A 255,994-nucleotide genomic window follows, 5' to 3' on the forward strand; every position below is an offset into this window, starting at 1 on the left:
TCATGGGCTTAGCTTTAGGCTGTGCAAACAGGACAATGACTTCAGCGGGCTAAGAAAAGGGAAGAGACTGCCTGTAAGGTTTTGCTGAATTGAGGTGGGTTGAGTGGTGTGGGGGGGGGCAGTGTTTAAAGATTTGGGATAACATTTGCAAAGGTGCCTAAAGTTAGCCTCCCAAACCCATATTTAGGCACCTCAAAAAGGCCTAAATATTTGCAGAGGTACCAAGCAGCGCCCCTGACAGTGCCGCGGGCTTTAATCTGGCTGCAGGACCCAAGGCTTGAGCAAGCTCGGCAGGCTGCTTTGCAAATGTCAGGGTCCGAGTTTAACCTGGCGATGCCCCTCTCCTGGGCAAACAGGCGGGAACCTCCCTTCTCTCTCTCCAAGTCCCACAGCCAGCCGGAGCCAGGCACCCCGCCCCCTGGCCGAGCCAGTCACAGCGGCGGATGGGCTCCGGCTGGCTCCGCTCGCGGTGGTTGCGGGTAAGGTTTCTCTCGCTGCGCTGCCCCGGCTGGCTCCCTGGCGGCGGGCAGGTATTTCCACGCTCCGCACGCCCCCCCCGGGGCAGGGCCGGCCGGGCCGCCTGCGCTGACAGATGCTTTCCCCTAGGGGTCGGCGTGAGCCAGGGCTCGGCAGCAGGATGCGGCGAGCGGCGGCACCGGAGTGAGGGAGCCGCACTCGCAGCCCAGGGGCAGCGGCGTGGGCAGCGCGGATCGCTGGCTCCCGGCCCTCCTGGGGCGCAGGCAGCCCGGCTGCTGGCGGGGGACGAGGCGGCGGGTCCCTCGGCCTAGCGGGGCTCGGGAGTTGGAGGCAAACTCCCGTGAGCGGCCGCCGCGGGGGCCGACAGATGTGAAGGAGAATCCCGCCGCTCCGGGTCCGGGTGAGCTGAGGGCGGGGGGAGGATGGAGAACGCGCGGGGGGGCAGAGGAACCACGTGTGGGAGGATGGGGAAGGGCGAGGGGGCTCTGGGGTTACGGGAGGGAGGATGGGGCAAGGAGGGGGTGCTGGGGGCACGGGAGGGAGGGGGGAGGGGGCAGGGAGGGGGCGCTGGGGGCAGGGAAGGGAGCACGGGGGGCACGGAAGGGAGGAGGAGGGTCAGGGAGGGGGCGCTGGGGGCACGGGAGGGAGGGAGGGAGGAGGGGGGCAGGGAGGGGGCGCTGGGGGCACGGGAGGGAGGGAGGAGGGGGGCAGGGAGGGGGCGCTGGGGGCACGGGAGGGAGGGAGGGAGGAGGGTCAGGGAGGGGGCGCTGGGGGCACGGGAGGGAGGGAGGGAGGAGGGTCAGGGAGGGGGCGCTGGGGGCACGGGAGGGAGGGAGGAGGGGGGCAGGGAGGGGGCGCTGGGGGCACGGGAGGGAGGGAGGAGGGTCAGGGAGGGGGCGCTGGGGGCACGGGAGGGAGGGAGGAGGGGGGCAGGGAGGGGGCGCTGGGGGCACGGGAGGGAGGGAGGGAGGAGGGTCAGGGAGGGGGCGCTGGGGGCACGGGAGGGAGGGAGGAGGGGGCGCTGGGGGCAGGGAAGGGAGCACGGGGGGCACGGAAGGGAGGGGGGGAGGCAGACATCTCCTTGCCAGCCGAGCTGTGGCTCTGTAAAGTTTCTGCCCTGCCGTGCGGGGCCGCGAGCGCGGATTCCCTCTTCGGGCGCCCATCCCATCGCCTCGGGCCCCCGCGTCAGTGCTGGGCCCGGGCAAGTGCGGACCTGGGCGGGAGCGGGTGGGGCGAGGCGCCGCGGGACTCCGCTTTCTCTGGTGAGTTTCGGCCTCCGGCGCTAGCCGCTGGGCAGGGCAGCCATCCCCAGGTCAAGCCTCAGTGAAAACGGCGTCATTAATAGGTAACCTATCCGCCCGCAGCACCTGATCTCCGGGTCCCGGGCATGTGATGGCTGGCCGAGCCCTAGGGCCCGGGGTCGGGGGATTTCTTTGTCTGCGAGCTCCGTGTGCCGGGCCCGGGAGCTGTTCTCCTGGCCAGGGGGGCTGGCAAACAAAGAAAAGGCAAAGCAGAGCTCAGGGCTCACGGCGCCTGAGGACCTGGCACCTTCCCCCAGCACAGGGCGGGCCTGGAGCCCGACAAGGAGAATCCCTGTTTGCGGTAGGTTTAACTGGGCAGCTTGGAGGTTACCTTAGTGACACATTTACTACAAAACCAGTATTTGCTGGGGATTAGCAGCTGCGTTATAAATAAATTGGCCTTTGGGTGAAGACAAAGTATAGTGTCAATTTATCAGATGGGAGAGGCTCTGTCCTGTCCCAGGGAGCTGGGCTCAGCCAGATGGTTTTATTACTCAGGGGGCACCAGACAGGGTGTTTCACAAACAACAGAATGAATCGCCATAGAATTGACATCTCTCACACTGCTGATCAAAGGCCACAATGATGGACAGGGAGCGAGAACCCAAACAGAATGGAGTCCCCACTCACTCTATTCCTATGGTACTAAGGGCTGGGCAAAGGAACATGGGACGGGTCTGCCTTACTCAGTTCCCGTCCCCCAAACAAGCCTTGTGGGTTGGCTCCAGCAGATCCCAATACCCCATTTGCGTTTGGTTCTGGTCTGTCTCTTCCCAACTAATTATTTCCGTAATCCACAATGTACTCCCTCTGTCCCCCCCTCCACCTCCAGATGTGTTGTTGCATGGCTGGGGCATGGCATTTAAATGTTTCCATTAGCTAGATAGAGCACATCTAATAAAATTTACCATGGATCTGATAAGATTATTATGGCATGGCTGATAAGGTTGTTATTACAAGTCTGTGAATGCTTAATAAGCATCCCTGTGTAATATACTAATTGATTTTCCAAACTGGAGTCCCAATGCTGCTCACCATGCCCATGTCAGAGGTCCTACCAAAGCCGATGGGGCTGTCACGTGAACAAATGCTGCCGGATCAGTCCGGTGCATGTGGTGCTGGGACAAATCCACAGCTCTTTCAAAGGGTCAGGTTCGGCTCCCATTTACACTGGAGGAAATCCAGAGCCACTCCACAGGAGTCAGTTTCCTCAGAGGAGCTGAGATCAGCATCTCCACTGAAAGCAGCTCACCAATCAATAAGTGTTTACTGGAGGTGAAACAATTGGCCTCCTCAGCCTCTCTTGGGGACATAGCACTGCCATAGCATGAAAACATGTTTTGTCTCACTCTTGCCTGGTTTTGTCTCACTGGTCCCTTCTGCTTCCCCCATCTGTTTGTGGTGTCCCCCTGTTGTCTCTGTAGGGCAGGGGCCAGGTCTTTGCTAGAAGTGTGTATAGTGCTTAGCTCACTGCAGCTGGGCCCTCTACCACAATCCAAATCATAAGCTGAAGGGACCTGATCTCCTCTTGCTTGGTGTCCCCCTCCTGCCCTGTGCTCTCTCCAAGTCCCTGTGCTGAGATTGTGGTGAACGGGCTGGAGGCTCACAGATCAGGCCCCTGAGCTTACCAGCCTGGCTGTAGCATCCCTCCTTGGGTGAATGCTGCATCTGTTTCTTCCATCCCGCCACCTGCCCTCTTTAATTCTGCAGTGAGCTGGCACATAGTGCCCTGAGAGCAGAATATGCATTAGAGCACCTGACAGGGCTTCTCTGGCTCTGATTTCCTCGTCACCCTAAGCAGTCGGTCTGCCCAGCCATCCAGGGGGTATGGGCTCTCTGTCTTGCCACCAGCATAGGGCATTCTGTCTGCTGGATATGGGCTCATACACTCTTTCTCTACTCTCAGTCCAATGGACACAGGATGTCTGTCTGGCCACCTGGCTGGTCTCTCTGCCTGCCCATCCATCCTCGGGTAGGAGTTACATCTGCCCACTTCTCTGCAGCTGGATCTGGGCTAGCTCCCTATCCAGCCCAAGCCTGTGCGGCGAGGCCTGTCTTCTCATTGTCCTCTGCTCCACTTCCAGTTGGGATCTCAGGAGAAGTGCAGCTTTTGCAGCATGGAGCATGCCCCTGGATTTTCCTGCAGCCCTTTCCCTCCTCAGCTCCTCCCCCCCCCCCCCCCCCGGTTTGTTCTAGCTCTGCTCCCTCTCCTAGCAGAGCTCCTTCCCTAGCCATCTGCATTTCTCCCTGCGTTTTCATCCCCCCCCCCAGTCTTAATGGAGAAGGGTTTACAGAGAACCAGGGGAGAGGTCTTGCTCCCGCTTCCCAGCTTTGCGTCTCAAGAGGAGACATGCGACTCTTACTGCTTGAAAAGAAAGCTGAGCAGGCGGCTGAGCAGGGAGAGGGCTTCGCAGGGAGGATGTTATGTGAAGGGGGTGATTGGCCTCGGAAAGGTGGGACAGCTCAGTACTGAGTGGCAGTGGTAGAATGGATTCCCCCCAGCCCATTCTCCATGGGAGTGCCGAGGGGGCAAGGGCAGTGGAACCCGATCCAGAGGAAGCCCAGTAAGCAGCATGGATTTACGCCTGGCACCATGCCCTCCCGGACACTGGAGACAGCAACTCCCATATCTGCAGCACAGGGTGTGGTTGGAGCTCAAGCCCTTGCTTAGGTGTGGGGGTGAGGGGAATGGCGAGAAACCACACAAGCCTTGCTGCCCAGGCTGCTAGTGCCCTGAACAGCCTGCAAGGTGCATATGGGGATCACTCCTCCCCAGGCAGCCCCATGTATGAGCAGCACCCAGAAAACACTTCTCCATCAGCTGTGGCTGCCTCAGGTCTGAGCCTCTCAGTCAAGGCACCATCAGACTCTCCCTGCTCCTGGCTGTATCTCTGCTCTCCTTCTCTCCTGCTCCCTCACCTGCTGTCTGCAACAGTCTCCGCTTGCCCTCCTCAAAGCCCCTTCTGCTCTCTACTCCCATTCTCTTTGCACCTTCCTCCATGGGGCTCTTAAGTGTGGGAAGAGTCTCCTGCTTCTCCTGGGCTGGTTAACCACCCTCACTTCAGCCCTCTTAAATACCTCCCGGGAAGCTGTTCAGTGCTGATAGCACTCACTTATTCTGCATACAAATAATTGCCAGTAAATAACTGAGCAAGTGCCTTTCCCAGATGCATTCCACATACCCTGTAGAGCCCAACCTCACCCCCATCCTGGGCCCTGGCATTGTTAGCCAAGGTACTAACCATACGACAGCACAAAGTTCAGATCAGTCCTTCTCCATAGGCTTGGCTGCTCCTGGAGTTCCTCCCTAAGGGCTGCTCAGCCCGCATTCATGGTTCTCTGTCCCTGTAGAGCCACTCCCACCTCCTTTTTAGCCACCTGGGATAACAAGTCAGCAGAGCCCACTTAACCCCTTGCCAGCTGGCTCAGCATGAGCTTATAGGGCAGGCTGTTTTAGGCAAACACTGCCAACCTGCTACAGTAGCTGTGTAAGTTTACATGGAAGCGGAAGAGAGGAAGGAAAAGGGAGTTGGATAGTGGAGAGAATCCTTTAAAGAAATCTACCTCCCCTGGCAGCTCAGGGATCATGTGTTTGGACTGGGTCTATCTCTCTGGGACTGTAAACTCCTTGAGGTCAAGACTGTGGGACTGGCCTGGTGTAATTGACATTAGGTGTGTACTGTTCAGTACTGCGCACTGTGATGGTGTGTAATACCCAGTTAATACTAAGTGCCTCTGAGGCTGCCTGGTCCCAGGGCAAGGCCGGGGACATTGCGGGAAGCCCAATGGCCCCAGTGGATTCAGAACTCAGCAGCTACTTCAGGAGTGTTGGTCAGACACCGGGGGAAGGAGAGGCACCGCAGTGCAGCCTACACTGACCGGCTGTTCAGTGGGGACCGACTGCACGTACCATTGGAGTCAAAAGCAATATTCCCATTGGCTGCAGAGAGGCCCAGGGCTGCGCCTGGAAGGTGTGAATCATTGTCACTCACAGGCCGAGGGAGCAGGGGCACCAGCAGCTAGCATGAGTGTAAAACAAGGAGTGTGAGGAGGCAGCCACTTACACCAACCTCTCCTTGTGGCCTCCTCTCCCTCGCCCAGGGTGTGGGTCACCTGGGTGTTTACACACTTGTTAAATCCCACCAAGGGGTTAGCTACACCCTGCGGTGCCACTTCATCCTGTTTTTGGAGCCACGTGTGTAACCTGCACCACTGTGAACAGCACAGCTGTACTGGCCCAGGGACTCCCAAGGGAGAGGCACCTGCTCCCCTCGGGCTGCACCTGTCCCTGCACCAGCAGCTGCTGAGAGGTGCAGACCTTCCCTCAGCAGGGAAGGGGTTAAATCCCTCCCTCCCTCCCCTGTGTGGCTGTTTCTTGCCCCGAATGGCTGATGTGGGGCGCTGATGCAGCTGGGGGTGCTGGCCTCCCCTCCTTGCCCAACTCCTGGATCCTCCAGCTCCTTCCCTTGGTACATACCAGCTTGTTACACTCTGGTTTGGTGACCTCACAACCACTGCCATGGCAACGGCTTATGAAGTCACAAGCAGAGCTGTGCCGGTAGCAGGGGAGGAAGGAGAGAGGAGCCTTTGCTCTGACTAAGAAGGGATCGGAGAGTTCCCGGGTGTACGGACTAGAGCCCAGCTGTTGCTCTGCTCTGATCTCTCCTCTCCCCACGGGCGGGCGGTTCTGTCTCCCTGCAGAATGAGTCCTTCTCCGAAGGAGGCTTGGGTGCCACTCTGCTTTCTCCACACCGACATTTCCACTTGATCCAGCACTCCCGTCTGCCCCCCGCTCTCGGCTTCCTTCCAGAGGGGCTGCCTGTGCACCTTGAGCCCAGCAGCACGAGGGGGCCACCATGCTGATAAAGGAGTATCGGATCTGCATGCCACTCACCACTGAAGAGGTAAGCGCTCGGCTGCTGTCCTGGGGGGCACTTGCGGGTGGAAGGGGCGGTGTGGGCTGGACCCCAGGCGGCTAAAGGATTCGATGGAACACTCTCCATTTGCTGCGAGGGACGTTGGGGCTCCAGATACACCAGTCACGAGGGAGTCTGCCCTTCCCGTGAGCCAGGCGACACTGCCCAGCACGAGGGGGTGCAACATAGCTGTCCCCGTGCATGCCAGAGCGCTGCTGTGGGGCAGATAGAGGGGCAGATAGCAGCAAGGGGCAGAGGAGCGGATCAGGGTCGGGAAGAGACACTGTACGGGGGGGGGATAGCAGCAGGTGGGGAGAGGGGAGCAGGGTCTGATGGGGAGGAGGGGTGTGATGGGGCAGAGCAGGTGGGGGGGACAGAGATGGGGAGGGGGGATGAGGGTCTGACGCGGGAGGAGGGGTGTGATGGCAGAATAGGTTGGGGAAGGACAAAGGACATACGGGGTCTAATGGGAGAAGAGAGGAATGATGGGGTGGGATAGCAGCAGGCAGTAAAGGTGGGGAATTGGAGTCTAATGGGGTATAATAGAGAATAGGATTGCAGCAGGTGTGTGGGAGATGTGAGGGGATCTGGGATGGGGTGAGGGGTACGATGGAGCAGGAGACAGCGGGGGATGAGGTGAGGAGCTGAGGGTGAGGGGTACGATGGGGTAGGAGGCAGCGGTGGGTGAGTTGGGGAGCTGGGGCTGTGATGGGGTGAGGGATGCGATGGGGCAGGGTGGCAGCGGGGGGGTGAGGTGGGGAGCCGGGGGTGAGGGGGTATGATGGGGCAGGGTGGCAGCAGGGGGGTGAGGTGGGGAGCCGGGGGTGAGGGGTATGATGGGGCAGGGTGGCAGCAGGGGGGTGAGGTGGGGAGCTGGGGGTGAGGGGTATGATGGGGCAGGGTGGCAGCGGGGGGGTGAGGTGGGGAGCCGGGGGTGAGGGGTATGATGGGGCAGGGTGGCAGCAGGGGGGTGAGGTGGGGAGCCGGGGGTGAGGGGTATGATGGGGCAGGGTGGCAGTGGGGGGTGAGGTGGGGAGCCGGGGGTGAGGGGTATGATGGGGCAGGGTGGCAGTGGGGGGTGAGGTGGGGAGCCGGGGGTGAGGGGTATGATGGGGCAGGGTGGCAGTGGGGGGTGAGGTGGGGAGCCGGGGGTGAGGGGTATGATGGGGCAGGGTGGCAGTGGGGGGTGAGGTGGGAGCCGGGGGTGAGAGGTACGATGGGGCAGGGTGGCAGCAGGGGGGTGAGGTGGGGAGCCGGGGGTGAGGGGTACGATGGGGCAGGGTGGCAGTGGGGGGTGAGGTGGGAGCCGGGGGTGAGGGGTATGATGGGGCAGGGTGGCAGTGGGGGGTGAGGTGGGGAGCCGGGGGTGAGGGGTATGATGGGGCAGGGTGGCAGTGGGGGGTGAGGTGGGGAGCCGGGGGTGAGGGGTATGATGGGGCAGGGTGGCAGTGGGGGGTGAGGTGGGGAGCCGGGGGTGAGGGGTATGATGGGGCAGGGTGGCAGTGGGGGGTGAGGTGGGGAGCCGGGGGTGAGGGGTATGATGGGGCAGGGTGGCAGTGGGGGGTGAGGTGGGGAGCCGGGGGTGAGGGGTATGATGGGGCAGGGTGGCAGTGGGGGGTGAGGTGGGAGCCGGGGGTGAGGGGTATGATGGGGCAGGGTGGCAGCGGGGGGTGAGGTGGGGAGCCGGGGGTGAGGGGTATGATGGGGCAGGGTGGCAGCAGGGGGGTGAGGTGGGGAGCTGGGGGTGAGGGGTATGATGGGGCAGGGTGGCAGTGGGGGGTGAGGTGGGGAGCCGGGGGTGAGGGGTATGATGGGGCAGGGTGGCAGCAGGGGGGTGAGGTGGGGAGCCGGGGGTGAGGGGTATGATGGGGCAGGGTGGCAGCAGGGGGGTGAGGTGGGGAGCCGGGGGTGAGAGGTACGATGGGGCAGGGTGGCAGTGGGGGGTGAGGTGGGGAGCCGGGGGTGAGGGGTATGATGGGGCAGGGTGGCAGCGGGGGGTGAGGTGGGGAGCCGGGGGTGAGGGGTATGATGGGGCAGGGTGGCAGTGGGGGGTGAGGTGGGGAGCCGGGGGTGAGGGGTATGATGGGGCAGGGTGGCAGTGGGGGGTGAGGTGGGGAGCCGGGGGTGAGGGGTATGATGGGGCAGGGTGGCAGTGGGGGGTGAGGTGGGGAGCCGGGGGTGAGGGGTATGATGGGGCAGGGTGGCAGTGGGGGGTGAGGTGGGGAGCCGGGGGTGAGGGGTACGATGGGGCAGGGTGGCAGCAGGGGGGTGAGGTGGGGAGCCGGGGGTGAGGGGTATGATGGGGCAGGGTGGCAGTGGGGGGTGAGGTGGGGAGCCGGGGGTGAGGGGTATGATGGGGCAGGGTGGCAGTGGGGGGTGAGGTGGGGAGCCGGGGGTGAGGGGTATGATGGGGCAAGGTGGCAGCAGGGGGGTGAGGTGGGGAGCCGGGGGTGAGGGGTATGATGGGGCAGGGTGGCAGTGGGGGGTGAGGTGGGGAGCCGGGGGTGAGGGGTATGATGGGGCAGGGTGGCAGTGGGGGGTGAGGTGGGGAGCCGGGGGTGAGGGGTATGATGGGGCAGGGTGGCAGCAGGGGGGTGAGGTGGGGAGCCGGGGGTGAGGGGTATGATGGGGCAGGGTGGCAGTGGGGGGTGAGGTGGGGAGCCGGGGGTGAGGGGTATGATGGGGCAGGGTGGCAGTGGGGGGTGAGGTGGGAGCCGGGGGTGAGAGGTACGATGGGGCAGGGTGGCAGCGGGGGGTGAGGTGGGGAGCCGGGGGTGAGAGGTACGATGGGGCAGGGTGGCAGCGGGGGGTAACGGTAAGGAGTCGGGGCTGTGAGGTGCAGGAGCTTGGATCTCGTCCCCCTGTACCAAATGGGAGGATCCAGCTCAGAGCACGGGGGAAGGGGAGGAGTGGGGGTGGCTGGGGGCCATCCTAGAGCCAGGGCTGACCAGATCCAGCTGAGGGGCAAAGCTTCCTCCCTGTGATGTGTGTCTGGCCATGGAGAAAATGCCATGAGCGAGGGCGAATGAGCTGGGCAGCAGGGCTCTGGGGCTGCAAGAACTGACAGTAGGGGAGGGAAGATCCCCAGGGCGCCAGGCGGGGAGCCCTGCGTGGGTGGAGACCTGGCGCTAGTGCCCCACCCACCTCCCCTCTCTGTGTCTCTCCTTCTCCCTGCCAGTCTCAGACTCCCCAGCCTCGGGATGGGGGGTCCACAGGGAGAGGGGCAGAGGGAGTGGGAACTGTCTGCACAGCAGAACGGGGAGAGCTCTGGGCTTCCAGCATCACGTGGGGGAGGAGGGAGCCAGGTAGGAGTGTGCAGCCTTCTGTGCCTGGGGTGGGACCTCCTGGGCATGTCAGCATCCAGCGGGCCCACAGCCGCAAGCCAGTCACGCACTCTAGTCCCTGCTCCAGTATCAGGGCAGTGTTCTCAAACCCAGCCCATTGGCAGTGGGGTTCCAACCTCCACAGTGACACCAGCAGACTCGGGAGCTCCCTGCACTGCTGCTGTGTGGCTCGTCCTGGGGAATTTGTCCCGGCTTCCAGGGGCTGAGCTGGGGACTAGGCTATAAGAGTGGATTTCTGATCCCAGTTCTGTTAGCAGTGCCATCGAGCGGTTCTTGATGCGCATTTAGTGAGCAGTTGCTGAGGTCTGGGCTCTTTCCCCACTTTGCTGGAGGGGTCCAGTGCTGCGGGATCTAGCAGGCATGGAGCTGGGAGTAGATGATCTGCCTAGCACTGCGACTGAGTCACCGTGTGGCTGTGGGCACCTGCCTGAGTTTCCCCATCTGTAAAATGGGCTCAGCAATCCTGAGTTGTCACAGAGGCGTTGAGCGATAGGGAGAGGGGGTCTGGTGGTGAGAGGGGACAAGCACAGGGTTAAAATGTGACCCACACCATGCAGAAGTTTGGGAGCCCTCTGTTCTGTGCTAAGAGCACTGGTGTAAGCCATAGCCTGTGGGATGCTGACTGTAGAACTGTCTCTTCTCAGGGGACCTGACACTCGGGGCTGCTACTGTGTGCGAAGCGAAAGCGCTAGGCAGGAGCCGGTGGGGGCTAAATGTGATGGCTTCCATGTGCGGTGGCAAGTGTGCGCCACCAGGTAAAAAGGCCAGTGACCAGCGGGCGGCATTTCCGAAAGCCTGCTGTAGGGTTATTTTCACTGTGGGAAAAAGCTAAGCAGAGTGGGGCAGGCTCATGACTTGGATGGAAAACCGCAGGGTGCAGTGGGAAACAGCACTGCTGATTCAGTAACCGGTGCTCCTGGCTGTTCCCTAGCATGACCCCTGGAAGCTGCAGTGATGGATGTGCTAGAGATACCCATGCAGATAGGTACATGTTAAGGGCCACTGGGCTGCTGGACCCAAATCTACCCTTAGTTATGCCACTGTAAATCTGGAGTAGCGCCTATGAAGTCAAATGGAGTGACTCTGGTTTTACAGTCTTGTAACTGAGAGCAGAATTTGGCTCATTGCTGTTTGGAAGAAACATGAAACTCAGGTTCTGAGCACTTGTGAGCATCAAAACTCTGCCATAGCATGCTCTGAGAGAGGCATAGCCCTGGCCCTATTCCAGCGAGGGGTCATTGCACTCTACCAATCATAAATTCCCCCGGCAGTTTCAGTTGGATACAGTATTCATCCCCACTCCCTGTCTTTAACTCTTGCGCAGGGTTGCTATGCACTGTTAAAACAGCTGCTCTGTTCCACTTCAGAGGTGGCTGCATGTTAGTGGCAGGGGAAGTTCTTCCTGTATGTGTGTGTTGTAAAGCGCTTTGGGATGGATTTGGATGAAATATGCTGTGTGGGGTAATTGTAAGATCACTCTGTCCACAGGGCCCATCTCTGTTTCGTGCCACAGACCTGCAACAATCCCAGCTTCCCTGGCACCATATGTTCCATGGCTGGGTGCTAGCCAGACATGCTGCTCTCCTGTACAAGAAATGGGCACATCATATCTGCCCATGGCCCCATTCACGACCTTTGGTGTCGTGCCACCTATTTGGCACAGGTTTACTGAGGGCAGCTGGAGTCGCTGTGGGAAAAGGGACTTGGTGCCAATAGCAGATTGAGAGGCGCATGCAAGTGGAAGGCAGCTGCTTGGGTCAATCCTTAGGCTCTATCTCACCAAGCAGATTGAGGGCTGACCTGTATGGCATGAGTGCAGGCGCACGCATGTGCTGGGAGCATATGGTTGATGGACGCAGAGAACTGCATTTGCTGGGAGAAGTGATCTGGAGGTAGAAGGGGTTGGTGCGGGTGCGGGGTTGAAGAGGAGAGCAGTGAGTTAGTGGGGCAGTGACTGGAGTGGGCCCCGTGCAGGTAGACTTAGCTTCTAGCACAGCTGCGCCTGGCCCCAATCTCTAGCCAGTTCCACATCCAGATCTGCGTTCTCCCACAGGAGCTGATCTCTAGTTTCCAAACTGGCCAGAAAGTGCGTTGTGAGGAGGGGAGCTCGGGCAGGCTCTGCAATGCGGTCGTGGTCTGCGTCGGCCTGCTGTTCAACAGGACAAAGCGACAGCAGCTGTAGGGTGGAGGGGGGGCAAAGGCTTCAAGCTGCCGTGCAGGGCTACAGTTTGTGGGCAGGAGGGGCCCTGGTGTGTATGAAAGACGGCCGGAGGGGAGGCTGTGGTTTGATAGCAGGCACGGAGCTCAGCATGGGAGCCCAGGGTCAGCTACATTTAAGGCCTCCCCCTGCACGGGAAGTGTCAGGCAGGCAGCTTCCTGCCTCCTGCAAAAGGCCTTCGTTACCGTGGCAGTGTGCGTCATGGAAACTTCCTCATCAACAGGTCTTCTGAGAAACTGAACCGAAGGTATGTTAAGATGCTGAGTGCGGAGAGCCCTGGGCAGCAGCCCTGCATGGCGCCCACGGTAATAGTGGCCCTGCTGTCAGCCCTCCTGTCTGAGGCGCTCCAAGCGCTCTGCAAACACTCATCGATCAATGCTCGGGGGACCTGGGCACGCGAGAGCATTGCCTTTGTGTTATGTATGGGGAAGCTGAGGCACGGAGCCAGGCAGTGGCTTGCTCAAGCTCACTCAATGAGTGGCAGAGCTTGGAACAGAACCCAGAAGTCCTGACTCCCCAGGCCCCTCCTGTAACCATTGGGTGACACTTCCTGTCCTTATGGGGTTGTGCTGGTTTTTGGAGCTGTGGGAAGCGATAGGCATGTTGGATTTGCCATGGCAGATGGACGCATCCCAGCAAACCTACTTAGGCCAGCATCTCCCCTACTTTTCAGGGGATGGGACAATGCTATTGCCATGAAGGGGTGTGTGTGCAGGGGAAGAGGGGGGCTTGCGTTGGCCCATTTCCCCACACACACATTCACATACAGCTTATTCCCAGAAGCCTGAGATTTGACTGCCTTTATAGTGTTCACTTGTTTAGCTCCTCTGCCCAGTGCAAGTCCTCCCTAAGCCTGGCCCCTTTGGGCAGGATTTTCTGAGGTGAGCACCTGCAGTTCCCACTGATTTTGGCTGGAGCCGTGGACACTCAGCCGTCGGAACTCGGCACCTCTGACATCCAGGTTCAGGTGGGTGGGACTTGTGTGGAGCTTCCCCCAGCTTTCCCGTGGGTCGCATCCTCAGGCTGGGGCAGCCTCCTTTGGGTGGGACTGCCTGGCCTCTGAGCACCCACCCACTCCGCAGGAGTGAGGCAGGGAGAGTGATGCAATCTCTGCCCTGGTCAGCTGGCACCAGTGAAAGGGGGAACCTCCTGGTGGCTGGATGCATGTGTTCTGGGTGCTCTGGAAGAATGGGGCCCTGTGCAGCATCAGAGGCTGCCTCCGTTGTGTCTGGTTATTGACACTCCAAACTGAAACCCATGTTTTCGAGCATAGGGGTTGCAAGGCTTTCTCTTGGGCCAGCCAGGGTCACTGCAGCAGAAGCACAAAGCTGCCTGTGCATACATCCATATATTATTTGTACTGCTGTAGCGCCTACAGGCCACAACCGAGATCCAGGCTGTGCTAGGCGCTGTACAGACACCTAGGGGCCTAAGCCCCGGATCTGAATTCGCTATTAGAGCTATGGCAAAAAGCCTTTAGTAGCCTGCAAGGTGAACCTATGACTTTTCCCTAGTGCTAACAACAATTGGCTTGTGATTGATTAAATACAACAGATTGAGGGTTCCTAGCTGTGGCACAAGAGCCCTGAGGTGATCTGGGGAAGCTGTCTGCGGCAATGCATGTGCTGATGGGATATAATTCAAGACAGCATGCGCTCCTCAAGCAATTAGTCTCCTTTAGCACGCAGTATTGTAGGATGAGGAGATCCAAGCTCTGAAGTGTTGTCAATAATTATTCCATGACTAATGCTGTGCATTGTCATTGCTTACAGCTAGCTGTACCTATGCCAGTAGCATAATACGAGCTCCAGAAGGGCTACGAGTATTTACCCCTAGTAACCTACAATATAGTTACAGGCAGCTACTTTTAGAAGCAGATCTTGACCTTATTCATGCTAACTGCTGTAGGCGTGTGCTAGTAGTGATTCCCCATGAGGCTAGCAGCAGTAGCATACAGCACACTGCCCATGCTTGCAGAAAGCTGTGAGGAGACCCATAGTAAGTTACACTGTCTGTGGTACAAAGCTGTGAGTTTATCTGTAGTAAGCTACTGTGCCCATAACTACCGAGACTGTTGATAAGCTTAGTAACATATAGGGAGCAGCAGTGGCATGCTTTAAAACTGAGTATATTGATAGTAATCTCAAATATCCATGCTTGCTGAGACCTCCCAAGTATCCGTCTTAGCACTGATGTAATATCAAACCATGTCTATGGAGAGCCATGGCTAATCTGCTTACAACACTGGTGCTTCGGGGTCCTCTGAGCTACACCCTAGTCTCTCAACAGTAAACTAGAGTGTTAATGTTTATGTAGAGGCATAAATTCCCATCGGCGAGCCCCAGTAATTACAGTAGGTCCACAGCATCCCTATACAAAGGTTGCTTTGTAGCCTCAATTAGAAAGGGCCCATCAGCAATTTATTCAGGATGCCCACTAGCATGGCTTTCTCCAAATGTACTCTGGGGCCTGCAGGGTTGTCTATTTCTAGCGTGCTAAGAGAGCGAAGATTTCATGTTAGCATCTGGAGAACATCTACAGTTAGGTGAAGTGGAGATAAGATCTCTCTGGCCATTAGAATGATGAATAGGATCTTCAGTGGAACAATAAAATCATTATTATGCAGAAGCATCAGCAAATATTTTTCTTCTGCTCCCATGTTATTTGTTGAACAAAAAGTCAGTGTTCTTTTCAGCAGATGCCTCCAGAAGGGTTTATTGTGCTTGAAAAGTGGCAAACTATCTCCCGGCTCCACTTTATAAAGGGAAACGACAGATAGGCTAAAGATGGCTCCCAGTTGCTGTGATTGGAGCTGTCACTCCTGCCATTCCCTGGTTTCAGTTGGGAGGGATCTGGTAGTACAGTTCAGTGGCTAGAGCCCAGGACTGGGATTTGGGAGATCTGGCTTTCTGTATGACCTTGAGCAGCTCACTTTCCACATGTGTGCCTCAGTTTCCCCTTTGAGCCCTTATCTGTTTAGATTGTAAACTCATTGGGTCAGGGACTGTCTTGCATGATGTATGTACAGTGCCTAGCACAATGGAGCCCTAAATCTCAGCTGGAGTCTATAGGCAATACTGTACTACAGTTGTTTATTAAGGATGATTGTGGCCTGGAGCCATTGCATTCCAAGCAAGCAGCGTCCCTCCCTGGACACCCTGAGAATATCCTGGTTAAAATGAGGTTAAGTCTGACATGGGGCTGAGCAAACAGCCCAGGCAGCCAGTGGAAGAGCACTTGGAAGCTGACCCGCTTGGAGTGGTTCTTGTTTGCACAGCAGAAACTAGCCCTTTCTGTGGTGCTGTTTGAGCTTCACCAGCCAGACTGTTTGCAATATCCCATGTGAGCGGGAGGCTTTGCTAAGACACTGAGACTCAGTCTGAGGGGACAGAATTATCAGCTTCCTTGACTCCATCTAGCCTGGCTGGAGGCCTGAGGATGTGCCTGAAAGAGTCTGAGTGTGCTAACCTCCTCTCCTCCCCTGTACCCCGGCTGCTGGATGGAGTGACTTACCATACGTGCCTTTAGAAACAGAACATGCTCTCCCTGCTCTAGGCCTCAGGATTGGAGGCGGCTGTGTGGCTTACTGGGACGAGCTTGGACTAGGAGCTGGGATCATCCTTGTACGGGTCTGGGGCCACAGGGAGGTTTCCTAGGGTCAGCTCCAGAGACATCAGTTTGCGCACTTGTCCTCCAAGTGAGTCAGTTGCATTATCCGCAGGAACCCAGGATTATCCCAGCTTCTGCGCCATGCTCTTCCCAGTAGGCCACACAGCCTCCTCTGATCCCGAGGCCTGGGGCAGGGAACGTGTGTTCTCTTCACTGGCTGCAGGCAATCAACTGAGGCATGAAATGAGATCATTGCGGGGAGAGGCATAGACTCCAGTTACAAAAAGAAATGGGCCTTAGCCCCATGTCATGGGTAATGCCAGCGCTCCCTGCTCAGCCCAGAGGACTGTCAGAACAGAAAACAATGGAGTGTTCCAGCCACAGATCCCCCAGCTCAGAGCTCTCAGTCAGCCCTGGTTGTTTGTCTATGACAGCAGCAGTGCAGGGGTTGCTCTCTGGATGAGCTGGAGAGTTAGCCAGGAAGCCCAGGCCCAAAGGTCATTGTGTGGATGTAGAGCTTTCATTACTCACTGTTATTTGTATTGTAGCAGCAGCTAGAGTCCCTGAGCAAGGCCAGAGTCCCCTCATGCTAGGGGCTGTGAGCCTGAGACCTGACAGGCTAAACAGACAAAGGGCTGGAGGGGAAATTGAGGCACCCGGAGGTGAAATTACTTGCTCAAGGTCATGCTGCAGTTCAGCAGCAGAGCTGAGAATAGAACCCAGGTCTCTTGAGTCCCAGTCCAGTGCCTCTATTAAGCCCCAAGTCCCTCTGTTCAAAGGGAGTGTAGTTTCTCTAAGGCCCAACCACTCGATGGGAGAGACGACTGCACCGTGGCTTAGATTTGCAACACCCAGGTGTCTCACCAGGTCTGCCTATAGTACCTTTTCCTCAGCCTGACTGAGACCCTGGCAGGGCGCCCTCAGACTGCGTCTCCAGGGAGATCCCCGCCAGAAGGGAACAACTCTATACTCCCCCGCTCGGGGAGGGGGCGGGGGGAAGCGAGCCCCGGCCTGGTGCCGCCGAGGCTCCTGCAGTGGCAGGCAGGTGTGAACGGACATGCTCTCGGCTGATAGCTTATCTGCTCAGCTCTGTTTCCATGTGCCGTGCTCATTATTAATATTTACACAGGCAGCAGTGCTGGGTAATGGATGGGAAGGCCGAGCTGCTGCTGACAATGGAGGCTGACTCAGCCAGCCGCGGGGAGTCGGCAGCTAGAACCTTAGTACAGCCCCATGGCCTAGTAGGGGGAACTAACAGCTGGGCTCTGCTCCCCAGCCTGTGCTACCAGGGTCCTCTGCTGGGAGAGGCTTGGACAGGAGCGGCTGGGAGCTCCCCTACATCCAGTGCTCCTGTCCTGCTCCCTTCAGCACCCCCTGCCAGGAGAGGCCAGGACTTCAGTGGCTTTGAGTGGCTGCAACAACTCCTGCTGTGGGAGGATAACACAGGATCCTCCCCTCTTCCTGCTCTCTGTCTGTGCCCAGCTGGGACAGATTTGGGGCCAAGGCAGGGATCCACTGGGGTCTGTGATATGAACAAAGACCAGGCAGTTATTCCTGAGGCAGCAGGAGGACCAGCATGGAGGGGACAGGGAAGCCAGTTGGGGGGCTGAGCTTCAGCCCCACCCTTTTCAGCCTCAGGAAACAATAAAAAATCCAGAGGCCTCTAATGAGGGCTGAGTGAGTTCCTCTGAAAGGTCCCACTTGGCCCCTCCCCCTGCCCTCCTCCTTCCCCCCAGGAGGGCTGGGGGTTTTGTGGTGGAGTTTGAAGAGCTGCTTGGAAAGTGAGAATAGGGGCAAATACCTTCTCTCCCCCAGTCCCTGGGGGCACAGAGGTCTTTGCCAGCTGCAGGACCACAGCCATCCCCTGTGGAGGTATGGGGGTAGGGGAGTCCAGGGGCTGTACCCCCCTCTGTCTGCAGGATGTGTCAGTGGGCAGGGCTGGTGGATGTACCACAATGCACCCCCCTCCTCGCCACTGAGAGGTCACATGGGGTGCCACTGAGTAACATGAGGTGCTGTACCCCTTTCTTCTCCTGCAGACAGCCACGCCCCGTTTCTCCTTGCCTTGCTGAATGAGGGTATTCAGCCTGGGTGCTGGGCCCCGTTGTCCACCTCTGCCCCCCCATGCAACTCTGGGTGCTGCCATCCCCAACATGGGCCAGGCTCCCACACGGTGGCACCCTGCATGATTTGGTGCAGCCTCCTTTTGCTTGGGGCTGGAGCACGCTCAGTGGGATGACAGGAAGGTCTGGGACCCACCTGCTCTAGAGAGGCCTTCAGCTCTGCTAGGCCCTCAGCTTGCATGGAGCGGCCAGGCCTTTTGCTCAGCCATGCCAGCTGGGGCTCACGGTGGGGTGGGGAGGCCGAGGGCAGAGTCAGCCACATGATGCTGTGCTCACAGTCCCCCACTCCAGAGCCTCCTCTACCAGCTGGCTGGTGCTGCCATGGCAATCCAGGGCTGCACTCTCCCCACACCCTGACCCCCAGACTGTGGCAGTGGAGGGGAGCTGGGTGCTGATTGCATCCCCTGAGTGTTGTGCATAGTGGCTGCTCCACACCATATGCTGCCCTCTAACTGGTGAATGAGTGGGGTGGGGCAATAATGAGGGGTGACTGGCCCCTGCTGAGCCACAGTGAAGGTCGGGATACGGGCTGGGTCTGAACCCGTTTCCTCTCGCTGTGATGCTGGTTCACGCACGGGGCCCTGGAAGGGTGGCGTTCGGGCGACCAGGGGTGCGAACCCTGGTGGCTCTGGGGGTGAATGACATGAGTGAGGAAAAAACAGAGGATCTAAGAAGCAGCCCTGTAGTGCAGAAGCAGAGGCCGTGGTTATCGCTCGTATGTTGCTCTATGCTCTCCCAGAGCTGTCTCGGATCGGGCTTCCCTAGGCTAGGTGTGCAGCCATATTCCCACCCACCAGGAGGGAGCCTCTTGCTCTTCTCCGCAGCACCCCCTGCTGGTAAGTGCAGGGCACAGTGCCCATGTCTAGCCTTCCCCTGCTGGGAGGTGTTTTCCCTATCAAAACAATGGTCTGCACAAAGCACTGTGCCATGAGCTGCTGTTGCAGGGGGTGCAGAGCGGGAGGGTGCAGATGCCTAGGGCTGGATGTAGACTTTGGAATTCCTCTGTCGCCCCTGGTAACAGCGACCCCTTTAGGCCAAGGCTGGAGCAGGGTGGGAAAGCCTAGGGTTGAATGCATGTTGGCTCCGATGCTGTGTGGTGCTGAGAGCCCTCAAATCCCACTGACTTCACCTGGAGTTGAGGGCTCTCAGCACATTGCAGGTTCAGGCCCTAGATTTCCTGTGGACCGAGAGAAGGGTGATGACAAGGTTGGGGAATCGGGTAGTGTGGGGCTAAAGCAGTGTGCAGGTGGGAGTTGGAGAGGTGGGAGCAGCCCCAGTGGAGGTGGAGCGTGAACTGCTCTCTCCCCTAGAAAGGGAGGAGCCCTGCAGTGTGGGGGTACGGACCTGCTGCTCGGGAGCATGGCCTAATGCAAGAACAGGCGGTCTCCGTTCCCCTTTTTGCCCTCAGCGTGAGCCGGGGGCGAGGGGTGGGGTGGGAAAGCATGGTGGAGCCTTCCATTCCATGAAGCTACCTACAAGACATGCACGTGCCTCATCCACCTAGTCTTTGCATCCCTTGACGAAGGGGAGTGCCAGCCAGCAGTGTGCAGCAACGGGGGAGTTGTGAACAGGGTGCCAGCTGCGTTGGGGCCAGTCCCATTTAATATCCTCATTAATGACCTGGCAGGGAGAGTAAACAGCAAGTTAATGAAATTCCCCGATGATTCTAAATTGGGAGGAGCTGCAAATAAGAGCCAGGGCAGAGTATTCATCCAAAGGAAACATGAAGAGAAAAGGAAAACCAAGGATCAGCTTGCAAAATGCACACAAATAACACGGGGAGAAAGAAAAACAAACCATTCTATGGGGGGGTGGGGGAGCCTAGACAGCCCGGGTAGCCCCAGGGTAGTGTGTACCGTGCACTGGAGTTTGCAGTGTGATATGGCAGGGAAAACAAAGGCTCATACAATGTAGGGTGGCATATGCAGTAGCGTCTCAGAGTGCGGAGGTGCTAGGTTCTCTGGCCAGCTCTGGGGTGCTGCGCTGTGCTGAATTCTCCAGTTATTTACCCCAGTGAGAGTGCAACGCTCCCCCAGGCAGCGGCAGCATTTTATGCTCTTTTTGTACTGGTGTAAGCGACCCCAGGTGGAGAACTGGGCCCATTGTGTTCATTTCTGGGCTCTGCCTTACTAGAGAGGGATTGACTAATGGGAGCTTTTCAGAGAGGAGGAGCAAAATACCAATTGGGAGAGACTGAACCGTGGGGAAAGCTAAGCGAAGAGTGAGGAGACTGCGGCAAGTCTGCGAGGGGTGTAAATGCCAAGGCAGGAGAGGAATTGTTTGGGGTGGGCTGCAAGCGGGAGTGATGGGTGCAGGTGATAAAAGGGAAAAGGTGGGCAGGACCCCAGGAGAAAGAAGCCTGATGGAGAGGAGAGGTCTGTGGCCAGTTTCCCAAGGAAGGGTTAGCAGCCCTTGGAAACATCAAGCTCTGCCGGGCAGAATGCTACTCGCTGTAGAGTTGGGAACAATCCTGCATTGGCTGAAGAGGGGCCTCTCTCGCCCTGCACCTTACAGCAGCGTGGAATCCCTGCTCATGTCCCTTCTTGTTGCAGTACCGCATTGGACAGCTCTACATGATCAGTAAGCACAGTCACCAGGAGAGCGAAAAAGGCGAGGGTGTGGAGGTGGTGAAAAATGAGCCGCACGAAGACCCTGTCCACGGGCCTGGCCAGTTCACCGAAAAACGTGTGCACCTGTCCAGGTGAGAGTTCTCCTCTGAGCTATTCCCGGGTGATCATCCACAAAGCACAGGCTACTTCTGCCGTTGTCCCTGGGGGCTGAGCGCCGGGTTAAGGCTTCCCTAATGAACACCGTCTTTCCTGAGTGAGGGGCCCCAATCGCAAACCTGACATCTTGGAGGGTGTTTTATTAAACCCCATTTGACAGTGGTGGGGCTGCACCTCTCTTTTTGTTCTGTTTGTACAGCACCTTGCACAGTTCACAGTGGGCTCCTAGGTGCTACCACACTGCTAATCATAAATAATAATGTAGTGCTGTGGCTCTAGAATGGCTACAGTACAAGCAGCAGCAGTGCACGCTCCCCCTGCATGTTGCCACCTGAGAGCCCTCACCTCTACAGGCAAGAGGACAGTGCAGCCTCTGGGACCCAGTCAGTCTTTGGCCTCTCTGCTGAGACCGGTCCAGTTAGAGCCAGCGGTGATAGAGGGCTTGTGATGTGGACACTTCTCCACAAGACTGAGATCCCCAGCGGATTTCACACAGGGCCACCAAACAGCAAGGATGGGATTAGAACCTGCAGTCTGGTTCTCCTGTCCCCTATGTGCCAGCTCGCTTCTCTCTCCATGCTTTTTGCATCTAGCCTTTGTTCCGGGCTCTCCAAAGACCTGGTCACTGGATTGTACTTGTTCTCTGTGTTGGTTTCTCTTTGAAATCCCTTGGGCTCTCTCCAGCACCGTCCCCCCACCATTTCTTTCTCTGACTCACCCCTCACCGAAAGCACTAACTCACCTACAACTCAGCCAATCATTTGCATTTGAAAGGTTGCTTTCACCCACCCCCAGGAGCAGAATCCCAAGAAGTATGTGACGCATCCGCTACAGTGACATGGACTTCTTAGTAGCAAGAGCTCCTGAGGTTCTTGCTGATCTGGTCCCTATCCCCAGCCGCTTTGTGTCTTTTCCTCTTGCATTTCAAGATGGTGTTATATCCTCCAGGCAAAGCTCTCCTCTTGTGTTAAGTCCCGGATGGTCCTGATAGGGAATCCCGCTCCCTGCAAATGTAGCTCACAGGAAATCAATGGTTGCAGAAATAACTCTTGGGGCCCATCCAGGCACCACGTCCCAGCATTGTCTCACACTAGCTGCCACAGATTAATGTTCCCACCTGCCAGCAGGAGGAGCATGTACATCAGTATCCCCTTTACTCCGGCTCAGCTTTGATTCCTACTCCAGCTGGCATGTCCCCTTCGGAGCCTCCTCTTGAGTGATCCTTGAGCACGATGGATTAATAGCTTCCCCGATCTGAGAAAAGGCCACTTCAGCTCTGCATCTTGAGAAGCAGCAGCCGGGCCAATTAGCACCTCTCCCTAATTTATTGGCCCTCGTTTGGTAGCGGCCTCCAGGTGTCTGAATCCCAATGAGTTCCTTAAGGCGAACGGCGGCTGCATTGGGGCAGCACGAGGAGAGCTGTGCTGGGCACCCAGGTGGCTCAGGGAAGCCACTAGTGCAGGGATCGGCAACCTTTGGCACGTGGCCCGTCAGGGAATCCGCTGGTGGGCCGGGAGGGTTTGTTTACCTGCAGCGTCTGCAGGTTCGGCCAATTGCAGCTCCCACTGGCCGCGGTTCACCGTTCCAGGCCAATGGGGGCTGCGGGAAGTGGTGCAGGCCGAGGGATGTGCTGGCTGCCGCTTCCCGCAGACCCCATTGGCCTGGAACGGCGAACCGCGGCCCGTGGGAGCTGCGATCGGCCGAACCTGCAGACGCTGCAGGTAAACAAACCCTCCCGGCCCGCCAGCGGATTTCCCTGACGGGCCGTATGCCAAAGGTTGCCAATCCCTGCATTAGGGGCTGTGGATGCTGCGGGTCAGGCGTGCTTTGCTCTTGGAGAGCTCTCATCTGAGCATCTAGGTGCTTTGCTAACGTGGGCAGAATCTCGCGGTGGGTCAGTCTCCTTGTCCCCACCCCACATATGGAGAGAGAGGGGAAGTGACGTGTCCAAAGCTACCAAGCGGGTCAAAGGCAGCGCTAGCAATAGACCCCAGGAATCCGAGCTCCCAGCCCTAGATTGCGCTATTGTATAAATCTTCCCAGAGTGCCTGCTGCCGGTTTACAGAACCTGCTGGTAAATGGGCACCATGAGCAGGGCAGGACGGATAGTGCAGGGGCTCGTCCCTGAGGATTACTAGGCTCTCTTCATGGGGCTTGGCAGTGGGCCATCCCTGCACATTCAGAGAACTCAGCCATCTAAGAACCCCCTGCTCCCCACCATGGTCATGTCAATTCCTAACCCCAGTCAATCTGTTCCAGCTGATCTCATCCCCAGACTCTCTGAGTCACCCGGGGTGATGTCTGGAACCCCGCTGCTCCCAGCCCTCCTCTCCAAGGCCCTCTGGGGTGCTGGGTGGCTGCTTGCCCCATCTTCCTTCTTTAACAAGTCCCCAGGTAGGTTACTGCCTTCCCAACTGCAGTGTGTCCTCAAGCAGGGGGTGGTCAGGAGGCAGAAGTCAGCCCCATAGTTAGTGGTGGCGGGGCCAATGGTTGCAGTTGAGAGCACATTTCCCAAGGGGTCCAGAGTGAATAACGACCATCTGCTCCCAGGGAGGGAGCCCTGTCTCTCCCCACTGGGGGGAAACACCCCATCCTCAGCCACCGGCCGCTGGCAACACCAGCGCTCCACTCTGGGCTCCAGGAGCTGCGCTCTCCCATTCTGCGCGCTAGTAATGGACACACCACACTGGGTTACACATGAGTGCCCAGTCCCTGGTCTTCTGGACACCCGCAGTGTGCACCGAACCACTGCCTCCGGGAAGCAGGGTCCCCCCATTTATGGGTTTCACCTTCGCAAAGTTTGCACAAGGCCCCTCGCCAGTCTGCAGTAAAACCAAACAGAGCTGGAGACAGAGATTCAAATAAAAGCAAGTCAAAGGGTTTGGAAACAAAAGGTTACCAGTAAAAGAGAAACATGAACCCCACTCGATAGCCTGTACTTATTCCCAGGTTACTTTCCCATCTAAGGTATTTTTCACCCAATGGTTAGTCTTTGCAATGCTTGTCCAGTTCAGAAAGTTGGAATCCACCTTTCATGAGACAGCCCCTCTGGCAGAATTTCTCCTCTGTAAAGGATACCCCAGCTCACCCCACCACCAATTCTTCTGCTCCTCTATACTCACATGCTATTGTCTCTTAGCCCAGGGCCCTATGTCTTCAGAGCACCCTCCTGCAGTTCCTTTGTTTTTGTAAATGCCCAAGTCTCCACCTGGGCCACAGTAAACACATTGCTGTCTTCTTGGAGGGATCTCCATTACGTCTGCCCTGAGACCCCACCTCAGCTCAGGAGACAAGACTCACTTTGCAACCTAATAGTCTATATTTTGCATATCTCTTAACCTATTAGTCCTGTTCAACCCCCTTGCAGTAACCATGACAATCAGCTAGTTCTTAGCTTTCATCCCCTTCGGTGAAACACAGAGAAGATGGGGTAATATACCTGCGTGGGTAGGTCTGTATCACACCCCATATGGCAGAGAAGGCGGTCAGGCTGTTTTCTGACCCCCTTTCCCTCCTCACACACCGTAACCTTTTGCCCCAAAGATCCAGTGAGTCTGGAAGGAGCAAAGGCTCTGTCTAGCAGCCCTGCTCAAGAAGGAAAATGGTGTCAGTCAACTGATGCACCATAGAGAGCTCTAGGGAGAACGCCCCAGGCTGGCTCAGAGTTTGGAAGTCAGACTACAGCCCTGTGGGGATGGTGTTGGTTGTGAGGAGGGGCTTGTGCAGGGATCGCCCCAGCGTGATGGGTTCTGTCCTGTTCGCGCAAGCTAAATGATGATAATGTGCTGAGTGCACCAGCCATGTGCAGGGCACTCCTTAGAGCTGTCAGGAGGCAAGTTCCCTGCCCCCCACATTCTAAATGCTTTCTGGTTAGAAATCCCTTTCAAAGCCTGGCCAGGCGCTGGGGCCATATACCTGATCAGACTGTTGGTCCATCTCGCCTGGTGTCTGACTTCTGGCAGTAGCCAGTAGTTGATGTTTCAGCCAACCCCCACGCTGGTTGCATGCTGTCTAGCAGCACAGTGATCAGCTTACTCCTTGGTACCTGCCGAATGGAGCAATTTGCATCTGGCCTGCTCACACCTAGCGCTCCTTTCAGTTTGTATTTAGTCACGAGCCTCCCTGGGGCTGAACATGTCTTCCCTGTTCTCATAAGGTGTCAGTCTGCCCATGACTCCGGAGAGAGTTGCAATCTCTCTCTCTGAGCCCTTATTGCTGAGACAGGAGATGACTCTGGGGGGCCGCTCCAGAATGAAAAATGCAGACAGCTTGCTAGCGAGCTCAGTGCTGCCACCTAGTCCAGCCGCGCTGCAAAATACCTGTTATTAAAAGCACACCAGCAGGTTAAAAACCCTACCATGCTGCTGCACTGAGCTTTGCCAATTGCCTTGGAAAGCTAAATAAGTATTTGCCAATAGATCAGCTCAATATTTGCAGTATTCAAGCTATTCCCTATGACTCATATAGGGAACTACAAGGAAATAACTCAGCCACTATTTAGCTAAGGTAACAATGGCAAGGTTTTAAGGGCCAACTCTTATATTTTAAATTAGCTCCTTATTGAAGTATTAACAATTGTGATTAGAATGGAAAGAGCTTTAGAAACCTCATGTGCCTGTCATCACTGTCACTGGCTGTTCCCTTTTTGCATAGCACTCCTCAGGAGCTGGAAAACTGGGTTAGTCAGTTTTGGTCACTTTGAGGTTCTCATTCAGCTAAGGGGGGAAGAGATAATCTGCTTCAAGCTTGTGTTCCCTTTTTTGACCCGAGGGCTAGCCAGAATTCGGGTCTTGTAGTCTTTTCCAGTTGGGGGGAAAAATTGATGATGGAGTCTGGTAGTGTTAAGCAATTTTGTTTGTTTCCAAGAAACATAAGAAGTCCTGTTTCCCTGAATGCAGGAGGAGCCAAAAGAACAGAAGATCATATCTTTGCTTACAGCCCCATGCCTCCAGGCTGTGTGTGTCTTTTGCCCCTTCTTATTAGTCTCTTTCTCTCACACACACACCCCGCTCCCAAGGCAACACCCTGTGGACCCCTGTGCCTTCGTAGTTCAAATTGTTAGGGTGGGCTCTCGTACCCCCTTTGTCTTAGGTGAGTCTGCTCAGCTGTCTCTTACAGCTGTCTTCAATGAGGGGTGGTGGAGGCTCATGCTCACACCTGACAATGTAAAGGGTTAAGCCAACTCACAACACTTGGAACTGGGAGTACAGGAGAGCTGAGTTTTCTTGCAACGGTGTCACTGTTTGGGCTAGTCAGTTATGCCCAATTTCCAAAGTTGGGTGACTAACGTTCCCATATACAGGCCTCGATTCCGCAAAAGGGACCCACCCGTCCACACCCTTAGGCTTACCTCCAGTCCCTTGGAAAGCAGTGGGACTCCTCACCGGCATTTGCAGAACGGGGACTGTAGGTGCCAAGATCAGTGATCTGATTTACAGAGGTGCTGAGCTCTTGCAGGGAAATGGAGGGTGCAGTGGCTGGGCACCTCTGTGCAGGCGGCACTTGTTTAGGTGCCTGAACATGGATTGAGAAGCTGAGTTTGAGGTGCCCAGCTCTGAAAACGTTGGCCCAAGCCTTTTGGCGTTGGATGAAGCAGGAGAGAAATGGGCACTACTGAGGCAGCCGAGGAAGGCAGAGCCTGTCCTCCCACCCAGTGGCAGTGCAACACTAAAGATCTGTGTGTCCGGCTCGTTACAGCCCCACAGCCTGATCTTGTCACGTACAGAGCTCGCATTGACTCCAGGGGCCGTGCCAGACCCATAGAGGGACTGCAGGGACTCCAGCAGAGTCACCAAAGTATTTTATGGGCACAGAGTCCTAGGGTTGGTTCAGGATTCTCTGTCTTTCTCAGGGCATCCCTACAGCTGAGTTGGAGAACCCAATTACATGACCACTGCAAACTGTAGTGTAGACAGGACTCTTTAAACAAGCTGAGACCCAGGGCTGTCCGTGGCTTTAGCCCCGTTACAAGGACTCAGATGGGTTCTGCCTACACTATAGTGCTTAGTTGTCTGATACCGGGGTGGTTGGCCTGGGTTAGCTGAGTGGGCCTTTGTCTCTGTGTTTCACTGACGCTCACTCTCACTGCCCCTTCCCCTGGCTTTTGTCTCTTTCCCATCCTTGGTTTTCTCTTCCATTTGCTGCGGCAAAACCCTCTGGCTTTCCCCTTGCTGATCCGTCAGCAATTGCGAATAGATTGGAGAAGAGCGCAGATGCCTGTGAACTGGCCTTGTGCCCTGGCCCCCTCCATAGACGGAGGGAGGCGATGGACAGCTTGGCTATGTGAGACAGCCCTGGCTGGGCTGCTCCGTCTCCTCGCAGCGCATCGATCAGCTGCTTACTCACAGAGGGAGCTGCCAGTGCTAGACAGGGTATTTTTAGCCGAGGTGCTCACGATTCCCCTCTTGGGGATGCTATTTATAGAGGCTGAAAATTAATCAAACCACACCTCATCTCTCCCTCCCCCCCCTCCAGCTCTCCTCCAATGAGGAGGGAGAGATGAGGTGTCACGGCGAGCTGGCGTGAGCTGACTCTTCATTTCCAGCCCCGGCTGCTGCAGCTCTGCCTGTGAGCGGAGGCTCCTTGCCCAGCCCAGCGACAGTCATCTCCCCTCCAGGGCACACATACACGGGGTCCCTTGCCCCGACACTGCGGGGCCTGTGCTTCCAGTGCCTGGGGGGAAACACTTGGCAAAAGCAGTCGTTGGGAGCAGGGGCCTGAGCTGGCTCCCCTTGAAATCAAGGGCCCAGCTGCCTTTGCTTTGGTGGGAGCAGGAGCCAAAACTGTGTTCCCTGGAGGGGGAGGAATGCATGAGAGGCTGGGCCCAGGTGGGTGAGCTGGGAGGGCGTGGGGCTGTGGGGGGCTGGATGGCGTTGGAGGGGTGCAGGCTGGCTGGGGAGCATGGCAGTGGACCCACTGGGGAGTGTAATACTGTGGGGGGGGGGGGGGACAGCTGGGAAGCACAGTGTCTCCTAGCTTGGTGCGTATGGAGCTGGGAAGCCGCAGGCTGGTTCGGGGGCTGCAGGACTGGAAAGGTGTGAGGAGCTCAAGCCTGGGCTCAGGGCAGTGAGGGCTAGCTGGGTCCCACAAGGTGGGTGCAGCCCCTCTCTCCCCCAGGGGTGGCCCCTGCAGGTCAGCACTGAGGTGCATTTGGCAGGGATTGTGCTGAACCTGCTGTGGGGGTGAGCAGAGGAGTTCAGGCCCAGGGCTGTCGGTCTAGAGGGCTGAAAACCAGCCGAGCTCTGTGTGCTAACGAGAGCCCCCCGCTCTGCTCTGCTCTTCTCTTCCCCTGCAGCAAGCTGCCCAGCTGGGCCCGCGCAGTGACACCCCGGATATTCTACATCACAGAGAAGGCCTGGAACTATTATCCCTACACCATTACAGGTAAGAGGCCCCCAACCCTGCCCCCGACTCAGCCACTGCTCTCTGGGCATGCTGAGAGACCCCATTGTTCTCCTCCTCCCCGTCCTCCAGCTGCTTCTCCCACCGGCACCGGTCTGACAGGGGAGTGACTCCCGACTCACACCGGCATAGGGGACAGCAGGCCCAGGCCCAGATCCTCCCATTGTTGGGCACATCAATAAATACAAAGCAATTCTCCCTGTGCCCTCTGGCCTCCTGAGGCAGGGATTCAAGGTCCTTCATCCCAGGTTGGGGGACCCAGTCGTCTGTCCTCCCCCCCAAACACACACACAGTGTGTTTGTGTTGCAGTGTGGACAGGCCTAGACCATGTGTTAGCTGTCCCTGGTCCCATCTCCACTGCAGGACTAAGCCTTGCTTGAGCCATCCCATGGCTGGGCCGCTGGCGGCTCCCCCCCCACATGCTGCCAGCAGAGAAAGCCGAGCACAAAGAGTCCTGCTGGGCCACTGCAGAGCTAGGAGTGCAGGGAGCGAGTCCTCAGCCAGAGCAGATGAATGTGGAACCTCCCGCAGGGTCCTCGCTGCCCTGGCTTGCCAGCAGCTGCCTGAGCCCCCTCCATAGGGGGCGCTCTTCTCCTGCTGAAAGGGACGAGGGTTGTCATGCCAGGCCGGATCCTGCACAGCAGCCCTCGCCGCCTTTGGATGGGGCCGTTCCAGCATCCAGCTGTGTGCCCAGGGATTCCCAGTGACCCATGCCCAACCTGTAGGATTCTGCACAGTATGACAGTGCCAGGTCCTCATCCAGAGCCTCCCGCATAGCCCAGCCAGCTGCACCTCAGATACCTCCCTCAGCAAAATCCAGGCTTGTTGTTTACTGGAAATGCTGGACAATAATCTGCTCTAGAACAGCATGGAGGGGAATCCAACCAGTCAGGCCCTTAGCAGTGCTGAGTGCCAGCAGCGTCTGTGTCCTCTGCCCACAGACATTGGGCCTGAATTTCCCGCTCCACACAGAGCAAGCTGCTTCCCCTCCCAGCAGCACGCTGAGTGTGCATCTGAGGCGGTATTTTCACCCAGCGGTGATCTCACAAATGGGTGGGAGTGGTTCCCACGCAAGGGTGAGGCAAAAAGGGACATGCTGAAACCCAGCCCCATTCATCATCGCCAGCATATTATCCTTGATTTTTGAAGCTCAGGAGTCAATTTCATGAGGGTTTTAGAGGGTTTGACAACTCTCTGCATTGGCAGTGGGGACTCCGCCCCGGAAGCAGGGGGTCTCTCTGGTGGGGTGGAAGTCCTTTGCCCAGGGAGCAGGGGGCTCTCTAGCTGGATTAAGGGTTCTTTGCTCCAGGAGTAGGAGGGTCTCTCTGGTGGAATTAGGGGGTCCTTCCCCCTGGGGAGCAGGGATCTTTCCAGTAGGACTGGGGGTCTCCCCTTGGGGAGTGGGGTTTGTTTCTAGGCCTGAAGAGAAAAGCTGCTCCCCCCTTCCCTTCCCCTGCATTGTGCAATTCTGATGGAGCCAAACTCCCCTCTAGGGAGGATCAGCTCATCACACCTTGTGTCACTAAGCAAGGCAGAGTTTCCTAGTGGTCTGAGCGTGGTGCTGGGAGCCAGGAGCCCCATGTTCGAATCCCAGCTCTGGTACAGTCGGTCTGTCTGCTTGGGCAGATCCCCTGCAGATCCTCCCTGCAGTAACTCTGCTGGCATGGGGAGTGGCAGCAGGGGTGCCTTACTCCCCCGCTTGGGGAGCTGTCTCATTGTTTAGCTGGACTGAGTCACAAAGTGACACTTGGTTGCATGAAGACCCGGCAGCCGTTCATCGGTCTCATCTCTCTCGTCTTTCTCCCTGGCGCCCTGCTCTCCTGCACTGCCGGACCCTGTGATCGCCGTGCTGTCGGCACAGAGTACACGGTAAGAACAGTGACTTGACATTATACTGATCCCAGCACCCCTACGGGGCTCGCCACTGGAGCTGCTGGTTGGCATGGCCCTGCTGCACTGCTAGGCATGGCTGGGGGACGGGGGATGTGTGTGCAGGAGAGTGAATTCAGAGCAGCCCCATTATTTTCCTGGCTGGTAGTTCAGAGGCTAAAACACCAGCCCCTCTTGTACAGCTAGACTCAGTCCCCTCCGCTCCCTTTCTCCATCTATCATGCTTACAGTGCGCCTGGGGTAGATGGCCCCACGGCTGGCCCCGCCCCACCATCTGGCCAGTCCCTGACCTGAGGGCAACTCAGGGTGGTTCTGCCTCCAGCATCATTCACTCCCAGGGCGCAGGGAGACTGCGATGAGGCTGCGCTAACCCTCTCCTCCCTACATCGGTTCCCTCCAGGGCAGACACAAGCAGGCCAATGAGCTGGTAGGGAGGCGGCACTGCCCATGCTGTGCCTGGGTAGATAGGGGGCTTTAGTGGCCTGGGCTAGCAAGCTGGCACCAGCACTGAATTGCCCCGACAAGCAATCTGATGAGAGCCTCTGATGATAAGTGGGTCTGACATGGGGTTCACTGGGGGCCATCAACGGAGAGGAGAACTCTACCCTGGGCTGGCCTAGCTAGCGTCGGGTGCCGTTCTCCAGGCTGGCTTGTAACGGCCTGTCCCTCTCTCTGCAGTGCTCCTTCCTGCCAAAGTTCTCCATTTACATTGAGACCAAGTACGAGGACAACTGCGGAGACAACACGAATGTAAGTGGCTCCAACATGCACTCCACACACTCTGCCACTCCTCTACCATATTTGCTGAACTCCATTGGAACCAGCCATCCCTAGCCCAGACCCGCCCAGTGCCTCTGGCTGGGGTGCTGAAGGGGACGCTTTGGGGTGAGGCCCTCAGGCTTCTTTCCCCTATTGCATGGGGCAGTGGTATGCAGCCCCGCACCACTCCAGTGACCTTCCACTAGGTGTGTTTGGGCTTCTGTGTATGCCCGGGGGGCATGTGGCTTCTCCCAGAGGAGGCCAGAGCCTCCAGTCCAATTGCCTAGGCAGCAGGCTCCCTGGGGCCAGTGTGGGCATGCCACACATGACTGAGGACATCGCTCAGACCCCAGGCATCACTCTGTTGGCAGCATCTCTTCTGAGTGAGCCTGAACATTAAAAATGGCCATGCTGGGTCAGACTAATGGTCCATGTAGCCTCCCAGGCTCCTGTCCTCCGACAGGGGCCAATGCAGGTGCTTCAGAGAACAGGTAATCATCAAGTGATCCATCCCCTGTCATCCAGTCCCAGCTTCTCGCAATCAGAGGCTGGGGACACTCAGAGCATGAGGTTGCATCCCTGACTGTCTTGGCTAGTAGCCATTGATGGACCTGTCCTCCAGGAACGTATCTAGTTCTTCGTCAAACCCCGTTATAGTTTTGACCTTCAGAATATCCCCCGGCAACAAGTTCCACAGGCTGACTGTGCGTTGTGCGAAGAAGTGCTTCCTTTTTGTTTGTTTTAAACTGCTGCCCATTAATTTCATTGGGTGACCCCTGGTTCTTGTGTTATGAGAAGGCGTAAATAACACTTCCTTGTTCACTTTCTCCACCCCAGTCATGATTTTATAGACCTCTAGCACATCCCCCCTTAGTCATCTCTTTTCACAGTCTTTTTAATCTTGCCTCATACAAAAGCTGTTCCATGCCCTTGATCCTTTTTGTTTTCCTTCTCTGTCTGTACCTTTTCCAATTCTACGATTTTTTTTTTTTGAGATGGGGGTAACCAGAACTGCCCACAGTATTCAAGATGTGGACGTACCATAGATTTCTACAGTGGCATTATGATATTTTCTCTCTTATTACGTATCCCTTTCCTAATGGTTCCTAACATTCTGTTCGCTTTTTTGACTGCTGCTGCACATTGAGTGGATGTTTTCAGAGAACTATCCACAATGACGCCAAGATCTCTGTCTTGAGTGATAATAGTTAATTTAGACCTCATCATTTTGTATGTATAGTTGGGATTATGTTAGCCAATGCGCATTACTTTGCATTTATCAACATTGAATTTCATCTGCCATTTAGTTGCCCAGTCACTCAGTTTTGTGAGATCCCTTTGTAACTCGTCGCAGTCTGCTTTGGACTTAACTATCTTGAGTAATTTTGTATCATCTGCAAATTTTGCCACCACACTGGTTACCCCTTTTTCCAAACCATTTATGAATATGTTGAACAGCACTGATCCCAGTACAGCTCCCTGGGAAGAACCGCTGTTTCTCTCTCCGTTCTGAAAACTGACCATATATTCCTATACTTTGTGTCCTATCTGTTAACCAGTTACTGATCCATGAGAGGACCTTCCCTCTTATCCCATGGCTGTTTACTTTGCTTAAGAGCCTTTGCTGAGGGTCCTTGTCCACATGTTTGTTGACTTCCACAAAAATTCTAATAGACTGGTGAGGCATGATTTCCTTTTACACAAGCCATGTTGACTTTTCCCCAACAAATTGTGTTCATTTATGTGTCTGATCATTCTGTTCTTTACCATAGTTTCAGGCACTTTCCTGGTACTGAAGTTAGGCTTATTGGCCTGTAATTCCCTGGAGCCTTTTCTAAAAATTGGAGTCATGTTAATTATCCTCCAGTCATCTTCAAGGAGCTTTCAGGAGCCCTCCCAGCTGGCAATGGCTCTTGCCCATCACAGAGCTAGTTCTAGGGCCCATTTCCCTGCTAACTTGTGTTGGCACTGGGTGGGTGTGGATGGGTGCTCAGGGCCAGCTGAAGAGGATGTGTTTCTTACCCTGTCCTTTCCACCCCCAGATCTTCCTCAGTGACAAAATCCTGGGCAATCATGAGGTCACCTTCCTGGATATCGCCTTTGATGAGATTCCTGAGCGCTATTACCAGAGCCCAGAGGTAATGCCAGCCCATGAGGAGAACAGGGAGTGGGCAGGATGCACATAGGTGTTGCCAGCACATCCTTACGCTTCCACCCACCCTTGTCACTGCTCCGAACACACACTTACAGGGCCTCACACCAACCCGCCAGCCTACCCCTGTACCCACACCCGCCTGCCCAACCAGACAGCTACGGACCTGATCCTCTACAAACCTGCTCCTCGGCTCTCCCACCTGGCCTGCTGTGGCCTCCTTGGCCCTCCTACCCGGTCTGCCTGCCCCTGCCTATCCACATTCCTGCCCATTCATACATTCAAATCCACCCATCCTCAGCTGGTCGGTCTGGTATCAGTGAGGCCTGGGCCAGATGTTCTTGACCACCACTATTAACCATGAGCTATTCTAAGTGGGGAGGAGACCAACTCTGGGGCTGGAATGAAATAGAGCATTGAAACACCCACAGGCCATGGGGTTGGGCTAGTTCCTTTCTAGTTGTGATTGGCATCCAGACTTGGCATGCTGAGCTGTCCCCCTCTGTCCCTCTCCACGGCAGGACCCAAGGTACTTCAGCTCAGTGAAGACGGGCCGGGGGCCCCTGAGAGAAGGTTGGCAGGAGCACACCAAGCCCATCATGTGCTCCTACAAACTGGTCACGGTCAAGTTTGAGGTGTGGGGGCTGCAGACACGAGTGGAGCAGTTTGTCCACAAGGTGCGTGCATGGTGGTCTGGCATTGTGGGCGGGGTGCTTCTGCCTCTCCCATGAGACAAGACCTCTGGGTCCCCAGGCGCTGTGGGGAGAGAGGCAGCAAGATCCCAACGTTCCCATGTTCCAGCCAGGGTCCCTGTCTGACAAGGGGAGGTCAGGCCCACACAGCTCATTGCCTGGTGGCAGAAGAGACCCCCAGAGCGCCGCAGCTCCAGACCTAGATGAGCACATGCCCAACCCACGTGAAGACTTGAGAACCCTGCAGTCATTAGCACCTGATCTGGGATTATTAGTAGACCGTGCTGGCTGTGGCTATGTTTTAATGAGCTGGTTAAAGAATGAGTGTGCGTACCTCTATGTGTGTGTGTGTGTGTGTACACAAGCATACATACAGAGGTACCACTGCCCGCTACTAGATGGAACCTAAACCTCTCAATTGTGTGTCATAGCCCCTATACTGCTAACCCTTAATGGAGATTATCCTTGAGCTCAAGTGACCTGTGCTTTTGGTGCAGGAGAGCGGGAGTCTTGTCGCCACTGTTGCAGTTATGGTCCAGGTGGACATGGGCTGCGCAGCACAGTGACAGCTGTGAAGTCCTGCATGGCCACAGATTTCTTACCATGTATCATATTGTATCTGGATGCTGGCTCTTGCCCCAGCCCTGCGCACTGAGAGAGGGCACAGGCTCTTGCTGCTGCATGCAGGAGCTCAGCATGACAGACCATACTTCTTCTCTCTGGAGGGGCCACCTGCTCTCTGCCATGAGGAGCTTTCGGGGCTAATTCAAAGCCGTCAGTTCCAGATCTCTGCCCACCTCTGGCAGAGCGGGGGGGACTCAGGGCTCAGAGCAGAGGGATCTGAGGTGGGGGAGCCCTGGCAGTGCCTGCTGGGGTATAACTGTGCTGTGGTTGCAGGTGATCCGGGACATCCTGTTGATAGGACACCGGCAAGCCTTCGCCTGGATAGACGAGTGGTGCGGTGAGTGAGCAGTAGATGAAACCCACGGTGCAGCGGAATGCAGGAGCTTCCTGCCCTGGTCCCTTCCGCCCCCCCAGCCCTGGTCCTTGCCCTGTGTCTGGGCTGGGCTACAATGCCAGGGTTTCCCAGCAGCCCCTCCCTGCCACAGTGAAAGGTGCCGTTCACATTGGAACATGGGGCCCAGCCATCAGAATGTTCGTCCCTTCCCAAGGCAAACCCACTCTCCCCAGACCTGCCCTTCCAGGTGCCCGCTCTCTCTCTGCTCCTGGCTCCATCTAATGCAGGCAAAGCACCGGTGTGAGCACTCTCCTGGTGCTGGGAGCAGAGCTGCCCATGGCAGGGTCACTGCCAGTGCTGGACTGGGGGTCAGTCCCTCCCACTGATAAAGGCATGTGACCCGTCTCATGCCCCAGGGAAGGTTGGCGCTTCCTCCAGGGCTGAACTTGGCCCTGTAGATTGTGAAGTGTCACTGCTTTGGGCTGGGAAGCCGTATTTGTGGTGCATAAGGCAGCAGAGACAGGGGGCTCCTCCAACCCCCTCGAGGGGGTGCTGTCCCTTTCAGGGTGTCAGTGACTGTTGAACACGAAAATGCTTTAGAGATCATCTCAAAGGGGCAGAGTCCTGTCCCCTTTGCTAACCCCACTAATTTCTCCTCCCCCCCACACTCCAGCTGATGCCACCGTTTCCTGGCTTTTCCTCTGAGTCTCATTGCTGCTGGGGCTTTTCATTTCGCTGACTCAACTTCTGAGCCCCCCACACCTGCACCTCCCCTCCAGTCCCACACGAGCCCTTTCCCTTCTGGCTGGCACAGCTGCACTGCTCTCCCCCCTCTTACATCCCCCGCCCCCAGAGTCCTTCACTGCATGTCCAGCTGGCGACAGCCACGCGGTGCTGGGGGGCTAACCTGGGGTTGGCGTTATGTTCGGAGTACTGGGGTGGGACAGCAGGAGACGTGCCCAGGTAGGATCAGGAATAACCTCTGCTCCCAGCCAGAAGACTCTGGAGCCCCCCGGTCTGCTTCCTCCGCCAGCCTGCAAGCCACTCTGCGTTTCGGGCTCTGGCTACCTCAGGGATGGAGCTGTGGGTTGACACCTGAGGGCTGCTCTTCGGCGGGGCTGGCAGAGACACAGCTGTGTTCCACCCCCAGTGCTGAAAGCTTGTGGGCTTTGACGCCGAGGGGAAGGCTGTGTCTGGACAGACAGACAGGGCACGGAGGGAGCATAACTCAGTGCTAGCGCTGGGCTGCTGTGTGCTGGGCTGTACTGCCCCCTGGTGCTCAGCAGAGGAAGAGGTATTGAGAAGGGGAGCAACCCAGTGGTTCTGAGTTAGCTGAGCCAGCCCGTCTCCCCAGTTCTCTTGGAAACTCCCAGGGAATCCTGCCAGTGAGGGTCCCACAGCCAGCACATGCAGCCAGAGCCAGTTAGATCTTCCCTCCCCTCTGGGCCTGCCGGCACCCCTCTCTTCTTGGAATTGGCAGAAGAAGCTATTCCTGTCACTGCGTCTTTGGGGTATCTGCCCTGCGGACAGTCACTCCCTGGCCTCCTCCAAGTTGGCCAGCATCAGGGCCCCAGAAAGGCCCCTCTGCAGGGCGCTCTCTTCGGTGAGCAGATGGGGGACGTTGCTGGATGAATTGTGTCACCGTCGGGGCAGGGGTCAAGGCTGGTGCAAGGGGATCTCTGTGGGGAAGGGGAGGGCAGACCCCCTGCAGTAAGGAGATGGGGAAGGCTAGCCCAGGAGCGGAATGAGCTGCATCCCAATGACCCAGGCAAACACAAAGCAGGAAGGGAGCAGTGGCTGTGACACCAGTAGAAGAGACATTAGGACTGGAGTAGGTGGGAAATCTCTATCCAGAGCTTCTACCCCGTTCCCTACAGGAACTTCCACTTGGAGAGAGTGCGGCTGATCTAGCTGTGAGCTCACCCAGCCAGCGCTGCTAGGCCATTGCCTATGGCGACTGCTGCTAGGAGAGGACCTGGGAGTGCCCCGCAGCTGGCGTTCCTACGTAAGTCCCGGCAGAAGGAAATCACCCCACTCTCAGAGCTCCTATCCGTTCTGTACAGCTGCTCTTGCTGGGAGTGGCTGGGATTGGAGGACATGGGAGCTCCCCCATAACCAGTACTCCCACACCATTCCCTACAGTGCCTCCTACTGGGAGAGGCTGGGACTGGAGAAACGCTTCAACCACTGCACAGGGAGGGAGGGGCATGTGTTGGGCCCCTCGGAGGTTGCTAGTGTTTGCACTGGGCTTGGAAGGTGATGCTTTAACTGGTCAGAGCTGGTGGTTCAAGGTCTCTGCCCAGCAGAGAGGTGTAGTCTGAGAAATGATGGCTGTGCAATTTGCTGGTGCTTTCTTTTCCTTCCCCTTCAGTCTTCCTGGGCTGGGTTACCGATCTGTCTCCTGGGTAACAGTACTAACAACTCGGACCCTGTCTGCTGCTCTTGCTGGGTCTCAGCTGCGCTGACCACACAGGGCACCATCTCTCCAGCTCACAGCCTGGGTGATCACAGCAGAGGCAAGGCACCAGGGCTGCCATCCATCTGGCTCCTGGGGCTCCCTGAGGCTGGGGGCTCTTCGGCAGCTCTTGGGGTCAGCCTGAGGTTTGGCAAAGGAAGTTTAGCTTGGCTGCCGGGCGATGTGGAGTGGAGCTGCCTCCCATCATGTGGATGGGATTGGCTGGTCTTTGGGGGCACAGGGGTGTCCTCTTGTGAAGCAGGTGCCTTGAAAGGGAAGGGTCTTTCTTCTCCTCACTTTCCTGGTGGTAGCCTGTTGCAGTCTGTCCAAATGTCTCTGTCCTGTGCATGATTGTTTCTGTGACTTTCTTTGTGCTGGGTTCTCTGTGTTATTCTCTTCATGAGCACGTGGCTGAGAATGCCTGAGCGTGCGGCAAGCAGAGAGAGAGAGACTGTGTGTGTGTGTTCGTGCATAGAGAGAGTGAGACTGTGTGTGTGTGTGTCCTGAGTTCCTCGTGGAGAAGGAGGGAGGCATTGGCTAAGGAGGAGCCTGGCCTGAGCACATTGGCCAGCCTGATGGAGATGCTCGTAAGAGGGACAGTGACATGGCCTCCCTTGGAATTCCAGTGTGACAGATGCATGGGATGGAGACCGTCTCATCATTCCCACCATCACCTTGGTCCCAGCCGTTACAAGCAAAACTTTATAAGCTGTGTGCACAGAGCACAGGTGCAGGGCACATAGCAGAGGGTGTCTGACTATGTCTGTTTCAGACAGACCCTGGCCTGAATGCACTGTGTGTGTGTGTTCATATAGGGGATATTGCACTGGGGAAAGCATGCATGCATCTTCTGGAGGGGCAATGTGCAGCGGTTTCTGTATAGGATGGGGGAGGGGGCAGCCAGTATGGAGACACAAGTGATGGGTGCATGGGGGGGAGGAGGGGGTGCCTGCAAAGACAGACTGGAGACTCAAGTGATGTGTGCGTGCACACTCAGAATGGAGTTGTGTTTGTGTGTGTGCGTGTATCCAGAGTGGAGAAAAAGTGATGGGTACATGTGTATGTGTACATCCGGAATAGATACACAAGTGATGGGTACAGGGCGGGGGGGGGGTGCATGCAAAGACAGAGGATACTCAAGTGGTGGGGGTTTGCGCGTGCACACTCAGAAGGGAGACGTGCATTGTGTGTGGGGTGTACCTCCAGACTGCAGGCACAAGGGATGGGTAAGGGGGGTCCAGAATGGAGTCGAAAGTGATGGGGGGGTGCGTGTGCGTGTGTACATACATCCAGCATAGAGACCCAAGTGATAGCCAGCTGGATGCATTTGTGACTGTCTGGGAGTTCCCTTCCTGAGAAGTGCCTTGGCTGTTGAGCCAGCTGGCCCCATTGCGGCTCCCTGGGCTGGATGTGTGAGGAGCTCCCCGGAGGCGCTCTTCTTGCTAACGGAGCAGTGAGAGGGTCTCTGCCTGTTACAGACATGTCCCTGGAAGAGGTTCGCGCCTTCGAGACTCAGATGCAAGTGGCCACAAACCAAAAGTTCGGAAGCCAGGACCCCTAGCTTCCCACCCACCCCGCTCAGGACTTTCTTTTGTATGTATGTTCCTTTTTGGTTTCTCTCTTTCTCCAGTTCTTGCAGCCTTTGTTGTTCAGGTTTCCTCCCAGCCCCACCCCGTGTGGTAGGGCATGGCATGGAAGCAGCTCCTTCCCCGATTGTCAGTCTGAAATCAGCTGTCGGGCAGCAGCACAGCCAGTCTGGAGAGCGTGCGCGTTGTTGTGGGCCCCCCACTGCTAAAGTGGGGTGAGGAGTTGGAGCCAGGTGGCCTGGCAGGCCCTCTCCTGTGCCAGCTCTCTTTAGATCTGATCGTCAGGAAGTTGGCGTAGAAATGTGCGAGCAGGGAGCGCTCAGACCTAGCAGCCGTGGGGAGGGAGCAGCAGGTGCTTGGGGCTGTGAGAGTGTCCTCCTTTCCTGTGTTGTTTGGTTACGCTGCCATGTCTTCGTCAGGCCAGGGCTTTCCTTCCGCTCTGCTGGCAAACTAGGCACAGAGTTCCCCTCCCACATCCCAGCCCCATGGAGATCGGAGACACACACGTATTCACCTCCAGGCAGATTGCACGCAGACACCTACACCCCAGTCCCCCTGAGATTACACACACACACGGTGTCCCCCCCACCCCCCTCCGAAGCTAGGGCAGCACAGTGGTTTCAGAGGGACACATTCACAACTGCACCAGAGTCCTGTTTCCCATTCACAGCTCATGCCGTCTCTTCCATTGGCATCTGCCCCCGGTGTCCTGGATCCTGAGCATGCAGCACGACCACCTGCTTTTTCAGAGCTGCTTGCTTGGGTCCCCTTGCCCTTCGCTTTTCTGGGCTGGGTGGATGTAGCCAGAGAAATGTGACCAATGAGCACTGGGAGCTCTTGGTGAACGAGATGGATTTCCCAGTACCAGACAGGTGCCTTGCGCGTCTCCTGAGAGTCTGGATCAGCCCAGCCCTTAACTTGTGTCCATCAGGTGAGTATTTAGTGAGTACTCACGGAAGAGGCAGAGGCTGACAGCAGGGTGGGCAGAGCAGAGGCTGCGCCAGCTTCCCCAGTCCACCTCGCCCCTCACCTACATCCCCTGCTGTTCCACAAGATAACAGCCCAGAATGGAAACCTGGGCCCTGGCCCATGGCAGAGGTACGCAGGCAGTCCCCAGGCTGTTGCTGGACCTGACGCAGCTGGCTTGCCCAAGAGGCAAGAAGCAAGTCAGTTCACCTGCTGGCTCTGTCGATCCAGCCATGTACAGGAGCTGCCCTGTGGTGGTCACAGCTGAGTCGACTCACTCCCACATCCCTCGGCTTCATGGGAGGGGAGGTGTTGGTGGGGCAACTTCTCTTAAGGTGAGGGCCGTACTAGGGACGAGTCAGAGACCTCAGGGAAACGACTGTTGCTTAGGTTGGAAAAGTGCGCCCCTCTGGCACGCTCCTGTGGGGAATAGCAGGGGGCTTCAAGCACCATATCTTGGCTGTGGCTCCCTTTTACAGCCCTTTTGGGCCATAGTTTGCTCTGCCTGGCCTCGTCCAGTCTCTGTTTTAGCCACAGCAGTGATGGGCCCTGTGTAAACGTGCAGAGGGATGGGATGGGCTTAGGTCGGGTTATAGATAGATAGAACAGTGGTTCCCAACTTTACCTCATGCCCCCCCCATCTGTGCTCCCCCAGGACAGAGGTAAGGGGGCCGAGGCTGGGGCCACAACTGGGGGCGGGCGTGGGGCTGGCAGCCAGGGCCAGGAGCAGAACTGGCTGGCGCTCCCTCCCTGCCCCCTGTGGGGGCTGTTCTGGGCCCCAGCTGTGCCCCCAAATGTTAGGGGGCGCGCCCCACAGTTTGGGGACCTCTGAGATAGAGGGAGCAGGATTGTTCCACAGATGGCAGAAATTACTTTGGGCAGCCTTATCCTCAGCAAACCCAGGTTTATGGGACAGCTGGCCCTCAACTTGACAGAGGCTTAAGAGGAAGAGGCCACCCTTAGTTACTCTGGCTGTGGAGGCAGAAGCTGGTTTTTGCCTGGCACTCGGAGAGCGAAGGGTGCAGGGGCCACCCGCTCTGCTCTCTCCGGGACAGGCCTGTGAACTCTCTTTCTCTTTGTTCTTGTCAGAGATGACGATGGACGAAGTGCGCCAGTATGAGAGGGAAACTCAGGAAGCCACCAACGAGATCATCGGCAGGGTAACGCCCTCCATTTCCATCAGTGAGGTGGGGCAGCCCTCGGCCACTCACAGCGCTCCTGCCAGTGCCCCCTCCACGCCACTGAGCGGCGACCCCCCAGAATTCCTCAGCGCCCCCAAGGACAGGGCCCGGAAGAAATCCGCTCCGGAAATGCTGACGCTGCCAGCACTGAGGGAGCGCGCCAATGCTGAGTAATAGCTACCCTTGGGCCAATCCCATCGGATGGACGCAGAGCCCCAATTCCTTCCCCCACGACTTGGGGACAACGCAACCCACCTAACCTGCCTTGAGACACCTGAACTCTACCGTTGTCCTTCAGAATGTTGGTCCCTCCCTCCCCAATAAAAGAGACCCCAGATCGGTTCGAGAGCTGGACGGCGGAAGCCCCGTTGTGAGGTTGCAGACTTCCCTGCTGCCACAGACGGCCTGAGACTGCCGTCTCCCTATTACCCTGTGGTCGTCTCTCTCTTCTCAGCATTCCAGCACGGGCTCTGCTTTTCCAGCCATCAACTCAGGGAGGGCTCCTGGTCCAGCCAGCACATGGGTGCCGCTTCCTGGGGGAGATGCGCTGCACCAGACTGCGCTGGCGGCGCTGCTCAGCCACCCCTCATCTGTCCTGGTGGGTGATGCTCCTCCAAGCACCCTCCACTGGAGCCAGGCTGGGGAAGGAGGCCGACATGCCAACCTCTCCCTACGGAAGTCAGAAGCACCTTAGAAATGACAGTGGATTCTGCTGATTAGCAACCTCTTGGTTGCCATTATCTCAAGTTACCAGTGAGCAGGAGGCAGGTGCATGGGGCTGCTGCTAGGGAAAGAAGTGTTGGGATATGCTTGGCGGGGTCCTTGGTGCCAGGGCAGGACACAGCCTGGAGAGTGCAGGGAAAGGTACCTTGCAACCCCAGCGCTTCCTTCCTGTGCAGCCCTGCAAACCTCCCTGCAGCCGTGGCCAAGCTGTCAGTAAGCAGCAGGTCACTGGCAGTGTGCGAATGCCATTAACATTACAGTCAAGGGGGCAGGATCAGCTGGCCAAACACTACTATTAACCAGAAGTTGTTAGCATCAGGATTACTCGTAAGTGGAATCTACGATATCCATAAAAACTGCCAGGCATTGGCTGCCCCTCGTCCCCACGGGAGCCTGCCAGGACTGTTAGCTGATGTCCCTGCCTCCTCCTCCTGTGATTTCTGGCTGCATGCCTGGCTTCCATATAAAACAGTGGCCCCGACCATCCACCTAACCTCACTGTAGTCTCCTCCCAGCTGCAAAGCAACAGTGAGGTCGCCTGCTTCCTTCCCATGCTAATAGGAGAGCCAGGTATTAGATTGAAGGGAGGCACTGCCGACAGCCCTGTCCAGACTGCTTTGGGGACAATCCCCTGTGGCCAGATGAGATTCCTCAGGGCACTGGTGAAAAGCCAGGCCGGGGCCTTATCTATGCTAGGGACAGTTTACTACCCGTCAGTAGCTCTGGTTCTCTGGCACTAGCTGTGTTAGGAGCCCCCGTGTAGAAAAGGCCCCACCAGATTGTACACTCGCTTTGAGTAGGGGGTTATGGGACACGGGCCTGATTGTCATTTACACTCAGGGCCCCGTCCTGCCCTGCCAGTAGCGCAAAGCAGCTGAGGTGTGTATTGGCGCTGGCAGACAGCAAGACGGATTTGCCAGACCCCAGTGTTGCTAAGCGGTGGGTATGTCTCAGTGTTAGGAATGGGGGAGGGGGCGGCAGCTTCAGCCATTGTCTCTAGTGTAGACAGGTCCCTGAAGCCTGAATTGCTGCTTCTGCTGTCCCAGCTGAGCTGCCCCGTGTCCATGAGCCCTGCCAGGGGAAGGTGTGGGAGGGCCCTGCCTGGTGCCCTTTTGTTTCACCACTCCCCTCTGGTGACACTGGCAAGAATGGAGCCCATCACGCCTGACCACCCCGCCCTTCAGCCAACCAGCGCTCTCTCCATTGGTGCCTTCAGGAGCAGGACTATCGCCATGCATGCTTCCTAGTGCCCTTGTGGGCCCTTGGTGAGGCTGGCCTGCACTGCTCCCTCTCCCCGCATGCACCTTGTTACCACCTGTTCCAACTGCGCCTCGGACTTCAGCAGCCTTGAAACTGCCTCTTGCTAATCCAGCTCCCCGATGCAGCGGGGTCTTATTGCCAGCAGGACCCCAGCCCCTGCAGAGGGGATGCTGGAAATGTGCAGACTCTGGGACCAGGGGTGTCAACCACCATCCGTAACAGCCATAACGCTGGTTTTGAACCGCCCATACTAAGCACAAGTTGAATTGCACTTATTCCTAAACAGGAATCTCCCCAACTCCCCTCTGCTAGGGCCTCCTGGCTGGGCTCTGTTTGTCTGGGTTGTAATTATCCATGTTACAGATTGTGTCCCAGACCAGCAGAAATGAAATAGCGTTTGCTTCAGGAAAGTGCATGGGCCTGCTGCAGGAATAGGGATGGTCTAAGCCAGTGGTCCCCAACCTTGTGGGAATAGCAATATGCAGAAGACTGTGGCGGGCGCCAGACACCCCGCCACCGAGAAGCGGCAGTAAGTGCCGCTGCCGAAATGCTGCCAAGAAACGGCAACGCATTTTGGCGGCGGGATGTCCTGCGAGTGCAGAAAAATGCCCCGGCAGGCGCCATGGCGCTCATGGGCACCGCGTTGGGGACCCCTGGTCTAAGCCAAGGTGAACCTGAGGAACAAGACCCTGATCCTGTGAGGAGCCGAGAACCTCTTCCGTAGCTCTGTGTGCCTTCCCTTGAGGTTTAGGGGCCTCAGCAGCGAGCAGGGTCAAGCTTGTCGTGTGTTACATGAGGCCACTGGAAGAGTAGATTGGCCCCTGCTTGGGATTCGTAGCTGCCAGCTGAGAAGCATTGGGGCGTGACGGGAGGAGGCTGGGTTTGGAGATGCACCCAGATTTGGATGTTTTTCCCAACCTTTTACAAACTATCCCAAACCCTTGAATCTGCAAAGATGGACTGGGATTTGATGAGACAGGCTCTCGTGGCATTTTGTCACCCCTGGAGGCCACGTGAAAATGGGGAACATTAACCAAGTGTTTTGGACAAGTTGAGTTTTAGCTGAAGGTTTGGGTTTATTTTTAATTTGATCTAGGCTGGTTTGTCTGCCCCAGGGCCAGTGCAAAGGGCTGATGCAGTTGTGTAGAAAATCCATTCACTCCCTGGCAGTGCTGAATGTGCAATGGAAGGAAGTGTTTTTATATGTGCTATAGAAGGTTGGATATTAGAGATGGGCTAGACCCAGAGACTCCAATTCAAACCCTTCCCAAGAGTGAGGAGTTGGATTTGAATCCTCCGAGTGTGGTTCAGGTTCTGGATCAAATCCAGAATTGGGAGGGATCTATTTTCTGCTTCCAGGATACAGCTGAAATCTCACAAAGCCACATGGCAAGATTTTGCACCCTCGGATTTACACTGAAGACCAGAATTCCAAGTCAGAGCCTTGCCCCGGAGGATCTGAGCCTATCTCTGGGGTAGATCATTGTCCCTGGTTGGATGAATTTTACAAAGCCCCCTCTGGTGTCACTGAGTTTTATGTACCTCACTTAAATTTTGGGCAGCATGGACTAAGCTTTTTAATGTGTCTGGTGCTTCCTGGGTCTCAGGGCCTTGCGCGGCTGGGATTTGGTCTGTGTTCTGCCCGGATGCAACATTCCAGTCTGGACTTCTCTGCTTTGTGTCTTTAATTGTGAGCCCTCACGGGTTCGCGCTTTGTGCCCGTGGAAAATGTGTGTGTGAGCATGTGGGTGTGCAGACCACTAGCCTCACGTGGCCAGGAGCATGTGTTCCCGCTGCAGCCAACGTGGAGGTGTTTGGGTTGCTTCAGTTTTGGTCCCCAGAGGCCCTGAACTGGGGTTCTGTCTCTCATGGGTGTCCCGGGCCTTGGCTTCCTGAGGTGCCACCTGGGTGAGTGTGCAGTAGCTGGCAATGGCAGGGACTCTGCAGGGAGCACACAGGAGACTGGCTCTTGATTTATGCCCTGTGAGTGAGTGCCGACCACCATGTATAGCGGTTGGAGGCAAGTTCTGGAACTGAAGGACCATTCTCTTATTAATAGCACCTGGCCATACGTGTGTGTCCAAGAGCTACTCCCCTCTTCCTCCACCCCATTCCCATTTCGAGTCCATGGGTGTGTTTGTGCAGAGCCCATGTCCCCCGTGCTTTGAATGGGGCCAGGGCTGCCGCTGCCAGCCTGTAAATAGGGATTTGCTGAAGACAAAACCCAAATGTGAGACGGGAGGGTCTGCATCACAGTGGGATCTGGAGGATCGGTGGGAATGTATCTCACATGCAGGTGTCATGATGTAGCCCTCCCCGCTCAGCTCCCAATTGCTCTCACCCCCTTCCCTCCCTGTCCTGTGCTCCGTCCTCCTCTCACACCCTCAATAATTTCTTTATTTCTCTTCCACCCCGCTCCCCTCACAGGCAGCCAGGGCACTGTGTGTGTGTGACCTGCAGGCTGAGGGAGGCCCTGGGTGCAGGTTGCCAGATGTGCACTGAGCTGGTAGCTGTGGGCGCTCCCTTTCAGCAGATCCTGGGGGGACAGGGGAAAGGGGAGCATAGACCTTCCCTGCTGAGAGGCTTAGATCAGCTCCTGAAGGATGGGGACACCCCAACCCCGCACTCCCTTCAGGGCGCCAGGGACACCCCTTGGATACACAGGGGGCTCAGCCTGGGCCGAGGGAAGCAGGGTTGTCCTGGTGACACCAGCACCCCCTTCTGTCTATTCCAGGCAGGCAAAGTGAAACGTTTTTCTCTTTTGAATTTGTTCCTGCGGCTCCGTGCTCCTCGCATGTGAGAGGCTATTTCGGTGTAGGCCAGCTAAAGAGGGGGCAGGGGCTGGCTTCCTTTCTTACAATGAAGCCCTTTTCAGAAATAAAGCTGTTGCTCCTGGCTTCTCTCAGGTGTTCTTTAATCTCTGCTGCTTCTCCCGTCCCTTCTCTGTGCCCCTCCTGGGTGTGTGAGTCTCCTGCAGGGAAAGGGGCGGCAGAGAGGGGTGTCTGGCCATGAGCCTGCTCCTGGGTGCAGCCCCTGCCCTTTCTCCACGATGCACCATTAGCTCAGGAGCGTGGCCATCACTGGCCCTGGAAGGCAACCACCACAGAGGAAGGCAAACGGCTCTTTAGTGGACAGAAAGGATCCTTCTCCAGTGCTGCACACAGCACCTAGCTGCAACAGCAATTGGGCCCATGCGAGAGAGTGAGCTGCATTCGCTGAGGCAGGCACCGCCGTGACGAGAGCCTGTCTGCGTATTGAGGTCACCAGCATCTCCCGGGGCTGTGGCCCTCCGGGGTCACCAAGGCAGAGGGCAACACAAGAGTAGCAGGCTCACTGGGGGTGGATCTAACTGTGCTCAAGGAGGATTGCAGGCTGGGTCTAATGAAAAGCCTGCCTTTCAGTGATGCACAAGCCAGGGTCACAAATATCACTCCAGGGTTTCCCTCCCCGCAAACTCCCAATCCAGATGTGTTCACTGCATGGCAATACCATCTCCGGTCTCATTCCAGTTGTACTCAGTACCCCAGCCCGGGGGAGATAACTGCCTGCCCTTCCACACTCCAGATGTTCTTCTGGCCTAAGGGGACAACACCTTCCCCATGCATCAAGTGGAGCTGCTGTAGCCCTGGAAATGAATGGGTAGAATAAACATGGTGGGGCTGTAACTTGGGCCCGGGTCCCAGAGACGGTGGCTCTTGGCTGGTTGCCCTGCCCTTGGTTGAGTGGGAGCAAGTGCCTGTTCGCACGTTGGGTGCCGGGGCAGGTTGGGAACCTTTCCCCAGAGCCCCCCGCTGAGCTGAGCTGGGCGTTCTCACCTGTGGGCTAAGGTAGCCGCTGGGGAGCTGACACCAGGCACGCAGACCCCCAAACACTGGCACCGGCAGTCTGGAGCAGCCACCCTGGATGTTGCCCTAGTAACTATATACTTTATGATCCCGGCCTCCTCTGAGACCTGCTACTAGCTAGCGCTATAGGAGAGCAAGGCCTTGGTGATATTTATTAACTGTAAAGATCCTCTTCCATGATGCTGATGTGTCACTGTAACACACAGGCCTGCCCAGCAGAGGGCACTAGCTGAAGTATGCTTTACAGCCCCCCAGAAAAGGCCCACCCACCTCCCAGGTCCCCAGCACTGCACAGCCCAAGCAAGCAGCTCTCCCGCCTGGGCTCGAGGAAGAGCCACTAGGCATGGAGAGTCCCTGTCCAGCTCAGGCTGGGAGCCTGGGGAGGAGGAGCTCAGGAGGAGCCCTGCACTCTGGCTGGGGAGGTGGCAGTAGCTGACAACGCATATAGCGACGGTGTCTCCTCTCTACTCCCCTCTGTCCTCAGCCCCGTCTAGCCCCCCCATGTCTGGCTCATCCGGGGTGCCAGCCAGCCCGTGGCACATGATGTAGTAGGCATTGCAGTAGACGGGTGACTTGTTGGGGTTGGAATAGACCTGCTCCGGCTTGAGGGAGGAGAAGGGATTGGCTCCGTAGCCTGTGATCTGAGTCTCCAGCTCCATCAGGATTTTCAGGGAGTACTTCAGCTCCTGCTCGCTGTTGGGAGGGGATGGGGCATGGTTACCACACTGCCAGCCTCACCCCACCCCTGCACCTCCAGACACCGCCTGGGACTTGACCCCTGCCAGAGTAAAACACCAGGGCCCTGACACTGCACCAGGAGACTTGCAGCGTGAGCTTCCCCACAGCGGTGCCACGTCCGTGCCAGCTGGGACTCCAGCACCGTGAGCTTCCCCACAGCGGTGCCCTGACGCTGCGCGCCAGGGCTCCAGCAGCACCACCTTCACTGCAGTGCTCTGATAGTGGCCGCTGCCGAAACGCTCCCTTGGCAGTCAGGCGCTAATAGCCAAAAACACCCTGTGGTTACAAGGTGACTGGTTCAGAGAGCAGCTGTCTCATACAAATGACTGGCTGGCGGACTCTGGGGCACAGGACAGCGGAGCCCCACACGTACTCAGCCCCGCAAGGGAAAGCACGGGGCAGGGGGAAGGGCCTTTCTTACCTGTAGATGGTGAAGAGGGTGGGGATCTTGTAGTCCCGCAGCAGCAGCAGTGTGGGGAGCCAGCCATCCATCACATCCAGGCAGGCATGTAATCCTGCAGAGGGAAGGACACCAGAAAGCATTGGAGCCTGATCCCCTGCCCAGTGAGGCCAACAGCAGTCCTGCCTCTGGTGTCACCGGCAGCAAGCTGAGAGCCTTGCTGTGGTAGGCGCCGAAGCTGCATGTGCACTAACGGGCAGGCACACACGCCCTGCCTGCCCGTTGTCCCATGCCCTGCATAGCATCATGTTTCCAGGAGGCCCCATTCTCCCTGCCTTGCAAACAAGTAGCTCGCATGACTTCAATGTCTCTCATGAGGAGGGGCAGACGCAACAAGCCCCTGGAGTTTTCCCAGAAGGGAGGGGTGACAAGGAATGCTGTTTATGCAGCTGCCTCGCCTGCCCCCAGCTAGGGCACCCTGGATGGAATGAGCTGACTGGCGCGTGTAGTGTTTGAGGAGTGGGGGCTTGAGAAGCGTTCCCAGCTTGCGAGCCATTGGGGATTTCACGGGCTCCCTCTGGCTCTACCAGGCCAGCCCTCTGCTTGCGATGTTATTGTCCTAGTGCTAGCATATGTCCAGCAAAATGCTGTCATGGCACACCGGCATGCTGAGTGTCTTCCTCCTCCAGGAACACTGGATCCCAACACGTTGGTCCTGGAAGACACGGCGGGTCAGTCAATCCACAGTACTCTCAAACTGCTGGCAAAGGCCTAATAAGCCTTTGCACTGATATACTTTTCCTTGCAGGGCCCCAAAGCACATTACAAATGTTAAACAACACCTGTGAGGTAAGCAAGTAGCATTATCCCCATTTTACAGCTGGGGAAGCTGAGGCACAGAGCCATGGACCTTGCCCAGAGCCAAGACTAAAAGCCTGGGCTCTTGACTCCCAGTTCTCTGTTCCAGCCAACAGCAATGATCTACATAAGTGAAAACAGAGAAAACCACAGGTATTTTTCATTGCTTGCAACTGATGCTTTTATGTTTTGGTATTATTGTTGAATCTGTTTATTAACAACACTAGGTGCCTGCTTGATGCTTTGCGGACAGGTAGAATATGGCAGTTCGCTGCTCCATGGAGTTTACAGTCTAGCACAGGCATGAGGCTCAGTCCACCCTCAAACATTATACTGGCATAACTCCCTGATTGAAAATCACACCCCTGACTGACATAGCTATGCTGACAAAACCCCCAGTGGAGATGCAGCTGTGTCGACCATAGAGGGCTTCTGTTGACAGAGCTGACTTCATTTGGGGAGGTGGTATTCCTAGATTGACAGAATCTCCTTCTGTCAGTGGAGGCTGCATCTACACCAGGAGGCTAGGCCAACATAGCTATCATCTCTGTAGTGTAGACATACCAGCAAGGGATGACCATGAACAGAGGGCCATAGGCCCAGATCCTCAAAGGTACTTAGGCACCTTTGATTTCAGTCAGGTGCTTAAATACCTTTGAGGCTCTGGGCCTTAATACTGAGAAACCAAGGGCTACAACAGAATAACGTGCATGTGTGGGCACGCACACACACGCCACCAAACCAGAATCTTTGGTAAAAGCCACCAGAGGTTGCCTAAATCCACAGCCTATAAACACAACCCCGAAACCCAGAAGCACACCAGTTACATTCTCACCCAACCTTTGTAACCTACATCTAGGATTTTCCCCTTCCTCCACCTTACGACAGCCACACTCACCTCCCATAACACACGTCTCTGCCCTCCACAAAGCATGCCCCCGTCAGAAATGGCTGATTTGGATTGTTCTGAGTGTTGACCCAGTGCCATGTTGAAGAAGAGCGTGCTTGTGCAGTGCGGGTTCTTTAGTGGATGGTTTGAATGGGTAACACTGGACACGCTTTGTTTTCTTAGCAATCTAGAGCAGTGTTGATCATTCTGGACAGTTATCGATCACAGTCTTGTTATTTAGGTGTGGTAACAGGGGAGCTCCGAGATTGTGTTTTGTTCTTCCAGCAGTTGATGTTTGAGTTAAGGATGGTTCAGTGGTTAGAGCGCTAGTCTGGGACTTGGAAGATCTGAATTCAGTTCCCTGCTCTTCCACATACTCACTGTGTGACCTTGGGACACCTTGCTTAGTCTATACTAGAAAGGCTTTGTCAATACAGCTATACCAGTCAATCCTTCTAGTGAAAGACACAGCTTCCACTGACAAAAGAGTGCTTTTGCCAGTATAGCTAATCCTGGTTCCACAAATGAAATAAGTTACCACTATGTTTGCACTAGGGTTTTTGCCACCCTAGGAAGACCATAAATAAAATCGCACCCCTAACCAACATTATTATACCAGCTAAATTTCTAGTCTAGACCTGGCCTCATTCTCTCTGTGCCTCAGTTCCCCTCTATAAAATGGGGATAATAGCACTTCCCTGCCTCACAGGGTGTGGGGCACATAAAGCCATCCAGATACCATGGCAATAGGGGCTGCATAACTAGATGGTTACGGTTGCATGTTTTGGGCTGAAGTACAGAGAAGAGGTTTCTGGCTGGTGGACATGGTTGTAGATGGCAAAAGCAGAGAGAGGACTTCACTAAAGTTTCCCTGGCTTGTTTTGGTTGGGTTGGTGATAGATCCAACTGAGTAACACAGTTCTTTGGTGGAACATGTAAGAGAGTTGTTTAGGTCTGGTGTGATGGGGCATCTACCCCACACTCACCCTGCAGGGTTTAATGCAGCCCAGATGGGCCAATTAACCAATTAGGCAGTTAATTAAGGAGGTTCAACTGGGCAGGAATAGGCGGGACCTATAAAGCCCAGGAGCTGGAAGGAGAAGAGGCTGCTGGGAAAAGGCAGAGACACTGCCAGAAGAATGGGAGAAGCCAGTGTGGTGGGCAGGCTGCAGTCACTCCCTGGGAAAAGGGGAGGAGGTGGCTTTGGGAACTGGTAGGCCCAGGAATAAAAGGGGAACCAGTAGTTGGAAGCAGCCCAGGGACAGAGCAGTGAGGCCAGGAAGAGAAAGCCCAGACTGCTGAGCTGAGGGTCTCTGGGCTGGAACCCACAGTAGATGGTGGGCCTGGGTTCCCCTTCCAGCCACTGGGTTAGTGGCACTACGGTAGTGACTATTGAGTAGCTTTCTCTTTCTTTTAAAAAAAAGTGCTGATATGTTACAAACCCTTGTAATTCTCTGGCCATTTCTACATGCTTGCTGCAAGTATTTCTTGCCCTTTCCAGTGCAGTGATGCAGGCCTCAGCTAGGCTTTGCCTACTGTGAGGAGAGAACCTTAAACTTTGAAAAGGAAACCCCTGAAATTAGGCAAGAACGTAAATACTATGAAGTAACATCAAATACTTGGTTAGGAAAGTAATAAACTGTAAATAATCATTGCAAGGAAAGAAACTTTGCCAACATGCTGTGTCACCCCCAGTAAGGACTCAACTCTTCCTCCCTCGAGCTGCAAAGTCTAGTTTCACCCTGGCTGTCCTGACTTCTCCTCTCCCTCTGGCTTGCGATGCTCCTTTGATCTGCTACGACCGTACCACTTGCGATCTCCTTTGATCTGCTACGACCGTACCACTTTCCAGCAGGTTCGCCCACAAGTGATTGTGCCTCACCCAGAGAGCCATGCCCGTTCCCCAGGTGCCTATACTGTATTCCCTCTATCAGTGTCCCAGTGGTCAATCTCATCAGTCACATGGTCTGTGCCCCGCCCGGCCCTTCATATCCAGTTTCCTTGGCAAATCTCCTTTTTACCCCAGTGCTGCTGCCTTCTTTAATCACCTTCCAACGGCCTCTTCTCCGGCGGAATCCGAGCCCTCTCCGCAGCTCGAGCTGCCCTCTCTCCGGGGGTCTCTTTCCCCACCCAGGACAGCATTCTGTGCTGCTGCATCGCAGGGGCAGCAGGCTCCAACGCTATGCCCAACTGCAGCAGGGGCTAGTGCTCGGGCCAGGGTAACTACACCTACAAACTTCCTAACCACTTGCAAACTTTCCCCTTGGGCTGCGTTCTCAGTTCAGAGGCTGGGCTGATCCACAGGATTCAGAGCGGGATGCGCCAGGCAGGAGAAGATTCCCAATCTGATGATCTGATTCAGGTCTGTCTCCGCTTCCCAATAGACGGGGCTCTTGGTGACTTCCCAAGGTATCTAAAAAGCACACAGTGGGTCTGGCATACGCAGAGGGGGAAAGCACACACCATTTTTGGCTGTGCTTGCTAGGGGGCAGCAGACACCCGGACTGAAATCTTGACAGCCTGTCTGAGCTGTGATATTAGGCCTATGGGATCCTGGCTATGTAGCACTTCCTCTGGCAGCCGGTCCCTAATGGCATATGGCAACCAGGTTGAAAAGCAATCTGGTTAGGAGCTAACAAAGTACCTGGGTTTGACGACTCCTTTCCCAGGATATAGGCTACCACAGCCATTCTGGCCTTTAATTCCCAGAGCCTCCTTGGTATTACCATTGATAAGATGTTGTCTCGGTGCCTCTCCCTTCTTTTTGCTTTATGTTGTCTCCAGTCCTTGTCACCCTGAGTGTCCCCTGCCCTCTGGAAGTGGAGAAGGTACAGCAGGAGGAAACCCAACTGCGGGGTGGGGTGATAACAGAGGGTGCAGAAACAAGCCTCAGGAGAGGAGATTGAGGGGGGAGGGCTGTCAGGGAGGAGCAGGAAATCTGAAGGGTACCATTGGTTGGGCCTGGAAGGAGGGACCCGAGGAGCACTGCCCCAGATGGGCAGTATCAGAGGGGAGGGCAGCACCATTTGAGACAGTGGTTAGCCTCTGTCTGTGCACTCACCTGGATGAAAGCCCACCACAAGGTCTGGGCGGGCAGCCTGATGAGTCTCCACCTGGGATTCCCAGAAGTCAGGATACAGGGCCTTGTAGCTGCTGAGATAGACTCTTCCTCTGGGCCCGAATGCTGTCAGCGGAGGCCTCATGATGGGTCCATCTACCACATTGACTCCCACCATTACTACCTCAATGCCCTGGTGCCTAGGAAACACCCGCGTCAGCTCATCATAATCGGTCACCCGGGTGTTGAGGGTCTCGATATGGGAAGCCCCTACGATATGCACTGTGACAGGCTTGGTATAGAGATCAATGGCGAAAGCATGCAGTGCCATGGCGATGGTGATTGGCCTGGACTGGAAGTCTGTGGTCAGCCGTTTGACAGACTCCAGCAGCTCTCCCTCCTCTGGCTTTGGCTTCCCCACGTTGGCCCAGAGGATGTTCATATAACGCCCAGTCAGTATAGAGCTCAGCTTTTCTTCCAGGAGCTCCTGCATGGAGAACCAGTCTTCCCAGCTTTTCACCTCCTGTATACGCTTTGTCCAGGTCGCCGTGGGGAATGGGATGTCACCTAGAAGGAGAACCCCAGAATTCTCAGCTCATACTGTGCTGATCTTTTCCCTGGATAAGGAGCTCTGCCATTCAGCTCAACGGGAGATGCTGAGCCCAGAGCAGCCCTGCCAGTGAACAAGGATATGTTGTGTGGTAATGAAGGGGAAACAATAGGGAGACGGAGGAGCTGACTATATAACAGAAGTCTGAGCCATTAACTCTGTGAAGGACGTTGGAACCCCAGATACCCCAGGAGTCTGCAAGCCAAACTAGGAGAGCAGCTGCAGGTATCCATGACTCCACAAATCCCCTGAACAGTTGAGTGTATGAGGCCTAATGAGGAAACTGGAAGCCCTTGCAGGGGCGGGGGGTGGGGTGTGTGTGTGCGTGCACGCAATTCCTGGATTCCTCCTAGCTAACACTCAGTGGTATCCAGACACCGCCTTGTTTGGCTTCACAGCATGAGAGGGTTATGTCAGGCTTCAAAGACAGCCCTCAGTGCTTGTCACTGATATCATGGAAACCCAGGCAGGCCACGAAGGTCTGGGAGCTGGGGAGGGAACGTGAGCAGGTCTGGATAGGATCCACCATGAGACCTCTGCCCAATTCCCTTCTTGGTACAATCTTCTTACTGTCTGCTTGGAGCCTTGCTTCCCGCATGAGGCAGCAGACAGATGAATCTACACGAAGGCAGCCAAATGGCCTCTGGCTGCAGATGGCCCAGCCAGCTTTGACCCAGTCAAAGAGGAGCCCTTGTCCCCTTCTGTTGGATGTAGGCTGCAAACCTACCTGTGAAGACAAGCCATTCTACCAGCCGGTCAAGAGCTACCAACTTCAGCTTCTTACACAACTTCTTGTGCATAGGCCAGTTGGCCCGTTGGCACTCTGAGTTGCAGTAATACACATTCTGGCACCTAGAGAGAGCAGGACAGAGGAGAAAGAATATGGTGCTCCACCAGGCAGCAAATTCAGGATACATCCTAGCACCTGATGGGACAGGACCATCAGGAGTGAGCTTGAGAGAGCTGCCCCAAGGAAACCAAACTCAGTGCATCAGTTGATGGGCCCCCTCTGGACTGCACGGCATTCTTGCCCTCACCTATCCCTGCATGTGAACATGAGACATAAACACATGAATTCGTTCCTGGGGTAACTTCACTGATCCATTGGGATTACACCAGGGATTAGTTTGGCCTTGGTGCTGTTGCAGTGTCTATCAAAGGGGCTGGTCAGAACAGAGAGCTCCTCACTTAGCAGGTGTCACCCACTGCGTTGGTACTGCCGCCTTCATGCAGAAGGCAGCCAGGCAGCATTGTTGGGATGTACAAGCTACTCACCAAGGGGCAGCTATGCCCCTGTCCTCAGTTATACCCCCTGCAACATGTCATCCTCCATTCATGATAGCCAGAGAGCACAGAGGTTTAGACACTGAGGGCCTGTTCTCACTGAAGTTAATGGAATGACTCCCATTGACTTTGGATCAGGTTCTGAGGAATTACAAGAAAACAGATGCACACCGCCGCTATTCAGAAGAGTAACCTCTATTATGGGGCCCCATTCAGAAGCCTAGCTAAGCCTCTGTATGTTAGAGGGAATTGTCCTCCTGTTCCATAGACATTCTGGGAATGTTTCCACTGGGAACAAGGGAAGGATCTTGCCTTGTGCTATGGCTCAGTCCTTTATAGCTGTCCTCAGCCACACACTAGGCGCTATTGAGTACCTTTTGCATCGCCGGAGGCTTCTGGGGTCAGGGAGGGCATCAGGGAGTTTCTTGCACTCAGCACAGAATTTGAAGGTGTCCTCCATTTTTTGAAACATGTCGAAATAAGTCCGGATCCCAAAATCTATCCCCAGCTTCTTTCCGTCCATCGCAGACCTGAAGGAAAACAGCCAAAGTAGCAAAGCTGATGAGAGGCGAGCAGGGCACAACCCAAACTTGCCCTCCTTTCATAGCCACAAGAAGGGCCCAAAGATGCTGTGTAATGGGAGATGTTAGCATCAGCTCAGCTTGCACAGGGGTACTGTGTGCTGCTTCCTCACTGCTGCAGTATGAATTCATTACCACCGCTTTGATGAGGGATTCTGTGGGGCCAGCCCGAATGTTATCAATACCCTGATGGCAGCTAACAAAGACTGTCCTGAGCGGATGCCTTTGTGCATGCTTGTTATAATCAGGGACTGTTCTGAACTGAAGGGAAGTTATAGCCACATGTTGATGTGAAATGGCAGGGCCAGGCCTCATCTGAGGACCCCTTAGGAGAGAGAACTTTATCCCTACTAGGGTCTGAACCAACAGGGCATGATGTTCTGATCCTTTCAGAACAAGGGAGTTTAACTTTCTTTTCACTGGAAGTGGCCCTATCAGTCCAGCAAGCTCACTTCTAGCCCAGGGGGACATAGCGTTTGTTTTGCTCTTTTCCCCCAGGCCATCCAGAAGTCTAATGCTCCCAGTGACTCGTGGAGACAGAGTCCTAGAGGTGTCTGAGGTCGTGTGCCATGCAGGTATTCAGATGGCAGCACGCACCTTGTGCAGAAGCCACTGGGGGCACTCTGGCATTACTCACTTGTATTCATCATAGCTCTTCATGTTGAGCTTCTTCAGGATGACCTGCGACAGACCAGGGACGTTGCTATCCACAGCCTGGAAGCCCAGGGAGTCCATGTTGGGGCCTGTAATTACTGACTCCTCTGCAGGCTTCTTCTTGGAGTGGCTGGACTTGGAAGTCACGCCCTTGTTTCTGTGGGCCATCTCTGTCAGTGCTGGAAATTAGGCAGGCTGGAAATAAGGAAAACGAATAAAGGAGAATAACTGTGGCGGTCTTGAACAGGCTCCCCCCCATCTATCCCAGGCCTGAGACGCCTTCTCTTAGTATGCTGGAAACGTCCTCCCCACTAACAACCTGCAGGGAAAGTAGCAGGGTCTAGCACGCACGTGGCTGGGAGCCTAGTAATCTGGGATCCAGTACCTGCTCTGCTCTGTGTGAACTGGGGCAAGTCACTTCACGTCTCTGTTCCTCCGTTTCCCTGCCTAAAACGGAGAAGTACTAATATCTCCTCACTTCCCCAGCAAGTTGAGGCTGAATTAATTCATGTACGCAAAGTCGTTTTAGATCCCACCTGGTATGGAAGTTTGGAGAAACCTGAGATGCAAAATAGAGATCTGGATGCTGAATATGGGAGGCTCTGACTCACAGCCATGTCTAAATGGAACGTGCATAATATTAGAAGACGCTTCTACTGGGTGGTTTTCAACACTCCTCTCTACAATAGCTGTCTACCTCCCCTCTCTCTCCCCCTGCCCACCTCTGACTTCCATCAGCTCCCCTTCCCACTAGTGATTTGGATCCAGTTTGTTTCTGTTATCCTGGCTGAGTCTGGAACGTTCCATGGCACAGCAGGAATGTCCAAGACTGGCCACAACCCCATTGTTCTCCGCCTGCAAATGGACTTTCCCTGCCCTCTTGGCTTGTGTACCTGATCAGAGGAATCATTTGATTATGTAGCACGTTAGGGGGGGTCTCTCTGGGAGGCACCGGGCATCAGAGAATGTGGCTTCGTTCACAGGTAAAAACACCCCAGTGGGCTAAGTAATATTGTGTATTGGGTCTTTCACCCCTAGGTGTGTTGCAGACAGGTGAGGGAGACTGGTTTTGCTGGCTTGCAGATGCATGAGACCTCCCCCAGGGGGCGTGTTGGTGCTCTGCTCTGTGCATATTCTCAGACCACAGGCTTTTTGAGTCCATCTACTCCCTCAGGCGTTTGCCCTGACTGGCATTATACACTAGTATCGCTACCTACCCCTCCAACAATGACTCAGTCACGTTCTCGTTTGTGAAGGGAGTTGCTGTCCTCCCTCCTTTGCCATGTTGCCCGTCTATTCTCTTGCCCCCTTGACAGACGGTGGTGTGTTTTTACTTCTAGATCAAAGGTTCAAATTTGGCACAGCTCAGTAGTACAAAAGTTACCACCAGTTTCATACAGACCACTCATCAGATGGTAGTGTCCGTGGAAAGGTGCTCCTAGCACCCAAGACACCACCATAATTGGCTCTTACAGTATTTGCCCCCTTCTGTGCAGTCCCAGCAGAGAAGACAAAGATTGAATGGATAGAGTGAGCTCTCCTTGTTGGAACAGGTCCCTGCAGAGCAACACTGGGAAGTGAGCCTCCACTCTCCCTGCCTGTGTTGTACCTCCTCTGTTAGTAGAGAGAGGACTCCAGCTCCAGGGCTGGCAATCCAGCACATTTTCCCAGCACTGAACTTGCATAGACTAAGAAAAGGTGATCTGTACAGTGGGCTGGTTTCTCTTTATGATAAGCAAGTTCATTGCTGTTTCTCAGCAGGGCCTGGAGACGCATGAGGAGGTCTGGCCTAGGGGAATAACTGCTAACAGGTGGACAGTGCCTGCCTCGCTTGCAAAGCTGGTTGAAACCCAGGAAAACGCTTTCAGCCCAGCCAGCTGACCTGGTTGGCAAAGAGCTGAGCCCTGCTGTCAGCCTTACAAGGGCCTGATCATGGTTCCTTCTCTGGCTGTGGACAAGTCTGGTACCCCCTGGTCTCCATTTGATGAGTATTAAATTCTAGCCTATTGTTATTCCGGCTTTATGCTCTACCCCTAACCATGGCCTCTGAGCACCTACCACGTTGCTCTTACAAAGTTAATCGCCTAATTAGGAAATGCAAAGGGAAAACATTGATGCCACCATCAGCGAGTCCATGTTTGGTTTGTCTCCGGAAGGGATAGATCATACTTGAACTCCATGGGCACATGGGTGTTGGTGGTGCTAGACACTGCGAAGGGAAGGGTGTTGGTGATGAGCATGGTCTCACCCCTTTTCCACACTAGCGGCAGCTAGCCCATGAGGGAGCATATGTTGAACCTGCAAAAAGGAGGTCTAGCTGCTGCCTCTGAGCATGCTCTCCCCCCCGCCCCACGTACATACATATACCAGCAGTGACATTCTCTCTACCTGTGTGCTCCACAGACAGAATTCCTCCTGCATGTGTGTGTGTACCAATGCGCAAGTTGCCAGGGTTTTTAAAATAATAGTTTTCTGTGCCAGCTCCAGGGACCTGAACCTTGTGGCATATAATAACCCAGGCTCAACAGAAGCCAGTGGCTGTGGAATGGTAAAAATCACTCACCCAAGGCAGCAGGGCATGGATTCTATGTGAGAGCTGGGTGCGGGGGGCAGAAGGATTTTGCCAGCTGGATCACTCTGACTGCCTTCCACACCACCTGACAGATGCTTGATCTATTCTTGTCCCAGTATGATTCCTTTTCCAAGCCCGAGTAAGAAAAGGCACTGCTGGAGCTATGGAGATAGGTTGATGAGGAATAAAGGAGGAAAAGCAAAGGCAGACATGCTCAAATATCATGGGGCAAGAAGATAGACCCAGGAGAAAAAACAACCACTACCAACACAAATCTGATAGCAGTGCTATTCTGGTCCTGGGTCACCATGTGGAGCCAGCCAGTTGTCTATAGCACAGGCTAGAGACCTCCTAGGAATCAAGCCAAAAGCAATTATAATGGCATGAGTGATTTCCATTAACTGTTTGCCCTGGAACTTTTCAGATCATTTCAGTCCCTATTCTGCTCCCCAACCATCCAAACATAGCTCCTCGAGCTAGCCACAGCTGGTCCCAAGATCCTGTTCCCCCCAGGAAACCAGTAGGTATATTAATACTCAAAGCACTCTTCCAACCCAGATCAACGAAATGGTTAAAAATGTTTATTTCACTGAAACCCTCCTCACCTGGTCCTCAGCCCCATGCCAGCCAGGAGTTTGAGGTGTCCAAGCAGAGAAAAAATTGTGCTCAGCCCCTGAATATAGGGACCAGAGAAGGTTATTTCCCCTGCCGTTTGAATCCTCTTAGCCTGTTTCTTGATACATCTGTAGCTCCATTTGTCAGAAGGGACAAACAGGGAGAGATTTAATGTGTCTAAAAACTGCTTCAGCATGGGGAATGTAAGAGAATACTAAATGGAGATGATGACAGGGGAGGAAGAAAACAGTGCAGGGAGGGAATCTAAGGACCAGAGTAAACTTTGAGAAGTTAAACCATCCATTCCCTGAAACGATAACCGTTTACAAGACAGACTAACCTTCTAGGTGCTCTTTCTTTCTTTCTTTCTTTCTTTCTTTCTTTCTTTCTTTCTTTCTTTCTTTCTTTCTTTCTTTCTTTCTTTCTTTTCTTTCCCCCTCTGTTGCTCTCTTCTTTGCTGTGGATTTGTCTCAGTGCTGCAGCTGCCTGCCTTCTCCTGGATCGTTTTCTGCTTCTAACTGCAGAAATGTTAGGCAGAACTTTGTGATCTAAGAATATCCTGCCCACTCAGACCCTGTGAGGAATTACTTCTCATTGGGTAGAGTGACTGAGAGGCTGGGGCTTGGCTCCTAGGAGGCACACGTGCAAAACTCTTATCAGGTCCTGACTACAGGAGCTCCAGGATCCTATGTCTCACCTGCCACCTGCTGGAAAATATGGTGGTATCCACTAACCCCATGCCAGGCGATACTGTGAATCACCCACTTCCCCCCTATGCTGGATGATAGTATCACCTATCTGATCCCATCACTTCCCCGTGCCTGGAGTGTGTGTCTCCCACCTCACCTCTCTGGAAGAGGATAGCGCATATCATATACCCCATCCCACCCTTTCCCCATGGCCAAGGATACTGTGCATCACTCGCACCCCCACATCCCTCCATGCCTGAGGATGAGACCTGTAGGGCACCTGTGGCTCAGGAACTGCGTGTGCCTGTTAATTTGTTACTGTGTTTCCAGTGCAATATGGACACTAAAAATATTGTAGATGAGGAGGACATTCAGAGCCATGGATTTCCTTCTCCCCTGCTTTGGGATACTGCCCCTATAAGATACTATCCACTCTTCTTTTAAGGATTCTTGTTTCTCACAGCTGTGTCACATGTCCTGCAAGTCAGGTAGGGTGATCACCTATGTGTCATGGAAATAAAAGATTATCATCTATCTATCAATCTAAATGCCAATAGTTCCATTCCTGGACCAAAGCCCTACATTTGTATGGCACTGTTTGATACTTCATGTAATTGTTGCTGAAATGGGGAACAAAATGCATTCTACTGTTGTAATAAATATAGAGGGAAGGATAGCATAAAATCCCTGCTTGGCAGACATACTGAATCACCTTACCTGTAAGGGGTTAGGCAGTTCAAATAACCTAGTTGGTACCTGACCAGAAGGACCAATGAGGAAAGAAGATACTTTCAAATTGGGGGAGGGAGGGAAGGATTTGGTTTTTGCTCTTTTGTTGTTCCCTCTCTGGACAGAGGGAGAAGTCAACCAGGTACAAGGGATAGCTCAGTGGTTTGAACATTGGCCTGCTAAACCCAGGGTTGTAAGTTCAATCCTTGAGGGGGCCATTTAGGGATCTGGGGCAAAAATTGGGGATTGGTCCTGCTTTGAGCAGGGGTTGGACTAGATGATCTCTTGAGGTCCCTTCCAACCCTGGTGATCTGTGAACATCTCCTGGAATAATCCCTCTAAAACCACAGAAATTGTAAGTAGGGTAAGGAAATGCATTAGGTTATCTTTTGTTTTGGCTCGTGAATTTTTCTATGCTACAGAGGTAGTTTTATTCCTATTTTTGTAACTGTGAAGCTGAGCCCAGAGGGGAATCCTCTGTGTTTTAGATCTTTTCATTAGGTGTGATTCTTGAACTTTATTATAAAGAAAAAAGTAATTCTTTTAAGAACCTGATTGATTTCAGTGTCCTGAAGACAAAGGGTCTGGTCTGTGCTCACATTGCTCAGGCAATTAGTTGGTATATTATTCTCAAGCCTCCCCAGGAAAGGGCATGAAGGGGCTTGGGGGGGTAGGGATTCCAAGTGACCTTTCCCTGAATTTTTGAGTAAATCACTTGGTGGTGGCAGCAATACCGCCCAAGGACAAGGAAAGGAATTTGTGCCTTGAGGAAGTTTTAACCTAAGCTGGTAGACAATAAGCTTAGAGGGTCTTTCATGCGGGTCCCCACACCTGTACTCCAGAGTTCAGAGTGTGTGTGTGTGTGTTGGGGAACCCTGACAACTGTGTTACAAACTCTCATGAGTCTTGCAATAGTTGATATTTTTCCCAAGCTGCAACTCATGGGGTCATTTCATTATGTGAGCATCTCAGCTTTCTTTCTTTCTTTCTTTCTTTCTTTCTTTCTTTCTTTCTTTCTTTCTTTCTTTCTTTCTTTCTTTCAATTAAGCTTTAAACCCTCATGGTTGAAGAGAAAAGCTTGAAAGTGTGACCCTAAAGATCAAATAAAAAGAATCCCAAATGTATTATTTTTTAAAATCTTGTGACTTTTAAGGCAATCTCATGATTTTCAGGGCCGAATGAGGTTTGAATGCCTGGGGCAGGCTATAACACTCTCAATGGTGACTTGATATGGGATACAGCGCATTGGACCCAACGTAAGGGAATTCCTTAGAATCATAGAATATCAGGGTTGGAAGGGACCTCAGGAGGTCATCGAGTCCACCCCCCATCCAAAGCAGGACCAATCCCCAACAAAATCGTCCAAAAGAACATGTGCTCCAAGTGAGGCACAAACTCACAACTTCAGCATTATAAGTCCTTAAACAATAGGGTCCATGGCAGTGAAAGAGCCCCAGATTGACTGGGAGCATTGCAGACCCATGTGTTGCTAGGCGAGGCTGCGTGCCAAGCAAGGTCCCAGGGCATTCCCACGGCACAGCCATGCGACCTCATACCTGTTCCCACACTGTCACTGTGTGAGGTCACAGCATGTTCCCATGGCACTGCCAGGTGAGGACACAGGCATGTCAGAGGGGTTATGTCCCTGGCACCCTAGGCTGCATGAGGTTATACCCCTCGGGGCCCCACGCAGCTGGAACCAAGGTCCTGTTCTGCGCCAATGAAAGCACTGGCCAGTCAGTCCAGGGCTCTGGTGCCCGCCTGCGCCAGCAACCAAAATGGCCGCCTGGGCCTCAGCCCCAGCTCAGGAGAGAGGCTCCCCGCCCCCTGCTGCCCACAACAAGCGTGGCGGCTGGAGAGTTGACGAGAGAACACCGTCACGTGCCCTACGGGTCGGGAAAGGGGCGAAGCAAGCGCGGGAGTAGGGACGGTTGCTACGGTTACGGAGGACGCGCCCCTGAAAGGCATCGTGTCACTGACTCGCTCCTCCCCGTCCCAGCCGTACGCGGTGAGCACCCCCCGCTCACGTCCCCGTACACCCGGGACCAGGGGTGGCCCCTTACCCTGCCCTGGGGTCTGCCTCCTTCATGTGCACCCGGCGGGGACCCCCCGGGAACTGCCCCCTCTGGGTATCCCCCTGCCCCGGGAACCGGCCTCCACCGGGTATCCCCGCCCCCACCCCGCCTATCCCCTGCCCTGGGAACTGCCCCCCCAGCTGTCCCCCGCCCCCTCCTCCCGGGAACTGCCCCCTCTGGGTATCCCCCTGCCCCGGGAACCGGCCTCCACCGGGTATCCCCGCCCACACCCCGCCTATCCCCTGCCCTGGGAACTGCCCCGCCCCAGCTGTCTGCCCCCTCCTCCCGGGAACTGCCCCCTCTGGGTATCCCCCTGCCCCGGGAACCGGCCTCCACCGGGTATCCCCGCCCCCACCCCGCCTATCCCCTGCCCTGGGAACAGCCCCCCCCAGCTGTCTCCTGCCCCCTCCTCCCGGGAACTGCCGCCTCTGGGTATCCCCTGACCTGGGAACTGCTGCCCCCCGCAGCTGTCCCCCACCCCTCTCCTCCTGGGAACTGCCCTCTCTGGGTATCCTCACCCCTCTATCCCCTGCCCTGGGAACTGCGGTCCCCACCAGGTATCCACTCCGCTCCTCCCCTTCCCCCGGGAACTCCCCCCCCCCGGCTATCCCCATCCCTGGGAACTGCCGCCTTCTTCCCCCCCTCCCTCCGCGGCTGTCCCCTCTCCCCCCACCCCAGGCCCTGGGAACTGCCTCTGGGTACCCCGTCCCTCCCTGCCTCACTGGCTATCCCCTGCCACAGGAACTTACCCTCCAACACACTGTGGGTATACCTTTCCCTTGCCCCTGCTCTGGGTATCCCTTTCCCTGGGACCTGCCCTTCTTTGGGGATCCCTTCATCCTACTCTCCCTCCATAGCTAGATCCATCACACAAACGTTTGACATGCTCCCCGTCCTGTACCATACTGGGTTTATGCTTTCCATAAGATGTTTTTCACTTTGAGCTTCACACTGAAGAAAACTGAACTGTAAAAAGTGTTTCTGTGATCAGTAAAACTCTGTGCATATTGTGATGTTTCAACATCCAGGTCTTGAATCTTGTTCGAACGTGTTGCTTCTGTGTATCATTTACATTATTTTGAATTTGATTAGCTGGGAGAGGGGGTACTTTTAGAGAAAGTAGAAGAGCTCACAACACAAGGAATAGTGCCTCTGAGAGCATAGCAAGAGGCTGTGCTGAATTACTGCAAAACAAAGCCCAGAAGAAAGAGTATTGGTATGTTTAATTTTTTTCATTCCTTATTTCTGCAGAGACATGGCTCTTCTTTCTGGACAGGCTAGTAAAAGAGGATCCCTTATACAGGCTCCACCTTTTGCCACTGAGGCATCTCTGTCCCCAATCAAACCGGTACAGATCACAGTGTTCGAGGGATGTGACCTGGTAAAGGCTTTTGAAATGTCTCAGCTTGTTTGTCATTAAATATATCTGCTTTAGTAAATGGGGCAGGCATGAATTTTTATACTGTAAACCCTTCAAAAACTTGGTATGAGAACACAACACTGAGCAATCTGTAATGACACCAGGACCTCAGCATAACCCATAGTTACACAGCATACCTCTCTGTTCCCCTGTAGTGGCTAATCCATATGTAGAGTAAAGGAGCTTGTTTTTTGGTCCAAAAATCTTGGGTTCAATCCCCATCGACAGCCCATCCAGGAATATTGCATTGCGTGAACATTAATTTGAAACGTGGCCTGCCATGCCTCCTCCTGTATTACTATCAGTATCTTTACAACAGAGTTTTCTAAGCAATGCACGATTGCTAACATGTTATTTTCTTTTTTGAGTTCCACACCCTTTTTTGAATTCCACACCCTCACCAACAAAATACAGAGACAAATACTTATAAAAAAAATTTTTTTTAAACCCCCTCCATTGTTTCCTGATATGTGGGAAGATTCTGATCTCAGTTACAGTAATGTAAATCTCAAATAACTCAATTGAAATTTGTGCCAGTTTACTAAAATCAAAATCTGACCATTAGTGAACTCTGTGTCACATTACATTCCTGGCTGTCCTTACTCTCGGGTTCTCACAGCGTATTTTTTGGTGGCCTCAGAGTGCAGCCACCAACTCTTGCTGGTGGCAGTACTGACACCTTTTCCTAACCTTATTTATTTTTCCTAAAGTTAATGAAGTAATATGCACATATATACATCCAAATCTTTGTAATTTATTTATGTAAGGTTTTGGGGTTTTGTTTTCAGACGCAATAATAAAAATAATGCAGTTATCTCTATTCTTTATTGGACCTAACAAAATAGAAACATAAATAAGATGCTTTGCACTTTATTGTCTTTTTATTATTGTTTCTTTTGCTTTTTTGGTAAAAGTGGTTGTCTGTATAACAATTCTGAAGTGAATTTAAAAATGCTTTGACATAATAGAAGTCCAAATAATAATGAAAAACATATTTGCGTGGCTTGGGTCTGAGAAGGGGAGGGAAGGCATGGCTGCGGCTGGCCGGGGCTCCTCTGGGCAGGTGGGGGGACTCGGGGCTTTGGCCAGCCTGGAGCGCCTCTGGATGAGGGGTGCTCTGGGCAGGTGGGGGGGGGAGACACTCAGGGCTTCTCCGGGTGGGGGCTTGTGGCTCCAGCTGCAGGGGGCGCAGGGAGCCTTGGGGTTCTGGCTGCCGTGGGGTAGGGGCGCGGTGGAAGGGGTGCAGTCGGCAGCTAGCCTCCACAAAGGGGGGGCTCCACCCGCTGCCCATGCACCCGCCGCTTTCCTCCTCACCCCCCGCCTGCCGCTTGCCTCCTGTGTCCCTCCTCAGTCCCCCACCCGCCACTCACCTCCTCTCACCCCCACACCCGCCACTCACCTCCTTACTCCCCTGCCACAGACACCCCTCTGCCCGCCGTGAGAATACCCCACTCACTCATGGCTCATTGCTCACCTCCTCCCTCCACCGCTCGCAGCCAGATTCTCCCCCCACACACACCTGCCTCCTCACCCTGCTGCTGGCTTGCCACTCGCCTCTTTACTCCTCCGCCAGGCTCTCCGCAGGCCCGCAGCTCACCTCCCCTCCCCACCCCCCCGCTCGGCCGCCTGCCTCTTGCCTCCTCATTTCCCCCACTCGCAGCCAGCCCCCTCTTCCCCCCTCCGCTGCCCACCTCCTCACCCTGCTGCTGGCTCACCGCTCACCTTCTCACCCCCACCCCTTGCCTCCTCTGCTAGCTCCTTAAGCCTTGTGTGTCCCACCTGTGTCTCTAGAGAGGCGGTGCATGCAGGAGCAACAGGGAGGAAGGGGATGGGGCTGATGTTTTCCCCCTCTCCCCCGAAACTGCCATTGCCACAGGGAAACCCCCCCTGGTGGCCACATGAGGCCATGGTGGCCACAGTTGAGAAACAGTAGTCTAGAGTAATTGTAACAACTCAAGAAAAAGACCTGGGTGCCACAGTGAACAGAACAATGAAAATCTCTGCTCATTATGTAGCAGCAGTTAGAAAAGCAAATAAAATGTTGGAATGCATCTAGCTATCTGTCTAGGCATTTATACCATAGTATCAAAATACCTCTCACGCATTCATTGATTTATCCTTGCTAAGTCTTTGTGCAGTAGGGAAATATAAAAAGGAATGAGATGGGAAATAATACTGAAAATATTATAATGTTATTTTATAAATCAGTGGTACAACCTGAACTGGAATACTTCAGTTCTGGTCACCCCCTCTCAAAAAGAAAATAGCAAGTACAGAGAGGGCTAAGAGATGGACAAAAAACCCCAAAATGTTAAGAGATATGTAAAAACTTCCAGATGAAGGTACATAGAAGAAATTTGGGAATGTGTAATTAGAGAGGAGATGAATAAGAGAGGACATGAGAAAGGAATACAGAATAATGAATGGTATAGAAACGGTAACTTCTATTTAGGCTTTCTCTTAATGGATTAATAGGGAGACATTTAATGAAACTGAAAAACAGGAAATTTAAAACTGATAAAATGATATATTGATTACACAATACACAATAAAATCATGGAACTCATTACCACGAGGTATCATTAGGCAAAATTGCTTAGCAGGATTCAAATAAAGATTTGGCTTATATGGATAAGCATTAAAGAAAAGTTTGGCGAGGATATCAACTTTTGTGTTTTAGGGCATAAGCCAACCTCTATCTTGAGAGGGTTAGGAAATTTTTTCCCCCTGTGTTGAGGTTATGTCATAATTGTCCACCTCATCATTTCTTGCACTGTCTTTGGAGGCATCTGCTCCTGGCCACTGTCAGAGAAAGGCTAGCAAGGTAGGTGGACTATTGGTCTGATATACTTTAGAATTTCCTATATTCCTGTGTTTAAGAACACTGGTAAACACATGCTAAAAACTGTACCCTTCTTGAAAGCTACTAAGGTAGAGTTAATGAATCCATAGAATCCAAATATTTCCAAAAAACTTGCTAAAATTCTCACTAGATTTCAAGGAGTTCTTTAGCTATACAGTATTCTAGAATTTCATATTAACACAGCCATGCCATTTGTGAGCTACCTCCTCAGTTGTTTACAAAAATCAGAACCTTTCTTGAAATTATTATTATTATGTTGCCCCTTTGGATGAAAGTCAGTGTAGTTATGCTTATCTCTCTTCATCCATGTTGATGAAGACTATTACTTCTAAATGCCCCTTCCACAGCTGGGTGCTAGTAACCTCTGGGGCGCTGCAGAGGGATAGAATGGAGAGAAGAGGGTGAAATCTCAGTGAGATTAGAACTTTTCCTCATAAACCCATTCTTGTATGTGGAGTAACTGAAAAAAAAACAAAAGGAGGACTTGTGGCACCTTAGAGACTAACCAATTTATTAGAGCATAAGCTTTCGTGAGCTACAGCTCACTTCTTCAGATGCATATCGTGGAAACTGCAGCAGGCTTTATATATACACAGAGAATATGAAACAATACCTATTCCCACCCCACTGTCCTGCTGGTAATAGCTTATCTAAAGTGATTTCCAGCACAAATCCAGGTTTTCTCACCCTCCACCCCCCCACACAAATTCACTCTCCTGCTGGTGATAGCCCATCCAAAGTGATAACTCTTTACACAATGTGCATGACAATTAAGCTGGGCTATTTCCTGCATAAATCCAGGTTCTCACATCCCCCCCACCCCCATACACACACAAACTCACTCTCCTGCTGGTAACAGCTCATCCAAACTGACCACTCTTCAAGTTAAAATCCAAGTTAAACCAGAACATCTGGGGGGGGGGGTAGGAAAAAACAAGAGGAAACAGGCTACCTTGCATAATGACTTAGCCACTCCAAGTCTCTATTTAAGCCTAAATTAATAGTATCCAATTTGCAAATGAATTCCAATTCAGCAGTTTCTCGCTGGAGTCTGGATTTGAAGTTTTTTTGTTTTAAGATAGCGACCTTCATGTCTGTGATCGCGTGACCAGAGAGATTGAAGTGTTCTCCGACTGGTTTATGAATGTTATAATTCTTGACATCTGATTTGTGTCCATTTATTCTTTTACGTAGAGACTGTCCAGTTTGACCAATGTACATGGCAGAGGGGCATTGCTGGCACATGATGGCATATATCACATTGGTGGATGTGCAGGTGAACGAGCCTCTGATAGTGTGGCTGATGTTATTAGGCCCTGTGATGGTGTCCCCTGAATAGATATGTGGGCACAGTTGGCAACGGGCTTTGTTGCAAGGATAAGTTCCTGGGTTAGTGGTTCTGTTGTGTGGTATGTGGTTGTTGGTGAGTATTTGCTTCAGGTTGCGGGGCTGTCTGTAGGCAAGGACTGGCCTGTCTCCCAAGATTTGTGAGAGTGTTGGGTCATCCTTTAGGATAGGTTGTAGATCCTTAATAATGCGTTGGAGGGGTTTTAGTTGGGGGCTGAAGGTGACGGCTAGTGGCGTTCTGTTATTTTCTTTGTTAGGCCTGTCCTGTAGTAGGTAACTTCTGGGAACTCTTCTGGCTCTATCAATCTGTTTCTTTACTTCTGCAGGTGGGTATTGTAGTTGTAAGAAAGCTTGACAGAGATCTTGTAGGTGTTTGTCTCTGTCTGAGGGGTTGGAGCAAATGCGGTTGTATCGCAGAGCTTGGCTGTAGACGATGGATCGTGTGGTGTGGTCAGGGTGAAAGCTGGAGGCATGCAGGTAGGAATAGCGGTCAGTAGGTTTCCGGTATAGGGTGGTGTTTATGTGACCATTGTTTATTAGCACTGTAGTGTCCAGGAAGTGACAAAGGAGGTGCTGTTGTCGTCATGAATAGGTCGGAATATGAACAAGAGGCTGCTCGGCAGCTCTCCAACACGAGTTTCTACAAGCCATTACCCTCTGATCCCACTGAGAGTTACCAAAAGCAACTACAGCATTTGCTCAAGAAACTTCCTGAAAAAGCACAAGATCAAATCCGCACAGACACACCCCTGGAACCCCGACCTGGGATATTCTATCTACTACCCAAGATCCATAAACCTGGAAATCCTGGGCGCCCCATCATCTCAGGCATTGGCACCCTGACAGCAGGATTGTCTGGCTATGTAGACTCCCTCCTCAGGCCCTACGCTACCAGCACTCCCAGCTACCTTCGAGACACCACTGACTTCCTGAGGAAACTACAATCCATCGGTGATCTTCCTGATAACACCATCCTGGCCACTATGGATGTAGAAGCCCTCTACACCAACATTCCACACAAAGATGGACTACAAGCCGTCAAGAACACTATCCCCGATAATGTCACGGCTAACCTGGTGGCTGAACTTTGTGACTTTGTCCTTACCCATAACTACTTCACATTTGGGGACAATGTATACCTTCAGATCAGCGGCACTGCTATGGGTACCCGCATGGCCCCACAGTATGCCAACATTTTTATGGCTGATTTAGAACAACGCTTCCTCAGCTCTCGTCCCCTAAAGCCCCTACTCTACTTGCGCTATATTGATGACATCTTCATCATCTGGACCCATGGAAAAGAAGCCCTTGAGGAATTCCACCATGATTTCAACAATTTCCATCCCACCACCAACCTCAGCCTGGTCCAGTCCACACAAGAGATCCACTTCCTGGACACTACAGTGCTAATAAACAATGGTCACATAAACACCACCCTATACCGGAAACCTACTGACCGCTATTCCTACCTGCATGCCTCCAGCTTTCACCCTGACCACACCACACGATCCATCGTCTACAGCCAAGCTCTGCGATACAACCGCATTTGCTCCAACCCCTCAGACAGAGACAAACACCTACAAGATCTCTGTCAAGCTTTCTTACAACTACAATACCCACCTGCAGAAGTAAAGAAACAGATTGATAGAGCCAGAAGAGTTCCCAGAAGTTACCTACTACAGGACAGGCCTAACAAAGAAAATAACAGAACGCCACTAGCCGTCACCTTCAGCCCCCAACTAAAACCCCTCCAACGCATTATTAAGGATCTACAACCTATCCTAAAGGATGACCCAACACTCTCACAAATCTTGGGAGACAGGCCAGTCCTTGCCTACAGACAGCCCCGCAACCTGAAGCAAATACTCACCAACAACCACATACCACACAACAGAACCACTAACCCAGGAACTTATCCTTGCAACAAAGCCCGTTGCCAACTGTGCCCACATATCTATTCAGGGGACACCATCACAGGGCCTAATAACATCAGCCACACTATCAGAGGCTCGTTCACCTGCACATCCACCAATGTGATATATGCCATCATGTGCCAGCAATGCCCCTCTGCCATGTACATTGGTCAAACTGGACAGTCTCTACGTAAAAGAATAAATGGACACAAATCAGATGTCAAGAATTATAACATTCATAAACCAGTCGGAGAACACTTCAATCTCTCTGGTCACGCGATCACAGACATGAAGGTCGCTATCTTAAAACAAAAAAACTTCAAATCCAGACTCCAGCGAGAAACTGCTGAATTGGAATTCATTTGCAAATTGGATACTATTAATTTAGGCTTAAATAGAGACTTGGAGTGGCTAAGTCATTATGCAAGGTAGCCTGTTTCCTCTTGTTTTTTCCTACCCCCCTCCCCCCAGATGTTCTGGTTTAACTTGGATTTTAACTTGAAGAGTGGTCAGTTTGGATGAGCTGTTACCAGCAGGAGAGTGAGTTTGTGTGTGTATGGGGGTGGGGGGGATGTGAGAACCTGGATTTATGCAGGAAATAGCCCAGCTTAATTGTCATGCACATTGTGTAAAGAGTTATCACTTTGGATGGGCTATCACCAGCAGGAGAGTGAATTTGTGTGGGGGGGTGGAGGGTGAGAAAACCTGGATTTGTGCTGGAAATCACTTTAGATAAGCTATTACCAGCAGGACAGTGGGGTGGGAATAGGTATTGTTTCATATTCTCTGTGTATATATAAAGCCTGCTGCAGTTTCCACGATATGCATCTGAAGAAGTGAGCTGTAGCTCACGAAAGCTTATGCTCTAATAAATTGGTTAGTCTCTAAGGTGCCACAAGTCCTCCTTTTCTTTTTGCGAATACAGACTAACACGGCTGTTACTCTGAAACCTGAAAAAAAAACCTTTCTTTCCCAAACAAGCATTCCTTAGCTCAACCACCTTCTGTGGACAGCTCTGGTTGTGAGCAGTTTGAAATCTGCCTTTTGCTTTAGAATAAAATAATTAACCTATTGTTGGTTTGTGTTTGGCAGAAAGGTGTCAAAGGAGACACTCCAGTGACCTATGTGCGTGCAGAGTATAACGGTGTTATCCTGGGTGACTCCCTGAAAATTGATGTTTCTTCAGATGGGACAGTGAAATATAACTTCACCACTAGCTTTGAATACAACTCTGATGGGCCAAACTCTCTAGATGACATCGCACACAAACCCTTATTCTGTAAGTAACTGTCACTCTAACTATCCATTCATATTTTCCCAGAATGAATCACTAGAGAATTGAAAGGAGCTCTGGCCGTGGGGAGCTCTCAATATTCCATCCCATCTGCTCCTAGCAGGAGTCACTCATTAGAGAATGGAGTAGAAGCATTGCTGTGGGGAACTCTCAGCGACAGTACTCTATTCTCATCCTCGTCCAGCAGGACTTGCTTGAGAATGAAGTCTGAGCACTGGCTGTGGGAAACGCTCAGCTACTCTATCCCCGTCAGTCACTGGGGAATCAAGTAGGAGTTCTGGTTAAGAGCTAATACACTTTTTAAGCATCCTGAATGATCTCACTGTTTCCAGCTGCTGTTTTAAGGGTGATTGAGAAACATCTCCAGATTCTATGTTTTTCCCCCCCCAGTGACTGTGATTGAAGTTTTACCAAAGGAGAAGAAGCAGAAGGAGGAAAAGACTGTGGCTCTTGGTCAGGCTGTTGTGGATCTTCTACCTCTGCTGGAAGGTGTAATGTAGAATTCATACTGTGTCCACATCCACCTCTTGCTCTCACAAAGCTTCTTCATTGTAGCTTCACTTCTGTTGACAAATAATATCTAGTGCTGTCTTTAGAAAGTTGGATTATATGGGGGGCAGATAGCACAGTTTTTCCATTGAGTGAGTGATTTCACTACAGGAAGGCTTCAGACTTTATGCTGATTCTGTCTTTGTTTCTTCACAGGACAGTGTTCATTTAGAGCAACAGTTCCACTGCATCCAATTCCTGGCTCTCCACTAGAGAGCTTTCACCCAGATGCCAAGGTATTTGGAATTTCCCAGGGCCATTCACTCAATAATTCAACTATGCAGCTATATGGTGCAATTTAAATCAAAAGCTATGAATATTTCTGGAACTATGACTCAGCCATATTGCAAATTATGTATACATTATGGCAATACATATAAAAATTTGGGGCCCTGTCCTTCTCCCATTGATTACAATAGGAGCAGGATTGGGTCCATAAACCCTAATATATGCTGTACAAAAAACTACATTGAAAGAGCATTAATGTTGCAAAGTGAAGCACTGACAAATCAGAAAATGGCCTCATTTAAGATGCCTGCATAACCTTAACTCTGTCCCTTTGTGCAAACAAAATATTACATGGTCTTTTATTATTTTATCATATACTATTTTTACTACAGGATCCCTGCCTTATTCAGCACACTGGTTGAACAGTGTTCAGTGAATGAAGCAATGATACATAGTGAATTAGGAAGTGTGTCTAATTTTAATCCAAATTCTGTTTACAATTACCAGTGTAAATTCATTGAAATCAATGGACTTTAAATTTACACTGGTGTATCTAAAAACATATTTCTGCCATCAGTAGACAGGTCAATTGGTATGTAATAAATGAGGCAAGTGCCAATCACACTGAACAGTGAAGATAAATATTCAAAAGTTACTTCATTCACTGAATGCCATCCATCCTATATGTGATCTTGTGATTAAATACTGTGTAATAATGTATATAGATAAAGGGCTCAGTTGAGGTTGCTTGTGTTAACTGTGGCATCTCCTGAATATTGAGTGATTCATTTTGCATCCTTAATGATCTTTCAACACAGCTAAGTTTTATTTAACTTTTCATTTGTTTATTAAGCAGTGACTGTGAGAGACATGGTCCCTGTCCTGAGAAGCTTACATTCTAAATAGAGAAACATTACAATTTGGACACAAATCATTTAATTGCCATAAGATTCATTTAGCACACAGTAATGCCCATTTGTTCTTCATTTGAATCAATGAATAAAATAATATTATAGATTTCTAGCTTAGGCAGACCTCTACTCATTTCCTCTGCAAAGACAGATGCATGTAACTGTTTAATAACTTCGCTGTTTCCAGTGGAATGTCACTTCAGTTTGCTCTTGTTTTGCAGTGTAGCCTTGAAGTGTCAGTGTCCATCCAAGAGCCCCTGCTTTCTGTATCGAAACTTTCAGGTGGCAACCTCCTCAGGGTTACATTGGAGGCTGCTTATTCTGTCCCTGAAGTGTTTGTTCCCACAGGACCCCAGCAAAACTACATGGTTTGCTTGCAAGTACCAACTGTTGGAGAGGTGGGGAACTGTCAATGAACTCTTTGTACATGTCCCAGATAGATCTTTGCTTCTGTGGTTGTGGTTTCTAAGATGTTAATCTGCATGAGTAATGAATGCCTATGCCTATTATGTGAGTATGTCCAACCGTTTCTGTGGCCACATAACTATATTGATATTTGTCAATGATTTTTCAGCTGTTTGTGTATGTATATTTCTGTGACTTAGATCAAGCCCATTGCTGCCTGGTCTATGCGTCTCCATGGCAACTCCCATGTGCATGTGTGTTGAAATGGGTGGGATTTTCCTGTCTCTGTCAGTTCATGCAGTTTGATGCTTATACTTTGTAGCTTCTATACCTGTGTGGGCTGGAGCATGTTTTCCCAGCTGTGTTGCTATAATGCTGCTTTTTACTTGTTGGTCACACTTCACTATAGTGTTTACTTGCTTTTGCTCAGACCTCTGAATGAAAATCCTCTTCCTCTCTATCTCTCTAGAAAGAGTACCCCTTGATGTTCAAGAACGGTATCCTGAAGCTTGGTGGGGAAAAAGAGCCAATACCCCGGCCAAAAAAATGGCCCATTAGCAACATCCTGGCACCAGGAGCTCAAAACATTCCAGGCTCTTTTATTGTTGGTGGCCCCTATGAGGAGGAGGATGGAGAGCTCAACAAAACAGAGGTGAGGAAGAAATGACCTTGAAGCAGCCGGGAGAGAGCCCGAGTGCGTAGCAAAACTAATGACTGAAGACCTACTTTAAAAGATACAAAACAGGAGAAATGGGAAGCAAGGTCTGGAGGAGGAGACCTGGTGCTTGTCCAAGCACCATCACAAGCCAGGCTGCTGGTGACACAAATAAATCTAACTTTAATTGGCCCCAGAACTGTAGTAACCGTTACTAACTCATTTTGTTCACCTGCTGATTGTTTCTGAGTGGAGTCGAATTCTGCAATAAGTTCTCCCCTTGGAGGAGATAAGCATTTCACTGCTAGGCTAGGCACTGCCCATCCGTTGGAACACAGTGTACTCTGTCAGGGTGTGATTTGAACATCTGACTCTTTCTCCTAGGACAGGGAATTTAGGATTCAGGCAGAGAGCATAAAAAAGAGAATTGTTTGGGACTTGGAAAGACGCTGTTACCTGGACCCTCCAGCAGTACTCAGGTAAGAAAACAAAGGAAAATTCCCTGGGCAAAAAGTGATGGGGATGGGGAAGAACATATGAATTTCCAGACTGTGTGAGCCCTATGATTCATCTATTTCAGTATCTGTCTCTGGCAGTGACCAGCACCAAGTGCTTTTGAGGAAGGCACAATAGACCCCACTATAGATGTGGGGTAATCTGCCTAATCCCTCATAGAGCTTGTTTTAAATCCTGAAGCATGAGGTTTTATATCCCTTTCAGTACTTATAATAGTGAATGCTAAAAAAATTAAAAGTCTGGATATTTCTGTTTATCCATATAAATATCCAGTCCCACTGAATCTTGCTAAGTTTTTGACCTCAGTGTCATACTGTCACAATGAGTTCCATAGTCCAGTTATACATTATGTGTAGAAGTATTTTCTTGTATCTGTTTTGAATTTGCTACTTTTCAATTTCATTGAATGTTCCCTTTGTTTTTGAGCTATAAGACAGGAAGAATGGACATGCTTACTCTACCTTCTCTATAATTCATTATTTTAAACTTTTGTCATATCTGCTCTTATTAATCTCTTTTCTAAAGTAAAGGGGAGAAAAGAAAGAAAAACTCCAACATGTTTCAGACTAATTTGACAGTTAATAATAGATCTATATCAAATGTGCCATAGATGCAGATGGCATTGTACAGTGAATAAAATGTGCCAAACAAATGAGAGTCACAGCCCCAAAATGCTTGTTTTCTAAAGTCACAAAATGGTTTGTTCTGTCCAGTGCAAAGGGTCCCGAACAAACAGAGTGGAGTTTGGTCTTTATAGTTGGATGCTTTTCAGGAGGGGGAAGGTGGTTATATTCAGGAGTGTTTTGAAAGAGAGGGAGGACTTGGCTCACATTAAATGGAAGGCTATTCCAGGCATAACAAATAGCATTAAAGAAGACATAAGATATCATCTGTTATAATGAACTTTCCTCTTTAAACCTGACTAGCTCTCTCCCTGCCCTAAGTGATCATCCTAGCTTATCAACAGAAAACTATCCTGATGCAAAGATAGGAGGAATAGTAAGAGGCCATCATGGCTGCATTGGGAGTTCTTTAATGACCTGAAAATCAAAAAGGAATCCTAAAAAGTGGAAACCTGGACCAATTGCTAAAGATGAGTGTAAAAGAATAGCAGAAGCATGTAGGGACAAAATCAGAAAGGCTAAGGCACAAATTGAGTTATGCCTAGCAAAGGTCATAAAAGGCAAGAAGAGGTTCTATAATACATTAGAGGCAAGAGAAAGGTGAAGGAAAGTGTAGGTCCACTACTTGGTGGGGAAGGAGAGCTAATGGACAACACAAAAAAAGCTGAGGTGTTTAATGTTTTTTTGCTTCAGTCTTCCCTAAAACATTAATTATGACCAGATGCTTAACACAGTTAATATTAACAACAAGGTGGAAGGAACACAAGACAGAATAGGGAAAGAACAGGTTAAAGAATATTTAGGTAAATTAGATCTATTCAAATCATCAGGGCCTGACAAAATGCACCCCTAGGGTACTCAAGGAACTAGGTGGAGCCATAGGCACCGACTTCCCCTCTGCCCCGTGAGTGCTTGACACCCCCCTCACCCCAGCCCCATCCCTGCCGCCCCTGCACCACCCTTGCCCCGCCCCAATTCCACCCCCTTCCCTCAAGTCCCCACCCCTGCCCCACCTCTTTACCACTTCCTCCCCTGAGCATGCCACATCCCCACTCCTCCTCCTCCCTCCTGGAAAGTCCTAAGCGCCGCCAAACAACTGTTAAGTGGTGGGCGGGAAGCGCTGGGAGGGGAAGGGGGAAGGGTGGGGATGCGGCGCGCTTGGGGGAGGAAGAGGTGAGGAGAGGGTGGAGGCGGGGAGAGCTTGGCTGCCGGTGGGTACGGAGCCCCTGCTAATTTTTCCCCATGGGTGCTGCAGCCCCACAGCACCCATGGAGTCGGCGCCTATGGATGAAGCAGTCTCGGAACCATTAACAATTATCCTCAAGAACTCATGGAGAATGTGTGAGATCCCAGAGGAGTAGAGAAGAACAAACAAAGTACCGATCTTTAAAAAGAGGAAGAAAAAGGACCCAGGGAATTATAAACCAGTCAGCCTAACTTTGATACCAGGAAAGATACTGGAACAAATTATTAAATAATCCATTTGTAAGCACCTAGAATTTGTGGATGACACTAGGCTAGCAGGGGTTGCAAGCACTTTGGAGGACAGGATTAGACTTAAAAACAGTCTTGAGAATTGTTCAGAATCAACAAGATGAAATTCAGTAAAGACAAGTGCAAGGTGCTACACTTACACACAACTACAAAATGGGGAATAGCTGGCTAGGCAGTAGTGCTGCTGAAAAGGATCTGGGGGTTATACTGGGTCACGTTGACTGTGAGCCAACTATAGATGCAGTTGTAAAAAAACTTAATATCATGCTGGGCTGTATTAACCAGAGTGTCATAAGTATGACCTGGGAAGTAACTGTTCTATTCTACTCAATGCTGGTGAGGCCTCTCCTGGAGTACTGTGGCCAATTCTGGGTGCCACACTTTAAGAAGGACATGGACAAGTTGGAGAAGGTCCAGAGGACAGTAACAAAAATGATAAAAGGTTTAGAAAACCTGACCTATGAGGAACAGTTTAAAAAAACCTGGGCATGTTTAGTCTTAAGAAAAGAAGACTGAGAGGGAGCCTGATAACAGTCTTCAAGTATATTAACGACTGGTGTAAAGAGGCCAGTGAGCAATTGTTCTCCATATCCATTTGAAGGTAGGACAAGAAGTAATGGGCTTAATCTGCAACAAAGGAGATTTAGATTAGATATTAGCAAAAACTTTCAACTATAAGGATAGTTAAGTACAGGAATAGGCTACCAAGAGAGTTTGTGGAATCCCTAGAAGTTAGACAAACACCTTTCAGGGATGGCTTAGGTATACTTGGTCCTGCCTCAGCTCGGGATGATGGACTAGGCGACCTCTCAAGGTCCCTTCCAGCCCTACATTTCTGCGATTCTATCCTGTGATTCTATTCTTTGTGATTTTTACAGCTGAATGCTGTGATAGCACAGCCAAAGCACTGCGATTTACGATGGAGAATGAGCCATAAGAGCTGATGAACTCTTAAGGAATAACATTCCTGTTTTCATGCAGCTGTCCCTGCTAATAAAAACTGAAAGTTAGTATAGAACATTTCACTGGGGGCATTGGTAGATTTTTTTTTTTAAAGAAAAGTATTCTACCAGTTTTTCTTTCCATAGAGCTTACTGTAAATGTGTAGCCTCACTTTCCCTAAGTGGCACAAGCTAATCTCTGGACTGTTTTTCTATGTCTCAATTGTCTCATTTGGTGTGGCAGCTTACAGAAGCGCATTGCAGAATGCCGGTACTGGCTAGTGGAGATTACCAGGGTCCCTATGGTTACTTCCACCAAAGGGAAATCTAGCAAATTAGACAAGGTAAATATGCCTAGAGGTTTGTGTATGTGCGTATGATTGTATTTTGGTGCTATTTTCCATCAGAGGTTCTGCTAAGCTAAGAACAGTTTCCAAATGGCAGAGGTGAGTTAGGGAGAGCTAGAGGCTTTGGTAATGGAGTAATAAGCCTTACAGAGCTGTCAAACAAATAGCAAGGTTTCAAGTTACAACACAGAACTATCTTGTTAGTGCTCTTTAGTGACAGGTTTCAGAGTAGCAGCCGTGTTAGTCTGTATCCACAAAAAGAAAAGGAGTACTTGTGGCACCTTAGAGACTAACAAATTTAATTGAGCATAAGCTTTCATGAGCTACAGCTCACTTCATCAGATGCATTCACTGGAAAATACAGTGGGGAGATTTATATACATAGAGAACATGAAACAATGGGTGTTACCATACACACTGTAACGAGAGTGATCAGGTAAGATGAGCTATTTTACCAGCAGGAGAGCGGGGCTGGGGGGTGGGGAGGGGGACGTAACCTTTTGTAGTGATAATCAAGATGGGCCATTTCCAGCAGTTGACAAGAATGCAGACGTCCTCCTTTTCTTTTTTTAGTACCATGGCAACTGAAGAGGGATTACTTGAGAAAGTAACTGCTTGGGAAAGTGATTAGCTGATCTTTCCTTTGGCCAAGATGTTCCTTGAGCACCTCTCAGATGTTCAGGATCCTAAACTGGCCATATGATTTTGCAGCAATGACTATGTTCTCCTTGCCCCATACAGGACACTAAGCTCCTCATAACTCTAGCAAGACATTCTGTTTCCTAATCAGATGGTGAGTGCCTTTAGAGGCTTATATTTTTGAGTGCCACGGTACAGCCCACCAGGAACAGAGCACTTGGCTTCACTAAGAAAATGTGTCCTTGACCTGCAGAGATTGGAATAATATTGGGTATGGAAGGACTACAGCATATTCTTTCAAGCTGACATAGCTTTATGCCAGCTGGGGAAACTTCATAGACAGGACACCATTGATATAACTTTATTTTATTAGGAATTGGTGCAGTACGCAGAAGCCTGCAGTGATGGCCTAAAAACCTTGCAAAGAACAGTCCTGATAAGTCATTTAGCTAACTCATGCCTGGTCTTGTTTGCCTTTCCAGGGAGATGATGATGGACAGATTTTCTTCCATGGCGTGGCATACGTCAACATGGTGCCTTTGCTGTACCCTGGTGTGAAGCGCATACGAGGAGCTTTCCGTGTATTTGCATATCAAGACAGTGAGGTGTTTGGGAAGGTGAGAATGGGCTTGTACTGTACACTGCAGTACAATCTCCTCGTCCATCTATGTTCATGCGTCACATGTTTGGGAGCAGTCAGGGCTATCAGAATGGTACTTTAGGTTTGCCTTTACAATAAAGCTGGCTCTGAGGCTTCACTGGATTTCCAAGTGCTCCAGGGAGAAGTAATAAGACAAGCTTATTGGAGCAGTTTCCTAAAAGAGCAGATTTATTTCCTAAGCCATAGTATGAGGCAGACATCCTGAGCAATGGGTTTTGGGGATTGAAGGGACCCTTAGGACATGACTTTTCTGCGCTCCTTTCTCTGGCAGCAGCTAATCAGTGTTGTAAAAATCCTCCTTCCCCCTTATGGTAGGTGTTTTCCCACCACTTCCTAGTGAGGCAGGTCCTCCCTAGGAAAATTTAGTGGTTACTGGATCAGTGTAGTTACCAATAGGGATGCTCAAAAGGTTTTAATTTAAATAAAAGGACCACATTGAGGTTGTAATTCATACAGTTTTTTCTGTTTTAGTTTCTCTTCTCCCCTTCACCCCAACCATGTTATTTAGGCAAATATTAACATTCATGTTTCCCACAGTAATAATAGAATGTTGAACTTGTTTCCATCTTTGTCCCAAAGCAGGAGAGACGCACACACACAGGAAAGTAATTTGGTTTTACTGGTCCCCTCGTTCACCTTAACTGTTGACTGAGGATCATAAATATCCCAGGTGCAGTCTAGTAGCTGGACCTGGATGAAAACACCAGCCCTTTCCTGTGTGAGTCACACAAACTTTGTCCTTCTAGGAGATGTATTATTGAAAAGCAGGTCCAGGCAGACAGCTTTCCTTTAGTCTCTGCTCTCCACAATATCCCAGCAGTGCTTTGGTGATGTCTTCTTTCCCATATGGTACTCCTCCCCGGGTCACAATTATAAAAATACATTGTAACTTGCAAATAAAACAACACATGCTCTCTCTGTCTCTCACATTCTCATTTCCTGGTCTCCTTAATGCCATGGGCTGGACCTTATGCTTGATGAGAGCTGTTGTCCAGATGATGTAGCTAATTCAAACCAACCTAAGTTATTGCACTAACCATAGCTTTTAAATAGGTGCTAAACTGCACGTGATGTAACCCTCCTATGCAGAGATAAAGTGTTATTTGAAAAGGCAACCTCTGAAAAATGTTTAGTGATAATTTAATGATTCATTGCTGTGCTCTAGCATGTGAAGGGTTGAGGCAAGAAAGGTGATGTCCAGTCCATCAATCTGCATTTCTTTTTTTGCCTCAATTTTATAATTTCCTTCTTTTTCAGACTAAGTGTCTATTCAGCATTTTACGTGATCTTGGGCATCAAGCCAATCTGAACAAATTAGGGCCAGTGATCGCAGCAGCCAGCTCCCCTCATTCAAAAGCTATTCCCAGTAGGAACCAGAAAGAGGATAAAATGACCAAAGAGAAGGATGTTCTAAGAAAGGTAAGTGTAAGTTCAGACCTCACTGAAAATGCCAAGGTCAGGGCAAGCTGCAAAAGGGAGAGCAAATACACCCAAAGCTGGTGATTAACACTGAAGTTAAGCTCATCAACCAGTCACAAACTGTACTTCTGATCCCCCGACACTGGTTATCAAGAAGCTAAAAAAGAAATCACACAGCCCCTTTAGTGCATTCCAGTTCTCTGGCTCCCAATCAGCACCTAAGTCCAGTATAGTGAGAAGTTATTTAAAAAACTCCACTCACGATATAAAACGTTCTTCTGACCCCAAAGGGTCAGCCACGTTACCAGGTCAGTATAGGTTTGGTTCTTAACCGAAATACTACGCTGCCAGCCAATCCTTTAGTGTCTAAAACTAAAAGTTTGTCATAAAGAAAAAAAAAAGAACAAGAAGAGAGTTGTTAAATGGTAAAGCACTCAGATACATACAGAGACTTCAAAGTCCATATATCAGGTTCTTAGCAATATTGATGAGATTGCTGGCTTGAAAGTCCCTCTGGAACACATCCACAGCTGGATGGGTCATTCAGTCCTTTGTTCAGAGCTTCATTTGTAGAAAAGTTACTCGAGGGTAAGAAGCAGGAATGAAGACAAAATGGAGAAGATGCAGCTGCCTTTTATATTCTTTTGCCATGTGGCTTGTACTTTTTGTGTCCCAAACACAAGCTTCACAGCACATGGCATGGAAAAGCCTCAGAGTTTTCTGTCTACCGGTGTGCCCCTACATGCCTTGCTATCTCATAAGGTGTATCCCTTGCCTTCTTTCAATGAGTCAGTTGTATAGCTGATGACCCTTGATGGGCCATTGAACAAGCTGGGCAGGGCTGATGCCAATCTGTCTGGGGGTGTTACCCAGATACACAGCACAAGTTTGGAAATAACAGATATACCCTACATATCTATAACTCACCATACAAAGGTGATGCAAACATATAAACAAGATTATCTACTTGGCAAATTATAGTATTTTCACAGATACCTTACATTGCATATCTGGTCAGATTCCTTGCAATTTTATAATATGGTATCAGTAATAATCAGTAATACATTAATCTTGAGCACTACACATTTGAGAATTATTAGATTCAAGATGATTTGTCATTTCCAGTGTATGCAGCAGATAAATCTGCGGCAAAATATTACCACTTTTAAATCACATCTTTGTTCATTGTTTTTATATTCTGTGCTAAAAGTAAACCCTATGATGACTGTTACAGGGTAATCATTTTTGTGCATTTGGTAGCACATTGTGTAAAGTCAGTTTAATGGTTTTTCCCATTAAAAAGATGCTGCAAACTGTATGGTCTGCTGTGCTGGGTGCTGCTGAATCTAGGCTATCTGGCACAGTAGACCACTGAGTAAAGAGGTCAAGGTGGGAGGGGGACACCCTGACATAAGCCATCCTCTAGGTCTCTGCAGGCATTTTGTATGCTCTTGTGCTAGTCTTCAGAGAACTAAAATCTCAAAATATGTAAAGAATATGAATTTTTTTTCATGTATTGAGCCTAGCATATCGCAGGGACACTTGTCTTGCAGGCTGTTGTCTCCACCGCTGGGCAATGAAGTTAAAGCAAATTTCTCTTTCATCTCAGGCCACAAATACAGTGTTTGTTGTCAAAAATGTCCATTTGGGGTCTCTTGCTTGTCCATCTATAAACACAATGTTTGACTAACAAATAAAAAAAAACCCAAACAAAAAAATTTGATTTAGTTGGGGATTGGTCCTGCTTTGAGCAGGGGGTTGGACTAGATGACCTGAGGTCCCTTCCAACCCTGATATTCTATGATTCTATGATATCACAAAGCGTCCCACATATTAGATGCTGCGTCAGTTTGTATAAGAGAAAGCAGGTTTGCGGAGCTCAGAAACTTGGAAACGTTGCATGTTATAGGACAGAAGGGAGGCAGGGGGCCAGCTAGTATTCCTTCTTCCTGAATGAAAAATCATCATCACTCTGAATTTCCTAATACATGATGCATGAACCAAATCTAACATTGAGAATGGCATGGCTATTTAATATTTATGGCTTTCAAAACTGTAGCATGGTAAGCAGGTAATAAACCTCTGTTTTACTGCTCTCTTGGTGTCACAGGGACTGGATTAATTTTGGGAAGTGTGAGGATCTTTGAATACTGAACAATATAGGCCTTCTTTCTCTTGCTAGATGTCCACTACGCTAAAATCTCAGATGTCAGAGAGTGCTATAGAAACTGAAGCAACAGTGTGTCAGAACCTGGAAGGACAGGTAAGTGTGTGCTTTAAACAGATGGAAAGAATCTGTAGACTGTCATTGTGTAAGTTCCCATAGCCCAGATTCCAACATCATCTACATAATTGACTTCTGCTAGGAGAGCTGAGGACTGGGGACTTTCATCTCTTTTGCAGCTACCACAGTGAGATCTCTCCAGTGACATCTGTGCACACATTATCGTTCAAGTGGGTCAAAAATATCGGGGACTGAATTTAGGAGGGTTCTTCAATAGCTTTCATATTTTGGCTTCCTTCTCAATAAATAAATAAATAAACTGGTTGCACACACTAAATCTCAGAGGAGATTTTCTCCAGACCTGTGCATTTCTCTAACTGGATTTTGCTGTGATATAAAATCTTGAGGGCAGATAAGAAAACGAGCTGTTACTCTATGATTCCAGCAGGGTCCTTGGTAAACATCTGACATTGAGCTAAGGGTTTAGTCATGGCAGCAGTGACACTGAAAAATGTGACACTGAGAGAGCAATGTCTGTCTTCACAGCAATATGTAGATGCAGGGACATTCCTGGTGATGGAAATAGAGCTGGCCAAGGCCTTGGTACCAAAACGATTGCCGGAGGAGCTCGCCAGCCGGTACGTAAAGGCGTGACTGTAACATTGGAGTCAGTGGTTTGACTGTAAGCTCCTCAGGCCAGGGACTGTTTTGTAATGTATCTGTTAAATGTCACGCACACTTGTGGTGCTGTGTAAATAATAATGGGCCTGATCCAAAGTCCACTGAAATCAACAGAAAGAATTGCCTTGACTTCATTGGGCTTTGGATCAGGCTCATTAAGAACAGGGAACTGGTGTAGGCTTGGAAGTCAGGAAGATAGATTCACATTTCACCCAGCCGCGTACGGTTCTTTTTAATGTATAATTTATTGAATAGGAAAGAGAGAATACTGAAAACAGATAAAATCCAACATGTGTGGAAGAAGAGTCTCATAAACTCTCTCGTTGCACAACTGAATCAACAGACCTAAGGGAACAGCACGGGGGGCAGAGAGATAGGAGAGGGTGTGAGAGGAGCCACTTAGACTTGGCTGAGGGGGTGGCAGCCCACTTCAGGCTGGGAAGGGTGGTCCCAGCAGTTCCTACCTACTCTCCAGGCCTCTGGGTCCCGCTGTTGCTTCCACCGCTCTCACTTCCACCACCCCATGCCCCCTTGTCCCCCCATCTCCATGCACAAGGTTACATGGGGGCAGAGCCCATGCAATAATTCCTTTGCAGGGGCACTACGCCCCACTGCCCCTGGAACAACACAGGAATTGCCACAATTCAGTAGGTCATTGGCCTACATAAACTGGTATGCTGTAGCAATGGTCTATGTCTGGTGAATGAGAGGAAGTTGAAACCCCTTTTTAATAGTCTTCAGTGTAACTTTGTTTACACCAGTTCTACTTCTGGGCAATTTGCTGAATTTGGTGTAATTGGTCCTGATTTATACTGGGGTAAGAGAGATTGGAATTGGGCTGAGGAAGCGCAGCCAGTTGTATAATGCTGAATGTTGGGCAGGAGGTCAGACTAGGTGACCACAGTGGCCTTGGGATCTGGGAATCTGGATTTTGGGTTTGAAATCTGAATCTATTCTGGCCCTGGATGGTAATCAGGTTACACCCAGAAGCGTGCTCATCTAATTGCAAATGTTATTCCTGTGTATGTCAATACTGAATCCTTTCTGGACTCATGTTTAAAATACTGTGAGTTCCACAGTCAGCTTCTGTGGGCTGAGTTAAAGATTCTCTATCAGTCTAAACTTGTATTTCCAGCTTTATTTGCCTGATCATTGACCCTTAACAATATTTTCACAATGTTCTCTAATAATAAAGTAGATAATGCTGTACAGTTTTCATTCCTGTCAGTAGTCATGGATTCCATGAGACTGGTATTGACAAACATACAAGATCTGACATGTGGGGGTTTCATAGGACAGCAGGTGGGTAGGTAAGTGGGGTAGGGGATGTACTTTGAATATTTGTACTGATGCTGAGCATTTTCAGAGACCAGCCCATGGCAATGCACAGAGGTGGGTGCTAGAGATCAGTTAACCCATTGCAGGAATAGAAAGGGCCAAGAACTAGACACTAGACTAGATAGTACAGGACAGTCAGATTTGTGAAAAGAGCCTAGGGACTTTATTCGTATTCATACTAAGCCCCCTCTACACCCTTTAAGGTAAATGAAAATCAGGCCTTGGGCCTTTAGTGAGGTGTGAGACAAGAACTAGTTAGCTAAGAAGTCATCATGAGCCACACACACTGAATGTAGAGATTTTTGTCTGCAGCAAGTTGTTCTTGGTCTATGGTATGTCTACCCGGCAGCTGGCAGGGTAATTTCCAATTCTACTTGAGCTGGCACACTGAAAATAGCGATGTGGCTGTGATGGCACGGCAGCAGCTCAGACTAGCTGTCCAAGAATTTACCCAGGAGGTCAGGCAGGATTGTACTTGGGCAATTAGCCCAAGCCACCACCCGTGCCATCACGGACACACTACTGCTTTTAGCATGATAGCTCAAGTGCATGTGTGTCTGGCTGAGTTGGGAATTGCCCTTCCAGCTGCTGTCTGGACATTTCCTGTGAGGCTTCATAATTTCTCCCATGATCTGATTGTTTCTGTGCCTTATCCCCATAACTGTAACAGGCCAATAACCCTAGAAATACTTGGGTCCAGGACAGATTGGGGCTGCTTTCTGCACATTGAATAGCTTCCTTCTGCTCTCTCTCACACAGAGTTAAGGAGATGATTCCTCCACGCCCTCAGCTACCACGCCGGAGTGCAGGAGCTAAGAAGGTAGGTCCTTTCTGTGACTGTTTTCCACTCCACAGGTGTCTAGTAACCCTCCACGATCCTCGTTTTCAGATCAACACTACCAAGAAGTCAGTAGTAGAATGAGCTAATAGGGCTATGTCTATACTACAGCCTGTGTCAACATAATGAATAAACCACCCCTCTGAGTGACATAGGTTACACTGACATAAGCGCTTTTGTGCACAGCGCTATCCGACATAGCTTCGGCTGTTCACAGAGGTGGTTTTATTATGCTGACGGGAGAGCTCTCTCCTGTTGGCATAGAGTGTCTTCACCAGATGTGCTACTGCAGCAGCACTGTACGTGTAGTCATGCCCTAAGATTTGCAGGGAACACGTTCCTTTCTAGAGGAGAAACAGAATGAAGAAAGCGTTTAGGGATGTATTTTGTATATGGTACTTGCATCACACCTTTAAGGAGCTCCTCCCCTAATCTGTGTTAGCTAGACTCATGGAAAATCAGAGAGGGAGGAAACAGCAGTAGTTGGGTTTTAAGTGAATTTAATGCTGGTGAAAGGTGTCAAATTGACAGCTCTAGATACTGACACCTTCTGTTTATCCCCAGAACAGTCACAGCCTGGGAGAGGCAGGGCCAGCTTCACCTTTCCGACAAACCAGTGTGCCTCAGCTCAGACCTGGAGGGTCCCACTTCTACCAACAAGAACTGAGTTCAGTTTCACTAAACCCACTCAATCCATGGCCTCTCTGAGATTGCCAACGAGTCCAAGTTTTGTGGGGTTTTGTGTGAGATATGGCCACTTGTTTTCTGGAAACTGGACTGAGACCACTGACTCATTTCCCATAGGTCACCAAACAACTTTCAGAAAAAATGACTTTTGATCACGGTTAGCTAGGATTGAGTTTGAACGTGTGCCCTAGAAATGAAAGATGTAAGATAACTGATGCCAAGTGCTGCTATTGAATCGACTTGTACTATTGTGTCTGGTGTAGACAGAATGATATGTTTTGATAACAGCAGTAGTTGGAAGCTTCTGCCTTTTATATGCTAGAGATTACAGACTATGCTGCAGAGTCCATGACTTTAAAGTGGTCCTGACAAACAAAATATATTTTATGTAAAGCCTATTATACTACCATGGAAGAGATGATAATGTCTGATATACTAGATTATGCTGGAAAAATAAAACAGGAGGAATATCTAATTATAAAGGAGAAAGCTTCTATTTATACACAGACACCTTAGTAGTTATCAATCACTGATGGGAAGGATACGACAGGTTAATTGAGTCTGAGTCAGTCGTACTTAGCAGGAGGAGTGGTCTCTGTAACATAAGTCAGTTTCAAGCTTTGTACTAGAAGTTACCTTTAAAGTCTGAATCCCAAGGCCGGATTCCTGTTTCAGCTCCAGCTTCTCTGTTTTCTAGGCCGTGGAAGATTACCACAGTCAGATCACTAGTATTGCTGGAGCCATCCTGGATGAGTACCATGAGCTGTTTGGGAAGCAGATGGTTGATGGTGGTGTAATAGATCATCACACCCTGGAGGAACAGAAATGTCAACTGAACTATGAGCTCAACAGCTCAGGAAAATACTTTGCTTTTAAGGAACAGCTGAAGGCAAATCCTCCATTTGTATCTCTTTGATTGCCTTGTCATTTCCTTCCTGACTCTTTCTCTTCAGCAGAGAGCTTCTGTACTTCAATAGGAACTTTAAATGACAGGTGCCACCTTACTGCAACTGAGGAATCCCTTTCAAATAGTCAGTACCTGTTCCAGCAGGAGCATAAATTCTGAGGTTTCTGTTCTAATGGGGCAAGCAGTTGTCCAAACTTTGGCTGCATGTCAGGAGAATCTTTTCTGTCAGTGGGGTACAGCTCCAAGCCTGGACTCACAAAGGGCATGTGTTTGCACCACATTTCTAGGCAGGTTTAGTTTAGTTTCGAGCTAAAGAAAGGAATGGATAATCAGCTTTCCACATGCAGTAATCCTCTGTGTACAATTCTGGACCTGAACCATCCTACTAAGATAAAAAAAAGAGTTCACTTCTTTGATTTAGTTAGTCCTGGCCTATGCTTGTACCGCTCTGCCAATTGACCCCAGCTGTTGGAGGAACTGCCCTTTCTTGGGGTAAGAGCAGAATTCAGTCTCCATGTGTATTTATCCAATGCTCCACCATGGACTGCTCCACCAGTGGACTTGGGTCTGTCCAAGAGGGACCATAGTCTGGTAGGCTGAAAGTGGAATTCAGCTGCATCCCCTTAATCAGTGCTATACATGGCCTTCTTTCATTAAATATGTGTTATGGGTTCATGCTAAATGAACTTGGTGTTTTTTGGCTCTCTGCTGCTGCCACAGGGGAAAGTGGTAGGTTGAAGGGTGGGGCCCTATTGTCAAGTAGTTGTTTTATGTTCTCTGCAGCATGCAGTGGTGAAGATTGTGAGAGAGAAGTACTTGAGGACAACAGCATTCAACAACTTGGAGCAGCTACAAGCTTTCCTGAGTGAGCTGTATGTGTACCTGGTGGATCAGATGCACATTGCTCTAAACCAGGTAGGAAGACACCCAGTCACATAGTAAGAACATTGTCAAGTGTGACTTGGAATGTATTTATTTCACTATGGAGCTGAGCCCTGACATGGCTTTCTTAGAAATCAGTGGGGGCAGGATCAAGCCCTGAATATGCAATTACTACAATTAGCCTAACATGCAGACCCTGAGACATTTTTAATCTACATTATCTAGGTACTTCTATGGTCCCTGAAGGAACAAAATATGGACACCATGTAGAATCAAGCACGTGGGTTTATTACGCACAGCGCTGGCGGAGTGTCACCTTGCTTATTAGGCTCAGAGACACTGCCAAACAATTGATTACAATGGATTATATGGATTTTCCATGGGCAGAGGGAAATGACGGGGTAGGCAGTCCCAAACCCCTGGATAGGTCTAGCAGCAAGACAAGATAAGCACAGTAGCCAATAGTCAAAGATTACATGATGTCTCCCCCCATGGTTTCAGGTTAACACATGACACATAATTAGTACACAGGTGTTTTCCTTTAAACAATGTATAGAGTGTGTTAGTATAATATATATGTTGAATTCTGATTTGGGGTCCATAGGAATGAAGTAGCTCCTCTGATTGTCCAAAAGGTACATACCTAGGGGTTAAAGCAAAGAAACATTGAAAAGTATATGGTAATAGAAATTGTCTTTCAAGTTGCTCATTTGTGCTTCTAAGGCAGGGACTGGTATCTGGGGTGGGGAAGAGGATGCCATATCTCATACTGACATGTTTGAACCTTTTCCATAAACTCAAGGTTGGTATGTGGGGAGAGCATGGTTACCTCCTTGCAGAGGAGTATACACACAGATCCAGACATAGGGCCTCTTTCATTCCTTTGGTCTGTTTGCAGCTTTTAGATAAAGCCACCAATTTACAGCTCCCACCTGGCTTTTGCTGACCAAGCTTATTTTAGCAAAAAGCATGGTTGTCTTTCGTTTGTTCTGCTCTCTTAGCTAATATTGTCCACTATTTGCTAGGCCTCTGGCCTCTTGACCAAACTCTGGACTTTGGGCCTGTAAAAAGAACTGACACAGCCTATATCAGATTTTTACATAAACAGCATATGGATTTCGGCCCTTCAGTCCCATAGCCATAGAGTATGTATGCGTATGAGGTGTCTTTGGGTTGATGTATTTTAGGGGTGGATGAGGAGATGTCAGCTAGCAGACTCCGATATATGATACAGATCTTTCATTGTGTATCAAAGACCCACACTGGTGACATTACACAAATTACTAAAGTAGGAAGCTTGCAATATTCTTGGTCCATATGGAAGTCCTTAGATGTTTCTTCGGTTTTTAAGATTGTGACCTTCTGATACCACTAGACCACAGGTGTAAATAATGAGGAAGACACCTGGCTTATGTGGTGAAGATAGCTTGAAGTCCGACATGATTTTACATACCTGATAGTGAGGTACAGATGAGAGAGATGCAGGAGTGAGTCCCATTTGCCATCAAAAGTCGGAATGATTTATAATTTGTCGCCCCTCCTGTAATGTATTGCATTTTGTATCACACTGGATTTGTACAGTGATGCCACAGAGTGACCTAGTTCATCCTTGCCAAACTTCTGTGTGCTGATTTGACTTAATTTTATCTCCTGTGTCCTTGTCTCTTAACAGATACTGTCACAAGAGAGTACTGTCGTTACCTCACCCACCTTCACAAGCTGTGAGCAGCTCCGACTCTTTGCTCATGAAGCCGAAGTCAATGAGGACTATGCTCTGGCATCTGTCTACTATCACGAGGTAAGGGAGCTTCTCCCTTCCCTTCCTTCTCTCCAGGCATATTGTTTGGTACACAGTGTGTTATAGGGATGACAGTGGAACTGAAATCAACGAGGGAGGAATAGCTCAGTGGTTTGAGCATTGGCCTGCTAAACCCAGGGTTGTGAGTTCAATCCTTGAGGGGGCCATTTAGGGATCTGGGGCAAAAATTGGGGATTGGCCCTGCTTTGAGCAGGGGGTTGGACTAGATGACCTCCTGAGGTCCCTTCCAATCCTGATATTCTATGATTCTATGAATGAAGACCTCAAGTTTCTTACTGTAAATCCACTGTAGGCTGGGCACAGTGAAGGAAGAAAGATGCTGCTCAGTAGGCTTAGCACTTAGCATTGTGAGTTGTTTGTCAGGATAATGTTTATCTCAGGCTGAACCATAACAGAGGCTGACCATGTCATTGTGGGCTTTCATCCTGATGGGGAGGGGAAAAGAAAGGATCTGATGAGCTGTCACAAAAGGCAGCTAGAGTGAGAACTGGAAGATTATGTCATCTAACAAGAGGGGAAGGAGAGCTAGAAGGAAAAGCAACAAGACTGGCTAAAGATGGAGAAGTCTCTGCTCCTTACTGCCAGGTGAAGGAGGCAAAAAGACTGAAAGTGGGTAGACTGAAAATTGATACTGGTCATGATCCCTGCTTAGGAGAAACTCTAGCTCATAGCAAATAAAAGCTGACAGTTGGCAACCAAATGTTGGGGTGAAGGTACAGAAAGGGAAATTAGCATAAAACTGGAACCCCTCATTCTAAACTTCTTCTGCATCAGCTAAAACTCCAGGAATCCTAACTGTAGCAATTATATCTTATACCTAGAGGCTGGCTCGTGACCGCCAGATTGTCCAGCACTGGCTAGATTATGGGGCATTCTGCCTCCTGATGGAGGAAAATATCAAAGCCCAGGAGTGTTTTCGTGAAGCTCTTTCTCTGAACCCAAGTCACCTGCACAGGTACTGCTGGTTCCGGCTAGGAGGGATGGCAGAGAGAGGGGTCTGTTTAATGTCACTGATTTAATCAGTTGTGGATCTTTATGGATAACCTGTTTGACACCGTCTCTAGCTTGCTGCTGTGTGGTATCATAGCTGTCATGATGGAGCACTATGAAGAGGCAGAAATCTTCTTTGAGGATGCCACCTGCTTGGAGCCATCCAGCATCGTGTCCTGGACTCTCTTAGGTATGAGATCAACTGAATATGTACTTTTGATAAACTCTGTAGACCTTATGTTTTGCTCCTTATTTTGGTCCTGATCCCCATTGCTAGCTCTGGTGCTGTAAGAGCAGGAGTATGGAACCCAGCAGAACAGAGGGAAATAGCTGCAACAACTCCTCATTGTGCAATTTTTTTGTCTCCTCTCAGGTTTGTTCTATGAAATACAGGAAAATGATATTCGGGTGGAGATGGCCTTCCATGAGGCTAACAAACTACTGAAGGCACAACTGGCCAAAGAGAAAAATATCGCTGAAGCTGCTGAAGAAGGAGGAAAAAAGCTACACTCTCTTTCTGCCACAGTTCTAAGACCTGTCACTTCTCCCCAGGAAGACACCCTACCAGGTAAGTCAGCAGTGTAGCCAGCAGCCAATCAGAGACTAGCGAGAAGGGCACTCAGATTTAATGTGGAGGGATGGTGTCCAGTGAAACACATGAGAGGAAAATTAGTGTTGGCTCTTTTGACCCAAGCAGTCAATCAAAGTGGGGGCACTGGGGATGTTCCAGTTGGAAGAAGAAATTGATGGAGTCTGGTATATTCTTTATTGTAATCTTGTTTATTTAAAAAGAATATGCAAAGTCCTGTTTCTCTGACTGCAGAAGGAACCAAGAACAAAAGGAGCAGCTTCTTAGCTTACCACCCCCAAGTCTACCAGCACCAGATCTGAAAGTTCTAGCTTTCTCTTTTAAGGGCATATCTACACTTGCAAAGTTACAGCACCACTCAGAGAGCGCAGAAGGGAAACCGCTGTTGTGTGTTCACACTGACAGCTGCCTAAGCAATAGCGTGTTCACACTTGCAGCACTATTCAGAGTGGTGCACTCTGGGCAGCTATCCCACAGAGCACCTCTTTCTCTTCTGCCGCTAAGACTTGTGGGAAGGCGGAGGGGGTCACAGAGCATCCTGGGTCCATTCCCAATGCCCCGTGATTCATTGCTTTGCATTCCATCAATCCCTGTGCTTCCGTCCGCATTTGGCGCCATCTTTCAACCGTTTGTGTACTGCGCGCCCTGCCTCTTTCAGGGTGCATGAATGGATCCCGAACTGCTGACCAGTATGCTGCTCGCTCTGACCAACATGTCATGGGTGGTAGTGGAGTTATTCCTTACACTCCTCTTGCCTTTGTAGTTTAACATGGATTTCGCCACATGTAGTAGCTACGACACAAGATTGCTTCTGGCATTCACAGAGGTGCCGACCACAGTGGAATGCCGCTTTTGGGCTCGGGAAACAAGCACTGAGTGGTGGGATCAAATCGTGATGCATCTGGGATAACGAGCAGTGGCTGCAGAACTTTCGCAGGAGGAAAGCCACATTCATGGGACTGTGTGATGAGCTCACCCCAGCCCTGCGGCGCAAGGACACGAGAATGAGAGCTGCCCTGTCACTGGAGAAGTATGTGGCGATAGCACTGTGGAAGCTAGCTACTCCAGACTGCTACCGATCAGTCGCTAAGTAGTTTGGAGTGGGAAAGTCGACCATTGGAGTCGTGTTGATAGAAGTGTGCAGGACCATTAATCGCATCCTGCTCCGAAAGACTGTGACTCTGGGCAACGTGTGCGACATTGTGGATGGCTTTGCACAAATAGGCTTCCCTAATTGTGGCACGCACATTCCAATTCTGGCACCAGACCACCTAGCCACCGAGTACATTAATTGCCAGGGGTATTTCTCAATGGTTCTCCAGGCGCTTGTGAATCATTACAGACATTAACGCAGGCTGGTCCAGAAAGGTGCATGACGCACGCATCTTTCGGAACACTGGCCTGTTCAAGAAGCTGCAAGCAGGGACTTTCTTCCCGGACCAGAAGGCCACCGTAGGGGAAGTCGAAAGCCCATTGTGATTCTGGGAGACCCCGCCTACCCCTTAATGCCATGGCTCATGAAGCCATACACGGGGCAATTTGACAGCAGCAAGGAGCAGTTCAACAACAGGCTGAGCAAGTGCAGAATGGAGAGTGCATTTGGCCGTTTAAAAGCCCACTGACGCTGCCTTGATGGGAAGCTGGACCTGGCCGATGACAATATTCCTATGCTTATAGCTGCATGTTGTACACTTCATAATATTTGTGAAGGAAAGGGTGAAAGTTTCACTCAGGGCTGGACCACTGAGATCAGCGCCTGGAGGCTGAGTTTGGACAGCCAGAGACCAGGGCTATTAGAGGGGTGCACTGCGGGGCCATAAGGATCAGGGATGCCTTGAGGCAGCAATTTGAAGCTGAAAGCCACTAATATTTGTTGCTATGCACAGGAGTGCAGTGCTTGTAATGCTAGGAGGTGATTGTGATTGGTACAGACAATGCAATATGAAGGTTTAACATAATTGTCTGTTGCTTTGCAGGGCTCTGTTTGCTTTCAATTAATAGAATAAAGATTGCTTTCAAACCAACACAATTCTTTTATTAAAAAATAACAACCAGAGGACAGAGTCAAACAAAGAAACCATCAGCAGTGAGGGGGATGAGGGAAGGAAAGGTCACAGGAGGAGGTGGGATCCCGGAATGGCTAAAGATTTCTATATGTCCAGGGATCATATCCAGTCTTCTCCTTTGGAGTACAATGCAGCGGGTACTGTACTTCAGCAGGACCAAACTGCAGAGGGATGGGTGTTGAATGCAGTGGGTAGTGGGAGTCCGGAGTGCTGGACTGTGACGGGAGAGGAGTGGAATGCCGCGGGTATAGACTGGAGCCAGGAGGTAGATAAGAGCGTGTTGGCAGTGTCTGCAGGGAGCATGGGAAAGAGTTTTGTAACAGTGGCTTTAGGAGAGGGCGGGCGTGGAGCTGCTCGGTTTGCAGTGCTAGTATCGCCTGGAGAATGAGCCGCTCCGTGGCTTCCTTCTGGCTTGCTGCGTTCTCCTTTTAGTCCCCTTCTCGCTGTCCTGCCACTCCTTCAATTCCTGTTTCTCAGCGGTGGAATGCATCATAACATCATGCAGAAAGTCCTCAGTTCTTTGTGGCCACTTTCTAATTCTGCGTAGCCATTCAGCCACCGATAACAAAGAGGGAGGCTGGGCTCCCAAGGTAAAATGCAACATGTTACAGAAGCAGTATTGTTTGCAACACACAGACAACAGTGATTCAGTGATTTAAAACACAGCCAGTACTCACACCTGTCACTAACTGGCTGACCCCAGGCAAGCACACATGAGCCACAAGACCCCCAAAATGGTGAGTAGCCACAGGGGCAGGGTAAATCACTCTTCCCGGACCCTGCTGTACACTGGGCACGTGTCTCTTGGGGAGAGCCAGTACTGTAGGGGAGCCTGATAATCATTTCTGTCCCCACATTTTCCACAGGATGTGATCGTTATGGAAGATATCTCACTGCAGAGGGTGAGCAGGGAATCAAGGGAGGGTCTTCTCCAAGACTGTGGCTTCTGCCCTGGCACTTATGCAGCTTGCCTGTGTGCAGCAATGGTGTCCCCCATCCCCCTCTGGTGATGGCACAGTGGCGTGGGAAAGTTACTGTTAATGGGGCAAGAAACAAAGCAATTCTGCCGAAGAACCTGCGGCAGCGGATTGTCCAGTATCTCCATGAGAGTTTCCTGGAGATCTCTGAGACAGATTCCTGTGAGGTGAGGGAGTCAATCAACAGCCTGTTCTGCAGCTCAGACTAGGCATGCAGTGGAAGACAAACCTGCTTTCTGCAACCCTCTTGCCCCCAACAACTCGCTTTAGTGAGTCCCAAAATCAAACCCACTCACCAGGGGCCTCCTCTCTTGTTTGCGTTTCGCCAACATCCAACAGCTGTGACTGGCTAGCCTCCTCTGGGGTAGAAAAGAGCTCCTGGCTGCATGCATCTCTGGCCTCCAAGTCTTCCTCTGCCTCTGGGTCCCCCTCCCCGTCCATATCCTTGTCCAAGATTTCCTCCTCCTGGCTCGGTCCACTCTTGACTGACCCGTGAGCCACCAAAGTATCCACAGTGGTCTTTACAGTGGAGGTGGGGTCACTGCCGAGTATTGCGACCAGCTCTTTGTAGAACCGGCAGCTCGTGGGCACAGCACTGGAGCGGCGGTTTGCCTCCCATGCCTTGTGGTAGGCGTTCCGCAACTCCTTCACTTTGACCCTGCACTGCAGTGTGTCCTGGTCACGGCCCCTTTCTGTCATGCATAGTGAAATCTGTCTGTAGGTATCATATTTCCTATGGCTGGAGTGCAGCTGGGACTGGACAGCCTCCTCTCCCCAAACGCTGCAGAGGTCCAGCAGCTCGGCATTGCTCCAAGCGGGGGATCACCTGATGCGTGGAGCAGGCATGGCCACCTGGAAAGACGCGCTGAGACCACTGCACGTATCACCAAGAAAACAGGAAGGGGACTTTCAAAATTCCAAAGGAATTTATGGGGTGGGGGATGACGGTTGGTCACCTAAGGGCAGGGCAGTAGAGTTCAAACCGATGACAAGAGAAGTGAGAAGAGGCATTGTGGGACACCTCCCGGAGGCCGATCACAGCACTGTAATCGACCAGGGTGTCTATGCTGGCACTGCAGTGCTGTAGTCCCGGCGCAGAAAACTCAACGCCTCTTGTTGGGGTGGTTTTTTTACAGCGCTGCAACTGCACAACTTCGGAGTAACAATGCAGAAAGCTGCTTTACTGTGCAGAAACTTGTCAGTGTAGACAGGGCCTTACTGATACTTCATTATAACTTTGCAAGGTATTAATGTAACGAAAAATCCATTCCCAGTGATTTGCATCCAGGGCAGTATTTTCCCAGCAGACCTGGAACCGTGCTAGTTCTGCAATTTTCTGAGTTCTCTCGGGTACAGCGTCTTGCTAAGAAGTGACCAGTTTATGGAGAACTTTTCATTGCACTTAATCCATTGTGGGGTTTAGTTCCAGATGAGGCTCCAGATGGCTCCCTGAAAGTACAGCCAGATTCTGTAGAGCCTGTTGTAACTATCCACCTGCCAGAAGATGACCCTGCAGTGAAACTGACCAAGAAGCTTTCTCCCACTCTCAATAAGAACAGGGAGACGTCCCAGAAAGGTTAGAAAGTGGGGTCCGTGGCTTAGAGTACCGGGGCAGAGGGTTGGGACTTCACAGCAACCAGTGGCAAAGATGTGGTGAGATTAAGTACAGATAATATTGGAGATAGTCAGTAAAAGCTAATTTACTTGCCGTTCAGTTCATCCAGATAGGGTACAAAGCAGCAGGGTTTGCTCTCCAACCCAGGTTAGGAATCTTCAGCAAAGTGGATTATCTTGTAAACGGTCCAGCCAGAGCCCAGCCATTAAACAGCGCCTGAACCAAGCCCCGCAAGCCTGAGTGAACTGTCATGGGCCAGCCCTGGGTTTTTAATTGTACTATAGATGTACCCTTTGTGACAATAGTGTAGCTTCCTTTTGCATCATTTATCAAAACTTAAGCACTTAAAAAATCAAAGAAATGACTAGTTAAGGTCAGCTGAGGCCTATCTGGCTCACATAATAAACAAATACTTGATTTGGTTTTGGATTATCACTGTTATTCTGAACCTCTGGTCTTTACAGCACCCATGAGCCTCTCTCTCTTGCTGTTATTTCAGTAATGAAGAAACCTAGTGGAGGAGCACTTGATCCATCACATGCGGTGGCTCCTGTCCCCATTTCTGGACTTTCACAGCCCTCCCACACAATCTTCATGGAGACCATACACTTCTTGATGGAGGTCAATGCTCTACAGGTCTGTGCAGCATAAACTGGGGAAGGAAGGTGGCATTAGGATTTTGAACTCATTTCAATGGGTGACATTTACTTCCCTGTGGTATTAAAATAGTGAGATCATGGCAGCTTCCAGTAGGATGTTCTTATGGGTTTAAAGAGTGGGCTATGCAGACTCAACTCATCGAATATCAGTCAAGTCAACATTACTGTCAAGTGCTGATAAGATATGGCTGTTTAGAGAATTCAGAACTGAAATGATCCTAAGATGCATCAAAATAACCTTAGCTAGGCAAAGTAATAGGAGTGTTCAAACCCACCACTGGCTTGTTGCAGGAAGAACAAGTAATCCAATTTTTGTCCATAACACGGCCTCTTTCAAGGATAGTTTTGAGAGGAAACACCTATTATTTTGATGCATCCTACAGACCAGGTGGTCACTTCTTGGATCAGAATAGCCATCCAGGCACTTCTGTGTGCATCTGAGTAACCTTTCACATGCATGTGGAGTAGGCCCTTCCAAAACAATGGCTCCCTGTGGGTTTCATCAGCTGGAACTCCCCCTGTGACCTTGGATTTCACAATAGCCAACATATGTTGCATTTAATCGTAGCAGTACAGAATAACTAAAAGAGTTGTGAAGAGGACTCCTGGCACATATATTGTTCCATAGACTTTCACCTGTCCACATCATTCTGATGTATAAGCATACACTTTTGACCTTAGTGCTCCTCTATCACTGATGCTCTGGGCAGTCTAGTTCCTCCTTTGATTACGGTCACTCACTGCTTGTAGTATTTCTTCCCAGGTGATGCCAGCGCATTCACTATCTTCTGACACTGTCTTCTGCCGTTCTTCCTTTGCCTTCCTCATTTTCGCTTTCCTCTCTCCGGCACCCAGTTCAATGCTTTCTTATCATATTGCCTCATGCATTAAAACCATGCAATTTTAATATCCCAAAGGAGCAAAAAACACTTTCCAAACCAATATACAATAAAAACAGCAGCTCTAGGAAAGGGTGTGCAGTGGGAGGCCATGGAGGTACCTGGGAGACTCACTGCCCAGACCTCCTCCTCAGTCCCAGTGCCAACTTGTATGTGCCCCACATCCCCTAATCCACATTCTGTCTCTTACACATTCATCCTCCCTTCAAGTTAAAACCAGCAGCACCAGTATCAGTCTATTGGACAACCCTTGTCCATTAGACCAGAGACACTCTGAGCAACCACTGGGGGTTTGTCAGAGGAACTAGTCATAACAGCACTCCAAGCTCCTCTTGTCTGGCAACTTGTCTTTCAGTTCTGTCCCCACTATCTCCTAGCCTGTATTGACAGGGACCTCCTCGAATGCCGTGACTTCCACATTGTGCTGTATGACGTTAACCTGACAGAGAAGGGATAGAAAATCTTCTGAGTGTTAACAGCAAACAAAGAAAACTAAAAGCAACTGAAACTAAAATTTCAAAGGAAAAAATGTATCTGTCCAGGGTTTGAACTGCTAATGAGACACCCTATCATTAAATCAGAGGGTGCCTTGAGGGAACATGTAAAGTCATCTTGAAACATTACCTGTGTGTTCCGAAATGTACAGTGCATGGTGAGCATTCAGAGTGTCTGTCACAGAGGAAGCTGCCTGTTTTCCCTTTGCTCCATGCTGGGAGCAGAACAGTGGTTGGGATGTCCATGGCTGGAGTTAGTTTCATTACAATGCCTGTGTGTGGCTTTCTCTTTCAGTTTGTTCACAGGGCGCTAGCACATGAGCTACTCTGCCAGCAGGAAGGACCCAGCTGTGAGTATTACCTAGTGCTGGCACAAACACACTTGCTCAGGAAGGACTTCTCTAAGGCTGAAGAATGTCTGCGAGAGGCTATCCAGACTGACTACCTGGTAACTATGTTTTGTAGCGCTGTGCTGCCCTGAGCAGTCACCATGCTCTCTCGGAACACAATGAGCTTTGCAGAACAATACAGTCTGTCCCCTGCTATGTTCGTTCCAATGGGTCAGATCCTGAGGTCTTGACTCAATCTTTATTCAATCAAATTCCCATTACAGTCAGTAGGAGTTTGCCTAAGCAAGGATTACATGAAAGTTGAGTCAAGTGTCAGGGGGTAGCCGTGTTAGTCTGTATCCCCAAAAACAACAAGGAGTCCGGTGGCACCTTAAAGACTAACAGATTTATTTGGGCATAAGCTTTTGTGGGTAAAAAAACCACTTCTTCGGATGCACCATAAAAGTTGATTAAGAACATCAGGATTTGGCCTGTTTCACTTCTCTCCCCTTTATTTAGTTCATTATTTTGCATTCTAGTTGATCTTCTAGAGGCACCACAGCAGGGTGAAGACGCATATCTCTGTCTTTCTTTCCCCTCGGTGTATATGTTACTCTTGGGGGAATTCTGCGCCACTATGCAATGCAGAATTTTGCAGAAATTAACATTGTGCATGCAGAATTTCCTCTCCCCCACAGAAATGGGCTGCAGTGCTGCTGGCCGCAGAGCCCAGCTTGCACGTTGAAGGTGGGGGGGAGGGAAGGGGGGGAAGCTAAAGGGTTCCTGACAGCTGCAGTTCCCAGCATGCCCTGTGGGAAGGAAAGGGCAGCACACAGCAAACGCCATGCAAGCCTGGGATTGAGCATCAGGCTGTTTGTACCTCTGGATCCCTGTGCTCTGGGGGCCAGGTATCTAGGCCGGGTGGGGGGGACGGACCACAGCTGGGCTCTGGTGGGGAGGGGAGCAGATATCTGGGCTAGGGGGAACCCGTGTCTGGGCTGGGTGGAGAGGGGGTTCAGGTGTATTGGCTGAGGCCCCCGCCCCAGCTGGGCTGTGGAAGGGAGGGGTTGTGGGTGGCTGAGCTCTGTGGGGTGGGGGGAGAGGGGGAAGGGGACAGAGAAACAGAAGTTGGGTTGTCATAGGGCTTTCTTTAACTCCCTACCCTGGGGGGAATTTTTGTGTGTGTCTGTATTGTTACAGACATACTTGCTGACAGGCATTTTGAAATAAATTACAAAAATAATTGAAACTGGCGTGATTATGCAGTGTTATTTTCACAAATAAAATTTGCAAAATTTTGCAGAATTTAAAATATTGTGTGCAGAATTTTTAATTTTTTGGTGCATGTCCCCAGGAGTAATATGTCTCTTTCTCCCTGTGTGAACATGTGCACTTCTCTATTTCATTCATTATATATATGAATGAAATAGAGAACTGCAGATATTCGGATGAAAGGGAGATGGATCTTTTGTGATTGTCAGGTTGAATGGAGCACGCAGACAGCAGCAGAACTAATATCGCTACATGTTTTTTAATATTTGTATTTATCACGGAGTAGGCCCCCATTGTGCTAGGTGCAGTAGTTGTTGTGCAAGTACTCCTTGCTACAGACTCAAACTTGCTTGTATGTAAAATACGTATCTGTAAGCAAATAGCCTTCATCATCTCCCTTACTTCTGGGCTTAGATGCTAGCCAATTAATCTCTTGCCCACTTTGCCCTATCTGTCTCACTTTGTCTAACTACTGGGTTTGTTTACATAGAATCCAAATGTTTGGGCACAGAAAGGACACCTGTGCTACCTGAGTGGAAATCTTAGTGAGGCAAAGGAATGCTATGAGCGAACCATCAGCTTTGTAACAGACGCTTCTGAGATGCACTTTGTTTACCTGCGATTGGGGTCCATCTATCTGAAAGAGAAAGAGGTGAGGAGCTGAACATGGGATCTAAGAATGGGAGATAAACCAATGCAGGGAAAGTAACTATTCTGGGTGAATAAGGTGAATTACAACTTTTATTTTCCTAGCTGCAGATCAGATAATACAATTAAGTCTTTTAATGAACTCAACTCTTTGGAGCAGAGATCTGTTTTACTTCTCATGGGGGGGAGGGATAGCTCAGTGGTTTGACCATTGGCCTGCTAAACCCAGGGCTGTCAGTTCAATCCTTGAGGGGGCCATTTAGGGATCTGGAGCAAAAATTGGGGATTGGTCCTGCTTTGAGCAGGGGGTTGGACTAGATGATCTCCTGAGGTCCCTTCCAACCCTGATATTCTATGATTCTTTGTGTGTACGTGCCTAGCGCCAATCCTGATCAGGATCTCCAGGTGCTGCTGTAATAATAACCCCAATAATTTTTCTAGTGCTAGATAAACATTTCTTATTAGCTTGTTAATCTGAGGCTCTCAGGGGCTATACAGGCAGAACTGCCTGCTATGGGAAATGTGAGTAGGTTCTTGGACACAACCAACAGCAGTTGGATGGTAGTGTCCCCTCCCATATGAGCCCTGTTGGAAATATGGTGGTTTTAGAGTGCCTGTGGAGGAAGAGCAGCCAGGGTGCAGAGTGAATGGTTACCTTAGAGAGAGCAACTTACTGATCTCTTCTCCTGGCAGTATGATAAGGCAAAGCGCACCTATATGCTGGCCTGTAAGAAGTCCTCATCCTGCCTGACCTGGCTGGGAGTAGGAATCGCTTGCTACAGGGTAAGAGAGTGAAAAGCATCCGTGCTTGTCCAGTCTTTAGATAATTGCATGGATCTTGGGAAGATGAGACGATGACTTGACTTTCCACTGTTCCCCTTTCCTTAGGTAAAAGCTTTTCACCCAAACTATCTGGGGGACCAGAGTTCTCTACAGCTGTTCTTAGGGTAAAGACCACATTGCAGTGAGTGCTATCATGGTTACAAGCATGAGACTCACTGATGCTAGAATGGAAAGTGTGTGAGAGAAAAATTACTCTAACCAGCTGTACAACAGACAATCACTGTATAGCAATTAACTCCTTCTGGGGCTAAAGTCTCTTTTCCCGGTGTGACGTCCTGCTTGGGGTACCCAGATCTGGGAGACACTGTCTTACCCCTCAGCCTCAGCAACTGAGAGCTTTGGTCTCTGACACTAGCTCATCTGCCTTCCCAGCAAACTCTCCAGGATTCTGCCAGTCCAACCTTTGCCTTGCAGGTAACAGTCAATGAACCCCAATTCCCGAGTTCCCCAGAAACATCTCTCTGTGATGTCCAGTCCTTCTCACTGGACACTCACAGAAGTTAAGTTTGCTGCCTCTAAAGAGACAGAACACACACCAGCCTGTTAGGTCACCTCAAGATTTACACTTTACTGTAATACACAGCATACTGAGATGGCTTTGAAGTAAAACAAGAATAAGTTTATTAACAAGGAGAAGACATAAGTGTTAATAAATAAGAATAAAAGAAACAGGTATGATTACAATTGAAACCAAACACAGCACACTTTCAAGTGACTAAAACTTAATTTCACAAGTTACTATCTTTGTCTAAGCAAGTTAGACACCTGTAGTTAGTTTCCAGTGACTCTTGCCTTTCAGGCCAAACAAATCCAGCTTTCATAGGCTCGGAAGATGCTGAACACTAAGTCCCCTCAGTGATGGATAACCAAAATGGGATTTTGCTTGTCTTTATATCCCCTAAAGTTCATTGTCTCTGGAGCCAGGAAAGCTTCCTGGGGTGCGGATTCCATCCCCCATCATGATTGTTAAGCAGTTTCCTCCCCTTCTTGTTAGCTTGATGGCTTTATTTAGTTTAAATATATATATATTTGCATTGTCCTCTGCTTGTGATCAAGCTGGTGAGACAAATAAATACACATTCCTTTGTCTAGGGAAGGCTGGGCTTACGTGCTGCCTCCCAGACATATCTTAACATATTTCCAGCACACATCTATAACTTTTTGTATACATACATACATACATACATACACACACTATGCAATGATTATGGGGACCAGCATGTTACCAGTTTGCATAAGATACCTTACGTAACACCTATTAGATACAGGTTATGACAACAATGTTTCGGGGCACTGAGTGTGTCAGGCCTGCTGTGAATTACAGTATGACATGCCCTCTACCAGTTGGTATTGAGGGCTCCCAGAGTCACACTCAGTACGTTGTCACATAGGCATGCAATCACTGTGCTGGACTTCATTCTAAATGAGCACCTACCTGTATGCAACCTAAGTGTCAACAGGAAGGATCCTTTTTCTTTTGGCTCACCTTGCTTTCTCCCTTGGAAGGAATGTACGGAAGTCAGCAGATTGGAAGGGCTACCAAGAATATTCCTTTCTTTATTAAAGATGTGAGGATTTTCAGAATAGTTTAATAAAGACAGAGACACAGGCCTGAGATTCCTGCAGACATAAAGAGTGTAGCATCTCCCAAGGGGCTGCTTTGCAAGGTTCCCTCATCTGAAGAAAGTGAATGGGAGGGTCAGGATGACTCTACTTTCCTCCTCAACCATCGTAAGGGTTCCCCAGTAGTTTCCAAACTCTAGACACATGGAGGTGGAAGAGTGATTGTTGCTTTCTTCGGTGAGAATAGTCCATGGGTAATTTGTAAGAGGACAGGGCTCCATTACTGGCTGGCTAAATCAGTAATGAGGGGCTTGCCCTCCAGTCAGGAGAGCTGGAGAGTCCAACATTGCAGTTGTCTCACTCCCTCTGCTCTAAATTTGTTACACTGTGTCATTATTACTGTATAATTCAAAGGAGCCCAGAGTGAGGATCACTTCTGAAGGTTTTTGTCACACTGATTTCTTTAGCTGTTGTATACCAGGTGCGTGTTAAACTCTGGGCAATATTTCACCTGCTGTTTGGTTTTTGCTCTCATCTCTCCCTCTCTCTGTAAAGCTGAAAGAAATGGCGGAGGCAGAAGATGCCCTCTCTGAGGCCAATGCGCTGAATAACAACAAGGCCGAAGTGTGGGCATATCTAGCGCTAGTCTGCATGCAAGTGAGTGTCCTATCTCAAGATCAAATGTGAGGAAACATGTTCTGCTTTATCTACATCAACATCTGTCTATATGTCTACAAGGTGCCTCATAGATTCCATTGGTAAATATAGATAGGTTTGGGGTTTGTTTTCTGGAAAAACAAAATGTGGAAGCATTTAAATGCCAAAAGAAACAATCTTCCCCTTTGTTTCTCATTACCCTTTCTCCTACTGAATACTGCAGAGATGAGGTATTCCTGTCACCCAGCCTTGTTAAAATGTGTCTCTTGACAGTAGCTGAAACACCTGATTTTGTCCTGTCAAACAAGCTTCTCACTGACTACTGGTGTTTTTCAGGGAGGAAGGCAGTTGGAGGCAGAGCAGTCTTACAAATATGCATTGAAGGTTTGTATTTTTCTCATCCCTTCTAGTTTGGGGGAAAAAAGCAGGATGCAGAGGTCAGCTCATGGTCTGTTGTCAATTAAAAAGGAAGACATCTATTTTTCTCATCAGAGGGTTCTGAATATTCCTATGGTGAGACGTACTTGCCCTTTTTCAGGTGTGAATTATATTTGAAAACAAGATAATTAAAGGTGACTGAGGCCTCTCCTGTCAGCTGCTATCATCTTGCTGGCATGTGATATCACTTCTGATATCAGCAGTAGGAAAATATTTGGTACGATCACAAAGAGGTTATTTCTATTTCCTTTATAGTCTCTAAGTGGGATTAGTTGGTTGAATCCTCCTTCATGGCCCAGAGTATTCTAGGAAGATGTATCTTAGGTGCTTTAAGACTTGTTCATGTGTCCCTGTTTGAGCCTCTTCTTTTCCATACAGTTAGAGCTGAAGAATGAGGAATTGCTCCAGGAAATCCATGAGGTACAGCGAATGGTTGGCTTTGGTAATCCATCATTCTGAGCACTTCCTGTTCTCTGATCTACGGTCTCTTCTGTTCAGTCAGGGGATGGGTGAACATCATGGTCTTGGCTCTCATTCAGTAATGAAACATTCCAAACTCCTGCTGCTATAGTGGATCATCAGGTGGTCTGGAGAAATTAAACCCCTCAATGGTGCTGGGGGAAAGGGGGTACCTCTAGATAGAAGACCATGGGAATTAATTCCCCTTTTATGATGTACTGGTTATGTTTAGTTCCTTAATACATTCATCAGCCCAGTTCACATGCTTTATGAAAAATAACTCTCATGTATAAAATAAGAAATAAAATAGCTTAGAAGCAATTAACATGGGGTGAGACTCGGAAAATTAACTCTAAAAATGGTATCATGAGGTTACAAGTGGATAGTTTGTTGTTAATTTCTCAGATCCCATTCTCTTAGTTTAGAAGTAAAAATATTTTCCTCCTAACTGCCAGTTCTATAAACTCCATCTGAGATCCGAAAGTCAAACTGAGTTCTTTCAGGGTTACTCATCTTCACCAGTATTAAAGCTTCTGCAGTTGACATGTAGTTAACAGTTTGGTTGATAATGCATGAGCCAGAATGGATTCCAGCTCTCTCTCCCATAGTTGTGTTGTGTAAGCAGTGGCAGAAAATGTATAAAATAGTAAAAACTTTTTATTGTCGGTAAGCAGATATGACTTGAAATAATTACAGTGAGCAGATTTATTGAGTAAGAAGGTACCATTTTTACAGTCACTTTTCAGAGTAGAACCATATTTTAAGGGCCATTATCAGAAAGGTATCTTAGGAAGTGATTATAGTCAAAAAGTAAGTAAGTGAGTGGTTTTATTATAATACACTGACACCTGACCATTAGATAGCCAACCACCATCGTTTTCTGTTAGGGTGGGGTTGGTAAAAGAAAACTACTCCTAAACCAGCAGTTAACCACTGATATTTCCATCATTCAGAACTGAAGCCTGGTTTCATCAGGATTATACCTTTAAAAATTATTATACATCTTTTCCTTATTTGGAGTCTTGTTCTTATTGTAGCAGTTTTGGCAGCCATATGGAAGGGAGGGTAGGAGAGATTATAATGCTGTGTTAATTTTATTCCTAATAAAATTAAGTTTCTGTACTTGAAAAAATCTTTGTATGCTTCTTGTTTGTAAAGCCTCCAGCTTTGTCCTGATGGGCTTCTGTGCTCATATGCTACCTGCCTTTACCGATATATCACCAGCAGGTCTTAAATCAGCAAGAGGCTGTGCTTTTGTTTTAGGGCCTCCCCAAGGGTGGGATTCTATTTGCACCTGAAATTAATCTTAGTCCATTTTTTATGCATCTAAAAACACCAAAAACCTTTTCCCCAAAGAGTTTATGTGGGTGTTCAAAAAACAAAAGGACACAAGCCCCGTATGTATTATCTTTCCCTCCCATCCCCTTATTAAAAAATCTACTCTCTTGCTTGGGTTTGACTTTTAAGAGGGCTGTTTTTGATTAATTTCTTTGTACTATGTTGTACACCACTTACTGGTATGTTTTACAACCTAGAGGTTGAGATGGCACTTCATAAACAAACATTATTATTATTTGTATTGTTGTAATGGTTGGGGGCCAAGTCATGGACCAGGACCCCATTGTGCTAGGCACTGTACAAAACACAGAACAAAAAAGATAGTCCCTGCCCACAAAGCTTACAATTACTGATTTTTTTTAAATTATTTGAATTCTTGCTATCCTAAGATAGGCAGAACTTTTATACTATTTAATGTCTAAAATGATGATTTTCCATCCTTTAGTCAGATTGATACTTCTCAAAAGAGACGTGTGTTTCTTTTTCCCACTTATTTTTGTTTGATTTTTAAAACAGTTCAGTAATTATGAGAACTGCTTATGGTACCAGCACCATAAAAACACAGACCAATGTGTATTGAAGAAGAGTCCACCTCACCTAGAAAATTATCAAAGAAAGATACAAAATCAACACAAAAAACAGAGATGCTTTGTAAGTCAGCTGGTTGGGTGGTGTAGTTCACCTATCAAGCTGAAGAGGGCTTTGCAAACTACAACAGATGCAACAGTGATTGAAACTGCTGGAGGTTTGTCCTCCTGCATTGTTATGATTAATAAACATTTATGTAGTGCCATAATTCTGCCACAAAGAATTTTCCATCTAAATTAGCAAGTATAGACCATGAAGTTAGATAGTGGAAAGGGGGTTAAAGAAAGGAGAGATGAGGGTTAATTATTATACAAAAAGAACGAGGAGTACTTGTGGCACCTTAGAGACTAACAAATTTATTTGAGATTAAGCTTTCATGGGTTAAAGCCCACTTCATCAGATGCATGCAGTGGAAAATACAGTAGAAAGATAGATAGATATACAGAGAACATGAAAAAATGGGGGTTGCCATTCCAACTCTAATGAGACTAGTCGATTAAGGTGGGCTATTATCGGCAGGAGGAAAAAAAACTTTTTTTTGTAGTGATAATCAGGATGGCCCATTTCAAACAGTTGACAAGAAGGTGTGAGTAACAGTAGGGGGGAAATTAGCATGAGTAAATAGTTTTTAGTCTGTGTAATGACTCATCCACTCCCAGTCTTTATTCAAGCCTAATTTAATGGTGTCCAGTTTGCAAACTAATTCCAGTTCTGCAGTTTCTCATTGGAGTCTGTTTCTGAAGTTTTTCTGTTGAATAATTGTGACTTTTAGGTCTGTAATTGAGTGTCCAGGGAGGTTGAAGCGTTCTCCGACTGGTTTTTGAATGTTATAATTCTTGACATCTGATTTGTGTCCATTTATTCTTTTGCATAGAGACTGTTCGGTTTGGCCAATGTACATGGCAGAGGGGCAATGCTGGCACATGATGGCATATATCACATTGGTAGATATGTGTGTGTGTGTGTGTATATAATCTAATCTACATCTATATATATCTGATCCCCAATCAGTTGTCATTCTGGGGCAGCGCCCTGCCTCCCGAAAGTGTGCTGAAAGGAACCGAGGGGCTCGAAGCCTACTGTATTTTCCACTGCATGCATCTGATGAAGTGGGTTTTAGCCCATGAAAGCTTATGCTCAAATACATTTGTTAGTCTCTACGGTGCCACAAGTACTCTTCATTCATTTTGCTGATACAGACTAACATGGTTACCACTCTGAAATTATTATACAGCAAGTGAATCTCATAACTTCTGATGCTTTTAAGTAGAGACTGAGTGAGACAGGAGAAAGAGAAGAGTAGAGAGTACAGGAGTAGAGGTCTCTGGTAAAAAGTAAGGCAAATGCTATGTGTTTTGAGGAGGGAGGATGGCAAAGATGCTTGATACACAGGAAGACGGATACTGTATGGGGCAAGGCGGGAAACAATAGCAGGCAAGAGATGAAACATGGGCAGGGCGCAGAGCTGTGCAGAACCATAAGTGAAGATGATTTTGATCTTGACACAAAAAGAGACAGGAACTCGATGAAGGTACTCTGGGGGTGACATTACCAGAGAGGTTGGAAAGCAAGTATATTTGAGCTACTGAATGGTGGATAGATTGATGGGGAGAAAATCAGGGACACTGGAAAGGAGGAGATTAGTTATCCAGGCAAGATGCAACAACGGTGTGAACCAAGATTTTGGCAGCAGGGATAGAAAGGAAAAGGCCCTGAAAAACACATCAGAGACCGTGAAATCTGGTCTTCCCTGGTGAAATCTGGTCTTGTGTGTCCTTTTACCCTATACTATGCAGATTTCACAGGGGAGACCATTGTTTCTCATATTGGGGGTCCTGACCCAAAAGGAAGTTGCAGCGGGATTGCAAGGTTATTTTAGGGGGGGTTGCAGTATTGCCACCATTACTTCTGCACTGCCTTCAGAGCTGGGTGGCGGGAGAGCAGCGGCTATTGTCCAGATGCCCAGCTCTGAAGGCAGCAACCCGCCAGCAGCAGCACAGAAATAAGCTTGGCAATACCATACTATGCCACCCTTATTGCTGCCTTCAGAACTGGGTGGCTGGAGAGTGGCAGCTGCTGAAGGCCTAACTCTGCAGACAGCAGCACAAAAGTAAAGGTGGCAATACCATACCATGTCATCCTTACTTTTGCGCTGCTGCTGGTGGCAGCTCTGCCTTGAGAGCTGGGCTCCCCGCCAGCAGCCACTGCTGCCCAACTCTGAAGGCAGTGCCAACACCAGCAGAAGCGCAGAAGTAAGGGTGGCAATACCGCAATCCCCCCACCACAATAACCTTGCAACTCCTCCCCACCACAATACCTTTTTGGGTCAGGATCCCTACAATTACAACACCATGAAATTTCAGATTTAAATATCTGAAATCATGAAATTTACAATTTTTAAAAGCCTGTGACCGTGAAATTGACCAAAGTGGACCTTGAATTTGGTAGGGCCCTATGTATTACAGATGATCATTTAACAGGCCAGTTGCACTACAAGAGCGATCCTGTGTACATGTGTTCTGTGATGAGAGGGATATACATGGGGCTTTTTTCTCCAAGAATCTATATTTTGCAGATTCTTGATTGAGCACTTTTGCTTTTGTCTCATTCTCTGATTAAATACACTTCAAAGTAGAAGGCAGTAGCACTTCTGTGTAAGAGCAGAGTGATCTGCGCTTCAGGACTATTAAATCTTCTGTGAGTAGCTAAAAAGTGTCTTGACGAATAGGTCTCATGTCCGCTATGTTGATGCTGGTGTGTGTCTCTGGGCAAGCCCTTAAACTCAGCTTCCCCTTGTGAGTGGTGTAGTGAAGCTTAATTCACTAAGTGCTTGGAGATCCTTGGATGGAAGGTATGTTGTTTTATTGTTATAGTGGTGTTCTGGTAGAAAATCCCTACATAATATTCCACCTGTCCCACGAGTTTTTCAGGGTTTGCAGGTGTTCCCTTGGCTCTGATGTAATGGGATGGTTCCTGAGTGTGAGACTTGGGACATACCCCAGTACCCACTGACATTTTTAAGCCCACATGCAGATAGCATTCTGTGCTACACCCCCAATTGCTTGGTGACATTCCCAGGCCCACCCTGAGGTGACCAGCCCAGGCCCACCAATGCCACCCTGTTGTTGCCACAGGCTGATGTGCTGCCAGACCATCCTAGGCACGATGCCCGCAGCCAAGTGTACAAGGATCCTTATGAAGGTGGCGAGCCTTGCAAAGGTGGGCGGGTACAGGGAGCTGGGGGACAAGGTGGGACCCGGACTGCCCAGTGAGGGGTGACACAGGGACTCTGTGCCGCCAGGCTGCCAGCTTGGGGGGAGGGGGGTTGGACCCAGCCAGGGAGGCGGTCACACCGCCAGCCAGAGCATAGGCATCCCCACCTGGAGCGCCCCAAGGCGGCCATGACACTTACCGTGGCAGAAGCGCGACAGGGGCCTTGGAGGGACCCACTCGCCGCCTAAGGGGCGCTCCGTGCGCGCTCGCCTGCAGGCTCGCGGCACATCGGTCACGTGGCTCATGGGTGCGTGCCGCGCTAGCCGAGTGAGCTCTATGGTTACCGGCGGGCCGGCTGGCGCGGGTTGGCAGCAGCGGGGCGGTTGAGCCGCGGGCTGTAGCGGCAGGAGAGAGCGGGGGAGCAATGGCCAAAGGTACCCGGGGCTTCGCCGGGCGGGGCTGGGGCAGTGGGACCCGGTGGCGGGCCGAGGGGTAATGGACTCCCGGTGCGGGGAGGCGGGACTGACGGCAGGCCCCCGGGCGGGGAGTCCGAGGGAGCTGGGGGGTTCCTGTGGCGGGAGGCGGGGCTGAGGGGCCAGGCCCCCGGGCGGGGAGTCCGAGGGAGCTGGGGGGTTCCTGTGGCGGGAGGCGGGGCTGAGGGGCCAGGCCCCCGGGCGGGGAGTCCGAGGGAGCTGGGGGGTTCCTGTGGCGGGAGGCGGGGCTGAGGGGCCAGGCCCCCGGGCGGGGAGTCCGAGGGAGCTGGGGGGTTCCTGTGGGGGGAGGCGGGGCTGAGGGGCCAGGCCCCCGGGCGGGCAGGCCGAGGGAGCTGGGGGGTTCCTGTGGCGGGAGGCGGGGCTGAGGGGCCAGGCCCCCGGGCGGGGAGTCCGAGGGAGCTGGGGGGTTCCTGTGGCGGGAGGCGGGGCTGAGGGGCCAGGCCCCCGGGCGGGGAGTCCGAGGGAGCTGGGGGGTTCCTGTGGGGGGAGGCGGGGCTGAGGGGCCAGGCCCCCGGGCGGGGAGTCCGAGGGAGCTGGGGGGTTCCTGTGGGGGGAGGCGGGGCTGAGGGGCCAGGCCCCCGGGCGGGCAGGCCGAGGGAGCTGGGGGGTTCCTGTGGCGGGAGGCGGGGCTGAGGGGCCAGGCCCCCGGGCGGGGAGTCCGAGGGAGCTGGGGGGTTCCTGTGGGGGGAGGCGGGGCTGAGGGGCCAGGCCCCCGGGCGGGGAGTCCGAGGGAGCTGGGGGGTTCCTGTGGGGGGAGGCGGGGCTGAGGGGCCAGGCCCCCGGGCGGGGAGTCCGAGGGAGCTGGGGGGTTCCTGTGGGGGGAGGCGGGGCTGAGGGGCCAGGCCCGCGGGCGGGGAGGCCGAGGGAGCTGGGGGGTTCCTGTGGCGGGAGGCGGGGCTGAGGGGCCAGGCCCCCGGGCGGGCAGGCCGAGGGAGCTGGGGGGTTCCTGTGGCGGGAGGCGGGGCTGAGGGGCCAGGCCCGCGGGCGGGGAGGCCGAGGGAGCTGGGGGGTTCCTGTGGCGGGAGGCGGGGCTGAGGGGCCAGGCCCGCGGGCGGGGAGGCCGAGGGAGCTGGGGGGTTCCTGTGGCGGGAGGCGGGGCTGAGGGGCCAGGCCCCCGGGCGGGCAGGCCGAGGGAGCTGGGGGGTTCCTGTGGCGGGAGGCGGGGCTGAGGGGCCAGGCCCGCGGGCGGGGAGTCCGAGGGAGCTGGGGGGTTCCTGTGGCGGGAGGCGGGGCTGAGGGGCCAGGCCCCCGGGCGGGCAGGCCGAGGGAGCTGGGGGGTTCCTGTGGCGGGAGGCGGGGCTGAGGGGCCAGGCCCCCGGGCGGGGAGTCCGAGGGAGCTGGGGGGTTCCTGTGGGGGGAGGCGGGGCTGAGGGGCCAGGCCCCCGGGCGGGCAGGCCGAGGGAGCTGGGGGGTTCCTGTGGCGGGAGGCGGGGCTGAGGGGCCAGGCCCCCGGGCGGGCAGGCCGAGGGAGCTGGGGGGTTCCTGTGGGGGGAGGCGGGGCTGAGAGGCCAGGCCTCCGGGTGGGGTGTCGGAGGGATCCCTGGGGGGAGTCTGACTGGGGCCCAGTGGGGCGGAGCTGAGGGGTAGGACCTGGAGGAGGGGGCTCTGTGGAGCCATGCGGCTGGGGCCACCTGCTGGTGGGCAGGGATCTCTCTGACACAGGCCCGTCCCCCATCGCAGCCTTGTGCTAGAGCATGAGCGCCTGACAGACCTTGGGAGCTGGTTATAAACACAGTGAAACTGACTAGTCTGCTCTCCATGTTCCACTGGAGGAAGGGGCAAAAGTCACACCAGCAGCATCACTAGTGGAAAGACCCCTGGCTGGAGGTCTGGGATTTACCTGCCCCCAGGGTATTACACTGGTCTTCTTAAAGGACTGCTTGGCATTGTTTTGTGCTGTGAGGTATCAGCTTCTGCATTTCAGAATAATTTCTGTCCTGGCCTCATGGAACAAATAGTGCATGTGCCAATAAAACAGGCTCAGAGGCCAGTACAGTCTGGCAAGTGTGCCAATGGATTGCTTTAACTCCCTGCTGTGTGCTGATGAATCAGTATAACTGGACACATTGATGGTCATCGATATCCTAGCATCTTCACTCTCTTCTGATTCTCTGCAGTGTGGCAGCATCCATATCTGAATGTCTTCAAGCACTTCAAAGTGGAGGAGTGGAAAAGATCAACTAAGGAGGGAGATGTGACAACATTTATGGTAACACATTGTATTCCTAATGTTTCCTGATTGGACCAGCTGTACTGCAGAGAGACAGGCACTCTGTGATGCTGAGAGAGAGAGGGATTTCCCAGTCCCCCTGCTTTGTGATGTCAAAAAAAGAGGAAGATTTCAGATTCCCTTGCTCTGTGTCATCAAAAGAGAAAACAATGAAATCTTTCCATCCTGCCTCCTGCTTGTTGCAACAGAGGTGCCTAAAGAGGTCCAGAGAACACTTGCTGGTGGTCCCCAGAGAACAATTGGTCAAATGGTGCTGGCTGTCATTTCTCACTTCTACATCACATTCAAGACAACTAAAAAATACATTACATCCCTAATGTTACCTTTCCATTTAGGCAATCACTGTAGTTGCCACAGGGGATGTAATGTAATCACAAATGGGAAGACAGGTGGTCATGGGGTAATGTCTCTGTTAAGATGTGGTCCACCCAGAAAATGTTTGAGAACCTCGATGTATGGCACCAGAACTTTCTACCCCTCATTCTCCAGAGCTATATTAGACTAATCTTGTCATACACTTGACTTGGAGCCAGTGATGGAATGTGCAATTGCATGAGTCGAGTGAACAAGCAGTAAGACTTCCACAATTGGATCTCCTCTCTTACTTTACTGTAGGGCAGAACTTTGCATCAATGCATGTTCTCTTTTTTTAGGACAAGACATTGAAGGGAACAGTATATCGCATCCGTGGCTCCATTCCTGCCAGTAACTACATCCAGCTTCCCAAAACCAGCACACAGTCATTGGGGCTCACTGGTCATTACCTCTACCTGCTCTTCAAGCCCATGCCTGGCAAATGTTTTGTGGTGCACCTGGATGTTACCACCGAGGTATGTGAGAGAGTCTGTTGCATGGCCCTTGGTGTAACTGGTTTTCTAATATGAGTAGAGGAGTAGGGATTGAAATACTACTCTGAACATAGCTTGAACATAGAGCTTGAACATAGAGAACTGAACTGTGTCGCCTGCGTGTTCTAGAGCAAGATAATCATCTGCCATAAGTGTCCCATGCTGAAGTCCCATAGACTGCTATAGCAGCTGTTAAATGAAGTTAAAAGAGAGGATTGCTGCCTTTCTTGATCACCTTTGTGCCTCACTTCTTAGAGTTTGAGAGCTCCAGTCATTTCTCCCTTGGCTCTTAATTTACTTACTAGAAGGCTTGCCTCATTATCAGTGGTGATTGCCCTGAACCTCATATGATTCGCATTTTGATCTAACATCTGTGGACTCAAGGTAAAAATCTCAAACCCACTCTTCCACGACCTTACTGTGTGTTTTCTTCTCACTTCACTCTTCCCTGTTTAGGGCCACATTGTGTGGGGTAGACCATATAGAAGGCAAGCTGGCAGTAGTCCCTTAGCCTTGGTGGGTATCCAAGCTCAACAGAGTAGTGTCAACCAAGAAACTATATCCTCCATTATCTGCAGCATTTCCCTAGTGGTCTACCAGGTGGATAACATTGTGTATGTCTTTGTTCTCAGGATAGCCAGGTTGTCCGCATCTCTTTCTCCAACCTTTTTAAGGAGTTCAAGTCCACAGCCACTTGGCTTCAATTTCCCTTCATCTGTGGAGCAGCCAAAGGGTCGGTATATGAGTGCACAGCCAGAACTTCAAAGCAAGGTAAAGAAATAGTGTGAATAGTGTGGCTGGTCCCTCAGTGTGGGAATTAGCGCTATAGTAAAGAGAAAATAACGTATCGTACACCAGTATTACTATAGTCACATGTGACCTGAGCTTTGAAGTCATGGATTTAATCAGTTCATTTTAGGGGACAACGAGGGGTGGATTATTAAATCCATGTTTCATTAAGTATTTTTAACACTAGACTTTACAGGGTTTTTTCATTTTACACAATGTAGAATTAACCTGTGGAACTCACTGGCTCAGGAGACTGAATTAAAAAAGGATTACACACGTTATGTGAATAACAGTAGCATCAGCAACTGCGCTAGCTAGAATAAAAATTACTAGGATGATCAAGCCACATAAACATCTCAGTCAACCACCAGTTGGCATCAGGAAGAAATTCCCTCAATGTATAGTAAGAAATAGTGATGCATTGTGGTTATTTGACACACAACTCAGAAATCTCAGGCATTGGCTGGCATTGGACACAAGATACCGGATTAGATGGGCTTTTAGTTTGTGATGGAAATTATGTTCCTAAAAGGATGGTCAGTTTGGACAAAAAAATTGACCTGTTTTGGAAGATGTTAAAATGTGAGGAATCGTAACTAGAGTCTAAATGTTCAGGAATGAAGGCCATGGGATCCATGCATAAAAATATTTGTGCAATTAATTGTCTTTATTCACATGCAGCTACCACGGTTTGTGCTGCAAATCAACATACGGACTCAAATGATCACTAGAAATCTAGCTATCCATTTTCCTAGTGTGGCAATTGTCTCTAAATGTGCATGTGCACAAGTGTGCACACACACATCAACCTCATGCCTCCCTTTCTGTAAGGATTTCAGTACGTGTGTAAAGCTGGGTTTCTGATATTTTTAAAGTAACATGTCAGTGTTTAATGCTGGTTTTGACACTGGTTTTTCTGATCCTCAGATTTGGTGGGTGTGGCCCCTGCCAATGTGCGCTGGACCTGCCTGATGCTTGACCTCCACTACATCCTCTCCATGTACCTGAATAGACGTTACAGCCATCTGAAGAGCATCAAACTCTGCTCCAACTTGTTGGTGAAAAACCTCTATACCAGTGACTTACTGTTTGAGCCAGGTAAGGAGCTGAAGCTTTGTATGATATTTAAATCAGAGCTGGCTGCTAGGATGCGCTAGGCCTAATCCATTCTTACTGCTGCATTTCAAGACATAATTCCACCAGGACCATTTGGCCATGTCTATTGCTGTCTGACACTGTTTTCAGCCAATAATAACAAGGCACTGTCAACAAAACCCTTACCTTAAAAACAACACTAATAATAATGACAGTAATTTTCCCTTGTTTGGTGCCTTCAATCTGAGGATGTCAAAGGGCCTCATAACTTCTCCCATTCTGTAGCTGGAAAAACTGAGGGACAGAGAAAGATTAGGTGACTTGCCCAACATCACACATCAAATCAGTGGCAGACGAGAGAATGGACCCCAAATTTTCTGTCTCTCAGTCCTATCACTAGACCATCCTTTCTGAAAAGCTTCTTTTCCTTGTCACTCTGAAATCCAGATTTCCTCCAGTGTTTCTTTATCCAACTGCTCAGTGCAGCAGAGAAACTTCAGTCAAGACCTTTATTACTAACACATTATCCTTTGTTTGAAATCTGCCCAACTACAGCACATCACAAGAAAGGAATCTTACAGACATCGTAGTGGACCACTAAACAGGTCTCAAATGTGCTGTTGCACACGAAAAGCACTTTAGTTCCATAAAGTTGCATATGCATCAAATGAAAAAAGAAAACAGAAAAACTTAGATCACATAGAACTTCAAAAAGAATCACCAGCTGATCCACTTAGCAACCTGATATGATCATCAATATTAAGTTCCAAATCCTCTTGTAGAGCGTTTAAGCTACATTTTAAGGAAGAAAAAGATAATCTTTCATAACAAAGCTCTAAACTTCCAGGTCTTATTGGAAGCTGAGAGTTTCAAGGATATTCCCACGGAAAGGCTTATGCACTTGCTACAATAATCTTTGTTCTTTTTTCATGTTGTAGCCTTTCTTTTTCAGACTTACAGAAAACTCTGTTCTTAAAGTATTTGTTTGCACGTGGTCTGCTAAGAGTGCATGGTTCCAGCTACCTCTGTAAACATCTTCAGATGTTCTAGGAGTGCTTTATGTCCTTATCTGTCTACTTTTGTGCTTTTAGGGGTGATGTTCTCTGAGGCCCGACAAGCTAAGCTGGCATTTCATGGCATTTCCCCCATGCCACGAGAAATGGCATTTCCTGTGCCAAAGGGAGAGAACTGGCATGACCGCTATGACTATATCAGGTATGTTTACAAATTGCTGCTTTTCAAGGAGGAGTCTGATTATTTTGTGTACGTAACATACTTCGTCAAAACACTTCTGTCTGAGAATATGAAGGCTGCAGAATTAAGCATGCAAAAGTAAGGAAATGCAATAGTTTGCATAAAACTGGGATTATAGCGGAAACACTGTGGCCACTTTAATGCTGTAGTTGTAATGATGGGGACCAAGGCACAACTCGCATCTTCAGCACTTAATTGTTGGCAACTAATATTTTGGGTAGGTAAAGGGCTGTTGAAGGTATCAACTATAGAAACTGCCAGTTCCTAATCAACAGGTCAGTAAGAACATACAGTTCACACCATACTTCTAATATCACCGCCATGCCCTGGAAATGATCCAAATTTCCCTCCTCTGTGGGGTTAGCTTGTATTGCTAACTTAACCGCACATGAACCTTTCTCCCAAGCTTGGTTATTCCTAGGGAGTGCTGTGGCCCTGCCCTTAGTTCTCTTTGCCTTAGAGGCTTGGTTTACATTGACTGCTAGTTTGTGGTCAGCATTACGTCAGTTAATGAATGTTGAGACACAGAAAAATGTCATAGTATAAATCAGACCAGAGAGAGACTCCAACCCTTATCCTGAGTTGGAGCTTATAGGACCCACCTATCCAGATGTCAGGTTGAGTCAGCCAAATAATTCTGTTTCTGTGTGAATGAAGCCTTTTAGCACCAACAGTAAGTCAGCAAAATAGAGCCCTGCATACCTGTGAAGGGTCCTAGAACCTGCCACCCGTTTATGAGGTGACTTTCCTCTGATCTTGTTGTTCAGGTTTCCCTCTGATGGATCCAAGCTGCCATATGACTCAATTCAAAAAGGCTGTTCCAATCCTGCAGAAGGTAGGGAGTCTGAAGTAAATGACCATAGGCTGTGGTACCCATTTGGTGTCTGACTGAGCAATGTGCCAAGCTGGCTTCCAGATTATCTAGGTTATTGTCCTACTTAAAACAAAGTATGACATGGTACAAAGCCACCTGCACCATTTACTGCTGCTGTTAACCAAATAAAACTCAAAGTACAACTTCGGTACAGCATGGTGTAGAAGATCCATCCGTTCACTCATATGATCAATATGATAAGTTAGCAACTGTTGACTAGTCTTCCCTACATCAGTGTTCTGCTCCTAGCATATGCCATCAATCTGTTGCTGTGTCCTGTTAGAGATCACTCTTGCAGCAATAGGGGATTGGGTGATGAAGGTCCCTTTTTTGATATTCCCCTCCTGCCCTCATTAGAAACACTCAGCCCGAGGAGTGTGGAGCATCTACCAAGGATTAGGAAGAACTTGTGAAAGTTCTCCGGTTATTTTGTGGGTGGTAGCTCTCCCAGCTCAGGCTAATTGGCTTTCTGCAGGCTATGGGCTACCCAAATGAACTGGATAGTTTTGCAAGGGGAAAATCAGTGTGCATGGGCTGCTGAGAAACAAATGCAGGCTCTCTAAAGTGCTGCTGAATTTTTAGAAGGTAACTGTAGTAAATACCTTAGTTGGCAAGTAAACTTCAATCGGCATCTTCAGGAAGCTGCTCCACAGAGCCCTTGTACAGCACAATGGTATAGCAAGCAGACCTGCAGTGATCCTTCTGGGAACTCTCCTCTTCTGCCCTGCTTCATCTACATCTTTGTCAGAGCCATGAGGATTCCCCGTCTGTTGCTTATCTGTTATGACATCTTGTTGCAGCCATTACCCTAGTCAAGGGATCTGATGGAGCTCCCACTGGAGTCCATTAACACCACTTCTTCAAGGGTAGAATGGTTGCTGTTGAGTGTCACAAAGCACTTCCTTCTCCCTGAGCACAGCATGCTGACTTGGCAGCACATCCGATCCCTGTTGACACAGGGGCAAAAGGAACAGGATTTGAACTTGATCTCCCATGTGACTAGCATCAGGCCAGCTCCTTTGGGTTTTGTGCAGTGTGTGCCCAATAGATAATGTGTCCTTTGTTTTCCTCTGTTGCGACATGGCCTGTGTTTCCAAATTGTTCCTTGAGTTCTTTAAGGAAGGAATAAGTAGTAGAATGAAGTAGCTGTTCAGCTACATCATCTGCAGCTGTGTGATCAGCAGGAGGGGAAGCAGATTGTAGGAAAGAGCCAAACACTTTGCTGTTATAATCTAGGTGTTCAAGTGCTAGAAGACCCAATCCGTCATCTTCCACGGCCAGTGACGCTTACCAAAGCTGTCCGGGACCGAGTGTCACTCATCCAACAGATAACCAGTCCCAAGGATGTGAGTATGGCCTTAGGCTGTAAGTGTAGCTTCCTGTACCACCTCTAGCCAGAGGGTTTCCACATGTCCTGCTTTGTGTTTGGAATGTTTTGGGGTTTTGTAGTGGCTACTTTTTGTGTTCTATGGCCTGGGCTGTGCCCCGTCCTACAGTCAATAAACTCTGCAGTTTAATGACTTTGGGGGGTCAGTCTGTCAGTCTATCCAAGATGCTTATCTGGCCCCCATTACCGTAATATATGAACACCTCACAGTCTTTTAATGTAATTTTGCTCCTGACACCCCTGGGAGATAGGGAAGTGTTATTGTCTGCATTTTACAGATGGGGAACTGAGGCACTGAAGAATAGTGAAGTTCTCAGGGGCATGATGGATCTGTTTCTGGTGGGGTAGGATGGGGGAGGGAGAGTCTGTGTTTTAGATATTTTTGTTGGCTATCATACAGTGGAGAGAGAGAAGTTGCATTGTAAACCTAGTAAAAGCAGTGATTCTGCCATTCCAAATCAGAAAGTCACACAGAGCACTCTATGTTATTCTCCTGCATCACTTGGCATGCCTGAATGTTTTTGACATGTTGGATGTCTTGAGTATTAGGTGACTGAGTAAGAGTCAGTCAAAACGTAAAATTAATTTCTCCCTTTCTCTCCAATCACAGCAATCGTAGGGAGTTGTGGGGCAGGCCTGATCTGTTGTCATTTGTTTACTCTTTCTCAGATGCCTCGCTGGTCTCCCTTAGTTACAAAGAGCATCCCTGAGGTTCACTTAGCAACCTCTGGGCCTCTGGAAGAAGTGTACTCTGGAGATCAGGAGTTCAGCAGGGTAGAAGGACTACAAGCTGCCGGGGATTCCACTGTACCGTTACATGCAACAACTGATGGTGGTATTCATGTGTATGCTCACAGAATGGGTAATGTCGCCATCCATGCTGTTGGCATTAGCTCAGATGAGGCAAGTGAGAGAGCATCGCTGGACTCTGACAACCTGATCTTATTGGCTATCCTCTGTGTAGCTCCACATCCCCTCTCTAACTTGTACAGAATCTTCTTAACTCTTCCCCCAAGTCTGCCCCTGTGATGGCTCTGAGAACGCATGATGCTGTCATTAGAAGAAAAGTGTGCCTTGCGCTGAACTCTACAGCCTAATGGCTCAGGCTTCCTTTTCCACTACTCCCATAAGTTCCTCACACCAGATCCTCAGCTGGTGTAAATTGTTGTCGCTCTGTTGACTTCAGTGTAACAATGCCAATTTACACCAGCCTCCATCTGTAAATACCTTCTCAAGGAAGAATTCAGGTAGAACAGATCAGTTGCCTTTCAGACCCACATGCTACTGCCCTGTGCACTGGGATGCAGAAACATGATTATCCCAATTCTTGGGGCTTGACTGGTGGGTTAGAGAGCATTAGGCCAAGACTTCATATGGAAACAGAGCTCCTGAACCCAGACTTCTTGCTCAAACTCTTACTGACTATAGGAGAAGATATATAGAGGTAAGGGACTCCAATGTACTAGGAACAAACAAGTTAAACTGCAAGTTTGTTCCTGTAGGATGGGTCTGGAATGCTTGTTGCTGGTGCTCAATAACTTGGCAGAAAGAGCAACAGGAATACCCACTCCTGGTTGGAGCTGGCAGAGATGATTATTTTATACTAAGGGCAGTTGTGAGCCATCTTACCTGGAATTCTCTCTTGATCTTGTTTCTTTATTTCACGTATACGTTAAGCTTATCCAGGCAGAGCTAATGTGTTTTTTATAGAGATGATCATGCTATTAGCATTTCACAAATAACACCTATGTATTGATTTGCCCAGACTGTGTACACAAAGATTACTGGACCAGAAGTGCTCTCCAGCAAGAAAGCATCTCCCTGCAGGGTAAGAAGAAAGATTCCCCCCTCTCCAACTTTACAGATACTCCCTTGAATTTTCATGGCATTTGTATGTAACCATGGGGAAGACTTGGCTGCCCTCTTGGAAAGGTGATTCAGGTTAACCGAGTCATTCCATTGCTGAGATTATTCCATTTAGCACTATCCACTGTGTGCTTTGGTCCTGGAGGAGATGGAACTCCTGAAAACAAGACTTCAGTCGATTCCTGCTCTTACTTCCTTTTGGATTTGCTGTAATGATGATTTCCTACTGAATAAACTCCTCCCTTAATGTGAAGAAATTGAAGTAGAGAGACAGCCCTCTCACTTCAGGGAGAAACATGAAACCGGTCCAGAGGGACACAGATTAATGTGGGGCAGAGGGAACTTGGTAGATCACTGGGATGTAAGTTGCAGTTAGTGCTGATACAGTTTAGGGCTCACATGCTTTATTCACGCTGGTACTTTTGACAATATCTTCTTCTTTCAGAGACTCTTACCAGATCCAATCCTGAAGCTGAGGACAATTATTGGCTTTGGGGGTTGCAGCACCAAATGGGTCAGTAACGAAGAAGCTTTTCAGAATGTAGTTGCAATAGGGGGAGATTTTCAAAGGCACCGGGGGCAGTTAGGTGCCTAACTCCCATTGACTTTCATGCTTAACTCCCTTTGCCTTTGGAAATCACCCCACACTACCCGGTTTCTTTCGACTACAAATTTTTTGGGGTGAAAAGCTCATTTCCCGACATGGAATTTGCCCCAGTAAAATTCTGAAATTGTGTGCCCCATGCCAGATCTTCTTACAGATTCCAGACTGATTAATGTATCACACATCTAGAATTTCTTTGGAATCCAAAAATGCATTGGTGCCTTAGGTTGGTGTGTCAGTTTGTCCTCCTGTGGTATTGCCTTCGGATCCTTCCAACCGTCCTCTTAATGATCCATGTTACAGTTTAAAAAAAAAATCCTGTTGGGTCATCTAGTCCATTTCCTGTGAACAAAGGATTGTCCCCTTCTTATATATTGCATATATGATGTTAAACATGACTGGGATGGAAGATCAGCTGAATTAATTGGGATGTACTATAAGCTGACCACTTAGTTTTCCTTTGATAGTTATAAATTTGCATCTGTGTTTGTGTGAAACAGCAATCATCTAGATAACATACACCGGCATATTTCACCAGATATCCAAATATTTCCAAGTGCCTTAATTCTATGCATGTCCATCTGTGTAAGCACAAGAGGGCTCTCCTCTCAGTTTGTAGACTGGGTCACATCTGTAGTATCCTCTCTTCTGCTCTGCTCTGATTCTTGCCTTTGACCTGCAGGCTCTGTGGACTAAGAACAGCTCTGCAGTGGTTTACCCCTGTCATGCTATTATAATAACCATGCAGATTGAAACTGGAGAGCAAAGGTTCTTCATTGGACATACAGATAAGGTAAAAGTGGATTTCTTTGCGTGAACAGATATGACAACCCCCCAGAGAATATGCAACAATTGTAAATATCTGATGTGTGAGAGAATACAAAACTACTCCTATCGCAAGCATGGTTAATTCTAGGGAATTGTATCAGCTCACTGGCTGGGGGGAAGTTACAAGAACTCCAGCTCCTAGCAAGAGTCATTCTAAGGAATGATATTGGATCGACAACAGTGGGATTTTCAGCTACTCCAGTGCTAGCCTCTCCCAGCAGCTGGGGGTTATTTTTGCTAACATGATGTTTCCTGCAGGTATCCGCATTGACATTTAATGGAAACAGCGCATTGCTGGCTTCTGCACAGATGGGTCACCTGAGCATGGTGCGGCTTTGGGATTTTCAGAAGGGGAAATGCCTATCCATGTTTAAAACCCATGTCCATTCAGTCTCATCCCTCAGGTACATTGCAGGCATGTTCTGGGCAGTGTGTGTTGGGGAGGAGTTGAGAGTGGGCTTTTAATTTTTCCCATTGAGATCCAGGCAGTGTGTAGGATACTTCATTTCACCCTGGGTTTTCTCCTCTTGTAGCCTTTCCTACAGTGGAGCTGTTCTCTGTGGCATTGGGAAAGATGGACATGGCAAAACAGTGAGTAATAAAGCTCTTGGGCTATTTGGGTTCCACTTACCCAACAACATGCATGACTTTGGACAAAAACAAGTGAAATAATTGTTTGTTTTTCTTCTGCACATAGAACCAATCATATGTCCTTTCCAAGACACAGTGGCTAAATGCTAGTTTCCTTAAATGTCCTTAGGCAATACCATTCATTGTAAATCACGTAAAATCGTCTTATCACCAAACTGGTTAGAAAATATTTGAATATTTACTTTCTTACTTGATATTTATACATCTGTGAACACACACCTTTGTGAATCACAAATTCTACTGAGTAAATCCTGGTTCTTGTAGCTAGTCACGACTTTTTGTTGGTGTGGAAGCCTGTTCATGCTGAATCTCAAGAACTTCCCTGCTTCACATCGTTTATTAACTAACTTCACAGTTAATGAATGGGTGGGACTGCCTTTAGAGCCTTTTTGGTTCCACTTACATTCTACTGGGGTCACTACAAGTGACACAAGGCATTTCCTTCTGAAGGTGCTGAGCACATTCCTCTACAGTTCTCCTAGCTCCTACTCTTACACACCTTTGCTGCTCTAGCACTCCTTGTAATTAGTTACACACTGGTTTCCATTCTTTCTCAGTTTGCAAGTACTGTATCTTAGTCCCACATTCAAGCCCTCTCCAGGCAACGCTGCAGGTAGGGAAACTAATTATCAGACAGGCTAGCCTATTAAAATGAAAATCACCAGGCTCTCTGGGATTGTCCTGAATCCTCCTTTCTGTGAGAGATTTTTCTCCACTCTGTTCACAGCAATGTGGGTAAAAGCCCCAGTGCACAGTACCAGCATCCTGGCAATTGGGAGCAGTATCTGCAGTTTCACCTGTTGTGAGAAGGCTAGCAATCTTCTCCATTGCTTCTATGGTCTAAGGCCTAAGGTGTTATGTTTTCAGCAGTTCTACTCTTGCTGTCCTATCTCTGCAGATGGTGGTGGTGTGGAATACTGCTCAGGTGAACCAGGGCGGAGAGGTGGTTGTGCTGGCCAAAGCTCACACAGATGTGGACATCCAAACCTTGAAGATTGCTTTTTTTGATGACACCAGGTAATGTGCGAATCGGTGAATGTGAGAATAAGGTAAAATAACCTATATCGGGGTGGGCAAACTACGGCTCGCGGGCCGGATCTGGCCCGCAAGCTGTTTTAAGCTGGCCTGCGAGCCACACCACGGGGCTCAGCCCCACTTCAGTGCTCCGGCTGGGGCGCTGGGTCAGGGGCCGCACCACGTGACCCAGCCCCGCCCTGGTGCTCCGGCTGGGGGCTCTGGGTCGGGGGCCACACCACACGGCTCCTGGAAGCCACAGCATGGCCCTGCTCCGACTCCTGCGTGCTCCAGTGGGAGCTCAGGGGGCAGTGCCAGTGAATGGGGCAGCGTGCAGAGCTGCCTGGCCGCGCCTCCGTGTAGGAGCCGGCAAAAGGACATGCCACTGCTTCCAGGAGCCTTGAGGTAAATGGCACTCGGAGCCTGCACCCCCTGAGCCTCTCCCCATGCCCCTACCCCACCCACGCTCCAAACCCCTAGCTCTCAGCCCAGAGCACACTCCTGCACCCCAAACCTCTCATCCCCAGCCCCACCCCAGAGTCCGCACCCCAACCCCAATTTTGTGAGCATTCATGGCCCGCCATACAATTTCTATATCCCCATGTGGCCCTCAGGCCAAAAAGTTTGCCCCCCCTGGCCTAGATAAAGGCAGTGGTAGTCAACAGGTGGACCGTGGGCAAAATCCAGATGCCAGACACTTGAACGGACCCCAAAATCTTTTTATTTACTTATCACTATTGTTGTTATTTTTTGATTATTTTCTCTGGAGTCTGGACTTGACTATATCTTGATCAAGAAATTTGAGCCTTGACAAAAAATAATTGACTACCCCGGTATTAAGGCATTGCTGGGAGGAAGCTCACTGCATTGCTGGAATTCCAGCTTGCAGACAAAAGGTACTTTTGGAAGGAAGCTGCTGTTAGCCTTCCTCTTCTCTCCCCTGGTGTCAGTGTGTCCATTTCAGCTGCTTTCAGGGAGCAGGCCTTTTGTCAGTATAGAATGAGTCTTCCCTGGTTCCTTACTCAGCCTCTCGTGTAACAGGATGGTGTCGTGCGGCAGAGATAATGTGAGGCTGTGGCGAGTGCGGAGTGGAGCGCTGCGCTCGTGCCCAGTGAATTTGGGGGAGTACCATTCCTTGGAGTTCACCGACCTGGCCTTCGAGAAAGGGCATTCCGCTGAGCGGGAACCTGAGGACCGGACACTGTAAGGATGGAGCCACTTTTTCTTTCCTTAAATCACTTTCCTTAAGTTAATTTTTTAGGGACACTGTGATTCAGTCTGCCTCTGTTCCTGGGAGCTGTGTACACTAGCATGCTGAGCTTTTGATTAGTAAGCATAAGGAAAAGGTTGAACAGTCATTGTTTTGACTTGCTCATCCCTGTCCTTAACTTGAGCATTCTACAGTCCTTTGTCTGCATTCTCTCTGCAGAAACAAAGGTGTCATACAAAGCCAGCCTACCCTTTAGTCTCCTCCTTTCTAAGATTTCAGATCCTAAAAGAAGCTTAAAATACCTTGTAGAGTTGCACAAGAAATCTGCCCATGGATTTGCTGTTAATGTTCATTTGGCAGTGGGAGGGGTGTGGTGTAATTACATTCCCCGTGACTTTTTTATACTTCAGCTTAATCACTCAACCAAGACTGCTGCTACCGGAGAGATATTACAAAAACAAAGAATTGCCAGGTCTGTTCATTTTCACCTTCCCTCTGTGGTCTGAGCCCTGTGGGTGTAGATTTGCCCAGTATTGCTTCATTTCTGGTTCATGGGTGTGCTGTGGGAAAAATCACTTTCCCCTAATGTTTTATTCAGTGCTTTCGATCAAAGGCACTGTATACATAAATAAAATGTAATGTATTTAATCACAAACTAAACTATCTACCAATATTGTGAACAAAAAGTTCAAAACTCAGAAGTGAAAAAGCCTTCCCCAAAATCATGCATTCATCTTATTTGTACATTTTACATCCAGATCTCCTATATGGGGAAAATCTTTGCCTTTCCAGAACAATTTATCTGAAGCAATAATAATTTTCCTGAAATATTGCAATTTATTCTCCTCCAAAAGTTTAACAGTCACTTCCATTAAACATAAGCAAATGTGACTTTGATTTCCAGGGCTCATTTCTGTGAAGCTTCTCTGGCTCCATTTATTTCAATTCAGTTCAGGATAGCAATTGTGCCAAACTTGCCTAGAACCCCGTTATTTCCCATAGGGTCATGACTTATGGTTACATCCATTTCTCAGTCTGAGCTAGTGAAAGAGTATTGGGCAAAAGTTGCCAGAGATCTTGTTTCTGCGAACTGATCCTAATCTCCTTCTGATACAGGTTAGTAATACTTCCATCTTTAGTCTCCAGCTGGTTTTGGGATGGATACCTGAGAGTCAGCAGTCCTCCTTACTGATTCTTGATGGAGGGGTCTGTGTCGTACAATAATAGAAATAATAATAATCCAGCATTTGTATATTTTCTTTTAAGGTTTGCTACACTTTGGGAAGCAGGTCTCTGCCTCTTTACTTCTATTTTTTCCTCCTAAATTAGAAAAGATGGGGGAAAAAAATCTTTCTAATGATTCCTCCATAACAGGCTGATAGAGTTTACTTTTTTTTATTCCTTCACAAAGGAAAAAATATGATCTCTTAGTAAGAAGTAGCAACATCCTGATTAAAATTTTCAGTTGTTTCCAGACTTCGGAGTCTGAAGTCTATAGTTTATATAGACATACAGGATAACTGAAGATCATTTTTGAGACTGACTAGGCACTTACAGACTCAAAGCTCACTAGTTTTGCTTTTTCCCTTATCTTTTATATTGGCTGAATTAACTCTTGAGATTTTTCTCTAAATTGCTCTTTCAAAGGGGAAAGGAAAAGAAGGATGGAGAGGTCTAACTCCATCTACCAGTTATAGATTCCCAAGTTAGCTCCTGCTGAAAATCAAATGTTTGAATCCTGTCATCCAGTCAAGCTATCATTCCATTACAAACTAGAATTGCTAAAGTTTTTAGACGAACAGCATATTTAAAGTTATTTCAAGGTTGTTTACAAAAGTGTGGTGTAAAGTTAACATTGAAACAAAATGCAGAATACAGTTCTTCTGCTAAATAATGTCTCTGAAGTTCCTATTGTGGTCATTAGTGTCTAATGGTGGTGTCCTTTCCCTTTCAGCTTTGTTTGCAGCAGGAGCGGCCACATCTTGGAAATTGACTACAAGAATGTCACTATCAGAAATGCCCGGCGCCTCCTGCCTTCTCAGATTCAGCACTCTCACCGGCGGGAGAAGCAAACCTTCAACTCGGGTATGGGCTTTGGTGGGGGATGGATAGATGACCAAGAGGAAGCAGGACATGCTACATTATGAACTTTCACTAGAAAAGTTTTTGCTGAAATTTTGCTAAGTTTGAAGGAAGAGCCCTGTGAGGGAACACCAGACAGAAGCAAACCGAGGACCCAAGTTTCATAAGACTAGGTGCAAAATAGGCAGAATTGCAGGGGATCCTCTGTAGGCTGAGATAATCTGACATCACACTAGAAGTAAGGTTTTGGGGAGCACAGGTGGGGCTTCAGCCAGTTTCTTCTCCAGTGAAATCTCCTATGCATTGAAGGGGGAGAAAGCGAGACTATACGTAACCCAAATGTACCCTATTTTGGGGTTAGATTAGATGACCCTTGCAGTCGCTTCTAACCCTATGATTCTATTACCCATTACCCATTAATTTACATAATCCCAACTATTGGGCTCAGTGCTGGAGTAACGGGATGTAATTCTCTGGCTGTGTTATACAGCAGGTCAGACTAAGTGATCTGATAGTCCCCCCTGGCCTTAATCTATGAATCTGAATTTGGGAGAAAGGATTGTAACTGTGTGTCACGGTTCCTCCCCCACTCTGAACTCTAGGGTACAGATGTGGGGACCTGCATGAAAAACCTCCTAAGCTTATCTTTACCAGCTTAGGTCAAAACTTCCCCAAGGTACAAAATATTACCCCCGTTATCCTTGGACTGGCCGCTACCACCACCAAACTAATACTGGTTACTGGGGAAGAGCTGTTTGGATGCATCCTTCCCCCCAAAATACTTCCCAAAACCTTGCACCCCACTTCCTGGACAAGGTTTGGTAAAAAGCCTCACCAATTTGCCTAGGTGACTACAGACCCAGACCCTTGGATCTTAAGAACAATGAACAATCCTCCCAACACTTGCACCCCCCCTTTCCTGGGAAATGTTGGATAAAAAGCCTCACCAATTTGCATAGGTGACCACAGACCCAAACCCTTGGATCTGAGAACAATGAAAAAGCATTCAGTGTTTTACAAGAAGACTTTTAATAAAAAATAGAAGTAAATAGAAATAAAGAAATCCCCCCTGTAAAATCAGGATGGTAGATATCTTACAGGGTAATTAGATTCAAAAACATAGAGAACCCCTCTAGGCAAAACCTTAAGTTACAAAAAAGATACACAGACAGAAATAGTTATTCTATTCAGCACAATTCTTTTCTCAGCCATTTAAAGAAATCATAATCTAACACATACCTAGCTAGATTACTTACTAAAAGTTCTAAGACTCCATTCCTGTTCTGTCCCTGGCAAAGACGACCAACAGACAGACACAGACCCTTTGTTTCTCTCCCTCCTCCCAGCTTTTGAAAGTATCTTGTCTCCTCATTGGTCATTTTGGTCAGGTGCCAGCGAGGTTACCTTTAGCTTCTTAACCCTTTACAGGTGAGAGGAGCTTTCCCCTGGCCAGGAGGGATTTCAAAGGGGTTTACCCTTCCCTTTATATTTATGACACTGTGTATAACTATTTAAAGATTATAATATATTGGGAAATGCTCTTTTTACTGGACAATAGGGTCACATTTTCAGAAGCAGTCTTTAAATGTGTGAGCGTTAGTTTTTGCACATATATTTTTTGAGTCCTAAAGATTTTTGCATATGCAAAATCTCATGTAGATACACAAGCTGTACTTATGTATGCAAACCGAGCAGTTGAGTATCTATATGATTTTTCATTCACATTCACATCTGAGGTTTTGCTCATGTAAAACATCATGCTCCAGAAAGTATATATGCAGAAGTATAGGTGTACAGATTTGGAGGGCAGATGGAGGCCTTTGAAACTTTGTCCCTAGGGGCTGAATTAAAAACAATGAGTGTAAATAAATTCAGCTGGGAGGGAAAAGTTTTGCTTGTGAAGACAATAAGAATGGAGTGGCCTCATTAAATAATTAAGGTAAAATCTATTAGAGGGATTGAAGTTGAAATAAATAAAGCAAATTCTTTGAAAATAAAGCAATGCTCTGCCTAACACAGATGACTGGTTTCGATCAGATAAGTGGTGACAAACTTCCTACCAAAAATAATCCTACCAAAAAAAAACTTCCTACCAAAAAAAATGGCTAAGTACCATTTTAAGAAGAATTTTAGTGTTTTGATTGATGAATGTTTAGAATAAACACCCTTTTTAGTAACATAAAGCAATGTTTTAATCAGCCAAAAGGAATCCTGTGCCCAGTAGCATGTAAAAAGCTAAACATACAAAATGAAACAACTGGCCTGTTCTTTGAAAGATCTCAACAGTATTTAGAATTTTTTAATGCTACAGAAGTCAAAGTATTATGACTTTCAGCAAGTCTTGTATTGCTGATATGACATTAGTTAGAATTTGTTTTCAAGTGCTACTGCTACTCGTATTGTAAGACAGCACATATCGCTTTATTTTATAGAATTATAGACATGTAGGGCCAGAAGGGAATTCAAGAGGTCATCAAGTCCAGCCCCTTGCACTGAGGCAGGGCCAAGTAAACCTAGGCCATCCCTTACAGGTGTTTGTCTAGCCTGGTCTTAAAATCCTCCAAAAATGGTAATTCCACAACCTCCCTTAGAAGCTTTGTCCACAACTTAACTACCCTTATAGTTAGAAAGTTCTTCCTAATATCTAACCTCCCTTGCTGCAGATTAAACCCATTTCTTTTTGTCCTACCTTCAGTGCACATAGAGGACAGTTGATCACCATTCTCTTTATAACAGCCCTGAACTTATTTAAAGACTGTTACCAGGTCCCCCCTCAGTCTTCTTTTCTCAAAACTAAATATGCCCAGTTTTTTTAACCTTTCCTCACTGGTGAGGTTTTCTAAACCTTTTATCATTTTTGTTGCTGTCCTCTGGGCTCTCTTCACTTTATCCACATCTTTCCTAAAGTGTGGCATCCAGAATTGGATAAAGTACTTGAGGTAAGGCCTCATCAGTCCCAAGTAGAGTGGGACAGTTACCTACCATGTCTTACATACGACACTCCTGTGACGCATTTGCAAAAAAGGCTAATATCCTGTTAATATATCTCAGAATGATATTTGACTCTTTTGTAACTGCATCACATTGTTGACTCAAATTCAGTTTGTGATTCACTATAGTCTCCAGATCCTTTACAGCAGTACTACCACCTAGCCAGTTATTCCCCAGTTTGTATTAATGCATTTGATTTTCCCTTCCCACTTGTCTTTATGGACTTTCATCTTGTTGATTTCAGACCAATTCTCTAATTTGTCAAGGTCATTTTGAATTCTAATCCTGACCCTCCATATGCCTCCCAGCTTGTTGTCATCCGCATATGTTATAAGCATACTCTCCACTCCGTTATCCAAGCTGTTAATGAAAATATTGAACAATACCCGACCCAGGACTGGCCCCTTGAGGATCTCACTAGATGTGCCCTCCCAGTTTGACAGTGAACAATTGATACCTACTCTGAGTACAGTCTTTCAACCAGCTGTGCACCCACCTTGATAATTTCATCTAGACCACATTTGCCTAGTTTGCTTACGAGAATGTCATGTAGAACTGTGTCAAAAGCCTTAAGAAAATAAAGATATATCACATCTATTGTTTCCCCTCTATTTACTAGGCTAGTAACCCTGTCAAAGAAGGAAATTAGGTTGATTTAGCATGATTTGTTCTTGACAAATCCATGTTGTTATTCCATAACACTGTTATGCTCTAGGTGCTTATAAATTGATTGTTCTATAATTTGTTCCAGTATCTTTCCATGTATCAAAGTTAGATTGACTGGTATATAATTCCCCAGGTGCTCTTTGATTTTGTTCCCCTTTTTAAAGATAAGTACTCATTGTTCCTTCTCCAGTCCTCTGGGACCTCATCCATCCTCCAGGAGTGTTTGAAGAGACTTGCTAATGGTTCTGAGATTGCTTCCACTAATTCCTTTAATACCTGGCCTAGGTATTTTATCAGGCTCTGCTGACTTGAGTACACCTAACTTAGCTAAATGTTCCTTAACCTGTTCTTTCCCTAGTTAATTTTAATCATGTCGAGTATCTGGTAATCATTAACCTTTTTAGGTTTCACAGTAGCAGCCCTGTTAGTCTGTATTCGCAAAAAGAAAAGGAGTACTTGTGGCATCTTAGAGACTAACCAATTTATTTGAGCATAAGCTTTTGTGAGCTACAGCTCACTTCATCGGATGCATTCAGTGGAAAATACTGTGGGGAGATTTATATATATAGAGAACATGAAACAATGGGTGTTACCATACACACTGTAACGAGAGTGATCTCTTAAGCTGAGCTATTACCAGCAGGAGAGGAGGGGGGAAAAACCTTTTGTAGTGATAATCAAAGTGGGCCATTTCCAGCAGTTGACAAGAACATCTGAGGAATAGTGGGGAGTGGAGGGGGGGAATAAACATGGGGAAATAGTTTTACTTTGTGTAATGACCCATCCACTCCCAGTCTCTATTCAAGCCTAAGTTAATTGTATCCAGTTTGCAAATTAATTCCAATTCAGCAGTGAAGACTGAAGCAAAATAGGCATTAAACATCTCAGCCTACTTCTTGTCGTCAATTATTAGCTCTCCTTCCCCGCTAAGCAGAGGACCTGCACTTTCCTTCATCTTTCTCTTGCTCCTAACATATTTATAGAACCTCTTCTTTTTTCCTTTTATGTCCCTTGCTAAGTGTAACTCAATTTGTGCCTTAGCCTTTCTGTTTAGTCCCTACATGCTAGTGTTGTTCTTTTGTACTCATGTTTCCACTTTTTGTAGGATTCCTTTTTAAGTTTTAGTTTATTAAATAGCCCCTGATGCAGCCAGATAGGTCTCCTACTATTGTTCCTATCTTTCCTTCAGTTTGGGATACTTTGCGGTTGTGCCTTTAATACTGTCTCCTTGAGAAACTGCCAGCACTTGTGAACTCCTTTATCCCTTAGATTTTCTTCCCATGGAACCTTACCTACCACTTCTCTGAGTCTGTTAAAGTCTGCTTTTTTGAAGTCCATTTGTGATGGGTTTGGTCACAGAGACCCTGTTGGGACTGTCATCTGATGTGTTGAAATTACCCCTGAGCCCATTTTCCCTGCCAGCTTGGGACTCCAGAACTCTGCCTTGTTGAGCCAGACATGTTAGCCTGCTGCAATACAGACCCAGGTCTGAACCACACCCCCAAAGCTGCAGGCTTTAACTGAAAACCATTCAACAGGTTACCTATCTCCAGCACCCAGACACCTAGTTCCCAATGGGATCCAAACCCCAAATAAATCCGTTTTACTCTATATAAAGCTTATACAGGGTAAACTCGTAAATTGTCTGCCCTCTATAACACTGAAAGAGAGATATGCACAGCTGTTTGCTCCCCAGGTATTACTCACTTACTCTGGGTTCATTAATAAACAAAAGTGATTTTATTAAGTATAAAAAGTAGGATTTAAGTGGTTTCAAGTAATAGCAGACAGAACAAAGTAAGTTACCAAGCAAAATAAAACAAAACACGCAAGTCTAAGCCTAATATATTAAGAAACTGAATACAGGTAAATCTCACTCTGAGATGTTCCAATAAGCTTCTTTCACAGACTAGACTCCTTCCTAGTCTGGGCCCAATCCTTTCCTTGTTAGTTCCAGCTCAGGTGGTAACCAGGGGATTTCTCATGACTGGCAGCGTCCTTTGTTCTGTTCCACCCCCTTTTATAGCTTTGACCCTTTTTTATAGCTTTTGTCTCTCTTGCTCCCTACCCCTCCTTCTAAATGGAAAAGCACCAGGTTTAAGATGGATTCCAGTATCATGTGACATGGTCACATGTCCTGTGAGACCCCAGCCTTCATTCTTCCACGGCTGGCCCACACCTACACAGGAAGGTCTGCAAGTAAACATAGCAATTCACAACCAATTGTCCTAGTCAGTGGGAGCCAGCAAGATTCCAAGCCACCATTAATGGCCCACACTTTGCATAAGTACAATAGGACTAATAATACTTCATATTCCTAGCTTCAGGTACAAGAATGATACATTCATACAAACAGGTTGAACACACTCAGTAGATTATAAGCTTTGTAATGATACCTTACAAGAGACCTTTTGCATAAAGCATATTCCAGTTACATTATATTTACACTCATAGACATATTTCCATAAAACATATGGAGTGCAACATCACACCATTATCCTTATCCTGCTGCTGCTCACTCCTTCCTGTATTTAGAATAATGAAAGCTATCATTTCATGGTCACTTTCATCCAAATTGCATTCTGCCTTCTGATTTGCAATCAGTTCCTCCCTCTTGGTCAGAAATCAAGTCTAAAATGGCTGTCACCCTGGTTACTTCCTCCACTTTCTGAAACAAGAAGTTGTCCCCAGTACATTCCATGAACTCACTGGAAATTGTGTTTTGATGTATTACTTTTCCAACAGATGTCTGGGTAGTTAAAGTCCCACATTAATTCCAGGGGTCTTGTGATTTAGATATTGCTGTTGTCTGTCCTAGAAATGCCTCATCCACCTTCTTTTTCTGATTTGGTGATCTCTAATAGACCCCACCACTACCATGATCCCTGCCATTTTCACTTTATAAGGCTTTAATATAATGTATATTAATTAAGCTTCCAAACCCCTTTTTGTGGAGGGTAGATATCATTCTCATTTTATATATGGGGAAACTGAGGCATAGAATTTAAGACTTGACCATGGTCACAAGTTGTATTAGGATCAGAGTTTCTGGCTCCCAGTGCTTTTGATTAGACTAGACTTCATTGATATAGTCGTAAGCATTAGATGTCTTAGCCATTTCTTAACGCACACAGTCTCCTTTGCTACATTCCCATCCCCTTTCCCTCTCTCCTCTTTCTCTTTACTCTCTCTTGTTTCTCTCTACATAGATGAACCAATTTGAAAAGATAAAGGAAACACTTTTTCACACCATTAGCCTGTGACTCTCATTGCCACGATGTATTGTTAAGGTCAAGAGCATGGCAGTCTTTGAAAAGTGATTGGTCATTTCTATGGATAACAAGAATACCCATATCAGAAGGGTAGCCGTGTTAGTCTGGATCTGTAAAAGCGGCAGAATCCTGTGGCACCTTATAGACTAACAGACGTATTGGAGCATAATTTTCCACTACATGCATCTGACGAAGTAGGTATTCACCTACGAAAGCTTATGCTCCAATACGTTTATTAGTCTATAAGGTGCCACAGGACTCTTTGCCGCTTTTAAGGATACCCATAGTTATAATATTAATATTAAATATGAACAAGAGTTCTGGTTGTAATAAAAACCCTTCTGATTTGGGGCATGATCCGTCATCTAGCAATTGGAGGTTAGGAGGTGTTCAAAAAAGAAGTAGATACATTCATGGAGGATAGGTCCATCAATGGCTATTAGTCATGATGCGCAGGGATGGTGTCCCTAGCCTCTCTTTGCTAGAGGCTGGGAGTGGACAGCAGGGGATGGATCACTTGGTGATTGCCTGTTCTGTTCATTCCCTCTGGGGTACCTGGCATTGGCCACAGTCGGAAGACAGGATACTGGGCAAGATGGACCTTTGGTCTGACCCAGTATGGATGTTCTTATTTTCCCTGGGGACAACTTATCCCATAACTGATACTGCAGGGTTTCTTGCACCTTCCTCTAAATTGCTCAGCATTGGACTAGATGGGTCATTGGTCTGATCCAGTCTGGTAATTTTTTGGTTCCTTACATTGTGCCAATTGGTAATATTTGTCCTTTCAGGCCCTGGGATTGCTATAAACAGTATTAGCATCTCCTCTACCTTCTGTGCCACAGCCTCAGAGGATGGCTACGTGCGGCTGTGGCCTCTGGATTTCTCGGCAATCTTCTTGGAGGCTGGTGAGTAAACCTTGGATCTCTCTCACTCATTCCTCACTCAGTTCTGCATTCATATCAACCTAGCCCTATGGGGCCAAAGCTTTCCTGGAGCAAAAAGGGAATGCAGCCTAGGGTTCCACTACGCTGCTCTTCTGATCCATTCCCAAACCTGAGCTCTTGTGAAGAGCAACAGAAATTCATTCTTAGGCTTCTCTTGTGGTGCTCTCTCAGTGGGCTAGACTTTGGTGTGGAGTAACTGCCACCTCCTGCAGTGAAAAGTTAGACAAGTCTGTACAGAATGAATCTTGGGTTTTATCTCTTCAAGAGTTTTCCTTGTTCTTCTGGAATTCTAGAGAAAGACAGGAGTCTTCTGAGTAAGCTAAACATTAGTCCTTAACGCTTATTGCATATCTGTCCAATGAAAATCTATGGGAGAAGCACAGTAGTTCTTCATCCATCCTGGAATGAAATGCAGTGATACTGAAAAATAAAGACTTTTTAGAAATGACACTGGCTTGATTATGTGGCTAGACTAAAACCTGAGAACAGTTAGTCTCATAGCACTCAGGAAAGTACAGGACATAGAAATGAAAGTGCAGAAATAAAAGGGTGGTCACTTAGCTATAGTCTAGATGTACCACTTTTTTTGCATCCTGGGATAATTTATTAACTGGTACATCTGTTTCCCCAGAGCATGAAGGTGCAGTGAGTTCTGTCAGCATCAGTCCAGATAGTCTCAAAGTTCTGTGCACCACCTCCACTGGGAACCTGGGTTACCTGGATATACAGTCCCGGGGCTACAATACCCTCATGCGCTCTCACACTGATTCTGTTCTGGCATTCTCTGTGGATGGGCTCCGGAAGCAGATGGCTACGGTGTCTCAGGATAACACCATCCGGATCTGGGACCTTGTGTCCATGCAGCAGGTAGCGTAAGCTCACTTTCTTGGTCAAGATAGGGGTAGTAGAAGTCAAAACTCAGCTTTGCTGGCAGAGCTGTAAAAGGAAGTCTGCACAATCTTTGTTTATTCCAACTGACTGTAGCTGGTGCTAACAACATATCTCCCTTTAAAATCACTTAAATCTACCTCCAACAACAACAGATCCCTCCAGAACTACTGCATGAAGTTCAAGATTTTTCTGTGTAGTTTGGCTTTAGCTCCAAAAGTCAAATATTTAAAATACCACTTGCTTTTCTTCCATCTCCTAAATATTGTAGGTTAATGTTGGGCCATAATGGTGAGGTCTCTGTGGGTATGTGTACGCTGCAATAAAGCACTCATGGCTGGCCCATGTCAGCTGACCTAGGCTCAGGCTGTGGGACTGTAAAATTGCAGTATAAACATTCAGGCTCAGACTGGAGCCCAGGCTCTGAGACCCAGCAAGGGGGGAAGGTCCCCGTGCCTGGGCTTCAGCCCAAGCCTGAGTGTCTACAATGCAGTTTTATAGCTCCGCAGCCCAAAAGCCCTTTGAAGTCCATAGAAAGACTCCTACTGATTTCACTGAGCTTTGGATCAGGCCCCAAGGGGTTACACAGCTTCACTGTAATGATAGGCTTGTGACAGGGAATTGGGATATGGGGTTATCTCATTCTGCCACATACTGCTGCCAGGTTTTGCATATCCCCAAGTGGTGCTTCTGTGTGTCCCTTTCCCACAGCTATATGACTTCACTGCCTCAGATGAGATGCCATGTACTGTGGCCTTTCATCCTGCACAACAGATCTTTGCATGTGGGTTCAGCAGTGGAGTGGTGAGAACCTTCAGCCTGGCTGCCTCTGATCTACTAATGGAACACAAGTACGTTTGACAAATGGATATTGTATATTCACATGTACAAATCTAAATGGTGGGAGTCATGGCAGTGATGTAAGTAAGATGTCCATCCTCGTGAGAGACATATCAGGAGCTAACATTAGTGTTGGGTCATAATGGAAGAGACATTCCTTAGAACTTAGCCCCTCATCAAGTGAGTTACAATGAGCTGGTTTTCAGAGAGGAAAAGCCTAGTGGGGTCATAGCTGTGGGGTGTGTCGTTTTGGGTTTGTTTTAAGAGTCAGGCTTGACTGGGACTCTCCATTGTGGAGGGAGGTGGCCAAGAATAGGGGAGGCAGATCAAGCTTGTTGGGGGTCAACCAGACAGGACGCACTTGAGAACATTTTTGTTGGGGAGTGGAGGATGATCAAAAGTGCATGTCAGTGTGTGGATATGCCATCCTGGAAGCTGTTGGCAGCAAGAGCACTGCACTTGTTGATTAGTCTCCCCCAGCACCCTTGGGAATAAAGACAATCAACCGTCCTATACTACGGTAGGGGAAAAATAGGGTGGGCTTCTCACTGTCCCTGACACTGTTTCTGATCTCCTTCCTGATTCAGGGACCCCTCACTGCGCTTCACATCAGTCCGCTCTGCTTTTTTGCCCCACTGTCTCCCGTGTTTTCTGTGTTATGTAGGCAGCACCGTGGTGCAGTCACTGGTCTGACCTTCTCCCCAGATGGCAATTTGATGTTCAGTTCCTGCTCCCATGGGACTCTGGCTCTTTATAACTGTGCAGCCCAGAAGAGTCACGTCCACAGAGTTCTGGGTAAGGGTTCTGCATCCCTCTTTCTGGTATTTTCTCCAGGGCTAACAGGCTCAAAATTCCGTGAAGTAATTTTCAGAGGGCATCCTATGATCCTTTTGAGACAAAAAGAAAAGGAGTATTTGTGGCACCTTAGAGACTAACCAATTTATCTGAGCATAAGCTTTCGTGAGCTACAGCTCACTTCATGGGATGCACAAAGTGGAAAACACAGTGAGGATGTTTTTATACACACAGACCATGAAAAAATGGGTGTTAGAAAACCTTTTGAAGTGATAAACATCCGATGAAGTGAGCTGTAGCTCACGAAAGCTTATGCTCAGATAAATTGGTTAGTCTCTAAGGTGCCACAAGTACTCCTTTTCTTTTTGTGAATACAGACTAACACGGCTGCTACTCTGAAACCTTTTGGGACAAGTTAGCTGTATTTCTCTCATGCCTGTTAACACTGCTCTCACTGAGGGTCTGTTAACACTTCCATTGTAACTCTGGTTTCCAAAGGTTTGTAACTGGATTGATGTATTTTAACATTGCAGATAGGCTCAGATTGCATGTATATCCTCTTTCAGATTTAATGCACACTTATTTTTAAAAAAAAAGAGTGATGATAGAATTACAGTAGCACATAGAGGCCTCAAATGAGGTAGGGGGCCCCATTCTCTTAGGCACCATACAAACAGTGAGAGATGGCACCTGCCCCAAAGAGCCTCCAATCTAAATAGGCAAGACAGACAAAAGCTGGGAGTGAAAGCGGAGGCACAGAGAGAGGATGGGACTTGTCCAGGGTCACACAACATGCCAGTGTGAGAACTGGGGATAGCACCCACAGCTTCTTGACTCTGATCTGAAGCCAATGCCTTAGCCATATTGCCTCCCTTTTTTTCCTGCCCACTCCCAGAAATAACACATGGTCTTAAATCTAGACTGGCCTTTTTCAGCAATAGGCTAAATATAGAGCAGTCACCTTGATTTTTATGATAAAAGATGTTCTTTGAGTTCATCTACTAGCTAAAAATTACTTCACTGTACTGCAGTTTTTTGCAGCCACTTATCTTTATGGATTTAAGCTGTTTAAACCCTCGCTGAGATCCATGTGCAGTAACTGCTTGTCACAATCCCCTGCCTATGCTAAAAAAAAAAAACTACAATAAAATCCAACTTCCTCCACTGATATTGCACTGTGGTACTGTGTGCCTCAAATATAATCCATTTGCTCAAATTGGAACCCCATTTCCAGGCCTCCCCAAATTTGGGGCTGTTCCAGATCTTGGTGTGAATGTTCTGATTCAGATCTGTCTTTAATGTGTATATAATATCTGTTCAAGTCTGGCACCTTCCACAGCACAGATTGATCCTTAGCACCATGCTGGGGCACTGGTTCAGTGCTGATTCAGAGAGAGGAGCACCCCCTAAAACCTTAATAGCATGAATTTTATCTCAGCTGCAGTATATAATCAGTCATTCTCCCTTTAAGCTTTCTCTCCTTCCCATTTATCTCATTTACCCTGTGTTTTGTCATATCCAGCCAATGTGGTGTCCCAAGATGCTGAGCATGGTCCCAACACTTTGGCCGTTAGCGGGGATGGACGTTTCCTCGCCTTTGTGGGCCCCTCTAAGTACACTGTGACCGTTATGGACGCCCATTCTCTAGATGAGGTAACCAGAAGGAAGTTGCCTTGATCTAAAGGGAGAATAGAGTAGGAGGGAGGGCATTCCTAGCGTCACACACTGCAGAATGCTTTGCAGGAAAAGGAAAAGAGATTTCTTCCCAGATGGTTAGAGAACTCCATAGACTCTACCAAATAGGATCTGACATAGCCCCTTTACGTGTCCTTCGCCATGTGGAAAATACTTGATGGTCCTGGGATGTGGTTTTGATTTCCTCCTTTTTGATGCTGCTGTGGGATGGAAACACCAAATCAGACTGTCTTCCTTCCACAATCACATGCAGCCCTTATGAAGCGAGACGTGAAGTTGCTGAAAAGCAATAGGGAATCTTACAACATCTGTACCTTTTTGAGGAAATGTCTTCTTGAGTAATGCACTCTTACAATGCCTGCCCAGAGCCACCACTTAATCAGGTAGCTTGAGAAGATTAAAGGGGAAAGAGAGTGAGGTACATTTTCCTCCTCCTCTAGCAGCCTCAGACAATAAAGCAGTGGGGAAAATGGTCTAAAAATATCCTCAGATTGTGTAGAAGTTCCTTAGGATTCCTTGCCATCTGGATGATTTCATGTGGAACTGTTCACTTCAGGAAGCTAGTGTTCAATAGCATCTTGTTTCACAGCTACTGAGGATAGACGTCAGCATCCTGGACTTGGACAGCACCAACTTGGACTCTGCTCTGAGAATCTGCTTCGCTCCCATGCCTGTTGGTCACCTCTTGGTGTCCACTTCCTCCAACAAAGTCCTTGTTCTTGATGCCAAAACTGGCCGCTTGGTCCGAGAGGTAAGGAATTTGTGAAGCAAATGCTCTGTGGTCTCTGGGATATCATAGAATCATAGACTTTAAGGTCAGAAGGGACCATTATGATCATCTAGTCTGACCTCCTGCACAACGCAGGCCACGGAATATCACCCACTAACTCCTGTAACAAACCCCTAACTTATGTCTGAGCTATTGAAGTCCTCAAATTGTGGTTTAAAGACTTCAAGGTGCAGAGAATCCTCCAGCAAGTGACCTGTGCCCCACGCTTCAGAGGTAGGCGAAAAACCCCCAGGGCCTCTGCCAATCTGCCCTGGGGGAAAATTACTTCCCGACCCCAAATATGGCATTCAGCTAAACCCTGAGCATGTGGGCAAGACTCACCAGCCAGATACCAAGGAAAGCATTCTCTGCAGTAACTCGGATCCCACCCTATCTAACATCCCATCACAGGCCACATCTACCGCTAATAGTCAAAGATCAATTAATTGCCAAAATTAGGCTATCCCATCATATTATCTCCTCCATAAACTTATCAAGCTTTGTCTTAAAGCCAGATATGTCTTTTGCCCCCACTGCTTCCCTTGGAAGGCTGTTCCAGAACTTCACTCCTCTGATGATTAGAAACCTTGTCTAATATAAAGTCTAAACTTCCTGATGGCGAGTTTATATCCATTCGTTCTTGTGTCCATATTGGTACTGAGCTTAAATAATTCTTCTCCCTCCATGGTATTTATCCCTCTGATATATTTATAGATAGCAATCATATCTCCTCTCAGCCTTCTTTTAGTTAGGCTAAACAAGCCAAGCTCCTTGAGTCTCCTTTCATAAGGCAGGTTTTCCATTCCTCGGATCATCCTAGTAGCCCTTCTCTTTACCTGTTCCAGTTTGAATTCATCTTTCTTAAACATGGGAGACCAGAACTGCACACAGTATTCCAGATGAGGTCTCACCAGTGCCTTGTATAACGGTACTAACACCTCCTTATCTCAACTGAAAATACCTCACCTGATGCATCCCAAGACCACATTAGCTTTTTTCAAAGCCATATCACATTGGCAGCTCATAGTCATCCTGTGATCAACCAATACTCTGAGGTACTTCTCCTCCTCTGTTATTTCCAAGTAATGCGTCCCCAGTTTATAAGAGAAATTCTTGTTATTAATCCCTAAATGCATGACCTTGCACTTTTCACTATTAAATTTCATCCTATTACTATTACTCCAGTTTACAAGGTCATCCAGATCTTCTCTGTAAGATATCCCTCAGCTTCCACACCTCTTGACAGTGAACACATGTGGACATGGGACTCCGTGATGAAGTCCTGGCAGTCACAGGCTTCTAAGAAAAACTGAGTCACCTGATGTACGTAGCTAATATGGTTATTCCCCAGATGAGGTTAAATCTGTTCTCTCCTGCTTTGCTCCCTCACACTCCTGTCACCCGGCTGAAGAGTACCACGTTTATCCAGATTCGGTGTGTCTAACAAACTTTGCAGTCTATGCATAGTTACGGAGTGATGTAGAATTGGAAGCAATCACAGACCTTCCATGTCTGGAACAGCTGGGCATCTTTGCCCCCTCTGTCCTACTGTTTGAAACTTTTTTTATCAGAAGAGGGCAAAAGTATTCCCTTGCATAAACCCCTTTTCCTCCCATTTCCAATTGGACACCTTATACAATCTGTCCTTATGTTTCTCTCTCTGATCAAGCTGGAAACAGCCGTTTCAGCTAGCAATGATGATGTCTTGTCTTATTCACAGGTGTCTCGTGTGCACAAGCTGTCCTGTTCTTCATTGGCACTGAGTGAGGATGCCAGGTACCTGCTGACGGCCGGTGACAGGGTTGTCAAAGTGTGGGACTATCAGATGAGGTTCGACATCAACTTTCAGGTACTGGACACAAGGGAAAAATCAGTGGCACCTTACATTTTTCCACTATGAATGCCACTTAGCTGTTCTGAGCAGAAAGCAATAGTGCAGCTAACCTCCTCCACGTGGGTTTGCCAATGGCCCTCAACGTTGATTTGTCCAGTACTGATCCATGGTTCCCCGTCATAACTGTGATAGTTTTGTCCAATGGGGCATGGATGGAGAACACCAAACTCATTTCACTTAATAATAATACTTAGTATTTCTATAGCACTTTACCATCATTAAGTAATCCTAATCACACCACTATCCAGGACATAGATAGGTAGGCGTTACGCCTTTTACAGATGGAACAACAGAGAGCAGTGAAGTGGCTTGTTCAAGGTCACACAGGAGTTTGGCAGAGTCAGGATGAGGACTCAGGTTCTTCCAGTTTCCAATCCCATATTCATTCCTCCAGACCATTGCAACCTCATTAAAGAATGACCCCAGAACTCAGCAGTGCAGGCCTGGTGTATGCACCCTCAGGAGGTACATAAGAGAACCTCTGTTAGGTAGTTTTGGACAGAATTCCGCCATACTGTATATCCAATATGGTACGATAACTATATAGAAAAATACTAAAGAGCCTTTTCTGGGAAGGCCCTTTACCACCTTTTCTGTGCTGAGGGGAACCATGAATGGTCCTGAGAACATGCAAAGGTGTAGCAGTTGAGCATTGGAAGTACAAGACATGCCCCTCCGCTCTTACTTTCTCCCAGGTATATATTGGCCACTCGGAGCCAGTGCGACAGGTGGCCTTCACCCCTGACCAACAGCATGTCATCAGCATTGGAGATGCCATCTTCCTTTGGGACTTCCTAGCTGTGTCCAGAGCAGAGTCACCCAAGGCTGAGTAAGGGCACTACAATCCTTCATCAAATCTCATTGGCTTGGGAACGCTTTCCATGGTTCCCCTCTCTCTCCTGTTCTCACCCCCATTGTTGTAATTCTTGTCTCATTACCTTTCCAGCATTCATCCCTATGTTGAGTCCCTTGTGCCTCCGAGAGCTGGTGAGTTTGCCTCTTTCATTTTGTTGCACATTCAGACACATTTTTCCAAATCTGTTTTCAGGACACAGGAGAGCCTTGAATTGGTTATAAATGGGTTTTTACTCTTTGGCCAAGGATGCCAGGGCGCTAAGAGCTAATTTCCTGTTAGTGCTAGGGATTAATCTTCAGTTTGAAATCTCCAACTGATTAGTGTTTCCCCTTGTCACAGAGACCACTGCTGAGGAGGGCAAGGGCAAAGTGTGTCAGCCATGGGCTAGCTGATAAACTTCTTCCTCATCTCTTCTATCTCTTACTCTTCTTTCTCCTCTGCTCTGTTACCTTAATTTCTCCTGCGTTTCTCTCTCTCCGCTGTCTCCCTTTTCTCTTCTCCTGAGGACAAAAGGATAAGGCATCTGTAAATGACTTCATCTGGGTATGAGGAAGCTGGAGAGCTGAGCATATTGGTACTGTATTGCCATTGCCTCAGCCTGTCTTCAGAGGACATCAGAGGGAATTACCCAGTCCCCTTTTCTGTTCACAGAAACTAGCTCTGAGAAGCTAAAGGATTTTACATCCAGTGCCAATGAGATACCCCGCCAGTCAGCTCCTCTTCCATCTCTGGCCTCACCACCATGTCTGGACATCAGTTCTATCCACCAAGCAGGACGTGATGGTGAGAAGAGGAATCACCTGTAGAGAAGGGGAATTAAAGTTTCGTTGGGGAAAACTCCCTCTATAATTCAACAGTTGCCCTGGCACCTCTTCCCTCCACCTCCATTTCTTCCTGTAGGTTGAGATGAGCAGCTCTGCACCTTTCCTTCCCAGCCTAGTACTGTCTGGTAATTTTTGGTGCCACTTTTTCCCTTGCCCCCTGGTTCCATCTACTGAACTGCTGGCCAAGCATTTCCAGGAGTTCTGTGAATATCTCTGATCTCTGACCTTTGGTGAATGCCCAGATTCTCCCCACAGGCAACAGGAAAATCCTACTTTGTTTTATAACCTCTCTGTAATTGAAGGGTCAGCCACTCATAAAATAAACCCTGAGAAGCACAGAATAACTCTCCCCTCATTTCTACCAATGTTCCTCTGCAGATATTTTCTCTGAATCAGATGAAGGGGAGGAAGCAGGTCTGAAAGGTAGCAGCAGAGAGGCTTCAGATGGAAACAAAGACCACTCGACCCTTGTCATGGAGGAACCAGTCGAGAATGAGGAAACTCTTGTTGTGAGGCCCAAAGTGAGTCAGGAGTGTTCGAGGTCTCCCAGTCACTCAGGAAATGGTAAATCAAGGGGTATTCTGGGCCTTTGAAGAGCTTCGCTCCTTTGGGGAACAAAAAGAGCATTCACCTGCAAGGCAGTGTGCTTCTAGTAATAAAATAAATGAGGGAAAATCCATGAAAATATAGACACAAGTGGAAAGTGTATGTTGCATTCTGTATGGTGTCTGTAGAAATACTAATGGCCTGCCATGGGTTTCTGGGAGGGATGTGATTTAAGCCACAAGATCAAATGCAGTATGCATTTCTAGAATTCCCAGGTGATATTTTCCTTCTTTTGGATATCATTTGCCGAAAAGAATAGAGTAAGGGAAATTTGTTTTGGTCTCTGTGACCATTTGTTGTTTCTCTGTCTCCCTCCCTGGTCCATCTCCATCTCTGCTGCTGCTGCTTCTAAGCACACAGGAGTCCTTTCCACCATGTAACCTGTCTCTGCTTTGAAGTTGTGCTTTCTGTTAAGGCTTTCAATGTGTCTATTAATAGAAATACAACCTCAACACTGCAGCACCTCATGGCTAGCTGCCAGAGGCATGAAGCTGCCAGTGCACAAAGCCTCAGGCAAGATCTGTGAGAGAGCTTCCTTTTTAAAAGTAAGGCTTGTCTCACTATTAAGTCATGGCTTTCTGTTTGCTTGGCTTGTCTCCTCAGGTACTGAGACCCATAGTGCACAGTGTGATAGTACTTTGAGTTTGTGGAGTATCTGTCACCCTGACAAAATGACAGAAATAGGTTATTGAATTATAGTCTGTTTTTACACCTGGTATGCTGGCATTTTCCAACCAGAGAGGAGATTGTGTAGGAAAATACGTATATGACCCTGCACCTGGTGCAGCCATTTGCACCTGGTGCAGCCATTTGCACCTGGGCAGAGTGGGTGTGAATGTTATATTCTGATTGGGTCATTTTACACCCCCTTTGTACTGGTATAAATGACTACACAAGGTGCAGGACAGTGGAGAATCCAGCCTGTGTGTGTGTCCATGTGTACACACGTCTTCAACATCCAGAAGGCTAATAAACCAGAACATTAACTGGCCTAGTTGCTCAAGATGCACCATTACCATGAGCAAAGTTAGGCTTATTTTATGTTTTGTGCTAGAACCTAGAAAGGAGACCAAGGGTCCTGAACCCCAGCACTATATCCGCCCAGATTCCTACAGGCACTTTACTCCTCGCTTCAAAGCATCTGTGCTCCCCAAGGTAAGAATTGCTGCAGTGCTAAGAGTCTGGCCAGATAAAGAGCAGGAAAGGTGGTTTTGGTTTGGTTCTTTCCTAATGTAGCTTCCTTTTTATACCTCCGGCAGTGCAAAGGATTTTGTGAAATGCACTCCCAAGTTTTAGAAACCCTTAGCATTAGTCTCACTTTCTGTTATGACCACAGATGAGTTGACTATGATCTTTCCATAAGTGGTTTTGGGTCACTTATTTTTCTGTGCACATCTGTATATTCTTTGTTCAAAAGATACTGAGAGTGCAAGAGAAGTACTTAGAGTGCTTCAGAGAGTCTGTAGGCACGTGTTTGAGAGCAGATGCCTTTCCCAGTCTGCTGTACCAACACAATTCACACCGTGTAGAAAGTCCAAACTTACCCCTTCCTGGGATTCAGCTTTATTGGCAAACAAATCAATGAGAACATAAATTTCAGCTCAATCCTTCTTCCCTGGTTTCGCAGCTCCTAGACTTCCTCCCTCGGGACTGCTCACTCACACTCTAGATCCCCTGTCCTGCAGAGAGCTACTCCCACCTCCCTTATCTCCAAGTGGGGTAAATAAGCATCCCTGTCAGTGAGTCAGCAGCATCCATTTAACCCTTTCCCAACAGCACTACCACCTACTCCCCAGGTGGGGTGTTCGGGGAAACACTGCCAACCTGTTACAGGATGCTGGTGTATATATGTATCTGGAAGAGTATATATATCTAGTTTGGGTTTCACTTTTTGTATGTGTAACTACAGAAATGGGTGGGCATGTGTTTGACTGTTCAACTTTGTGTGTGTGTGGTAGTTCCTGTGCAACTATTTAGAATTGAACTGACATGGAGCATCCTGACAAACGTGGTCTTGAACCAGTGTCTGTTTTCCTTGCAGAGTGTCTTGTATCCCCCAGCTGGTAACGAGGGCCTGAAATTAAAGGCAGTCATTGGCTACAATGGGAATGGAAGGGGGAATATGGTCTGGAACCCAGACACAGGTACTCTAGGGCTTAGTCTTCAGGGAAGTGTGTGTGTGTGTATCCCAGCACTTCTGTAATGGTACATTAAATGTGCAAACGTTGCACAGTTAGACGAGTTAAATCAGGGGTTCTCAAACTGGGGGTTGGGACCCCTCAGGGGGTCTCAAGGTTATTACCTGGGGGATCGCGAGCTGTCAGCCTCCACCACAAACCCCGCTTTGCCTCCGGCATTTATAATGTTACATATACTAAAAAGTGTTTTTAATATATAAGAGGGTCGCACTCAGAGGCTTGCTATGTGAAAGGGGTCACCAGTACAAAAGTTTGAGAACTACTGAGTTAAATAGTCTTGTTGCCATCCACATGAGAGCTTCACTCTGCTGCAGTGAGTTTATTTTGTACCACAGGGGACCCTTTTTATGTTGGAGCGATACATCAGCGATACAGGCATGTTGGAGAATCCTATTAGCAAAGTAATTTCCAGCTTTTAGTTGTTCATCTCACATGATGGCAGGGAAGAGAGCTTGTTGTTTTATAGGCCGTCTCACCTCTTTGCGTCAGTGCTGAAGATGCAGAAGAGCTTTTCTTTATCAAAGTGGGAGGAACAGAGATTTCTACCTCTGCCCATTCCCTGATTGGAAGGACACCCTATGGCCTGTAATGAAAAGGCAGTTAACTCTAAAGCACTCTAGACAGAAGAGTTAGTTTCACTTCTGTAATTATGCTGTGTAGGTTAGATGCAACAGTGTATGGGCCTGTACACAAGGCCTCCGTGCAGACCTCTCCTGATGTCATATCTCTCGTCTTCACACTGCACCTAGGTTTTTTTGCCTATACCTGTGGGTGCGTGATTGTGGTTGAAGACCTGCACTCAGGATCGCAGCAGCATTGGATTGGCCACCCTGAAGAGATCTCTACTTTAGCAGTCAGCCATGATGCCCAGGTATGAATGTCTCCTGTCCTCCTGGAGAAGCTTTGGTTTGGCTATATGTACTATTTGCCCTTGACTGGATGGACTTTGCTGAATGAGCTCCTATGTGTATCTGTTTCCTCTTCTGCCTGAGCTGCTTCTCTAGCCCACTGCATAGAGACTCTGGTTTTTGGAGTTAAAGCATGCATGTGCTAATCCTCATGCCACATCTGCAACTAGCTCTGGCACTTAATGCTGTGTGTATGTGGCCATGAAGCTTTCACTCTTCTCTTGTGTGTTTTTTCATCAGGTGCCTCCATCTTTATGAATCTGTAGAGCTTTCCTCTTGCCATCTGTATGAGTTCACTTCTGGTTTAATGCATAGGGCTTGTTGACTCTCCTAGAACACCCATATCATTTTTTATTGAGTTCCCAATGGTGATATATTACTGTTTTGCCAGGTTCTCGCCTCTGCCTCTGGCCAGGGGAATGGAGACTCACGCTGTCAGATCCGGATCTGGAACGTACAGGATGGGACTTGCCAAAAAGTTATTTTCCATCACGAGACCCAAGTACAGGCCATGGCATACTCTCGTGACGATAGGCTCCTTGTTACACTAGGTTAGTCATCTGAACCTGTAAGCTATGAGCTTGTGTAGGATGTCTCCAGGACAGCCAGCTGGTATAAAGAGGTCACTGAGGGTATGGTATCCACAGGGTATTTAGGTGTAATGAGATCACTTGGGGCATAGAGTTAGGATGTCAAGTTGCTGTTACACAGTCACCTGGGTCACTGGATGTCTACAGAATGCACACACGATGTGATAGGGTCATTTTTGGTGTCTCTTCTGTATAAGATCACTAGGTTGGTATAGGACTTGACATAAGGGAAGCTGGTAGTACATGTTTAAGCAAAGGGAGTTGAAGTTTAAGTTGTGTCTACGTTAAACTGGGGGGAATTCTGATTAATTTAATATGGAAATGTACAACATGTATAGGAAATTAAAGTGATATCCTAAAGTTCTTACTGTCTTTCATGTCATATATAGGGGACTACAGTGACCGGACCCTCGCCCTGTGGAACACCCATACTTATGACCTAATGTCGTCCACCCATTTCTTAGAACCAGTTCATGAGGTGGCCTTTAACCCTCTTTTTGATGGTGAACTTGCCTGTGTAGGCAGGGGAGCAGTGGCTTTCTGGCTAATTGAGCAGCGGGGAGCTGACATCAGCCTCAAGGTACATAGAATCATAGAAGTGTAGGACTGGAAGGGACCTCAAGAGGTCATCTAGTCCAGTCCCCTGCACTCAAGGCAGGACTAAGTATTATCTAGACCATCTCTGACAGGTGTTTGTCCAACCTGCTCTTAAAAATCTCCAATGATGGAGATTCCACAGCCTCCCTAGGCTATTTGTTCCAGTGCTTAACCACCCTGACAGGAAGTTTTTCCCAATGTCCAACCTAAAACTCTCTTGCTGCAGTTTAACCCCATTGCTTCTTGTCTTATCCCCAGAACAGGACACAATACTCCAGCTGAGGCCTAATTAGCACAGAGTAGAGCGAAAGAATTACTTCTAGTGTTTTGCTTACAACACTCCTGCTAATAAATCCAAGAATTATGTTTGCTTTTTTTGCAACAGTGTTATGCTGTTGACTCATATTTAGGTTGTGACTCACTGTAACCCCCAGTACTCCTTCCTAAGTAGTCATTTCCCATTTTGTATGTGTACCACTGGTTGTTCCTTCCTAAATGGAGTACTTTGCATTTATCCTTATTGAATTTCATCCTATTTACTTCAGATCATTTCTCCAGTTTGTTCAGATCATTTTGAATTTTGATCTTATCCTCCAAAGCACTTGCAACCCCTCCCAGCTTGGTATCGTTCGCAGACTTTATAAGTGTACTCTCTACGCCATTATCTAAATCATTGATAAAGATATTGAAGAGAACTGGAGCCAGAACTGATCCCTGCAGGACCTCAATTTTGACTGTGAACCACTGATAACTACTCTCTGGGAACGGTTTTCCAGTCGGTTATGCCCCCACCTTATAGTAGCTCCATCTAGGCTTGTATTTCCCTAGTTTATTTATGAGAGGGTCATGCGAGACAGTATCAAAAGCCTTACTAAAGTCAAAATATACCACATCTTCTGCTTCCTCCCATCCACAAGGCTTGTTACCCTGTCAAAGAAAGCTATTACCACAAGGCTTGTTACCCTGTCAAAGAAAGCTATTAGGTTGGTTTGACATGTTTTGTTCTTGACAAATCCATACTGACTGTTACTTATCACCCTATTATCTTCTAGGTGTTTGCAGATTGAACATCTGAACTTCTCCTTTCTATTTGTCAGACTTTGCCTTGTCTCCTTTTAAAGCCCACACAGTAATTGATATGAAAGGCTCTGCCATTTCTAGTCTGTGCCAGCGGGTGGGGGCGATTGGTTTCTCTTAGGCTATGTCTACACTACCACGGGTTCAAGGCTCTGGCGATCGATGCACCAGGGGTCGATTTAATGGGTCGAGTGAAGACCCGCTTTATCGATGGCAGAGCACTCTCCAGTTGACCCCTGCACTCCATCCAGAATGAGAAGAGTAAGGTAAGTCGACAGGAGAGTGTCTCCTGTCGATCCAGCGCGGTTAGACACTGCAGTAGGTTGACCTAAGATATGTTGACTCCAGCTACGTTTTTCACGTAGCTGGAGTTGCATAACTTAGGTCGACTTACCATGGTAGTGTACACATAGCCTCAGTGATGCAACACCTACTGATGGTGACTGGTTTTCAGTTAATGCTAAAGTATTGGGTGAATTAACTTAATTTGGGGGTGGTTTTTAAAAATAAACTATCATGATCTCTCTGACCTTGCTGCTTTTTGTTATGTGGCAGGTTCATAGAGCTGCAATCCCTGATACGGTAGGACTGGTGGAACTGACATCTCTCTGCTACAGCACCAACTACCTTCTTTATAGTGGGACCAACACAGGACAGATCTGTGTGTGGGACACACAGACCAATCGCTGTTTCATGACTTGGGAGGCTGATGAGGGTGAGATTGGTAAGTACAGATGCTGCTGGCTTCTGACGGGATTGCGTCTTAAATTCCACAGAGACTTGAGAGGAAAGAAGAATCTTGGCCCTGCTGGACCCTGATTCCAGCTGTTTCTCAGTGCTTAATGCTAAGTCACTGGCAGATGCTAGAATGGATTGGAGCTAGATTCATGCCATATCTGGTGCAAGTATGCATGCATACTTCCTGTGCAATTGCTAAGAGGCCTGGGTTCAGCCTCCAAATTCTAGAAACCTCTGGATAGCAAACCAGAGGCCTTGGGTTCAGACCCCTGCTAGTATAGCCACTCCTCCTCCTCCCAAACATTTACCAGCGAACTTAGTTGGTAGAGTCTATCAATCCCTTTATAATGATCAACAAGTATGGGTATTAACGTTGCATTAAAGCATTTCCTTTCTGTTGTCCTAGGTGTGCTTCTGTGTTGTGGCAACAGGCTGGTCAGTGGCAGCAACACAAAGAGAATTCGACTGTGGTCAGTGGCAGCGGTGCAGGAGCTGAGGCTGAAAGGTTCCGATGCCAGGTGAGGTGGCTTGTGTATGCAGTGTCTAACTCATGGTTGCACAAACCTGAAGAGAGAGGTTTGTGCTGAGATACATAGCTACTCAGTCCACTCTCTGGACATACCTTCTCCTTCCTCTTGTACTCCCTGAACACAGTAGGTGGTATCTTTTCATTGGCAGAGGTAGGCTTTTGACTAGCCTATGCAATTGTTTCCCTTGTCCTTTAATTCTTAGCTCCTCCTCTAAATTCCTGTGACTCTTGGTTCATTGGGTCTGGATTCTCTTGGAATTCAAGGTGGAAATTTCTGGCTGTTCCTTTCTTATCCTTGTCCGAAGGAGTTGGGGTTTAGAACACCTACAATTCTTTTTGTGTATGTCTGTGACAAGCCCAAGTATCACATTTTTTGAACCAGACACAATTTGCATTTTCTTCATTGGCGTATTTTAGCATGTCCAGATAGGTATTTAATCCTGGGCAGGCTTAAAGAATGTTCCATCTCCTTACTGATCATGTCACTAGTGGTAGACATTCTTGGTACTAAAAATATTTGGGTTTACCTCACCTGATCTCTGTCTTGGTGATTTGTAAAACCTCTTTTAGCAGGAAAGAGAACTGAATTTGCTTATTCTGTCTTGGAAAATTGCATCCCTTGCTTCCCCTTTAACAACTGTGACTCCCTCTCTTCTCAGCAAAGTCTGTCCCAGCACAATGTGGGGCCACCATCATCTTTCCTACAGGAGTTCAGCCTGTGGAGACTACAGATCTTAGCATGCAATACGCCATCCTGATCTGAGCAGCCTTCTGGTCTCCTTGGGATGTACTTCTGCTTTGTCTTAAGTTTTTATAAGGCACCTGTCACCATGGTATCTAAGCATCCTAAAGGCAAGCTCAGCTTGCAATATGCTATATTGTGTTCAAGTTAAGTGTGGTCTTCGAATGCACTGTGAACTGCTAATGTATCCCTTAGCTGAGCCAAGCTTTGATGCCCCACTCTAACTCTGAAATTCCAAGGACAAGGAAATCTTCCCCGAATTCCTTTCCCCAGATTTCCTGTCAAGAATTGTAATTCCTGCAGAATGATTCCAGCTCACTAAAGGAAGACCTGCTATTCAGTCAGTCTTTTGCCATGTAGTCATTTGTCCCAGCCTTACATAAAGCTGCTTATTTTACTGTTCCACTTACATGTTACGTTGAACAAGGCAATACTGAGGTAATGTGTCTGCTCTACAATTCAGAACCCTTGCATGTGCTTTTGTCTTGTTGGAAAGCTAAGTCAGCCTTAGTTGTCTTGTTAAACTAAACTATTTAGACAGCTAAGCCTTTTACAGCACAAGTATTTGATAAATATCTTTGTACATGTCAACTCTTCTCTTTTTCTAACTTTTTTTTTTTTTTACCTGTGGAATATATTGGATCAAATTAAGAAGGCATAGTGGGTGATCAAAATAATCCTTTTAGAGCTTCTTTCCTAATTCCCCCAGAAAGATGGTTACACTGTATGGTTAAGGTAGTCACTAGCTGCAGTTCTAATGAGCCCATCACTGTAGTATCTATGTAGTTAAAGATAACCATATTGTCCTTACAACACTCCCAGACAATTTTCCCATGAAGGTGGGATAATGGTTGTCTTCTACCAGCTTGAGGATGTAGCTAGTTATTTTGTATATTCCACTCTGGACTCCACTTTCCCCCAGGTCTAGCTCAGTCCTTTTGGAACACGAGATGACCCTGGATGGGACAATAGTTGGTGCAACCTTTGATGACTCTCTGGATATGGGAATTGTGGGCACCACTGCAGGAACACTGTGGTACATAAACTGGGCAGAGAGCACCAGCATCCGACTAATCAGCGGACATAAGAACAAGGTGAGAGGGATTGGAAGGGGTGTTCCTGTGCTGTAAGGAAGCACGTGTTCCAAGTGCCACCTGAGCCTGAGGTCCAACGCACTTTGAGGATGCTTACATCACAGACGGGCTGATTGGCCCTACTGAGAAAAGTTGCACTGCTCAAACCTTGACTAATACTGATAGGGCACTGGTGAAAGAGCTGTCACTGTAATCTAGGCAGTGTTGCCTAATGAATAGAGCACTGCACTGTGACTTGAGAGACTATTCCAGGCTCTGCCACTGGCCTGTTGAGCAAGTCACTTCACTTCTGTGCCTCAGTTTCCCCATCTGTAAAATGTGGATGGTGATACTGACCTCCTTTGTAAAGCACTGTGAGATCTATGGATGAAAAGTGCTATAGAAGAGCTAGGTAATATTATCTCCTCCAAGAGAGAAAGATGGTCTTGTGGCTAAAGCAGAGGACTTGAAAGCCAGGAAATCTGGGTTCTCTTTTCTGTTTTGCCACAGACCTCCTTTATGGCCTTGGTCAAGTCAGTTAACTGCTCTGTGTCTATCTCTTGTAGTAAAAAGGGGGAAATCCTGAGGCATCTCACAGAACCATTGGGGCTTAATTTATGTACAACATTGGGACCTTGGATAAAAGGCACTCTAGAAGTGCAGTGTTACTTATTAGCTAGACTTCTCAAATGGATAAAGTGGTCTTCTGTCCAGAATACTGGAAAAGGGGTCTGACGGGTGTCAGTCTTGATGCTACATTGCACTACATTTGTGCCACTAAAAAGGGCTGGAAGAGAGGGTAACTAGATTGGTAATGGGATATGGAGACTTCCCTTCTGAGACCTTCATTATGGAACAAGCAGTCAGAACTTTGCTATTATGGTTCTAAATTTCCATTATAGCCCTCACTAGTTTTAATTACCACCATCCCCCGGCATCCTTTAAAAAAATCTTCCTTTCCTTTCTTGTGTGCTGTCTCCTACCAGAGGAGAACTTGATGGGGGCAGGGGAAGCTATGGGTAAGGAATAGGGGCAGATGTGCAACTTGCTTTGGCATTTGTGGAGTGTCAGTCCCCTTTGTTGCTGCAGGTGAATGAAGTGACCTTCAGCCCTGGTGAGTCTCACTGTGCCACATGTGGGGAGGATGGCAGTGTGAGGGTTTGGTCTCTGGCCAGCATGGAGCTGGTGGTACAGTTCCAAGTGCTGAATCAGGTAATCATTTAGAGTGTGTCAATGTCCTATGTTGTCTTGATAGCAGCCACTACCTGTTGTGGATGAGATCTCTTTGTCTTCACTGAATGAACTAGAGTTGGGAGAAATATTTGTAACTGAAGGCTTTAGGTATGAAATCTATGGAGATTAGCAGCATTCTCATGTCTTCATTGTGTGGGAGTGGAGAAGTAACCCACACGCACCTCCTTGGAACATACTGCTCCTTCTTCCCATGTCTCTAATCTTGTTCCTTTGCAGAGCTGCCAGTGTCTGGCCTGGAGCCCTATCCCCATCTCCCGTGGTGGGGCTGAGGGTCAGCATGTTGTGGCAGGGTACAGCGATGGCACCATCCGTGTGTTCAGCATTTCAAGGACAGAGATGGAACTGAAAATGCACCCACACTCGGTTGCGCTGACTGCAATTGCCTACTCTGCAGATGGTGAGATCACATGCTGCTTTTCATAACCAATCCATTGGTGCTGCTTCAAGGAGCATAGTTTGGCCTTGCAGCTCCGTTTCTCTGTGCTTGGAGGAGACAGCTCTAACCTCCAGCCACTCCAAATACTGGTGACCCTCCCAAGACCCCGGGCCAGATTCTAAGATGGAGAATAGAAGTCAATGAAACTATGCCAGTTCTCACCAGCTATATATCTGGCACCATGCCATGGTACAGTAGCTTTGGTACAGCTCAGGGACTTGGCACATAATGAAGCTTGCTTCTGCTCAAAACTCATGCTAGCTATTTTTCTGAAGCAGTGTTTTAAACTGAAGTAAATGTTCCTGTGTCTTTTCATCTCACTTCTCCTCTCTCACCCCCAGGACCAGATTGTTCCAGCTCCGGCATGCGCTCAGAAAGCTTGAGTCAGGCATTCCTGCAGGCTTCCCCTTTTTGCCTTTTCTCCATCTGCAGGAAGTTGATTAGCTCTCTCCTCTCCCCTATCTGCAGGAGAAATCATCTTGTCTGGAGGCAAGGATGGGCTAATGGCTGTCAGCAGCCCTCGGACTGGAATGACCATTCGTGTGCTCATTGACCACAAAGGATCCCCCATCACTGTCATCCAGTGCACAAGGAAACAGGTGAGGCCTGAGTCCAGCTGCTGTAGCACTCTTATGCTAGAGCAAGGTGTCCATTGTACTGTTACTCCACAGCCATAGAAAGCTGCAGATATGGGGACAGATGAATTACTGAGCTGCTTCGTTTACTGTCCCTCTACATGATTTCCTTCTCTAGCCTATGCCACCTCCACTGAATCTTGTTTGGTTTGTTTAGGAGTATCTTCAACAGAGTAAAGTCAAGTATGACAGGGTGCAGTAGTAGCATGATGTACGCAGAGTGGGTGGGTCCTCAGCTTCCCACCACCCAGGGGAGCTAAATGTCTAATCACCTGCTGCTGTTCCCTTGCTACCAAAAGTAGCACTTGAAGCTCCAAAGAACTTGAGGAGTTCTGCTGCAAGACCAGGAAGTATCCACCACTAACTGTGCCGATGGAGTGGGAGAGGGAATTTGGGACTTTTATATAAAGGAGACCATGACAGCGCTGGCTAGAGCCAGCACAGTGAAGTTAGACGCTACAGTCTCTTGCCACATACTCTCTGCCAGTGAACAGTCTGAAGCAACCCTGTTCCTTCAACCCTGAGCTTAGAGAAAATTATGCCACAAACTGCTGAGTTGTTTTGATGTGTACAGACATCTACCGAGTGCCAGTCTGAGGCACCAAGCCTGTTTCACCTGTGATAAAATAGACTTAAGCACTATTCTCCAGATGGGAAAAGCTTGCGCATTAATCCTCTGTCATTAATCTCCCACTCTCTAAGATTTTAGTGCAGATAAGCTTTTGCCCTGTGATAGCCTATTAGGCCACGTCTACACTACCCGCCAGATTGGTGGGTAGTGATAGATCTATCAGGGATTGATTTATTGTGTCTAGTGTAGACACGATAAATTGATCCCCGATCGCTCTGCTGTCGACTCCGGAACTCCACCAGGGTGAGAGGCGGAAGCGGAGTCGATGGGGGAGCGGCAGCTGTCGATCCCGCGCCGCGAGGACGTGGAGTAAGTGATTCTAAGTCGATCTAAGATACATCAACTTCAGCTACGCTATTCTCGTAGCTGAAGTTTCATATCTTAGATCGATCCTCCCCCCCGCCCCGCCCCCCAGTGTAGACCAGGCCTTAGTGTTCAGTTTTATTTGAAAGCTCTGCTGTGTTATTGCTTTATGTCTGTACAATCATACCTGTGCTTTTATATTCTGTAGTACCATGACTTTGGCGTTGAAGGTGGTGAACTCTGGTTGGCTGCAAGTTCAGATCGACGTGTCAGTGTCTGGGTCTCTGCCTGGCTGAAGGATAAATGTGAGCTCATCGATTGGCTAAGCTTCCCAGCTCCTGCAAGCCTGGAGGTAAGATTAAACCTTACTGACTATATAATATGTACATTCAGCATTACAGCCAAAGCCAGGAGTAGAGCAGATCCATCCAACACATGTGCACTATTACCTGTTTCTACTTGCGAAAGGTTTACCTAGGAACCGTTAACAATCAAGGTGTGTGTATATAAACAGAACAGTGTGGGGTTTTGAATCTTCCTTTAAGATGTAGATTTTCAATGTGAATGCAGCACTGCATAATTCCTGAGAGGGTATTTGCTTTGTAAGCATTTCAAGTCAAAACATTAAATTTGCAAATAGTTGGTACCTCTGTGCTATATAAAACACAGGGACAGGATTTTTCTGAGTATATGAACCAGGAGTCAGCAAGGTCGGTATACAAAGAGAGAACTAACTTGGCTGCTCAGAAATAGCATTAATGTTCTGATCGAGTAGCCTCATGGTTACATAGGTTACTACAGTCCAGGATGGGCTATCACCAGCAGGAGAGTGAATTTGTGTGGGGGGGTGGAGGGTGAGAAAACCTGGATTTGTGCTGGAAATGGCCCACCTGATGATCACTTTAGATAAGCTATTACCAGCAGGACAGTGGGGTGGGAGGAGGTATTGTTTCATATTCTCTGTGTATATATAAAGTCTGCTGCAGTTTCCACGGTATGCATCCGATGAAGTGAGCGCTCACGAAAGCTCATGCTCAAATAAATTGGTTAGTCTCTAAGGTGCCACAAGTACTCCTTTTCTTTTTGCGAATACAGACTAACACGGCTGTTACTCTGAATACAGTCCAGGTATATCCATTCCAAATCTGTCTTACGCACGGAACATCCTAAGTGTATGGCACTTCACAGAACACTTAGGCAGGGTCCCTGACCAGAACTTCTGCCCCAAATTAGATACAAGACCTAGAACAACAGTTGAGACATGAGACAGTGAGGAGATTGATGTAAGAAGGCTTTGGGAAAGAAGTGGGTTTGGGGGAAGAGGAGGATCCTTACTGCACAGGAAGTGGAGTGGTATGTGGAAGGATGTAAGTGGTAGGTAACTCTTCTGATGTGAAGCAGCGGCTCATCAGATTATCAAGTTTAAGCTTCATTAGTCTTAGATACCGCATTGGCAGATTCAGCAGTAAGTCTGGTGACGCCACTTCAAGTTTTTTCTGTTTGTCCTCAAATGTTAAAGAGGTAGTCGTACTCACTGTGCAGGCAATGGGCTGTCCAGCTGAGTTCTCACCACAATGAATTGGAATGAGTTTTACTGTTTCAACTAGATTGGCATCTAGTACCAGGGATTTGAACTTTTTGAAACTATTTTCACTCCCTGAGAAATTAACCACCCCATCAATATCCATGACTTACTCTAGTATTTTCTCCTAACAGTGTAAATGATGCTGAGTGGTATTTAGTATGTTAAATCCTACTACAGTATACAGTGGAGACTCATGTTACGTGCCCAGGTCGATATACATTTGTTCTTCATTCGTTAGCAGTGAGCACATCTGTGTTGTAGTGCAGCATAAGAACAGGGGAAAGTTCCTCCATAATATTAGCTGCATAGTGTAGTGGGTCACAAGCTTCTGCTACTGACAGATCCAAAGAGGAAATGCTGACCCACCTAACCACTCTCCTTTCTTTTTCCTAGCATGCCTGGCCTTGCTGAAATAAGTGGGGAGAAGTTAGTGCTAATTCTGCTCCTTTTTTGTTTCCCTTCCTAGGCCCCTAGCAGTCTCCCTCCTAGCCTGGCGGCTTTCTGTCCATGGGACAATGGTGTTTTGGTGTACGTAGGCTTTGGGATGCAGAAGGAGATCCTCTTTTACAGCTTGCGCCAGAAACAGGTACACTGTGTCTTCCCTCTCCAATCTGCCATCATCAATGGGGCAAGTTCACGAGAGGAGTTACAAGTTGCTACAAACTCCTCTGTGCTGATATTGGAAAACTGTGTCATTCACCCTGGTCACTGAGTCCAGCTTTAGTTCATGGCGAGTGACACACAACAAAAATAATATAGAGGATAATGTGGTGCTCCTCTGCCATGGCTTTGGAAACCTAAAGGCCAAACAGATGTAGCATGGGAATGCTGCAGTGAAAGATAGCCATGATGCTTGAGTGTCAGTATTCTCTGTGGCACCCCAATATACAGAGCAGCACCCAGTGTAACTGATGTGGGCCAGCAGTCTAGCAGTTGAAATAGAATGAAACATGGTGCATGTGTGTGGTGGGGTTGGGGATGGTAGATTCTGCCTAACAGACAGCTAATGGTACAGCTTTTCACTCCCACAAACCTCTTTAAGTCTGACATGGGTCACCAGTGAATAGCTGGGAGTGCTGAGGCTCAAGGTAGAGCTGCATGCATGAAGCTTGCAAAGCACCTAACTGCTGCCACTGATCTGCTTTTTGCTTTCATGAACATTAATATTCTCAGAGGTAACATCTTTTATTGGACCAGTTTCTGTTGGTGAAAGAGACAAGCTTGAAACTCTTAAGACTGCTCTGGAAATGAAGAGCTTGGCAACTTCCTGAGCTCAGAGGGGCTGAAGGATAAATGTGCAGCTGTCAGTGCTGGTGACCGTCTGTCAGCTGGCCTCCAGCAGAGTATCAGTTAACGGCTCTATTCTGCTGCACATTCAGTTTGAGGCGCTGGTGTCAGGGTTTCTCTTGCTTTCATGCAGGTAGTTGAGAAGATCCCCTTGTCACACTTTGCCACATCTTTGAGCCTGTCTCCAGCAGCACACTTCCTGGCTGTAGGCTTCAATGGTAAGTGTCCAGAGGACATGCTCAAGTCAAACACTGCCACACATGGATCCCCTCCTTCCTGGCATACTGTTAGCGGTGGCTGCACCAGGAACAACAGTTCACCTGTGATTCTGGGGGTGTCTTCCATTCCCCATCTCTGTATGAACAGCCAAGTCTTTCTTTCTTTGTTAGCAACCAAAAAAAAACCCCTTCTTTATGTGGAGGTACTGCCTGTGGGGTGCAGGGAGTTTCCTCCAGCTCCATGAGCAGGATGTGCTTTAATCAGGTAGAAAAAGGCATGAGATCTCATGGTTGAAAGCTGAAGTTAGACAAATTCAGACTAGAAATAAAGCACAGTTTTGTTTTCAGTGCAGGTAATTAACCACTGGAACAACTTACCGAGGGATGTGGTGAATTCTCCATCTCTCTAAATCAAGACTGGGTGTCTTTGTGAAACAGATGCTCTAGCTCTGGTTCTCAAACTTCATTGCACTGCAACCCCCTTCTGACAACAAAAATTACTACATGACCCCAGGAGGCAGGACCCAAGCCTGACCCCCATTGCCCCAGGATGGGGGCCAAAGCCCAAGCACGAGCCCTACCGCCCAAAGCCAAAACGCTCCATCCCCAGCCAGGGAGCCTGTAACCTAAGCCCCGATGCCCAGGGCTGAAGCTCTCAGGCTTCGACTTTGGTACCTGGTGGTGGGACTTGGGTTTCAGCCCTGGGCTCAAGCAAGTCTAAGCCAGTCCTGGCAACCCCATTAAAATGAGGCCGTGACCCACTGTGGGGTCCCGACCCACAGTTTGAGAATGGCTGCTCTAGCACAAACAGAAGTTATAAGCTAGATGCAGGAATCACTGGCTGAGGTTTTCTGCCCTGTATTATGCAGGAAGTTGGGCTAGATGAGCATATTGGTTCCTTCTGGCTTTAAAATTTATGCAGCTATGTCCTCCTCCTCTTTGAGAACATTTCATTAAATTGTCTCCTTGTCTATAGGTTTGCCAGGAAAGCTCTAAATGACGCAGTATCTCTACGTGCATGTTCTGCAGCGTATGTTCTGTGGCATGACAGTCTGACACACAGCATGGCACTGCCATTGTCACACCCCCTCATACTGATTACCAGCCACTAATTGCCTGCTTGCTTCTGTTAGCAACTCTTCCACATCTCTCAGCTAATCAAGGAGCAGTTTCAGTGTGTGGGGGAAGGTTTCCTACAAACTCAGGGCAAGATGGTAATTATCAGTAAACAGCTAAACAGAATAAAACGGATGAAGGTGGGAGCTTTTGCTTTATCAGGGGGCTTCGGGCACAAAGAAACTGCCTTCAACTCTTAATCCCACTGGCTCCCCCATCCCACCAGCATTGTTGTTTCTAGTGCAGAGCTAGGGAACAAGAGGCACCCATGTGTCTTTATGCACGTCCATGGGTGCAAGGAAAGTGACTCATCTCTGCAGTTGTTGAACCCTGAGTCATAGATTCATAGATACTAAGGTCAGAAGGGACCATTATGATCATCTAGTCCGACCTCCTGCACAATGCTGGCCACAGAATTTCACCCACCACTCCTGTGAAAAACCTCTCACCTATGTCTGAGCTATTGAAGTCCTCAAACTGTGGTTTAAAGACTTCAAGGAGCAGAGAATCCTCCAGCAATTGACCCGTGCCCCATGCTACAGAGGAAGGCAAAAAACCTCCAGGGCCTCTTCCAATCTGCCCTGGAGGAAAATTCCTTCCCAACCCCAAATATGGTGATCAGTCAAACCCTGCGCATATGGGCAAGATTCACCAGCCAGATACCCAGGGGTATCACAAGGGGGGAGATTTGTCCACGGAATTGTGAAAGAATCTCTTTCCCTTTCCCATCAAGGTGATTGATTCTAATCCTGGCCAGATCAGCAGTGACCTAAAGTCGTTATCATCTGATGTATGTTTGACCCCAGTGAAAGGAACTGGGTGGCTTGTGGGAGAGAAAAACTGTGTCCTGTCAGTTCCTCTCAGACAGGAGCACACAGAACAAAAACTGCAGTTGAGGTGTGACAGGGCAAGGCCAGATGGCTATAGAAAAGTAGTGGGAGATAGATATATTAGCTCCAGGCTAAACAAATCCCTGGTACCAGGATAAGTTAAATGGAAGCTGCTCCAGGTCAATTAAGACACCTGGGGCCAATTAAGAACTTTCCAGAAGGCAGGGAGAATGCTAGGTTGATTGGGATACCTGAAGCCAATCAGGGGCTGGCTGAAACTAGTTAAATGCCTCCCAGTCAGTTAGGTGGGTGTGCATGTCAGGAGCTGTGGGAGGAAGTTGCGCTGTTGGAGAGGCTGAGTAGTACACACCATTATCACGCACAAGGAAGGAGGCCCTGAGGTAAGAGTGAAGTGGAGCTTGAGGAAGTGAGGGCTGCTGTGGGGGAAGTAGCCCAGGGAATTCTACATGTCATGTTTCTAAAAGGTCAGCTACCATAGCTGATACTATTAGGGTCCCTGGGCTGGAGCCGGGAGTAGAGGGTGGGCCTGGGCTCCCCCCCCACCTTTGCCCCCTGATTAATCACTGAGACTGGGAGACAACAGAGACTGTGCAAGGAAGGATAACTTCTCCTCACCTCCCTTGCTGGCTTATGATGAAAATGGCTCAGTAGACTGTGACCTTTGTCTCTAGAGAAAGAAGGGTTACGTGGAGGGTCACAGTGAGCCTCTGAGGCTAGCAAAATCTGCCAGGAAACGCGGGACCCATGGAGGCAAGGACAGATCTTTGTCACAGAGTTGGCTCTAGTTGCCAGCGAGGATGCCAGTCTCTAATGAATAAACATGGAGACTGAATTATCCTTACAGGTGGCCCTTCTCATCTTAGACGAGACGTGACCAGAAGCAGGGGATTGTTGTAAGAGAGGTTGTCCCTGTTCTGTGGATAGAGATATTTGATCTCCATTGCTGTTATGCCCTTCACAAAACGGAATGTACTTTACTTCTAAAACTGGAGAGGGCTGCAAGGGGACTCTGATATACCAAGTAGCATCCCAGAAGTGCTGGCCTTTCTATGTGGCAAAAGGAGTGGGTCGGTTTCTGAGTCTGGTATGTGGCTGTATTTGCTCCACAGAGCGTGTACTGAGGCTGATTGACTGCACGACAAGAACAGAACAAGACTTTGTGGGGCACGATGACTCCATTCACCTCTGCAGATTCACCCCTTCGGGCAAACGCCTCTTCACGGCTTCCTACAATGAAATCCTGGTGTGGGAGATAACGAGCACATGAACTGAGCTAGCTTGGCTCCTATCAGAGTTGAGAGAGGTTTTCTAAACAGCTGTTTTACTCCAGCATGAATTGAGGAAGATAATGTGAGAAGAGAAGCGTTTCTATCTGTCTCAGGCTGTTAGCAACTGAATAAATCTGATCCAGACCCTTTCAATCCTCAGTCACTGCTGGGTAGTAATCCCCTTTCAGAGTCTCTACCAGCCATTGTGTTCCAGTTCACAAGGCACAGCGCCCAAACTAACCAGAAATTGGGGTTGGACGGTATTTAATCATAAATCTAATTCTGCTTTAACAGGCAACCTGACTTACAGGATGTGAAAGGAATTTGGGGTCTTAGTGGGCAGTATCCAAATCAGAAAAGGCACCCCCACAGTTGGTACCTTCTTGGCAGTCTAAGCAGAGGCTGACAATTGAATGGGGGCAAGAAGACTGGATTCCCCTCTCCCCCACTAGAAGTGGTCCACCAGGTCAGGACTAAGGAACACTGTAGTGTCAGGGAAGGGAAGTTTTTCCTGCCACTGCCTGTGCTGTGTTCTGTGGTTAAACAGAGGACAATCTCCAGGGCTGTCAAGCCAGGGTCTTTCACTCACACTAACATCTCTTGCAAAAGAAAACACCCCACACGCTCGCGAAAGACATGGCTGTACCTTGACCTCTTTCTGTTTTCATGCTCCTTTAGGGTTTTCATTCCTAGGCTCTCCATGGGGAAGAGTCTGGCCTGCCCACCTGATGCAGACGCGTGGCATTTTTATTTGTAAATTATCAGGACCCAATGGCTCCGGGTGTCATTTTGTATGTAACATAGCATCGATTTTTATTGGGAAGAGTTTTGTATTGGTTTTTATAAGCTGTATAGTTCTTAAATAAAGGTGTTGGGTTGATTTTCTGTCTGGTTGGTTCACCCTAGTTTCTTTAATTGTCAGTAGCATTTCTAGTGGGATCTGTATGTGACAATGTAGAGCTTGTTTCAAAAAGGGTGCCCGTTCAGTCTGCCTGCAGATACGTCTTTCACACCACAGCAAGGAACTGAAATAGGAAGGACCCTTTCCCAGATTCAAATCTAATGAAGTAGAGCCTCTGTCATTCTCTCTCGCTGCTCCTTTGCAGCTGCAGTCTTGGATATTAAGTCTAAATTCTGTTGCTCTGTGTATTGACAGGAGGCATAAGTGTGTTACTTACCTGAAGAAATTAGTTGAATGAGCTATAATTTTGCATTACAATGCTGCTCTGTTTCACCAGAGTTAATAGAGAGTAACTTTATTGTCTCTGGATTTACACTGGTGTAACTGAGATCAGAATCTGGCCTAAAGTCTCCTGCTTTGGTGCAAGGCGTGTTTAGCTGGCTGAGCTGTTTTTAAATCATACAAGTGGTGACTGAGGAGCGTTGAGAACACTAGACAGTAATACTCTGCTTTGGAAGTGTTCCTCTTTAGTGGTCCACTGTGCTCTTCTCTGCACTTACTCACTTGGGCCAGATTCTGCAATGCAGCTCCAGAATTGGACCTCCTGGATCGTTACTGGATCAGTGATACTGGTCTTGCAGTGTCTGAGGAGATCATCTTGCTGCTACAAACCATACATGCAGGACAAAAAATAGTACCAGCTTCAAACTTCTGCAGTATAATTCTGGAAACGGGGAGTTTTAGAGAGGCAGTGGGAGCACCAGCTAGGAGGTAGAAAGTGGCATGATGAGCACATCAAGGGACTGCTTTCGCACTTAAACACATCTAAGACAAATGGTGCCTGTCTGAAACTCCAGTTATATGATGAACCTGCTTGGTTTCAGGGGCGGAGCTACTGTCCTGCTTTGGGATATCGGGGTGGAAACTAGAAGGCTGTCTTCTAACTGCACAACATGGCATGTATGTCTTGGCATCTAATCTTAATCAATCAAGCTTAATGTTTCAGGCTGCATGTTGATCAACAGCTGTGATCAAGAGCACCCCTGCCACCTACCAGATTTAAGTAAGTACACAGGTAAGTGTATTTAGTGGGTGAATGTGGAGTTCGCACCCAATACTGGATGCTGTCAGAGATGGGATGTTCGAACAGAAGAACTGCTGGTTTGTTGCAGCATGGCAAACCTTAAGTACCTGAACAAGTGGCAACCATAGCTTTGCCATAACCTGGCAACAAGAAGGGACAATCTTCTGACACCATCATGAGCTGATGGATCAGGAGTATGTGTACTGGCAAAGGAAATATGGTGTTAAAATCAAGCAGCTATTCTAAGGGGCCAAGCTGCCCTACCAGGAAAACCTGCATTATCTCTTTGAGAGAGTACCACTCTGGTCTATGTGTGTAGGTGCTGCATGTTTTAACAGCAGAAATTCTAAAGTAGTTAAACAAATTGTGGGTGTGTACTCCTTTCTGCAGTTTTCCATTAGGTTGGACTGCAAACACTACAAAACAGGCATGTGGGACAAGTAGGTAGTAATGGGGTGGTGTGTATGGGATGGTGAAGTTCATCAGATTGTGACTGCAAAACGAGCTCAAATTTTAGCAACTGTGCAACACTGAGAGGATTGCATTGGCAACTTCCCAGGGTTCTGAGAGTTGCCCTTAATTTGCATTGGTCCCATTATGCACTGAGTGCTTGACTGCAGTATCAGGATGTTTTAGCTTGCAATGTGCCATCCCTATCTGCATGCAGGAACCTGAGATTCCTATTATCTGCACCCATGTGTTTTGGTTCAGAACAGAGCACTGTCTACTGAGAGCTGTATCTAGGGCCTACGACGGAAGCATGCTGGCCCTCTCGTCATTGTGGACCAGGTTGTGTATGAAAGAGGTGGTTGTATCGCCCAGGGTTTGAACTCAGGCTCAAGCCTAACCCTCCTTCCATCTCCACACAAATCTTGCTAACCCAGGGCTCAGACCCAAGGTCCCAGAGGGTGGAGGGTCTGGGTCTGAGTCAACGGCAGGCTTCAAGTTCAGGTCCTACTGTTTGGTAGTGTAAATGCAGCCCCAGTGGACTTGTGCTCTGGGAATCCACCCCTAACATCCCACAGGCTGACTTTCTTTGTACTCTGGACAGCCACGTTAGGTGGCAATCAAATTTTCCGACAGTGCATCCTGAACAAGGGGCTAGAGTGCCCAAATTTTGAGAGGGTGCTACGAAGTCTGGGATCAGGTGGGTGGAATCAGGCCCAGGTTGGGAGCCAGGTTCAACACTTCCTAACCTGGGGTTCTGTGTAGACGCTCAAGCCAGGGTCTGCCAACTGGAGTTCTCCTACCTGGCCTTTCCTTGCAGGGCAGCCAGACCTGTTGTGCCCTAAATACACCAACCCAGGCTAGGGCTAGTTGTAATTAACCAGGGGGCCATTCCCCCCAACGCCCCCTGGGTGCTGACTCGGGTGTCACCCCCTCCCCGAGAAGCGAGGGCTGGGGCACAGGGAGCCCTGCCCCATGGTACCCTTCTCCCACCGCCCAGGCTAACGTCACTGGCAGCCGGGGTCGGGCGCTATATAAGCACAGCCAAGCCCCGATCTCGCCCCCACCCCAGGAGGGCGGGGCAGCCTCCCCAAGTCGGTCCCTCGCTGTGCGCTGGGCGGGTAGGTGCGGCCGTGCCCCGACTCGCCGCACGGCGGCGCTGCCGGCCCCAGCCCGCCCCGTGGCTCGGCCAGCGACGCTCGTGCCCCACGTCCCCGGCCCGCGTGCTCTGTGCCGAGGCGGGCAGGCCGGAAGTGGGGGCGGGACTCGGGAGGGCGGCGGGCTGAGGGGGAGGGGGCAGCGCCGCGGCCTGGCACCCCCGGCGCGGGAGAGGAGGAGGCGGCGGCGATGAAGCGAGACGTGCGCATCCTCCTGGTGGGGGAGGGTAAGAGCCGGGCCCTGGCGGCCGGGGGGGGAGGGGATCCCGGGGTACGCTGGGTAAAGGAGGGCAACTGAGGGGAGTGGGAGGGGCCTCGGCTCCCCCTGCAGGGTCAGCTTGGGTAAGGGGGACAGACCCCCCACAGAGAGATCAGCCCCCCCCGGGGCACGCTGGGTAATGGGGTCAGACCCCCCCCATGCAGAGAGATCAGCCCCCCCGGGGCACGCTGGGTAATGGGGGCAGACCCCCTGCCTGCAGAGAGATCAGCCCCCCCGGGGCACGCTGGGTAATGGGGGCAGACCCCCTGCCTGCAGAGAGATCAGCCCCCCCCCGGGGCACGCTGGGTAATGGGGGCAGACCCCCTGCCTGCAGAGAGATCAGCCCCCCCCCGGGGCACGCTGGGTAATGGGGGCAGACCCCCTGCCTGCAGAGAGATCAGCCCCCCCCCCGGGGCACGCTGGGTAATGGGGGCAGACCCCCTGCCTGCAGAGAGATCAGCCCCCCCGGGGCACGCTGGGTAATGGGGGCAGACCCCCCCCCACGCAGAGAGATCAGCCCCCCCCGGGGCACGCTGGGTAATGGGGGCAGACCCCCTGCCTGCAGAGAGATCAGCCCCCCCGGGGCACGCTGGGTAATGGGGGCAGACCCCCCACAGAGAGATCAGCCCCCCCCCGGGGCACGCTGGGTAATGGGGGCAGACCCCCCCCACGCAGAGAGATCAGCCCCCCCCGGGGCACGCTGGGTAATGGGGGCAGACCCCCTGCCTGCAGAGAGATCAGCCCCCCCCGGGGCACGCTGGGTAATGGGGGCAGACCCCCTGCCTGCAGAGAGATCAGCCCCCCCCCCGGGGCACGCTGGGTAATGGGGGCAGACCCCCTGCCTGCAGAGAGATCAGCCCCCCCGGGGCACGCTGGGTAATGGGGGCAGACCCCCCCCCACGCAGAGAGATCAGCCCCCCCCCGGGGCACGCTGGGTAATGGGGGCAGACCCCCCCCACGCAGAGAGATCAGCCCCCCCCGGGGCACGCTGGGTAATGGGGGCAGACCCCCTGCCTGCAGAGAGATCAGCCCCCCCCCGGGCACGCTGGGTAATGGGGGCAGACCCCCTGCCTGCAGAGAGATCAGCCCCCCCGGGGCACGCTGGGTAATGGGGGCAGACCCCCCCCCAAGCAGAGAGATCAGCCCCCCCCGGGGCACGCTGGGTAATGGGGGCAGACCCCCCCCCACGCAGAGAGATCAGCCCCCCCCGGGGCACGCTGGGTAATGGGGGCAGACCCCCTGCCTGCAGAGAGATCAGCCCCCCCCCGGGCACGCTGGGTAATGGGGGCAGACCCCCTGCCTGCAGAGAGATCAGCCCCCCCCCCGGGGCACGCTGGGTAATGGGGGCAGAACTCCCTGCAGAGAGATTGGGTAATGGAGAGTGAACCCTTCCCCCCTCGTGCAGAGAGATCAAATCCATGCAGGTCATACTGGGTGCAGGCAATCTCCTCTCCCTCCTCCTACTTCCTGCCAGGCAGGAGGCTGGAATTGAAGAAACGGTGGACTGGCAGGGAGGAAAGAGACCCTCTCTCCTTGGACGGGGGGGAATTGGGTGACTGGGCTCAGGGCTGTTCCTAGCGAGCCCTTCTGCCCCTGTACCACACTCCACACACTGATGAACACTTCCCCTGAGAGTGGGATGTGGGAGTTGTCATCCCTGTTGACCTGTTGGGGAAACTGAGGCAGAGGTAGGGGAGGGGCTCACCCAAGGTCATGCTGCTCATCAGCCCCAGAGCTGGGAGTGGAGCTTGGCTCTCCTGCACCCCAGGCCTGTGTTGTAACCACTAGACCATTCTGCCTACTTTGGCCTATATCTGGAAGGAATTAGCTGATAGAAATTAACTTAGCATTGCCTTGTGAATTAGGGCAGAGGAGCCCAGCCTGCCAGGAGCAGAATTTTCTGTAAAATTAGCCCCAGTTATGAAACATAGCAACATCCAAAGTCCCTCCTGTTCCCTCCATGACTGCCAGGGTGTCTGGGATGTCCCATTGACCAGCCCCAAGGAGGGGGCTGCTGCTGTGTTGGGTCTGCATTGCTGAATTCAGTGGGAAAACACTTACAAGTTTGGTAACCGGCAAAAGTTGGGGGACCAGATCCTGAGTTAGTGTAAACTGGCCTCATTTCATTGAAATCAGTGGTGTGACACAGACTTACACTGACTAGGGATCTGGCCCTGTTTTTGCTTTTAACAGTAACTGACCCCACATACACTGGATTTTCCATTAATGCTTAGATTACTTAATATGTCCCTTCCCTATCATGACGGGTGGCATGTTTGTGTTCAGCAGAGGTGCTTGAGCAGGGATCCCCCCGCGCTTTTAAAGATGGGAGGCTGGTGATAGAACATGCTCTACAAGGCACATTTCTTTATGCGGCGTTGCGGAGGGTGGCTTTGGATGGAGTTGTTAGATTGCCCACCAGGACGGGGCAGGTTTTGCGCCACTGGCAGTTTGTATTTACTTTTGTCCTGTGGGACAACAGCACTTAGAGCCCTGGACAGGTGCCCCCTTTTTATTGTTATACTGATCCAAAGAAAAGAAAGATCTCTAATGTGTGAAGTGGGGTGGATGGACATGACTTTAAGAACCTTACGTTCCCTGTTTGAAATGTACGTCAGTGGGGTTCCATTGGGTTTTGGCATTGTATTTCCCTTTTTTAGAAAGAGGGGCAAGGAGCAGGGGAAATAATCGCAGCACCCCAGCATTCTGCTTGTACATGTGCTCTTCACAGAGGCAGTATTAACAAGAATGGTTCTTGCTTTAGGGCTTCAGCCATGGGACCCAGTGCCAGCCGGGGAGTGGGTTAGGGAAAGGAATGGCAGAAGGATTCAATCCTTGCCCATAATCCTTGAGCCAGCGTGTTCTAGGATGTAGACTCCTACCACATAGGAGACTTAAAATGGTCAAAAGTCCCTTGTTTTAAAAATATGACCTTAGGTGTGGGGAGGCAAGAGGGCTTTGAGGGCCTGGCCGGATGTGAAGGCCAGGAGAAGGCTCGAGCCAAGAGATGTCTTTTAACCTTGGTTTCAGAGATGCACCTCAGGGCTTGTCTACATGGGGGCATTCCCTGGTATAATTGTATTGGTAAGACAATTGTACTGCTAGTCAGCTGTTAGTTCTACCTGTCTAGCTCCCCATGAGGAGACTCTTATTCCAGAAAGAGTGCTTTTCCAGTTTATTTTATGTCACTCTGAAAGTGTTGTAAATTAATCTGGAGAAAGGCACTGTCTTCTTCAGAATAAGTGGGTCCACGTGGGAAGTCAGATCAGTATAACTGGATAACTCTAAGTATAACTCTAGTATAACTCTAGTATAATCAGTATAACTCTAGGTCTGCTGGTAAATTCCCCATGCGGACCAGCCCCCAGAGCTGTGTGCACACAGGCATCTCAGCTGGGACGTGTGCAATTACCATGTAGACATTCCTCACTGTTCCGGCTCCATGCAGCTTTTTCCAATATGAATAACTTTATTCCTTTTTTCCACACTTAGCTCTTCAATCTTGCAAGGTGCAGCACTCTGGTTCGGTTTTTATTGTTTGTTCGGAGCTTCTTTTTAAAAAAGTGCGGCCTGTTCAGGAGGCGATTGCGTTCTAGTGGTCTAGTGGCACAAAGCTAACTATCAGGAAATCTAGGTTTGATTCCTGACTGCCCCAACTTGCAGTGTAATGTCAGGCAAGTCCCTTGACCTTTTTGTTTCTTGGTGACCCCATTTGTAATCCCCCACCTTTGTAAAGCTCTCTCCCATCTAGTTCTTTCCATCCATATAAATTCCCCTCCTTATTAAGGAGATGAACAAGAAGTGGGACAAAGTAACAGCAAAACAGAGCAGTGAAGCCTGGCTAGGCTACAGGCAGAAGAGAAGGAAGGAGAGGATCACGCCCAGCACATGGAATGTCATAGAAACCGGACGAGCCCTGAAGAAAAAAGTTTTAGACACAAAATCCCAGAAGCTAAAGGACAGATACCACAAGAAGTATAGCAAGGCACACTGGGAAGTCAAACGCCTTGTGAGAGCAGACCAACGGCATTATATTGATAATCTGGCAACACAAGCAGAGGATGCAGCTGCTTGTGGTGAACTAGGAACTGTCTACAAAATGACACGACTTATCAGTGGTAAATGGCAGACACCAACAAACACTCTCATCAGGAACAAACAAGGACATGTACGAACAACCGAAAAAGAACAAGAAATGTGCTGGACAGAGCATTTTAAAGAATTGCTGAACAGGGAGCCACCTAAAGAGGAAGCAAACATCCAGGAGGCAGAAGATCTTGATATCAACACAGACACCCCTAACGAAGAGATCATTCAAGCCATCAAATCCTTAAAAAATGGGAAAGCTCCTGGCAAGGATAACTTGAATGCAGAATTGTTCAAGGTAAATCCTAAATTAGCATCATCTATCCTGGCCCCTCTATTTACATCAGTCTGGGAAAGGGGAAAAGTGCCATATAAGTGGACCAATGGGGTTATAGTGAAGATACCAAAGAAAGGAATTCTCAGTGATTGTAATAACTGGCATGGTATCACACTTTTATCTGTGTATTATCACGGTGAGCTCAGTTTTGAAGTCAAAACAGGAGTATGTCATGTCTGCAATCCTCTTCAACATTGCCATCAACTGGGTAATGCGGCATACAATAGAAGACATGCCAAGAGGCATTAAATGGACACCCTTCTCATTCCTTGAAGACCTGGACTTCACAGATGATGTCACTCTCTTATCACATACCCAACCCCATATATACAAGAAAAAACAACTCGACTCAACGCATTCAGTCAGTAAATTGTACTGAAAATCAACCGCAATAAGACAGGTATCATGACCGTTAATATTGCCTCACCATCACCAGTACAGATAGAGGATTATTATTTTCTCACCAGTGTAGAAACATTCACATACTTGGGCAGCACCATCAGCCAGGACGGTGGAACAAGCCAGGACATCTGGAACAAAATCAGTAAAGCCAGGAACACCTTCAGGAGCTTAAATACAGTCTGGAAATCATCAAAATACACCACCAAAACCAAACTCAAGATTTATCAGAGCTGCGTACTTTCAACACTACTTTATAGTGCAGAATGCTGGGGAATGAGAAAGTAGGACATGTCCAAACTGTCTTCATTCCATACAGCCTGCCTCAGAAAAATCCTCTATATCTTTTGGCCCAGAACAATTTCAAACCAAGATCTATTGACAAAGTGCAGCCAAGAGGATCTGAGCACCGTCATTGCCAGGAGGCGTTGGAGCTGGATTGGTCATGTGCTTTGAATGGAAACTGATTCCATCACCAGAGTAGCAATAAGATGGACATCTGAAGGCAATGGCCACCCAAAAACAACATGGCGAAGAGCTGTGGAAGCCGAGCTGAAAAACCTGGGGCACAGCTGGGGAACCATTGAAAGACTTGCTAGAAACAGTGAGGAGTAGAGAAGCTTCGTCCCTGCCCTAACCGCCAGAGGCGTAATAGGAACATGATGATGATGATGAAGGAACTACCTTTGTCATGCTCTCAGAACTCAAAAAATAGCTGGTGGGATTGTCCTCAAGCTTTCCAAACAGATTCCCCGTAGACTGAGCTTGAGCAGAGAAAATTGCACCCCAAAGAGCAAATGCTCTGGGAAGTTAGGAGTGTGTGAAAGCGAGGTTAGCTTCTGAACCGTTTACTGATAGGAAGCTATGGTATTTACTGGTGGGGGGCCCTGGTGGTAATGTGGCACTGATTTCCCTCTCTGCTTCACAAAACAGTTGGGACTTCAGGTTTAAGGATGGGTATGAATGTTAAAGGGAGCCTGTGACCTTCAGTGGTTGTAGGAAATTTCACCCTTTAGCCTCTGGGCTTGGAATGAATTTGCCTTCATCTCTTTGCCCCAACCTCCCACCCCTTTGCTTTGCCACCTGGACAGATTTCAGTCCCTAGTATCTGATGGTTCTGCCACCTCCATTCCCAAATGCCAGGCCTGCAAAGGTCCAGCCTGAACCTCTTGCCTTTCTTTCTCTCACAGCCCGGGTGGGGAAGACATCGCTGATTATGGCTCTGGTGGGTGAGGAGTTCCCTGAGGAGGTGAGCGAGGAGTGGTTTGCCTTTCCTGTGTTTTTAATGTGTCCTGGTCTTCCTGGGAGGGTGAATGTCTGTCTGCCTGTCTGTCATGGGCCAAAGACCAGCAGAGCCTCTAGATGTGAGACCAGCGTTAACAGGCTCATTTCTACTATCCAGGGCAGAATGATCTTGGAGCAGCAAAATCTTCATTGCCTTTCTGGGGGTGTGACTGCGTTTGAAAGGCAGGCTTCTCCCCTTGGTTTTCTTACCGCAGTCCTGCTTTGGAGAGCAGCCTGCCCTTGTGCTCTAGGGTGCCTGGGCCTTTCTCTGTAGCCTGCTGCTGTTGGGCCTTTGGAATGAGCAGCCCACCTGAACAGCTGTCTGCTCTGTTCCATACATTGGCCACTAGAAGATGCTTCCCTAGTCAGCACAAAGCAGTGTCCCTGTCCCCGCCTCCACCTCCTAGCTGCAATGTGTCCTCTCTAGCAAGGCAGTTCAGGCTGCTGTCTCTGGCCCAGCTGGGAAAGTCCCTTGAAATGGTCAGTGTTCTCTGCTCTTCTGTCTACATGCAGAGATCCCTGAGCTGCAGCCATCTGTGTGAAATGCAGAGTAGCCAGCCTGCCCTCATGCACTGTAGAGCCCTTTCCAGCTCCAGGGCGTGGGCTGTTTTAGAAAGGGAAAACACAATTAGCCCAAATGGCCAGCATCTCCCCCTGTCGTGGAACAGATGGTGTAAGTCCCTCAGCCCCTTGCTGGCCTTCAGTGACACTTGCACTGCTGCAGCTCGGTGGGATAGATCTAAATGCCTGCCCCATTTCCACAGCAAAGCCCAGCTAATCGGCTTAATGCTCTTCCCTGGCTGCTGGAAGGTCAGTGCTTCAAGTCAATGTTTGTGTAAGGTTTAAGGGGTGATGGAAGTGCTTAGGGGTTTATCTGCAGGCCAGGAAGGGGAAGGTTTGCCCTTCCATGTCCCCTCTTCTCCTGGGCAAGAGAAGGTAGAATTGCCCCGTTTGGGGCTCCCCTGGGCATTAAGTGTAATGCCATTTCAGCCTCTCCCTCCACGTTACACCACCAAAGCTGGAGATTATTTTAATGCAGAGCCAGTGGGGTGCACAGTGCAGGCTGATAGTGAGTTGTGCCAGAACATCGACTGGCCCCTGCCCTGGAGCCACAGCAGAACTTGGGCTGAGATGTGAGCACTGGAGTAGCCCTGAGTAAGAAGTCAGGCATTACTCCTGCTAGCTGATCAACAGGCTGGGAAGTAACGCCCACTCTCCATGTCCATTCACTCCTGGGCTAGCTTCCTCCTGAGCCTCTCTGTGCTGATGGGCCCAGATCTGCCCAGGAGGGAGCACCTCCTGGAGGAGAGCAAGGCTGATCCCATGTCTCCCACTCCTGAGCTGTGGCTGTTTTGAGGCATATGCTGTGGCCTCAGAGGGGATAGTGCTGAGCCTCAAAAGCTCATGTAGTCCCTGACCCCTCCTCTTTTGCGTCTTTAGGGTGACAGAAGTCTTGTGTGTCTCCTCTTTGTTGTATTCAGCATAGATCTGCCTGTCTCCTCCCTCAAACCCTGCATGCTCTGCCCCTGAGGCTTGCTCCTCCTCATGCTGCCCCGCTGACTGTGTCTGTCTGTTTTGAAGGTGCCCCCTCGTGCAGAGGAGATCACAATCCCAGCCGACGTCACACCTGAGAAAGTCCCCACCCACATTGTGGACTACTCAGGTAGGGCCCCCTTCCTCCTGCACGCCATTGCACCTTCACTGCTTCACCTCTAGCTCTTCCTACTCCTTCCGTCCTCACCAAAACCCACACTGTGCCCAAGCCCCTTCCCAGCTGTGCCGTGCTGCCAGTTCACGTGGCTGTCATGAAGCAGGTGGCGGCAGCCGGGTGACTCTGCCTTTTTCCCTTTCAGAATCGGAGCAAACAGAGGATGAGCTGCAGGAGGAGATCGCCAAGGTGAGTGAGGAAAGGAGGTTGGGGCAGCTGGGTTCGAGATGGCAAGTCAGGGAGTCTGATTCTTTGCCTGGGCAGCCTGCCCATCAGCGTCGCCGAGCGCTGCAATAGGCCATCTCAAGAGTAGTGTTTTGTTAACAGTTTGCGTAACCTCTTCTCTCTTCTCACTGAGCTAGCTCAAGGTCAGTGCTCTTGCTTTCTGAAGTGATTGCCCGGGGGGGGGGGTTCTCAGGAGAGGCAGAAGACGGAGCATTGCGGGCGTGGGCAAGGTGGCATGGTTTGATCATCAGAGCAACCTTCTGGTGAGCAATCTGTGATGATCCCCAGAAGAGTGGACAGGACCCAGCTGTTAGCAGTTCTTGGCAGGTCTGGCAGATTGAGTGAGGGCAGGAGGGGGAAGTCCCATTGTTATGTCTAATACAGCTGGACGTCTTTTCTAATCCTTGTTTGAGCTCAGCCTTCTGCCCTCTCCAGCCCGGAGATCCCATGGGGAAGGAACTAGGCTGGAGTGGCTGTGTGAACCTGCTCCCTCAACCCCACCAGAGCAAGGGTGTATACAAGAGGCTTAAAGTGGGTTACATTAAACCCTGCCTTAAACCCTTGTGTCTTTCTGGGGTTAGGAATAAACTCTCTCCCAAAAGGGGCAATGATCTGCCCATCTGCTTATTTAAAAGCTATCTGAAGCGGGGGTCATGGTGGGATTGGAGGGGAAGGGCGGGGACCCAGGCAAAACATAACAAGTAGGTGGAAAAGCTGTTAGTGGCTCAGTGCAGTGGCTGGGAGCTATGTGGGGTATATCACATGGTGGTGGTGAGGATTAGGGGTTCTGCCCCAGGTGGGGAAGGTGCTGGTTATGGAGTCTCTCCCCAGTTCAGAGCCAACCCAGGCTAGCGGCAAGCAAGGCAGTGCCATCTGCGGCTGTTTGCTAGGCTGTGGATCAGGGTGTCACTGAAGTTCCCAGAGAGCAAGTTTCCACGCTGTAAAATCCACCCTCATTATTGGCGTTAGCTGGCCGATTTGGCAGTCTGAGCAGAGAGGGCTGGTTGAGGGGTTCGTACGGCTGCCCAGTTGCAGCTGATCTCCTTTCCCGCCTCCTCGAAGGAGCTTTTCCCAGAGAGGAATTGAGTCCCATTATGAGGATGCGGGGGCGGGGAAGCTGCCAGGGCCACGTTCTGGGCTGGACTGTGAGTGACACCGTGTCAGGCTGTTGGGCTGTTGCCTTTCAGCAGCAGCCGGTTCACTGAAGATCAACACGTAATGAAATCGGAGCTCCGGCCTGGTGCCGAGGGTGGATTTTGGCAGCTGGAATTACAGGCGGCATCTGTTCAGTTAAGATCATCTGGCTTCTCAAAAGCTTACGAACGGCCTGCGGGGCAGCCTCTCTTGGTATGGGTGTGGCGGGGTGTGCAGGGAGGGGCGGGCGGGCGTTGGTACAAAGTCCAGGGCAGTGGTGAGCCTGCCTGGCTGTTTGTGGGAGGCCTGTCTGCTTGGTAACAGAGCTGTACCATGCCCGGGCCGGGCCCTGTCTTCTCCACACTGGGAGAGGAGCATTGTCTGTGGCACATGCTGGCCTTCGGGTAGAACAACCTCTGCCATGCCTGAGCGATGGGCATTCTGGAGTGCTACCCACGGCTCACCCTGCTGCTCTCTCTGCAGGCCAACGTGGTCTGCGTGGTGTACGATGTCACCGTGGAGGCCACAATTGAGAAGGTAATGGGCTGACTCCAGGCTTGTGTGCTTCTGACCTGCAGAGTCGTGTTTGGCCTCACTCTGCTCTGCTGCCTCCTCCTGTCCCCAAGGGATCTGCCACAGACCATGGCCCCAACACTACCCTGTTCCATGTTCTACATGGAGCACTACACGCTTCTCAGATGCAAGCTGGGGCTTCTGGGGGTAATTTGATTGCTCTTGCTTCTTGCTGAAGCTGCTAGCTGGTTGTAGTCTCCAAGACATGCCACCCCAGCCCCATCTCCCCAGCTCTGTGTGCAAAGGGAATGTACTGCCAAGAGTTGGTCATTAGCCAGGCCACTTTTGCTCAGAGCCATCACTTAGCGCCTCGTCATTATCAGCCACAGGCAGTTCCTAAAGTGATTCAGGGCATGGAGTGCTGGGGATTTCTTCAGACACGATGGGACTCCATCACATCAGACAGAGCAATTCCTGCCCACTCCAGGTGCAACCCACATTGGATCACGGCCAGCCCACCACCCCAGGAATTGGCCTCGGACCCTCGGGGCTGCAGCCTGCATCCTGTTTATTGTCACATGCACTCTGATTATCTGTGGGTTACGTGGAGCAGATGGGCTGTGATGACGAGATTGTTGTATTGCCTCAGCCCCCCGCTGGCTTCCAATTAGTGCACACGCCACATCCCCACCTTCTCTGTCACTCACAGCAGTGGCTAGTCTGTTCTAACAGGGCTTTCTCCTGGTTGCCTTTCAGATTCGGACAAAGTGGATTCCCTTGGTGAATGGGGGAGTTGAAAAGGGTTCCAGGTACTGTACCAAACACAGCTTTTCTGGAGTCCGGTAGGGAAGAGGGCGTGCCAGTGGCACAATGGACCGGCTCTGGGTCCTGCTCCCATATAGCTCAGTGTGTTGGCTGGGCACACAAGCACTTGAGTACAGCCTGATGATTGCTGGCTGTTTGACATGGGCTTGGGAACTGGGAGATCCTGCAGGGAAAATAGCTTGGTGCTGCCTGGGAGCTTCCTGCGAACAGCAGTACACGGTATTAGGGAACGGCCGGCCAGCTCATGGGCCCCACATCTGATAGAGGTGGGGAGACTCTGGAGGCTTTTCCTCCTCTCAGGGTCTTGCTGCCACCGAGGCAAGAGGATCTGCTGGTGAGATGATTCCCGATGTAGGGGAGCAAGTGAGTTGCTGAGTCAGCGCAGGACCACAGAGGCCTAAGCTAACCGTGGGTTGCTTGGACGTAAGGTCGTCTCACGTGCCCAATAGTCTGGTTAGTCCTGCTGATGTATTCATCAGCCTAGGTTGTTCTGGCTGATCCGGTGCCTGGTTCCAGCAGCTGGAGGTGGAAGAGCAGTCAGGGGGCTGGCAGTTCTGTTCCTTTGAGTGCTCTTCTGATCAGCCGCCCTAAGAGCACATGTGCAATGTGGGAGCCCAGATGGGAATTGCGTTGGCCTCTGTCTTTCCACTCCATGACACTTCATCTCTTCTCCCTCCTAGAATCCCAATCATCCTAGTGGGAAACAAGTCTGACCTACAGTCTGGGAGCTCCATGGAGATCATCCTGCCCATCATGAACCAGTTCTCTGAGATAGAGACCTGCGTGGAGGTGGGAAACCAGAGCACTGTACTTTGATTAGTGAAAGGGGGCTGTCCATCCCTGTGAATTTCTAATGTTAATTACTAACGAGAGGCCTGGTTCCATGGGCTGTCACCACAGTGAGTAGGAGGAACATTCTCCATCCTGATTTGGATCTGCCTTCTCAACACTGATCCCTGAAAGAGCCTTAGCCCAGACCTGGTGGGATCCAGTCTCCTGAGCCCACAGGGGAACATGACAGAATTCTCATTGGCTTCTGGGAGCATGAAATGGGCCAAGTGAAACCAACATGTAAATGGGGAATTTCCCTTTTCGGTTTGTTTCCTGGTAACTGTCACTGACTTGAGTCCATGCCTTGATCTGATACCTGCCTGGAGCTGAAACTCACACCTCTCTTGTGCCCTCAGCTCCATCTTCCATCTGGCCCCAGGCCATGTCCACTCATGGTCCCTTTCTCTGTCGTTGCACTAGTGTTCGGCCAAGAACTTAAAGAATATCTCTGAATTGTTCTACTATGCCCAGAAAGCGGTTCTGCACCCGACAGCCCCCTTGTACGATCCAGAGGAGAAACAGGTAATCAAAGCCATCCCTGAACCCCAGTCAGCCTTGCTCTTCTCCCTCCCAGGCATCCACGCACTTCCCAGTAACCTTCCATATCCTGCCTGTACACCCTCAGTCCTCTGGCATGATTGTGAAGCCTCTTGTTCTTAACTGCTGCCTGATTCTCCTTGTGCTCTGCCAGCCGACAGGCGCCACTCCTCTCAGCGGAGTTAGAGAATTAAGTCTTCCCCCTCTGCTGCTAAACTCACTGTGTGCGCTCTGCCCTCCTCCGCAGGTGCAGTTCATGGGGTGCTAGACAGCTGTTGTAGGGAAGCTGAAGCACACCCTGGGAGTCTCTCACCCAGAAGTGCCTCTTGTACACATTGAGCCATGCTGCACTGATACAATAGATCCATCACCAGCCCCAGCAGGGGACAGAGTGATTCGGAGCCCTGAGAGGGCTTCCCCAGGGAAGTGTGTGTGGAAAGCATGGGACTGTATAGTGAGGGGTTTGGTGGAGGTATCCAGACGTATGACTGGTGTGGAGAAGGGAAACCCGCCACCTCTGTCCACCTGGTTCCAATGGTACAAGAACAAAGGGATGTTCAGTGACACTGAAAGGTGGCAAATCATCTTAATGTTTAGAAAAGGCAATACTTTTTTGTGCAACATATGGCTAGCCAGTGGAACTCTCTGCCACTAGATGTCATTGAGGCCATGAGCATAGGAGGACTCTGAAAAGGACTGGACTTTTACATGGATAACAAGATCATCCACGGTTATGTTAGGGGGTCACACGGAAGGGAGGCATACCTTCATAGTTCAGGGCACAAGCAGCCTCTGACTGATAGGGGTGAGGAAGAAAATTCCCATGTGGGCTGACTATGGTTCACAACTTACCCCTACCACTGCAGCAGCTCGTACTGGCTATTGTCAGAGCCAGAGTACTGGTTTAGGTGGACCGTTGCCCTGAGCCAGTACAGGAAGCCTCGGAAGGTGGGTTTGTGGGAGGGAGCACTGAGCTGAAGACAACCTCTTCGTGTGCTTTTCACTATGACTCATTATACCCACAGCTGAGACCAACGTGTGCACGAGCACTTACACGGATTTTCAACATCTCAGACCAGGATAACAACCAGATCCTAAGTGATGATGAGCTCAACTACTTCCAGGTACAGACTCCTTAGCGCTTGGATTTCCAGGGGGTCCCCTGTCCCTGGGCTGTGATATCACCATGACCACTGCTCCTGTTTCACCAGTAGTGTTACCTACAGCAGCTGCACACATCCCCTCCTGCCTGTTCTCTGGAAAGCCTCTCTGATTCCTACTTCCTTCTAACTCCAGGGTAAAGAGAGAGTCCCTTGCATGGCACATTGAGACCTTTTTGGACTCCTGGTCCTTGATGCCAAAGGGGAATGCCAGCAGCTAGTGTTCTGGCACACAGAGATCTGTGTATCTGATCATCTGTCTAGAGAAGGGTTTCATGCCCACACACTGTGAGCAGGGCCAAGCAGAGCTGTGGAAGGGATTGCTCTGTGATGTGTGAAGCAGGATACCCCTAGAGAGTAGCAAGGAGTTCTGCTGCATTGACTGAGGAGTAGGGACTCATGTAACAGGAATAAGGCAGAGCTGGCAATCCATGAGGTGAGTGGAGTTTGTCTCCCTGTGATTCAGTGGCAGGTTTTGCTTGGAGTCCCAGGGTGTGCATAGGTACCTGTATAGCAAGAGTCTGGCAGCTCTTGGGAAGCGGCCTTCTAGTTGGAGTAGAGAAATGAAGTAATTAACAGGGGAGGGCTCTGGAGTGGGTTTCAATTCCTTCCCTTCCTTCTGGAGAGCTGGAAAGAGACAGGGAGGCTCTCTGCTGGCAAGGGGCTTTCCTGACCTTGCCCTTGTTTCTCTCGGAGGTAGAAGTCTTGCTTCGGGAATCCCCTGGCCCCCCAGGCCCTGGAAGACGTGAAGACAGTTGTGTGGAAGAACACCACGGATGGGGTGCAGGACAATGGCCTGACGTTAAACGGTAACTGAAGCAGGCAGCTTTTGTGTTGGTGTCACTGTCTCCTTGCTCCGTTCCTGGCCACTCTCCCCTCTGGCAGCTGGGAGACAAGCGTTTTGCTGGGCAGAGAAGGACGGCAATAGATCTTCAGGAGCATGGGCCATGGTTTTGTACCCCGGCCCACACACCATAATGAAAAAGCTCATTGGGCATCTTCTCGGATGAGCTGGTGCTTGGCCTAGAGCCCCAGAGCCGCCTGATTCAAGGCCCCGCTTTCCCAGAGGAAGGAAGGCTTCTTTAGGGAACGTCCTGTTCTGACTTTGTGCTGAAGCACCTTGCTGGCTGGGCTGAGCGGAGCTTGCTGCTCCATTGCACCATAGCGCTGTCTGCATGGTGAGACCCTGCCTCTCTGCTCACAGGCTTCCTCTTCCTCAATACCCTCTTCATCCAGAGGGGGCGGCACGAGACCACCTGGACCATCCTGCGCCGCTTTGGCTATGCTGATGAGCTGGAGCTGACGGATGACTATCTCTACCCACTGTGCGTACAGGGCTCATCGTCTCCGATGCTGGGGAGGGATTGGCAGGCTGGGGATGGGGTCCCCCAGGGAGACGGCTCAGAGCCATCTCGATGAGCCTTCCTTTTCAACCACCATATTCCTTTCTGAGGAGGCTTGGGGTCTCCCTTCCGTCCTAACTGACCGTTTGCAACGATGTGTGGTCTCTGAGCAGTGAGGTTCTCCTTTACTCCCAGTGGGTCTGGCGCGGCAGGAGCTGAAATCCAACCGGATGACAGCGCACAGCACCCAGTCCAGTTCTCTCGCAAGGGCAGAGTCACGCTCAGTGCCCCTGCACTGGCCTGTCTAGGAAGTCAGGATGTGGGGGCTGACAGACCACTAACCCCAGTGGCACTGTTGATTCCATTGGTGCCCACAGAGGGGAACAAATGGGACCTGGACTGTGACTTTCAAGTGAAATCACTAAGGGGATTTTGAAGTCTGTTCTCTCTCGGCAAAACTGTTTGGAGCAGTAAACCGTCAGCTCAGTATTCAGCTGGATTTTGCAGCTGCCTCCTCTTCTCTGATCCCTGTCATGCCCCCAAACTAACGAAAGGGTTTGTATTGTGAGCTAGAGAATCCTATAGCCAAAGCAGCAGGGCTCGTGGGGGGTATAACAGGGCTCTCACCATTGGAAGGGGAGCTACTGTGACTTAAGCACCATTGTGACATACCAGGGTATAATTCAGGCTAGTGGGAGACTGTGTCATCCCTGCCCTGCAACTTTTGGTGCCTTACAATGTTTTGCTGAAGCAGCTCCCAACTGGGCTGCTCCCAGACAGTCTCCAGCATGCAAGCCATGCCCTGAGTGTCTGTGTATAGCTTCAGCATGCCAGCCACACGTGGGTTACACTCCAGCTCTCACCAGCCTGGGTTATACTGCAGGGTGACCCCAGCACACCCCCAGTCCCAGATTTCTCCAGGAAATGTATGTATAGCCCTCTCCTGGACAGTACACAATATTTTCAGTCCGTTATTTTTTAAAGGGTATCATATGCCAGCTGATTGATTGTCTCAAATAGTTACTCAGACACCTCAGTTTAAACACATTGGATTAGATAAAACAGAAAATCAAGTTTATTAACTACAGGTCGAGATTTAAGTGAGTACAGGTAATGAGGCATAAAAGTCAGAAATGGTTACAAGAAAAATCAAGATAACACCTTTCTTAATACCAGATTTAACAAATGATACCAGATTCAAGCAAAGTTTCTCACAACATGCCCTCTGCAGTCTTACTGACCAAACCCTGTAGGGCAGGACCCATCCCGCAGAGTCCAACGAATGCTTCCTTTGTCGCTCCAGGTGCAGGGAGAGAGAAGAAGGGTCTCTTGTGGGGGTGTTTGTCCCTCCTTTCTCTAGTTTCAGTCCCTCTCTTGAAAAACATTTCCAGCGGGGCACTAGGAGACTGTCTGTGTGGAAGGATGTTCCTCACTGGCTTTTTCTCACCTGTTGGAGCTTTGTTCGTTTTCTGTCCTGCGTGATAACTCTGTTCCCTGCTTAAATGCAAATGAAGCAGAGCACACATTCCTTTGTTGAGGACAGACCTGTTTACCAGCCTCAGTTTGGGTGGGGCTGTGGGGTTTGGAACATGTGTTAAGAACTTCATACAGGGAACTCTTGTAACGTCACATAGTGTTGCTACACTTTTTTTAACAGGACAATATTGACCAGCAAACTGAGTTTTCAAATGATACCTCACAAGACATGCCTTGCACAAAAATTATTGCACTAGCGTGTAGGGTGTGAAAATGGGTGTATTCTGTCACGGCCACTCTGTCTCTTGCTGAATACTGCACGTGGAGCTTATGACAGAGCAAAATCAACACAGAAGGGGCTGCAGCAGCATTTCCCCCCGCCCCCCCAACTTAGATAAGCATCCCAGGCCCAGGGAAGAATCCTGTATTCCTGTAAGTCAGGTTTCAGAGTAGCTGCTGTGTTAGTCTGTATCTGCAAAAAGAACAGGAGTACTTGTGGCACCTTAGAGACTAACAAATATATTTGAGCATAAGCTTCCGTGGGCTACAGCCCACCTCATTGTAGCCCACAAAAGCTTATGCTCAAATAAATTTGTTAGTCTCTAAGGTGTCACAAGTACTCCTGTTCTTTTTTCTGTAAATCAGGGGCACCCAAACATAACCAACTGAGGGCTGCATTAGCAACTTGCCCACAGACTGCGCCCAGTTGCTTTGAAATGGAGCAGATTGCAGCCAGGCCACTGGGATCAAGATGAGGCATAGTCAGCTGGGAGCTAGTCTCTTAAAACCATAGTAGGGCGCCAGGGGATGCACTCTGGCCTCGCCTGTTGTTGGTGTTTGGGAAGTTGGCTGTTTGGACTCCACTGACCCAGGTCTCCTCTGCCTGCCCATTGGAGCTGTGTGCAGGTGGTTGGCCTGTTTGACTCTGAGGGTGCATGCTGCCAGTGAAAACTACTGCAACAGGCTCTGTTCAGAGGATCCAGACCATGGGCCAGATCCTCCTTTCTCGTGTAATTGTTTTGTGTTGTCCCCCCGCCATGGGCTGTTGGATGGCGTTGGGCAGCCATAGCGATTCCTGTGCTAGTCACCAGGTTCAATGAAGAGAAGTCTAAGTGGACGTCCCCAGTGGGGGAGTTAGTGTGTCCCTGAGTGCCTGGTTAACAGGTTGCACTGACTTGTTCTCTCTCCCTCCCTGCAGGTTCCGCGTGCCCCAGGGCTGCTCCACGGAGCTCAATCACTTTGGATACCAATTTCTGCAGCGGATGTTTGAGAAGCACGATAAGGTGAACTGGGCTTCGCAGGGAGTGGGGAGGCAGGTGGCTGTCAGGCTGTCCAATCCCACTGCGAGTACCCTCACAGTCTCGCAGACATGCTTAGCTGACTCTGCGCTCTTGCTCACAGGGGCATCTTTGCAGTTGCTCTTCACGCAGTCCCATCTGCTTATTCTGTTGTCCTTGCATTCTCCTTCCTTGGGGGGATTAGGGTAAGGCAGCCCAGGGCCAGAGAAAGCATCTTCGTCGCATGCATGTGACCTCTGGATACAGAGGATATTTTGCAATGCATCGTAGCTAGAAGTTAAACCAGACTCTCTGGAAACTCCAGCTGGTGCAGAGCATGGCAGCCAGCTGTCTGACCAACACAGCTTGTTGAGAGCACACAGCCATAACCTATGATAGTGCCCATCCTCGAACAGTGAAGTCTTAGTGACAAAGGGGAGGCTACTAGGAATTGGAGACAAAGCCACCTTGGCAGCTGGCCCACAGCAGTGGAACAATTATAAATGACCACATACCAGACAGCCATCAGGGGAGAGCACAAGGCCCAAAGAGGGGAGAAGGAAGAAAGCAGTTTTTGCTCTTTTCTGGCTCTTTGAAGAGTGAGAGAAGAGCGTGCCACCTCTGTGCAACTCACTCATCTGGGGCGTGATGCTCCAGTTCCGCAGTGATGTGCGCTGCATAAATACCCAAGCCCCTGTGCGCTCTGAAGCAGGCCAAGCCTCAAATCTGCAGCACTCCAGTGTGGCGAACTGATAACTCTGTGGCAGTTTCCTTTACGTGTTTTAAAAAGGAGGGTTTTCTTGAGTTCAGCCTGAAGGCAAACAGCCCAATCGCTCGTCTCCCCCTTTATTTGGTTATTCAATTCTGTGTTACACTGCTCCTGCATTTTCCATTCTCAGTGTGTTACTGCATCATAGAAGCTGTCTGGGGCAAAGCTGGCAGCTGAGTGATGGGCAGTTAGAGCTTTTGGCCCCTGAAAAAGTGTGGAAGGAAGTTGGGGATTGTAGGGTAAGCACATGGGCTGGGTGTTTCTGCTAAAACAATCAGCAGTGAAACAGCTGTTGACAGTGAAGTTACCATCTCTAGGCTTCAGGGTTTGCACTCCTGAAGAATGATGTCCGTTTCACACTGGATAGATGTCAGTTTCAGGCAGATTCAGGCTTTCTGTAGACTCAAGAAGACAAGGTTGCATTGTTTACAGGTGGCTCCCGTTGTGGAGGGGCTCTCTGCAGCTCTAAGGATTAGAAATATTTTTTTCAGCGAAAGCTGATCGGGAGCAAAATTCTGCAGCAGCAAGTGATTTCTTCACCCGGGTGTGCTGTTACCGAATCGCAAAGTCTATGGGGCTCTGGCTGTGCCCGGATAAATACATCACTTCAGCATAATTAGCCAGCATGTGGGCATGTATAGCTATGCACAAGAGTGTATCCATAATGCTCTGGGTCTCCAGGTGGCTCCCACTTCAAGCATCAACTCTCCCTTTGTGTTCCCAGGACAGAGACGGAGCCCTCTCACCTGTAGAACTACAGAGCTTCTTCAGTGTCTTCCCCTATGTGCCCTGGGGACCTGAACTCTACAACACGGTATGCACCACTGATAAAGGCCTGCTTTCACTGCATGGATTCCTCTGCCAATGGACGTAAGCGCAGTCCCTCTCCATCCCCCTTACTCCAGTTCACTTAGCACATCCCTGGCTCCGTCAGGGTTCTCTGTAACTGTCAGGGTTCTCTTTGCTTGGATCCCCCAGGCTGGTATCCTATCTGGATGTCCATCACTGCCTAGAGTACTTGGGTTACTTGGGCTACCCCGTCTTCTCTGAGCACAACTCTCAGACACAGGCAATCACAGGTACGTCATCCCTCCAGTGTCTCCAGCATTGCCTCTGCTATCCTTGGACCCTTGGTGCCCACCTTCCTAGTGCTAACACAGGGTTCTCTGCATCCCCTACTCCAGTTACCCGGGAGAAGAGAATTGACCTGGAGAAGGGTCAGACCCAGAGGAATGTGTTCCTCTGTAAAGTGATTGGCCCCAGGGGCACGGGCAAATCTGCGTTTCTGCAGGCCTTCCTCGGGAGGAACCTGGCTGTGAGTATGCATGCTTTCCTGCCCCCAAAACCCCTTATCTCTCACCTGGAAGCTTAAAAAGATGAGGCCTTCAAACTCCTTCTGTGTCGCTGTGCATATGTAAAGCAGTCCCGGGCATGTACTGACTAAGGGCTGGGAGCCCAATGCCTGGAGTATCAGTGAGGAGACCTATTAATTCATCTACTTCATCCCTCTGGCCCAGTGCAGGATTGTTCCCTACAGCACGTTCCCTCATACTTTATTCCGACTAGTTTGAATGTCCCAAACTGTGAGGCTCCCACCAGTTCTTGTGGGCAGACTGTTCCACCTGAGATCTGGTAGATCTCACTGACGGTGTTTTCCCCTGATATTCAGCCTAAGTTTTCCTTCGTTTCCTGGAGCAGAGCAGCAGGGTCCTTCCTCACACTGCTTCCCGCACTAGGAGGCCCTCTCTGCTGTGGGGTTTTGGGGGAATTGCCCGTTCCCTGGGATGAATGGATGAGGAAGCATCTAGTCTTCATAGTTGCTTACTCAATAAGTCTGTATCCTCTCTGGTTCAGAGAGCAGCTTGCTGTGAATGGCTTTGTTCACGTGCCAGAAGCACAGTGTGCTGGAGCCGCTCCCCTGTAATAGTTTTGCCTCCAGTAACAGGTTGCTGTAGCACTTGGGGACTCTTGGGACAATGTTCACAGGCACCAAGCCATGGTAAACGTTCTCTCTTCCTCATGGCTGTACTGCTGTTGTCCCCTTCCTTGCAGGCACACAGAGAGTCCCCGGGAGAGCTGTCCTTCTATGCAATCAACACTGTCCAAGTCAGTGGCCAGGAAAAGTATTTAATAGTAAGTCCCATGGAGCAGGAGACTGGGGAAGCTCTCGAGGATGGACTAGCCACTTCCTTGGCCATGCGGAGAGCAGAAAGGCTTCATGGGGATCTTAGAGATGTCTCAATGGAAATGGTCATGAGGAGGATGCAAGCAGCATTTAAGACCTCTCCAATATGCAACCCCTGGTCTTAAGAGTCCATTCTGAAGTATCCTCATGGTTTCCAGTGCTGTTTGCTTTGTCCTGTAGTTAAAGATTATTTTCTGCTAGGCAACCACTTTTGGGTGTTCTCTAGAGAGTGGCATATGCACCACCTACAAAGGCATGGAGAAGGTAATGACTCATCATGGGTCATAGAGCAGGTCGCTGCAGTCCTTACTCCCAGCCCTCTGCTGTAGCAACTAGATCACAGCAGCCTTTGGGGCTTCTGCTTCAGCGGCTGCCCTGACATGCTGTTCCTGCGACAGCCTTGGGTTGGCGTGACCTGTGCGTTGGTGGGAGAAGTGCCACAGTCTCCAGACGCCATGTGATCTTCTGGCTTCATGTCTTGGCTATCTTCTCTTGGGCCACTTTCCTTTTCTTTCCTCTGCTCCAGTTGTATGAGATTGATGTGGACACGGAGTTCATGAAGGCCTCGGACGCGGCGTGCGATGTCGCCTGCTTAATGTACAATGTGAATGATCCCAAATCTTTCAACTATTGCGCCTGTATTTATAAGGTAAGCATCACGTCCTCCCCTGAGCAGCAGCCCCAGTCCCTTGGAAGGAAATCCGCATCCTAATAGGAGGGGCAGGCTGTACCATACCGAGGATTCCTGCTTGCTCTGTCCCATCTGTTAGTGCTGGCACCATGACAGCTACCAGTTCCACCAGGGATCCTGCAGGTGAGCCCCCCTCACAACAGAACTCACTTGCTGTTCTGCAAGGTGACCTTCCCGTCACAGGGGCCACCCCTGCCACATCCCAGCTTTGGATTCTGCTGCTCCCTTTCCCCTCGATGTTTAGTGGGTGATGACCACTTCCCTTTATCTCCCTCTCGTGACCTTTGTGTCTCCTACACAGCAACACTACATGGATGGACAAATTCCCTGCATCTTCGTCGCCTCCAAGTCAGACCTGCCAGAAACAACTCAGCAGCATGGACTCTCGCCTGCTGAGTTCTGTTACAAGCATCGCCTGCCGCCACCATTCTACTTCACCTGCAACAGCCCTGGCCTGCCCAGCACTACCATCTATACCAAACTGGCCACGGCAGCTGCCTTCCCGTCAGTACTCTTTCTGAATCACTAGAGTGCACTCTTCTAGGCATACGGCCTGACTGGGGGCAGGCAGAATGCATGTGAGACTGAGGGGTGTATGTTAACACAGCCTGCAAATGTTACCAGCTCAGGCCCATGTTATGGCACTTAGATGATGGTGAACAGGATCCCTTTTAAGCCAAAAAGCACTTTAAATACATCCGTTTATTTTTATTTTATGGCTTATTGCTGTCAGATCTGAGCTCCTTACCCTAGCATGCCTGGGAGGTAAGGAAGTATTTCTGTCCTCATCTTACTGAGGCATAGCATGGTATGCCTGAGAGCACTTTCAGGAAGTCAGTGGCAGAGCCCAGAAAAGATCCCGGATCTGCCTTAGCCATAGGATCAGCCTTCCTGTCCTTTAGTGTGAGTAGGGTCTGCAGAACGAGTCTGTAAAAACAGCACCTTCGTTCACACTGGCCTGGGAGCAAAGTTTATTTTTAAAAACTGAAATAAGTGTGTAGCCCTGCACAGCCAACTCAGCTCTGGGGGAGAGAGCTGGATTCCATTCCAGCCCATGCACCGCCAACAGAATTGTCAACTATGGTCCCATTGCAGGATCTTTATTGTTGATGCATGAGTTGGAAAGAGCCCAGTGAGAATTTCTAGACCCAGGCGAATCGGTCTTGTATTTTCCCCCTAAACTGATCAGATTTATACCGAGATCAGTAAAATGGAGCCCCATGAGGCCATTTGTACAGAGTTGCTTTCTGGAGTAGAAATGGGTCGCCCAGTCAAGCAGATTTAGGCTCAATATTTAGGTTTGGCAAAAGAAAGTAACTAGAAAAGTTCCTGGATAGACCACTGCCTGCAGTAAGAGCATTGTTTTAGTAGAGGGAAGCTAGAAAATGAAGCTGACCTGTCTAGTTAGGTGCAGGGAGAAAGCTCATACTGGGAGTAAATTAGATTGTTGATACTAGAAGAACGATAAGCAGATATGAGATGTTTTCGTTGGTCTCCATTTAGTAAACATTTTTTCTTTTAGCGCTGCTGCTTTTTTCTCCACAATATTAAAATTTAAATATTCCTAATATATCTAGGAAATTCAGTATGAGTAAATAACATGCATCATGGAGGCCCTGGGATTGGCTGTTCTTTGATTCAGCAGTGTATGAATAATGGATTTTTCTCTCCTTCTTGGGGATGTGCCTGGATTATATAGAATTGGATGATGCAGGCTTGCTCAGGAAGCTGACTCGCATGGGGAGGCTTGGTCCAGTTCTGCTTAACATCCTCGCAACTGCACTGTAATGCACTCCAGACAGGCAGGCTCCACCGACTTGTCCTGTGGGCAACTACTGGCCTTGATCCTCCAGGGCATGGAGTCCCCCGCTTTGAAAATATTTCAGTCTGAGAGGACCCCCCCAACCCTCTAAAAAAATTAAAAGGGGTTAGCAAATTACTGTACATATAGGCTTACCATATTTCAAGTTCCCAAATAGAGGCCACGGGGAAGGCGGGTACAGCAGCTGCCATGCTCAGGCCGTGAGCAACATAGGAGAAGTAAGGTAGCAATACTATACCATGCCACCCTTCGGACCAAAACAGAGGTCATGCCCGGGAAAATCCCAATGTATAGTAACCCTAAATTAAGGGTTAACTGTTTAAGCATTTGGAATGAAATGCAAAGGATCTAAAGATTATTGTAATGTTGTCTGTGATCTCACAACCCCCCTACAGTTGTCTTTTGGGTTGGGACCCCCAGTTTGAGAAACGCTGTTCTAGGGCTTGCCAGTAACTGCCACGTCTCAGCAGCCCTTAGTGGGTTTGATGTATTTTGATCTCAGCGTTGAAAGGTGTAAATGCAGCTTGGCCTAGAAAGGAAGAAGTAGAACTCCTGGTTTGTACCAGTTATTTTGATGATGATGTGCTATTTATACCCTTGCTAAGAAGAAAGCATGTTGGTAAAGCCTGTTTCCATCCCACCCATTCATAACTGCACTCAGAAGGGCAAAGGAATAGCTTCATTCCATTGTAATCTGATCTGATGAGCTACCAAGGGATCAGTGCACAGATGATGGCGAGGACCAACCTTACAATGCTTCCTTTGGTCCTCCATATCCCTTCTCCTCTTTTCTCCCTAGAGACAGTGAAAGATTTCCAGATTGCAAAATTTCGAGACAATTCTCGGGTTCCCCTTTTGGAGCCAGCTATAGAGCTGGGCACATTTTTTTCTTTAAATTTTGAATTTTCCAAATTAAGAAAAAAAAAAAGGAGGGGGGGAATTGTCCTCCACACCCACCCCCGTTCTGCTGCTGCTTTACAGGTTCTCTGCTCTACTCAAGGGGTGAGGCTAGCTCCACCGTCCTCTGGGGAAGTGCTGGCCCTTTGTTGTCAGCTGCGGACTGAAAGGAGCTAGGTCTGGGGCTCTCTGTACATGCACTTTTTGCAGGTATGGCGTTGTCATGCCAGTGCAGAGCGCTTATTCCAGCACTACTGCTCTGTAAGCTGAGGGCTGGCCACAGGAATCTATCCCATGGCCAAGTGCATCCTGTCCTCTTGGGCTGACAGTTTCTCTGTGTGTGTCTGTGTGGTTGTACGACCCTCGTCTGTGCAGTTCGCTGAATGGCTTCTTGTCTGTTTCTTTGCAGTCACCTGAACGACACCGACCTGGGAGCTGCTTCCTTCTGGCTCAGGGTAGCCTTGGGAGCCAGTATCACGGCTGTGGTAGGATTTGCACTTTACAAAGCACTGGCAAAGAGCAAATAAGCAAGAAGAGAACTGACCTTTCCCCCCCTTCCCTTCCCAATGCTTACCTAAGACAGACACCAGCTTCCCTCTCCTACTATAATGCACCCAGATAGGAAGGATCAAACTGGCCCTGCCTGGACCCTCACAAGGAAATTCCTTCCTCCCCCAAACCTGATTACAGCACCAGCAAAGCAGACCCACAAACAGGATCCTCCAGACCTAATGACAGCAACCAGAATGATCAAGAATGTCGTTCTCTATACTTCTAACGTACCCATCACTAGGGGTTTGACTCTGAACGCCCCATTGCTCAACGTTACCCTCAGTCCACTCTGCTGTGGGAATGTCATGGTCTCCACTTGCCATGTCTGAGCATCTGCAGAGCCTGGAGTCCAGTCTCCCGGGGCATTGAGGGGGTCACCTGTGTCTCTTTTTATATTGTTTTTAACACCATCTCAGACTTGAAACAAACGACGTGCCCTGGGAAAGCTGTACATATCTTTCAGACCGGGGTGGCAGCGATCACGCCTGTCCAGTCTTTTATTCCCAGGGAAGGTATCATTTTATATCATAGTGTGGTTCACGGGGACTTCCTGGAGCCCGTGGGGACTCTGCAAGCACCAGAGTTGGTGCCAACTTGTGTTTTCTCTCCTCTGGGGTGGAGATGTGCAATGAGCTCGCGGCCCTGTCCCTATAGCACAAGGTCTATCAGGAAACAATGGACAAACTGGGACTTAGGAAGCCTAGGCTACCTAAAAGAATGTATTGTAAAAGGTGCCACACAGAGGGGGATTTACCCATCGTGCTCCTTGCCGTCTAGTAGCCATCTAATGTCTCCTGGTATTTATTGGCATATCCTTGAGTTGACTGCTGGCCAAACCCTATTGTGAGCAGTTGTCCTGAATACCTCCTTACCTTAGAGGCATTGTGACTCTCCAAGCAGCCGGAGTTTAGCAAAGCTACACTTCTGGAAGCATTGTGACTTACAAGGTATTCCAGGGACCCTTCTGCCCTTTCCACATGTCCAGGGATGCCATCCGGTTCAAGTTAATATCGGAAGCCTTTACAATGGTCACCAACAACCCCCTTAGATTAGTGAAAGGGAGCCTTTGAAAACCTCATCTACTACTTAAGTATTCCTATACTTCACTTGGCTTTGGGCAATGGAAATTGTTTAGTTACTTTCCCTTTCTGGCTTTCCTGCACTAGCTCAAGGCTGCCATTTTGGGGTTGCAAACACTGCAGGGGTAGAGCGGTTTGGTTTGGAATCTGCCTGCCTGTTTTCTGTGACTTTTACATTCAATGTCATGAAATGACTTTTTAATAGTGGGCTTTTTCAGATGTTTTTTTAAATTTCCATTTGGGTCTAACCTACCGGTGTCCCTGTAAAAGACCCTGCATTGTGACATCACTCCAGTGTCAGCCAAAGGCAGTCACTAGAAAATGATTTCCAGGTGCTCACCGCCTGCCTGCTCAGCCAAGCTTCCTAGCAGCTGCTTTTGTTGTATCTATTCCAGCCAGTCCCACCATGCACAGGTATGGGGGATTGCTGCCTGCCCGATCCGTCATCCGCTTGTCCCATGCCGCCCTTCACAAGACCGTTTCCCCCTTTCCTACCCCATCTCGCTTGGGTCACCAGTATTAATAGGCATCATGGGAGGTGTGTTAACCTGGGCAAGGATGGCGTGTTTGGCAGCGTGGTATACCGGCTGCTTAAGCAAAGGACTGATGTGCCTGAATTCGCCGTTAGAAATGTGGGGTTGGTATATTACCTGCACAGTGTCAAACCAGTACTGTAATGTTCCTGTGTCAGCCGCAGTCCCTGATGGAATTTGTGCCGTTGATGCAGATGCTCAGTGACGGGTATTGTGCAGCTAAGTAGCCAATGTCCGTACTGCATGGCCATGGTCTGAGCAGGGCTCTCCAGCGGCACACAATACTTCGTATACGTAGCTTTCACTGTTGAGTCTCCTGGAATTTCCTTGAACTGGAAGTTTTGCTTTCTCTGACACCCTGGCTTTTTCTGATCCAAAGTGGTTAACTGGCAGACACAGGGGCTGCCAGCCCCTTGCTGCTCCTTCTCTGGTACAGACACCAGCTCCCATTTCATTGGCCCAGCACAAAGCCCCAGTGGGACTAGCTGAAGGCCATCCCAGGGGTAAGGACCGTCTTCTCCACCAGCCAATCCAGGCCTGTCTCTGCTTTCCTCACCTCCGATCTACATAAAGTTTCCACTCTGTTTATGGCTTTTGCTGGAGAGCTGAAGAAAAACAAAGTGTTGATTCGGGAAATGCCGCGAGCACCTTTGGCACACACTCAGGGCAGGCTTGTGTACAGTATCCTTGTGGGATGACCTGATGGAAGATGTACCTGTTTCCTGTATGCTTGTCTATAGTTTAAACTAGTTTCGGGCTGAAGGCAGGGCTCGTAGCAGGAGCATGCGTTTAAATCCTTTTGTGTAGGGGGTCCTCTGGTGACTGAGTACAACGTGTTCCTCCTTAACTGGCATGCTGGGGTGGGGATTGGGCTGGCTCCCTGGTCTGGGGGCAATGCATCTCAGACTTCTCAGGCTGGGCCTGCTCCAGTGGCCTTCTGAAGGAGCTCAGCACAGCTCTCATCCTCTCTGATTGTTGGTGGCGTGTAACGTGTGTGCTAGTCAGAGTGGCTCCTGCTGCGGAGCCTGTCTCTCCGAGCTGAGGCAGAGAAGGGTGGGGTGGCGAGATTTTGAACTTGTGGCATTGGCTTTGCGGTGTGGAGCCTGTGGCTGTGGGTCTAAGTCTCCTCGCCAGGGGGTGGAGGAAGAGCACCTACCGGCTGCCAGAAGCTGACAGACACACCTGTGCTGGGTGCTGTTGCACAGATCAGTGAGTCGCCATGCTTGCATGGCTCTGCAGCACAGAGCTGACTGGCAGTGAGTGCCCTCCCTCGGGCCATGGGGCATTGGCTAAATCAAGGCAAAGGGCTCCAGAGCATTTCTGTTTTTAACCGAGCCACGTTCCCCTTTTTCAGTGAACTTTGAGTGTTCACATGGTGCACAGCCTTTGCCAGAGAGCCTTCCTGTCGTGCTCCAGGCTGCCCCACAACAGCAGGGAGCAGAATTCAGCTAGCAGTGCCCAGCTGTCTCTGTCCTTGGGGCTTGCTGCAGCTGAGAGGAGCTGGCTCTTTGTGAGTGTCCGTGTGAGATGCCGACAGCCCACCGGCGGCCTGGGATTGAGCTTTCTCTAAGAGTCACTCTCATGACAGCTGCCGTCCTGGTTGAAATGGAGGACACAGTTCTGTGGCTTTTCCCCCCCCTTGTTCCCTTGCCCACCTCTCATTGCTGGTGGGAGTAATGTTGATTCCATCATACAGTGGAATCTGTACAATCTTCTGGCTGAAGTATTTTTTGGGCCCCCAGAAGCCATGTTGTCTGTGCTGGGGGGGCCGGGTCCACTTCAAGTTTCCCATTTCACTGGCTGTTCCCTGTCCTGGTTTGAGTCTGTTAAGTCTGTGGTGGCCTGCTGTCACAGCCAAGACCCAAATGTGGCATCTTCTATATGAAAAACACTGTAATGAAGTGCAGAGGCCGGAAGGCTGTCTGCTCTTGACATTGTTCCAGTGACAGTCCGGATCCTATAAAGCCATATGATTTTATCAGATAAATTCTGTAAAAAAGATACATTTTTATGCACCTTCTGACTGCAAATTCCTTGTCTGCTTTTCTTATTGGCGGGGTGGGAGAGGGTGAGTCGTCCTCTGGAGTGTTTCATGCAGATGAAACCACCTTGATCTTGTGCTTGGTATATCAGCCAGGAGCGTACCTGGTCATGTGTCTTGGTAGTAAGTGTCTGGGATATGGTTACATGCTGGTCCCCAGCCAAAGGGCCCTTCTTTCCTATGTTAGCAGCTTGGCAAATACTAAAGGTTATTTCAGGTGCTGGGGGAAGATCCCAGCCAGTGTTAGAGGAAAAGGCAAAGGTGGCAAATCCCATAGGTAGGAATCTCACCCATTCCTGGACACAGCCTCTCCTCTGCTCAACCCAAGCCTGAGGCACCGAATGAGGCTGCTGGGAGCTTAGAAAACAGCTACCACCGCAGCATGGGGAAAGAAAGAGCCACCATGACTGTGTGCGCCAGTGGGCAGCAGGAAAGTTCACACCTCTTTGCACCTGAGTCACTGCAGCTGCTGCAGGGAAGAGCTGGACAAGATCAACATTCTATGCCCCAGAGGGCCTGGAAAGTAAAGGGGATTAGCATGGCCCTGCAGATCTCTGGAGGGCAGGGGAAGGCAGGCTGTCCAGCCCCAAGCTCTAAAAATCCTGAGACTGCCGTAAAAGTGAGGCGATGTAGCCAATGTTAAATCACTGTTTATTTTTGGTTGCCGTTAGGATGTTCAGGGGGTCACATTTTCAAGCTTTCCTCTGCAGCCATGAGAGCTAGAAACTTATTTTAAAACTAAAGCTGAGCCCCTGGTGATCACATGATTCCAGGAGCTGGCACATTAGGAAACACACCAAGCAACAGGGAAGTTGGCAACAGTGGGAAGGGGAGCTTAAAGGAGCGCCACTGAGGAAGGAAGGAGTTTGATCTTTCTACAGCACTCTGGGTTTGCAGGATATAGGCTGAACAGGGGGCTGATGCTGGTTACCCCCAGGAGCACACAATGAGTACAGAACGGGACAGGTCTGTGTGAAGGAGAGAGCAGAAGCCAGACCGTTAAGATCACGGCTGTGGCTGTTTTGTGTGAAGGGTTTCTCTGCAGGTGAAGCAGTGTGGCAGATGGGACAGGCTGGGCATCCGGGCTCCTCAGTTCCATTCCTGCCTCTGCCATCCCTGTGCCGTGTGACCTGGGGTAAGTTGTTTCCCCATCTGTAAAATGAGCATAGATATATAGTGACATTGTGGCTCTGTTGCAAAGTGCTTTGAGATCTAGGGCTGATACGCAGCCAATGCCAAGGGGTGGTAGCCTGTAGCATGGGGATGATTCTAGCCCATGTGCTCCCAATTGGCCTGGCTGTTTGCAGCACCATGTGAGGCTGGGATCCCTCAGGCAAGGGGAGACCGTAGCGCAGAGGGGGGGTGGGGGGAAAGGATCAGGTTCAGGAGGAATCTGCACCTGCCTCTTTGTAGCATCAGGCGGCCCAGCCCCCTGCGGGAACGTAGCTGGGAGCTGCCTGCAACATGGAAAACAGCTTTTGCCTCTGGAATAAACAATGAGAGTGGGGGATGAGCCGGCAGAGGCTGACTGTAGAGCAGGGGTTTCCTCACAGCTTGATGGGATCTGAGCACTTCAGAGAGCAGAGGGGACTTAAGCCAGGCAGGGGCTGCTGAGTGGCTGGAGCCAGGGTACAGGGGCCCCTGGCAAGTGTCCTGCACATGTCAAAACTGATGGGCAGTTCCCTGCTGTTCCAGAGCTGGGCTCCACCCCCGCCCTGCCCGTGCCCCAGCCCCCCTGCTGTTCCAGTGCTGGGCTCCCCACCCCACAGGTCTGCCAGTGCCCCAGCCCCCCTGCTGTTCCAGTGCTGGGCTCCCTCTCCAGCTCTGCCAGTGTCCCTTGGTCTTGACTCTCAATTCCATTTCCCATTCTAGGACGTCTCCATCGAGATGGATCCTGCATCTTTTCTCCCCTCTCCCCCCGCGATCTCTCCAGTCGCTGCCTTGGGGAGGGCCTGCAGAGGGGAAGAAAAGGGATGCTTCCTCTGGACCTCAACGTGCTGGCCACAGGGGGAAACGCTGCCATTCCCATTGCGTCTCTCTCATCCGTGGCAGGCTGCCCCGGCGGAGGAGGCAGGTGCTGTATCTGGGCCACACTCTCCTGGGGCAGCTGGTCTCATGGGACGATGCTCTCCAGGCCTGGCCCAGGCAGACCATTGCATGATGTGCAGAGCTATCGGCGGTGTCTCCTCAGCCAGTCAGAGGGGAGTAAACGGAGCCGGAACTCTCCCGCTGGCTCGCTGCCTGCATGGATCTTGGCTCGGGGTGCTGGCACAGGTGTGTCATAGCCCGGGACAGCGTGATGCTGCTGCAGGTGGAGTGATCCCTCTCTGTCTCCCTCTCCCGCTCCCCAAGCACTGGCCAGCAGAGCACAGAAGTTTGCACTGCCGCTGCAACATGCCCCCAGGCTCTGCACTGCTTACAAGCTCCCTTGTGGGCCGAGTCTCACGCAGGGCAGAACCATTGACACATCCATTGGAGCAAAGCGAAGGCGAACGGGTGCAAACAGCACCCCAGACTGTGCAGGGCAGTGTGGGATGGAGGGCCACCTTCCAGCCCCAGGACTCACAGGTAGTGCTCTGTGCACCTGAAATGGACTTACCAGCAACTTGCTCTGGGCCCATCAAGCACCGTGGTGCAGGGTAACGGGGCTTCTCGGATTGTCTCCTCTCTTCCCCATCCAGTGACTCCTTGTCCCTCCCAGCTCCAGCCTCTGGGTCTCCCTAAGGCTTTCCCCTCTCTCCCCTTCCACTCTCCTCTGCCTGTTGGTTTCTCTCTCCTCCTGGCTCTTGGTTCCCTTACTGGGTTGAGTCCATCCCTGGATTAGATAGGGATCTACTGGACTGCCACACCAGGCAACGTTTCTCAGGGGACATGGGCCTCGCTTGTCCTCTAGTCTACGGTGCTGCTCAAGGAGCTAGCCCCAGTGTTCTCTTTCCCCGGGTGCAGTCAGTGCAGCCAGGGTCCACGCCACCCTTTGCAAAGAGGACATGCTGCTACGTTCCTAACGCCCAGTAGGATGGGCCCTGGACTGAGGAGAAGGAGGACAGGAAGGGGGGGCCAGGGGGTAGGATGCTAACCTGGGACTCTGGAGAAGCGGGGTTAGTTCCCTGCTCTGCCAGAGCCTTGCTGGGTGACCTTGGGCAAGTGGCTGTTCTCTGCCTGTGGCCTATAATAGTCTAGTCTCCTGTGGATCTCGTTTCTGTTGCTGGGATGGCAGGCTGGGGCTGGGTGCGGGTGGCCTGTGCTATGCAGGGCCTCAGACTGGATGACTTAGCGGTCCCTTCTGGTCTGAAACTCTAGGACTTGCCTCTCTGGGCCTCAGTTTCCCCATCTGTCCAATAGGGATAACAGCCCTGCCCCGCCCCCCAAGGGCACTGTGAGGATAAATACACCAGAGGCTGTGAGGTGCCCAGATGTTACAGCGACGGTGACAGATATGTCCCTCAGCTGGACGCTTGGTGTCCGGACCAGGGCAGCGATCTGGATGGGGAAAGGATCTAGAGGGTCGGTGGGTGTGAGTTAGGGTGGGGGCCTTGCAATGCTGAAGAGGGCGAGATGACAGAGGGAATGAAGTGAGAAGAATCCCTTTCCCCTTCCCATGTAATAGGGCCTTGCTGAGAGAAAGCAGCTGGTGGGCGAGTATCACTGGGAGCCTCCCCGGAGGGAGCTGTCAGTCGAGAAGGCAGTGGGACGTCATTGACCATTCAGCCCCACTAGGAATTGTGCGACCCACTGGTGACGTGCACGCTCCATTTGACAGCGGGCTGTCACTGGATGGTTGTCTCAAGGTAGCTCGTGACTGTGCCGCATGAGTTTGTGTTGCTCAATGTTCAACAGTCCTAGAGTTGAAGGCCAAAGAGATCCCCCTACTCTGAGCTGCAGTGTTCACTTTCTCCCAGTGACCTTTGTCTTGAGCCCTGGGACATGGCTGCATGGTTCCCAGTCAGGCCTCCACTCCTGCTTTGAAGCCATCTCACTCCTTGGTAGTTTGTTCCCGGGGTTAATCACCCTCCCTGTAAAACCCAGGCCTTAGTTCTCACTTGAATTAGTCTGGCTTCAGCTTCAGACACTTGACTGACCTTGGCGTTGCTGGCCACTTCTTATAGTCAATAGGGCTAATTACTATGTGAATATTTACAGCTGCCATGCAAGCAATTAAGCCTGGCAAGATCAGGCGTGGGTACATTAAGGGGACCTGCCGGTTCTGTTGCAGCTGGTATGCGGCGTCAGAAGGGTGCTCTCAGTTTGGTGAGAGTGTGGGCTAGTGGTCAGCACAGGACTGGACTCGGCGGGGGGAGTCAGCTCTGCCAGTGATGTGCAGTGACACCTTGGGCAAGTCATTTAATCTCGCCACGCCTCAATTTCCCCTTGTGTAAGATGAGGCTAATTGGCTTGCCCCACCTGGTTTATGGGGCAGATGCTGACTTCCCCCCAATGGCTGCCATTCAATCTGATGCTGCACCTCGAGCTATGCACGTCAGACCTGCTAGCCCAATGTTTCCTGAATGCGGAGGATGATCAGATGGTGTGGGGGGGCTGGGTTTGCAGAGCCCGGCTGCTCTGGTGGATCACCTTAGAGATGCCAGGGTAGGAAGCACCATGCTGGTACCTGTGACCCTGAGCCGCACCTGCTCGCCTGGGTTCTTGCGGGGCCATTGTGTCGCCGGCAGGGTCCTGGGATGCTCTGGTGCCCTGAGAGCCCAGGCATTGGCCAGGAGTGTGTTTCCATCCCTCCCAGAGGTCAGCACCTGCCTGCATGGGAACAGCTGCCAGGCGCGAATGATCATCTTCCTTCCTCAGGGGTGCTGAAGCAGCCTGCTGTGGTGCCGACAGCAGAGCCCTCAGATCTGCTGTCATGGCTGGTTGCTCCTCAGCTCTCGGGGTCTGAGCAGCCTGAGGCAGGGGCTTTGCCCTGTAGCCCCCTGGGGCTTTGTCCTGTGTGTGTGCTGCTGTTTGGACAGGGTGTGTGTTCAGCAAAGGGCTGCCAGGGACTCAGTATGATGTGCTCAGATCTGATCTCTGGAAACCTGGCTAGGGCCTTGGAGACACATTTCAGGAGCCCTTGCCCAGAATCTGTTCTGGGTGTCCGGTTCCAATCTGGATGGGAGGAATCCACAGCCATGAGAAAGATGGTCACTGCGGCCTCCCCCTCTCTCCGGTAAGGGGCTTGAAGGGATTGCAAGGCACCTGACCATCAATGTGTTTTCCCCCTGGACTTCCAGCAGAGCAGCTGAGAGAATCCTTCTTCCTCCCCCTCCCTCCCCAGCAAAACAGGGAGATTAGGGCAATCTGGGATTGAGGTTTCTTGTATAGTGTGTGCATGAGCGCAGCAGGGAGAGGGAGGGTGCATGCACTCAGCAAGGGGGGGGATGTGCCTGCCGTGTGTGCATGTGTAACCCACACACCTCCTGGGTGTGGTGCTCTGTCCCCCCTAGTGGCACCGAGACCACTTAGAGCAGGGGTGGCCAACCTGAGCCTGAGAAGGAGCCAGAATTTACCAATGTACATTGCCAAAGAGCCACAGTAATACGTCAGCAGCAGCCCCCCCCCCCCCCCCCGCGCCTCCTGCCCACGGACAGCCCTGCCAATCAGCACCTCCCCCTCCCTCCCTGATCAGCTGCTTCTTGGTGTGCAGGAGGCTCTGGGGAGGAGGGGGGAGCGAGGACTCGGCAGGCTCAGGAGAGGGGCCGGGAAAGGGTGGAGTGGGGGCAGGGCCTGGGGCAGAGCCAGGGGTCGAGCAGTGAGCCCCCCCCGCCCCCCGGCACATTGGAAAGTTGGCACCTGTAGCTCCAGCCCCGGAGTCGGTGCCTGTACAAGGAGCCGCAGGTTGGCCACCCCGACTTAGAGATTAGCTCATGCAGTAGCGGCTCAGGCATTTAGTTTCAGAGGTCCCAGGTTTGATCTCGTCTGAGCACGACCCGGGTCTGTCGGTGTCACACATGCACTCAGCCGGGGGGAGTGGGTCTGGGCTGTGTGCTGTGTGTGACCATAGGAGGGACGAGCTGATGTGTGTATCGCCCCCTGTCTTACTGCCCGGGTTATGCAGGTGACACTGAGATCTGCCCCCGACGGCAGCCCTGCTCCTCTCCTGTCATCACTGCTGCCACCCCAAGAACAAATACAGCTCCGGGAAGAGTCCGTTACGTCCTCCCAGCTCCCACTGCGATGGCACCAGAGGCACCCTTACCCTGGGGGCACCTGGGCTGCTGGCCCCCTCCCAAGCAGTCCTCCATTCCAGTTACATGCCCTGGCCACAGCTGGTACAAGCTCCATCTCCAGCCTACTCCTCAGCCCAGCCACTCAGGCCTCCTTTCCAGCCCTGCGGCCCCGCAAGCAGAGCACACTCAGTGGGCTCTGCGGGACTGATGGAGCAAGGGCCATGCCCTGAGGCAATGCCAGGGGCCAGCAGGGCTTCCAGCCAAAAGGGTGAGGCGTGGTGCGCTGCCCCACCAACCATCGCTGTGGAGCAGAGCAGCCAGGGCTGGGCAGAGCAGTAGGCTGGAGGTGGGAAATACATGGGAAGAGCAATTAAAGTCCCTTCCAGAAAGTCAGGTTGGAAAGCGTCAGAGCTGCAGCTGTGGAGGCGGGCTGGTTTAGCGGCTAGTGCACTGGGCTGGGGCTCCAGTGACCTGGGTCAGTTCCCTGCTCTGCCACAGACTGCCTGGGTGACCTTGGGTGAGTCCCTTAGGGTCGCCAAGCCTCTGCTTCTGTAACCACACAATGAGTGTAAAGTCCCTGACGTAGGGGAGGTGCTCAGATACGGCAGTGGCAGTAGCCTTCCAATGTCATTTGGAATACTGCGTGTGCACCACTGCCCTCTATTGGATAGGATCAGAACTGCTCAGCTGCGTGTCATCGGCCCTCCACTGCTAATGCCAAATGGAGATTCTTCTTTGACTCAGCTGTCAGTGACTGGAGGAGAAGGAGGGTCTGAACGTAGCCTCGGTGCTAGCTGTGAAGTTCTGAGTGGCTGTGGGGGTGCAGCACAGTGACAGCTGTGAAATCTTAGGGGTATCAGAGAGCTGTGGGCAGTGCTGTAGGCCTCACACCTCAGCATTTCCAGCTCCCCTAGTTTCTGACAAGCAGATGTGGGTCCACATGGCAGCCTGAGGCGGTTCCCTGGCCCAGGATCTCACTGCGCCACAGCAATCCTTGCACAGGATCTGCAGCTGCTGCACTCCATAAACCACAGGAATAAAGCTGGCTGTTTTACTCCTGTCACATGACAAAGGCCTAGGAAAAATGCAGCAGCCAGAGCTGGGGAATGCAGCAGGAGAGAGAGGAGGCTCGCTGTTAACAGAGCTCTTACACCCTGCCTTCCAGCAGCAGTGCCAGACCGTGTCGGGATGGGACAGACACACCGTTCTCTTGCAAGGTGTATGAAATCCAGGTGTTCTCCCCGTACAGCCCCACTGACACCCTGTCTGTCTAGGGACGAATGGGATTGTTCACGCTCTTTTCATCCGGTCCCCGCTCCCAGAGTGGCCATGGCATGATTTGGCTAAGCCTGGTATAAGGGCATCCAGTGCTGGTGCAAGGAAGATCATGGGGCTGCTGGTCTTAGGAGAACAGGCCAGCTACTTCAATCAGCCGGGGTGGGAAAAGCTGACAGCGGCTCGCCTGAACTCATAGAGGCATCCAGCCATCCTGTTGGTACTGAAGCAGCAAACGTGCTCAGGAATGACCCCCTAGTTCTTAGCTCAGCAGGTACAGCCGGCAGGGGACTGTCAGCCCAGCTCCGTGAGCATGTGCCTTTAGCCAGCAAGCTCCAGCAGCTCAGCTGAACGGAAACTCATCTGATGTGGGCCTTCCAGCAGACGAAAGGGTGCACCATCCGCCTCGGTGTGCCATGCCTCTGCCACCACCCAGAAACAGAGCCATGGAGAGCCCGTGGCCAGAGACAATGGATATTAAACCCACAGTGCTGCCCAGACCCTTTCTGCCTGCCTTCCCGCCCTGCAGTGAGGCGGAGCAGGGTTTGGTTCTGGTTACCCCACACACTCTCCCCCCACCCCTGGGGTGCTGATGGGCAGGGGGTGGGGTGCATGCCCTAGGGGAAATGTTTCCCTGAATGTCCCCACAGCTTCACACCCTGCACAGACTGCTTAGCAGATGAGTTTGAGAGGCTACCAATGGAGTGTGGGGCAGGGCGGTTTCCTGAGCAGGGGCATGCTAAGGCTAAACATGAAGCAAGCTCTTTAAAGAGCCTCATGTGGAAGGAACCTGAAAAATAAATACAGTGGCTGAAGAAGCCAATAGGTGTGGCGGGGGCTCAGCAGGCCTGGAGGCCCCCAGTCAGCTAGGTACTTAAGCTTAGCTTTAAGAGTGTAAGAGATGCCAGTGGGGCTGCACCTGTGCTTAAAGTCCAGCCCGTTTGAGCGTCCTGCTGAATGGGGCTGAGGTCACAGGGAGCTGTAAGCAGGGGTGGTTTTGTTGCTCAGCACTAAACCTTTGCAGTTGCACATAATTTTCTGTGGCTAAAGGTACATGCTGCCCTTGCTGCCCCACCCGTCTGCTTCCTGCCCCTCTTCCTCACCACCCATCACTCTGTTTCCTCTGAGTAGCCCTCCAGCTCCCTCCCTCCCCGACTTCTCTCCGCTTTTCTCCCTTTGGCTCTGTTTTTTCCCTCGTGCTGCTCTTGCCTCAGCTATTTCTGCCTCTGCAGGGTCAGCAGGAGCGCACGGCATGGGGCAGGGCTGCCGAGGGAAACTGAATCACCCCCAGGCAACATGCTTTTGCCAGGACCCATCTGAGCTTGATGTGGGGGGAGACCGATCACCCTAATGAGGGTTCCTCGGGTTCCGTGTGCATCGAACTGGCTGTGCTGGGGCCCAGCTACAGACGGGCGCTCATTGGGATGCTGTGAGATTCGTCCGTTTCCCTTCTAAACCGGCTCCAGACTGGCGGGCTGATTTGCCAGTATCTGAAAGGCAAGGAACATGCCAGAGCTGCTGGAAGCATTGGTGGTGCTGTATAGGGGAAAGAGTTCAGAAGCAGATGGCCCCTGCCTGGTGCTAGGGGGCGTTGTGCTGCGGGGAGGGTGGTAGTGGTGATTTGCTAGGGGGTGCTGTCCCCTGAGTTGGTGTGGAAGCCCAGACCGCAGCATAGTGGAAAGCTTTTTGCATGAGAAGTAGGATCAAGGCCCTGCCCATTTGCAGTCATTAGAGCTCCTCTGGTACTTTGTGTGAGTGCTGGGGGGTTAATTGGGGTGTTCTGGCCAAATGCTAACTTGGGTCAGTCCATTCTGCCTAGGAAACTGCCCTGTGGTTTCAACTAGCTGCAGGGCTCCTCTCCTCTTCCTGGCCTAAACTGCTGTGCCAAAGATTGTGTGTGCCACCCCAATGATGGCTGCATTCCACTGGGGCTTAATGTCACTGCTACGTTTAGGTTGTGTCAGTTAAGTAGCACCTGGAGGCCTTGATCGCGGTCGCAGGGCTCATTACGTCGGTTGCAGTACACAGAAGTAGACGCAGTCTCAGAAGCCAAATGACATTCAAAGGGTGGTGGGGCGAGAGGTGTGAGCCAGCCAGTTGGATACCTGTTTAATATACACTGGCTATATTGGTTGATCTTGTGGTCAAGACACTTGCCTGGGACCTGGGAGTCCTAGGGTCAGTTCCCAACTCTGTCACGGGTTTTGGGGTGAGTCGCTTCATCTCCCCTGCTGTCAAAGGGGCATAATCCTGCTTTCCTCCTGCCCTCTGTCCCTCTTGTCTTCTTCAGCGGGGCATGGATGGTTTGGGTCTACGTCCACTGCAGAACCTAGCCCAACAGAGCCCTGATCTCGGCTGGGATCTCTAAGCACTACTGTAATAAACATCATAATAGATATAGTGACTCTCCCCAGACATCCCCTCAGCCTGGTCCTCCTGTACTGGTTGATTGCTAGCAGGCGGCCAGGAAAAGCGGGTCTGCAGAGAGGAGGTGATGGAGGGAGGCTGCTTTACTTCAATTTCATTACTTTTCTGATCTCCCTGTGCCCCCCACAGCTTGGCTAGCTCCTGATCTGGAAGCCAGTGGTTTAATAGTGAGAAGTATAAGGTCATGCATTTAGGGATTAATAACAAGAATTTTAGTTATAAGCTAGGGACGCATCAACTAGAAGTAACGGAGGAGGAAAAGGACCTTGGAGTATTGGTTGATCATAGGATGACTATGAGCTGCCAATGTGATATGGCTGTGAAAAAAGCTAATGTCGTCTTGGGATGCATCAGGAGAGGTATTTCCAGTAGGGATAAGGAGGTTTTAGTACCGTTATATAAGGCACTGGTGAGACCTCACCTGGAATACTGTGTGCAGTTCTGGTCTCCCATGTTTAAGAAGGATGAATTCAAACTGGAACAGGTACAGAGAAGGGCTACTAGGATGATCCGAGGAATGGAAAACTTGTCTTATGAAAGGAGACTTAGGGAGCTTGGCTTGTTTAGCCTAACTAAAAGAAGGTTGAGGGGAGATATGATTGCTCTCTATAAATATATCAGAGGGATAAATACCAGAGAGGGAGAGGAATTATTTAAACTCAGTACCAATGTGGACACAAGAACAAATGGATATAAACTGGCCACTAGGAAATTTAGATTAGAAATTAGACGAAGGTTTCTAACCATCAGAGGAGTGAAGTTTTGGAATAGCCTTCCGAGGGAAGTAGTGGGGGCAAAAGATCTATCTTGCTTTAAGATTAAACTCGATAAGTTTATGGAGGAGATGGTATGATGGGATAACATGGTTTTGGTAATTAAATATTCATGGTAAATAGGCCCAATGGCCTGTGATGGGTTTTTAGATGGGGTAAGATCCAAGTTACCCGGGAAAGAATTTTCTGTAGTATCTGGCTGATGAATCTTGCCCATATGCTCAGGGTTTAGCTGATCGCCATATTTGGGGTCGGGAAGGAATTTTCCTCCAGGGCAGATTGGAAGGCCCTGGAGGTTTTTCGCCTTCCTCTGTAGCATGGGGCACGGGTCACTTGCTGGAGGATTCTCTGCTCCTTGAGGTCTTCAAACTACAATTTGAGGACTTCAATAGCACAGATATAGGTGTGAGGTCTTTTTTAGGAGTGGTGGGTGAAATTCTGTGGCCTGCATTGTGCAGGAGGTCAGACTAGATGATCATAATGGTCCCTTCTGGCCTAAATATCTATGAATCTATGAATCCTGCTAGACTATTGAAAGGACCTGTGTCTCCTATTACTAATCCCCTTTGTTTGCAATTTAAACCGATTTTTACCAAAAAAATCCCAGGCTTACAAAAAGTAGTATTCATTTTTTTCCCAATTTTCACCCAACTTTTGTATCATTCAAATATATATAGACAAAAACTTGTTTTATTAGGAAAATACAATCTATTACATGAGATATATGGATTATGATAATACATGAGCCTGTGTGTGTATGCAAAGCTTCCTGTTGAAGCAAGGCTATGTATTAGTCTAAATTAAGACACACACAATAAACAAACAGGGACGCATGCAAGCTCTGATGAATCTCACTCCCACCATGTACGCATTTCAAGCTGTTCGCAGATAACAGTGTAAAGATCTGACATGCTAAAATGGGAAGAAAATGCAACTCTCTCTCTGAATATGTACTCCTTTTCTCTCTGAATATGTTTCGCAACACAAAGGAGTATTCAACAGTTTTAAAAAAACAAAAGCAGGAGAAAAGGGTGAAGCTGAGCCTATGCGCTGCAAATGGTGGGGCCCAATTATTAAATGTAAATATTTACAGGCTAATAGTTCTAAGTCTCCAGCAGCAAACTGCTTATTCAAATGAACAGTTTTATTGGGGGATTATAGAGATATTCTTTTCTTGAATGCCGAGGCGGCGTTGTGTTCTGAGTTCTGTTTTAGTTCTGCAGCAAACCACATTGAATTCCGTTCATCAAAGCATTAAGCTACAAATACTTCCCCCCGCCCACATCCTTTTGTCCACCAAAATAAACCCCCATCTTGAGCTAGAAAAAAGTATTAATGGTTTTTTCCACGGATTTTCACCGATTTTTGTTGTGGTAATAAACACAGATAAATTCCCAGGAAAAACTAAATAAAATAAAAAACGAACAAGAAGGGCCCTACCTAGGACTCATGGTGAGCTACTGAGGCTCTAGGGCAGGGGTCGGCCACCTTTCCGAAGTGGTGAGCCGGGTCTTCATTTATTCACTGTAATTTAAGGTGTGGCGTGCCCGTGATACATGTTAGCGTTTTTAAAGGTCTCCCTCTGTAAGTCTGTATCTTCTATAACTAAACTATTGCCGTATGAAAAGGAAACAAGTTCTCAAATTGTTTCAGAAGCTTCATTTAAAATTAAATTAAAATGCTGATCTTACGCCGCCGGCCCGCTCAGCCCGTTGCCGGCCTGGGGTTCTGTTCACCTAGGCCGGCAGCAGGCTGAGCGGGGCCTGCAGCCGGGACCCTGGCTGGCAAGGGGCCAGCAGCCAGAACCCAGACTGGCAGCGGGCTGGGTGGGGCCAGCGGCCGGGACTCCAGACTGGCAGTAGGCTGAGTGGCTCAGCCCATTGCCACTCAGCCCGCTGCCAGTCTGGGATCCCGGCCCTGCTCGTATAGAGTGGGTACCTACCTTCTCCCTGGTTCTAGCCCATTCTCTTCCTCTCTCTCTGCACTGAGCTGAGGTGGGAGTGCACTGAGCATAGGGCTGGGGGTGAAGGGCCTCGCCAAGAGCTAGAATGAGGGAGGGGGCTCAGGGTTGGGGCAGGAGGTTTGGGTGTGGAGCACTTACCTGGGCAGCTCCCATTTGGTGCAAGGGGTGCAGGTGGGAATGTGTGTGTGCAGGAGCTCCCGTTTGGTGCTCAAGGTGGGGGTGGGGATGTGGGGGGTGCAAGAGTCAGGGCATGGGGTGTGAGGGTGCTGGGTATGTGTGGGGGGTGCAGGAGTCAGGGTAGAGGGCTGGGAGCATGTGAGGGGGGTGCAGGGGTCAGGGCAGAGGGCTGGGAGTGTGTGTGGGGGGTGTAGGGGTCAGGGCAGAGGGCTGGGGGTGTGGGCTGGGGTTGTGGCGGTGCTCCCAGCCCCCTGTCCAGAGCGGCTCACAACAGGGCTGGAGGGGATATGCCCTGATTCCACCCCCCTTCCCCAAGGCCCGTCCCCCCCCCTTCTCTGCCTCCTCCCTGGAGCAGCAAGCACGCTGCTGCTCCGCTTCTCCCCCTCCCTCGCAAGGGCCATCAGCTGATGGGCGGCAGGGAGGGAGAGGAGGAGGGGCAGGAACCCCGCATGCGTGGGACGGGGGAGCTCCCCTGCCCTGCAGCAGCAGCTGGCAGGACCAAGCTTCTTCACCCTGCCCCTGCAAGGTGGGGCGGAGAAGAGCGGGCCAGGGCCAGCAGGATTTTTAATGGCACGCTGCTGCCTGCTGGGGTCCGGGTCCCCGCCCCGCTCAGCCCGTTGCCGGCCTGGGTTTGGCAGCGGTCTGAGCGGGGCCAGCGCCTGGGACCCGGCAGGCAGCAGTGTGCCATTAAAAATCGGCTCGTGTGCCATCTTTGGCACGTGTGCCATAGGTTGCCGATCCCTGCTCTAGTGTACTGCTGTCGGTTTGGTGGGCTGTGTGTTGCACCTAAGCAGACTAGCAATTGCTTTGAGCCCCAAGCAGCTGGAGGGAGCGCCTGTTCACTTTTTATTATAAGAACTTGCCTGTTTTAGTGTTGGGGCAGGGGGGTTACTCAGGGCTCCCAGTGGGCTGGCACCAGCCCAGCCTCTGGCCTTTCTGTGCTATTCCCCCGGAGGGGGCAGGAAGAGAAGAAAGAGCCCATCTCCTCTCTCTAGGCCCCATCTCTGCTGAGAATTACTCTGCTGTCTCTTTCTGCCTCTCAGCACCTCTGCTGAGCAATGGCTCCCCTGAGGACAAAATCAGTTAATCGCTTGGGCTTTTATGGCCTCCCCTTTAACAGGGGCTCTCAGCACATCTGGGAGGAGAGGAGACTATGCAGAATGAACATTGGCTCAGAGGGCAGGCAGGGCTGCTGGGAGACAGCACCAGGCCCTGAGCACCTCCTGCTGGTAGTGCTAGGCCCTGCAGTAGCTGTGTTCACCCCCTAGATCCAGCATGCCGACACTAGTCCAGCCAGCAGACCCTGCAGTCGCTGTGACTCCCTGCTTTGCTAGTGCTCCTTCCCCATTCCCTCTCTGGATGGGAGCAGCAGGCCCTTGAGCATTCAGTTTCCACTCTTGGCTTCTCCATCTCTCTCTTGATGAGGTGAGCTAATTACAGAGGACAGCCCAAGGTCCTTGCTCCCAGCAGGAGATTGCAGGATGGTGCAGAGCAGGGGAGCCAGCGCAGCGGGGCCCTCACTTATCTGCTGCTTAGGAGATGGGCTTGGTGTCACACTGAGCTGGCCCTCCAGGTCTGCAGCGAAGCGTGGAAACTGCAAGCTCAGGGCTCCCTCCAGGGGTCAGCCAATATTGTCCACGTGCTCGGTCCTGGACTCCTGGCAGCTGAGGTATCCCAACCGCCTGCCCTCCTTGTGCTGTGGAGCCCCATAGACTAGAATGGGGAGGGGAAACTCTCCAGCCTTCAAGAAGCAGAGCAGCCCCCCACCCCTTCCGGTAAGGGTCTCTCTCTAACCCTGCTGTCTCCCCAGAGCTGGGCACATCTGCCCTTTACTCCCAACAGCAGCAGGCTGGGCTGCAAACCTCTTCCTGTGTGAGCTGGGGTGAGGGAGAGTCTGAGCCCCTTCCCCTGGACAGGGAGCAATGTGCATCTGCTCATTGCTCCAGCTAATGGCTACGAGGAAGCCCAGCCAGCAGAGGCTCCTTGGCGCCCCCTGTGGTGCCCTAGAGTCACAGCCCCAGCCTTGCAGCACATGGGCTCAGCTCACCGCGAGGCCAGGGAAGCCCCTTCCACAGGTGGGCATCGGCCTGACTTAGCACTTTGCTCTGCCTAAATGTGATTTCAGTTCCTCAGCCCGGCCTTATGCTCTCCTGGCCGGAAGGGCTGTGGGAACAGCTTATTCCTCCTGTGGCTTGTGCTGCTCCTAACTGCCCCATTCCCTAACCAGGGCAGCAGCAGGCTCCAAAGGAGGTCCCATGTGGCCCTTCTTAGCATGGACCTGGCCTCACATAGCCTAGGACCAGCTATCCTGGAGGGGAAGTGGGGACAGGGGCCTGGGGCTCTCTGGATGAGGAAGGACTGTCAATCTGGGAATGCTGAGCAATTGGCTAACAGATCATAGAATCATAGAATCATAGAATATCAGGGTTGGAAGGGACCCCAGAAGGTCATCTAGTCCAACCCCCTGCTCGAAGCAGGACCAATTCCCAGTTAAATCATCCCAGCCAGGGCTTTGTCAAGCCTGACCTTAAAAACCTCTAAGGAAGGAGATTCTACCACCTCCCTAGGTAACGCATTCCAGTGTTTCACCACCCTCTTAGTGAAAAAGTTTTTCCTAATATCCAATCTAAACCTCCCCCACTGCAACTTGAGACCATTACTCCTCGTTCTGTCATCTGCTACCATTGAGAACAGTCTAGAGCCATCCTCTTTGGAACCCCCTTTCAGGTAGTTGAAAGCAGCTATCAAATCCCCCCTCATTCTTCTCTTCTGCAGGCTAAACAATCCCAGCTCCCTCAGCCTCTCCTCATAACTCATGTGTTCCAGACCCCTAATCATTTTTGTTGCCCTTCGCTGGACTCTCTCCAATTTATCCACATCCTTCTTGAAGTGTGGGGCCCAAAACTGCACACAGTACTCCAGATGAGGCCTCACCAATGTCGAATAGAGGGGAACGATCACGTCCCTCGATCTGCTCGCTATGCCCCTACTTATACATCCCAAAATGCCATTGGCCTTCTTGGCAACAAGGGCACACTGCTGACTCATATCCAGCTTCTCGTCCACTGTCACCCCTAGGTCCTTTTCTGCAGAACTGCTGCCTAGCCATTCGGTCCCTAGTCTGTAGCTGTGCATTGGGTTCTTCCGTCCTAAGTGCAGGACCCTGCACTTATCCTTATTGAACCTCATCAGATTCCTTTTGGCCCAATCTTCCAATTGGTCTAGGTCCTTCTGTATCCTATCCCTCCCCTCCAGCGTATCTACCACTCCTCCCAGTTTAGTATCATCCGCAAATTTGCTGAGAGTGCAATCCACACCATCCTCCAGATCATTTATGAAGATATTGAATAAAACCGGCCCCAGGACCGACCCTTGGGGCACTCCACTTGATACCGGCTGCCAACTAGACATGGAGCCATTGATCACTACCCGTTGAGCCCGACAATTTAGCCAGCTTTCTACCCACCTTATAGTGCATTCATCCAGCCCATACTTCCTTAACTTGCTGACAAGAATACTATGGGAGACCGTGTCAAAAGCTTTGCTAAAGTCAAGAAACAATACATCCACTGCTTTCCCTTCATCCACAGAACCAGTAATCTCATCATAAAAGGCGATTAGATTAGTCAGGCATGACCTTCCCTTGGTGAATCCATGCTGGCTGTTCCTGATCACTTTCCTCTCATGCAAGTGCTTCAGGATTGATTCTTTGAGGACCTGCTCCATGATTTTTCCAGGGACTGAGGTGAGGCTGACTGGCCTGTAGTTCCCAGGATCTTCCTTCTTCCCTTTTTTAAAGATTGGCACTACATTAGCCTTTTTCCAGTCATCCGGGACTTCCCCGGTTCGCCACGAGTTTTCAAAGATAATGGCCAGTGGCTCTGCAATCACAGCCGCCAATTCCTTCAGCACTCTCGGATGCAACTCGTCCGGCCCCATGGACTTGTGCACGTCCAGCTTTTCTAAATAGTCCCTAACCGCCTCTATCTCCACAGAGGGCTGGCCATCTCTTCCGCATTTTGTGATGCCCAGCGCAGCAGTCTGGGAGCTGACCTTGTTAGTGAAAACAGAGGCAAAAAAAGCATTGAGTACATTAGCTTTTTCCACATCCTCTGTCACTAGATCCATGTGTGGGGGACCTGGTTCTCCTCTCACCCCAGTGTCAGCCAGTTCACTGCAGTGGGGGTACTGGCTGGTGGTATGTGGGAGGGGAGGGTGAGGCCAGGGGCTGTGCGGTGCCCTGGGATCCTTCAGTGATTAATGCAGCATAAACGTGCCCCTTGGCGTTGCCCAGCCTGTGTCTCTCTGGCTGGTCCTCCCTTTCCACAGGACACTGAGCAGTGCCAGGGGAGTGGGTACACTGCGTATGCCTAGCGCTCCCTGGCCCCCCACTGCTCACAGCTACTCTGGGCCCCCAAAGGGGCAGATGGCAGTGAGTTAGGGATCTGGGCAGTGTGGCTAAGACTGAACATGATCCTGCTTTGGAACTGGTCCTGGATTGGAGCCCCTATAATCCAGCCTGGCTCTCTGTCCCCATCTAATGGCTGGGCCACAAGAAGGTAATGAGTCTTTTTTAGGGGACTCGGGGCCTGATCCCTTCCAGTCATAGAAGTGTAAGAGCGGCAGGGCCAATGAAGGCAATGGGCATCATTTCATTAACTCCCATGGGCTTTCGGCTCAGTCCTGTAGAGGCTCATGCTTTGAGGTGAGGGGCCTTGGGGGCAAGCCCTGTTGATACCCCACCCCGGGGGTCATTACCTGCCAGAATCATGCTGCCCAATACCTGGCCAGCTCAGCACCAGTCCAAAATACTTGTTGAAACCGCCCCCTGGCCCCGCCCCCACATAGCATCTCTGTGAAGTGGTCTGATATGCCCAAGTCTGTGGGCTAAGGCAGCTCAGGTTAGGGCTTTGACCCATCTACAGGGGGCTGGGGAAGGCCTAGCCTTTGAGTGACATGGCCAGCTTTGCTCAGTACTGGTGCTGGGAGGCTCAAGGGCAGTGGAAGGTGGAGGCAGCCCAGCTCCATGCTGTCTGCCATTGCTAGTGAGCCCCTTTGATGGGGAGGCTGTGGATGAAGGAGTTGCCAGTTCATCCAAGTGAGAGCAGGGCATGTGGAAAAAATCAGCTGCCAGCCAATGCGGGGGAAGTCCTGCCCGTTGCAGATAAGTTGCAGGAGGCTTTAATTAACCAGGTTGAATTAGTTCTGTCTCTCCCAGGGATCTGTGTTAGCAATCAACGTGGGGCAGGCAGCGCTCGAAGCGGAGCGGGATTGCTACTGTAACCAGCCTTTGCCCTTTGCGTGCACCAAGGGGTCAAAAGCACCTGCCAGACCTGGCTAGCTTCAGCTTCTCAGCTCCTCAGGAAAGTGTCCTCATCCCCTGGGGAGGCAGACAGAGGGGAGGGGCTCACGGCATCAGTGACTAGCCCAAGGTGTGCAGCGTACAAGGCCAGTGCCTGAGGCAGGAAACCACCCCTTCCTGACACACACACTCGTGTGTGTGTGAGTTAGCGTGAGGGCTGGGGTCAGAACTGCTGGGATCTATCTGAGTTGGGTGAGCCCCTTCCCTGTGCCTCAGTTTCCTTTGTAAAATGCAACATTGCATCCTCCGGGGGGGGGGGGGGGGGGGGCTCTGACCGTTAGAAAAGCAGCTGAATGGTGCTCGCTACTGTAAGTGTGCAGCACTCCTCCAGAGGGCGACCTCGAGCTACCCTGCTGTATTGCTGGGATCCCTGGGACATTCCAAGCATTAACCCCCAGCGCAGGACATTGGCTGGCAGATTGAGAGGCTGAGTGTAGTGCAGCTGCAGCTTCATGTGGGAGCAGGGTTGGCGGTTGTGATTAAAGCAACAGGACCATGCTCCCTTCAGATGGGGTTACCTGTGGGGAGTGGGGGGGAGTTCTCCTTCCTTGAGCCTGCCTGTCCGGGCTCCCTGTGCACTCAGAACCCCAGCTGCTCCGCTCACTGACCAAACCCAGCTCCTCCACTTGCCAGCCCTAGTGCAGAGCCCTCTAGCTGTGCCCTGGCCTGTGCATCACCAGGGCCCTGCGCAGTTCACCCCAGAGCCAGGCCTCAGGATGGTGCAAGAAGCAGAAAGAACCCAGCTGCCTCTCCGGTCCCAGGCCCAGCTCGCAGGGTGGGGAGTATGACCTAGAAACTGAGGACATGTGATGCTTGAATAGACGGGGGCAGCGGCAAAAATGGCCCTTCACAAACTGTCATTGCACTTTAAACATGCTGAGCCCCATCTGCCCCCTCCAGAGAAACAGGGAGTGGCTAGAAACTGGAGCAGCCCACTTATCTGAGAGACAGAGAGAGCTGGGGGGAGAAAGGTCTACGGGGCTGCGAAGGGGAGAAAGGTCTACGGGGCTGCGAAGGGGAGAAAGGTCAATGGGGCTGCGAAGGGGAGAAAGGTCTACGGGGCTGCGAAGGGGAGAAAGGTCTACGGGGCTGTGAAGGGGAGAAAGGTCTATGGGGCTAGTGGTCCCTGCCACTTGAGCTACAGGAGAGTGCTCTTCAGGTGTTCGTAGGGGAACTGCACCACAGAGCTGAGCAGTTCTGCTTCCAGGCACTCGAGGGCAGTGACAGGCCCTCCCAGTCCAGAGGCAGCTGTGGCTGGGTGGGAGGGGAAAGGTCGTCCCCTTGACCCACTACCTGGTGATGGAGGCTTTATGTGGTATCCAGAGTAACTGTTAGATGATAGTCTTCATAGTTAATTGTGGAAGGTGCTCAGATACCAAGGTGATGGGCACAGCACATAATAGTGGGGGGTGGGAGGGAGCCTCAGGATAAGGGGTGTAAGCTGTACAGGGAGAAGCCTCTGGCCAAGGGGGTGAGTGCAATGCCAGTGTGGGACTTGTCCTTGGTGCGCAGTGTTCTCTAATGAAGAGCTAAATTAGACTTCGCTGCCCGAAGGCAGAGTGCAGCAACATGCTAAAAGAAGCGCGATGCTGGATATTAGCAACGCTGGAATCCCCAGGCAGGCTGGCTGCGAGGCTGCACCGTCGAAATGCCCAGATGGGAGGGGGGCAGAGGGAGCCCTGAGATTGCAGAGGAGAGATTTATCCCAGAGAACCCCAGGGCCCCATCCCACCCATATCAGAGGGGTCATAGTGTTGAGGACAACACTGTCTCCCAGGGATGAGTCTGCATGGCCCATCGGACCCCTCTAGCAGGGCAGAGGAAGGGACAGAGGACAAGGCAGCCCCGGCCAGCAAGCAGACCGGCTCCTCAGCTCACTATTGCTGCTGTAGCTGAATTGCACCAGAGCTAGCAAGGCCTGAAAGCGCAAGTGCAAATGCATGTCCTCAGGCCCAGCCCAGTGGCAGGACCTCCTCTGGCAGCTTTGTCCCACAGCCACAGCTGGGATCAGCCAGGAGGAGCCCAGCACCAAAGGAACTTGCAGCCTGGCATCCTTCCACTGCCCAAGTGAAGCCCCTCCACCCGGGTCGGGCTCTAGCAGGCATGTGCCCTGGGCTGCCCCCTCTCTTGCAGGGCTGGAGCAGAGCTGGCATCTTGCCTCCAGTTGTGCGCCCTATGGAACGCGCGGGTACAGCTGGGAAGTGGATGAATATTCACAGCACAAGGCTCTGAGGATTCCACAGTTTATTAACCTGCCTCCTTGCTGCCAGCATCCCCTATCTCCGCCGTGCAGCTCCATGGCAGTTATTGAGGGGTGAAGTTATTGAGGGGTCTCAGGGCGGAGGATCACACTGGGGAAGGAAGCTCCAAAGAGCCAGGAGCTCAAACTCATGCAGCCATCACAATGAAACTACATCTCAAATACCTGTCCACCCCCTCTACCATGGACGTGGCTCACTCACCCAACAGCTAGTCATGTACCCTGCACCTCCTATGCCCACAGCTGTGCACATCTGCAGGCCAGGCCAGAGCTTACAGTTCACTTGAGACACCAGCAGGGGGAGCAATTTGGTCTGGCCCGGGGGACTCGTGGAGAGACAGATAATGGCTTAGTGCAGTGGTACCACCCTGGACGCAGGGGACCAGGGGGTGCTGTGCCCGGGTATCACCCTGGATGCAGGGGGCTGAGGGCGCTGTGCCTGGGTACCACTCTGGTTATGGGGGGGCAGGGGGTGCTGTGTCCAGGTACCATCCTGGTTATAGGAGGCAGGGGGCCCTGTGCCCGAGTACTGCCCTGGATGCAGGGGGCTAGGGGTGCTGTGCCCAGGCCGGGTACCACCCTGGACTTAGGGGGCAGGGGGTGCTGGGCCCAGGCCAGGTACTACCCTAGAGGCAGGGGGGCAGCGAGCACTGTGCCCCGGTACCACCCTGGATGCAAGGGGGGGGGCACTGTGCCTGGGCCGGGTACCACTCACGGGGCAGGGGGTGCTGTGCTCGGGCCAGGTACTTCCTTGGATGCAGGGGGCGCTGTGCGCGGGTACAGGGGAAGGGGGCGCTGTGCAGGGGGAGCGGGCGCTGCGCCCGGGCTGGATGTCACCCGGGATACAGGGGCAGCGGGCACTGCGCCCGGGCTGGGTGTCACCCGGGATGCAGGGGCAGGGGGCGCTGCGCCCGGGCCGGGTGTCACCCGGGATACAGGGGCAGCGGGCGCTGCGCCCGGGCCGGGTGTCACCCGGGATGCAGGGGCAGGGGCCGCTGCGCCCGGGCCGGGTGTCACCCGGGATACAGGGGCAGCGGGCGCTGCGCCCGGGCCGGGTGTCACCCGGGATGCAGGGGCAGGGGGCGCTGCGCCCGGGCCGGGTGTCACCCGGGATGCAGGGGCAGGGGGCGCTGCGCCCGGGCCGGGTGTCACCCGGGATGCAGGGGCAGCGGGCGCTGCGCCCGGGCCGGGTGTCACCCGGGATGCAGGGGCAGCGGGCGCTGCGCCCGGGCCGGGTGTCACCCGGGATGCAGGGGCAGCGGGCGCTGCGCCCGGGCCGGGTGTCACCCGGGATGCAGGGGGGAGGTGCCCAGAGCATCCCGGTGACCGCCCGGCGTTTGCTGCGTGCCCGCCGCGCACCCCGCCCCGTGCGCTCCCCGGCGGCCGGGCCCGCAGGTGTCTCGCCAGCGCCAGAGGCGGCTGCAGCGTCGCTCCCGGCTCCGGTGGGCTCGGCGCTCCGCGGCTGCCCCCTGCCCCCGCCCCCTCTGGGCTGCCATTGGCTCCCGGCCCCGCGTCTCCCGCAGCCCCTCTCGCTGGCACCCGCCCCCGGAGCCCGGCTGTGCGGGAGCGGAGCGGCGCTCGCTCTCCGATCGCTCCGCAGCGACGCGGGGCTGGCTGGCTGGCTCGGCGGCTGCAGCGCGGCTCCCCCCCCCCGCCATCGCTCCCGGCGCCCTGGGAGGCGAGCAGCAAACCCGCCCCGCGCCGCCTCGTGCCTCCGATGAGCCCCGCAGCCGGCCGCCCCTGCAGCCAGCCAGCCCCGGCAGGTATATGGATAGGAGCTCCTTGCTGCAGCTCATCCAGGAGCAGGTGAGTGCTGGTTTCCAAGGCAGCGGCTGCTGCTCCTCTCCAGCTCGGAAGGGGTGGGTGCCAGCCCAGCTCTGGCATGCAGGCTGGGGAGGGGGCTAACTTTCCATGGGGGGGGCGGTGGAACAGGGGCTCTCTGCAGATGTGCCATCCCGGCTCTGTGCCCATCCCCTTGGTATCTCCCTGGTGGGTTCCCCCCACGCCGTGTGGTTAGCTCGTGGCTTCGAGCAGACCAGGCCACGTGCACCTCTGGGGTCTGTCTTCCCCTCCTGGTGGCGTCCAGGCAGGGAGCCCTGGTGTCCTCAGCCAGCACCGTCTCTGTCGTGCCTCTGAAATAGAACGGATGCGCTCGTGAGCATGGATGTGGTGCCTGCTGGCAGCGAGGGGGCGGCTTACACTAGTGAGAGCCAAGCATCCCCCCCCCCCCAGCTCTGTCAGAGGCACTCTGAAGCTGGCCTGCCGTGACCCTGCTATTCCAGCTCTGGGGGCACCTCCTGAACCACCGGCTGCCAAGGGTGTTGGATCGGGGCACCTGCTCGAGCAGCAGAGGGGTAAATACGTGCTGTAGCCAGCAGCCTCAGTGGCCATGCAGCTCCTCTCACTTCTGACCTCCTCATTCATCCCAGCCCAGAGCTCTCTAGCTCAGAGTTTGAGGCTAAGGACCTGATTCAGTGCAGTGCTGAGCAGCAGCAGCTGCCCTCAGACTGGGCAAAGAGTGGGTGAGGGGTGTCCAGCACCTGGAAACACTGAGCTCTAATTCATTAACACATGGTGGCACTGAGCCCTGTGACATGACTACAGGATTGGGCCCTAGTGCATTAATACATGGTGGTCTGACTGCGGGATCGGGCCCTAATGTGTTAACACTGTGTTGCATTGAGCTCTCTGCTCTGGTTGCAGGATTGGGCCCTAATACATTAACCCTTGGTGGCACCGAGCGGCACTCTGTTCTGATTGCTTCCCGGCTGGAACCCCTTCATCTACTCTGGCAGCCAAATTCAGTCTCTTTAGCCGGTCCCCTGCACTGCCAGGGATTCCGATGTGGGGGAGATTGGTCGTTAATTTCAGTTAGGAATTTAGACTCCAAGTTCCCGTTTCAATAATTATCCCTATGACTCACTGCATAACCTTGGGCAAGTCCCACAACCTCGTTGGAGGGGGGAGCTGGGTTACCAGGCGTCTCACTGGCAATCGGATGTGGGATCTGAGCTGAACCTCCAGGAGTTGAGGGGTACAAATGTATCTAAATATCTCTGTAAGGAAAGGGAGAGAGCTTGGGCCTGTTACACTCCTGGGGGAAGGGGAGCAGCAATGCCAGTCAGCCTAGAGCAGTGGTTCTCAACTTGCAGCCTGTGGGCCACTTGCAGCCCAATCAGCACATAGCTGTAGCCCAGGTGACCTCCTCAGGGCCATACAGGCAGTATATATATTGTGTGGATGCAGCCCACACAACACACAGAGAGCTGCATATGCAGCCCACAGTGGTAAATAGGCTGAGAACCACTGGCCTATAGATGATCGTTCAAAGGTTAGAGAGCTTCTTAGGGGAGGACATTGGCTTCAGATCCTGTCACCTCCATGTCCAACCTTTCTCAGCAGCTAGAGGTTGAATAAACTTCCCAGTCCTCGTGCCCTGTGGGAGTTGTGGTGCTGCAGCCTTAGGTGCAGGGGATATGAGCATCGGTGATGACGGTTTGATCTGGGAGGGTGCTGGCCACAGGCGCTGGAGTGTGGCTGGAGATGGGGTCTCTGCAGGCCACTGAGTGGGGAATGACTTTGCTGCTGCTGCTTTGGTCTGTTATGGACTGGCCAATTTGCACTGAAATGCACAAGGCAAGAGAGAAGCTGGGCAAGTGTGTTTGAGCGCATGTATGTACTTGTGCATGCATGGTAGGTGTGCATCTCCGTGTGTATTGTGCAAGCATGGAGCAAGTGTGCATGCTCATATGTGGGTATGTGTGTGCTTCTAAGTGCGCACTGTGTGTATGAGATGCCTATGTGCATATTCAGGTGGGTGGGTGTGCTTCCCATGGGGTGTGTGCCTGTGTATACTATGTGCATGCACGTGCGTGTGTGGTGGGGAGGCTGCAGGCATACATATTTATCGTGTGTATCGTGTGCGTACAGGTATACATATGTGTGAGGCATGTGTATACGGTGCATCTCCATGTGTATGTGCGGGTGGGCATGTGTGTACACGAGATGTGGAGGTATAGTATGTGTGCATCTCCGTCTGTACATGTGGGTGGGCATTCGTGTACATGAGAATTTGGAGGTATAGTATGTGTGCATCTCCGTGTGTACGTGCGGTGGGCATGCGTGTACACGAGATGTGGAGGTATACTATGTGTGCATCTCCGTGTGTATGTGTGCCTATGCAGAACAAGTGTGTGATCCTAAGTGTGGACATACTGTAGTGTCTATATATGCGTGTAGATGGGTGTGCATTCACATAGGGCATGCATGCATGTGCAGTGTGAATGCGTGCATGCAGACGGGTTTTGTGTGTGCTTGGGTCTGCATTTGTGTGTGGTGTGCACGGGTGAGAGCATGTGCATTTGCTGTGGTACACGGTGGGGCTAGGGGGCAGCGATGGCAATGGTATTGGCCATAGGAAGAGCAAGTGAATAGCTATTGACTCTAGTGAGCTGAATGGAGGCCCAGCTTTCATACCCAGGGAGAGGGGGCAAGTGGCTGGCTGGTGGAAGTGGGTCGTTTACTGGAGGCCAAACCCAGTGGTACTGGAAAGTACCCTAGGGATTATTATTCCTGGTATATGTATTATAGTCATACCTAGAGGCCACAAGTGTGGTGGGAGCCCCTGTGCGCTAGGCGCTGTACGTACAATAGTAAGAGACAGGCGCTAGAGCTTACAACCTAGAGAGACAAAGAAGGGGAGGCACAGGGAGGCACTGAGTGGTGAAGTGACATGGGCAGGGCCACCCAGCCAGTCTGTGTCTGAGCTGGGAATAGAGCCCAAGTTTCCTGAGTCCCAGTCCAGCACCGTAGCTATTTATCCATTAGCCCACACTTGGGTGTGGCTGCTTATGCTGGGGGGTTGCCTACCTGAGATGCTGTTCAGTGAACACGGGTGTCACAGCTTCCTTGGAGCCCCCAGTTCCCTGCTAGGCCCAGTGTGCAGGGAACTGGGGGCTCCAAGGAGAAAGTAAAAGTGGAATTGGTACCCGACGTGGGTTTTTTGTGTGTGTGGGGGTGCAATGTCCTACACTGCCCCCACACAGCCCCTTCCTGACTGCTTCCTGGAGCACTGCCCCACCCCTCCTACAGCAGAGCTGTCCTAGGCTCACTGGGCTCTGGAAACGTAGCCCAGGGCACATGGCCAGCCACATGAAGGATCAGGAGCAAGCGCTGTGGAGAGGCAGTAACCCCTAGAGCAGTGGTTCTCAAACCTTTTTTTTTCACAGACCACTTGAAAGTTGCAGGGGGTCTCGGCGGACCACTTAATGACCTTTCCAAATGTTGTTTGCACCGTTAGCTAACGAGTGTAAAGCGCATTGGATAAAAGCGCTATATAAAAAAATCTTTATAATAATATTTTTTTGTTCTACAAAGAAAAGCACACAACTCATATTTTTATATCAGTAGTTTTACCTTTCTAATGCGATGGATGTGCCCTCTCTCCCCTGCCACGGCAGCCCCTGAGCTGGGGCTGGGAAGGAGGGGGGGGGTCTCTTCCCCACCACAGCAGCCTGGAGCTGGGGAAAGTCGCCTCTTTCTCTGGCTGCCACAGCCCTGCACGTCCCAAATTCCCCCCGCCCCCTCTTCTCACCCCACTGCTCCCTCCCACTTACCCCCATTCCCCCCAAGGTCCCCACCTCACCTTACACGTGCATCTTCTCCAGGGTCCAGGCACCTAATTAGTGAAGTCGAGCCTGCGTGGCTCCTAATTAGGTGGTTGGCCCTTTGTTCTGTTGTGTGCAGCCACCCAGGTGCGCACCTTAGAGGGAACTATCTGTGGACCACCTGAGTGGAGCTCGGTCTGCGGGCCACAGTTTGAGAACCTCTGCCCTAGAGAGCTCTGCTTGTAACTTGCTTTCCTTGTCTAGAGCAAGGTCTAGGTGCTGTGATCAGCCTCCAAAGGGTTAATTTGGCCATATGCTGCATCCCCCCTCCTTGTAATCCCCTTTCTCATGTTCTTGCGGGGAGGAGGGTCCCTTCCCCTTCCCTGGATTGGGCCCTCTCTGCAGCTGCTGCGCCCTCCAGGGCGAGATGCGAAGTCTCCACTAGATCTGTCAGTAGCCCCAGGGAGCAGTAGATTCTTTGGGCTGGAGAGGCTGCAGTCTCCCTCAGCTCAAACCAGAATAGCGTGTCCGTGTCCCACAGCATTCTCCGTCCTGCCCATTCCACAAGGACATTGTCAGGGAGCTCTGTGTTTTGCATTTTGTTCCCTGGAGAATAAGATGACAGAGACAATATTATTTGCAGAATAATTCTGTTTTACTGGCTTTGCCTCCCCGGGGCAGAACCCAGCCTCTGTCATGCCCTCGGCAGGGCCCTTAGCCACACTCTGACTTTTCTTCTTGACCTTCCAGCGTGGTTTTTTTTTTTTTTAAAAGACTAGCCCTTCCCCCACATTATTCAAAGTACTTTTCAAGGAGGAAATTGGATACAAACCTTCCTGGTAAATCCAGCATGACTGTGGCTTTGCTCTGGGTGAGTGAGGACGTGACACTTCTGGAAGAGCTGAAGGTGGTGCTCGGGGAATTCGATAGGGTTCTGTTCACCTGTGTAATAACAGTGTGAGTCTGGCTCCCTGTTCTGAAGTGGGAGCAGGAGATGGGAGTGTGAGGGAAAGGGTGGGAAGTGCAAAGGAGAACTTGAAAAAGGCCCGCTCATCAGCCCATCAGAATCCCTCCATTTGCACATCGAAGGGGCATTGCATCTCAAAGAGTTTGGAGCTGAGAGGAGGGTGCAGATGTGGACACGTTGAAATGGAATGGGCGACACAGCATGGATCACTTGATAACTGTCCTGTTCTGTTCATTCCTTCTGGGGCATCTGGCATTGGCCGCTGTTGGAAGACAGGATCCTGGGCTAAATGGGCCATTGGTCTGACCCAGTGTGGCCTTTCTTGTGTTCTTAAACTGCATGGGAAGCTCAGAAGAAGTTGGGAAATGGGGCGACATTGGGCTGCGTGTCCTGATTCAGGTTCAAGGTCTTCAGAGTTGATCCGTTGCTCATACTGCAGCTGGAATTGCTGGGACTTGCGGTATGAATCTGGGAAGTTTCTGAAAGGACTCAGGGTTTGGACACCTTGGTTCTGAACTCCGTAATCACAGCTGGTTATTGATTCCAGTCATGCTCTCCCAGTAAATGTAGGGCAGGTTGAAGGGGTCACCCACCTGGGGAACATTGTCCTTTGTAGAGCGAGAAGAACATCCTAAACCCCCTTCCCCAAGCCTTTTGAAGGCCTGTGAGTTTTGCTCCTTTTCCAGGGCCCTCGTTTTACGTGCAGCTTCTGCTTTCTGGAAGTTGACCTGCAAAGAATTCGGGGGCTTGTTGGTGAAGGAGGAAGAGGCAGGAGTGTCATAAACAAAGGTGCTAGGGTTAGGGGTTCCTGCACATGCTGACTTACCTCTCTTTGTCCTTCCAGAGCTCCAATTGCCTGAGCTCCGTGCATGTTAATGAGTGTGCCCAGTGAGACAGGGCAGCATTAGCCCCATTTTATAGACTGTGATCAAGTCACCCCATAACTTTCTCTCCTGCCTTTAGCAGAGCCCACTCTCCCATCTTAGGAGCTGTGTAGGAGGGATGGAGTGGAAGGATTCTGTGGTCTGGACTGAGTCTCAGGAGCTCTTGGTTCATGTCCTAGACTTCCTTGGCTGCACTCATGTGGGAGAGTGAGAGAGACAGAGCAGCTGGGCTGAGGGTTTCCAGGGTTAGTAAAACCCATTGTTGAAATCCTTTGCTTTAAAAATCTCCCCCCATGACTGTGCCAGGCATTGTAGCAGAGTGAGGACTGTGGGCAGCGCCCAGCCACTCCACTCCCCACAAGTTGACAGCTACTCCAGTGCCAGTCTCTCCTAGAAGAAGTGACCTTAGGGAATAGTGTAAAAGTCCTAGTATAGGGAAGCTCCCATCTACTCCAGCCGCAGTGCCATCTTCCCAATGCTTGGAGCTGACCCGCTTCGGCCTTGGGTTCTCTGACTCTGGTTTCTTTTGCAGCTTGATCCAGACAACACCGGTTTCATTGGTGTAGAGACCTTCGCCAGCCTGGTGCACAGCCATGAGCTGCCCCTGGATCCTGCCAAGCTGGAGATGCTGGTGGCTCTGGCCCAGAGCAACGATGAAGGGCAGATCTGCTATCAGGAGCTGGTAGACCTGGTCAGTAACGTGAGTACTAGTAACAGCCCTGAGGCGCTGTGCAAGTGCTGTAGATCTGTGTGCGGCCGGGGAATGCTTTGCCCAGGAAACATGGCAGCTGGATCAACCCACCTGGCAGTTCTAATCCTGCAGCCCCCAAGAGGACAGGCTCAGGGTGGCAACTGAAGGACAGATGGGCATCACTCATATGCACGGACCTGCCACTCAAAGGCAGGAGTTTTAGGGAGGGGAAGTGCAAAACCCAGCCCTCCGTTTAGTTCGGTGTTAGAGACCATGGGGCAAATTCATCCCTGGTGTAAGCGAGCCCGGCTCCTGCTGATGTCAATGCCCTCTGCCCCCGCTTACGCCAGGCTTGAACGTGGCCCTGAGACTCAAAGACTCAAAGACACCACTCTCCCAGGGTGCCCGCTGCACAGAATGGAATGAAGCCCATTTGGTGGGATCCCTCAGGCCGGCCCAGTGCCCACTGTGGGCAGCTGGGCTGGGGTGCTGGAGAAGGAACTCCAAGTCAGCACTCCCTGCTGGCTGGCCTGTGTTAAATGAATTGGGGAGGTCTCAGCTCAGCTCCCAGGGGACAAGAGGCTGTTCCACGCAAGCCAGCATTGTTGAGCAGGGAGGCCCAGCATGGCACGGGCCACAGGAGCAGAGCCGCTCCCTCCCTGAACTGAGACATGGTGGGGATGGTTTGTGTCGCTGATTGCTGTTCTCGGGAGGCCTCCCCAGGGCTGGCCATGTGGTGCCAACACTGGGTGAGAGGAAAAGACAGTTGTGAGCAAAAGGAGGGGAACTCATGTGACTCCGCCATCGAGAGCCACCCTTATCACTGACTGCTGCAGGGAGCTCCTACAGCTCCTTCTCCAGGGTGATGGTGGGACAGCTTACAGCTAGGGGCTCCCGCGCAGCCAGGGCTGCTGCCCCATTCTGTTCTAGCAGCTGCAACCGGGGAGGTCGGGCTTTCGCTCTGACCTAAGTTGCTGGTTCAGGACCCGTGTGAGAGGCCTCCAAGAGGGAAGCAAACAGGGAGGTGGAAAATAAAGAATATTTTCCCCCTTTTTTGCTGAGCTCTCGACTAAAGCAGGCAGCACCGCTGGCTATGCAGAAAGAAATCCTTAATTCTCCATAGATTATTCCTGATTGCCTTGGCCGAGCGAGGAAATGATCCGGCAAGAGAGAGGCATTGGCATGCTGTCCCCGTCCCTGCTGTGTGCTCAGAATCCCAAACCCGCCACGGCCCCAGCAAAAGCCCTTCCTCCCCCTCTCCTCAGCTGAGGATGGAGAAGGCCTGGGTCACAGTGCTTCCCTGATGATGGCAGGACCTGGAAGGAATGGGACGAGGAATCCCTGCCCTGGGCTGACCCCTGCTGGCAGGGGCTGGGAGTGGAGTAGCTGGGCGGGCTGTGTACCTCACAGTCTCTCTTTGCAGATTAGCAGTAAACGTTCCAGTAGCTTCAAACGAGCTATTGCCAATGGGCAGAGGGCCCTGCCCCGGGACGTGCTGCTGGACGAGACCGGCCTGGGCTTCTACAAGCGCTTTGTCCGCTACGTGGCCTATGAGATCCTGCCCTGCGAGATGGACCGGCGCTGGTACTTCTACCAGCACCGCACCTGCCCTCCGCCCATCTTCATGGCAGCCATCACGCTGACCCAGGTATGCTGACTGCTCCGGGGGGCCACATTGTCCTGCCCTTGTATCTGCTGGGGGAGAAGGGGAGCCCTAGCAACCAGTCACTGGGGTAGGGCTCCCTGGCGCCTGCATGGGATCCAAGGAAATAATCCACCCTGGGCACCTTCCTGCGGGATGCTGAGCTCCAAAGCCAGGGCAGGAGGAGGTTGTCACAGCGTCACCCAGCCTGGCAGCAGGCAGGGCTATCACAGGCTCAGCTCGGCCTAGCATCGCGGCGGGGAATTCCTTCTGGTTATAACTGACAACTAGCACCTTCCCTTCTGCAGATCATCGTGTTCCTCTGCTACGGGGCCCGGCTGAACCGGTGGGTCCTGCAGACCTACCACCCAGAGTACATGAAGAGCCCGCTGGTGTACCACCCGGGGCACCGAGCCCGGGCCTGGAGATTTTTCACCTACATGTTCATGCACGTCGGGTAAGGACATACCACTCCCATGCCCCCTGCGGGTAGGCAGCTCAGCTGGTGTGGAGAGACTGTGTTCCTGTCTCTCTGCAGCAGGTGGGGTGGTGGGGACTGTCACTGAAGCAGGGTGGGCCAGCCCAGGGCTGGATGAACTTGGCATATGAATTCCTATCTCCCCCCCCGGAGATCACAGAGCCTGCAGATCATGGCTAAGGTCGAGGTATGGGCGACAGCTCGCTCTGCTTGCTCTGAACTGCAGACTAGAACCGTTTATTTAACTCCTGGGGCACTGCAAGGCTCCTGGGAACCGGTCACCTCTAGGCTGCCTCCTTGTCTCTAGCTCAGATCAGGAATGGCTGAAAGGTATTCCCACCCGATGGGCCTTTTGTTGGCCTACGTGGAGTGAGGTGGGGGGGGTCTCAGTGCGTTCCTAGTGCACAACAGCCCCCAGCGCCTCCCTGGCAGTATCAGAAGAGAGGCCAAGGGCTGAATGGGCTTTGAGGCTGGCCTAACCTCTCCCCCGTACGTGTGGTCCCTCCAGGTCAGGGCTCAGGTACCGCTGGGGGTCTGTCTACACTGTCTACATGGCAGCTGGGGAGACAGGCTCATGGTAGCTCTGCTTGAGTAGGACACTAAAAATAGCAGGGTGGATACTGTTGTACAGGCGGTGGCCTGGGTTGGCCACCCAACCGCCTGGGCTGGCCACCCAACCCCCTGGGCTCAGCCTGGAGCCTCCCCCATGCCACATCACCTGTGCTGCTAGTCGGAGAGGCCTAGCTCAAGCAAAGTTAGTATGTGTCTGTCTCTACCCACGCTGGGAGGGAGGAAGGCTCCCAGCTGCAGTGTAGACATCCCCTAAGAGGGCACAGGGTGGGCGGTACCTTGTATTGCAGCTGCCAGCATGGTGCCTTGCTTTGTGGGTAATAAAGGACATCAGATTCCAGGAGGGGGATTTGAGCTGGATGAATAGTGAGACAGTTACATTTTGGGGACTAGAATTTAGCCTCAATTGGGTTTGCAGCCCTTCTTTGTTATTAATTATGATAATTATTATTACTCTTTGTATGATCGTAGCATCTAGAACCCCCTTGTCAGAGGACCCCACGGTCCTAGGTGCTGTACAGACAGAACAGAAAGACAGTCAGCTTGCAATCTAAGTAAAAGACAAGGGATGCCAGACAGATACGGACAGAAAAATGGGGGCGGAACAGTGAGACAAGTCTAGTCACCATGGTAGGCAGTGATCTCAGTGCACCTGCAGCCCAACCATTGTCCAGTTTTTTGTAGGCCTCATGCCAAAGGAGAGTTGGAAAGAGGGGTTTGAAGGAGGACAATGACGTGGCTTTGCAGCTGTGCACAGGGAGCTTCTCTCAAGTGCGAGGGAGAAAGCACAAAAGTGCTTGTTTGAAAATGTAAGAAGTGGGCGACAGAGGGGCTGAGTTCCTGGGCCGAGCGGGGGCGGGAGTTGACCTACTGATGCAGAATGAGAGAGGACAGGTCGGGTGGGGCTAGGACATGAAGGATCTAGAAAGTGAAGACAAGAAACTTATGTTAGAGGCGATAGAGAAGGCGGAACCAGTGGAGGGACGCAGAGAGAGGGGTGGCAGGGTCAAAGCAATGGGCTGGGAGAATGATCTGATTTGCTGTTCGAATACCTGGACGGGCAGTTTGGTTTGGTCGAATTTCACAGAAAGCAAATTTGGGCCAGTGGTCAAGACTTGACTCAATACATTTGTCTTGTGATGAAGTGACATTCCTTATGGGCAGAGGCAGATAATAAAGGGGAGGTCATCCAATCAGGAAGCAAAAGCAATACCAGGTGACTTGGAAGGAAGGATACAGTTGTGGATAAGACTTGGAGTCAGAAGACCTGGGTTCTAGTCCCGGTTCTACTATTTTCTCACTATGTGACCTTGGGGCAAATGGCTCTCCGTGCCTCAGTTTCCCCACCTGTAAAACAGGGTGCATCACAGTTGTGAGGCTTAATTCATTAACACTTGTAAGCACATCAACTGGGATGGAAATGAGCCCCACTGAAAAGCCTATAAATACACAAGAGTTTTAGCATCAAATGGTTGCTGGGACAGTGGGTGAGCAGCCCACCGTCTGCAATTCATTTGCACACAACGCTGATCAAACTATATTGAAGAGGGTCAGATTTGTGGAGCAGACAGTTCCCCAACAGGAAAAAGGGATAAAGTTACTGTGGCCTAGCATTACTGACAGTCCAGGCCCTTCCACCTCTGCCAACCATTCCCTGGTACTACTCCCCACATCCAAGCTGCCAGGATTTGTGAAAGAAAAGCTGTGTCCTGGCAGCTAAATCCTGGCACCAAGACCGAATCCCAAGGTTGCTCACCTCCCAGTCTGTCATCATGGAAAGAGCTGCGATGTCATGAATCCAGCCTTATGATGTTGCTGTGGGAGGCAGGATAAGGGGGACTATGATGGGGTGGGAAACACCTTGTCGATTCTTGAGGTATTTGCATGCTGGCCAAGCACTGTCACGAGAGATGAGAGGTGGCAGGTGACAGCGTAGGGCTGGAAAGCTTTTCCGCAGGACTGAAGTTCCTCGTGAGCTACTTGGAGGTGCTCTCTTGTACCTGGCTCCTGCTTGTGCCTGCCCAGAATTGGGGCACATTGAGGGTGAGCTCAGATGCATTATCCATGTTTAAATGTATTTCATGCCAAAGTTGCCGGGTTTCTCTTCCTTTTCCCCCTTCTCCATCTGTGTCAGGGCACAAGCATTCACCTCAAATGCCTGGAGAATGAAGCAAGTGACCAGTGGCTCAGAATAGGCCGGACCCCAGGGGCCCTCCCAATACATTTTGCATGAGAACGGCTCCAGACCCACACACACTGATGCTCAAAGGCAGAGTAAGGGGGAAGAGGGATCACACAAAGGGGCCAACGGCCAGCAATGGCCACGAATAGCAGCAGAAAAGCAAGCCGCTCTGTTACGTGGCTCTGTGTCCCAGCGCGGGAGAGACATGGCTTCGACTCCTTCCCAAGCTAGTGTCTAACGCAGCCATCTCCCTCCCTCATAGATGCTCTCAGCGCAGAGACCACGGCTTTGTGGGGCTCACCAGCGTGGTAACAGCAAAGAATGTCAATTAGGGATGATACAAATAATTATCATTGAAAGGAACGACAAAGGTCTGATCACAGGAGTGCAGCCCGTTCCCCCGATTGGTGGGATTAGCTGCAGTTAACGCTTATCATGGCCTCTTGATTGGTGGGATTAACAACAGACCGCCCTCTAATTGGAGGCTGTTTGGTGAAACGTCGCCCGTTTAGCACTGGGGTGGTGTTATCTTGAAATAGATCCCCGATGCCAATGTCAGTGGGATCCTAGAGGCTGCCTGGCATTTCAGGGCTCGGCCAGGACTCATTGCTATGTACCCAGGGCATTCCCGGGAACAGGCCCCATGGCAGGAGGCTGCAGCCGGGTCTTCCTATCTCAGACCTTCCACCCTCGGTCCCGGGAGGTCTCAGCTCAGTGAGTGAATGTGGCCACTGGCTCTCAAGGCTCCAAGTGAAAACAAATTCAGTTGGAAGTGGGGTTTACACAAGCTGCAATGGGATGGACTGTCTCAGGGAGCGGATCTTGGAAGAGGGATCTTTTTGGTCTCCGTTTCCAATCCTGCCCAGGTTAGGTGGGCTCAATTCAGTTCCCTCCTGGGTGGATATCCACAGGTGTGGCTGGGAGCAGCCATCACAGCGAGGCTTGCAGGAGAAGGGTCTGGGCTACACAAGGAAGCATGGGAGGCAGGAGGTTTTATTTGCGACTAGCTTAGTCTGTGCCCTTGGGCAAGTCACTGCCCCTCTGTTTCGACTCCTGCTCAGTAAAGCGGGGGTGCTGGAAGGACTCATTGGTGTGTATAAAGTGCCAAGAGACGAGGTGCTGCAGATGTGCAGAGCTGGGCCATGAAGAGCGGCCTTCCCTTCCCCCCGTACAGAGGCCCTCCCTGCTCAGGGTTTTGGCACACTGGCTGGGCTGGGGAGGGAGGCTCTTGAGAGGCAGCAGGTATCCCACTGAAGCCAGTGAGAATTTCAGGTGCTCACCAGCATCTCCCACGGTTGGGCCTAGTTGCTCTGTGATGAGGCCAGCATGGGATCCTAAAGCCTTCAGAAGGGAAGGGTTGGGCCACAGTCTCAATTTGCATTTGTTATTCCCAGAAACTCCCTGATCCATCCTGGGCCCTGGGTTTAACCCGCTGCCTTCCTGCACAGGGCACCGTGTACCCTCCCTCCCCTGCCCTGTGTGCGCAGCTGGCCAGCGCCCTCTGCTTGCCTAGTCCGTACCGAGTTACTGCTGGATGAATGTTTCCTTGTCTCTCTGTCTAGGCTGGAACAGCTGGGATTCAACGCCCTCCTTCAGCTGATGATTGGGGTCCCCTTGGAGATGGTCCATGGCATCTTACGCATCAGCTTCCTCTACCTGGCGGGAGTGCTGGCAGGTGGGTGGGGAGCACCTGGCTGGAGGCTGCCTCCTGCAGGAATTCCCTTCCCCTGCACTGGCGGCGAAGGCTCATTCAAGACCCCGTCCCGCTGCCAACCCAGCCGTTAGCTCCTCCTTATTCCCATGGTATCCTCCTAGAACCGAGTCCTCAGCTGTCCCTTGGGCCCCTCCTGAGATGGCTGCAAAAGCCCAGGTGTGTGCCTACGCTGTGGCAGTCAGCCTGAGAGCTCACCGCTGTCTTCTCCCGCCAGCTTCTTTTCTCCTTTGCTCCTCTCTTGGCCTGTCTTTCCCTTCCCATGTTCTCTCCGCCTTCCCCTCTTCCCCCTGGCGGTGCAGGCCGCTCCTGGGCTCTCCCCACACCCACCCGCTAAGCTGTCAGAGCTCTGCATTTCCATCTCCCTTATTCCCAGAAGGTGGGTCAGCACCGCCAGCTGAGATCGATAAAGAATTAGAGCTGCTCGTGATACATTACGTGTCCTTAGGTCAGGCGGAGCCCCACTGAAATGGCTGAGGACAGCAGGGCTGGGAGAAAGATTGCCCTTCAGGGGCAATTTCCAGGAGAGCTGGGCTTTGTTGGGCTTGTAGAGATGGTGACCCAGATCTCTGCTGAGCTTCAGTTGGTTACTGACTTGCTCCCAGAGGTCCCCTTCCTACGGCTCTATTTTCTTCTCCTGTAAACCAGATCTGGGTTCCACAGGCACAGATAGTGATTGCAGTGGGTTGGCTCCCTTTAACAGGGGTTCAGAGCTCCTCCAGTGGGTCTTGATATTGTCCCTGTGATATCTGGAGTGCATGGGGAGAGTGGAGTCCTGTACTGTAACCCTGCTGTGGGGGAACGCAGCTGCAGCCAGCCCTGGGACACTGGGGAAGGGCTATTATCCCATCTCATCTGCCCAGGACAGCCATGTAGTAAAGTGCCTGTGTGTGTGATACCGCTGCCCTCTATTGGATGGAAGCAGAACTTCTCAGCTCTGCATCACATGCCCCACAGCGAATGGAGATTCTCCTCTAGCTCGGATGATGCTACCCTGGGAAGTACATGCAGGAGGGTCCCCAGCTTTGGGTTTTATATTCAGCTGGTGGAAATTGGCCATGCCCTTGTAAGCCACGTTCACTCTGCAGCTGCAGAAGAGGTAGCAGGAGCAGTGCCAACTCCCCTGGTCTGCCCAGCCTGACCTGGAGGGACCTGAGGCTGGAGGGAAGGCCAGGATCCACAGCACATTCCATGCAAGGCCCCTCTGCTGCCAAAAATGGGAGAAAATCGGGGCCAGGCACGATAGGTTTGTGCCCCCCAGGAGCAGCACTGAGACTCCAAAATAGCCTTCACATGACCCTGACTTTCGCTCATAGCTGAGTTGGGTTTGAACCAGTGACCTAGAATTGAGGGGCTCAGTGTCCCCGCACCAGCTTCTTGCAATAGCTTCGTTTCAAACCCATGGATTTGTGTGGCCGTGAGGTGGGAACTAGCTGGCATCGGGGTGGAGGGTGGAATCCCCAGCCACCCCGACATCCTCATTTCAGGGACCTCTGTTTCTCTTGCAGTCCCGCACCATGGTTTTTGCCGTGGCCTGTCCTGCATCCATGGAGACGGGAGCGGGGGCCCTGGGGAAGTATCGGAACCAGACTTTTCCCCCACCCCACTGTCGCTAACCCCCTAGCACCTTGCGCTGTGATCGCATTAGACTTCGTCGTGGATGGGAAAGCCCACCCAAGAGCGCAGGAAGTGGTGGTGGCGGCTCTGGCTACCTGAGTCAGTACCAGATCAATGCTGCAGGGGGCACTGTGCTGCTGGAGTCTTTTGGGTGAAGCCTGAGTCCCCAGAACTGATACCTAGATACTATAGTGATAGGCATTCCCCGGTTCACTGGGAGCAGCATGAGAAGTGCTGTCTGATTTCCCCAAAGCCATGGTGGCGTAGCTGGGAGAGGCAGCACACAGTGCAGTGTGGGGCAGGGCTCCATTCCCCAAACACCTCTTCCCTGTGTGACAGGGAGATCTTGTCTCCCACCTGGCAGGATGCAGTCCCAGATCCTGTTGTTGCCACGCCCAGTGGCCTTAGATGGAATTGCTCTGCCAAGTCCTTCGGGGAGTCAGCTCCAGCACGGCTGTCCAGGGCAGCAGTGGATGGGGTGTGCAGGGAGCTGTGTCCCTCCTCTACTCTGAACCTCCACTCCTTCTAGAGCAGCACAAAAAGCCAGGAAGAGCCCTGCGGGGCTGTCGCCCACCAGTCATCCTAATGGGCCAAGTTAATCCCTGGTGTAACCCTGTTGGTTTCAGGGATCAAGCAGGGATGAATTCAGCCCAATGCATGCTTGTGCACTGCATGTATTTTGAGGTGTCAAATCAGCTGGGTGTACCTTGACTTTAGCAAAGCTTTTGATATAGTCTCCCACAATATTCTTGCCAGCAAGTTAAAGTAGTATGGATTGGATAAATGAAAGGTGGATAGAAAGCTGGCTAGATTGTCGGGCTCAACGGGTAGTGATCAACAGCTCGATGTCTAGTTGGCAACTGGTATCAAGTGGAGTGCCCCAGGGGTCAATCCTGGAGCCGGTTTTGTTCAACATCTTCATTAATGATCTGGATGGGGTGTGGTTTGCACCCTCAGCAAGTTCACGGATGACACTAAGCTGGGGGGAGAGGTAGATACACTGGAGGGTAGGGATAGGGTCCAGAGTGACCTAGTCAAATTGGAGGATTGGGCCAAAAGAAATCTGATGAGGTTCAACAAGGATAAGTGCAGCGTCCTGCACTTAGAACGGAAGAATCCCATGCACTGCTACAGGCTGAGGACCAACTGGCTAAGCAGCAGTTCTGCAGAAAAGGACCTAGGAGTTACAGTAGATGAGAAGTTGAATATGAATCAGCAGTGTGTCCTTGTTGCCAAGAAGGCTAACGGCATATTGGGCTGCATTAGTAGTAGCATTGCCAGGAGATCGAGGGAAGTGATTATTCCCCTCTATTCGGCACTGGTGAGGCCACATCTGGAGTATTACGACCAGTTTTGGGCCCCCCACTACAGAAAGTATGTGGACAAATTGGAGAGAGTCCAGCGGAGGGTAATGAAAATTATTAGGGGGCTGGGGCACATGACTTATGAGGGGAGGCTGAGGGAACTGGTCTTGTTTAGTCGGCAGAAGAGAAGAGTGAGGGGGGGATTTGATAGCAGCCTTCAACTACCTGAAGGGGGATAATGCCAGGTGCCCCAGAGGGAGTGAACCTAACAGGTAATGATCAAGTGATCTCTCTCCTGCCATCCATCTCCACCCTCTGACAAACAGAGGCTAGGGACACCATTCCTTACCCATCCTGGACTTAACCTCCATGAATTTATCCAGTTCTCTTTTAAACCTTGTTATAGTCCTAGCCTTCAAAGCTCCTCAGGCAAGGAGTTCCACAGGTTGACTGTGCGCTGAGAGAAGAAGAATTTCCTTTTATTTGTTTTAAACCTGCTACCCATTAATTTCATTTGGTGGCCCCTAGTTCTTATATTATGGGAACAAGTAAATAACTTTTCCTTATTCACTTTCTCCACACCACTCATGATTTTATAGACCTCTATCATATCCCCCCTTAGTCTCCTCTTTTCCAAGCTGAAAAGTCCTAGCCTCTTTAATCTCTCCTCCTATGGGACCCATTCCAAACCCCTATTCATTTTAGTTTCCCTTTTCTGAACCTTTTCTAATGCCAGTATATCTTTTTTGAGATGATGGGACCACATCTGTATGCAGTATTCAAGATGTGGGTGTATCATGGATTTATATAAGGGCAATAAGATATTCTCCATCTTATTCTCCATCCCTTTTTTAATGATTCCTAACATCCTGTTTGCTTTTTTGACTGCCACTGCACACTGTGTGGACATCTACAGAGAACTATCCACGATGACTCCAAGATCTTTTTCCTGATTAGTTGTAGCTAAATTAGCCCCCATCATATTGTATGTATAGTTGGGGTTATTTTTTCCAATGTGCATTACTTTACATTTATCCACATTACATTTCATATGCCATTTTGTTGCCCAATCACTTTGTTTTGTGAGATCTTTTTGAAGTTCTTCACAGTCTGCTTTGGTCTTAACTATCTTGAGCAGTTTAGTATCACCTGCAAACTTTACCACCCCACTGTTTACCCCTTTCTCCAGATCATTTATGAATAGGTTGAATAGGATTGTTCCTAGGACTTACCCTTGGGGAACACCACTAATTACCCTCTCCATTCTGAAAATTTACCATTTATTCCTACCCTTTGTTCCCTGTCTTTTAACCAGTTCTCAGTCCATGAAAGGATCTCCCCTCTTCTCCCATGACAACTTAATTTACATAAGAGCCTTTGGTGAGGGACCTTGTCAAAGGCTTTCTGGAAATCTAAGTACACTATGTCCATCGGATCCCCCTTGTCCACATGTTTGTTGACCCCTTCAAAGAACTCTAATAGATTAGTAAGACATGATCTCCCTTTACAGAAACCATGTTGACTTTTGCGCAACAATTTATGTTTTTCTATGTGTCTGACAATTTTATTCTTTACTATTGTTTCAGCTAATTTGCCCGGTACTGACGTTAGACTTACCGGTCTGTAATAGCCAGGATCACCTCTAGATCCCTTCTTAAATATTGGCGTTACATTCGCTATCTTCCAGTCATTGGGTACAGCAGCTGATTTAAAGGACAGGTTACAAACCATAGTTAATAGTTCTGCAATTTCACATTTGAGTTCTTTCAGAACTCTTGGGTGAATGCCATCTGGTTACTGTTAAGTTTCTCAATTAATTCCAAAACGTCCTCTAGTGACACTTCAGTCTGTGACAATTCCTCAGATTTGTCACCCACAAAAGATGGCTCAGGTTTGGGAATCTCCCTAACATCCTCAGCCGTGAAGACTGAAGCAAAGAATTCATTTAGTTTCTCTGCGATGACTTTATCGTCTTTAAGTGCTCCTTTTGTATTTTGATCATCCACGGGCCACACTGGTTGTTTAGCAGGCTTCCTGCTTCTGATGTACTTAAAAAAACATTTTGTTATTACCTTTTGAGCAGAGGGTTTGACGAGATGACCTTCTGAGGTCTCTTCCAATCCTAATCTTCTATGATCCTATGGTTCTACCAGCGTCAAGTCCAGTAACTTCTTTCTAGTATGTGGAGTGTGCCTATTGTAGGCGGTGTGTGTGTGTTGTCTTAGCTAGCGTGTATATACGGCATGGGTAAGATGTGGAGTGTGCTGACTGTAGGTGGGGTGTGTGTGTTGTATTAGCCAGTGGGTATATACGGCCTGGGTAAGGTGTGGAGTGTGCCGACTGTAGGCGGGGTGCGTGTGTTTTGTTAGCCCGTGTGTATATATGGCCTGGGTAAGGTGTGGAGTGTGCCGACTGTAGGCGGGGTGCGTGTGTTTTGTTAGCCCGTGTGTATATATGGCCTGGGTAAGGTGTGGAGTGTGCCGACTGTAGGCGGGGTGCGTGTGTTTTGTTAGCCCGTGTGTATATATGGCCTGGGTAAGGTGTGGAGTGTGCCGACTGTAGGCGGGGTGCGTGTGTTTTGTTAGCCCGTGTGTATATATGGCCTGGGTAAGGTGTGGCACGTGTGCTGCGAGGTGTGAGCTCCTGGGATGCGGTTGGGGCCTATGGGGTGCGTGTGGAGTGTGGGCTCCGGGGGTGAGTGCTGTGTGTTGTGGGTGGTGTGGGGGGTGGTGTGCTGGCTGTGCCGAGAGTTACCGTGAGGGGTGAGTGTGCTGGGGCAGGGGGTGGGGGAGATAGGTGGAGCGTGTGTAACTGAGTTTGTCACGTGGGCAGATGGAGAGGAAAAGCCCGAGTATGGAAACCTCCCATTCAAATTGGATGCTGAGCGAGTGAACGACTGACGCCCCGGAGCACCTGTTTGCCCTGCCCCCCCACATCTTCCTTCGTCAGGAGAGGGGTCTAGTCCTGCCTAGGGTGATCCTCTCTCCCCCACTCTGTAACCCCCTTTCCTCTCTCCCCTGCAGGCTCCCTGACTGTCTCCATCACAGACATGAGGGCCCCTCTGGTCGGAGGCTCGGGGGGTGTCTACGCCCTCTGCTCCGCTCACCTGGCCAACGTTGTCATGGTAGGTACCTGGCTCTGCAGTCAGGCCAGCCCTGGGGAAGGACAGACTGAGAGGTCGCTGATCTGCTTCTCCTCCCTGGCACTGGAGATCTGGTGTCCCTTAGGGTCACAGGCAGCAGAGAGGATGTCCCTGGGCCAGGAGCCCCCAGTGAGACGAGGCTAGAGGGGATTTGGCCAGGTACTGGGGAGAGTAGCATGGCAGGCCAGGGGTGTGTCTGGGCCTGCAGGGTTACTGTAAGTCGCCATTCTGCTCACGTTCCAACAAACAGCTTTGGTCTGTGTCTTTTGATACATAACCAGCTGGGGGACTAGCACTGCAGGAGGGACCGGTTCATTCCTGATCTCCTGTCCAGCACCAACTGGGGCATTGCACTGGCAGGGGGGGCAATGCTGAGTGGGAGAGGTCTGATAGTTACCCAGAGAAGCCTTTGCCTCTGTCTCTGTCATTACCAGTGACAGCTGGGCAGCTCTGGTAGGCTCAGTGTGGGGTATCTGCCTCCCGCAGGCTGTCCTATCTCTGTGCTTATGCCCATTGATGGGCCCAGCACAGGCCCCCTGCTTTCCAGGTCCTGTAAGCCGGCTCTGGCCACCATGTCTTGTTCCATGGGATGCGGCTGTGGGCAGGCGGTGGGCTTCCTGTGCACACGGAGCGCCACTCACTCCCGCTGCCATTTTGAATGATGAGCAACAGCCTGGCCGGCCACCCTCAGGTCCCTCCCCACTTTGAAATGGTCCAAAGGGGATCCCAGACCACAGCTCTCATGCCACCATAACTTGGGGTCTCTGTCCACAGAACTGGGCGGGGATGCGTTGCCCATACAAGCTGCTCCGGATGGTCCTGGCTCTGGTGTGCAGTAAGTACATGTCAGATGTGGTCAGGCAGTGGAGAGCAGGGCCTGTGGGAGCCTAGCTGGGTGAGGCTGCTGGCAGCACTGTGGTGTCTTGAGATTTCAAGGGCAGAAGGGACCAATCTAATCACCTAGTCCAGTTGCTGGTCTCACGCAAGCCAGAGAACCTCACCCAATAGGGTTGCCAACTTTCTAATCGCACAAAAGGGCACACCTTGCCCCTCCTCTTCTCTGAGGCCCCGCCCCTGCCCCTGCCCCGCCCCTTCAGAGGCCCTGACTCCGCTCACTCCATCCCCACTCCTGCTGTCGCTTGCTCTCCCCCACTCTCACTCACTTTTACTGGGCTTGAGCAGGGGCTTGGGGTGTGGGAGGGGGTGAGGGCTCCAGCTGGTGGTGTGGACTCTTGGAGGCAGTTAGGGTGCAGGAGAGAGTGCAGGGCTGGGGCAGGGGGTTGGAGTGCAGGAAGGGGTGAGGGATCTTGCTGGGGGGGTGGGGTCTGGGGTGGGGCCAGAAATTAGGGGTTCAGGGTGCAAGAGGAGGTTCTGGGTTGAGGCAGGGAGTTGGGGTGTGGGAGGGGGATCGGGGCGCAGGCTCCAGCCAGGCGGTACTTACCTCAGGCAGCTCCTGGTCGATGGCACAGTGGGGCTAAGGCAGGCTGCCTGCCTGCCCTGCCTCTGTGCAGCTCCTGGAAGTGGTGGCATGTCCCTGTGGCCCCTAGGTGGAGGGGCCAGGGGGCTCTGCGCGCTGCCCATGCCTGCAAGCGCCACCCCCACAGCTCCCATTGGCTGTGGTTCCCAGGAGCTGCACAGAGCTAGGGGCCGCAGGGACAAGCCAGCTGCCTCCGGGAGCTGAGCAGAGCCAGGGCAGGCAGGGAGCCTGCCTTAGCCCCACTGTGTCACCGACCAGACTTTTAATGGCCTGGTCCATGGGGCTGACCGGAGCTGCCAGGATCCCTTTTCAATAGGGCGTTCCAGTCCAAAACCGGATGCCTGGAACCCTGCAGGAATCCCTGGGGAGAATTATCTTCCTTACTCTGTAAGCGACTGCTCCCAAGTGCAGTACGTTGTGATTGAACTAGCTCTCACTCTCTTCCATGCCAGGACCCCATGTTACCCCCTTCCCATGTGCCAAAAGGAGGGGCAGGTGGTTGTTACCCCCATAGGCCTGTATGACCACCGCTAAGGGATGAGTTGAATTAGAGCATTTCTTTTAGAGAGGCATCTGGGCTCAGTGTAGGGACTCGCAGGGATGGAGAGCCCACCACTTCCTATGGCTTGTCACCCCCACTGATACGCAGATGCTGATGGTGAAGAATTGCACAACCTTCCACCGGGAACCCCCTGTCTGCGTCTGGGAGAAGGGAGGCCTGGCACAGTGGGCAGGATTGCTGGGGATCAGCAGGGTTCTATGGGATAGACTTGCAGGGGAGGTGACTGGGGCATGAGAAGGGAAGACTCTCTAGGGCAGCGGTGGCTCTTAGCCAATAGCCTCCTCAGCAGAGTTGTGGCGAACATTCTCACTCTTCGTCCTCCCCCTTGCAGTGAGCTCCGAGGTGGGCCGTGCCGTATGGCTCCGTTTCTCTCCACCCCTGGTGGCCTCTGGCCCCCAACCCAGCTTCATGGCCCATCTGGCAGGCGCCATCGTGGGCATCAGCATGGGGCTGACCATCCTGCGCAGCTACGAGGAGAACCTGCAGGACCAGTGTGTCTGGTGGGTGGTGCTGCTCTCCTACGCCACCTTCCTTGTCTTCGCCGTCTTCTGGAACATATTCGCCTATGACCTGCTGGGGACACACATCCCTCCTCCGCCATAGCATCCCCCCGGGCCTTCCACACCCACCCTGAAAGTGCCAAAACCCAGACAATGCGGGTGCCAACCTCCCAGCCGGAGCCCTGCCTGTTACCAGCCACACACTTCTTCTATCAGTGTGTTATTTCAGCCGGATGCCGGACTGGATCTTCCTCGGCCCCTGCCTGAGGCTGGGAGGCAACAGACGCGTGACACGGAAACAAGGAACGCTGCCCGCTCGCAAATCCCGAGGCAACCCCCCTTCCTTCCCTGCGCAGCCGAGCTCGGCCAGAAAGCTATTCCGCCCTCGTGCGTGTGAGCGAATGAGTGTGCCCCCCGGGCGAGCGTGAGCGGGAGTGAATCGGCTGACCGGCCCCCCTGTGCCAGGCTGGGTATGCCAATGCTCCCTACTGAATGTACAGTCTTCCTGCCCCTACCTCTTCCCTGCCCCTACTTCTCCTTAGCTCTCTTGGGGGCGGGGGCAGCCCAGCTACTCTGCTTTGGGCAGCACCAGTACAGCAGGGACCCCAGTAAAATACTGCTCCCCTGTGAAGGTGGTTCTCTCGCTCGCTCTCATGCCCTCTGTTCCTCCTTTCCTGCTTCTCCCCATCCCTGCACCCCATTCTCCGTGCAGTCCCTTATGGCAGAGCCCTGCGGGGGCAGCACGGTAAGGGTGGAAAAGCTCCCTGCATGAAATCTCTGCTCCTTGCTTCCAGGCCCAGTAGAGAGTAGCGAGGGGACTCCATTTGCCCATGGCCAGCAGAGACCCGGCAGACAGCAGCAGCCACGGGTGCCCCCTGACTCTGCAGAAGATAGGGCCAATACAGTTGGGTGCAGCGACTGATGGAATCTCAGTGTAGCCACAGGCCAGGAAGCAGGTCAGGAGGGAGCCCATCTTTCCTTTATCCCTAGGAAACAGCCATGTCAAGCTCTGGTCTCTGTACCAAGGGCAGTTACAGTGCTCCCTGGCTTATTTAATCCTTTAAGAGCTCACATGGCACACAGTTCAGGGTTAGTTTGAGCACCCACCCACTGTGCAGGGGCCAGGGCCTCCCAACACAAATTGCTCTTTTACATGACGGACTCTGGTGCCAACAAGATTTTTTCTGCGCCAAATCAGAGCTTGAGACCAGCCAGACTCGTTTCAGCGGTGACCCCGAGTTTGGCTCTCCAGGTCCCAAAGCCTGCACACCCTAGAGCTTTCAATAGCTGGTGTGAAACACCTCCTGGAGTCGCTCCACGGCAGCAGGCATTGCTGGGAGCTTTCCCAAGCAATGCGTTGGTGCCTCATGCTGAGAGGGCAGGGATGGCCGAGGGAAAGAGGCAGGACCCGCATTTGAAGTCTGACCCTTTTTGGAGTATAAATAAATATTTTGCACACCATGTGGCTCTGCTCTCTGTCTGTCTCCACTGCAGTGTTGCATCCATTCCCTGGCTCCTCCTAGGGGAGGACTAGATTTCCCCGTCTTGGGCAAAGAACCAGAAGCCAGGCTTGCTTATTCACTGCTGAATGGGACATAATCCTCATCTGCTGTGGCCCAAATGGAAAATTGCTCATCCACATAGAGCCACTTGTGACATCCAGGTTTGTGGCTGATGATGAGGGAGGACTGGCAAAGGACTGGGTATTTGAAGTGGGTCTGCCTTCCACCAATGGCCCATACATTGAGTGCTGCTGTAGTTTGTCCCACATGCCAAGATTCTGGGAGCGTGGCTACAAGGGGAGTTATTCCTGATTCACTCCCTCTGTGGACGCTCTTATTCTGGATTAAGAGTGTTCTGTTCTAACAAAATCCATTTTGGATGTGGATTTAGCTAATCTGCAAGAAGGCACTCTGATTCTGGAATAAGAGTGAATCAGGAATAGTTCATCTGCTTTCCAGTCACACCCTACTTTATCCAGTTTAACAGTCACGTGTAGACAAGATGATTTGCACCAGCTGAGTGTGGGGCCAGCTCCTCGGTTACAGTAAATCACCGTAGCTCTGATTTTAGTGGAGTGATGGTTGTTCACAGTAGCTGAGGAGCTGGGCCTTTAACTTGGCAGTACCACACCCGGTTCTGAGGTGTGTCAGGCTCACTTCCAGTCCCAGCCCCTCTGAAAATCCGGCCCCAGAGCCACGGGTTGACGGTGTTGCCCTTTTCTCTCTTTACGCTTACTGGCCATTGGTGACTATTCTGGTTTCTAACTGGAGGAAGCTGCAGATGAAATGGGCAGGAGAAGAGAGGTGGGAGGCCGGAGTGGCTGTCTTGGGGGTGGGAGCTGGTGATGAGATGCATGGCACCACCCCAAGGTGCCAGCTCGAATCCAGCCCAGCACTGAAGCTGCTACCATCTCATGGCTGGTTGTGAGGCTGTGTGGAATGCAATGGGGCTCTCAGCAGGCAGCTGTCTGCATCACAGAAAGCCCCTTGATTGGCAGTCCTAGTAGGCCAAGCACTAAGCTGTGGAGACTGAATTCCTGCAGGTGAGCCACATTGTGGTATGGAGTTTGCCCTGTTGCTACCTGCTCTGTGTTGAACCGGGGACTGCAGCTCTCAGCCAAGCCAGCGCTATGGTCAAAGTGTATCTAATGCCCCAAGTCCATCCAGCTCTCCTAAGGTGCTGTTGGGCAGCCGCTTGGCTCTCTGACAGATCATCATACCATGATTTCGTGAGTGTTTGTACCTGTGACTTTAGCGCCAGGGAAAGGGGCCCAATGGCTAGGCCTGGAGACTGAGGTCATCGTCATGCCCAGAGCAGGTACAGTTTGGGTAGCACCAGTGCACGCTTCCCCACACTGCCCCTCTGGGGTTCCCCACTGATCAGAAGGGCTCTTTCTCTGCAGGGAGAAGACAACATGCAGAGATTCCTGATGCCATATGTCATTTGTTTAGGAGGTCGTCTGGTGAAAGCACCATGGCCCAGCTTCTCAAAGGGATTTAGGTACCTACTGCACATCGAAATTCATGGGAAGTGCCTTGGAGGCTCAAGTCAGAGATCTGGGCTCCATTCCTGGCTGTGCTGCTGACACCCTGGGGGATCCCAGGCAAGTGCTTTAGCCTTTCTGTGCCTTGGTTTCCTCAGCTGTAGCATGAGGACGAGGCTTTTCCTGACCTGCTTCCGTGAGGTCCTTCACGGGTTAATTCAGTGACACCTGTAAAGGATTTGAGCTCCTCAGGCTACATCTACGCTGCAAACTTGGGGTGTGATGCCATTGCTCGTAGACACATACTCAGGCGAGCGCTCAGCACCTGAGTATAGCTCTGTAGCACCGGTAGCACCCACAACAAGCAGAGGCGACATGCCTTAGCTAGAGGATATGTTCTCAGAATGGCTCAGCTGTGTCTTCTCTGCTGCCACCTCTGCTACCTTGGCCACACTACTACTTGTGCTCACGTTAGTGTGATGTGCGCTAACGCCAGTAGGCATTCACAAGCAGGGGAAATCACACCCCCTCATGCACATGTAGCCTCGGCGGGGAGGGCAAAATATTACTATGCATTATGAATTTTACATCGCATCAGATCCCTTCTCCCACCACTCATGCACTTTGGCATTCATCAGGAGCTTCTCATCCAGTGCCTCCATTGGGCCGAAAGTGGCACAGTTCACCTGGGTGTGACAGAGATGGCAATTTCTCCACTCTCTTTGGGAGAGCTTCTCATATTCAGGGCATGTATCATTGTGGGCCAGGGATTGGATGAAAGTCCATGGGAGAGGGGGAACCACAGCTCCTTCAGGAACTAAGAACAGTGCAGCGTGAGTAGGCAAATTCACTCTGGTCCTAAGACGCCAGGGCAGTACCACTGCCAGATGGTAGAGTATATTGATTCAAACTGGATTCTCCAGAGACCAACAGACAAAGAAAGGCCTTTTGGATACATCGACTGAGTTTGAACTGACTCGGGGGGAACCTTCTTTCTGATTCATCAAATGGACAGAACCTTCTGTCTGGGGGGAACGGACGGCAATCATTGTGGAAGGGTTCCACAAGGAACCCTGGGGCTCCATAAGACTGATGGGTGGCCCCTGGTAAGCTTTTAGCCTGCTTGTAGGAACTTTTATTGTTTTTATGTTTTCTCGGTAATGCTTAGGAATAAATGTGCTTGCTTAGAAAGAGCTGGGTGGTAACTTATAACTGTGACCAATTATGCTGCTTATAGCCTTTGAAGAGCTAGAGCAAAGTGTAGTCACTGGCCTGTCTAGGCAATCTGACTTGCTGGGGATATCAAGGATGTCGGCAAGGAATTGTGAAGCCTGGAAAAACCCCAGCCAGGAGGGAACAAGACGCATGTCTCTGCCCAAGACAGGTGGCAGCAGAGGTCCAAGGAACCTAAAGTGGGTGCACTTGGTGGCCCAGGAGGAGGAAACATAGGTACAGTTGTGCTGAACTGTGATATATATTGTGGGAACGTGTGTGGAATCTGTAACAGCCTGAATTGCCATAAGTGCAGTGACAGCAAGTAGCGTAGATGGGAAAAGCCCAGAGGAAGGGCTCATGGTCTTTTGAGGAATGGAAGAGCGAAAAGAGAAACAGGTCAACATGAGTTATGGATGGCTGAAGAAAGGTCAGCTGGTTGAACTATGGAGAGAAAGGTAACTCTGCACTAAGGAGTGAAGAAAGACAAAGCTAGTTGACTTACTGTATTCTCATGACCAGAAGAGGAATGATAGTCCAGGTTCACAGGGAACATCTGGCCCACCGGCAGAGGGTCCAGCAGGCAGAGACAATCTTGGAGCCAACTCCATGGAGTGAGGTTGGGAGGAGGCTACCAGACTGAATGCGTCGCTGCAAGTGGGATCATGGTCAGATGCGCAGGTGGACCAAGAGATGATACACCTGACTGCGTATGGAAACCCAGCTGCTTGCAGACCAGGAGCGCCAGCACAAGGAGAACTAGCACCAGCATAAGGAATGAGAGAAGGACAAGGAGCATCAATAGCAGCTGAAGATGGAGAGACTGCACCAGCAGGACCAGCTTCAACAACATCACCTTGAGATGGAGAGACATAGTCTGGTATGTGGAGCCAGTCCCAGTGTGCTCAGTGTGCCTGTCCCAGTGAGTGGCCTAGGTACCACATGCCTTTAGGGAGGGGCTGTTTCTAGATGTTTTTGAAATGGGATGTCAGTTGAACAAGGTGGGGCTGGAGGACAGTATCTGGCTCCACCTTGTCAGGAGCCAAGGCTTTGGAAATTTCCACCCTTATGGGCAGAGAGGAAAATACTATGAGCCATGCAAACAAGCTTTGTTGCACAAGTTTAACTGCCCCGTGAAGCATGTAGGAGAAGATTGGGGGGGGGTCAGAAAAAGGGGACATGACCTCTGCTGAGGCTTCAACTCAAGTTAGGGGTTATGTAAAAAAAAGGGAAACTGGAGGGGGGAATACCACGATCAATGAGGCCTACAAATTAATGGGCATAGAATGTTTCTGTTAACTCTGCTACCCTGACCTGAAATCATGGCTAACAGAAAAATCCAGAGAGGTAACCATAGTTGGGAAATAAGCAGACTATTATGTGGCTAGTCAGCCTGGGTTTGATAGAAAACCTAACAGGAATGGAATGAGATCAGAAGACAGGGATTGGGTCCAAGCAGAGGGAAGCCACCTCTGAGAAGCCCGGGGGTGAGTGGGGAAAAGCAGTGGCCCATATGTGGCCAGTGGGGTCACTTTACCAGGGATACCCAGTGCACTGCTGGGAAGGCCAGCTGTACCCTAACCTCACAGAGTTAACTGTGTGGCTGAATCTCCGGAAGGAGAAAGTTGCACAGCCAGTCCCCTGATGACATCTAATGCTCATACTGAGACATCCACACCCCAAAGCACCACCCACGTGTCCAGCTGAACCTGCCTGGGTGCTGATCTGTGGAATCACCAGTGGGAGTGACTTTGGGGCTGCTAAGACTAGAGTTAAACTGCATGTTATGAAACCATCAAACACTCTCAGGGGGTGAAATTTGGGTTGAAGTCCCTGGTGTAGACACCATCACAGATTTCTGTAGAGACCCAGGAAGGGTCAGGTGTCTGGGTGTAGATATTCCATATTACTTGCTTTTGGAGAAATTATGTTAAGGCTTTAAAAGCAGGAGGGCAGACCCACAGTGATCTCCTGATAGGCAAGGGACTGTCAGACAAAATGCAAACAGGGTAACTGACAAGGAGGAGGGCGGTGGCTCCCCCCTCCAGTATCCAAGAGGAATCTGGTTCCCTTCCCAGTGTATGCAGATTTAAGCAGAGTCAGGATGAGCTCTACTCTGACATCTGGTGGTGAGCTGTGGCGGGTTGTGGAAAAGAACTTCAGGGGCTGATCTCATTTGCATAGGCACACCCACCCTGCATAGATGGTCACTTTGGCTGCTGTAGGAGCCCCAATTTCTCTGTTATTGGGACAGGAAGAATAAATTATTATTATCCTTATTATGTGAATCTAGGACAGTGGAACTGTACTTGGCCTTTTGTTATGACGGAGGGACTCGCCATCAACTAAGCAGCACTTGCTAGGCAAGGGATGTGGGTTCCAAAACCTAGTGAATTGAGAGAGGCTGGGAGATAGGTATTAGTAAAATTGTTAAATCTTGGGGGGTGTGAGGGCCTGAAACAGTAATTGCACTTTCTCCATTGTGGAATATCAGAGCTAATTTTGATTCTATTAGGAGTCTAGTTACAGGATGCTGAGCTGAATTCACTTTGGGCCAATGGTGTACCAGCACTGAGGCTCCCCTACTACAAGCTGAAATTACTAAGAGCTGAAGTCACTGAGCGCTGTGTTAAGTAGGGGGGAGGAGGCTGACAATATATCATGGGATGGCTGGAGCAGTTCATGGGATGGCTGGTGGAGCAGAGTGACTCGTGGGATGGCTGGCGGAGCGGAGCAGAGCAGAGCCCCACGGAGAGGCGGAGCAGTTGGCTTTGGACCATGTAAGGTGCCCCTTAACCCCCCCACATTTCCACCCAAGCTGGGAGGTAAAATTCTGCAGATAAACTTTCAAACTCTGGGGCTGCACTGACCAGGGACAGAGACTTTTGGGTTATTGGACTTTTGGGACTTTGGGTGATTTGGGGTTGCTGGACTCAAGGACCAAAGGGAAAGGACACGGCCCAATTTGCTGGGGTGGGTTTTGCTCATGGGTTGTGTTATGAATCCTGTTTGTGGTGTTTCCCCAACATAATGCCACATTGTTTCTCTCTGTTATTAAAAGGCTTTTGCTACACTCAGACTCTGTGCTTGCCAGAGGGGAAGTATTGCCTCTTGGAGGTGCCCAGGGAGGGTGGTATGTAGTTATCCCAGGTCACTGGGTGGGGGCTCGAGCTGGTTTTGCATTGTGTTGTTGGAACAGAACCCCTAGATGCTGAACCTGGTCCTTGTTGCTGCCAACTCTGACGGGCAGAAGGGTTACACAGACGAATACCTGAGGAGAGAAGGGGTGAGAGAGCCGCCTGCTCCAGGGGAGGGATGAGACCAACTGACTTAAAGGGAAATTCTCTGAAGCCTGAAGCCCAGGCCAGGGAAATAAGCTCTCTGCCTGCCCTTGCCAGGGACCCAGAGACAGCACAGAGCATGGGGATGGCAGTGTCTCCAGCCAAACGTAGGGAGACTGAAGCAGCTGCGGTGCACTGCCCAGCCTATGGCAGAATTACGACACGCTGTCCAGAGAATAAACCTGTGGGTTCTCCTAGGATACAGGTCAAGCACCTTAGTTACACCCACTCCTTTAGTGGGGAGAGGTGACAGAGATGGCAAGTTCCTACAATCTCTTTGGGTGACCTCACTGTATTAATGTATGTATCATTGTGGGCCAGGTTTGTATATGATTCCATTGGGGGTAGGGGGAACCACAGCCCCCCTGGAACTAAGAACAGGGAGGGGTAACTAGGCAAATTCACTCAGGCTGTAACACTCCAGAGAGGTGCCACCCCCTGGGGAGGCTCCTCTGTACTGGGTTAAACTGGATTCTCCAGAGACCGACAGACAAAGAATGGACTTTTGTATAAATAGCCTGAGTTTAAAATGACTCGGGGCCTTCTTTCTGATCCACTAAATGGACAGAACCTTCTGTCCAGGGGGGTCCCCAATCCTGCCTGGGAAGGGTTGGAAGGACCTCGGCGTACTATGGCCCCGTATGACTAATGGGTGACCTCTGAAAGAGTTAGCATGCATATAAGAACTTTTGTTGTTTTTATGTTGTTTTTATGTGCGTTCTTGGGAATGCTTTCACCCGAAGAATAAGTGTGCCTGCTTGGAGAGAGCTGTGCGGTGACTTGTAACTGCTGCCAATTACCTTGTTTTAGCCTTCATAGAAAAAGCAAAGTGCAGACATTGGTCTGGCTAGGCAGTCTGTCTTGCTGGGGATATCACAGTGTAGGCAAGGCACTGTGCAGCCTGGAAAACCCTCCGTTAGGAGGGACAGAGATGCAGGTCTCTACCCAGAGGGTTGAGGGGTGGGTGCTCGGAACCTAGAGTGGGTGCCCTGAACTGTGACTCCAAGTCCCTGGAGAATCTCTCCAGAAGGCCCTCTCTGAGCTTGCGTTCTCTGTCTGCAGGGAAGTTTGATGGAGTTCCAGTGTCTCAGGCACCTTCTCCAGCTGTGTTGTTGTCTGTCAGGATGTATTCTGAAGCGTACACAATGTAGGCACCAGCTGTACAGCCTACATACTCGCAGCAGTATGCTGTACACCCACTCACACAAACTGTACGATCACACCCACCCACAAACAGAGCAGTGCGCTGTCCATCCACCCACCCAAACTCACAGCAGTGTATATGGGTCTGTGCCCCCATCCACACACAAGTATACTGCACCACCCACACACAGTCTTACTCCCCTTGATCAACTTTCCTATCTCCCCCTCACCCCCCGCAATGGATTCACTCCCCTTTTTCCAGAATCTCATTCAGTGATTTCCAACACCTCTGCTCCACTGAATTATCATTCCCCCTTCTCGCTCTGTTTGCATCGTGTTGTCTGCTAATTCTGTGTCAGCTGCTAAATTAATTAGCGTGCTGTTTACTTCTGCAGCCAGAGCGTTAACAATGAAATCAGGCCTACCCTGCTCCCTGCAGGGATTGATTTCTCCCCCGCCCCAACTCAGTACATTGCCGTTTAGCATGTCTTTTGTTCACAGACCTGCAGCCTGCATGTCCCAGCCACTTTGAACTGATTTTCCTCATAAGATTTCCATGAGTCATTGTATCAAATGCTTTACATCCAGCCAGAGTTATACAGCATGTCAGCTGCATGCCCTTCCTTTGGGAATAGGGAAAAAATAAAAAGGGCCTGCTAATCATTATGGAATACATAGAACCCTCATGGCATTTCCCTCCCTCAATCTCAAGCACATTACAAAGGTGTGGCTAATTACCCTCATTTTATTGATGGGGAAACAGGGTCAGAAAAAGAAAAGGAGTACTTGTGGCACCTTATGCTCAGATAAATTTGTTTGTCTCTAAGCTTTCGTGAGCTACAGCTCACTTCATCGTAGCTCACGAAAGCTTATGCTCAAATAAATTGGTTAGTCTCTAAGGTGCCACTAGTTCTCCTTTTCTTTTTGTGAATACAGACTAACACGGCTGCTACTCTGAAGGGTCAGAAAGAGAGCAAGTGACTTGCCCAAGGTCATGAATTAGCAAGTCAAAGATGGGGCCAACAGCTGGCTGTGCTAACTTCCAGACTGGTACCTTATCCACTAAGCCAGGCTGACAAGCTGTTTATTGTTCAGAGTCCTGTGATTCTATAGGGGCTTTGCCTTTTATTATTGTTCAAAGGCACAGGAATATCACAATGATTGTGGAGGGTGAAACCTCAGCAGAGACTAGTTCCCTGATTGCAATCCCCATCCGGGGAAATTGTATTTGGCTTCATCTTCTAGCTCCCTAATCAATTTGGGGGTTCTCACAAGAGGCTATAGAGTGAAGCCCCCAAACAAACAGGGAATATAACAACCACCTCTGCAATCAGTGGTTGCTGATCCTTGTCCTTTTCTAACCCAGCCCTATATCCGGTGACTGGGATCAGGAAACTGGAGGAGGTGGTTGCAGTGCTTAGAAGTTTTTCTGGAAGCAAGGGAATTGTAGAGAAACTGGAGGAAGTGAAATTTCTTACTCTGCTGCATGCAGCAGGTTTGAAGAGCTGTTGCATGTGTTAGTAGGAGCATGAAGGGGATTGCAAACAGCAAGATAGGATCATTCATGAATTCCAAGACTACTATAATCCCGGCAAGAGTGTTACCTGGGAAAATCATGTTCTCTTTGCAAGACTCTAGCTGCCAGGTGAGACCATTGATTGTCATGTTGCAGTCCTATGTATTAAAGCTGTTATGTGAATTTGGGCAGATAGCCAAAGTGGAACCCAAGGCATTGATAGTATAATTGATAGCCAGGCCAAGGTTTGTGAGAAACATGGACTTTGCATTGTAAAGAACAGTGGTTATTTGCAGGGCTATGAAAACTACACTTCTCAAATTAAAGTGTGACACTGCAGACCTTTTGACTGCTTTTCTAGAATGCAAAGTCTACCCTTAGAGAGAATACAGTGATAAACACCAGGTAGAGACCAGCTCTGATTAATAGTATGGTTACTGTAATAAAATCAAACAAGCTCAGGAGTAGTATAGATCCAAGTAAGGGTATCTAATGTGAGTCCACCTCCCTGAGAACACTTGAGGAGGTCATGACTCGACTTTGAAATACAAGAATATTTTTGGTTTTGGGTACAAGCCAAGGGTTTTTGGCAGGTTTGACTCAACACCTTCAACTCCCCTCCAGGCAGATATTTTTAAGCAACTTTCCCTTGGAATTGCCTCTGCCAAAGGTGTACAAAACATCATGTCCTGGATCTTTGAGGATCTGGCTCGGGTAGAATTGACAGTCTCCTCACATGGGCTGAAAACGATCAAGAGCACAATAAAAAACTACAGTGTTCTCCAGCATGAAAAATAATAAAGCCTTAAATTGAACAGGAACCGCTGCCAAACTAGGCTGAGGATATTAGTTATGTAGGACACCTACTTGGTGACAAAGGCATCTGACCCCGCTCCAGAAAGGTGGAAGTAACTGCATAGTTGAAAAGGACCTAAAAATAAAAGTTATTACGGAGATGAATGAGTTCATTAATGTATCTAAACAGATTCACCCGTCACTTGTTACTTAAGTCTCCTCAGAATTCTGGTTGTGGATGGTACAGGATAGCAGAGTCATGACTAGCAAAAGCCAGCTATTTACAAACAAGCTGTCACAGAAGCACTGGTATTGAAATACTTTGGGTTAAGAACCGGGGATCTCAGTGAATGCATGTTCATACGGGTTGGGGGTTGTCCTGCAAGATGATTGCCTGGTGGCATATGCTTCTAAAACCCAACAGAGCTACAATCAGCCTATGTGAGCAGAGATGACAAGGAAAACAAGGCCTCTCTCCTCTCCTGAGAGGAGAGGCTGCAGAGCCCAGAAATCAGTTAAATGGGGGGAAGGGAAGGAAGGAGAGAGCAAAGAATACAAACAACAGAGTGGGGCAAAACAAGGAATCCAGAGGGTGACACCAAGCTAAGAACCTGAGAGCACTCACTATGTGAGAAAGTATCCCAAGAGTTAGTGGATGCTGCCCAAAAGGAACTCCATGGAGATCTGTAAATAGTTAATGGCTATAAATTGGCCCCCAGGGTTCCAAAGGACCAGCCCATTCAGCTTCTTCCTCTGGGACTGCTGGTTGGTCATCTTGGCCAGTGGCAGGAGAAGACTGAGGAGGAGGTCTCAGTACTTTCTGTGGCCATGGACAGGGAATGTGTAAATGAAAAAGTGTGGGGAGAAGTGCACCCAGAACATCTTTGAAACTGTCATGGGTCTCTGCCCAAGAGAGGTGATGGCTGAGGAACTAGGAGCCTAGAGTGGGAGCCCTCGAGGAACCATGGAGCAGGAACCCAGGTGCAGTGTGCCCTGAACCTTGAAGCTAATTTTACAGGAAACTGAAGCACAGAGAGACTAAGGGCTGGATTTGTAAAGTTGTTTAGGCACCCAGCTCCCACAGACTTCAGTACCCTTACAAATCTGAGCTTAAGTGATTTGCCCAAGGTCTGTGGCAGAGCAGGTAATTAAACCTCGGTCTCTGGAATCCCAGGCAAACGCCCTCATGAGTGGACCTTCCTTCCTCTGTGGATGTAATAGTTGCAAATAACTAAGTGCCAAGAAATTGGACAAGAAGCAATACTACAGGCATGCCAAACAGTTGACCCGTAAGTGGGAGGGAGCAGTAAGATTTCAGACACAGTAATAACTCTGCCCCAAGATGATACGTTGGCATAGCTTCTTTTGAGGATTGGTCCTTCAGGAGTGACAGAAAAACTCCAAGCAAAGTGAGGACACTGGCTCTCTGGTTCTTGAGGACAGTATGTTGTTTAGAACTGTGCTCCTGAGCTGGGAGAACTCCTAGGCACCCACCCAATCACTGACAACAAGAAATGCCAGCAGGCGTAGCAAACTGAGGCTCCAGTGACAGATCCAAAATGCTGGCACTTCTATCCCCATTCCGCCTCCTCTGAGCTTCCTTCCTCTGGAAATGGCCAGCTGTACCTGCTCCCCATGATGTTCCACAATTCCCATTCGCTTAAATAAACCAAGGTTGGCTTGATCAAGAAATTAGAGAGAAAATCCAAGTAAATGACTTGAGCAACAGACTAGCCTGTTCTACTCCTGCTTAGTCAATAGACTGAGTATTTTAATTACAGCACAAGTCTCACATCTCAGTGATGGACTGAGCAAGCCAATCAATTCACATCTCCTCCTTCCACAGGTTCAGTAGGTATCTCCTTTGACTTGTGTCAGCTCAATAGATCTCAGAGTCTTTGTGATTTAAGGGTTAGATATCTTTATTGACATGCATTGTGCCACTAATACTCTCAGTGAATTACAACGTGATTAATGGTTTCTGATCCCCCAAACTGTGGGAGCTGCTCCTCAATTAGTGTTTATGGTTGTAATTGGCATATCAGCATTCAGAAGTTTTTTTTGATCTTCTACAAAGACTCAATAAGAATTTCTCAAGTGTGTTTCCTATGTGTTGCGTGGCATTTCCCCAGAAGATAGCCACTAGTTATGAATAAACATCTCCTCTCCGTTCTTTAAAAAACAAGGCCTATTAATGGCACCCTCATCTCAGTCAATCTTTTTCTTTGTTCGGTGACCGCTTTCTCAGATATCTCCTAGACAAAAGCTTAAATACGTCATCCTTCTATAATAATTACAATCTGTATTGGCCACTCAAAGCTCCGAGTGTCTCATGCTCCTCTCCAAGCACGGCTGGATGATGGGGTGTCTAGCACAGCGGGGGGTGCCTGGAGTCTCACCATTGCTATCACTAGTGGAACTGCACTACTGTTGGATAGAGTGGGACACATTTCAGAAAACAGACTAGTGTAGACATAACCTTAGGAATGCCTTTGATTTCCCAGGCTTATTGATCCACCAGTGTCTGGTTAGTTGATCCTTCAGGAGCAGATGATCCTGTGGTTCCAAACTCCCCAGAAGTCAGGGCAAGGATTTGTCGTCTCCTTTTCTTCCAATCCGTGTGGCCTTCAGCAGAGTCCTGCCAACACGCAGGGGGACAGAAACAACCTACCAAGTGACCTGGAAAGACTAGAGCAGCAGAGGCCTCAGGCAAGGAGGGGATAGTCACTATTAATAAATGTTAAGTCCTACCCCACAGAGGGGAAATAAACAGTAGAGATCCACAAACAGGGGCGGGGTGGGGGAGAAGTATAAAAGTAGTGATGCTCAGCTCTTTAAAGTTAGTTCATTTTCATATGGTCTCCAAAGGTGACTTGCAAAGTGGAAGAGAACGGGTATGTTTCATGCTCTCATTTTTTCGATGTATAAAGAAGATCTCAAAGATGGTAGTGGCAGAGCACTCTCTGGTTGACCCCTGTACTCCAGCTCTCTGAGAAGAGTGAGGGAAGTTGACCAGAGAGCGTCTTGTTTTTCAAGCCTTGTTTTTTTGCATTAGATCTTAATCTCCCCTCCCCTGGAGGACTATATGGATGACTAGGAAACTAGTAGGTTTATCCTTGAGAAATGAAAGAAGTCAAACCTGACTGAGAAAGGAAGCGATTTTTATTCAGACTGTTTAACTCTCTAGTCAAAATGTTCAAAGTTAGGCACTGTGTGAAAGAGATTTTTAATGGCACTGTAGCCCTCTAAATGTGCCTTTAGACACCTAAATGAGATCTTGTTTAGCGCACCTGCCATTCCCATTGACTTCACTGGACTTTGCAGCTGCTTAGCACCTCTGAAAATCAGGGCACTTTTCAGGAGGTGCCTAATGTTGGGCACTCATATTGGCAAACTTGCTGAGCCCAAGCAATCAAAGATCCTGCGACTGGTTTAACATAGCTGAGACTTCAAAAAGAATACACGTTGGGTTCACTGTGTTCATCTTTTGCTATCTTAATCTTGAGTGTTTGTATTTCAGAGGTTTTTTTTCTTCTCCCTCTGAAACCATACCAGGAAGTCTAGAAGTGTGTTTTTGTTTTTGTTCAAATGAAAGGCAACGTTCTCATGCAATGGTCAGAAGCTGGGGCTTAGAGGAAAAACTCCAGCTATCCTGAGAGTTGGCACTGCTGAATTGTTTCAACATCTGTTTGGCTAAAACACTTGAGAGAAAAGGCTCTTCATTTTAGGAATCAGCCCCCCCACCCCCCTTGTTTCAGGCCACATCTCTGGCCTCATCCAAACACATACTTGCACCGAAATAACAGAATTGGCTTTAATTCACCTCTTGTTGTTGTTTTTGGTATGAGTTCGCATGTGGCCATTAATTATTTCTGAGTAAGTTTGATTTTGCTGATCAGAAATTGCAGAATGCTCACTCTGACACTTGATAGGGCAGATCATCAGCTAGTGTAAACACTCCAGAGTCCTAGCTCTATTGACTTACAAAACCTTTGATTAGAATCCCCAGTTCAGAGATATATTGGGTTTCGGATCTCCAGGAGGTCCTGATACCTTACATTGGGATTCTTCTGCTACGGTGCAAAGGAATAACTGCCATTAGTTAGATATCTTCAATTTACACCATCTGAAGTTTGATCCCTTAGGTGTTTCTGAGCTTCCCTGCAAAAGATCAGTGGGGAAATGGTTGCCAAATATCAAGGGTGAGGTTGTGTAACCCTTACACTGGGCTAATGTAACTACTTGTTTAAGTGTTCACGAATATGAGTAAGTAAAGGTTGTGCAATCTAGCCTTAAATTACTACCATAGACATCTCTTTAGTACTGGCTTCGTGGATGAGTTAGAGACAGATAGCCAAGGATACAAATAGACAAGAACAGGAAGTCCTAAATAGTGCTGAAACCTTTATATGGTAATTCACCAAATGAGTATCTGTAGGTTGCTAGCACAACAGGTTTTACTATAAAACTTTGAGGGCTAGACCTGGTTCATTGTATTTTTGGATACACTTGAGCCAAATGCAGAGATAATGTGAAAGATGGAAAAGAACTTCCTTAGACCTACTTAGACCCACTTACCTATGTGTATGGTAATCTGTTAGTATGAATTATTGTCTGAGGAGTCATGAGAAGGTGTAAATTAGCCTTTACACCTTCTGATCCCCCTGCTCTTAGATGCCCTTTTTCTACCATGCATCTCTGTCCCCTAAAACTTAGGTTAACTTAGCTACATCGCTCAGGACTGTGAAAAATTTCATGCCCCATGCAACATAATTAGGTCGACCTAAACTCTGGTGGAGTGGCAGCCAGCTCAATGGAAGACCTAGTCTCAGCCTCTCGGAGAGGTAGATTACCTACATCAATGGAAAAACTCTTCAGTCTGTGCAGGAAGCATCTACAAGACAGAGGCATAGCTGCCGGGCTGTAGCTGTGAGACTGTAGTGTAGGCATACTCTAGTGAGAATCTAACTTAAGGGCATGCTTAACGCTACAGTCTGTCGAGTGGCAAAGCTACAGCACTGCAGCGGTGCAATTATAGTGCTGTAGTGTAGATGCTTCGTACGTCGACGGACAGGTTGTTTCCACTGATGTAATTAATTCATCTCTACAAGAGGTGGTAACTAGGTCAACAGAAGAATTCCTCTGCTGACCTAGTCACGGTCGCCAAGGTGAGAAATTTTTCACAGTCTTGAGTGACATACCTAGGTCAATCTAATTTTTAAGCATAGACCAGGCCTACCACTCTCATACGCTCTGGCTCAGTGGGCCAAATTCAGATATGAGATGCCAATTGGTGTAAATTACCTGTTAGCACTGGCTCATACCCAATTACTGAACAGTTGGCCCAGAGGCTTATGGGAGACTCACACATTCATGTCAGGTTGCATTTGGCCCCTCATGCTGAGGACTTTGAGTCCCTGTCTACATTCTATACAACACACCTAGAGGTCTTTGACCAACGCTTAGTCCTGATCCACATTTAAAAATGTGGTAGACATACCTACATTGCTCACGGGTGTGAAAAATCCACAGGTCGGAATGATGTCGATATGCTGACTTAACCCTCAGTGTAGACGCAGCGAGGTGTCTAGCTAGCATTCTTCTGTCAACCTAGCGGCCATCAGTTAGGAAGGTGGTGTTCCTACAGTAAAGGGAAAACCCCTTCCACTGAGGCTGAGTTACACTACGGGGTTATGGCACCATAGCTGTGGATAGCTATGCCAGTTTAGTCACCATAGTGTAGCCATACTCTTTTATACTTTGATTTTTAAACACCAAGTCAATGGAAGATTTGCAATTGACTACAAAGGGAGGAAGCTCAGGCTCTCACTGGGCCAAGAAGATCCTCCCTGCTATTCAGCCAGCCACTTTGCTTCTTGAATGAAAGGAAGCGAGACCCCAGAAAGAGGAAATATGGAAACAAGTGGGAGGGGGAAAAGCCCAAGGGAAAATTGCTAGAGTGGAAAACTCCAGGCAGCATGAAACAATCCTGATTGATAACAAATCCTGATCACTGCAGTAAGTTTTCTGAACCATGCCAGAGATACAAGGGGTTCCATGCTGTGCACACTGCGGCCATGAGCCTCTGGGAGCTGACGAGGAGCTGGACTGAGTGCTGTCTGTTGCCCTCAAGGCTGCCTCACTGCTTGGCTGGGGAAACAGTCTTATTTTCTGTCTCTTGCTTTGCTTTCTTGATGGCTTCTGGTTCCTGACTCTGCTCTTTATTGACCCTCCAAATCCAAAATAACCATCTCCCATTCACCTCCATTCGCTTCCCACTCCGGGGCAGGTCAGCCAGTGTCACTGACTGTCTAATAAACTCATTCATTTTTGGATGTGAGGCAGTTTGGATTCTGCAGAGTCCGCTAACGCAGCAGCTGTCCTCTCGCATCAGGAGACAGGTCCCTTGGTTCCACAGCGTTAGTAACGTAGGCTCCAGCAGCAAAAAACATATTAGGGGAAATGTATAGGCACTGTCTAGACTGAGCAAGGCTCAGGTAATAGGAAATCCTGAGTTCTAATCCCAGCTGCTTTGGACAACTTGCTTCAACTTTCTGTGCCTCAGTTTCTCCATCTCTTAAAGAGTAATAACTTAGCTGCAGCCCAGGAAGGCTAAACTGAGCCCTGTGTATAATTCAGCAATGCAGTTGTGCGAGGGGCTGCATGATTTCCCTTTTGATGTTGCATTCCTGTTTTTTTGCAGTATTCCAGCTCCACTTGTCTGCTTTTTCCATGCCTGTGTATCCTAGGAGCTGCCATGGCACAGCTCTCAACCCTGCAACTGTAGATCCCTGTTCCTGTACAGCTTAAGAGGCATAGATGGTAGCACCCTCCTTCTTCAAGCCCCTGCTCCTCTCTCAAAGAGGACGTCAGCAGCTTTATCTGGGTTCTGTCACACCAAGTATAGATCCAGCTGGCTAACAACCCAGTCCAAGAAGGCTCCTGCAGAGCCATGGGTTGGGATTTTTCTCCTACAATGCAAATAGCCCTTGGATATTTTCAATTTGTTGTACACTTGTTTTTAAACAATCCCATAAAACTGCTGAACAATTTTGTGATCTGCTATCACTGCACATAATTACTAGTCTGCCTCCATATCCCATGCTGCTCAGACATGTAAGTCATTGGTGCCTTACTGCATAGTCTAGGTCCATAGTATCTCATAATACACGGGGCCACCCCAGAATGGATTTGTTAATATTGGTACAGTAATTTGAAAATATAAAGGGCTATAACTTTAGTGGTATTATCTAGTAACCTAAAGGATACACCAAATAGCTGATGGGATAGGTTGCACATGGGATGCTGGCAGAGCAGATGCCAGCTCATGCCAAGGTCCCCATGTCTCAACCAAACATTATAAACATACAGCTGGAATCGGTCTGGCTCACCTGTATGTTAATATTGTTAAAATAGGTATGAGACTTAAAGGATGGTGTTAAAACTTTATGGAATGCTTGTGAGCTGCTGCAAGCATCAATCTCCTTACAATAAGTGACACAGCCGTTATAAGATAATATTTGAAAGTTTGCATTGTGAGCGCCTCTGTGTAAATCACCAGTCAGGTGTGAGACATTAACTAGTGTGAAATGCTGGTCTCCAACCAAACGTCCTGCCCAAAAGAGAAGACCCATCAACACCAAACAAACTACTGTGGAGAGTAGAGGACAAAAGACTCTGTTGCTGGCTCTCTTCTCCCCCTCCTCCCTGCCCCATGAAGATAAATCACGCAAGTGAATTCCCCCCTTCAGCTGAGTTCCCCCTCTAAGCGCAAGGGGGAGCGGGAATAAAACTCCCTAACAAGAAGGAATTCTATCTCTATGCTGCTTGGAGTCTGAAGGCA

The 255,994-nt window shown here is 50.3% G+C and overlaps 6 protein-coding genes across 15 annotated transcripts; 5 read left to right on the forward strand and 1 right to left on the reverse strand.

Moving 5' to 3' along the window:
• The first annotated feature begins 502 nt into the window (after nucleotides 1-502).
• On the forward strand, nucleotides 503-45,635 carry LOC140918371 (cytoplasmic phosphatidylinositol transfer protein 1). The gene is made up of 10 exons (XM_073362601.2): nucleotides 503-877; nucleotides 6,480-6,682; nucleotides 20,541-20,689; nucleotides 28,009-28,097; nucleotides 29,978-29,985; nucleotides 30,685-30,756; nucleotides 32,808-32,903; nucleotides 33,439-33,594; nucleotides 34,507-34,570; nucleotides 40,664-45,635. The coding sequence occupies exons 2-10, from the start codon at nucleotides 6,635-6,637 to the stop codon at nucleotides 40,927-40,929; spliced, it is 948 nt and encodes a 315-aa protein (XP_073218702.1). The 5' UTR covers nucleotides 503-877; nucleotides 6,480-6,634; the 3' UTR covers nucleotides 40,930-45,635.
• A 1,328-nt stretch (nucleotides 45,636-46,963) lies between these two features.
• MSS51 (MSS51 mitochondrial translational activator) lies at nucleotides 46,964-55,736 on the reverse strand (the record flags this gene model as incomplete). Its single annotated transcript, XM_073361410.2, has 6 exons — nucleotides 46,964-47,276; nucleotides 47,743-47,836; nucleotides 52,530-53,093; nucleotides 53,864-53,988; nucleotides 54,795-54,950; nucleotides 55,639-55,736. Coding segments are annotated over 6 exons (1,266 nt in total), but the record flags the coding sequence as incomplete, so codon positions are not given.
• A 7,449-nt stretch (nucleotides 55,737-63,185) lies between these two features.
• CFAP70 (cilia and flagella associated protein 70) lies at nucleotides 63,186-105,515 on the forward strand. The gene is made up of 26 exons (XM_073362608.2): nucleotides 63,186-63,716; nucleotides 70,971-71,157; nucleotides 71,563-71,661; nucleotides 71,878-71,957; nucleotides 73,082-73,258; nucleotides 73,735-73,917; nucleotides 74,305-74,399; nucleotides 77,739-77,838; nucleotides 78,963-79,097; nucleotides 80,399-80,560; nucleotides 82,743-82,823; nucleotides 83,331-83,422; nucleotides 85,563-85,623; nucleotides 87,026-87,217; nucleotides 88,019-88,150; nucleotides 89,790-89,915; nucleotides 90,758-90,891; nucleotides 91,001-91,116; nucleotides 91,300-91,494; nucleotides 96,673-96,809; nucleotides 98,521-98,673; nucleotides 100,317-100,478; nucleotides 101,168-101,257; nucleotides 103,436-103,537; nucleotides 103,874-103,921; nucleotides 104,354-105,515. The coding sequence occupies exons 1-26, from the start codon at nucleotides 63,591-63,593 to the stop codon at nucleotides 104,432-104,434; spliced, it is 3,246 nt and encodes a 1,081-aa protein (XP_073218709.2). The 5' UTR covers nucleotides 63,186-63,590; the 3' UTR covers nucleotides 104,435-105,515.
• A 4,223-nt stretch (nucleotides 105,516-109,738) lies between these two features.
• On the forward strand, nucleotides 109,739-162,758 carry WDR90 (WD repeat domain 90). Of its 7 annotated transcripts, XR_012161170.2 has the most exons (44): nucleotides 109,741-110,007; nucleotides 112,185-112,276; nucleotides 112,951-113,127; nucleotides 113,778-113,916; nucleotides 114,862-115,032; nucleotides 116,121-116,244; nucleotides 117,051-117,118; nucleotides 118,394-118,503; nucleotides 119,214-119,447; nucleotides 120,310-120,372; nucleotides 120,856-120,924; nucleotides 121,697-121,807; nucleotides 122,101-122,246; nucleotides 122,376-122,433; nucleotides 123,392-123,510; nucleotides 124,549-124,710; nucleotides 126,672-126,802; nucleotides 134,520-134,636; nucleotides 135,307-135,542; nucleotides 136,275-136,414; nucleotides 137,068-137,198; nucleotides 138,721-138,851; nucleotides 139,483-139,644; nucleotides 141,383-141,511; nucleotides 142,252-142,385; nucleotides 142,503-142,543; nucleotides 143,064-143,195; nucleotides 143,615-143,800; nucleotides 144,897-144,997; nucleotides 145,884-145,986; nucleotides 146,790-146,911; nucleotides 147,340-147,499; nucleotides 147,928-148,118; nucleotides 149,768-149,936; nucleotides 150,357-150,468; nucleotides 152,144-152,315; nucleotides 153,384-153,506; nucleotides 153,765-153,945; nucleotides 154,453-154,583; nucleotides 155,762-155,905; nucleotides 157,605-157,724; nucleotides 158,559-158,643; nucleotides 161,720-161,960; nucleotides 162,557-162,758. XR_012161170.2 is itself a non-coding variant. In XM_073362603.2 (43 exons), exons 1-43 carry the CDS (start codon nucleotides 109,877-109,879, stop codon nucleotides 161,875-161,877), a joined length of 5,589 nt encoding a protein of 1,862 aa, XP_073218704.2. In that variant the 5' UTR covers nucleotides 109,740-109,876; the 3' UTR covers nucleotides 161,878-162,758. The 7 variants fall into 7 exon arrangements, 6 of the variants coding, with proteins under 6 accessions (XP_073218707.2, XP_073218704.2, XP_073218705.2 ...); XM_073362603.2 differs by having other exon boundaries at nucleotides 109,740-109,880; nucleotides 161,720-162,758; XM_073362602.2 differs by having other exon boundaries at nucleotides 161,720-162,758.
• A 2,815-nt stretch (nucleotides 162,759-165,573) lies between these two features.
• Nucleotides 165,574-193,409, forward strand: RHOT2 (ras homolog family member T2). Of its 3 annotated transcripts, XM_073362611.1 has the most exons (19): nucleotides 165,574-165,694; nucleotides 171,739-171,797; nucleotides 173,414-173,495; nucleotides 173,686-173,729; nucleotides 175,383-175,436; nucleotides 176,169-176,221; nucleotides 176,918-177,026; nucleotides 177,489-177,590; nucleotides 178,631-178,729; nucleotides 179,466-179,574; nucleotides 179,970-180,090; nucleotides 182,783-182,867; nucleotides 184,355-184,500; nucleotides 184,609-184,709; nucleotides 184,815-184,945; nucleotides 185,683-185,763; nucleotides 186,342-186,464; nucleotides 186,808-187,010; nucleotides 189,635-193,409. In XM_073362611.1, the coding sequence occupies exons 1-19, from the start codon at nucleotides 165,658-165,660 to the stop codon at nucleotides 189,750-189,752; spliced, it is 1,857 nt and encodes a 618-aa protein (XP_073218712.1). In that variant the 5' UTR covers nucleotides 165,574-165,657; the 3' UTR covers nucleotides 189,753-193,409. The 3 variants fall into 3 exon arrangements, with proteins under 3 accessions (XP_073218712.1, XP_073218713.1, XP_073218714.1); XM_073362612.1 differs by lacking the exon at nucleotides 175,383-175,436; XM_073362613.1 differs by lacking the exons at nucleotides 165,574-165,694; nucleotides 171,739-171,797; nucleotides 173,414-173,495; nucleotides 173,686-173,729; nucleotides 175,383-175,436 and adding an exon at nucleotides 175,460-175,619.
• Nucleotides 193,410-215,369: 21,960 nt separating this feature from the next.
• On the forward strand, nucleotides 215,370-238,623 carry RHBDL1 (rhomboid like 1). Of its 2 annotated transcripts, none has more exons than XM_073362614.2 (8): nucleotides 215,370-215,631; nucleotides 221,815-221,982; nucleotides 223,397-223,621; nucleotides 223,924-224,072; nucleotides 228,408-228,520; nucleotides 234,501-234,601; nucleotides 235,394-235,454; nucleotides 236,990-238,623. In XM_073362614.2, the coding sequence occupies exons 1-8, from the start codon at nucleotides 215,593-215,595 to the stop codon at nucleotides 237,259-237,261; spliced, it is 1,128 nt and encodes a 375-aa protein (XP_073218715.1). In that variant the 5' UTR covers nucleotides 215,370-215,592; the 3' UTR covers nucleotides 237,262-238,623. The 2 variants fall into 2 exon arrangements, with proteins under 2 accessions (XP_073218715.1, XP_073218716.1); XM_073362615.2 differs by having other exon boundaries at nucleotides 221,815-221,973.
• The last annotated feature ends 17,371 nt before the right edge of the window (nucleotides 238,624-255,994 follow it).

The sequence above is a fragment of the Lepidochelys kempii genome, chromosome 10, assembly GCF_965140285.1.
Source record: "Lepidochelys kempii isolate rLepKem1 chromosome 10, rLepKem1.hap1, whole genome shotgun sequence".
Classification (NCBI taxonomy): Eukaryota; Metazoa; Chordata; order Testudines; family Cheloniidae; genus Lepidochelys; species Lepidochelys kempii.

Coding starts and splice junctions, on each gene's coding strand:
- CFAP70 (XM_073362608.2), top strand. CDS start 63,591: ATGGCTCTTCTTTCTGGACAGGCTAGTAAAAGAGGATCCCTTATACAG. Junction 71,662..71,877: donor TCTTCTACCTCTGCTGGAAG/GTGTAATGTAGA, acceptor GTTTCTTCACAG/GACAGTGTTCATTTAGAGCA. Junction 83,423..85,562: donor CCGGAGGAGCTCGCCAGCCG/GTACGTAAAGGC, acceptor TCTCTCACACAG/AGTTAAGGAGATGATTCCTC.
- RHOT2 (XM_073362611.1), top strand. CDS start 165,658: ATGAAGCGAGACGTGCGCATCCTCCTGGTGGGGGAGG. Junction 165,695..171,738: donor CATCCTCCTGGTGGGGGAGG/GTAAGAGCCGGG, acceptor TTTCTCTCACAG/CCCGGGTGGGGAAGACATCG. Junction 175,437..176,168: donor TGGAGGCCACAATTGAGAAG/GTAATGGGCTGA, acceptor GTTGCCTTTCAG/ATTCGGACAAAGTGGATTCC.
- WDR90 (XM_073362602.2), top strand. Junction 147,500..147,927: donor TAGGCTCCTTGTTACACTAG/GTTAGTCATCTG, acceptor TGTCATATATAG/GGGACTACAGTGACCGGACC. Junction 155,906..157,604: donor CAGCTCCTGCAAGCCTGGAG/GTAAGATTAAAC, acceptor TTCCCTTCCTAG/GCCCCTAGCAGTCTCCCTCC.
- LOC140918371 (XM_073362601.2), top strand. CDS start 6,635: ATGCTGATAAAGGAGTATCGGATCTGCATGCCACTCACCACTGAAGAG. Junction 33,595..34,506: donor TGGAGCAGTTTGTCCACAAG/GTGCGTGCATGG, acceptor CTGTGGTTGCAG/GTGATCCGGGACATCCTGTT. Junction 34,571..40,663: donor CTGGATAGACGAGTGGTGCG/GTGAGTGAGCAG, acceptor TGTTCTTGTCAG/AGATGACGATGGACGAAGTG.
- RHBDL1 (XM_073362614.2), top strand. CDS start 215,593: ATGGATAGGAGCTCCTTGCTGCAGCTCATCCAGGAGCAG. Junction 221,983..223,396: donor TGGTAGACCTGGTCAGTAAC/GTGAGTACTAGT, acceptor CTCTCTTTGCAG/ATTAGCAGTAAACGTTCCAG. Junction 235,455..236,989: donor GGTCCTGGCTCTGGTGTGCA/GTAAGTACATGT, acceptor TCCCCCTTGCAG/TGAGCTCCGAGGTGGGCCGT.